This window comes from Chelonia mydas, chromosome 2 (assembly GCF_015237465.2).
Source record: "Chelonia mydas isolate rCheMyd1 chromosome 2, rCheMyd1.pri.v2, whole genome shotgun sequence".
NCBI lineage: Eukaryota > Metazoa > Chordata > Testudines > Cheloniidae > Chelonia > Chelonia mydas.
Genome location: NC_057850.1, coordinates 110801666 through 111045318, shown reverse-complemented (window position 1 = coordinate 111045318; position 243653 = coordinate 110801666). Strand labels below are relative to the sequence as shown.

At 41.1% G+C, this 243653-nt stretch overlaps 1 protein-coding gene across 23 annotated transcripts; it reads left to right on the top strand.

Annotated features, from left to right (window-relative positions):
• The first annotated feature begins 32321 nt into the window (after positions 1 to 32321).
• Positions 32322 to 231844, top strand: HIVEP1 (HIVEP zinc finger 1). Of its 23 annotated transcripts, XM_043540098.1 has the most exons (12): positions 32324 to 32458; positions 34151 to 34279; positions 37997 to 38125; positions 56606 to 56750; positions 160144 to 160197; positions 167914 to 167967; positions 181811 to 187785; positions 198256 to 198389; positions 199805 to 199980; positions 213174 to 213275; positions 226966 to 227477; positions 230127 to 231844. In XM_043540098.1, the coding sequence occupies exons 4-12, from the start codon at positions 56711 to 56713 to the stop codon at positions 231297 to 231299; spliced, it is 8220 nt and encodes a 2739-aa protein (XP_043396033.1). In that variant the 5' UTR covers positions 32324 to 32458; positions 34151 to 34279; positions 37997 to 38125; positions 56606 to 56710; the 3' UTR covers positions 231300 to 231844. The 23 variants fall into 23 exon arrangements, with proteins under 23 accessions (XP_043396043.1, XP_043396033.1, XP_043396044.1 ...); XM_037893152.2 differs by lacking the exons at positions 32324 to 32458; positions 34151 to 34279; positions 37997 to 38125 and adding exons at positions 51809 to 51931; positions 52898 to 53009; XM_043540111.1 differs by lacking the exons at positions 32324 to 32458; positions 34151 to 34279; positions 37997 to 38125; positions 167914 to 167967 and adding exons at positions 51809 to 51931; positions 52898 to 53009; positions 132781 to 133595.
• The last annotated feature ends 11809 nt before the right edge of the window (positions 231845 to 243653 follow it).

Genomic DNA, 243653 nt, shown 5'->3' with positions numbered 1-243653 from the left:
AGGGTGACCAGACAGCAAGTGTGAAAAATCGGGACGGGGTGGGGGTAATAGAGCCTATATAAGAAAAAGACCCCAAAATTGGGACTGTACCTATAAAATCAGGACATCTGGTCACCCTAAAAGGGAAGCTGTTTGTAACTTTCACCGTATATTAAGAATTCAGACTAGATTGTGATCTCTGATCTAGCATTGCTTGAAGCTTCTGACTTACCCTTTTTTGTGGAAGACACAAGCTTGAAGTTGCTGAGGTAGTTGTCAATGGAGATCCTTTAAAAGTGGTGCTGTCTCCCCACTGTCTTTGGATTTTCTGCTTTTGTTGGCTTCTCACCTGATTCTGCAATGGCCTTTTCAATGAAGAAAGCATAATGGATAATATTAAAAATCTGTGAATTTCATTGTTACTATAGAGTGAAAGTTTAATGTAGCCAGATTACAAAATAAGAGGACTTTTAAAATTCATGGGCAATCTGATGTTGAGAGAAGAAGGCAAGAAAGTACGCAGGTATGTCTGCACTGCAAAAATAGGTGGGTGTTTTTTGTTTTTGTTTTTAACTCAGAGTAGCTAACCCAGGTTAAAATAACAGTGATGACATAGTAACTGTGCCTTCAAATTCAGATTGGCACCTTGAGTTCAACCCCAGGCTACCCTATAGGCTTTAGCTTGAGCTGCTAACCAGAGTTAAAAGTACAGTTGTTGTCTTCACTGCTTAGCTAACCTGCTTTTAAATAACCGTGAGGACACAACAACTGTACTTTTAATTCAGGTTAGCCACTCAAATTAAAACCTATGGGGGTAGCCTGGGGTTCTACTCAAGGTGCCAACCTGAGTTAAAGGCAGAGTTATCATGTCATCACAGCTATTTTAACCTCGGTTAGCTTCCCTGAGTTAAAAAGCATACCTTTATGCAATATAGATATATCCTTAGACAAAGAAGGTGGAGGAAACAAGAATAGGAAAAAATAAAATGAGTGAATTTATTAGCCCAAGACTCTTTCCCCTCCCCCAATGTTTATTTATAGTTCCTTAAATACAGCACCAAATTAAATTGTTATAATAAGACTTAACTCTCAGAAATTAAATCCGATGATAAGCAGGCACATATTTATATTGTCCTGAAATAGGCACTTATTCAGCCAGTGCACTTAAACACATGCCTAATTTGGGCAAATGCATCATCTCAATGAAATCAGTGTGATTTACAAGCTGAAAGTTATGCATGTCCTTATATATCTTGCTGAACTGGGGCCCTTATCTGTCAGTGTGAGACATCATTTTCTTTCCTCATTTTTACAGCAAGAACTGCTTTTCATCTGAAGTATAAGAAAGGAAGTGTGATCCAACAGACAGGGCAATGGACTGGACCTCTGTTTTATTCCCAGCATTCATTCATGGTGAACTTGAGTAGATCACTTAACCCTAAATGTTCAAACCTAGGGGCCTAAAATTAGGCATTTATATTTGAGCACCTAAAGAAGGTTATTTTTCAGAAGTGCTGAGTATCTGTGGCTCCCATGGGCTTCTTTTCTGTCACAATTGAAATCAATCTGAGAGTTGTTCAATGGGATTAAAGTGAAAGCTCCTTTTTTGTCGTTTGATTGGTTTTTACATTTCCTATAAGCAGTCTAGTAGAATGTTTTAGGTCATTATCCCCTTGAAAATGGCAACTATGGTCAACTGGCTGCTTTCCAGAAGGGGACCCTATGATGTGTATGTAAACTGTGGCATATTTTCTGGTGCAGGATTCCTTCAGTTTTCCCTCTACTAACCCCAACTCATGGTCTGTTATCCATGGTTTATTGCTGATACTATGTCTCTTCCCCTGGGCATTGCTGAACTTAAATTCTCTTCTTCATGTACCACTCTGGTGCCCTGCCAACAATTTTTTAAAAATGTTATTTCCTGGTTTCAGAAAAGGTTTTGATGAATTCAGCCTGCAGGGTTTGCTTGAGCTCCCGTGACAGCAACCCAGATGATTATTTCCTGCCACACAGAGTCTATTTAAGCAAACTTGTGCTTAGTTTAGATTTTCCAGGCCAAATTCTTAGCTGATGGAAATTGTCGTAGCTTCATTGACGTTGCTCATGCCATAAACAGATAGTGCCCGTCTAGGATGTACTTCTCAGGATGAATACGCAAAATCATTTATCCTGTATTTCAGTCCAGCAACATAAAGGATCCTCACTGTTATCTTTACTTTTTGTTTTCACCATCTCAGTGCTGCTATTTCACAAAATTATCATAAGAGTATTTCAGATGACTTTGAGTTTATGTGCACCTGAACTCATTATATTGTATAATTTATAGTTGGTATGAAATGACAATTTCTAGCTATTGTCATCAACAGAACTTTATTGTAGATAATTACTCAACTGGAATCATTCTGAATGAATTAATCAGATTGAAAATCCACTTTAATATTTGTGGCACTCCAACCCTGAAAAATGTAACCATACACATTTTCTTCAGCAAATTGTAGCTATTCATTTTTTTTTAATTATTAAACTCTTTCAGGTAAATTTTGCCTCCCAGAACTCAAACCTGTAATGCCCATACTCAGCTTGTGAGATTTAATTAATTCACAGCGCAAAATGGAATTACTATAGGTATATTGCTCATTCGTAGATTTGCTGGGATGGCAGGTTTTCACTAATTTTCAGGGGTGCAGGTAGGAGCATATATAGAAATTAGGTGCTTGAGAAACTTGGGAGCTTCCACATTCCGTACTATTATTGGAAAGAAGATTTGCTCTATGCTTCTGGGAAGAAGAGAGGATATAGAGTATGTCCCTCACGAGACCCGATGTCACATGAAGGTGTAGTTTTCCTTATTGAGGCAATTGTCAATACTTAGAATCACTGGGTATGTCTACACTTACTGGGGATCAACGCTGCAGTGATCAATCCACCGGGGGTCGATTTCAGCAGATCTAGTGAAGACTCACTCTCCCATCGACTCCAGTACTCCACCAGAGTGAGATGCGTAAGGTGAGTCAATGGGAGAGTTTCTCCCATCAACCCAGCACGGTGTAGACACCACAGTAAATCGACCTAAGCTATATCGACTCCAGCTACATTATTCACATAGCGGGAGTTGTGTAATTTAGGTCGACTTAATCCCATTGACTTCAATGGGACTACTGACAAGTTTAAAATTAAGCAAATGTTTAAATGCTTTGCTGGATCAGGACCCTAGTGCTCGGTGCCATGCAAATTCAAGCCCTACAGAAAAATCAACTATTACCAACTTCAGTGGCTGTTTTTGTTTGTGTACTTTAGTCATTTATCATCCATATACTAACCCATCTCCCCTAAAAGAAATTCTTGAAGTGAAAGCCTAAAAGTATATCTTCCATTCTCTTAAATTACTATATATCATTTATAGTGTGAGATGGAAGCCAGTACCTACCGTATTGGTTTTCCTGTAAGTATCTATCTTTCTGCTGAAATTTTCCAGAAAAAGATAAGCAATATGAAGAAGACAAAGTACCACAATAAACTCTGAAATAGAAAAGAGGAAAAAAATAGGCAATACTTCTGAGATACAAATACATTGTTTCACGCAGAGATGATATTCATTGGCTACAATAGCCTATGTATTCTTGATCTGATGAGTAGAATAATTACCACCCACACATATTGAAAGAATTTTTCATGTCCTGCTCAAAAATGAGTTGAAGCAGAAAAGCAATAAAGTATACTAAAGATAGAAATGTAGACAGAAAAGAAAGCAGAAGGAAAAATTATGCTGAGAAACAATGTTGAGGGCAAGCATGCTGTAGGTAAATTTTTAATTCTTTCATAGGCTATTAATTATAGGTTTAGTCTCATTGTCCTAATACATTTAGACATGGAGAAGTGGTGCAAGAAGTGGTGTCCATGCGGTTTACGAGTGGGTGCAGAAAAGCCACTGCATGCAATTCAATTCCTCCTTTTACATGCTGTGGTTTAAAAATCGCTGCCACTCCCCATCTACAATTAAATATTTTTAGCATATCCTCAGTGTGTTAAAATCATTTATATTATTGTGCTTAGACTGGTTTATTTGCATTAATTTTCCTTTAATCCATCTGGAGTTGTTTATTGACAAGTGTTGCAGCATATCATTGTGTAATTGTTGTTTTTGTTTGGCTGTGCTTGCTTCCTGTATATGTGCAATGTCGAAATAAAGGCAGATCTCAAATACTGCAGGCTGTACAAATTAAGGGTCTGGCAAACCTGTCCCATGAGGCCACAAGTAGTTCAGTGCAAGATAGAGGCCGCTCTAAGTTGCGACAACTGGGGAACTAGCCCCAGGATGAGGCCAAGATTGAGTGAATTCCTAGCATGAGTTAATGCACCCACTCCTAGAATTAGCTTACACTGGTTCCCCCCCACTACTCCATTGAAACTCCCAGAGCGAGATGAGGAGCTTAGGGTGAAACAGCAATTGGGAACAGCATGGAACCACAGATCCTGCTGGTGTTATACTGTCAGGCAGGTGAAAGGGTAGAACCAGGAGTCAGTGCAGAGACACAGGACATGTACTAATAGATCTCGGCAAGTTCCCTCACCACTGATGAAATAATCAGTTGAAAAATCCACAAATCCAGACTTGCAGAGCTCCTTTTCCCCTAAGCAGGATCTACCTGGATGGAGGGTGTGATGTTCTGTACCTCAGGGGAAAACCCAGCACCTCCATGTTCATCCTTATAATATGATTGTGTTGTATCTAATGCAAAGTTTGTCATGTTCATTGTCTTCGGAAGGCTCGTGATGCCCTGAGCATTGTTATAGTAATGTTATAGGTTGTAATTTCATGTATATAGTTATGAGGCTGAGAATGTGTCCTCGTGGCTTAAAGCAAGCCCAGGCAAAAACTCTCCAAGAGCAGAGGGGCAGTTCACACCTCATCAGGGCATGTATGGGACAAACCCAGCCCAGCCTCACAGGAACAAAGGACACTGGCCTAGGTGACAACAAAGGATCTGTTGGACTCTTGAGTGAGTCACCCCCCCCCCCCCTTCCTTTGGTCAGTTTGGGACTGCAATGAGGTAATGCTCACCTGACTCTGAAGGGGCGGGGTCAAAGCCAAGAGGGAAGAAAGAACATGATAAAAGGGAGAGACATTTGGCATGCTCTTCCTCTCTCTCCCACCTCCATCTACAAACATCACCACCAAATGACTGAAGCTCTGATCAAAGGGGAGAGTCTGGTTGAAGGGCAACCAGCCAGCCTGTGGTGAGAAGTATCTAAGTTTGTAAGGGGATTGAAAGTATTAAGATCAGCTTAGAATGCGTTTTGCTTTTATTTCATGTGACCAAATCCGACTTGTTATGCTTTGACTTATCACTTAAAACATATGTTTCATAATTAATAAATTTGTGTTTGTTCCACCTGAAGCAGTATGTTTGGTTTGAAGCGTGTCAGAGACTTCCCTTGGGATAACAAACCTGGTACATATCAATTTCTTTGTTAAATCAATGAACTCGTATAAGCTTGCAGTATCCAGTGGGCATAATTGGACACTGCAAGATGGAGGTTCCTAGGGTTGTCTGGGACCAGAGGTACTGGCTAGTGTCATTCACTTGCAACTAGCTGGGAGCAGCTTACATGCCAGAGACTGTGCGTGAACAGCCCAGGAGTGGGAGCTCTCACAGCAGAGGAGGGTAAGGCTGACTCCCAGAGTCAAGGATTGGAGTGATCTAGTAGATCACCAGTCCAGATAACACCAGGGGAATGTCACAGGGTAATTTGGTCCTAAGAATTTGCAGTGAACTACACACTAACTTTTATTCTTGCTGTTAGCTACTAGTAAATGTTATCAGACCCTTCAGACTACTGAAAAATTCCATAATACCCCATTAATTTCTTCTAACATGAAGAAAAATTGTTACAGCAGTATCAAGAAAATAAATAGTATTAAAAGTGTTTTGGGGACAGGAGAGCATATGTGATTGGAAAGATGACATTTTAGCACCCATATACAAATAGGAATATAGAATTTAAAAGTGAAGAAAATTTAGAGAAAATGTAGGGAGCATGATCATTGAAAAACACTTAGAAAATGCACAAGGACTCTAGCTTGAAAAACATGCTTACAAGAGATGGGGCATTTGAGCTACCTACTGAGTTTAATAGTCAATAGACAAACTTGTTATCCATTAAAGCTTCCCAGAAAAATCTTATGAAGTATTTCCATGTACCTCAGTTACCATTTTTTGGCTTCCCAGAGCCCCTCATTGTGCTTAATTCTCTACTGCCTTGCACCTTCTGTAACATCTTGCACTCACTTTGTTCAGGTGCAAATAATTACACAAGGATCAGGCTTGGCAGAATTTTATTTTGATGGATTATATTAGTTTATTTTTAAGCATTTTTTTAAAATTTTTATTGATTTACATTTTCACAGTTGCACAAGATGAGGGGCTCAACATCACATGTCAAAATATATGAAGTAAATATCTATCTATCAAACTCTAATTAGTTCTCAAGCAGCATTTTTCTTTCTTTGCCTCCCTGTTAATTCTGATTATTATCAATGGAAATATTGTTCGGTCAGTCTGTGTCTGTGTATCACAGATTGTGTCACAGAATGTTGTCAAGCGTCACCAGTGTGGTGCTTTGCTCTATCCAATGTTGATAACTGTCAACTGCATGTGTGTGTTCGCTCTGTGTGCTGTCCCGGCTCTGTGCAGATAGCTGGCACAGCAGACCCCGAGAGAAACCCCAAGGACTACAGACTCCAATAAGGTACGAAGGCACCCTGCCAGTTTATTGCCAAATGAAACAGTCTCTAGCTCCCCAGATCAGATGCCTACAGTTCTGCTAGTACATATGTACTTCCTGACAATGGACTGGCTCAGTCAGTGGCGGGATTTACCACTGCCCCCTAGGCCAGACAAATGCAAGCCCTTGGGGTACATTCTTATTCACAGGTACAAACAAGTTACACCTCACTCCTGACTTATTGAGGTACAACCCCTCTACATAGTAAGGGGTTGCCTATCGCTTTGTACATGTTGGTTCGATCAAAACAACCCCATCCATCATCTTACCCTTTTGCCCTGTCTTTAGGATGGGTCAGCATGTTCCTTGTTATCTGTGTGGAATGTGCTAGTATCGGAGTGTTCTGGTACCATCCTGGCATATGTTTATATCTCTAGTGTCCAGTTCCTTGTAGATATGTGTGTTTTGCAACATCAGCCCTCTCCTTGCCAGACTCTGAGCAGGGCCTGCCTCTTGCTCACAGCTTAACTTTGCTTTATGTTAACAAGGGCTTGACCATTGCTTTAGTTCAGGCCTTAGGCCTCATACTGGGCCTCTGATACAAGGGTTTATGTTTCAGGGCCTCATCTAACAACATATGTGGTGAAATTGAAATTTACCGACATTTACTGATTAAAAATCTAATCCTTCAAAGACTACCCATAAATGTTGGGCTCAATTCTCCATTTATTTTGCATTCTATTGATTTAAATGGAGCTACTCCTGATGTGCCTCAGTGTGACATAGGGTTGCCAATTTTGGTTGGATGAATGTCATGTGATGAAATCTCCAGGAAATTTTTAATTAAAGATTAATCTTTAATTCCTGGAGACTCCAGGACAATCCTGGAGGATTGGCAACCTAGTGTGACAGGCGAATCAGGCTTGCATACAGCCTGGATCTGTTTCTTCTCTCACTAACACCAGTTTTAGAGAAGTGTAATTCCACTGACTCCAGTTAACTAACTCTTGATTTACATTGTTGCAAGTGAGAGGAATCAGACCTAGGATGGCTAAAGTTGCTAATAGATTTTCCCTACCCTGAATCTTTGCCAAATATGCATAGACTTTCCATGAAAAGAAAAAATCTGCATGAGAATTTTCCAGAAGATGTGTTTCTTGGGTAGGCTAAAGAAAGGAGTCGAAAATAGAGTGTCTAGTAGGAAGTTAGTCACAGAGATAACTATGGAGCTGCTACAGGACATAGAGAAAGGTTGTTGAAGAGAGAAGGTGGATGAGGTAATATCTTTTAACAGAAAAACTTCCATTTGTGAGAGCGAAACTAGCTTCTGAAGTTGCGTTGCTCAGCTTCATTGCCATACTTGGCCTTGTGGCTCATCAGTGCCCTGGGGTGGCCCAGTACTTTCTCGTATAAGTTATTTAAACCCCTAACTTGGCACTAAAAAGAGAAGAAACTAATTAGGGGAAAAAATAGAGTGGCTGTGTTGGATACTACCCTCTACGGACGGACTGTTTCAAACAGCAGGGTTACTTTCAACATACACTTATTTCCATTGCAAATACTAGATGGGAAGCTGCTTAACATTCTCTGTGTAGGATTCAGAGTAACAGCCGTGTTAGTCTGTATTCGCAAAAAGAAAAGGAGTACTTGTGGCACCTTAGAGACTAACCAATTTATCTGAGCATAAGCTTTCGTGAGCTACAGCTCACTTCATCGGATGCATACTGTGGAAAGTATAGAAGATCTTATTATATACACACAAAAAGCATGAAAAAATACCTCCTCCCACCCCACTCTCCTGCTGGTAATAGCTTATCTGATAAGCTATTACCAGCAGGAGAGTGGGGTGGGAGGAGGTATTTTTGTGTGTATATAATATCTTCTATACTTTCCACAGTGTGCATCCGATGAAGTGAGCCGTAGCTCACGAAAGCTTATGCTCAAATAAATTGGTTAGTCTCTAAGGTGCCACGAGTACTCCTATTCTCTATGTAGGTTTTGCAATAGAAGGTAAAAGCTGATGGCCCACAGTTCAGTTGAATGCACCAGCCAGCTCTTTGGAAAATAGGAGGATCTGAGCTAAAATTCTCAAGTACCTTAACAAAAAAAAAAAAGGGGGGGGGGGAGGGAAGGTTGGGGGTGAATTCTGTTCCCACTTACACTGATGTAGTTAGATTTCACCAGCATAACTGAGGGCAGCATTTGGAACAACTTGGTCCACAATGTAATTAAGTTCAACATCCTTGGAGGAGGCAATTTACCAAATACTAGCCCAGTGACACTACCTTTTAGAAAGGAAGATTTGTATTTAAAAATGAGGAACTTAATCAAAATGGTACTGAAGTCTAAAGTAAAGAAAAGAGAAATTCCTTAGACGTGACCTGGATGCTACTTAACGAAACAATGCAGAGCCTCAGAAGTCATGCATACCTCTGAATACAAAAGGAAGCAGGAAGGCAAGAAATAAACTAATATGACTATATGGCAAGGGTCAAGAGGTTATTCTAGCCAAAGTGAGATCCTGCAGAAACTGAAAATCTACTCTAGTAAAGCCTATAAAAAGAAGCATAAACTATACCTGGCAATATGTAATGAGGTTATTAGGAGGGCTGCAATAGAATTTGAAGGGCAAATGAGTAAAGATATTAAAAAAACTAACAAGAAATTATTTCAGTATATCAGAAGCAAGAAGCCTGCAAAAGAATTGGTGAGTCTTCTGGATCACCAGCGGTTAAAAGGAGCAGTTAATGAAAATAAGGACTTGACTTGACTCTTGTCTGAGGTGCCAAAAAAGAGGAACAAACTGATGACAAACGAAAAAACACCAGGTCACCATGCCCAAGAGTTCTGAAGGAACTTAAGAATGAAGTAAGTGGCTGAGCTGCTTGCAAAAATATGGAGTCTTGCATTAAAATACCTATTATACTGGAGGATAATAAATTCATAGATTCCAAGGCCAGAAGGGACCACTTTGATCATCTAGTCTGACCTGTATAACACAAGCTGTAGGACTTCCCTGAATTAATTCCTGTTTGAATTTGAGCATCCCTTTTAGAACAGCATTTAATCTTGACTTAAAAATTGCCAGTGATGAAGAATCCGTCCCAAGCCTTGGTAAGTTGTTCCCATGGTTAATTACCTCACTGTTTAAATGTTTGCACCTTATTTCCAGTCTGAATTTGTCTAGCTTCAATTTCTAGGTATTAGATCTTGTTATAAAATGTTGTATCTATATTATAAAAAGGTTGTATAGGTGAGCCAGGGAACTACAGCCCAGGAGGTCTTTCTTGTGTACCTGGTAAATTGGTTGAAATTATAGTTGACATAGAATTATAAAACCTAGAAGATCGTGATATGGTATGGCCTAATTGTCAGGGCTTCTGCAAAGGAAAATCATAACTCACTAATAACTTATAATGCTGTGAATATGTCAATAAAATGGTGGCTAAAGAAGAACCAACTATGTATTTTATTTAGACTTCCAAGAGGCCTTCGGTAAGATCTTCTCACAAGAGGTCAGCCTTCCAAACCTCCTTTCGCCATCCTTCTTGCAGATACCCCTTTCCCAACATAAACTTTTCCAAAACAACTGCTATACCAAATATCCACAACTACTACTGCTGGGAACAAGAATTTGGTAAAGGAGTATATGCAGAAGGGCCAAAAGAACACAGAGATGAGGTTGTGATGCATGGTCTGTGGTGGATGGCAGCTATAATAATGGTCAGGTGTGTGCTTGTGAGTGGATAAGAGGGTATGGGCTGTTAGGTGGCTTAAATTTTCATTTCCCTGCTTTTGTAGGTTTATCATCAGCCACGTTACAGTAAGCCTAACTTGTTCAAAATGATGTTTTTGTATATTAATATAAATCACTATGTGCTCACCTAGAACACTGTTTTCAAAAGGATATAGCACAAATAGATGAGAATGCGTGAGAATGATTGGGGGCATAAAAAAGAGTGAGAGTGAGAGAGTCAAAAGATTGGTATTTGTCTTAGAGAAGACAAATAAAAGAGGGCATGATAAATATATGAAAAATAACAAATAGTCTAGAGAAGGTAGATTAGGAACTTCTATTCACCCTTTCTTGTAACACAAGGACAATGGGACAAACAATGATATTGAAAGGTGTCAAATTCAAAACTGACAAAAGGAAATAACTTTTCACACACAATTAGCCTGTGGACCTCATTCTGACTTCATGGAATCTGGATTAGATATTTATATGGCTCAAAAGAATAACAGAGTGAAGATTAAAAGACCTCAAAAGTTGGCAGGAATATTAAAACCTCATGCTTCAGGGCATAAACCAGCTTCTAACTATTGGAAGATTAGGAAGAGATTTCACTAGGAGTAGAAAGAAAAGGAGTACTAGTGGCACCTTAGAGACTAACCAATTTATCTGAGCATAAGCTTTCGTGAGCTACAGCTCACTTCATCGGATGCATCCGATGAAGTGAGCTGTAGCTCACGAAAGCTTATGCTGAAATAAATTGGTTAGTCTCTAAGGTGCCACTAGTACCCCTTTTCTTTTTGTGAATACAGACTAACACGGCTGCTACTCTGAAACCTGTCACTAGGAGTAGGTAATCCTATAACTGCCTACTGCAGAGTTTCCTGCATCTTCCTCTGAAGAATCTGGTTCTGCCTGTGCCAGGATACTGGCCAGGATAGACCACTGGTCTGATGTTCTATGGCAATTTCTATGGAAACTCTTACTCCATTTAAATGTTATTTTACACGGCAATACAAGTCTTATGCAGTTTCATTGTGGATCAAAATTGTGCCCTGTACTATTGTTAAATCAGTGGTTCCCAACCTGTACTTTGTACTGGAGTTTTGCCTGAGTTAAGTTTGCAAGATAAGACTGCAAGATACACACAGCTGGTGACAGATATGCGGCTAGTATTCAGAGGCTCCCATTCCTTTGCTGAGCCAGCTAGAATACACTTCTCTAACAAGGTATGAGCTAAAATCTTGATGATGCTCCAGTGTCCCTTTCATTGCTGTATAATCTTGGGAGCAAATTCTGCCTTAGTTCAATGGGTGCAACCCCCATTGATTGTGGGGTTGTGCGAACCCCACCTGTATAACTGAGAGTGGAATTTGGCCTCTGGTTTTACTGGATGGAACAATAGACTCTACTAATGTTCCCCCAAAATTTTCTTCTTTCCCTCTCAGTCATGTGGTTCAAACTGAAAGTCTGAGTGCTATGCATATTCTTATTTAGACTTCTATCTCAGAGATTCCAGACTCCTTGATCTAGCTTGCTATAACCAGTGCTGTACTGAAGACACAAAATAACCAATGAGTGGCATCCAGAAGATCCACGATTTCTTTTTCTGAGGGTTGTTTCAGTGACTCAGAAATACAGAAGTTCTCCTTGAAAAAAGTGAACAGTCATTTATGTGATTAACTAGAGCTGGTTGGTTTAATACTAGAAAATAATAGTTGATAACTATATCACTGACATTTGCCAAATAATATATTCCATGTATAGTACTGAACCAGCTCTAGTGCTTGGGTGCTTTTCCGTATCTTGACTTGCATGGAGGTATTAAAGAAATTGGACGTCAGGGACCACATACTTAGAGCAGACAATGGTATGGATGTGTAGCTATTATATGTTGCAGCTAATCACATCTGCTCACCACCACATAAAAAGATAACATAAAAAGTTAAGAAAATCTCTTTTGAATGAGTTCTGTAACCTTGCTTTAGAAGAAATTCTAACATGGTTACACCGTTAATTTTTCCCCCTAGCCATTCGTGTTGAAATATTTTGTACAGATTCATACTGTGTGTTAGAATCTTGGACTAAATATTAGAAATGTTCTAGCATTGAAAAGCTAGGCCCAAAGAAAACAATCCAGGGACCTGATCCTGATCCTTTCTGAGGTAAATCTATTATTTGACTTTTAAATGGAGTTTCTTCTGAATACAAAGTACAGGACTGGTCCTCATATTTGTTACCAACCTCCCCAGGAATAGTCAAGTGACTCAATCCCCCCTTACTATAGTGGAAATATGTGAGTCAGTATTTTGCAATACTCAACCCTAACACCTGCAAACCAATCTCATTGAAATAATGATGGCCTTTTACAAGAGTGAAAGAATATAAAATATGCAGCAAGATCAAGAGATGTATCTGATTTTTTTTTTTTTTAAACTGAAACTAATGTGGCTTTGCATTTTTTCTCTTGGTCTGGGAATGCATCTCTTCATCTTCCTATGGCAAATAATCCATGGAAAATTTGGTCACCCCTGTCAGATTAAACAGTCCACTTATCACATAAATTCTCAGTGAACTTTTGTTTTTTTCACAAGTTAGAAAACGTTCAGTATTGCATAATAACTATAAGCATGAATATTTGATTACAAAAACTTCCATAATTGTAACAAATCTGATATACTGCTGGAATCCATTAGCTATTCTGTTTACTCCATAAATGTACATTTTAAAATATCTATTGAAAGCTAGTGTCCCCAAAGATTTGAAGCTGGGTATTTATTATGGAGCTAGGTTTTGAATATAAATGATGTACTTCCCTGGGAGTTTAGTCAACATTACATTCACAATGTGTATTTCTAGATTTAATGAATATTTATGCAACAGCATCACTCTTGCTGCTTTCTCTTATGTGATGAACTGCAGCTACTATTCTGCAAACACTCCACTGTACTGCGTTTGAAAGTTACATGAATATGCCTAGTCTGATACACAAATAAAGTAGATTACATAATTTAAAAAAAAAACATACAATCTGGTAGTAAATACATGTTACTCTAACTCTGCTAAAACTTTCTGGTGTTTTGACTACTTGCAAGAAAATCTGAAATTATCCCTGGATTTGTAAACAGACTGTTACACATCACTAACTTTCTTTAATGCAGTGAAGATCTGATTGATATGTGCCAAGATTATCCAAATGTATGGATATAATAACTTGTACTGTGCATACCATTGGTTTTTAATCTGAAATTTGGGAGCTCTTTCAGATGTAAATAAATTTGCTGTCTGATTTGGGTGAACCAGTCTAGCGCTAATTTGGTAACTATAGCAGAAAAAAGGGCAGATCATCAAAAATGCTCCTCACCAGAGCAAAGAGCTCAGCTCTCCTTTGGACACTTAAATATAGTGACCAGATTTTGAAAAATGGTCGGCACCCTATATGTCCCAGGGAGCGAAGCTGTTGCTGCCGAGCACTTTTGAAAGCCCAGCCACTTAGTTAGGTTCCTAAATAGGAGCTGTTGTATGTTGAACTCTTTGGAAAATCTGGTCCTAAATGCAAAATACACCAGACCTACTGTGCAGTGAAAAAACAGGGATATGTGTGCAGCCCAGCTGAAGATGGAACCTTAACTATTGAATGGGTGCCGGAAGTTTCAAAAACACAGAACATGGTGAGCGCTGATAGAGGTTGCAAAAACTATTTAAAGGGCTACTGCCCTATTTCTATATACTACATTTGCATTTCCGGACTTTTTGTGAGCTGAACAGTGCAGCTTACTTAATTTATGTGGGGGAGGAAGGCTGGGTTTTGTTTTTTAGAGCTTCTCTCTCCCCTTCCCGCCCCCGCTTCTTTCCCCCAAGGTTAAAAGAAAATTAAAGAAAAATAATAGGGTGCTAGCTGACTTGGAGAGTTTCACCAGAACAGATTATAAAGTCCTTCAGCCAGAGCTTCTGAATATGGTAGATCCAATAAACTCTGCCAACTTTGCCAGAAATGCTTGTGAGCCTCCTGAGTCTACACAGACTACTATAAATATTTCTATTGAAGTCAGTAGGACTATTTGTGATAGTTACATGTAGTACTGTTTGTGAGATTGGACCCTAAAGCAGATAGAAGAGCAACAGATGATAAAAAAAAAACGAACAATTTTATATCTTTTTAATAAGGCCTAGATAATGGGACCAGTGCTGGACCTAATTTGCCATTGCCCGGCACCTTTGACTCCAGTACAAAGTGAGTATAGAAACCTACCATTCTGATATGGTGTTGCAAGGTGCAGGACAATGGTGAATCATGATCCTTCTTGCCAGATTTTCTCTCTCAGAAATACAAGCAGCTCATCATACCTCTTTCTTCCTGGCAGACAAAGTCGGTGAAGTCCAGTAATGAATCTGACCGAGCTGATCATTTTAAATCTGCCAGTATAGTATGAAAATGTTCACACCACTAGGGTATAATTTTTTTTAAAAAATATTCAGAAGGTTAAAGTGATACTGTCAGCTGCATTTTTAAAATAATTTTTCTCCCCTTGCCAATGTTTATAATATTCTCCTTCTAGCTTGAAATTATATCATTTCCCAGGTGTTTTGCATTGGCCTTCTCCAACTGGAAAAAAATCAGTTCTGCTTTCCTTTTTCCTTAGCATTACAAAAGCCCTTTAGGGCTCCACTTTAAAGAAATCTGTGCAGTTATTTAACACAATATGCAACTTTATACTGTATAAAAATACTAGGAAATACACACCTGGAAGCTGTTTGAGAAGGAAAAGAGACAAAAACAAAAGCATCATCCAACACTTTTAAATGAAAGATATACTACTTTTTGTAATCCTCTTTAAAGTTTACACACCCAATCACGTTAATAATTTGTTCTTCACGTGTGTCTCATAACCACAGCCCAGAGACAATAGTGCATGGCAGTCAGCCTCCCCGTACTTCTAGTTGTGCAAAGGCTGTGCCCCCGCACTGGTTATGCCCAATTATGAGGTGCAGTTTATTCAGCTGCCAGCTGAATATGTATGTGGGTAAGGGGGGGGAGTCATGTCCCCAACATCTCAGTGCGCTCTGGGATTGCCATGTACTCCCAGGAGTATAGGGAAGGAGCAGCACAAGGACTGCAGTTCTGCCTGGCCTTTATGATAGTGCACAGAGGGTGGGGGCACACAAGGAGCTTTCCCCTTTGTACGGGCCAGTCAGAATCTAATAAGGGTCCCAATCTACACAGCAACATGCAACCAGTCATAAAACCCGTCCTTCAAACAGAGCACCACACACACTGAATGACAGGACATGTTTTATGTGTCTTTCATCTCACTATTGCCAATATGAAACAGCAGTAAAACTCACCCACCATGACAAGGGCTGAGGAAAACAACACAGGAAGTGTCTATATTAGAAGAAGAAGCTGCTTTATTTGTGCTATGTTGCTCATCATGATAAATGCATCAAACAGGAACTAAGCAATGCCTCTTCACACCCCTGACTCCTTTAGCTGTCCTGGCAGAAATCTGTAGTGTAGATCTGCCCTAAGCAATTTGAAGAAAGTTTAGAAGGAGTCCAGAGTGGTGTCCTACACTAAGTAGCAGTTTATTCCAGTCCCTGAATGTTTGTCAGTCAAGGTAAACTCCCTCTAGACTTCCTTAGACTCCCAGGTACCAGATTCTGATGTCGTTTACACTGGTGTAAATCTGAAGCAACTCCACTGACTTCAATTTTATGCTTGTGCAGCTTTGGGTTCAGTATGTAAGGCAGTGCAAGTTAGACACTCAAGGCTCCATTGCCCTCCCTTAGATCCAGTCTACTGCTATTGAAGAAAGTTGGAGGAGATGTAATTCGCCTGGCAAGAAGCCAACAGAAGGTGTAAAAGGATGTGAATTAAAGTAGCCCAGACACAGAGGCTTCAGTGGAATTTAAGAGACCTGGATTTTATTCCCCTGATTTGCTTTGTGACCATGGGCAAATCACTTCACCGCTTTTCCCCCCGCCCTTCCATGTTTTTTTTCTGTCTTGTCTGTAAGCTTGTCAGGACAGAGGAAGTCTCTTTATGATGTATGTGTGCATAACAGAGCTCCAGTTGGTTAGGGCCTCTTGACACTGCTACAGTACACATGGTAATGATGAGGCGAAGACTCCTGGCATACATAACTTCTCCACTTGGCAACTGCCATTAAAGTACAGAGCAGATAACGTCTCCAGGATCTTGGTAGCCACATGCACTATTGCATTACCATAGCATTAAGGGACTCCTACTGCAGCACAAGGAGATATGATTTAATCTAGAAAAATTCCTTAGGCTAATTCCTGCTGTCTAATTCCAGGCAGTCGTTACCAGGAGAGTTAAGAACATCAGGCATGTTACTGGTCTGTGCTTGAGACAAACTAAGTATAAGGGAAACCAAGAATTCTCCCCAAACCCCACATAAAATATTTGAACCATGTAGGCATACACACTCCTAAAGGCATTGCTGAACTCTGCCTATGAGTAGTAATCTAATGACCTATTTTCCAGGACTGCAGTAGCTATAAACAGCCTCAGATGTGTAAAAAAGGTAACTAAGCTTTATTTTTTTTTAATGGATTTTGTTTGTTTCTATTCCTATGCTCCCATGCAAGCGAGATAAGTAGAGCATGCTTCTTACTCCTGCCTACAAATTTCTCTTCCTTGATCCTTCTAAATCCCCCGTTGGAATGGATTCTGTTCACACTTCCACTGGTGTAATTCTGGAGTAACACCATTGACTTCACTGAGGTTACTCCAGAGCTAGACTTGCATAGCTGAGAAAAACTGGCTCTTTATTTTTTCAGGGTCTTGACTTCATATTCTTTCTCCCTTCTTGAATTCCAGCAGGAATTTCCAGTTTGCTGCCTCCTGTTTGCTGTTGCTGTTATAAAAATCTACCCTGCTGTTTGGTTTGCACTCACTGAAAAATTTGAGCTGCTTTTCCAGTTCCCACGCAGAGCTCCTAAACTAAGCCTGTGAAGCAGCTCATCAACCAACTCTCTGGATAGATCACAGGCTATTGCTTCATGTTCAGCCACCCACCACTCCCCAAAGAAATGTCACCTTGCTGCTTCTCTGGTAAGCTACTATTCTCTTGGAAATTCCCATGCACTCCCCCGTCAGCTAAAGAGGAAAAGAACAAAAGGGTATCTGGTATGAAAGAACAAGTTACATCGAATTATATTGAGCTCAGTATGTTAATTAATTTTAAATGAGCTCGGTATGTTAATTACTGCTTCTGTCTTTATGGATATTCTTGCCTTTAATCCAAAGGAGTGGTTGAATTCTACAGCTAGGGCTTCTAATTTTCAACAACGTGCTCCAGACTGTACAATACAAAAATAAAGGGGACACTCTTTCCTGAAGAGCTTACAGAGCTTACAAAGCATCTGTGAGCTAAATGTGATCAAGTAACTTGCTGGAAGTTAACTATTGCTCCAAAGATTACCTATTTTGAAAACAAATTACATGTGGAAAGATGATAACTGAGATGTAAACATATAGATATTGCCAGACTGTAGCTGATAAGAGGAAAGCGTCTACATGTAACAAATGCAGGGGTTTAAGAAACATATTTATTGAGGATAAAGGAGAATTAACTGTTCCCGCCATCTTTCTTTCCCCCAACACACCCACAGAATCATGAGTGGAAGTTTAGAATGTGGTAGCAAAATAGGTTTTTAAAAGTACAGATTTCAATTACACATGGTCAAATTCACATAGAATTTCTGTTTCTAATAAGGGAAAATAATTCTTGGTTACATTGTACAACATGGATTTTTCCTTTTATCTAATAGCTTCAGTCTTTATCCCAAAAAGTCTGATTGTGATAATATGTATTAGCATGTGCAATTCTAATGAAGTCAGTGGGATGATTTACCATAGAAAGAACTATGCCTCAGTAAGTGGTAGGATTTAGGCCCCAGTTCTGCAACATTCTCCATGCAGGTAGACTTCTGTTCCCATGTACAGCCCTATTGACTTCAGTGGGGTCCTGCACAGGTGCTAGGATCTCCCCACATTGAGTAGCTTGCAGGGTTGGGACTTAAGTTTGTTTGCTAGGGAGCATGTAGAGAACTAGGTACTCCTTGTCACAGTTTAGGGCAACTGCACCCATGTTCCCCCCTCTGTGGTCCCTCAAGGGCACCCACTTAAATATTTCTGGCTCCCAGCCATCATCTCTCCTGAGCAGAGACCTATGTCTCACTCCCTTCTGATGGAGGATTTTAAGGCTGCACAGCTCCCTGATTTACACTGTGATATCCCCAGACTGCCTAAACAGACAGGAGTCTGAGCTTTGCTTTCTCTCCAAAGATTATGACCAGTGTATCGCCTGCGGTTACAAGTTACCACACAGCTTCTTCTAAGCAAGCACATTTATTCTTAAGGTAAAAGCATTGCAGAGAAAACATGAAAATAAAAAAGTGCCTCCATGCATGCTAAAAAGCTTAAAAGAGGTCACCCTGCCCCCCAATCCAACCTAGAGCTCTGATAGGTTTCAGTCTTTCAAAGCCCACATCTGGGTTTTCCCCATGGTTACAAGTTCATATACATTTTAGATCGAGAACCAGGACAAAGGCTGGGTAGGTCAGCTGTTTCTTTATACAAAGTGGGCCTTTGAGCTTGGCCTTCCATAACAGGTGATCAGCAGACAACAATAACCCTCTGCTCAGGGCATAGCTTCAAAAGGCTGGGTTTTTGCATAACTGGAGTTGGGGAATATGCATTAGCCTCTCCCTAGTATTCCCCAAGAAATCCACTTACTGTTTATTGTCCATACTTGTCAGCCACATTTTCAGTATAGTCTTTTGAACTCCCAGGCCTCACATCTATCACATCTCCCCCCTACAGATGTTACATACAACCCAGGCCCACAATAATACACAAACATAATACAATAAAGGATATTGTAATCCAAGGATATTACAGGAAATTGCCATCTCTGTCACATTCCCATCTTTCCATGTTGGTCATATGTAGCTCTGTACACATTTGGGGAAATATTGTATTAATGTATATCTATAAAATGACTGAGGTTAAAGTTATTATAGAGTCTAGAATATTGTGCTTGGCTGGATGACAGACCAGATCAGTTTTAAGGAATCTAGCGCACTGGTGGATCATTTAATTAAAACTACGAGACACACAGCAGTTTTTGGAAATCTTCATATCCTGTGGATTACCAGCTACAATAAATGGATTCTGACTTAGATTCCTGAGAACTTCTTAGAACAGGAACCATGGCTGCTTTTCTCTTTGGAAAATGCCAAGCATGTTGTGGCTGCTACTGGAAGTAAATAAATTAACAGTAATAAATAAGTGAAATGATTGATTTTATAATATCTAGCTATGGCTATCAGAATCCAGACTAGGAAAAAAAAACCATATAGATGTAATTAAGAATAGGATTTGGACTTTTATGAACACTGGAAGAAGCCACACAAGTCTCCTCTTCATATTCTGTGCTGTTTCTGAAACATGTTGATTGTAGGTATATGGCTACTCATATCTAGATACCTTCCAATAAAATAAAGAGAGAAAAATTAATGAAAAAGCAAAACTATTTAAAATTGCCTAGTGCCTCCAATCTTCAGTACTTTATGGGACATAGTTTAAAATAATAATCTTTTACGACTAAAGTAAATTTGTAATGGCTCGATTATGACTTACAGCTTTTCTGTTTCAGAAATATTACTCTGTTGCATTTTCATGTACCAGCAGATAGTACTAAAATTGACTTGTTCAGATCAGAGCATCAGATGGATTACCAAACTAACTGAAGAATAGAATTAATGGAACCATTCTTACTGTCAAGTATCTTATCATTCATACACAGTAGATAAGTGTGGCAACTGCTGTAGAAGCTGAAGCCGTGTGCATGTGTTTAAAGGAAATAAAGATATGTAATTATTGTAAAAAGCCACTTTATGTAAAATTCCTTCATGTACAATATTCCCTCTGTCCTCAACTTGTACCTCCTTTTCCCCCTTCTAAAATGTGATACTTAAATGTTACTGCTGAAAATATGGTGGTCTAAACAACTCAGTCATCCTGGCCACTAATTTGCTAATTGGCTACTGGCACTTCCTGCAAGGAATATGCAAAGCAATAATACATTCTGAAACTCAGTGTAAAACCACTTTATCTAAAATGATTTTATTACTATTCTTATTTATTTGTATTACAGTAGCACCTAGGGGCCTTAACTGAGATTGGAGCCTAGGGCCTGTACAAATGGACAGTAAGAGACATTCCTGCCCTGAAGAACTTACAGCATAATTAGATAAGGCAGACAAAGAGGATAGAAGGAGAAAAAGGCACAGACAGGTGAAGTGACTTGCCCACACTCACCTTGATGGTTAATGGCAGAACTTGGAATACAATCCATGTTTTCTGAGTCCCAATGCAGTGTCTAATCCATGTTGCCTCTCAGATTTCCCTTCCATCTGAAAACATTAATTTTGCAGTTAATTGTATTCTTGGAGTGATACGTCAGCACAATCTAGCTGAAACAGCCTTTTAGGAGGTTCCCTCTGAAATACATGCAGTCCACAGATAAGCAGAGATATGCGGAGACAGGTAGCTCCATTTCATGGAGAATTTCAGAATTTTGAAATTTGGTTTTGTTCCAATTTGGAACAAACCCAAACATTTAGAAGTACTCTGCAAAAGGGAAAGCCCTGAAGTCCTCAACTCTGGGGCAGTCTGCCTGGCTAACTGGCACAGAGCCATGGACTCTGGAAGCACTGGGGTCCCCAAATCCAAGGTGGTCTGCACGGCTGGCTGCCTTGAAGCCATGGACCCTGGAAGTCCAAGCTATTGACAAGCCACAAGCTTGGGAGCTGATGTTCCCAGTCTCCCTATCAACCCACCTGGTGGCTGTGGAGGAGCTGGGAGCCCTCCTCTACAGTAGCTTACCAGGCAAGCTGCCGAGGAGCTTGGGAGCAGGGTCTCTCAGGACTTCTGGGCTCTCAGCTTCCCCACCAGGCGAGCTGCTGAAGACCCAGGACCCTGGAAGCCTGTGAATTTCAGCAGCCCACCAGGTAGGCTGCTGAGAAGCTCAGCAGACAAGCTGGCAGGAAACCAGAAAGGTTGCCGCTGGACCAGCATGAAAATTGAACCACCTCTGCAAAATATTTCGATGAATCAATGTTCTGTGACGGAAACATGTTCCGTCGCATATACAGCTCTAGAAATGTTATAGTGTCCGAATTATAAGCTATAAAACTGTACTTTACCTCTGATTTAATAGAAGAGGAGCAAGTACCCCCACCATGGGCCTACTAAACCAAAGTGTCCGAATGCTGCGGGGGAGCAGTGTTCACTCTAATTTTTCCCACCCATGTGGGGAATGAATTTTGTTATGTGCACTGTTATGGAGGTGATGTGTGACACATCACCTTCATTTCAGTGCACATAACAAAATTCATGTGGTGGGGGTAGGGCCGAGAGGTTCAGAGTGTGGGAGGAGGCTCAGGGCTGGGGCAGAGGGTTGGGGTGCAGAGGTGTGAGGGCTTTGGCTGGGGGTGTGGGATCTGGGGTGGGGTTGGGGATGAAGGGCTCAGGGCTGGGACAGAGGATTGGGGTGCAGGAAGTGAGGGCTCTGGAGTGGGGCCGGGGATGAGAGGTTTGGGGTACAGGAGGGAGCTTAGGGGCTACGGTGGAGAGAAAGGACTCCCCCCAGCTCTCTCTCCCCGCAGCAGCAACAGCACGTGGACTGGGGGGGAAGGGTGCCTCTCCCCACTGCGGCTGCTCTGGGGTTAGGGCTGCAGGATAGGTGCCCCTCCCCCGGCCCAAGCAGGTCCGGGTCGGGGGAGGGCCGCCCCGGCTGTGGCTGGAGCTGGGCCACTCTGGCCTCACCACCCTGCAGGTCTGGGCTCCCCGGTCACAGCTGGGGTCGGGCTGCTCCGGCCGTGCCTGGGGCCATGCCACTCCACCCCAACCGCGGCTGGGCCCCATCCGGCCGCGCCGCCCCAGCAGGTCCGGGCGACTCCACTGGTTCTGGGCCGCGCTTGGGGACGGGGGAGGGTGCCCCACGCCCTGGCAGGTTAGGAGCCAGGCTAGGTGCGGGCTGGGGGAGGGGCGCCCCTCCCCCGGCCACAGTAGGTCCCCAGGCAGGTTCCTTAAGTGCTTGCGCAGCGCTAAATAGGCTGCTGCACGGCCACGCAGCTTGCAGGGAACTTAGAGGAACTCATAATGTTGGCTGCATTCTCACTTGGAAATACATGTAAAGGTTTCAGACCCACAGTTAGGAAGTGTTTACTCTCACAACCAAATTGTGCCATTAAGGGCCCAGTTTTCAGAGGTTCTGAGTATCCACAATTCCAGCTGAAGTCAGCGGGAGCTGTAGGTGCTCAGCATTTTTGTAGATCAGGTCCTTGAAGCACAGGCTTGTGTTGGGGTGATGTGGAGCTGAGCCAGCTCATGAAAGCCCTGAGAAAGAGTGGGCCTCAGGAGGCACAAGTCTCTTCCTCCACTGCCCAGTGTGCAGAAGAGCGTGCAAACTTGTACCAGCTTTTTAGAACAATGCAGCCTTGTCCCCTGTCCACATCCAGCCAGTTCTTTGGGCCAGAGCAAAGGTGGAGGAGCAGAGCTATGACCCACCACCTCCCCGCCCCATTGAGGCACTTTGTTTCATTGGGCGTGCAGGGAGGAAGCACTGGGGAAAGCGGTACATTTTGAGAGTGGCACTTGGTGGCAGAGGAGGTACTGGATAGGAACATGGGACATTTTGCAATGATATTTTTTCTTTGGGCTTCCAGGCTGACCACTCCTTCTTGCTTTTGTTGGGAATTTCCTTTAGTGCATCCCTTACTGGTAGGCATTTTGTGCTCTGTGGTGAATTACATTTCAAAAGGAGTCCTAGTTAATCCTTTCCCTCAGTCCTTAATCTCAGACTCTTTTGCAATATTTTTCAGCTTTGGAAGCAATCTTGATTGGAGGAGCCATGCCCCCCGTGACTGTCAGGTCTGACCATCTCTCCTCTGAAGCCTAAGAGGAGGAAAGCCCATAGCTGGAAAGGTGAGCCTGGAAGCTGAAAGGAAAAAAACACCAATGTGTAACATAAATTTATCCTTCCTGCACATGTTCATGCTAATCAACCTTGGTGATAGAATGTTCCCAGAAAGGAAACGCTAAATGGGCAGCCAAAGTGAATTCACTGGAAAATTAAAGCAAATGTTCAGGGTCATGTATTTGCCCAGCTCTAGTTGTGATTGTGATCTCTTTTTGCCCGGTGTGGCCAGAGCCTCGTGAGAGCGCTACCCAGGCCCAGCCGTGATAATTGACAAGTGTGTGCAAACTCAGCCTATTGTTTCAAATATCACACATGCACTTAATTGCTTGTTTCAAATATGAAATGGATCAAAAATGAACAGACGAGTAAAGTGAAATACTCTGTAGAATTCATATCACTAGTCTGATTTTATAAATACTCTGGGGTACATTCTTCTCTCATTCAATGCTTGGGAGTCCCATTAGTGTTAATGGAAGCTACGTGAATGCACTGAGAGAAGAATATCCCCCTCTGAATTTGAAAAGGAACTTTCATACTGGGTCGTACATGAATGAAAGAAAGAATATTTATATTTGCTTTGCCAGGGAATGGTTAGGAAGGCAGAGGGAATAACAAGCAGCGTAATGATGGGGTTATTAGCAGTGGGGGCTTAACAAGGGAGTTAACAAGATAGTGGATTTGGAAGAAGTAACGGAGGAGGAGGTATTTAATGGATGGAGGTTGTCACAGTTCATGGCAACTGCATCTGTATTCTCCCTGTGTGGTCCTTTGAGGGCACTTACTCTAGTCCCCCAGCTCCTCAGTCATCACCCTTCTTGGGCAGAGACCTGTGTCTCTCTCCCTCCTGACTGGGTTGCACAGTTCCCTGTCTACACTGTGATATCCCCAGCAAGCCAGGCTGTATCTGCACTTTGCTTTCTCTCCAGACGCTATAAACTGCATAATGGCCAACAGTTATAAATAACCACACAGCCCTTCCTAAGCAAGCCCATTCATTCCTAAGGTGGAAAGCATTACAGAGAAAATTTATTTAAAACAATAAAAGAACCTACACAAATGCTAAAAAAACCTTACCAGAGGTCACCCCAACTCCAGCCTTGGGCTCTAGAAGGTGTCCGTCCTCCCAACCCTTCCACAAGGATTGGAGCCCTGCTTGGACAGAAGATTCTGTCCATTTGCTGGATCAGAAAGAAGGCCCTGAGCCCATTTAAATTCAGGCTATTTATCCAAAAGCTTTTTCTTTGTCTGTTGGTCTCTGGAAAATCCTATTTGCACTAGTATATGTGAGTCTTTCCGGGAGATGGTACCGCTCCGGAAGGGTTACAACCTGGCCGATTTGCCTTAATCACCATCCATTGCTTTTAGTTCCTGGAGGAGCTGTTGTAGCCCTCCCCCATGAAGCAGAATACATAAACCATTCATTTAAAACAATGGACCCCAAAGATACCTAAACTTAATTCAGTAAGTTTCCCCAAGGATATAAAGGAAACAGCCAGATCTGTCACAGAGTTAACTAAATAATAAATGGACAGAGGCTTTGTCCATCAGGAGAATCATTGCAAAACAGATTTTATGTGGGGGGGAAACACATTTTTAAATTTAAAAAACTGGGACATTATCTTTGGCCCAATGGATTTGAGGTAATTGGAAAGTGGAGTATAAGCAAATGACTCTGCACAAGATTTTATGTGAATGATGTTACCAATCTTCTATCAGCTCCTATTAATTCTACATCCAAAGTGTGCTCCCATGAGGACACTAAATAAGCTACTTGTTAAAAGCTGCTGATTTCCAACATATATTCTGTTCTGTTTTCCTGGGCCAATGGATCTGTTCCTGTGGCTCAGCTGTGGGGAGCCAGAGAGGAATGGGGAAAGAGATTTATCACTAGGAACCTGGGCAGCATTTTCCATCTCAAATTTAAATTCTTTATATGTGTCCTTTGGCTCTTTAGAAGGCTTATTTTGGTGTCCACTAGATTCTGTTATTCATTTGTATACCAAGTTCATTTATGGAGCATTGCAAGTACAACTACTTCTACAGGAAAAGTAGGTCATGAACGTTTTTCACAAGGGTAAATTATTAGTTTTCAGAGTAACCTTTGAGTGTGACTTCACAAAGCATTTTCTTGCATATACTAACTTATAAACTTGAGCACTTGCTCCAAGCTGAAGCAATAGTTCAAGCCAATAATTGTTTAAAGTCTAATTAAATTATAAATCCCTTAGGGCAGAAATCTGGTTTTCTTCTATAATGTATAGGACTGAGGATATTGTTGGTGCTTAACAAATACATAATAATATATTATTTATTACAGGTGACACCTAGAGTTAAGGTTGTCTGACATTTTCCATTAGAAGATCCTGTTTTCAGTCACTTATAACTTTGCCAAACTTCAACCATTTAGGATGAGTGTTCATGCTAGGTGTCTGCCTCAGGCAGTTTTTCTGGTTTTTTGGTGTGTTTTGGGGGTGGGGGGGGGTTGTTGGGGGGGGGTGGGGGGGGCACCATTTCCAAGATCAAGGATAGGGAAAATACATTATTTTGCTCATGTTAAAAAATTCTGTTGACCTTTTCTTTGAAAAGCTCAAGGGTCCCCAGGCTTAGGAGTAAGGAGTGTCCTTTTTGTCAGGGTTATGTCTTTCGCTATCCCCATGAAAATGTGCTCAAATTTGACCAAGTTGCAAGACTCTGAAACATGCTGTTTGCACATGCTCAGTAGAGACTTCTTTGATTTTAGCAGCTAAAATCCCTGAAGATTCCATTCTCACTGAGCATGCTCAAGCCTCTCACAGTTCCTAGTGCTAATCAGACTCTGCATACACCCATCCCCACAAAGTGACTGATGTGCTTCATCCCCTCACAACTCCTATATGTGACTAGAATACACATGTTCCAGCCTAGGACTACAGGGGTGAAGCTAGACTTTCCCTGTAATTGCTGCTTCCAGCTGCTCCAGGCTCGGACAGGGCCAGAGACCTGAACTGAGAGCAAGGAACCTTTCTCTCTGGTGCTCTCAATGACTCTCCTTCGCCTGCTCGCACCCAGGCAGTATGGAACACAAAGTCTGATTTGAATGCATCAGATCTGGAACTGGTGGGGAGAGAAGCCTGGACTGGGAGCTGGTGAAGGAAATTGTGGGTGGGACTGGGAGCTTGTTGGAGTGTACATTGAGTTTGCTGGGAGGAGGGGAGGAGACTGGGATTAGGAACCAGTGTGGCAGGAGTGGCAGTAGTGTAATGAATGAGGAAAGAAAGAAAAAGGAGGGTCTCAGGGTTAAACTAATTGAATGCTGCCCTGGCAAATTAGTTTCGATTCTTGTCTCTGCCACAGAGCTCCTATGCATTGCTGGGAAAATCACCGAAACCAGACTTTTCATTGGTGGTCACTAATTCTGTGTACCTCATTTTCTGGGTGCCCAATCTGAGACCCTTGGATCTGATTTGCAGAAGTGCTGAGTACTCACAGTTACAATTTAAGTCCATGGGAGCTTTGCTTTGAACATATAAAATGCTATTTTAATGCTAAATACTCTGAAAAATGAGGTCCTAGGTGTCTCAACTTGGGCACCAAAATTAGTGGAAATTTATTACTTTAATCTCTCTGTTCCTCAGTTCCCCATCTGTAAAATGAGGATAATGTCCCCTCATCTCACAGGAGTGTTGTTCAGATAAATTCATTAATATTTTTGATATTATAGTTATGAATGCCACAGAGAAGCCCTTTAGGAAATTAATATTCCTGTCTTCATACCAGGGTTTGAATAGCATACAGTACATAAGGCCCAGGACCACACATTGAACAATAAGGAGAAAACAAAATTTTGAATAGCTGCTCATTCAGAGAGAACTATCCATCTTGTGCACTGAATGAGTTAGGAAAGCTTGTGAAAAAAATAGTATCGTGATAATATAATTAAATGACTGGATTTTGACACACAAGGGAGCCAAATTAAGTTACTCAGGCAACTTTAATTCTGGCATTTCCTAACTTTGAGTGCTTGGTTTCACAGCCTTAATAATATTCCTTTAACATAGGTAGAGGTGGTTTTTTGTTTGTTTGGGTTTGGTTTGGTTTTGTATCTTTTCATTATGTTTTCTTTATTGTACTCAGAAACTGCTCAAAGGCAAAAACCCCAATCCATATGAAGGCTAAACTCATGTTGAGTTTATCAAGCAGACCTCAGATTGAATATTTCCTTAGGCATATAAGAGACACTAAGAACCTTCTGGTTTGACAATTTAAATGTTAACAGCTGCTCTGGACTGTTGGCTGAATGACTGTTGGCCGAATGATATTGTGAAAAACTGTCTGTGCTGATCCATGTTTGCTGTCTCAAATTAAGTGGAATGCTCCTTTTAATCAAATCATTGTGTAACATGTTTTAGTTGTGATTAATTCACTGCTGCTTGACTCCTGTTTTACACCAGTGCAACACCATTGATTTCAATGTTTTGTTTTTATTTAACACCTTATTTATCTCAACATTAGTGTAAGTAGGAAGACACATACATATATCCATTGTGTATCACCTAGAGTGCATTCTGTGTTGCTTAGTGTCTCTTAAATACATAGGCCCAGATTCTCAGTTGTGCCCTCTATGAACTGAGCAGAAAAAAAGTGGAGGTCACAAAAGAAGTTTTTTGGAACTCCCTGATCCTAGGGCCCAGATCTATACTGGCACTGTCCCTGGTGTAATTTAAAGCAGCCTCTGGGCTGACTACACCAGCCTGGGACTGTTGGAGCAGAGTTATACTCCTCCCACATCCTCATGACAGGATTGCTCATCTGGCCAGTTTTAAACCAGAGCAGCTCAAAGCAGGCAGACCAGGGGTTAGGACCTGAGCCCTGTGGAAACATTAACCAAGTATTCTGCTTGCTAGCTGAAGATTGGAGATTTTTCTTCAAGACTGGATGTTTTTCAAAAAGATCTGCTCTAGGAGTTATATTGGGGAAGGTCTATTGCCCGTGTTTTACAGGAGATCAGACTAGATTATCACAGTGGTCCCTTTAAGCCTTGGAATGTATGAATCTATCATTTTGATCAGGCTATAATTAGATTCTTGTGCCTTTGATCATTTCCTGATGCACATGAAGAAAATATCGCAAAAAGATCCAACCACTTGTAAGCAGTATCTAGTGCTCTCAGTGCTCTTCCTGCTGGGAAGGAGCATAACATATAAAGTACTCTAATAGGTGCGCTTATCACTACTCGTGCCTACTTGCGGCATAATTATTCCATATTTCAAAATAATTTTTTAACAACTCTCCACCCCAACATACAGCTTTCAGACTGTTCAGCAATATCACAGACCTGTGTTAAGATGAATAAAATAAAGGTGCCAATTTGCAATCTGACTGTACATTTATGAAGATCTACTATTAAAAATGAGAGGAACCAATGGTGGGTTAAAATGTGGATTCTGGATGCAATTTTTGTGTTTTCCAACCATGGAGTTGCTAAACACTGTGTCCCAGGTCCTTGGCTGCAACAAAGTAGTGCACAGAGCAATTCAGGGGTCTAAGGAGGGAGGCAAAAGTGGCTTTAAGACATCTTTATGCTTCGCCAATCCTAGGTGAGCTGTGTACCATGCCAGTGTCCTGACATAAACTGGAGCAGCCTGAAGACTTGTGCTAGTTGCCTGTGGCCCCAAGGACTGTTCCAATGGTACCAACTGCAAACAGTCCCGATACAGCAAGCAGGTCAGCTGCGTAGGGTGATGTGCTGACCATTTCCCCGTATGCTAGTCACAGGGATGGTGAAGGGAATACTACACTAACTCTATGATCTCCAAAAAGCTCCTCTACCCTGAGGTAATCCTTCCATGGCCAACTCTTCTGTCTTAAGGGCTGTTCCGCACTGGCCATGCTATTCAACAAGGCTATAGTCAGTGGAGAATCTAGCCTGTGGGCCTGATTCTCCACTGCCTTGCACCTTGTATAGCAGTTTACAACTGCGTAAAGGGAATGTAAAGTGGGTGTAAAATGCTTCTATTTTGATTTGGGAGGCTTTACCACTGAAAAGGGTAGACCATAACAGGGTTCAAAAAAAGAACTAGATAAATTCATAGAGAATAGGTCCATCAATGGCTATTAGTTAGGATAGGCAGGAATGGTGTCCCTAGCCTCTGTTTGTCAGAAGCTGGGAATGAGCGACAGGGGATGAATCACTTGATGATTACCTGTTCTGTTCATTCCCTCTGGTGTACCTGGCACTGGCCTCTTTTGGAAGACAGGATACTGGGCTAGACGGACCTTTGGTCTGACCCAGCACAGCCATTCTTATGTTCTTAACTGTAATTTACACTCACTTTAAGGCACTGTACACTGAAAGAATGATGGAAAGTGCCATTAATGTAAATGAGACTCAGACCCACTTTGTATAGGTTTAAAAGACAACCCAAGGGGCAACACAGCAGAGCATTGGGCCATGTAGAAAGCACCTCAAATTACTTAGGAGAACAACAGAAGCACAGATAAAGAGGACATGGGTCACATCAAGAGCAACTAATCCTCCTCTTAAAAAAAAAAGTTGCGGGGGGGGGGGAATCCATAATTCTTTTAAAAAGAAAATTTTGTTTAAAGGGAAAGTGTTCACATGATAAACTGAGTATTCTAGAGTGAGAGAGAGCTTCCTGTGACAATTCAGCCCTGCTAATCTCTCATGGCATGTCTACACTACAGCAGCGACAGATGCATAATTACGGCCCTGCAGCTGTGCCGCTACAGTGTAGATGCTTCCTACATCAATGGAAGGGGTTTTAGGGTCAATGTAGGTAATCCACCGCTCTGAGAGGCGGTAGCTAGGTTGATGGAAGAATTCTTCAGTCATCCTAGCTGCATCTGCAGCAGGAATTAGGTCACAGACCTGAGCAATGTAACTAAGTCAACCTAAGTTTTAGGCCTCTGTAATGGGGATGAATCTCCGATAATATTAGAGGTTAGCAACATGACAACCATCTCCTATACACAATCTGTGCAATTGATTATGTAAGCTCTGACTAAAGTAAACTCTTGAAATCTGTCATTCTGTGAAAAACTTCCAAAGGCTAAAACTGTTGTTTAAACTCCAGTGATGGGGCTGATTTCCAGCTTGGCTGATCTATCTGTTATGTTCTGTCGACCTAAAATTGCCATGATAGTCTCAGTTGGAAAAGGCATTTCTTATTTCCTGCCCTCAACTGATGTGTAGTGTTACTGTGGACTGTTAGGCAGCGGCCATTTCTCACCTCCGAGATGGCTGTATTTCAGTGGGGAGTGCTGTATACAGGGCTAGACTGGGCCTAGCCTTGCATAGTTATTCAAGGGAGGAGGGTACATGGAACTGCCCACAAGCTCATAATTAACCAAGGCACAATTCCGTGAGGCACCATAGCACCCTTTTTTGTTTGCGCTAACCACACAACGCTAGTCTATCAAAATTGAGGAAGGTAAAACCCCTCCCCACCAACCAACCAAACTGGCCCAGCTTGAAGAGAAGCATATACTTCATCCTTTCAAAGGGCGGCACAGCTCTGGTATGCAAGCCCCTACAGGAATTCTGGGTGAATCAGCCAGAATTCCTCCAAGAGCTCCTGCTGTAGTATGGTTGCCCAACCTTCCCCCCTGCAGCGTGACCATGGGTTTAAGAGCTGCAGTCTGATCATAGCACTTTGAGATCTTTCTGGTTGCATTGCACTATATAACTGTCAGTCACCATAATTAAATTCAGCACATGAAAGCTGCTTACTGTGGCTGGAGTTCATCGGGTGTCCAGTGTGTTTGTCTTGGAAGTTTCAAAATCTGAGACTGCCCTGCTACTTTTGGTTGATGGTCTCCTTCTGGCAATGGACATACATCAGATGTCCATGACAACTGTATTTGATCTTTCACTGCCCTTTCAGAGGGATGAGCATGAGGTGCCATTGAATCATCTGTGGGACCTGGAAGGGATGGCTTTACAGTGGCTCCATTCATAGGAGGACCCAGAGGGGGCTGTGTCAGGCCATTGCTCATTCTGCCCCAGGACTCTCATGGGTAACATCCTGTGCAGTTCCATCTCATCACCGTCATCCCTGCTCACTGTGAATATGTAGCTACTGGGGGGGATTGTGGGGTATTTCGGCATGCAATATCATTCCTTTTTCACATCGAACCCAGATTTTGCAGTATCCTTGCTATTCTGGTACTTAAATGAATTAGGTTCCTCGATGAAAACTAGCTGGCTTAAACTCAGTCTATTTAGTGGAGGTGATGTTTGTGGGCAGAGGAATGGATAGGTTTATAAAGAACAAATAATTCTAGCCCAAAATGAATTAAAAAAAAATCTAATTACAAAATCAATGGATGAGGGCAATGAACTATAGGTAATATGAGGACCTTATTAAAGCATTTGATGCAATGGGAGTATTCACAAATTAAATGTTTCAAAAATTCATTCAGCATGGTTCAGATATGAATGCTTATGGATTGAAAACCAGATTGCAAACAAAGGACAAATTGTATTAAATTGGGACATTAGGTGCAGGAGATTATTTATTATTATTACTAATATTTATATTACAGTAGTTTACACACATGTGAAGACAAGATCTCTGCCCCAGGGAGTTTACAGTCAAAGGCCCCTTTCTGAAAATGGGTATGCATGAGCAGAACACACTGCTGTCTCCACACAGAGTCATTTGCAGGACGGAGACACAGCACAAGAAGAGACATTTTTATTGCAATTTAGGATACTGCCGGGATGTGATGGGATACACCCCCACTCCCTTAGTGGAAAGGCTAATGAGTATTCCTGCAATCAGGCAGCACCAATTAGGCACACCTGCAGAATGTGCTCCACCTTGAGAAGTGATGATTAAAAGGATGAGACTGGCCACAGAGGAGGGAGTTTTCTAAGGAACAGGGAAGCTACTAGGCACTGCTAGTGAGTTCCAGTAACAAGGGGAACTCAGCCTGAGGCAATTGCTAACCCTTTCCTTCATCCCCACCTCCTATTTGAGGCAGATGGGCACTACTTCACTTGGTAAGAATGAAGGCCTTGGAGGGCTGCTTCTAGCCAGTGACTTGTGGTGGGTTCTGGGAAATGCTGCCTGGGGCTAGAGACAAGGGGACTGTACTCTGTGGTCTAAAAAGACCCTGGGAGTGAGCTGAACTCCTGCTGGGAACAGTAAGATTGTCCAGGAGAGGGGATTTCTCTAGGGGACCCAGGGGGCAAGATACTATGGCTTAAGCCTCATAAAAAAATAATACAAAGGGACCTGGAAAGGTTAGCATTATGGGCTGGCAGCAACAACGAAAGGAGAATCAACCTGGGAAAACAATCCAAAATAGGCTGTTTTTAATGGCTGGGAGGAACATGGAAAGCAATAATAGCAAAAGGAATGTAGAAAAGTGTCACCGAAATATCCTCTGCATCAGAATCATCTGTAATAATGTAACATAAAAGGTCCTTAATGTGGGTTTAAATGTAACTTACTCACATTTCAAGGCCTCCTTATGCTGCCACAGAAATATAAATGAGAATTCAGGTCCTATTGTCTTCAGGTAGGAATTTTTAGTTAGGATTAGGCTTACTCAACCTCTTCTATGGCAACCATAACGCTTCTTAACTTTTCCGACTCTCATCTTACAGATTTGCTCTGCTAAGTTAAAAGTCATGAGTCAGACTCTTTACAATCTGGAGTTATTTTTTTTTTTAATGATTTTTAAACTTCCCTTACCCACTCCAGGTGCCTGTGCATATGCAGGCCTGCCACTTAGTGCTGCCAACTCCTCCACATACGAGGAGTAAGGGGACGCTGGCTGCTCCAGCGGCAGCTCATGCTGGCACTGGCTGCCTGATGACGAAGCGCTTCAAGCTCCTCCCCAAACACCAACGTTTTAATTCATTCATTCTAGGCCTGCCCATCCCCGAGCAATTAATTGTGCACCTCTTAACTCCTCATCAACTTTGCCTCCTCCCAGCCTCTGCATCTGTCCTTGGCCCTTCAGCGTACTGCTCCTTCTCCAGCTCCAGGGGTTCTTCATTCCCCTTTTCCAGGGCTGGGAGGGAGGGGAAGAGCTGCAGCAGAATCAACTTCTCCCTCTTCCTAGGCCTGGGAGGAGCAGGAGAGAAAGCACCTGCTTGGGGTCTTCAGTCCCCCACCCTTCCTTCTCTCCTAGGCCTGGTGTTAAAAAGATGGGGAGGAGGAGGAGCAGAGAGCAGACTAACCCATTTTTCCAGGACAGGAGGGAACAGAGCTGCCCTGAGCTACAGCGCTTTTTCTGCTTTCCATCCTCTATCCAAAACCCCATCTTGGTTCCTCAGGGAAGGCAAAGAGCTCTGCCTCCAGCAGCAACCCTGACTGTCTATTCTTCCCCTGGAGATGGGTAAGGGGAAAGGTAGCCAACCAAAGGGGGTTTTCCCTTAGACTAGGCTGGAAATCACTAGCGAGCTGGAGCTTCTGGCATCACTGGGAGACTAGCTCCAGTAGGGGCCAAAACCAGGTACTCAGGATGACATCATGAGACATGGCAACAGTGCTAATGTATAAATAAAATGTGCTATATATTTGCTATAACTGCATTAATAAATCATGGATATGTTGTAAATGCAAGAATGTGCAATATGCGAAAGAATGCTTGAAATATGATGGTACTGTTGCTACTCCAACCACAAACGTCCTCAAATCCTATATTCTCCTTTAAACTAAATCAATAGCTCTTTTACTTTCAGATGTGACGGTTCCCAGAGCAATTTATGCTGGCATAGTTTCTTCACAAAGAAGGAAAATCCTTCACTTGAGGTTTCACTTCACTGGCTTGATCCTGCAAAACTTTGCTTGTCTGAGAAAGAGTTACACAGGTGAGTAGTTCCATTGATTGCAATGAAACTGCCAATTTAGGAATTATGCAGCTGAGTGTTTTCAGAATTGGGACCTTAGTTACTCTACATTTGATTTTTCTGCACTGACCCTGTTGCACTTTGGTATGACCACATAACCAGGGAAAAACACATTTGTGCAGGCGAAGCCTTTACACGCAACTTCATGGCATTTCTGTGTGTTCGTCTGGATGTAATGCGGTAAACTTGAGCACTACATCTTCTCAGTTCCAAAATCTCAGGGAATGTTCTAGGCACTGATGAGCAGAACCCTGTTGATTCTTTTGAAAACTGGAAGACTGGAAAAAGCTATTTGCATTTAAAAAGTTCTTTGCTCTGCCCGCTGAGATCCACCAAACAGCTGTGGGGAGATGCTCAGGCAGCAGGGGGAGCCAGAGGGCAGGAGGCTTCCTTTTCCCCTCCCTCCTAGCATGCTGCCTCCCCAAAGCCTGCTGCATGACGGGGGCGGGGCGGCGGGCAGGAGAGAGAGAACAGTAGCTGTTTGGGAAAGGTACTTGGGGGTAGGGGGCGGGCGAGGAGAGATGCACAGAATCCCTGGGATCTGGTTGAATGGGGAATGTGAGTGGGGGCAAGAGGGAAAAATAGGGGGCACACAGAGCCCTGGGGCTGCGGGGAATGGGAGGTAGATAGAGCCCTTGTCATGAGGGAGGGGACAATGTGGGGGAGAAGTCCCTGCAAGAGAGGGGAAAATGGGAGGGTGGCACACAGGGAGCTTCTGTGTGGGAGGGGTGCTGGGGGAATGGAGGGATGCAAGGACCCTGTGGTCTTAGCTTGCAGAAACAATGCAGTGGGCAAAATCCTTAGTTTATTTCAATTTCTTAAACTCTTAACAGTGCTGAGAAGTAATTCTGTATTTCCTCACTTGCGTGATTAAAATCTTATTTAATGTTAAATTAGCTTAATTTTTGCGTGTGACTAACTTTTGAAGAAAATAAAATGAAAAAAGTTGTTGTTGTTGTTTTTAAATAAACATACAAACAAATTTTAACCAAAGAAGGAACTATAGAGTGACACAATATAACCCCACCTCACTCTCATAAATACTACTAAATGTGATTAAGAGTTGCAGAATCTTTTCGCCTGATTAACCAGTAGTAGTTATCAGTAGTCCTGTTACACTTTATTACAAACTATTTGGTTAACTTTTTTTTGTACATTTCTTTTTCATTTTTGTTTTATTTTTTCTCTAATGTTTATTTGTATTTAACAACTATGGCCACATGCTTGCAAACACTTGACCACATGAGTAGAAAGGTGGCTAGAAAGCTGGCTAGATTGTCAGGCTCAACAGGTAGTGATCAACAGCTCAATGTCTAGTTGGCAGCTGGTATCAAGCTGAGGGCCCCAGGGGTTGGTCCTGGGGCCGGTTTTGTTTAACATCTTCATTAATGATCTGGATGATGGGATGGATTGCACCCTCAGCAAGTTCGCAGATGACACTAAGCTGGGGGTAGAAATAGATATGCTGGAGGGCAGGGATAGGGTCCAGAGTGAACTACACAAATTGGGGGATTGGGCTAAAAGAAATCTGATGAGGTTCAATAAGGACAAGTGCAGAGTCCTGCACTTACGACAGAAGAATCCCATGCACTGCTACAGGCTGGGGACCGACTGGCTAAGCGGCAGTTCTGCAGAAAAGGACCTGGGGATTACAGTGGACAAGGAAGCTAGATATGAATCAACAGTGTGCCCTTGTTGCCAAAAAGGCTAATGGCATATTGGGCTGCATTAGTAGGAGCATTGCCAGCAGATCGAGGGAAGTGATTATTCCCCCTCTATTCAGCGCTGGTGAGGCCACATCTGGAGTATTGCATCCAGTGTTGGGCCCCTCACTACACAAAGGATGTGGACACACTGGAGAGAGTCCAGCAGAGGGCAATGAAAATGATTAGGGGCTGAGGCACATGACTTAGGAGGAGAGGCTGAGGGAACTGGGCTTATTTAGTCTGCAGAAGAGAAGAGTGGGGGGGGGGCAGGGCAGGGGAATTTGATAGCAGCCTTCAACTACCTGAAGAGGGGTTCCAAAGAGGATGGAGCTAGGCTGTTCTCAATGGTGGCAGATGATAGAACAAGGAGTAATGGTCTCAAGTTGCAGTGGGGGAGGTTTAGGTTGGATATGAGGAAAAACTTTTTCACTAGGAGGGTGGTGAAGCACTGGAATGGGTTACCTAGGGAGGTGGTGGAATCTCCATCCATAGAGGTATTTAAGGCCCGGCCTGACAAAGCCCTGACTGGGATGATTTAGTTGGGGTTGGTCCTGCTTTGAGCAGGGCGTTAGACTAGATAACCTCCTGAGGTCTCTTCCAACCCTAATCTTCTATGAGTAGCTTTACACAAGAAAGTACTTACTGACTTCAGTGGGAATTAAATACGTACTTAAGTTATTTCCTGAATTGGGATGCTTGCTTAAAATAGTGACTATAACTTAAGTCAGAACCAGACTTTGCCAAGGTGTGCTAACCTCTCTGAGGATTCTGTTCTGTTATTTATAGGTTCTTAGACTACCCTCACCGGTGTAATATCTGACCCACTCAATAAGGACTAACAGCTCCTAGTTAATTCTTTTTCTCCTCAAGTCAGGACTTCATCCCCAGCCATTTTTATCTGGGCATGCCTGGCCTCCATGCCTACCCTCCATTTGGATATCTTCTTGTGTGACATCTACCCTTGCGTTTCTACCTCTGTCATTTTTCTACTCCATTATTTTTAGGAGGTGGCTAGCTGGCCCCCTCATATTCTATAGCCTGGCCAGTTGCTCCTCCCACCTCAAATAAGATCCCAATAGTAATGATATTTCAGCCAGATTGCACATACAGTATTTTGGATCTCTGGTTAGATGGTTGGATTATATGCAATGTGGCCAAGTTAATGTTACTATTACAACCTTGGGTCAGAACCTCCGCTGCTATAAAGTAATGTAGTCCCACAGACTTCAATAGAATTATGCCAGTTTGCACCAGTTAAGGATCTGGCTCCGTAACTTCTGCATTTCCTTACATTGTAATGTTCGCATTTGTAACATTAATGTTGCATCAATATCAAATTTTTTTCTATTTTATATGTGAGAGCAGTTATGTCACAGTTATATCCAAGTGTAAAAATATACTGTATCTTTGACATAGAGGAACCTCAGCACTTGCAGTAGAAAGGAGGCCGCAACATTTTCTGGCAGGTAACGTGATTTTAGTAAGGCTTTTGACACAGTCCCACATGACAGTTGTTCCCTCTGTCCATTGAAGGTAGGACAAGAAGTAATCAGCTGAATCGGAAGCAAGGGAGATTTAAGAAATCGAGAAAAAAACTTCTAACACTAAAAATAGCAAGCAGTGGAGCAGGCTTCCAAGGGAGGTTGTGGGATCCTTGTTGTTGGAGGTTTTTAAGAATAGGTTACACAAATACCAGTTAGGGATGGTCTAGGTATATTTGGTCCTGCCTCAGCACAGGAGGCTGCATTAAATGACCTCTCGAGGTCCCTTCCAGCTGAACACTTCTATGATTCTGTGCCTCTCAAGGAAGTGAAGCATGTGTTTCAAGCACACACACATTTTTCTGTTGTGACAAGTGGTGAGCCAACAATTTAGCAGTTTTAGTGGCATGTCAGTGCCATTTACTGTAACGTTTTGATGTTGCCTTTTAAGTTGTTGTTCTATTTAAACATAATCATATTTCCCTTTTCAGAGAAAAAGTGCCTAGCAATCAAATAGTTTACAGGAAAATAAACACCCTCCTTCTGAATGGAAACACAAGGTAACAAACTGAAGAAGCACTACCAGCATGCACTCTGGGTGGCCAGAGAGAAATGGGCAGGTAAGGGATGCCAGCATTCACTCTAACTGCTTACCTAGGAATAGCTCAAAGGTCATGGCATGGAGATCCAAAATCCATGGTATCCATATTCAAATCTAGTTCCCCATGTAATTTACTGGATAGAGAAGCTAACTTTGGGCCAGGTTCTAATCTCATTTGCACCAGTGTAGCTTTACTTGCCTTTTACATCGTGTAGGCATTTATTTACACATGTGTAAGATGCACCCACTCTGATTTGGTAGCATTTTATATCCACTTTCATTAACTTTGCACAGGTGTAAATGACTGAGTAAGGTGCATGCTGTGGAAAATCAGGTCCATAAACTTTACTGTGGAGATCTTGCAAAATGGTAGGCATGCCATGACAACAATGCTGAATTGCAAGGTATGCCCTCAAAAGATGCATGTGTGTGATATGCCTCGCCCTTGCATTTGTTTGCTAAGATCTCTTTTTGAAAAAATTTAACTCCTCAGCATTGGAGCCTTTGGCATGTTAGTAATTTAGAGTTAACAAAAGGTTTAATTTAATATATTTAAAGGTTTAGCAAAATCATTGGCTGCAGCTGTCAGGGGGATGTGTTAGAACAGTGGTTCTCAACCAGGGATACACGAACTCCTGGGGTTGCACAGAGATCTTCCAGGGGGTACATCAACTCATCTAGATATTTGCCTAGTTTTACAACAAGCTACATAAAAAGCACTAGTGAAGTCAGTACAAACTGAAATTTCATATAGACAATGACTTGGTTTATACTACTTTATATACTATACGCTGAAATGTAAGTACAATATTTATATTGATTTATTTTAATAATTATATGGTAAAAATGAGAAAGTAAGCAATTTTCAGTTAGTGTGCTGTGACACTTTTTTTTGTATTTTTATGTCTGATTTTGTAAGCAAGTAGTTTTTTTTAAGCAAGGTGAAACTTGGGGGTATACAAGTCAAATCAGACTCCTGAAAGGGGCACCATAGTCTGGAAAGATTGAGAGCCACTGTGTTAGTGGACCCCACTGTGAGAAAATAACAGTAGTATAGCAATCAAGCCTTTGGAAGAAGAGGCCCCAAGATAATTTTAAGCTGAAATATGAATTCAAGAAATCATTGCTATCCCCTTTTTCATTTAGTAGGGGACTAACCTGCAGACTAACATCAAAACAATGGCAAATGGTACAAACATGAGAGCTGAACACAACTAAATAGTTTAGTGCTGGCTTTTGACATACCACAGCAAATACCCTGCATATGGCCTGCCTTTCGCTTATGGAGAAGAGAGAGTACAAACCATTTTGTTTTTAATGTTTAATTTTCAAAAGGTAAACTTGTATATTCCCTATATGTTTGACCATTTTGTAAGGTATGTTTATGCAAAACATTCTGTTTTCCAGTAATTCTGGCTTAGTATGCCCTGATAATCAAAAGGTTACAAACCTGATAGCAATTTTTGTAACCAAGTTTCCCCTGCGCCCCTCTTGAATGTTTTGTTAAATGTGTACAGGAAAAAATCCTCTCCTGAAAAAGCAAGTCTTGCCCCCACAACCTTTGAATTTTCAAGCAGATCCTTTGCTCAGTAGGCTATAATGGAATACTAGAAAATATACTTTTAAAACATATGTCAGACATTTTAGTACAATAGCACTGAACCACAGAAATGCTTCACAAAAAACCACTGAATGAAATGCCTTTTCAATTACGTAGGTGTGATAAGGTGGCTATTGAGGAATTTAAACAAAGAGAGCATGCCATGGAAATAGTATCATATGAGAAGCATCTTGTACGCTCACACGATTCAGTAGGCTTTTAAATGGATGAAATAAAAGAGAAAAGAGGTTTATTAAATACACATGTGAACTACATTATATTTATGCGGATTAGCATGGAATCCGTAGTTAAGAAAGATTTAAGAGTAGATTTAACCAGCAAGCATGAGATGAAGGACAACAGAATGGAAAATAAGGGCTAGTTTCTGAAAAAGGTTAGTGATGACCTATCTGTCTCAGTTGAAGTGGTACACATACAAAAAATGGCAAACGTGCAGAGATGTTGAAGAGATAGTGTCACCATATAGGGTGAACTGCGCCTTAGACTCCTGTTAGTTCTCTCAAATGCACCCATTACATGGTAAGCCTGGCTTCCGGCCCCTCACTCTGGGTGAAACCATGTGGCCAACCACTCTTGGATTGGCTCTCTGGGCTGCAGCATTCTGGTTCCCAAGGTTTTAACAACACAGGCCCAACTTTGTTTTGATGATGCTGTTTCTGTCACTGCAAACTTCTCCTGTCACAGGTTCCCAGAAGGAAACTATAATAGGTGCCAAAACCAAGCATTAGTTATTCATTCCTCTAAAGTGCAAAGCATATAGAGCAGAAGTTAAAACAATAAATAAGAGGCCTATATGCATCAGTCTGTCTTACACTTTTGTAAGTTCCCCTCAGCCCAGCTAATACCATCTCTGGCAGGGAGAAACAGACTGCTCCTCCTACTGCAGTTTCTACCTCTCTCCCTTTGTATGAGTGTTTGCCAGGCTGTCAGCTTTCCACTGACACACATTGGGCAGCCTATCTGAGCCCACCCAACCCCTCTCCTTTTTCTAGGATTTTTGAGGTTTTAGACTCCTTTCAATCCCAGGCTTTAGCTTTGGGGAGAGTAAAGCATTCTAGCCTGGATGGAGTCACAGGTAGTTTCTTCCCTATTGATGTGTCTAGCCATCGTTTCTTCAACGAGCCTTATCATTTTGTTTTTTTGTGGGTTTCAGCCTTACTCACCTCCTTTAATTTAATTCCTGGCAGCCCGCCCAGTTAATATCAAACATATGATATTTCTAAAAAAATAACACACATGACTCCCTCGTTCTCCACAGATGGTGAGAGCCAATCCTTGATAAAAAGACAGAAGACCACATTGCATTTTCAATAGAGAGGTCATCAAGAACTCACTTCTCCTAGCTGAACGCAGTCAGTTGGGCAGCCTTCTGGGTAAAAGGTAGCAATGTGAGGCACAATATGAGCAATAAGTAGGCTTTTTAAAGGCTTTTATTCTGCGAGACAGGGAAGACAGTCATTGGGCTAAAATAGTCTTGGGTGTTGGTGTTTTAATCATAGATTAATGTTTTAAAATAAACTATAATAGCTGTTGTATATAAATCCTTCCCCAGGTGGATGTCTTTAACAATTTCTTGGGTTGCTCAGGACTGTGATTCATCATGTTACCCACATCCCCCGTCTCCAGCGAAAGGAAAATTTCCTTGTGCTAAACTGAGTGTGAGTTCCTTGACACCACCACCCCTTACTTTGCCTTGCAGGTTAACAATAAGCACACCCCAGGTCCCCTTGAAGCTTTCCCCTACAGTGTCCACCCCTTAATCACAGGATATTCACAGAGATTCCAGGTAAACTGTCCCCAAAGGAACAGTGCACACACCAACTTGTCTGGTTCCACTGAGGATTGGTTCCAGAATAACATCACAGCACTGAGATACATTTGTAGTGAAAACAATCATAAGTTTATTAAAGGCTAAGATTTAAAAGAGAGGGAGTAAGGATAATGATGGAAACAGAAATAGTTACATATAAAACAAGAAGCATAACATGTTTCCTAGAGTCTAAACTTAATTGAAACAGGCTAAAATCCTCTAGTTTCTCACCGAAAGCAACCTCCCAGCATCTCCAACCAAAATGGCTGTTTCATGAATGCAAAAAGTGCTGTCCTTTGTTGCTTCCTCAGTGAAGGATGAAGGAGTGTCTCTTTGCCTTCCTCTTATATTCCCCGAAGCCATCAGTTTGTCCCTAGAATCAAGAGGATCCCTGTGGCTTATTCCCTGGTGTACTGGCTCCATGTTAACATCAATATGAGGATATGATGGTGTATGCAAACAGGCTTCCATTATGCTGGCTTACAATGGCAAACCAAGGCAGACCGGTGAATATGCATACTTTGGCTGGTCAAAAACTGCTCATCAACGCTGCTTTGATTCAGACTTTAAAACGTTTTCCAATATATACACACAACTCTTTACAAATCATCTGTATGTACATCTTGCAATGATCATGAGGATCAATATGACACAAGCTTTTAATAAATACCTCACTTGTCCCTCTTGGCTTGAATACTGTGAAAGCAATGGGTTGGGTGTACTGAGTTTGTCAGGACCGTTAAGAGTCTTTCCTTCACAAGAGTGAACCCTTTGCCAATTGGCTACACTAGAGAGTTTACAGCAGTGCAACTGCATGACTGTAAGCTCTCCAATATAGCTGCTGTAAGCCGATGGGAGAGAGCTCTCCTTTTGGCTTAACTATTCCAGCCCCTATAAGGGCCAGTAGCTATGTCGGTGGGAAAGGCTCTCCTGCCGACATAGCGCTGTCCACACCAGCGCTTATGTCAGTGTAACTTATGTTGCTCAGGGGTGATTTATTCACCGCCCTGAGCAGCATAAGTTGTGCTGATATGGGCTGTAGTGTAGACATAGCCGTAGGGTCACAATGTCACCTGAACTTATTTCCCAAGGTTTTGCACGCTTGCTAGAGGGAGAGTTTTATGGTTGGAGGACAGCAGGGCTGAGTTAAGACCTTAAGGTGGTGAATCCATTTCGGATTATCCCTTCAGGCTGGTAACCAGGAGCGGGAAGAAGGTCATATCAGGAAATCATGCTGGTGGGGATAGAAATTTGTGTGTAATCCTCAACATGTGTTGTCGGTGAGAGGGTGCAGAGACAGGAGAAAAAAGCAGGTGGAAGGGGAGGCGCCAATTTTGAACTGTTTCTCTCAGGAGAAACTGCTTAGCAGGCTTGTCCAGGCTGCTGGGAGTAGGGGAAATAAATAGTGGGCTTGCTTACTTTAAGGTGTTTATGCCTTCTTTATGATTTCAGGATTCTGGGACCTGTTGGGGATTTGCCTGGTCCTGGGTGTAACTTTGAGGAACCACAAGGGCTGCAGTGAGTTGTTATAGCTTCCGGTGGGCTGTTCTCTTGCAGAAACTGGGAGCACTACAACCCCCTTCATGTTCTGCCTAGCTCCTGTGCTAGGAGCTGCAAGGGGGGATGGCATAGGACTGCTCTGCCAGTGCTATATCACCAGTGCTATATCACCCTTTTGCACAGCTCTGTTTTCTTTTCTTTTACACTCCTGAAGCAGCATAAATGGGCTGCAGTGGCAGACTGAATTGGGGCCAGAGTATGAAGTGCTCAGACTCTCTGTGGGGTTGTTGCCAGATGGGTGCTCATAGAATCACAGGGTTAGAAGGGACTACAAGGGTCATCTAGTCTAACCCCATGCCAAGATGCAGGATTTGTTGTGTCTAAACCGTCTAAGATTGATGGCTATTCAGCCTCCTTTTGAAAATCTCCAGTGAAGAAGTTTCCACGACCTCCCTAGGCAGTCTATTCCGTTGTCCTACTGTTCCTACATTTAGGAAATTTTTCCTGAGATTTAATCCAAATCTGCTATGCTGTAGCTTGAACCCTTTTGTTGCCCACCAAATCCAGGAAAAGTCTCAGGAGCAAAATCAGGACCTGTACATGGCCTTCATTGATTTGACAAAGGCCTTTGACTTTTGACTGCCCTCCAAAATTTATTACAGTCCTAAGGCTTCTTCATGGTCAGATGACTGCCACCGTTCTCTGTAATGGCCTGGAGACAGATCCTTTCATCATCAAAACTGGGGTTAAGCAAGGATGCGTTATTGCCCCAACTCCATTCTCCATCTATTCAGCAGTCATTTTGGTCCTCATTAAAGACTGCCTCCCCACTGGAGTTGACATTCAATACAAAATGGGTGGGAGGCTTTTTAATGTTCAGCGTCTCCACTGTTAGTCTAAAGTCCTCAGGGCTTCAGTATGCTGATGACTGTGCCATCTTCGTGCACACTAAGAACGACCTTCAGTCCACACTGGAGTTTTTTGCACAAGCTTGTCAAAGCCTAGGACTCTTATTTAATATTGAGAAGACTAAAGTGCTCCATCAGTGTGCTTCAGGCCTTGCACATGACCCACCACAAATCACCGTCGAGGGCCAGACTTTGGAGACAGTTGAGCACTTCTGCTAGCTCAGTAGCCAACTCTCTCAAAATGCAAAAATTGACAGTGAGATCAGCACAGGATCCAGTGCACATGTGCCTCCTTGGGAAATTGCTCTGATGCATTTTCATGGATCATGACCTACAGAAGGACACCAAAATTCAGATCTACAAGACAATTGTTATTCTTACACTTCTTTATAGCAGTGAAACCTGGGTGACCTCCAGACTCCAGTGATGTCTCTGGAAGATCCTTCACATCAAGTGGGAAGATTGTGGCACTAACACCAGCATCCTTACTAATGCCAGTGTCACCAGCATTGAAGCAATTGTCCTATGCACCAACTCCTCTGGGCTGGACATGGTGTGCAGATGCCAGACTCTTGCCTCCCAAAACAAGCCCTCTACTCTCAGCTAACCCATGGTCAGAGATCCCATGGTGGTCAGAGGAAACGCTACAAAGACACACTGACAGCATATCTCAAGAAAACTGACGTGGACATCACAAGCTGGGAGGAGCAAGCCACCAACTGACCTCAATAGCGCCACATCCTCCATCAGGCAGTAGCCTGCTTCGAGGAGAAATGCCTTGCCCTTGAAGCTGAAGAGCAAAAAGGAAGGAAAAAGAAAGAACTTGCTTCCAGCAGGTAGCTGACCCACCAGAAAATGCCTGTACCTAGTGTGGGTACATCTGTGGTTCCAGGATCGGACTCCTGAGTCATCTTGGGACCCATATGTAAACCTTTGGTAGAGATCATCCTAAAATTGAGGGATTGCTGATGAGTTTGAACCCATTGCTGCTTGTCCTGCAGAGAACAACTTTTCTCCATCTTTTTTATGGAAGCCTTTCAATTATTTGAAGACCGCTATCATTCTTCCCGCCCCCCCCTCCTTTGATCTCCTCTTTTCCAAATTAAATATACCCAGTTCCTTCAGCCTTTGCTCATATGGCCACTTTCCATCCCTTTTGATAATTTCTGTCACTTGCCTCTACATCCTTTCTATACATTGGTGACCAAAATTGGACATAGTAATCCAGCTGAGGCCTAACCATCGCCAAGTAGAGCGGTACTGTCATCTCCCATGACTTGAATGCTATGCCTCTGTTAATGCAACCTAAAATTGCATTTGCTTCTTTTGTACAGCTCCGATATCTTTTTGTGCTGCTGCCAAACCAGTTTCCCCCTATTCTGTATTTATGTATTGTTTTTCCTTTTCTAAGTATAGCACCTTACTTTTGTCTTTGTTGAATTTCATTTTGTTGTCTATAGCCCAGTTCTACAATTTATCAAGATCCCTATGAATTTTAGTTCTATCCTCCAAAGTGTTTGCAGCGTTCCCTAGCTCTGCGTCATCTGCAGATTTGATCAGTACGCTCTCTATTTCTACATCCAGATTATTAGTAAAGATGTTAAACAACACAAGACGTAGAACAGATCCCTGTGGAACCCTACTTGAGACCTCCCTCCACTCGGACTTCATTCCATTAATAGTTACTCTTTGTTTGTGGCTGTTTAAGCAATAATGTATCTACTTAATGGTAGTTCTGTTGAGATGGCAATTCTCCAGCTTACTTATCATAATGTCCTGTGGGTCTGTGTCAAAAGCCTTGCTGAAGTCAAGGTGTCGTATGTCCACCACATTCCCCCTATCCTCCACATCAGTTACCCTGTCAAAGAAGGAAATCAAGCTGGGCTGGCATGCTTTCTTCTTGGCAAATCCATGCTGGCTGTTAGTAATTTACCCCTTCATCCTCCAGGTATTCGCAAATTGAATGGTTTATTCATTGCTCTAATAGCTTCCCAGGTATCAAAATTTCCCGCTCCTCCTTTTTCCCCCTTTTTAAAAAGAGGGAAATCCCTTCTCCAGTCTTCTGGGACCTCTCCTGTCATCCTTGAGTTTGTAAATATTATTGCCAGTGGCTTTCATTCAGTTAGGAATGAGAGAACATAAAAGTAGATAGTGGGACTCTTGTAGGGATGGGGCAGAGATACTGAAAACAATACACTCACCGTAATAGTCGTTCAGTGCAAAACATGAACAAGTGTACTCATCTTAGATACTCGGATAGTATATGGTGATTAGTGTGGTATCAATGACTTAACAGATCTTCAGTGTTTGAAGGGTTAATTGAATCTCTGGGGTAGTGTCTGGTTAACAGTTAGTTACTGATTTAAGGTATAATGACATATCAGTAAACTATATTCTGGCTTATTCCACATCTGCCTAGTGTATGTCTACACTACAGACTTAAATCTACCTATGGTAGGTTAATTTACAGCCAACGCAGTAATTACTGCAGTGGCTGATGTCCACACTACCCTTCTTCTGTTGGTGTGCGTCCTCACCAGGAGTGCTTCCACTAACTGAAGAAGGGCAGTGTGGGGGGCTGAGAGCCAGAGCTCTCAGCTCCATGCAGCTCCCCACAAGGAGCCCAGCTGTCCCACTGAGCTTCTCGCCTCCCTGTTGCCCACCGGGAGCAGGGGGCAGCCACCTGGGCTCCTCACCTCCCTGAACGGGGAGCTAGATAGGGGCAGCTGGCAGGGAGCCCGGGGTTGCCAGGCTCTAGCTGCCCAGCTTTCTTGTCAATTTCACTGCTCCAGCATGAAGCCCTGAAATTGACAAGTCGTCCAACAGCTGATGTAAGTAGCAGTGTCTGCAGAGACACTGCCCTGCCCTAACTGCACTGACATAAGCCCTATGCCTCTCATGGAGGTGGAGTTATGTCTGTGTGGTAGGGCACTTGCGGCGGCTAAGGCTGACATAATTAGATCAACGTAAGCTGCCTTATGTTGACCTACCTGTATATTATAGGCCAGGCCTAAGACCCCATTCCCCCAATAAGACTCTGTTCTATTCAAGGGGTCGGCACTAGTATATCTCCTTGAGTGACTAAAGTCTGAGAAATATAAATCTAAGCTTGCCTATTATAATATGTCATTGTGCAGTGGACAATATAAACAATATCAATATTTGCTGCCCAGAGTAGTTAAGTTTGCCACAGTTTCCATAATTAGTAAAAACTGTGGTAAAGTCAAATACCATGGTGTGGTAAATGCTGAATTATTTAAAGCTACTTGCTGTATCCTGGCTTCTCCTACTTCTAAACTTTCTATCTACCTGTATGGTAGACTCAGGAGTAGTACAAAGAGCTCCTGTTCCAGGACTAGGACTTGTAGGTGCTATGGTAGTATAAATAATAACTAGTAATTATATGGAAGCACCTTTATACAATATCACCTGTTGCCAAGTATGGATGCTTTATGCATACCCTCTAGAGGGAAGATATTGAAATTTTAAAAATTAGTCCCTTTTTGAAAGTACAATAGAATCAAAAGTAAAATGTTTTAATAGCCCTTCCTTCCATTCGTTCATTTGATAGGTGACTCATGTACATGGGATTAATTTTAGATGCAGTTGTGACCGGTTGAGTCACAGAAACCGCCTTGGGACTGCTGCCTGTTGTGCTGGGACTACCTCTGAGCCCGTTTTCCCTGACAGCTTAGGACTTCAGTACCTTGCCTTGTTGAGCCAGAAACACTAGCCTGCTACAAACACAGGCCCAGGTCCGAATCACGTCCCCCAAAAGCTGCAGGCTTAACTGAAAACAGCGTAAGAAGTGCTGCTGTCTCCAACACCCAGATACCCAGTTCCTAATGGGATCCAAACCCCAAATAAATCCATTTTACTCTATATAAAGCTTATTAAAGGGTAAACTCATAAATTGTTTGCTCTTTAGAACACTGATAAAGAGAGATGCACAGCTGTTTGCTCCCCCAGGAATTAATTACTTGCTTTGGGTTAATTAATAAGTAAAAAGTGATTTGTATTAAGTATAAAAAGTAGGATTTAAGTGGTTCCAAGCAATAACAGACAGAATGAAGTAAGTTACCAAGTAAAATAAAATAAAACACGCAAATCTAAGTCTAATATAGTAGGAAACTAAATGCAGGTAAATCTCACCCTCAGATGTTCCAATAAGCTTCTTTTACAGACTAGACTTCCTCCTAGTCTGGTTCCAGCAATCACTCACCCCCCCCCATAGTTACTGTCCTTTGTTCCAGTTTCTTTCAGGCATCTCTTTGGGATGGAGAGATTATCTTTTGAGCCAGCTGAATACCAAATAGAGGGGTTTCCAGGGGTTTTTATAGTCTTTATTTTGTGGGTGGAAACTCCTCTTCTCCTCTGTAAAATCCCCTCCACAAGACGGAGTTTTGCAGGCACCTGGGCAAGTCACATGTCTATGAATGATTCAGCTTTTTTGCAAGCTGACACCATTGTTTACATATTAGTTTGAACGTTCCCAGGAAAGCTTAGATGTGGATTGGCATCTCCCAAGGTCCATTGTTAGCTAAGTACTCCCAATTACTTGAATAACTCCTTCACACTATGTTGACCAAATCTGCCTTATGTGCTTCCTAAAGCAAACACTTTAAATACAAGTATAAAGTTAACGCTCATAACTTCAGATATAAAAATGATACATGCATACAAATAGGATGAATATATTCAATAGATCATAACGTTTGCAAAGATATGTTACGTGGCATATCTAGCATAAACATATTCCAGTTATGTCATATTTACACTCATAAGCATATTTCTACAAAGCATTATGGGGTGCAACATCACAGCAGGTTTTGAAGTATCTTACTTTTGTGAGAAGGATTTTGCAATGTGTTTCAATGAGACATTTAAAATCTCACTGATTTATTTTTTGAAATCTCCCTCATGCACAGGGCATGAAAAGATTACCAGGCACCTGCTACTAATAATACTCCATAGCACTTTTCATCCAGACATCTCTAAGTGCTCTACATAGGTGGATATACATATTATTTCCATTTTACTGATGGAAAAATCAGGGCAGAAAGAGATGAAATGACTTGCCCAAGGTCACACAGCATATCAATAACAGAACAAGGAATAGAATCTAGATTTCCTGATTCCACCCTCCCGCCCCCCCCAGGCCTGTGCCCTATCCAGTGAATGATGCTACCCCCTATTATCTAGAGGACTAAATTTAGTAGCCAGAGACAGATGGGAAAGGACCTCACTAGCAAAATCTAGAGGCAAATCCCTGCTAAGAAGCTTGCTTCACCCCTTTCTGCTGGAAGTGTACGTGGATTCCTGTCGTGGTGCTGCCCCGGGACACGGCTTGAAGGCCCCATTTTTAAATCCGCATCTAATTGTAGGTATCTGATAACTTTTGAGTCTCACCCCAGCCTCCAAGTTGCAGAAGGGCTGGTAGGTTGGAAGGTGGGATGTCTGCTACTTTAGTCTTCTCCTGCCCTGTGAATAGTTCTATTGCTTCTGCCGCTACTGATTCAACAAGCAACAATGTGAAAATGACACTATTCTTGTAATCCTTATGTCTAGTCCCTGGGTGTATTCCCAGTTGTCAATTTCGTTCTGCTGCTTGGGAAATCTATGAGCAGGGCAGAGACAACAGAGCTGTCTGTCTGCAGACTCTGGAATGTAGCACTTCATTGGTTCACATCTGAAAAATTATACTTGCACTCTAAGGGTTTGTCAAGGTTCCTTCCCCACTCTGAACTCTAGGGTACAGATTTGGGGACCTGCATGAAAGACCCCCTAAGCTTATTCTTACCAGCTTAGGTTAAAAACTTCCCCAAGGTACAAACTTTGCCTTGTCCTTGAACCCTTTGCTGCCACCACCAAGCGTGTTAAACAAAGAACAGGAAAAGAGCCCACTTGGAGATGTCTTCCCCCAAGCCCTACACCCCCTTTCCTGGGGAAGGCTTGATAAAAATCCTCAACAGTTTGTACAGGTGAACACAGACCCAAACCCTTGGATCTTAAGATCCATGAAAAATCAATCCGGTTCTTAAAAGAAGAATTTTAATTAAAGAAAAGGTAAGAGAATCACCTCTGTAAAATCACGATGGTAAATACTTTACAGGGTAATCAGATTCAAAACATAGAGAATCCCTCTAGGCAAACCCTTAAGTTACAAAAAGACACAGAACAGAAATATACATTCCATCCAGCACAGTGTATTTTACCAGCTATTAAACAAAAGGAAATCTAACTCATTTCTAGCTCAATTACTTACTAACTTTACAGAAGTTCTGAGTCTGCATTCCTGATCCGTTCCCAGCAAAAGCATCACACAGACAGACCCTTTGTCCCCCCCAGCTTTGAAAGTACTTTGTCTCCTCATTGGTCATTTTGGTCAGGTGCCAGCGAGGTTATCCTAGCTTCTTAACCCTTTACAGGTGAAAGGGTTCTGCCTCTGGCCAGGAGGGATTTTATAGCACTGTATACAGAAAGGTGATTACCCTTCCCTTTATATTTATGACAGGGTTTGAAACATTTTTTTCATAAAAGCTTAAATTCTTCAGATACTGATGAATTAATGCCTGCTGTCACCAGGAAAGCTTTATATTCACTGTGCGGAGCTGGGCTTTTCAAAACCTCCTTATTCAGACTGATGTAGGTTGACAACACTGCTTCACCTATAGACACGGGGCTGGTATACTCTGGGAACTTACATTGGCATAGCCACATCTCTCAGGAGTGTGAAAAATCCATAACCTTGGGAAATGTAGCTATGCCAACCTAACTCCCAGTGCAGACAGCGCTAGGTTGACAGAAGAATTCTCTCAGGGAGGTGAAGTTTTTACACCCCTGAGGGATGCAGAAGGGGTTTTCCTGTCAGTGCAGGTAGTGTCTGCTGTAGGGGTTTAAGTGTAAGCATACCTCTGGATGATCTTGCAAATATACTATAACCCCAAAACATTCTCATCTTTTTCCCAGGGGTATTGAATTTGTTAAGTAAGTGTGCATTGTACGTCACACATTGCTGTCAGGGATGTGATATTATTTGTATTCAAGTAGCACCCCAGAGTCCTAGAGAGGAAGACTGGCCCAGTGGTTAGGGTGCTAGCCTGAGACTCATGACACCTGGGTTTAACTCCCTGTGTAGTGTTGGACAAGTCACTCTGTATCACTCGGCTTCTGTTCTCCCTTTGTAAAATGAGGATAATAATATTTCCCAGCTTTGCAGGGATGTTGTGAGGATATATACCTTTAAAAAATTGTGAGGTGTTCAGATACTATGGTAATGGCGGCTATATAAGTACCCGAGAGAGACAGAGAGAGCCCAAGCAACGGACTGGAATCCTGTGTTGATGACACTGTACAAATGTACAACAAAAAGGCAGTTCCTGCCCCAGAGAGTCTAAGTGTAAGACAAGCTAGCTGAGGAAGCACAAGTAAACAATGAGACAATATAAGATAGACTTAATGGGAGGTCAGTTAATTAGGTTTGTTCTGTTAAAAAAAAAAAGTGCTGGATCCAAATGCAATATAAAGGAGAATCTCGTCTAAAACTCCAGTGGCAACAGAAACTTCAAATATCCGGTTGTTAGGATAATGTATTTTAAATAATTAAAAAGCTGTCTGCTTTTTAACAAAAGGCAAGGGTTTTTTTTGTTTGTTTTGGTTTTTTTTTAAACCAGCGATCCACCCCCTTTACTTCCCTGCAACAAGAGGAGGAGGAATCCCTCACCACAAATCTTCCCCATTCAAGATGACACACGCAAAATCTATATAAACAGCTGATGTAGTAAACCAATCAGCGCAGTATGACTACAACAGCAAAACCCTAGGCAAGGGCCAAAAAAGGGGAGCAGCAGCAGAGAGCATTAGGCGCCTCCTCCTCGTATTTCCTCTCACGCCCACTTCCAGCAGAGGAGGTTTTTTGCGTTCAGCTTTTGTCGCTTTATTTTAAAAGTTAACTGCGAAAGAAAGTGCAAAGAGTTTGAGCATTGGGTGAGTTTCTTCTTTTAATCTCGTTGGGGAAAATTGTACGGGGAGGGTTGGATGGCCGGCTGCCCTCAGCAGGGGGAGGTTTTATTGGTATGTTGCAATGGGAAGGAGGAGGGGATTAAGCGTAGCTGCTAGCGAACGGGAAAACCCAGAGAGCAGAGGAAGGAGGACACAGCATGTGTGACCTGCCAGTGGCAGCAAGGAGGAACCTCCGGGATCTCCGCGTCAGCAGCAGCAGCCCCAGTTATGCGCGTACATGGGAGTGTGTGCGTGTTTGTGTGTCTTCTCTGTCTGTGCTGGAGGGATGGGCCGCTGTAGGGGGGAGTGCGACACACACCTGCGTGCCCACTGCATTGCATTGTGACAGCGGCCCCTCATGTTGGGGTGTGAGAATGCAAATAGCTTTGTAGTAAGTTTTCTTTAGGTTCTTAATCAAGTCCTGACTTTCTGGTCATGTCTCCTAGGAAAAACAGAATTCTCTTTAATAAGACTTTAACAGCTGCTTGCTGCTGCTGTTTGGGATTAACTGCTTCATGGTTGAAAATGTCTCCAGTAAAACCAGTTGACCAAATAAGATACAACTTAACATGGTGCTGCACCATCCGACACGTTCTAACATGTTGTTGCATGGGCTGGCACGGTGCTACATCATCTAACGCTGTTCCGAAAGTTTGACACACTTTTGTGAAGTCTGGCGCAGTGACGCTGTGTTTGGCACAATGCTGCATGGCTCCACTGTAGTGCTGGGCAGCCTGTTTGTTATGTTAACACGACTTTATCTGACATGGCACTGCCAAGCCCAGTGTGGCCCTGGGCACTCTGGCACGATGTCACTTTTGCAGCGTAGGGATGGTGGGGGCAGTGTGGCTGGGGTGGGGGAGAGGGAATCCTTGCTGGCTGGTTTTTTTTTTTTTTTTTAAATCTTAGCCTGGGTGCGTATCTAGTTTCACTTCTGTCCCTTCCCACCAGCCTGCGAGGAAACCCCCTCAGTGACCCCTCCCCCTCCCTTGCAGACAGGGAAGAGGGCGGGACCGGGAGACCCGATGACGTCACTGGACCGGGCCGCTTCCTGCAATAGAAAGTGAGAGAAGGTAACCCCCCCACCCCCCGCTCCCCTCCCCCCGGACTCGGAGCCGCCGCCGCCGCGCGCCTCCCCTCGCGCTGCCCAGCTGCTGCCCCCAGCCAGCCCCGTGAGTGATCGGCCGGGGAGCCCCCAATGGCTGCGCCGTCAGCGGCCCGCCCGGCCCCTCTGGCCTGAGCTTCCCGCTCCCCAGGGGGACCCGCCTACCCGCTGCCCCCTCCGCACAGCCCGGCCCCAGGGACGCCTCCCCCTGCAGCCCGGCCCGCTGGCCCCTGCCCGGGACATGAGCGGCTCTGCCCAGCCCGCCCCGTGGAGGGAGCATCCCCCGCTGCTGCCTGCGCGCCGGGGCGGGACTAGTGTCAGACAGACAGACAGACATCGCCCAGCGGGGGCTCCCTGCTGGGGCCTGGGTGGGTGGGTGCGGGCGGCGTCGGCGCTGCTGGGGCGGTGGGTGTTTGGGCGGGCCGGCCGGGGCTGTTTCGGGGCGGCACGGTGGGGGCGGGGGCCGGGGCTGTTCTGGGGGGCTCGGGGCGGCACGGATACTGGAGCGGTGGGTGTTTGGGCGGGGGGCTCGGGGAGGGTGGGTGCGTGTGTGGGGAGGGTGTTGGGGGCTGTGCGGATGCTGGAGCGGTGGGGGCTGGGGGGGGGGGTCTGGGGCGGTACAGATGCTGGAGCGGTGGGGGCTGGGGGGGCGGCACAGATGGGCGGGCTGGGGGCGTTTTGCACGGCTGCTCAGGCAGGGGAGGGAGCCAGCCCCGGGTTATGTTTGTCCGAGGTTGTCAAGTGAAGGAGGCTCCCAGGCGCCGTGTTTCCTAGCTGCTGCCTGCGCCGCTGGTGCCCCCTTACACCGGAGCCGCCGCCATCAGCCGCGGCAGCCAGCAGGGCCGGCTCCAGCCGCCCCCCGGAGGAGGCCGGCAGTCGGGGGCACAGTCCGGCGCTGCTGTGAAGCCCCAGAGCGGGTCCCATGCGCCCGGCGCGGCCTGGGGAGCCGCCCCCTCCGCCTGTCTGAGCCCCGTGCGAGCCGCGGCGGCGCCCAGACACGCCACGGTAGGGCGATCGGGGCGGGCGGGAGGCAGGGACCAGCAGGCCCGGCTCCAGCTGCCGTCTTCCCCCACCCCCATCTCCCTGCCGGGGGGCTGCGCTTTGTGCGAAACCCGCCTTTACTCCTCTTCTAGCCGCGTGTGTTTGTTTCCCAGCCGGGCTCTGTGAGTGTGTGTGTGTGTGAGAGGGAGAGGCGCCCGCAGGCAGGCTTTGCTGGGTTGTGGCAGGGAGTAGGCAGGCATCCCGGTGATTCCCCCCTCCCAGGCCTTCCATCTATTCCCCACCCCCAAAGCCTCTTCCCCGGGTCTGTCCCGGTTTGCGGTGGCTCTCCCCCTTCCTGGCATGTGGATGGATGTGTGCAGCGCTTTGTTCGGTGCAGCGTTGCAGAGGGGTTTTCCCAGGCTCCTCCCTCTTTATTCATTCATGTTTTTCCCCTTTGCAACTTGTGTTTGCACTTCTCATCATTTCGTGCTTCTCTCGCTCTCTGCATTTTTTTAATCTTTCTTTTATTATTATTATTTTTTAAATCCTTGCCTCTAACTTACTTTGCTGGTGATCATGGTATGGCCATGTTTTTAGGGCAGATAACTGAGGAGGAAAAAGAAGATTTCAGATTTCTTTAGTTTTTAAAAGATTTCTACCTGTACCTTTGCTACTGCCTGATTTTCCCCTCCCCCCGCAGCCAAAAAATCTTATTATTTTTTTGCTGGTGGAAAGCTAACCTATGGAGTTTTAAATATTATGTAACATGTCACTTGTGTTGCAACTAAACACTAGGAGATGTTCTAAGAAGCCCTGTTCAAATATATGTCAACATTTTGAAACTTACTTGGATGCTTAACTTTAAGCACTTAAGTGGTATACCTTTTCCAAAGGTGCCAGGTGATTACCCAGAGCTCTCACTGGAGTTTATTATTATCATCAGGATTCAGAGATGCTCAGCACCTTTTAAAATTTGGCTACTGATGTAGGTGCCTAACTTCAGTCACCAAAGCTTGAACATTTTAATGGTAAATGCTAAATTTCATTTATAATGTATTCATAATTATACCAAACATATTTTAAAGGATGACCAACTTAAACATCACACTACTGCATGGGATTTTATTTACATAATAATTTATTATTACAACTAAAAGAAATTTGTGAAAAAATCCTATTTTCCAGTTTTCATTTGTGTAGTCAGTTCTCTTTTTTGTTTGAGTCTTTCACACAACAACAGATAAGAGAAAAACATTTAAAATTAATAGCAATGTGTCATTGTAAATACAAAACAATCTGTAAGCTTCAGGAGTAGATGTGGTAACTGAAACATATACACTTTATTATTGACTTAAATTATTTCAGGTTTCTGATGTCCTTTTATAAACAAAGAATTGGAAACAAAATACTATATCTTTGTTGCACCTTGAAGATAAGGTGTGCGAGGATGGTCTTTATCTCCCCTTTCCCTGTCAAGCAGTTTCACTTGCTACCTAGTCCAATTAAAGGCTCAATGTCAAGTAATTAAAAAATCCTTACCTGTGTTGTTGTTAGTACTGTAGACTTTACATTTTAAAATTAACTCTATATTTATATGGATTACTTTTTCATTCTGTTTAGCTTGGATAGTGGAAATGTACAGGTCAATTTCAATAAGCAGTTCTCATACATGAGCAGGATGCTGCAGTTTTAGGGTTGTAAACACTGCAGAGAGATTTAAATCCAAGCAAAATACTGTTTAAATAGAAATAAAAAAATCATGAGAACATTTCTGTGTATTAAGCTTTGTAGAACTGGGGGGGGGGAGGGGGGGGAAATCTAGCTCTTGTGATTAAAATACGTATTTGTGTCCCTTCAAATATATGGAAAACCGAGTTGTGGAATATTAGAAGAGTGTCACTTCACCTTGGTCTATTTCAGATATTGGCCTTACACTTAGACCCTGATGTTGCAGTTTCTTTGGTGTGGGTGGACAGCTACACCCATCTAGAGCTCTATTGATTGGCTTCCGGGTGGTTCAGGAGTCTATCTGCATGCAAGATTGGGGCCTGATTTTGTTTTCAATGTTATAAAGAAATGTTGCAATGAAATCATCAGCAAAATTTCTCCTGACTTTGTCACAACTGCAGAGTCCTACAGATACCTAGTGTCATGGAGGGGAAGGAGTGGGAAGTATATATGAGAGGATCTCTAGTACAACATATTTCTGTTCACTTCCTTTCATCATGGGTCAAGATCTCAAAGCCTGAGGCTGAGTATTTTTGTGGGGAAAAGTGCATGTTTTTGGAAGTTAGAGAAGAAACTGGTAAATGGTATGAGCAGTGTTTTATTTCTTAGTCTGTCAGTGACATCCTTTGTAACCCTGGAAATCTGTTTTTGCTAACAATAGCGATAAAAGAAAGTTTGAGTTTCTTGGAATGAAAGATGTTATACAGGTACAAAGGATTATTATCTGTGCTTTATTAATTTGTGTAGCAGCTTTAGGGTAAAAAGGGTAGAGAAGATATGTTTTCATATTAACATTATATGTCTCTCTTAAAAAACAAACACCTTTTTTCTCCCTCTCTTTTTAGCACATGGATTAATTGACCCCTTTGGCAGATTTATGGAGCTGCCTTTCCTCTGCTTGCTCTACTTGCTATATTGGGGAGGAGAAAGTGGCCTCTGATTAAAGCAAAATGCCTCGGACAAAACAAATACATCCCAGAAATCTGAGAGGTAAGAAGCTCATACCTAAGAAAGCAAAATCTCCAGGAAACTTGGGAACAATTTAAAATGGAAAATTAAAGGAACACACAACTTGAAAACCAAAGTTTCTGTCTGAAAAATATTTTACACACTAGTGTTAGATGTAATGTCTAAGATTACTGTAATAAAGACAATTTTGAGAGAGGTTGGGGGGCACTTTTTCCATTCTTGTAGTTTGTTTATTTTGTGCATGGACAGCACGTGGCTGTTCTACAGATTGCAGAAGTGCCCAACATAGACTAGGAACTTTGCAAACACAGAGGAAGACGTGGTTTCTTGCTGCAGAGAGTGTACAGTCAAAGGCCATGTCTACGCTTACAAGCTTATAGAGGCACAGCTGTACTGATACAGCTGTGCTCGTGTAGCTGTGTTATGCTGACTGACATAATAAAACTAGCGCTGCTAGTTATGTCGGTGGGAGGGTGTCTCCCACTGATATAGTGCTGTGCATGCTAGCATTATCGTCAGAGTTTCTAGTCTTCTACAGTTAAGTGAGTCTTTTGTTAAAAAGCAAAGAACTCGTAGAAGGAAAATCTGGGTATAGAGTAAGCCCAAATTTTGTAAAATGATTTTTTACAAGCGTTCCTTAGCACTTATTGTTATAGTTAAAATTGCTTAGAGAGGCTATAAACTATATATATACACACACACATTTATTATCATCTTAGGTTATAGAAATGAAGGAATTTTAAAAATCAGTTTACTTTTCATTATTTATATTGTTTTCATTTCTTTCATCTTAAATAATGAAGCAAATTTAGTCAGTTTCACTTCTGTTTGGTCAGTTTCACTTTTCAGGTTTAGTGTTGCTTTATCAGTGTTTACAAGCATTGCAGGAAATCTCTGCTTAAAATAGTTGTTTTCACTGGAATTTTGTAAAGTAGAAATATTTACATATTTTAATTTTAGAGACTGTTTACAGTATCTCTTTTAATGAATAGAACTTCTAAATGAATCAGACATATGTATGATGTAATCAGTTATGGAAGTTGGTTCAATTAATGATTAGATCGGCCAAAAGAAGAAATGTATGGATTCTAAGATGAAACTCAATGAATATTTTCAATTTCAATAAAAGCATAATTTATTAACAGTATAAGATTAGGAAATCTTTACTCTATTTTAGGGAGGGCATCATGTACTTTGTTCGGTAGGTAGATTGTCAGCATCTTAAAATCACTTGTAGCAATAGTTTTATCATCTCTCCCCACTCCTAATGAATGGACTTACCTGACTTCTCCCTTCCCTATTGCAAGTGTTATGTACTCAGCTTCTGAAGTTCAAGCAATCTGAACGCTTTCACTTCCTTCAGAGCTCCTTACAGGAGTCACTATTAAACATCCTGTAACACGATCTGTTTCCAAATGTGCTATGTCTGTTGCACTTTCATCCCGGGCCACTCTGGAGAGTGAGCAACCATGACCAAGAATTTAACATTTCTATTGCCTCTTAGAGACTTGAAAATAATCTCCTTTTTAGTTAATACTAGACTTTTCATAGCATGGGATAAAGTTTAAAATCGTTGTTTTAATATGTTCTTGTGTTTTAAAAGTTGGTTGATTATTGCATGGTTTGAGAGAATGAAATAGCATCTGTTGATATTAAATCCAGAGATAAGATATCCAGTGAAATATGGCTTTTTCTTCAGGTGAGGTGAATTTCATTTACTCAGGGTTTTAAGTAAAGACATTTGACTATCACTTGCATACTAGATGTGTCCCTAAAGCATTCTTTAATTTTATGGGCGTTGAGGTGGTTGGTTTTTTTGTTGCCTTTTCACTGTATTTATATAGTGCTGTACTAATCTGACTTTTACAGAGGAAAGAAAATTTAGCAAGAAGACAGGACGTTGGAAACGTTATTTCACAAATAATTATGTGAGAATAAGATCATCTGGTCACTTGCTTTCATGATTATACAATACTGACATAGGGGTTTTTATGTCAAACGGGTAAATGAGCATTAAATCGGAACAGTCTCAGTGGAACACATTGCATATAGCTGCTTTGTATCATTTTGTTTCCCAGCATTAATCTTCTCATTTCTTTATGACTGTGTTGAATATATCCTAATGTGATGAAAATTTTTTAGTGACATATTGAGTGTTTTGGCCAAAGGTCTGAAAGATATTTTCAAACCTAGGCTCTTGACTGTTTAACCTGAAGATGTTAACTCCAGCATTGGCAATGATTGACAAAAGTCTGAGACAAGTTGTATGTTCTCAGGTCTCAGAGTAATAGGATAATTATACTACCAAAAATATTCAGTAGTTCCAAACGTAAAGTCCAAAGGCATGCCCAGGTTAAAGCAATGACGGTCTATGCTACCCATAGGTTAAACTAGAGTAACGGTTCATAAACAGAAGTTCTCTGCACTTTTCTAGTTAGTGCTTTGTTTTCAGGCATTTCTGTACTTTTCTAGCCTTATGAGTAATCTGATGGGATATCATGCTTCTAACTAAGAAACATCAGCGCGTTTTAAAAAAACAAGAAGAAAACACATTGTTTTCTCCAATAGCTAGGCACAAAGACTAAAATCATTAGGTGTTATAGTTCAGTTCCTAAACATCTTGGAGGTTACATTTTCTTACCTATTCCTTCCTTTTCATCTTTTGAATACTATTCATGTCTTATTTAATACAACAGAATTAAAGGGAAGAATTGACCGGTAAGAGAGCACTCTGTGCAGCTACTCTGTGTATTTTCATGGGACAGACCAGATTAGCCAGTTGTTCCACAAATATAACAAACATTTCTCACTAATCTATTCCCCGAAGTGTAATTACATTAGAGACTCTCTTTTAGCAGGGTTGATTACATTTGGTATTTGTTGTCAAATGGCTGTACGGATATAGAGCAAAACATTCACTGTCATGCTTTTGCTTTCTTGGATATTTATTGAAGGTCACAGTAGTGAGGTATTTGTAATTAAAGCTGGTTGTTTATTATTTGTATTCTGGTAGTGCCTAAGAGTGCCATCATGGAATAGGGCCCCATTGCACTAGAAGCTGTATAAACACGGAACAAAAAGGTGGTAGCGCACAATTTGGTTCCAAAAATATGGGCCAGCTTCTTTAAAATTATATTTTAAGAGTATGAATTTTAGTTATTGCTTGTATTTTCCCTTTACCATCAAATATTTTCTACTTGAAGCAGATGATTGTTCTGTCTCTAAAGCTTAACAGACCTGTTAGGCTTTTAACATTTTGTGTCTGCTAAAGAAATCTGAGCATAATGTCAAACTAAGTTATGTTCTACTGTAATCTAAACAGTGAACAGAAGTTGATTGGAAAGCTGGATATGTTATGGTTCTTCCACTGACTTCAATGGAGTTGAACAAGTGTTCTGTTAAGTAATGAAAGTAGAGGGTTCTTTCAGTATGGTTAAAATTAGAAACTATTTTTCAGTAATGAAAGGTGCCAGTGTAGATTGAAGATTAACAGGTTGATCTTTCTTACCAGTATTTTGGCACATATTTCGATATAGCTTGTAAATCGGCTGCTGTGCCAGGCTTACAAAGCATGACTAAGAGTAGGTTTGAATCAAGTGCCTAACACTTTAAAAAAATAAAAAAATAAAAATCGGATTCTGTATTTTAGTTTTTCAGTTTAAAAAACTAAGAATAATGTTGACATGCTTTTTACTTCTGTTACTACTGCACAAATAGTGCTTTGTTTACAGGCATTTCTGAGGTGTCATTACTGTGGTGCTGGTACGTCTCATAAATTAATGATTTAAGCCTGTACAGTGTACCTGTGAATATCAGAGATAGGGGAACATTAACTTGTCTGTCAAGTCAAAGAAAACTGAGGCACGGAGAGGATAAATGACTTGTCCAAAGTCACATAGCATGTCTATGGCAAAGCCAGAAATAGAGCTGTCAATTTCTGGACTCCAGGTTGTGCTTTGCCAGAAGATTTCACATTATTATAGAAGTGCCCATTGAGTCTATAACAGTTGAGGCTTCTGTACAGCACATACTTTGTTTTGTGTAGTTTTTTTGTACAAATTATTCCAAAAATCTTTACAGAACTAGGGAGGAAAAATGGTCTTGTGGTTAATGGTCTGGCCTGAGACTTAAAAAATCGGTGTTCAGTCTCATGGTCTATCGGAGACCTGGGAAAATTATTTAATCTCTCTAAGTCTCAATTTCTCATCTGTAACATGACAGTAATGATACTTCATTTTCCCCCACACTTTTGTCTGTCTTGTCTATTTAGATTATATGATTCTTGGGGGGGAAAGACTGTCTTGTACTATCTGTAAATACAGCACCTAACAGGGTGAGGCCAATCTTGAGCGAGTCCTCTAAGTGCTACTTCAGCACGAACAATATGTTCTATGTAATTACATACAAAAACACTGTTAGTAGAACGTTACTGTTGTGAAATACTGAAAAGTTAAGAAATGCCAATTAATTCCCCTTGTGTACATGCATTATGATACAGTCTTTAAATATGTGATCACATAATTTTTTCCTCCGTGCACAGGATTGATTGTGCTCATGAAACGAACCAGAGTTGTGTAGTGAAAGAGACTGTTGTCTGTAGGACCCCTGCCTCATTTGTTGCAGAAGCTGAAAGTTGTGTATCATATGATGCAGAGGATTGCAGGAAGAGAGAGGATGATCTCATGGTAAGGCAGTTGAATGCTGCCCTGGGGAATTGGATTCTACCACTGCTTCTGCCACATAATTTCTATGTGATGCTGGGCAAATCTCTTTAAAACAAACTTTTCACAATAGGCCACTAATTATATGTTCCTCATTTATTAAAATAACTCAGCTGAGACACATGGGTCAAAGTGCTGAGCTCTCACAATTGCAGCTGTTCAATTAGACCTGTGATTTGAACATGATGTGGTAAAAATGGTCTGAAAAATCAGGTCCTAGATATCTCAAATTGTCAAAAGTGTCGTCTAATTTTGGGTAGACAGTCTCTTAATCACTGTGCCTCAGTTCCCCATCTATAAAATGGAGATAACAATATCACTTCGCCTCACAGGGCTGTTGTAAAGATAAATTAATTCGTTTGTGAAGCACTCATACTACAGGGAGAGCACTATGGAAAAGTTGATGAGGAAACTAATAATTTTGTGTTCTGTTCAGGATGTGCTGTAAACAAGGCCTGGAGCCACATTTTGTATGATAAAGATTAAAAGAAATATTTAATAACTATCCAGTCCGTGAGTATTGTCCATCCTGTGCTCTGAATGAGGCAGGGATTCTGTGGATAAAATAGTATGTGATCATGTATTTAAAGAATGCATGTGCAACCTTAATTCTGACACTTTCTAACTTGTGAGTGCTAGATGATGCAACCTTAGCATTCTTTTAATGTAATTTTTATATAATTTCCTAGGTTTTTGAAAAAGCAAAATGGAAAAAAATAGTCACATTGAACCACATTGACCCTCACATACATAAGTCATTAATAGGGTTGGGACCTCTAGAACTACAGCACAGAAACTTCTATCACCTGAATTAATTGAGTAACTGGTAGCGCTAGTAGGTTGCTGTCCTCTGTGTGGACAAGCCACTAGAGGTGGATGAGACACACTTTTGTCAGTGGACTCTGCAGCTCTTTGTTCTCAGCAGAGGAGTGTTGAAATGTGGGAATCCTAGTTCAATTCCAGGTTCTGGAGAGGAGTGCGCTCTATAATTTGTATTTCCATCCCCCTCACTGGGTTTCTGTCCCTGTTCCTCTTACTCCATTCCTTCATATACACCCTGGCTTTGGGACCCTCCCACCTTGCAGGGTTGCAGGGTCCCAGAGCTTGGGCTCTAGCCCGAGCCCTAATGTCTACACTACACTTTTATAGACCACAGCCTGAGTTAGTGGACATAGGCCAGCTGCATGTATTTTATTGCAGTGTAGATATACCCTGGGTTTGTTAAGCCTTTGAGCCCAAGAAAACTTTGGCTTGCATTTTATGACAGTTCAGTAAGCTTTTATTTGAACATTTAAAGAAAAAAGTCTTTTTGCTGACTGAATAAAGATGCTTTTTTACACTCAGTGCTCAAAATAGCTTCTGTTTTTGCATCTAATCCATATATGAGATAATTGCTTTGGTATTCTGCAGAAAAAGTTATTTTGAAAAGTAGCCACTACTTATGTGTAGCCATCAGGATTTATAATGAACTATCCAGTAGGCTAAAATAGCTGTAGTGCAAATATCTAGTTGGAAACTTCTTTAGAATTTTATGAGGGAGTGTGTAGTGAACATCCTTATGAACAGTAGTTAAGATTTTTGGTTTCAGCTCTTTCCTAGTGGATTTTTTCTTTAGAAAAACAAAAACAAATATGTAATTCTGAAGACAGTGACACGTGAAGGTGAGGAAATGTATAGACTCAGTATATGTTCAGGCCACTGTTACTACAGAGGGCTTCTGTGGTATTTAAGCCCAGCAGATGTGTTAGGTACGCAGCTGCCTTTTTAAAACAAACTTGTGACTTGTCTACATCTAGCTCAGTCTTTGATAACACTCATTTTTTCTTAATGTGCACCTTGCTGAACGATGAGTACTTTACATGCATCATCTTTTAAAACATAATTTAAATAACACTTTTATGCTGAGAGCAGAATTGTTGGCTTTTTTCCAATAATGATAGGCAAAACACTGCTTTAGGTAATGGGAAGCAATAACATTTTACATGATGTATTGCCCTACTTAAACAGATGCATACATGCAAATGCAGTCACCTGTCTGTTAGAGAGCAGTTGGTGGCTGACACCCAGCACACTGCACAGTAGCTGTGGGAAAATGAAAACCACTTTGGTCAAACTGTCATCCCTCTTTGAACGCTTCCCAATAGCCCATTCTTACCCGCGCAATTGCATTTATTCAAGAGGCTATGGAATTGAATCTTTTTTTTTTTTTTTTTAAATCCCAGGTTTATTTTATGGGGTAAAATTGAGAGTCCAGAGGAGAGCAGCAAAAATGATAAAAAGTTTAGAAAACCTGACCTATGAGGAAATTTTTAAAAAATAAACTGGTCATGTTTAGTCTTCAGAAAAGAAGACTGAGTGGGGACCTGGTACAGTCTTCAAATACATTAAGGGCTGTTGTAAAGAGGACTGTGATCAGTTGTTCATGTCCATTGAAAGTAGGACAAGAAGTAATGAGCTTAATCTGCAGTAAGGAAGACTTAGCTTAGATACTAGAAAAAACTTTCTAACTAGAAGGGAAGTTAAGCTCTGTGGAAGCTTCCAGGGGAGGTTGTAGAATCCCCATAACTAGAGATATTTAAGAACAGGTTAGACAAACTTCTGTCAGGGATGGTCTAGGTTTACTTGGTCCTGCGTCAGTGCAAGGGGCTGCATTTGCTAACTTCCTGATATCCCTTCCAGCCCTACATTTCTATGATTACTTCTTCAATACAGTAATCTTCATTTGAGACTCTTTTGATGTTCAAATAACTTGATTTCCTATTGTGCAAAAATGTTGTATTTGTGCTTCTAAATGTTAAAGGGAATTTCCAGAGTTGTAAATTTTCCAAGAGCTTGTTTTTACTTGACTTACTGATGTAGAAATGGGGGTGAACTAGTTAGCAGGATTTCTGATTCAGTAGTGGCTCTGTGAGGTGGCATTTTTTTTTTTTAAACAAAGTCTCTGTATGGTAGTTGTAAATAGTGGAAATCAAGATTTAGTGCACTACAACAGACCTATAAACTACAGTCTAAAGCACTGAAGAAGATAAACAGGGCAGGGTGTAGTATTTTTCCCTCTTTTTCATTCCTTAAGTGCAGTAACATTCAGAGTGTTTACATTTCATAAAATAAATTGGTCAAATGTTTGGAATCTGCTGTGACACATTTGTGGAGGAAGTGGGGAAACTCTTGTTTTGTAGAAACAACAAGGAGTTCAGACTAACTTTACAGACTAACTGATTAAAGACTTAATCTGATGCATCTGAAGGAGTGGGTTTTTTTACCCACAAAATCTTATGCACAAATAAATCTGTACATTTGTTAGTCTTTAAGGTGCCACCGGACTCCTTGTTGTTTTTGTGGATACAGACTAACCTGGTTACCCCTCTGATTCTTGTTTAGTAGGGCAGGAGACACAGTTTGTCTTATAAGTACATTTAAACATTATTCTTAAAATTTCTTTGACTGAAGTTGTTCGGTGTATAAACTGACTGAGTCAGCACTTCACTTGTGCAAGTCGGTAACAGACTAAAAGAAATGTTTTTATAATGATACACAAGGTCATGAAAACTACTTTTTTAAATGTTAAACTCAAGAGTCCTGTTTACCTGAATATGACCAGCAAAACCAAATCCTTTGGACTTTGAATTTCTAAGTAATGACTGGATTTGGTGACCCCTGGATTTAACAGGCTACCCTCACTTATTGTTTGTTACCATGAGAAGGGATGAATAGAAGTTTTAAAGAAGTGATTTGTAGTTTAAACAGCTGCTGAATTTTAGTTTTTCTTAAATAAAGAGCCCTATATATTTAAAAGAATAGGACCGTATTATACTGCCCTCTCTTATATGGCCCAATGGAGAGATGACAGTCTGAAATTGTATGACGAAAGATTTGGAGCAGCAGTGCTGTGGTATGATCTCTTGACATCATGTTGCCTAGTTATTGGTAGCTACAACTGTGTGTGAGATGCATTCAGTTACCTATGAAATAGGTGGGTTAGGTCCTGCCAGGGAAGAAGTCATGGAATGTCCAGTCTGAACAGCATGTTCCCTTTGATTATTGGCATAACTTGAAGGTGTGGAAAGTAGCATAATAAATCTCAGCATTAGCTTGTCTTAACCAGTGAGCCTTGTCAACCCAGAGGGGAGGTCTTATGCTTGCCTTGAATTCTAGAGATGCCTTTGACAGGGGCAAAGTAGTGTGCAGAGCCAAGAAATAAATAAATTAAATAAATATATAAAAAACCAGAAATAGCATGGTACTTACAATGTCAGTTTCTATGAATTTTTGGCTTGTATGTCGTTTTTAGGCTATACCCCTACCTATTCAACATCACTGGGTGGCCCTGCTGAGTGTAAAGGAGTATATGTCTTAATAGCAAAATGCAGAGTTTAAAACTTTTATCCCTTCTGCAAGATTTTCGACAGAAGGAGAACTTCTGGCCCATGACTATCAAACACAATGATGTTTACACATTATAGTGTTTTTAAAAATCCTGAAGATTTTGTTTTGTTAATATAATGAAAATATTGCATTTTGTGATGTGCCGAAAATGTAATTCCTGAGACATCTTGTTAAGAAGCACAGTTAAATACATGTATTGTAACCAGTGTGGATAAAAGTCAATGATTTTTTTAAAAAGTCAAAAAAATCTGATTTTTTTTTAATTTAAATTGGATTTTTTTGATAAAATGCTTTTTGAGGGAAAAAACCTATCTAAAGATAGTTTTAATTAAGATACATTATAGTTCAAAGATATCGCATCATGGAATAGGGATTATAAATTCTAATTCTATAGTATGAGACAATATATTCATGTGTCGTGGGCCAAGGGACGTACTGGCCATTGCTTCCCACAGCCCCCATTGGCTGGGCACAGCAAACCGAGGCCAGTGGGAGCTGCGATCGGCCAAACCTGCGGACGCGGCTGGTAAACAAGTCAGCCGGGCCCGCCAGGGGCTTTCCCCAAACAAGTGGCGTCCCAAGTTTGGGAAACGCTGATGTAACGTTTAAGAAAAGTTTTGTAAATGAATTCCAATAGTTCATGGATTAGGGACCCAATTTTATGGAGTTCCAGGGGCTTCTGTATAGTCTAGCAGATCCCACCAGAGATGCTTAGTTTTGCAGTTTTCAAACTGTGAATTTGTCTCTCCAGAGATAACATGCTTGTTAACAGCAAAAATGTTTTAAATAAATAATATATAGAGGTGAGAAATAACAGACCTCAATCCTATTGTCCCTCTGCAAATTTGTGTACATAGTCAGTCCCTTACCTCTCTCTAAAAGTGTGAAATTTCAAAAAGTTCAATGAATAGAAGATTATTGGGGAATAGATCTGGACAAGGAGAAAAAGTCTGGAGATAAATGTGAGAAGGGAGGGACAGGCAGTAGAAACAAAAGTGAAACTGTTTGAGCAGCATATTCCAGAAGTCTTGAGGTATTTCTGAGTGTAGCCTTCATGGATTTGAGATCTGCCATGCCATTCTCTCACTAGAAGGGAAAACCTATAATGGCAGCATGCCGTAAAAAAGACCCAATTTGGGTCTCATCTGTCTTTGAGTTGTGAAGAATATGTATCAAGGTTGTAACAACCAAAAAGAATGCACTTTTATATAGAAATCCATGCTTAAATCGAGTCTTCCCGACTAGTGGTTTTAAATCATGATTTAAATCAATTTGATCAAATCCACCCTGATTGTAACAGTACAGTTTTGTTTACTCTGAGAAAATATTCAGCCTCTTCAGTAAAAGACCACAAGAGGTAGAACAAGAACCAGGGATAGTTGATATCTCTAAAATACCTTACCAGAGTGTTTTTATAACTTTCTAATAAGATGTTGTCATTACTATATAATGGGCTGTCTGAGGTTTCCTTAAGTATTACATAGAATCATTACTTAGATGTTGCTTCTGGGAGAAATAATCTCTCTATGAATGGATATCTTTTTTTTTTTCCCCCTCCCTATGATGCTCTTCTATTGCCTAGTTTAACTAGAAATCATCTGAATTGCTTTTTCTTGTTTTTCCTTTCTTTGTAACCAGATATCATCTCTGGTGTAATGCCTTTGCTAATCAAATCTTAAATTGGTTTTAGAAAAGTATGCATATATTGTGCTTTTATTTAATTGTTTCTAGTACCTGTCCAGCTACGCATTTCAAATGCTATTGTCCATATATTCTTTCTTGCCTCCTTCCTCTAAGAAGATTAAGGTAAAGACATGACCTGAAGCAGTGATGTAACTTGGAGATATATAATAAGCTTTTTTTTTTTTTTTTTTTTTTTTACCATTTTCTGAGTGCATCATAGATTTCATTTTCCTCAGACTTCTGAATTATAATTTATTGCTCATTATATGGGCACATAGATATTCAGGTTCCTAAACTGATGTTTCAGATAAGCATCACAGTTGAATTTGAGCATGTTCATTATTAAGGTAACACAAATAATGAATAATACAGTAACACCTAAGAGCCCTAATATGATGCTGTCCATATACCATTATGCTAGGTGCTGTACAAACACAGAACAAAAAGAGAATGCCTGCCCCCAAGAGCTTGTTGTCTAAATGATTACCATTTTAACTGTTAAATCCAGATCTGCTTCCCTATTAAAAGTTGAATATTCTGTCTTTTGAGGGCTAGTAGTTGTTTGTAAGTACCTGAGTGTGCTCAGAAACTCCAAGATATGTTTGTCAACCTGTGCAATTTATTCTTTTTGTGTTGGGTCTGTGATTCTTTCAGTTGGCTAACTGAATTTTTTTCAGTTACACATTAACTAATTAAAGAGTTTCATAGTAATAAGGTGACTTTTCCGTAGCCATATTTGAAGTGTTTGCCTAAGGGTCTTGTATCGTCATAAATATGCACATTAGTACACAAATGGACTTGTGTACTCTGGTCCCAGAACTCCCACTGATGTCAATGGGAGGTTTGCACAGAGATTAAGGCCTTTTATCTAGTAACTGTACGTGTAATTGTTTTTTCAGTATTCTTTCAGTATTACCGCTTTCTGTATCTGGTTTTGAGGAAAGCATATTCCCATTTAGGACCACTGCTATTTTTGCCTTTTGTTTCTTTTTCTTCCCTATCCTCCTCCTCCTCTCTGTTTCTCTTCCCTATCTGTCTCTTCCTTTTCCTTTCATTTTTCTGCACGAGCTCCCAGTTCCCTCTCTCCTATAGCCCTCACTCTTGCCCCTTTCCCATTCCATCTCTTAAAATGGTCAACAATGATATTGGTGTCAACGTTACACTTCAGAATTGATATTCAGTGGGATTAATATAGTGAGTAAGGTGGGTTTTTTTTGCAGACTTAGGAAGAGAGCACTGTATCAATTTACAGTCTGTTCACATTTGGAAATTTTCCAATAAGAATGCCATACTGGGTCAGACTGATGGTCCATCTAGCCCAGTTATCCTGTCTTCCAACAGTGGCCAATGCCAGTCGTGTCAGAAGGAATGAACAGAACAGGCATTCATCAAGTGATCCATCCTCTGTCGTCCACTCCCAGCTTCTGGCAAACAGAGGCCACAAGGGGTAGATAACTTTTTTCTTTATGAAAGCTTAGATTGAACAGAATCTGCATATGTATATGAACACATCAGACTTGCAGGATGAGTGTTTGGCACTGCTGGTCCAGTTGGTATTTAATGGAGGGCACTATGGATTTTCCAATTTAACTTGCTATAGTGCATAGAAAACTTAGTAGACTAAATCTCTGTGGTGTATCCTCTTTATTTACATATTTTACATTTTTATTAGTTATATTTGTTTACTTTGCCACAGAAAGTAATACTTAACTTTCCCAGTAAATGTGTCTATTAAAAGAATTTTTTCAAAAAAAAGGAATAAGCCATGAATAATAATGCTTGAAAAATATTTGGAGACCACAGGACAAATAACCAACCAGTCAATAACCGCCACAGTGGCTAATGAATTATTCAGGAAGTTTGGGGGGGGAAAAAAGTGAAATTTATAATGCACTCAATGTGGTAACAAGTAATTGATTATTATTTCCTGTCTCTACAAACTAAATGTACTCCGAGGAAGAAGAGTGAATGTATATATGGTAGCATTTAAAATGTCTGCACAGATACGCAGAGGAATGTTCTTAAGATTTGATTGGAAATGTAGGCTTAAAATGAGTGAGTGTAGGAATAAAGCATTTTTTTAAAGTTGTGCAAAAAGAGTGGTACTTTCCCCTTTTATTGTAAAATATTTTAAATCTAATAGTTTTCAATTTGCATGTTTTGTGTCTGTGCTTCAATACTGACTAGCTTTTCCTGGCTCATTAGGAATAGCCTCCTATTGGAAGTCCTTTCTGGGACACTTACAGAAGTAGACCTCTTATAGGAGAGCTCATGTCCATTAGCTTTGGGTGACCTGCATTTCTTAGAGCCTCCATGTTTGCCACATATTTATGAGTTAATGATTATGAATTTTAGGACCTGTTACAGAATGAAACCAGGCATACTCAATATCTGGTATTGTGCCCAGACATTAAAAAGCTTGTAAACTTGTAAATGTTTGTTGTTTTTTTTTTTTTTTTACCTCCCCTCCTCCAATGTGAACAGAGAATTAAATTGATAATGAGTAATAATTTAGTAACGCTCTTGCCTTCTGCAGCCTTGTAAAGTTTTAGTTTACAGATTTTAGTAACTATAAAATGATATTTAAAAATCCCTGGATACAGGGTGGATCCTGATAAGTTAATGTTTTATTGGCAGAATATAAGAAATTAAAAAGGAGATTTAGTGATAAATGTTGTCCAGAGCTGAGTTCTGGTTAACCACTTATATCTGCTGTAGTGTTTTAAAAAAAACAAAAACTCTTAAACTTTCTGGCTTAAAGGAAAGGGATGAAGAAGAAAAATTGTGCCTCTTACTACCTGAGCTAAGAGAAGGGTTAAGCTAGATGCAGTCATGTACTTGTATCTGCGTGTTAGTAGGAGTCCTGTTTCTCACAAATGCTGATGTAAATGTCTCTTGAGCCAGTACTAGAACTAATCAGCTTTTTCTCCATTAGGCTTTAAAAACAGTTTTGGCAACAGTAACTAAGACAACATGTTTAAAGGAGAACCTCTATTAAATGGAAAGAAGCCTGTAGGCATATTTGACTAGTTACATCTGTATTCTGTCTTTAAATGTTGATGCATTGAATAGCTGCTTATATAGCGTTAAAAATACGAGGATGCCATAGAATTTGTTTTAAAGGTGGAGATAAATTTCCTTCAAGTACCAAAGGCAATAAATAATGGAGGAAAATATATTGGGATTCTTCCTCCAGATCTTAAAAGAGAAAATTGTGCGTTGGTATTTTCACTGCCACTTGCAGAGCTTCTGAATCCACTGTGTATGTGAAACTTCTTGAACATCATCTGTTTATGGGGGCTTGGCTACACTTACATTTTATAGCGCTCTAACTTGCTGGCTTAGGGGTGTGAACAATCACCCCCCTGAGTGCAGCGAGTCAGAGCGCTTTAAAACTCTAAAAGCTTTAAAACAGGCTCCAAGCGCTGGGAGCTGCGCTTGGAGCTAATCCCCTCGTGGAGGTGGATTACCAGGAGCGCTGGGATAGCTCTCTCCCAGCGCTCCCACGTGATCACACTCGTACTTCAAAGCACTGCTGCGGGAACGCTCCCGCAACAGCACTTTGAAGTTTCCAGCGTAGCCATGCCCTGGGCTGGGTCAGTCACAATCTAGTTTAGATTTTGGTAATGTGCTGAATACACCCCAGGCCCTTTGTAGTTTCTTTAAGAGTCACTTCTGATTAGAATCCTCATCTGAAGCTGCCTTTTCCTTGTGCAGTATTCACTTCCACACCTACCAGTGGATCTCTCAGATATTACGGCTACCTTTTTTGATGTCACAGTAATGTGGATTTCTTCCTCACAGTTTTTTCAGATAAACAAAGATTCCATTAACATTAATTGAAAGTCCCAGAATATTTTGATTCACCCATTAGTTTATTTACACTGATCATTTAAGTCTTATGTGACCAAGAAAATAACTGCATCCTTTTGGGTTGCAGCTCCTAGAAAAGCTGACATTCTACAGAAATGTTGGCCTGCCACGTAGGCACGTAATAAAAAGTGAAAATCTGACAGCTGTGTGGCTAAGAGCAGTGGAATTGATACAAGCACATTGAAAATTCATGCAACAAGCTCATGGGAAAGTCATGCAACAGGGACATTGTGTCAAAACAATTTCAGGAGGGAGGCACAAGGAGTCCCATTTTCCCCATGCTTGCTTGTTTTTTTTTTTAAATTGTTCTTTAATCTTCATTTCGGTGTTAGGGTATTACTCTCCTGAAGTGAACAAGTTATAGGAGTACTAAACAGTTCCCCAAAAGATTTTTGTGTAAAATGATGAACTTTTGAAGTAACTATTAAAGGGAGAAGGCAGCAGGAAGATGAACAGTTTGAGAAATAGCCATAACACCTCTTCTGTAAGCAACGTTAAATGTGGTACTGCAGAAGGAGGAAAAAATGCTCACCTACAATACATTTGAGAGGGAACCCAAGCATGGAAAAACTAATCTCTTCCCTTCACCCAACCCTTCAATTTGCACAACATCTTCATTATCCTTCTTCAGTCTCCCCAAAACAGCTGTTATCCTTCCCCTCCTCCTTGATTCCAGAACCTATTTATTTTTCCAGTATCCTCAAACATATCTGCTTTTTGTTGCATTGGGCTTTGACGGATTCTTCCATTGTAATTTACAGAAGCAAGGTTTTCTGGGTACATTTAATGCTGTTTTGGCGGGTAGGGAGAGGATGGCTTATTTAAAGCACTAGGCCATGAAGGAGTGGTGATGGTGACAAACTTTTTCAGTTTAATTCTCCATACTGGAAAAATCCCTTATGAATGGAAGATGAACACATTGGTCCCTATCTTTAAATGTAAAGTAGATGTTCAAGAACATAGTAATTACTGGCCATCAAGTTGATTAGCCTCATGATAATATGGCTGGAAAAATTTTCGAGAAAAGACTTTGGGAGGAGCTGAAGCCTCAACTAATGTGAGTTTATGCCAAGAGGGTCAACACGGATGCAGTGTTTGGAGCCTGATTATTTGATGAGGAATATGGGGAGAAATATGAGGAATTGTGCTTAGTGTTTGTGAATTTAAAGAAGGCTTATGACAGAGTTCGTAGAGAATCCTTATGGTGGTGCCTGCAGTCGCACAGTCTGCCGAAGACACGTGTTCAGACTATCATGGACACTTATGAGAGTAGCATAACAGTAGTGAAAAGCGACTGTGGCTATAGTGAGTAATTCACTGTGAGGGTAACTGCATCAAGGATCAGCTTGGAGACCATTCGTATTTATGATTGTAATGGACACCTTGATGCAAGAGATTAGGGGAGAGGCTCCATGGAAACATTCTTTTTGCCAATGGCATCATGTTGTGCCATGGAGATTAATACGAACTGGAAAGGGCCCTAGAACTGTTAATTAGTCTGTGCAATAATTTAAATATCTAAGCCATGATGGGAATGTGGATGCAGATGTTAGGAGCTGCATGAAGAGTGCTTTTTGTAGATGGAGAAAGTTGACAGGAATTCTGTGCAATAAGAATGTGCCAAGAAAATTAAAGAATGAAGGGTATAAGATCATGACTAGGCTAGCTATAATGTATGGGTCAGAATGCTGGCCACTGAGGGAGAAAGAAGAACTACTTCATGCTTCTGAGATGAGCATGCTAAAGTGGGCGCTGGGTAAAATGAGATGTACCTTTTCATTACTTAGTCTAAGCCAGGATGCAGGTAACCCCTATCACAGAAAAGCTGAGGGAGTATCGAGTCAGATGTCTGGGTCATGTGGTGATGTGAGATATGGGAGGTGTTGGCCAGAGAGTACAAGAGCTAGAAGTGAAGGGACAACTACCACGAGGAAGACCTAGAAAAATGTGGTTGGAGATGCTGAAGGAGGACGTGAAGCTTGGAAGACACATAAGACCAGAACACTTGGAGATGAAGAACAGGACAATGCAAAGTCAAAGTCAGCAGAGGATGGATAATAAACTATTTCAAGAGCATTGAGGGTACTACAGGCAAGCATTAGAAAATATGCATAGTCAAGCAATAGAAAAAAGACTTAACTCCTGTGCACTGCTGGGGCAAATCCAAATCAGATTCACAAATAAATTGTCTTGCCTTTCTTTTTTTTTTTTTTTTTCTTCTCTGCACCTTTTGAAACTATCATCAGCAGCTAGTTTGCAAATGCAAGTTTCCCACTTTAATGAGTAATTTCCAAAAATAATTGTTCAAGTCAGCATCTATTTTCAATAACAGTTTAATATTTGACATCTTACAATAGACTGTATAATAGATTTACAGGTTGTCAGAAACTAGGGTTGCCAGTTTGGTTGGACAGATTCCTGGAGGTTTCATCACATGACATAACCTTTAGTTAAAGATTAATAAGGCTAAGATTTAGGCATGACTGTTTTTTAGTAAAAGTCATGGACAGGTCACGGGCAATAAACAAAAATTCACGGCCCATGACCTGTCTATGACTTTTACTATAAACACCCCTGAGTCAATCTTAGCTGCCCCAGCCCTGCTGGGGTGGAGTGGGGATGACCCTTCCCCCTCCCCCCCCCGGGGGGGGGGGGCGCTGCTGCTCTAGTGGGGGTGGGGAGAGGCATGGCTGGCCCTGGGACTGCCTGAGCGGCTGGCTGAGGGGTGGCTCCAGCAGTGGCTGGCATGGCTGGCCCCGGGACTTCCACGACCTCTGTGACAAACTCGCAGCCTTAAAGATTAATCTTTAATTCCTGGAGACTCCAGGACAATCCTGAAGGGCTAGCAATCCTGTCAGAAATAGAAATCTCTTTATTCTAAGTATGTGTTATGTAGAGTAACAGCTAGTATAAAATGAGTGAAAAATGATTTGGCTTTAAATAGCATCCTGTAACATAATTACTGTTATAGTTTCTGCGGAGAAGAAAGAAATGTGCCTTTTTGGACTCTCCTGGAAAAATCCTAAACTTTTTTGGTGGATCTTTTTACTTAATTAGTGTTGGCAATACATTGTTTTTGCTTGTTTTGCACCCTTATAAAATATGCTATATAATATGTGTGTTCTACAACATAATGTGTACATACGCACTCACTGGAATTTACGTAAGAGTAGCCATACTGGGTCAGACCAATGGTCCATCTTCTTGTCTTCTGACAGCGGCGAGTGCCAGATGCTTCAGATAAAAAGGAGAAACAAAATAGTTTCCTTACAGATGTCTTTAGAATCATTAGTAAAATATGCCTTTTACACATGGACTTATGCACCACAAACTTCCTGTGTGCCCTTGAGCTAGTAATTTAGGGCTGGACTTTTAAAGATATTGAGGCACTCAGCATTGCAATGCCTAACTGATTTAGGAGTCTAAATCATTTTCAGTGCCTCAGTACCTTTAAAAACCTTATCCCTAGTCTCCCTCTGCCCATTACCTTGTCTGTAGAGAGGTGATAATAGCATTACCCCATCTCATAAGGATGTTGTGAGGAGAAATGCATTAAAGGATGTGTGACACTCAGATACTATAGCCTTGAAGGCCGTATAAGTACTATAGATAGAATGATACTGTTTAAACCATTATTTCTCCAGAGACAAAGAGAGGGGTGCAATCTTAAGGTAAGGCTAGGAGAGTTAATTATGCATGTTGTTTGCCCCTGTTTTCTTCAATAGAGATAGAAAACAGCTGGCTGGCATGAATGGCTCTCCAATGCTGATACAATGATCAAACCTAGCAGTTCAGTAGTGTATGACAAAGAACCCCCTCCCTTCCAAAAAAAAGCCCTCCAAAATGGGCCTGAACAATGGCCATGCTGAAGAATTGAATTTTTCTGTGTATGTGGATTAGATTTATGTTAAGGATTTATATAAAAGATTTGTATTAAATAGTTAGAAAATGTAAAAAGTAAATAGTAATGTCAATTCTTATGATTGGGGTAGGAGCAAGGCAGTACATCTGAGGTGCAGTGTATGATAGATTTAGTATACATTAATGTAAAGATGACTATCAATTTAAGTGCTAGTTTGTAATTTAAAATTTCCCTGTGAGGTGTGTCTTTCTGTTTATGCAAATACCTAACTCTGACTGATATAAGTGCTAGGTCATACATGTGGAAAGGAAGAGATGAGTAAACATGCTGGTGTGGTCAAATGTGTTTTCTTTGCTCTCGCTCTCTCTTTTATTTTTTTTATTATTATTATCCCCTTTCAATTTTCATAACATCCATGGAAATAATTGTGCATGCATTTTCTTAAGGCTAACATAAACATCTCTCTTCCTTTTTAACAAAAAATTCAAGCTGCGGAATATGTTGGCTACATGAAAACCCCTGTGAAATGAAAGTTATTTAGGTTGCAAAGTCAAACACTTGAAAGTTAGGAAATTCCAGATTTATGATTACCCATGCAAATTGTGTTCTGCTTCCATGTACATCTGTCTTGTGCTCTAAATGAGGCAAATGTTCTACGGAAAAAATTAGTATTGATCATGTAATTTAAAGACTGGATTATAATGAATATGTACAAGAGGCGGAATTAAGGTTATATGGGCCAACTGTACATTTGACGTTAACTTTAGAGTGCTTGACTTTGCAACCTAAATTATTGTTTTATATAGCTTTTTAATGCAATTTCATATGATTTTTTAATATGAAAAAGATTTTAAAAAATTCACTATGTATAACTATTACAAGTTCCTTCTCAATCATATATCATCAGAAGGGTTTGAACCCCGAGCCTACAGTACCGAAGCACAAGTACTGTGATTTGACCTAGAGGATTTGCTACCTCCTCTGTCATTAAGAAAAGCATGTTATCCCAGAGGGGAAGATGGGTTTCTGTATCCGGGGGAGTGGTTGTGGGGAATTTGGCTTTGTTCTCTTCCCACACCAAGAGTTTGAGGAGCTTCTACTCCATGTAGTGTCCCTGGAATGGGGGCACTACTCTGGAGTCATAGATAGAGTTGGAGGGGAAGGCTGGCCTAGCTTCCCACCCACTCCTGCTACTGTTCTGGCAGCTCCCATGCATTCCTAGCTTAGTGGTGCTGGTGCTGCTTTGGTTGTGAGGTCAGTGTGACCCAATAGAACGTTCATGTTCAGTTATTGTTGGGCATGCTGCCAGTGGTGGGTTTTTTTTTTTTTTTGGCTTTTTTGGCTTTTTTTTTTTTTTTTTTTTTTTTTTTTAAGAACCCATGTGAGAGAATGGAAATAGCAGTTTTTGACCATTTATAACTGCCAGCCTGAATAGAATTTCATGGGACAAGCTTAAGAAACCTCTCCAGGTCTCTACTCAGGCTTAAAGTACATGATTTCTCTAATGCCACCATTGTTTGCAGCAAGTCCTTGGAAGTCAACATGGACAAAATAATGGCAGAATTAGAGCTTCTCATAAAATCATTGAAAAGTCTTTTATAATGGAAAGTGTTAAGCAACCTAAATACACCGGTAGCTGTTAACTCCCTGTATCATGCCGCATGTCTGAAACAAATGTACTGTGGACATATATCAGCTTAGATGGAAATTAACTATTGTCTGTAGGTAATATCTGAAATGGAAAAACATGTCAAAGGAAAACACATCTATGTCCAGTGCAAAAAAATTTTTAACCTATTTGTACTTTAAATTGCAGATATAATACTTTTATTTAAATTTAAAAAAGTGTGATCTGTATGTTGTAATGCTCTCTTGACGTTTCTCACTTGCAGATAATTTACACATTAGTAGGACATTGTTTATGCAATGTAAACATTTGTATTAGTTTGTGAAGATTGTTAAACTAACTGGTTCAGGTAAAATGACTTGAATTCTTAAAATGATATGCTGATTTAATATTTATTGCATAAGTTGTAAATTTAAAATGAATTTTACAATGTTTCCCTTATCATGTTCAGTGATATTATGTAAAGGGTTGTTGTAATGAACGAAGTGATTGTTAGTATAACCAGTTATTTTTTTTTGGATAATGTCAAAAATAAAAATGAAACTGAGATTGAGTAGGAAAATATTCATAAAATGGTTGGTAAACTAGTGTTGAAGATAGCAGGTGGAGTGATTTGGTTGTTTGTTTTGATAAGACTTTAACTTATCTTTCATTTTATGGCAGAGATAATACCCTTATCTATTTTCATCTAATACTGATGAATACTTACAATTTATGAAAGTAGTGGGGAAAAAGATATGAAATATAGCAATGTGAAAATATGCCTATTGAAAACATGGGTCCATAGTGTGTGTCTGTTTCTCTTCTCCATTATTTCTTGTTTTCTGTGAAGAACCGTTTTCCTTACTCACGAAGAATTGGATTTTTGAAAATGCCTTGGGAGTACAAGTCCTATTGATTGTCATTTGCACTTGTGCTCCAAAGATGCTTAGGCACTTCTGTAATTCCTACCCTGTAAATGAACCAGACTTAATGCTCTTTACCTCAACTTTCTTGTTTTGTTTTTGTTTGTTTTTTGTTTTTTAAAATGATGCGTGGTTTTTTCAAACTATCAAAAATCCTCAATGGTGAATTCAAATGTGGGAGCCATGGGTTTAAAGCCTCAAAACTTTTTCATTCCCAGAAACAGTCCACGTATACTCAATGGTGGATTATGCAGCTATAATGAAGGGACACCTTCTCTTGATGGTTACCAGAGTGAACCTATACTAACTGAGCCAATTGTCTGACTTGTTCTAGTTGTTTGTCTTTGGTCACATACCATTTCTGTTCATCTGGGTAGGCTACAGTGGTTTTAAAAAAAAAATCCAAGTAACTGTGGAATATTCAGGAATCCTGCAAAGCCAATAAGGGAGGCAACGTCAGTGGGGCATAAGTTTCCTCCATGTAACAGATGCATTGTTTTAATTGGGGACCCTAAAATCTTACACAGCAGGCAAATGGACATGTTTATGCTTGGAAGCAGAAATAATGGGATTTCTTCAAGTGACTATGTGGTGGTAAGAGGCACTTTTCCTGTGAATTATTTCTGACTTGAACTAGAACAATAATTTAAATAATGACTCTTCCTAAAGTTTTTGGGGTTATGAGAAACAAAAAATCTTTTTAAAACATGGTCAGTAAAAGAAGGGGTCTAATTTAAAAAGGAAAAAGGGCCAAGACTGATCATTCTAAAGATTATTCTGGGGGAGGATGAGGGAAGCTGAAATGTTTTAAGGCTTTTTCTTAAAGTGGGGAAAGAAAGGACAAAATAAAAATGGATTGCGGGGAGGGGGAGGGGGAGGAGAACAGGTTTAACACAGCAAAAATATTGCTGCCTTGAAATTATAGTTACAATAGTGGAAACTCAAAGTGAGTTGGATGAGAGTCCAGATATTCATCAGTACACACCTCCAATAATAGAATTTGTATGTAGCCATGGCCAGTACCAGTAGATTCTGAGAATCAGTATTGCCGAGAGAAAGACAGTCTACCACTTCATAGAACACGCCTACGCTGCAATTAAAAAACCCGTGGCTGGTCCACGCCAGCTGACTTGGTCTTGAGCTAAGGGGCTTTTTAATTGGGGTGTAGATGTCCTGTAGAGCTGGAGCTCAGGCTTTAGGACCCTGTGCAGTGGGAAGGTCCCACAGCTCGGACCTTAGCCTGAGCCAGAATGTCTACACTGCAGTTAACTAGCCCCTTAGCCTGTGCCCTGCGAGCCTGAGTCAGCTGACATGGGCGTCTAATTGCTTGTTAGGATTGGTCATGGAGCAAATCATGGTATTCTTCTTGTCACTCACTGGCTGAACGAGTCCCATGTGATCAAGCAGGCCTGCTCAGCTTGGCTGGAATTGTTTTCACCTGGTCTCTCAGAGAGAAGGTCTGCATTTCAGTTAAATTGTCCTCCCTTACTGGGAAGTATGGGAAGGGAAAAGTTTTTTCTTAGATCCTGTATCTGCCTGATTCTGGCAAGCATTGGCCTACTATATTTGTCATCTGCTGTAATTACTTTGAGAGCTGTTATTTCTATTTTTTATTTCTCCTGATGTCCGTATATCCCAGTTTTACAATGGGATGTTTGTTTCACTGAGTTCTCTTATGCTATCAGCCTGAGGGCTCTGGTTCACTATTCCTGGATATAGGGCTACATTCGTTAATTTCCACAATTAGGGGAAAGTTTCTGAACCTTTGCAGACTCTTTATTTAATAGTCTGCCTGAAATACCTACTTCCCATTTTTACAAGGGGTAACATGTTTTACCATTGATCTTGATCACACTAAGGAATTCTTGCAAAAAATTCCCACTGGGGCTACTATGGGGCCAGTTCTACTGGTGGTAGCAAAAGTGTGAGCCCTTCTGTAGATAGGGATATAGCAGCTTTTTTCCAGCCTTTTTATTACCATGTCAATTAAACCTACTGCTGCTTAATTAACCTGGTGGGAAAAATGGTGGAAGCTTCTGGAGCCTTGTCTGTACTAACACTCCCACCAGTGCAACTGCAACAGTAATAACTATATTTTTGTTTGCCAAAATTCCCTAGGGTAGACATAGCCGTTGCTAGCCGAATCTTCTCTTGTTGCATCAGAACCAAGCCTGCTGTGTGTTGTTCCTGGATGGAGGCCTGTACTTCTAGGCTTGTAATACCCTCTGGAATACCCACAGTTCTTTGAAAACTGCTTTACTATTTGATGTTAGCCTTCTCTGCTGGCGTATTATGTTGGCTTCAGCATCAGTCGTTCACCATATCCTGAAACGGTTATTGCCAGTAGCAGTACCAGCACCAGTCATAGATGAAAAAGAAGATACATCAAGTGGCCATAGCTGGATGGAGAGGGTCGGGATTGTGTAGCTTGTTTAGAAATGGTCACTTTACAGCTAGACATTTCCACCTGAAAACTTCTGAGAGCTGCTTCCCTGAAATTTACTTTTAATTTGTCAGATTTGACTAGGATGAAGCATTGATTAGGGAGAAATGTATAACTATCAGAGACTGTGGAGAAGGCTTAGCACCGGTATAGCAGCTGCTTCCAGTTCTGGAGAGAATTCTTTGCCAAATTTTTGAAATCGCTAGGAAGCCAAAATTGTGGCTATGAGACTATGTAATGGGAAGGAGAAGAGCAAGAACAGCAGGTTTATATGCACGCTGGTAAAAAGGGGAACAAAATGTTTTGGATCCAGGTGCAGGAGACTAACTCTTTGCTCTATGGTAGCTGTGAATGAGGATCTCCCACTTTAACATCCTGTTTCCCATTAATTACAGCATAACACGAAGTACTCTGTTCTGTATTCAATGCTGGACTGAGGGCAGAGGCCTGGTCTACACTTAGAACGGTCAACCCAGCTACATCACTCAGGGGTGAGAGAATTTGCACCCCTCAGAGATGTAGTTAAACTGACCTAAGTCCTGTTGCCCTGAGGGGATGGATTTATTACAGCGATGGAAAACCCCTTCCATTGCAGTAGCAAGTGTCTACAATACAGTTGGGTAGCTGCAGTGCTGGTCCTATACCACTGTAGCATTTGTTGGGTGGGCATACCCAGAGAGGTCACAAGGAGTGGTAAGGAAAATGGTAGTGATTGTGCTTGTCTTGTGCTGTTCCATCATCCAAGGAGAGGGAGACTGAGTACAGCCATATCCCCATTCAGCATCAGTAACACCAACTATGAGTGGTACAACTGGCAGAATTTTTTAAAAACAAATCTCCTTGTCATTGAGGCAGAGTGGTTTTAGTTTTGTAGATGGTGCCATGTCACACCTGCAGTTTGTTGCAGGATCCAGGACATTGGGCAGCATGAGGTTGGGGATGGGTACCCATTCGTTATACGAGCTATAGCAGAGAGCCACCTCATCCAAGTCAACTGTTGGAACAAGTACTCTGTTGCTCAGAAGTAGGCAGAATTGAAGCAGCGTGACCTATCCCTGCATTGTGTGGGAAGGAGTGGCAGTGTTTATGAATGTACAAAGAAGTAGATGTTTCTTGTACAAACACACAGTTTTACCTCTTACAGACTTACATCTTCTGATTCACACAGTAACTGGTCTGATAATGTTTTCGAAATGCTGCATGAACTGGAAATATTTGCAAAACTCATAAAGAGTACCTCTTGTGTTGTCAGTGCTGTGGGAACTGCAAAACAAACCAAGTTTTGTCACCAAGTTCGCAAATGAATCAGTGGCATTATACCTTGAGAACTGGATGTCTTGTATTTACTTTGTATACATGCAGTTTCCCTCTTGCTGTTAGTATTCTGTGCTGTGGATATGGAATATTTATTTATTTATTAAGCAGAATACTTATGATTAATATGGAAAGTTACGCCAGGAGGAAAACACAATGGAACAGTTGATAAACCAGTCAGTATTCTGAGAGGACAACTTCTGTTCGTGGTACTGAGAACATTTCAGAGCTGTGAGAAGTTGTGAATGTTGATTGGAGAAGAACTAATGATTTATAAAAATCGGGACTCTCCTCAGTCATAATATATGCGATTCCTGAATTTGTTTGTTGGAGATGCACAGTAGAAAACAATATGAGATTAGTTAAATAATTGTATTTACAAAAGTAGTTTTTATGAGTGTTTATGGGTGGGAAGTGCAGACCATAAAGCTCAGTGACTTTTTTTTAAATGTTTTTGTGTAGTTTGCTTCAATGAGGGCATCTTGGATTTTATAGCATTTTTTTAAAATTGAATCATTTATAGTAACATATGTTTCATTCAGTTATGTATAATTACTACTTTTCAAGTTTATCTGTTCAAAAGAGAACGTAAGTATTTGTCTAAACTTGGAAATTTAGTTTGGATTAAAGTAGAGTCCAAATTAAAAGTGCAGTAGCTATTCCTGAATAATTCCATGTGTCGATACACTTACTCCAGAATAAGAATGTCCATACATGGAGTTATTCAGGAATAGCTGTTGAATAACTCCATGTGTAGACAAGCCTTGCACATCCATCTAATTTTTCTTCTTAAAGAACTTAAGAACGCCCATACTGGATCGGCCTGAAGGTCCATCTAGCTCAGTATCCTATCTTCCGACAATGGCCAATGCCAGGTGCTCCAGAGGGAATGAACAGGTAATCATCAAGCGATCCATTCCCTGTCGCCCATTCCAAGCTTCTGGCAAACAGAGACTAGGTACACCACCCCTGCTTGTTCTCGCTAATAGCCATTGATGGACCTATCCTCCATGAACTTATATAGTTCTTTTTTGAACCCTGTTATAGTCTTGACCTTCACAACGTCCTCTGACAAAGAATTCCACATGTTGACTGTGCGTTGTGTGGAAAATACTTCCTTTTGTTTGTTTTAAACCTGCTGCCTATTAATTACATTTGGTGACGCCTAGCTCTTGTGTTAAGAGAAGAAGTAAATAACACTTCCTTATTTACTTTCTCCACAGCAGTCATGATTTTATAGACCTCTTTCATATTACTCCCCTTAGTCATCTCTTTCCCAAGCTGAAAAGTCAGTCTTATTAATCTCTCTTCATATGGCAGGTGTTCCATACCCTAGTCATTTTTGTTGCCCTTTTCTGAACCTTTTCCAGTTCCAATATATCTTCTTTGAGCTGGGGCCACCACATCTGCACATAGTATTCAAGATGTGGGTGTACCATGGATTTATATAAAGGCAATAAGTTATTTTCTGTCTTCTTCTCTGTCCTTTTCTTAATGATTGCCAACATTCTGTTTTCTTTTTTTGACTGCCACTTCACACTGAGTGGATGTTTTGGAGTCATTGTGGATAGCTCTCTCAAGAGCTCTTTCTTGAGTGGTAACAACTAATTTAGACCCATCATTTTTTATGTATACTTGGGATTATATTTTCCAATGTGCATTACTTTGCATTTATCATAATTGAATTTCATCTTCAAAGCCACACTTAAGACTTTACCCTTTTTGTTGTTAGAAGTACATAAGATTACTATAAGATCAAGTGGGTAAAGAAAAAACAAATTGTGTACTTTGTATGTAGTCACTTCTGGATAGTTGGTTGACTTGTTCAGAGTGGTTCTGTCACACAGCATTAGGGGAAGGATTTTTTTAAAGAGGAAATGTGATGGTAAAACCACTGACACTGGCAGAGAGAGTTAAGAGTAAGTGTCTTACCAAATTAAAATGCAAAAATCTTCATTAAAGCAAATTTAGGGTTTCCTGATGATAGCTGGTGCCTTTCCAAAACATCGAGATCAGCAAAACTCAAATTTCAGGAAACCAGGAAATACAGAGTTGAGGTACATGCACACATAACCTTAACTCTGTCCCTCTGGAGCTTGCAGAAGCCACTGCAAACTATCCACGTTCACTGCAGTCTTCTGTTTGTGAGTTGTAGCTGTTTTTTGAATGGCTTGAGTTATGACAAGGCCAGGTTGGTAGATGCGTGTTTGTGAGATGAGGAGCATCACAGAGCTGTAATTGTGAGATGAGATGAGGAGATCAGGGTTTGTGTGTACCCCACGTGTGTAAGGAAAGGAAAGGAGAACATGACTACCTTCAGGAGCTAGTCTGCATCATTTTATTTCAAAATGTTACAGGTTGTCTCAATAGCAAGACACTGGGGGGGTATTTCTTGCCATGGATATTGTCAGTAGTGAGTGCGGAGGTGAGAACGGTCTGTGGGTTTCATGATGGGTAAGAGACCACATAGGTTTAGGTCGGGGCAGGCAAACTTTTTGGCCTGAGGAGGCCGCATCAGGTGTCCAAAATTGTATGGAGGGCCGGTTAGGGGAGGCTGTGCCTCCCCAAACAGTCAGGCATGGCTCGGCCCCCCACCACCCAGGACCTCTGCCCCATCCACCCCACCCCTTGCTCTTGTCCCCTGACCGGGCCCCCACCCTGACTGCCCCCTGCTGCCCCATCCAACCCCCCCCTCCTTCCTGACTGCCCCCTGGAACCCCTGCCCCCATTCAACCCCCCTGTTCCCTGCCCTCTGACCACCCCAACCCCTATCCGCAGGTCTTGGAGCACTAGTGGCTGGCGGCGCTACAGCTGCGCTGCCCAGAGCACCGTGACAGGCAGCTGTGCCATCCGCCTGCCACACCACTGTGCAGCAGAGAGCACCGGGTCAGGCATCATGCAGATGCGCTGGCGGCAGGAGCTCGTAGCCCCGTCGCCAGAGCATTGCACCAGCAGTGCAGTGATCCGAGGCTGCAGGGGAGGGGGAACAGTCGGGGAGAGACTGGGGGCGAGGCTCCTGGGCCAGAAGCTCAGCGGCTGGGCAGGAGGGTCCCATGGGCTGGATCTGGCCCATGGGCCGTAGCTATCACCGGGAAGCCTTATCTGTGGTGTTAAAGTTTTTTGCCATTTAATCTCCTAGGGTGTTTTTTTTTTCTTTAATTTTTTTTATGTATAAACAAAAAAACCTTGTTGGTAGGAGTTAGGAGTCATCATAGTAGTTACAGGTCAAATAGACTATCCATCCTGGCCCTATACCCTTCTGCTTCTTGTTGCTCAGTCCCATCAACCAGCCTTTCCCTTCCAGTCTGGCCACCCTCTCAGCCAGCCCCCACCATGCTGTTTTATCCACACACACACAGGCAGGGGAGGTTGTCCCTGGTGTATGTACATGGCAGTGTACCCAGGTTTCTGACAAACTTAGCCTTGGAATCTGGCTTTCCCCTTATGGATAAGAGAGCATCAAAAAGCTCTTTTAAGAGTCATCTCCGTTTTCTGAAAAGGAACTGGATTCTGTGTGCTTCTCGGTCTTACTGGATTTCCGCTCAGATCACTCACTCCCCACTGTCCCCCTATTCCTTTGGTAGATGGCGCACCCAGCCCTGCATATCCATCTGCAGCATAGGAGGCTATGAGAGGTGTGAAATGGCCCATTCATCTCAATGAGGTGCTCTTAGCTGAAAGAGGATACCCAGGGGAGATTAATACAGCCGGAAAGAATAGCTGTGAGATGTGTGAACTGATCTGTTCATGTCACTGGGTGTTCCCAGGCCCCCTCCCCACTACTAGAGAGTGTTAAGCATGCCCATTCTCAGCTCCTCATGACAGTGTGTTTGCTTCATCCTTTGAGCATGCCTGTTCTTAGCGCTCCATCCAGAGGGGTCCTCAGGCTTCCCCAGATAGTGGCCTACATTGGGGTGGCTAGGGTGATGGGCTCAGAGCCCCTTAGAGGTATAAGGCACCTGAGAGCTCCAGCTCACATGGGTGTGGGGCTCAGACACCCTCACTATGGCAAGCCTCTCCCAGAACCTGGCTTACATAGTGGGGAGTGAAGGAGGGATTGACACTCTCCACCCAGAGGGCAGGGACCCCTATATTCCAGCTCACACTGGTGGGGTACGCAGGGACACACACACACACTATGGTGCTGACAGGCACCCCTATTCTTTTCCAGTCCCTACCACTCACCCCCGTGTCCCCTTCCCACCAGTGTCTTTTCCCCCTAAGCTGAGTCCCCCAGCCCCTCTCACCGCCTCTGCCACCCATCCACATTTATCTCCCTCACCTGATGCATTCTCACCCCTATTCCCTCAACTCCTCCACCTGCTAAAATGCCCCTTCCTGCCAGCAAGATTCACATGTCTGATTTTTGTTTTGTTACGTTAGTGGGATTACTTTCCCTCAAAACCAACAGAGAGATTTTAGCAACGTGCCTTCCAACCTTTTCCAGATTTTCAGCCCACGGCGGGACTCAAAACTCACACTGGCTGGATGGGCTAGGTTCAAAGGACTACTGTTTAGCCCATTGAGCTGGCGAACTGATGTAAAACTTTATGGATTAAAAATGCTGTTAACTCTGTGTCTCCACGCTCAGTGTAAGTCATTAGGTGTGTGAGCCTTAGCGCCCCTAAGTGCAGAAGCAACTCTTTTTTTTTTTTTTTCTTTTTCAAACTATATTTTAATTTGATATCCTCCAAAGGTCTGGTGCAGAGGCGATGCTTGGGGGGGGGGAGGCGGTACTCAAGGTCATGTGCCCCCTAGATTTCTGCCAGGGTTTGTCGGCCCTGCTCAGTCACATTGTGCGGCCGGGGCCCTGCTCCCTGCTTGGCAGCTAGGAGGGAGGAGCAACAGCTGGAAGCTGCAGGGAGGAGCTGCTGCTTTCCAAGAAGGGAGACTGAGAGTAAAGGGGGGGCCCTGCCTGGAAAGGGCGTGGCTCAAGCTGTTCCGGGGCTGGCCAAACCTTTACAGCTGCGGCACTGTAAGTGTAGACAAGCCCTGTGTCAACTTTATGGCTATGTCTATACTGCGGATCTTAAGTGGCATAGACAAAGCCTAAGAAAAGCTATGTTTTTCAGCAAAAAGAAAAGGAGTACTTGTGGCACCTTAGAGACTAACCAATTTATTTGAGCATAAGCTTTCGTGAGCTACAGCTCAGATGAAGTGAGCTGTAGCTCACGAAAGCTTATGCTCATATAAATTGGTTAGTCTCTAAGGTGCCACAAGTACTCCTTTTCTTTTTGCGAATACAGACTAACATGGCTGTTACTCTGAAACCTGTGTTTTTCAGGAGCTGTATCTCAGGAACCCGTTGTTCAAGCTGGATCACTGACTATATCTTGCACCCCCATGAGGCATACCAAATTTCAAGGCAATCCAGTTAACCATATGGTTTTTAAAGCACTTAGAATAGTCAAGGTTTAGACTGAAAGCTTGTCTGAAGCTTAACTTTAGCAGAGCTGCTGCTCTGCTGTACTGCTACTTGTCTTTTAATTTACTTGATTTCATGTTGAATGTGTCCCTTTAAAATTTTGTCTTAGTTTGCAGAAGTTGAGATAAATGTGATTTTTTGTGTGTGTGTGCTTTTATTAATCCTCTGGATTACATGGAGATAGCATAGTTTTAGCACCTTCACGCTGTTTTCAGGTTTTTTTTTTTTTTTTTGGTTTTTGGTTTTTTTGTAATGTTGCTTTACACTCTGTTTGTTTGTTTTCAGAAAGAGCAGAGGAAATAGTTTTTCTGTAGATGCATGCTGTGCTTTTCAGCATAGTGAGTTCTTTGAAACATAGGGCCCAATGTTGCAAGTATTCTGCATGCAGAAGGCCTACTGACTTCAAAGAGAGTTCAGTGCTTGGAGTGCTTCCAGGTTTCAGGTCTTTAGAGGTGTATCCAGGGGCGGCTCTACCAATTTTGCCACCCCAAGCAGTTGCCACCAAATTGCCGCCGCTGCACCCGGAAGAGCGGCGGAACTGCTGCCGAATTGCCACCGTGGGACACGGACTTCCGCCCCATTCTGAATGCCGACCAAGCACCTGCTTGGAAAGCTGGTGCCTGGAGCCAGCCCTGAAGGCATGGACTTTGCCACAGAACCTACCCTTGCTCCCAAAATTGTTCCCAAATCTAAGCTTTCATTACAAATTGCTTCTTTATCATCCTGAAGGACACATTTAGAAGGTTAACAGCGTGTAATCTTAATGTAGTGTTGTCTGTCTGAGGCCTTGTCTACACTGCCACTTTACAGTGCTGCCACTTCCTTGCTCGGGGTGTGAAGTCAATGGGAATCTTTCCGCTGACCTCCATGAACTTTGGATCAAGCCTAAGCGTGAAGAAAAGAAGTGATACATGTCCTTCCCTGTGCCAATAGCTTTAGTAATCTTCTACATGCTCAAAACCCAAACCGCTTTTCCAGGAGCAAAATTATTCAACTACCTCCCATGCTGCTGCCTAAACTCCAGAGTTTGGGAGCTATGGGGAAGGGGCAGAGCATTAATATATGTATACACTTTAAGGCCAGAAAGCCCTGTTAGAAATTCTAGTCTGATCTCAAAGGAGCCTCAGATTTGGGGTGTTGGGAGAGTGACATTGGATGAAGAGCCCTCATGGGAGACTGGGACTGGCTGAGTAATGAGATTGGCAACCGATGGGGGTGGGGGGGAGGAAGACACATCTGACAAGGAGTCAGGGTGTGTGTGTGTGGGGGGGGGGGGGGGGGGGGGGCAGGGAGAACTGGGACTTGCTGGACAAAGAAACCGAGACAAAGCCAGAGCATAGGGATAGCTGATTGCACAAGGAGCCCATGGAGGAGACTGGGAATGGGAGTCAGTGAGACAGGGAACGTGGGGGGTGGGGTGAGAGAGACATTGGATGAGGAATCAGGAAGGGGTAGCTGAGATGGAATGAGCAAGGCAACTGGGGATAAGGAGCTGAGGGTAGGGGCAGGGAACTTGGAATGTCTGGACAAGGAGACTGGGGATAAGGAGCAGAAGGTCTGGGGGAGGGGACTGGGAGCAGGGATGGGGGAAGTCTGGGAGTGGAAAAGTAGTGGGGCAGAGGGGATCAAGCTGGGGTGGAGGGAGCAGAAAGTCTATGCTTACTAAAAGCATGCTTCCCTCAGAGCCTGGAATGGAATCCATGGTTTCAGAATCTTACCATTCACCTGTTGTAAGTAAATGTCTGTGAAACCCAATGACAAACTGTCTCATTTCACACTAGTTCTGGTCTGTATATAGAATTTGTTAGTCTCTAAGATGCCACAAGTACTCCTTTTCTTTTAGCCTACTACTGCTATCAATTACTCTGTTAGTTCAAGTGGCAGAGGTCTGAGCAGTGGACTAAAGGTAGCAATTCTGCTGATGGCCCATGTGGATGTCACTATGATCCCATGTGATGGAGTTTGTTTTATTTCGGTTTCAGGGGTCCTGTGGAAAAAGTAGCAGTGAGCATGTAATTAAAACTGTAGCATGGTGCATGTACACAGTGGGGTTGAATTAGGGTTCTAGAGGCAACCTTAAATCTGGCATTTCCTAACTTTTGAGTGCTTCACTTAGCAACCTTAATAATGTTCTTTTAACTTAATTTTGTGTGGGTGTCACTGTAGATTTATTTATTTAGTATGTCTTTTCCGTAGTTTGCCCTGTACGGCTAGTTGCTTAGAACTATACTAAGGAAATTTTGCACGCACGATTCTTCTATCTTCCAAACTAAAAATATTGCCTTTCAAAAGGTATGAAGACAACACCAATAAGCAACTCAGGAACCTTGAATTTTCTTTCAGTAGAGGAGGTTCATTATTAGCATGGTAAATTTGTAGTTTATAACTTGGCATATGTGAATCTGAAACAAAGATAACTATCTAATTTTGTATGTGACCTGTATCACCATAGTATCTACCAACACTGCTGGATACCAATTTTTTCTCTAGTTTGTTGAGACCATAATTTTAGCTTTATACTCACTTTCTGTCCCCAGCTCCATTTTGCTTTTGCACTTTTCTAAAGAGGTAAAATTACCATTGTTAGCTTTAAAGTTTTTGATGTATCGAAAGTTCAGTAAAAGATAGTGTTTTGGAATCATGTGAAAAGTAGTGAGCGGAGCATATTTTGCAAGCATCCATTTTGCATACAGAAATTAAATGTGTAGGGAGAGCCGCACACTTGCATATGTTGTTTGCATTTTTGGAGGGTTTTTTTTTTTTTAAAGTTTTTGTTGGTGACCGTGTCCACCTTCAGTTATATATAGCTAAAAAGCAATAGTGCACACAAACTGCTTGATAATTCCAAACTGTTTTTCTGCTCCTTTCATGTCTGCAAACTGCTAAATGCTATCCTTCCTGGTAGCTAAGCAGCATTCTCTGGCGTGATTTTTAACTTCCTCTTATGCCTGTGTTACAGACTAAACAGATGCTTTTTTCTAGCTGAATATAGTGGTTAACAAGCTATAGATTACAACTCACAAAATGCCTAAAGTAGAATATTTATTGTATTAAAAAAATATGGGAGCCACTGAAAAAGGAGATGTGGGGAGTGTGTGTGTGTGTACAGATTCATCCAGATATGAGAAAAGCTGGGGAAAGTTCAAGGGCCCAGTATGTTTTTCCTTCTGATTTTTTTTTGAACCACACCCTGTATTTCTTTATTGATTTTCATTACTAGTGTTGTGGGTCAAAGGCCATCTCTTTTATGTGTTTGTGTACTGTGTAGCATAACGGTGTCCTGTTATACGACTAGAGCCACTGGGCACTTCCATTACACAAGTAATTAATGATAATTAATTCCCCCCCCCGCCCCTTCCATGCTCAGAAGGTAAAGTTAGGTGATTGTCTCTTCCTAGAATGGCATTGTTGCTATTCAGAAGGAATAGTGGTTCCGTTGTACATAGTAGATGACAAGTTACCATATAGCATGGTATGGTTCCTATAATAAGAGACTGAGGGTAGAGCTCTCCCGTCTATTACTTTGCTCTGCAGGAGGAGCACAAAGTAGCTTTGAAGTAGCTGGTGAATTCCCCACTGTGCAGGGAAACTCTGCTGCAGTACAGCTGGAGAAAACCCTCCTACACCAGCGCCCGCCTCTCCCTCCCATGAGAAGGGGAAGGAAGCAGATGTAGTGGGGAAGGATGGGCAGGTGAGGTGGTGTGGTGAAACAGAGAAGAGTTAGGCCCAGTCTTCTACTGACATTAGGCTCCTCCCCCTTGCAGCCCTACATGCACCAAGTTTGGGTAGCTCTGACTCAGGGAACCACAAGTGACAGCTTGGACCTTGAGCGGATCACTGTGGACTACGTGGCTCTGGGAAGAAGGATAAAGGAGTTTGAGGCGCAAGTGGTGGTTTCGTCCATCCTCCCTGTAGAAGGAAAAGGCCTGGGTAGAGACATGGGATGGTGTTCCAAGAAGCAGGAGTGCTAGGCAGAGACGGGCTCTACCTAACGAAGAGAGGGAAGAGCATCTTTTTGCAAGCAGGCTGGCTAACCTAGTGAGGAGGGCTTTAAACTAGGTTCACCAGGGGAAGGAGACCAAAGCCCTGAGGTAAGTGGGGATGTGGGATACCGGGAGGAAGCACAAGCAGGAGAACGCAAAAGGGGAGGGCTCCTGCCTCACACTAAGAAAGCAGGACAAACAGCAAGTTATCTCAAGTGACTATACACAAATGCAAGAAGCCTGGGAAACAAGCAGGGAGAACTGGAAGTCCTGGCACAGTCAAGGAATTATGATGTGATTGGAATAACAGAGACTTGGTGGGATAACTCACATGACTGGAGTACTGTCATGGATGGATATAAACTGTTCAGGAAGGACAGGCCGGGCAGAAAAGGTGGGGGAGTTGCATTGTATGTAAGAGAGCAGTATGACTACTCAGAGCTCCGGTATGAAACTGCAGAAAAACCTGAGTGTCTCTGGATTAAGTTTAGAAGCGTGAGCAACAAGGGTGATGTCGTGGTGGGAGTCTGCTATAGACCACCGGATCAGGGGGATGAGGTGGACGAGGCTTTCTTCCGGCAACTAACGGCAGTTACTAGATCACAGGCCCTGGTTCTCATGGGAGACTTCAATCACCCTGATATCTGCTGGGAGAGCAATACAGCGGTGCACAGACAATCCAGGAAGTTTTTGGAAAGTGTAGGGGACAATTTCCTGGTGCAAGTGCTGGAGGAACCAACTAGGGGCAGAGTTCTTCTTGACCTGCTGCTCACAAACCGGGAAGAATTAGTAGGGGAAGCTAAAGTGGATGGGAACCTGGGAGGCAGTGACCATGAGATGGTCGAGTTCAGGATCCTGACTCAGGGAAGAAAGGAGAGCAGCAGAATACGGACCCTCGACTTCAGAAAAGCAGACTTTGACTCCCTCAGGGAACTGATGGGAAGGATCCCCTGGGAGAATAACATGAGGGGGAAAGGAGTCCAGGAGAGCTGGCTGTATTTTAAAGAATCCTTGTCGAGGTTACAGGGACAAACCATCCCGATGTGTAGAAAGAATAGTAAATATGGCAGGCGACCAGCTTGGCTTAACAGTGAAATCCTTGCTGATCTTAAACACAAAAAAGAAGCTTACAAGAAGTGGAAGACTGGACAAATGACCAGGGAAGAGTATAAAAACATTGCTCGGGCATGCAGGAGTGAAATCAGAAAGGCCAAATCACACCTGGAGTTGCAGCTAGCAAGAGATGTTAAGAGTAACAAGAAGGGTTTCTTCAGGTATGTTAACAAGAAGAAAGTCAGGGAAAGTGTGGGCCCCTTACTGAATGAGGGAGGCAACCTAGTGACAGAGGATGTGGAAAAAGCTAATGTACTCAATGCTTTTTTCCCCTTTCTCTTCACGAACAAGGTCAGCTCCCAGACTGCTGCACTGGGCAGCACAGCATGGGGAGGAGGTGATCAGCCCTCTGTGGAGAAAGAAGTGGTTCGGGACTATTTAGAAAAGCTGGACGAGCACAAGTCCATGGGGCCGGATGCGCTGCATCCGAGAGTGCTAAAGGAGTTGGTGGATGTGATTGCAGAGCCATTGGCCATTATCTTTGAAAACTCATGGTGATCGGGGGAGGTCCCGGAAGACTGGAAAAAAGCTAATGTAGTGCCCATCTTTAAAAAAGGAAAGAAGGAGGATCCTGGGAACTACAGGCCAGTCAGCCTCACCTCAGTCCCTGGAAAAATCATGAAAAATCATGGAGCAGGTCCTCAAGGAATCAATTCTGAAGCACTTAGAGGAGAGGAAAGTGATCAGGAACAGTCAGCATGGATTCACCAAGGGCAAGTCATGCCTGACTAATCTAATTGCCTTCTATGACGAGATAACTGGCTCTGTGGATGAGGGGAAAGCGGTGGACGTGTTGTTCCTTGACTTTAGCAAAGCTTTTGACACTGTCTCCCACAGTATTCTTGCCAGTAAGTTAAAGAAGTATGGGCTGGATGAATGGACGATAAAGTGGATAGAAAGCTGGCTAGATTGTTGGGCTCAACGGGTAGTGATCAATGGCTCCATGTCTAGTTGGCAGCCGGTATCAAGTGGAGTGCCCCAAGGGTTGGTCATGGGGCTGGTTTTGTTCAATATCTTCATCAATGATCTGGAGGATGGTGTGGATTGCACCCTCAGCAAGTTTGCAGATGACACTAAACTGGGAGGAGAGGTAGATAGGTTGGAGGGTAGGGATAGGATACAGAGGGCCCTAGACAAATTAGAGGACTGGGCCAAAAGAAATCTGATGAGATTCAACAAGGAGAAGTGCAGAGTCCTGCACTTAAGATGGAAGAATCCCATGGACCGCTACAGACTAGGGACAAATGGCTAGGCAGCAGTTCTGCAGAAAGGGACCGAGGGGTTACAGTGGACGAGAAGCTGGATATGAGTCAACAGTGTGCTCTTGTTGCCAAGAAGGCCAATGGCATTTTGGGATGTATAAGTAGGGGCATTGCCAGCAGATTGAGGGACGTGATCGTTCCCCTCTATTTGACATTGGTGAGGCGTCATCTGGAGTGCTGTCTCCAGTTTTGGGCCCCACACCACAAGAAGGATGTGGAAAAATTGGAAAGAGTCCAGCAGAGGGCAACAAAAATGATTAGGGGACTGGAACACATGACTCATGAGGCGAGGCTGAGGGAACTGGGTTTGTTTAGTCTGCGGAAGAGAAGAATGAGGGGGGATTTGATAGCTGCTTTCAACTACCTGAAAGGGGTTCCAAAGACGATGGATCTCGACTGTTCTCAGTGATAGCAGATGACAGAACGAGGCCTAATGGTCTCAAGTTGCAGTGGGGGAGGTTTAGGTTAGATATTAGGAAAAACTTTTTCACTAGGAGGGTGGTGAAACACCGGAATGCGTTACCTAGGGAGGTGGTGGAATCTCCTTCCTTCAAAGTTTTTAAGGTCAGGCTTGCCAAAGCCCTGGCTGGGATGATTTAGTTGGGAATTGGTCCTGCTTTGAGCAGGGGATTGGACTAGATGACCTCCTGAGGTCCCTTCCAACCCTGATATTCTATGATTCTATGACATAGTGGAGAATCAGGGCCTTAATTTCAAAATACCAGTTTTGCCAATAACAAATGTTCAAAGATCTTGACTCAGTGCCCCCCTGTGGTGCCCTCTCCCCCCCCCGCCCCCAAAGGCTTGAAGTCAAAAGATTCTTCTTTGAGTAGTATCCTTATGGGTGCGCTCCACTGTAGGTGTGCTTGTGTCCCTGCGCTTCTTATTGGAGCACTTCAGTAGTAGTGTCCATTAGGCCTGCACACCCACTGTCTCTCCTCATGCCCCACTACAAGGCTAGCCAACATGCGTGAGCTAGCCCCCCTCAGTTCCTTCTCAACTGCCCCTGGCTAGAGACAGAGCTATTAGCAATCTGTTTCCAACCATTCCCTTCTTTTGCATTTCTATAGTTAGTCTTCCTGGTCTTAGTTGTTGTTTCTTCTTCTTCTTTTACTTTGTTCCGAAACAAAAAAGCAAACGACTTTTATTCCCCCCACCCTCCTTTTTGTCAGGGACCCTTCCTCAACAGGTATGCCTGGTTCACTGGGCATCAAGAAGTCGCTCTCCTGCAAAGAGGCCATCCCTGTAGCAGACAAACTCTCCCGGTGCATATCCTGCCTCAGGGAAGGCCACATTCCATAGAAGTGTGGTCTCTGCCAGCAGCTCAGACCCAGGTCTCGCAAGGACAGGGAGTTGAGACAGAAGATCATCTTCATGGGTCAAAAGGCCCTCGAACTCTCCCTGGACCTGCACTGAGAGTTACCTGGCAGACATGAGTCTTTCCTACAACCCTCAAAATACTGCAGACCCCTCTCGCAAGTCATCAAAAAAGAGAGGGAAATCCCCAGAGTGAGCTCTGTGTCAGCTGTAAACTATTTCTGGCATGCTTGGTATCCTTGGTATCATCGGCATTGAGACAATCCCTGCCTGGTACCCATGGCTCATGAAGATCTGGAGTAGCAGGTGCTGTTGATGCACCTAAGGACCCAATGGGCACAGGCACTGAAGGACAAAGACAGGAGCCAGCACTCCACTAAGAAGATGCTGCCGAAATGTGCCATACCATCGTGGCACCATCATCAATGCCCCATCCAGCACCAGAGTGGTCAGTGTGGACAAGATCTCTAACCCCCTCAGTACCAGCACTGGCACCGAGTCGGTCGGTACTGCTGGAATTCCGGCACTCGAGAGACCTCCACATATTCGACGTATTGGAGTCTCCTCGGTACCAGGACCTCGGCTGGGAGTTTTCTCCGCTGCCCTGCCATGCACACCCGCTCGCTAGTGCGGTCTCGAACAGCAAACCAGAGGAGGCAGTGTCTCATTACTTCTGTCATGCTCCCTATGGTGTCCACTACCAAGAGGACCCCTCAGCATATCCTCAGATGGCCCACCACCACCACCTTGGTATGGCCAACCATGGGCACCACCACCCCAGTGGCCATACTGGGATCCTTGGGCTGCATATTGCCCCCACGCCTCTCGGGCTTTTGGCCTCACCCTTGACCATGGCATTCAGAGCCTTGGAACTGCCAGAAGAGATCGTAGAGGCGCAGGAGGGAAGCATTGAGGAAGAAGCGACTTTGAGGACCATACATTCCATGAGGCTAGTCTCTTCCTCTGTCGCCTTCTTCAAGAATTTCCCTATCTCAGAAATCGGTAGAGCGGCGACATGGGCGTCCGTCCACACCTTCACAGAACATCATACGATCACTGGGGACTCCGCCTCCGATGCCATGTATGGCTCCCTCACAATAGTGTCATCTGTTATTGACCCAACTCCGAAGCCCCAGACCTCTGGTAGGGGTACTGCTACGGAGTCACCTACAGTGGAGCACCCAAAGGGATGCTACTGAAAGAAGTAGTTACTCACCTTGTGCAGTAATGATGGTTCTTCAAGATGTGTGACCCAAGGGTGCTCCACTGTAGCCGTGCTTGTGTCCCTGCGCTGCTGATTGGAGAACTTCAGTAGCCGTGTCCGTAAGGCACTGTCTCACCTTGTGCCCTGCCAGCGCATGCAGGGTAACCCACCCCCCCTCAGTTCTTGCTCTACCGCAGAGTCATGGACAAGAAGTCCAAAGTAGAGGGCGGAAGGGTGGGTTGTGGAGCACCCATGGGGGGGAGGGGGCAGAGAGGTACATCTCGAAGAACCATTGTGACTGCACAAGGTGAATAACTTTTTTTTTTTTTTTTTTTTAAATAATGAATTTGGAGTTAGTTATTTGCCTTCTGGTTTTTGAGCCTTTAGGGTTCACTTTGCATTTTTAAAGTTTTCTCTGCAAATATGAAGGCTAGAAACTCAAAAAAACCCCACCAAAAAACAGACAAACAAAAAAACTCCCTAAAGATGAGATTTTCATTCAGCCTCTTGGTTCTAGCATCTGGGGCTTTAAGAAAAACTCCAAACATTGTGAGACTTGTGATGAAATCACGAGAGTTGGTAACAGTTTTCAACCTAAGTAGCTACGCTCTCATTTTAGTAGGAAAGAACTCATCTTCAAAAACATGTACAGCAGTCATTGGCCAAGGTTTTTAAAAACAGGAGCCCAAAGTGAAGTTTCTAAATTAATATTTAGGCACCTAAATAAATGGCCTGATATTAAAAAATCCTAAGCACCACTAAGGTCAGTGGGAATTGTTGGGTTCTCAGAATTTCCCCAGATCCTAACTTTAGGTTCTACTTTTGAAAATGTGGGCCATTAGCTTTTTGCAAGTTAGTGAACCCTGCACTTAGACAATGTAAGTGAGGTGGTTGTTCTGTGGCACAGGCTGCCACAGTCTGATGAAGCAACTACTGTCAAGCAGCTATCCTTGTGTCAAAATTTACGTTAAGATTTCATACTGTGCACATTATGTAATATCCTTTTTGTGTGCACGTGCATATAATTGTTTTTTTTCCTCTGAATATAGTTGTTAGTTACTGCTCTGGGAGATTTCTGAGAGTGCGTGGTTTTCTGATAAATAGTTTTTGTACAAACCAGGAGGAACTGGCCTCTCCTTTCAGAATGAGTTTAGATGTAGTGCTTAGGTACTTTCCAAATGAGTAAAGCATGACATCTTTTGTGGTGAGCCAGTGCAAATCCTGTACCCTGTCAAGTGTGTCTGTTATATTTTACAGCCCTTGTTTGTATAAGGTTTGGGTATTTTGAAAAATGAGGATTACTGTAACCGTATATAAATAATGGTATGACCACAGATCAAAGGTTCATTTATTTTTCCTCCTGCTCAGGATTATATGTTTGCAAAGACCAATGTTGTTATAGTGATATGGGCTGACTGAAACAGCGAAAGGATGTAAATTCAGTTAAGGCATACCTAGGCCCTGTCTATGCTACAAAAAAATTGTCATATGCAGTTTTGAAGATCAGTTTCAAAAACCATTGCAGGTAACATAACTACGCAGGTGGATATGGATAGGGCATGACCTTTTGAAAACACACTCAGGATCTGCACATTTTTGTATTGTAGACAGAGCCTTAGGCAATAATAAGTAAGGCTATGATTTGGTCACAGCAGTCACGGACTCCATGACTTTACTGGACCGCTGTGACTTCTTGTGCTGCGGGTGATGGAGCCGTGGCTGTGCCCCCCCACCATGGTGAGGGGCTCAGCCTGTCAGTTCTTCTCTCTCCCCCATGAGACTCCATTCCTCTCCCCTACTTAGCCCTGCCCTGGTTAATTTTAGTAAAGTCACAGATAGGTCATGGGCAATTCACAATCTGTGACTTTTACTAAAAATAACCGTGACAAAATCTTAGCATTAATAATTAGTAGACCAATAATATGGTTACAGTGGTGTTCTGTTATGACTACATTCTGTTCCAAAAGAGCCTTAACTCTGAAGACACTTGCATTTTCTAACTGCTTATAAAAGCTGTGTATGTACTATGTATGTACCCAAGGTGTATGTGTATACTGTGGATGAGATCTTTGCCCTCACTCCAGCCAATTTATGCTGGAGAACCCAGTTTTCTCCTCCCCTGCTAAAAGCATCTGAGACTTCCTCTCCCCGGTGTAGGGAAAGGACTGCTCTCGCTTTTCACTGGTTGGTGAAATGAGGGTTTGCCACATAGGGAAATCTGAAGTAGGATTAACCAAATGAGCTGATGACTGTCTGAGGACTCCCAACTGTTCTGCATGTAGGAGCATGGGTCACCTCAGTGCTAGTTTCTATTGCCCATTTCTCTGCTCCCCCAAGCACCTTCATACTTCTATCTTCCTTCCAGACCCTCATGCTTGGAACACAATCCTGATTGACGATGAAGCCATTACTCTGTCCTCCTTTGCATCTTTGTGCCAGACCCACTTTATTCATAATACCTTTGGGAAAGTGCCAACTGATAATGGCAAGATGGATTGGCCAGTGAGGACTTCTAATAGCGAAATAATTTATTGGACCCTGGTGGACGCATGTTCCTATTCCTGTTTCCATTGCCCTTCCTTCTGTGTACTACTTCAGTGTTACAATCACTTGTTGCATCTTGTCTTTATTAGATGGTGGGATCTCCAGGGACTGTTTCTTAGTCTGTGTTCACTTGGGCTTTGATCCTGACTGGGACTTCTAGGTGTTACCATAATACAGGTAATTAACAGCAATAAAAGATCTGATCCCCCTCTGAGGGAAAGTGTGATTAAAAAAGCCTCTTCTTCCCCATCCTCAGCTTCTTTTCCCCATTAGGAGCAGTAGGAAAGAAGAGATGGCAACTTTTGGTTTTGCTTTCCTCTCCCCTACAGGATCCACACTGCCAGCTCTCCGTTCCTTCCATGGATATTGGGAGAAGAAAGGGAGTCTGCCCTGCCAGCAAAATCTCCTTCTTAATGAAGTTAAAAAGAGAAGTTTAGCCCCATCTGTGGAGGAAGAAAATAGCTCTGTTAGGTTCCTTTCCTCTCTGGCATTCAACTTAAAAGCCCAATTCTAACTCTGAAGCCCCTCCTGACTGACAGTGTCACAGCAGGTGTTACCATTTATGTGTATTATGGTAGCACTTAGAGATCAATTGAGAACAAGGTCTCATTGTTCTAAGCACTGTACAAACGAACAAAACAATGTCTGCCTCAAAGAGCTTACAATCCAAATAAACAAGACAGACTAAGGGGAAAGTGATGTAACATACATGCAGAGTAAAGATGCTCAGCAAACATCATGTGTAAGGATACAGTTTTGTCACGGAGGTCACGACTCAAACAGACCTCCATGACTTCCGACTCGAACTAGGGCAGTCCGCCCCCCACAGCAGTGGTACTGGGGCTTCTGTGATTTATTGTTCATTGCCCACGTCCTGCCCGTGAATTTTAATAAAAATTTCGGTGTCAAAGTCTTAACCTTAGTCATGTGTCATACATTGGTGAATCCATAGGAAAGTCCAAACTAAACAGGACACAGATGTACCAAATTTCTTCCCCCTGCTATGGGCAGACTCCTCCTCCCATCACCTTCCTGTTGATTCTTGTCTTACTCACATGCCTGAGCCCTACTCCTTTCTAGTGCCCCATTGGACTAACTGCTAGAAAGCATAGGTGCCGACTCTGTGGGTGTTAAAAAATTAGTGGGTGCTTAGCACCCATTGGCACCCAGCTCCTCACCTCCCTCCCAATGCTTCCTGCCTGCCACAATCAGCTGTTCCATGGAGTGCAGGAGGTGCAGGGTGGGAGGGGAGGAGTTGGGGATAGGGCGTGCTCGGGGGAGGGGGTGGAACTGGGCAGGAAGAGGTGGAGTGCAGGTGGACTGGGGTGGGAATATGTGGGGTGGGGGCAGGGCATGGGGCGAGGGGGGTTGAGCAACCCCAGGGCTCAGAGGAAGCCTGTGCTTGAAAGGGTTTGGAAGAACAGGGTAACATCACATCATGGGAGACTGGAAAGGATGGCTCACGGCATATGGAAATTGGAGGTGGCATAAGAATGGGGAGATTGAGATGGAGGAATGGATGAAGAAAATTCATCATAGAGAGACTAAGAAACAAGGAAAATATTGCATTGAATTGAAAGAGCAGAAAACTTGAGGAAATTGGCAAATTTTTAAAAAAAGAGTGTTTATGAAATCTTATGCCAGGATTTCAGCGAAACATACGTTGGTGTTTGATTTAGATGTTGCGGACATGACCTGGTTGTGGATATAAGATGGGTACAGAAAAAACAATATTCTTGCACATAAAGGGGGAGATAACTTGCTGGTTTATGTGGGTTTTTTTGGGTTTTTTTTACATGATCAGTGCTGACATTTAGGCACGTTTGCATATGTTTTAATGTTTGTGTTTGGGAAAAACACATTGTCAAGTTACTTTTAAATTCAAATTTTTGTGTGTGTGAATAAAATTTCTTTAGAAATGTCTTAAAATCTTCTAAACCGCAGGAAATCTCATTATTTAAAAAAATGTCTAGAGAAAAAGGTGACTAGATCCCCATTTTTATTTGTTTTTCCATCCAGTCTCTGTCTTGATCAAGTCTAAGTGATGATGCTTATAAGCGCCATAAACTGCACACTCTTGCTTACTTTTGTTTGAATGGCCATCGGCCTGCTTGGAGCCATAACCTTCTTTCAGATAAATTACATGCTATGTCCCCATTATCCACTTTGTGCTCTATCCCATCAGCATATGAGGCCAAGATCTGTAATGATGGCCAGTATTGGTGAACTTCTCTTCCTGTTTTGGTGTACTTAAGTCACTCCCTAAGGAAACCCATATTGTTCCCCGGAGAATGTGCAATCACTTGTACTAACATTTAGTCTTTCTACACTATGCTTCACCAAAGTTCTTTGAGTATGGAGACTGAATACTAAAGAACTCTTATGACATTTATGCTATTTAAAACTTGCCACACACGCACAGTAAATGTTTCCTTTAAAAGGGGTGGAGAGGGGGCGGAAATCCCTACTCATTTAAAATAACTTATTTTCCAGATTGGACAAGAAAAAAAAAAACAACTGTTGGTCCTCACTGCTGGCTAAATGCCTGTAAAATTTCACCACTATAATTTTTTCCAGTAATTCCAAAAACTATTTGTTCAGCTGGTTTTATTCACAGTAACATTTATTAGGGCTCTTTTATAAAGGTAGGTGGCTAAAATATACGTTTTATAATGCTGGGGTGATGTTCAAACAACTTTTCTCATTCATGATGTGACTCTTTTTTTTGGGTGGGGGAATAAATTGTACTGTGTGTGAACATCCCCTGGAGGTATATTAGCAACTTTGTACTGTTGAGTCAGTGCAAGTTGCTGGAAAATGGATAGAAACAGAGTAATTAGAGAAAGCAGCAGGAATTCACCTTCTATTATTTCAGACAGGTTACGGACATTGAGCCCTTTCTAACAGGCCTGATGCTGTTTATGAATGTTTTGTGCTATTTTCAGAGTTACACAGAGCTATTCATGTTAGAGATGACAAGAGGAAAGACTCCCTTTGGTTGGTCTCCTGCCAGAGTTGACAAGCTATTGTCCGAAAAGGTGTAGGTGACAATTTGCTTACTCCTCAGTTGACTGCTGCCATGGAGATGGGCAAAGTATATTTCCTGTAAGCCAGAGCATTAATCAAATACATAGTTTATTAGTTTGCAGAGTTTGAATCAGCTTCTAGGTGATAGGCCAAAGACTGTGGAGAAACAGATCAGACTCTTTGGGCTATTTTTCTCCTTTGGTGTTCTACTCTGAAAATCCTTGTCTCAAACTCAAAATAGAAATGTTTTTAAATTAACATTTTTTCCACTTACGTCATTTAGGATTTTTTTTTTGTTAATTTTTCTAGAAATAGAGACAATTGCATTGACAGCATGGTTCCCAGCGCCTATGTGCTAGGAGGTGCTTATCATAAACACATGTACTGTTCTGAGCATCTGGGCAGATATTATCCTTCCCTGTGAAGGAAGGAGCAGTGTTAGAGTTTACTAGATGCTTTGTCTCCAAAGAGCTGCACAATGTTGAATGCATTATTTGCTGTTAATGTATTGTTTGAGTGTTAAAGTTAATAATGGCATTGTTTTCAGAAGTGCTGAGTACCTACAATTTCTGTGTTTTATTTATTTCTGTTTAAATAATTTTTAAAAAATGCCTGTACAATAGTCTAGGTGCCCTAACACATAATTAATACTACCTCAAAACCACAGCATTAAAATAGTTATTCAAGAAGGAACTCTGCTAGTCTGCCACTTACAATAAAAGCACCTTTCCACCCTTTTGTCATCCTGGGAATCATATCCTCAGCCCTCTCCAAAAACCCTTTTGAACAGATTTTTTTAAATGTTTTTTTACACAGTAAGCCTGTTTATAGGATCAGACTTTTAAAAGATGCTATTCATTTTATACTGTTATGACTATTTTATATGTATTGTGTTAAAAACCAGGGGGGGAAAATTGAGTGTGACTCTTTACTTGTTTATCAGATTGTACACCTAACCTGAATTTGTCAGTATTACTTACATTATAAGGGAGCAACATTTTGATGCATTTTGGTTGAGTATCAGAAGGGTCTTTGTCCCTGGTTACTTAATTGTTCAAGTCAATAGTAAATTCTCTAGGCATAAATATTGGAGTTGATCCTCACTTTGCTGTACAGGAGAACAATTTGTATAGAAATGGATAAATATGAAATTGTTTTTTCCATGTATATTTTAAGTTAAAACATTGACATAACTGTCAAGCTAATGCATCCATTACACTAATGTGACTTAATATCATTTTGTAAGGCATTTCTGTGACATGAGCATTTCTAAGACTTTTTATTGCATTTACCGAAACCAGTTTTTTTCATGAAGGAACCGTAAGTTGCATACCAAACACTTTTTTCCTTTGTCTTGTAGAACCTCTGCAGAATATATTGTAGGGTAGCCTAGACAGAGACAGGGTATCCACCTCAAGGATATCCTTGTTGAGTCATACAACTGATCATTCTTACCTTAATGTGCATAACATTTGCAGTATGTCACAGGGCAGTCCCGCTTGGAGTGCCCTCTTGCAGCAGGCCACAGCAGGACAAGGGTGCCTGCCTAATTTCCCCTCTCAGGTAACCCAATAACTCCATGCAAGGCTTATCTTCTAGTCCATCAACATGGTTTGTTACTAAAACATAATTCAAAACAGTCCATAATAAAGGCCCCACAGATGTAGTCTGTTTCTCACCCTAGTGTAAGCAGTCATCAATACTCAAGTTATCTCATCTCTTGATGCCCCATGTGTCACAAATTGTCACCTTAAACCATGCCTGGACTCTCTCAGTGCTCTCGTGTGCTTGTACCAGGACAGCCATCCCAGCCCTTCCAACTGGAGTGCAACCCCAGTCTTCCCAGCAGGAACCCCTATAGCCTCTCAGCTGCAAAGCATCCTGCCAGGAGAGTATCCTTCACTCCCCCGGCCCTCTTAAGGATTCCTTTGGGTCTGGCTCTCTCACCCTGGAGATGTCAGCAGGTAAGACCTTCTGCTGCTCCCCTGTCTTCAGGCTTTTGGCTCTTGGATGTGGTTCTCTTGCTTAGAACCAGCAGGCAGCTCGCACTGCTGCTTCTCTTGCCCTCGCTCTTCTCCATTCCTCTGGCCTTGGCTCTCTGGCTTGGGGACACCAATTAGCATTTCCCTCTTGTTGATCTTTTGCCCTCAGACTTCTCCCAGGAACCATTTTCTGCTTTCTTCTGGGACTCCTCCAATCCACCTGGTCTCTGGCACTTCTCACCTGCCCTTCCTGATTGAACCAGTCTTCTCTGACTCACTGGGCCCTTGATAGCCCCCTGTCTGCTGCCCTGCATTTTAATTGGCCAAACGGGAACACCTGTCCAGGCACCGGTGAGCTGGACCTACTTTATTTACCATGGCCAGCCGCTGTGTGACAATGCGCTTTAAATATTCTTTGGAATTTGATATTTTTTAGAAAATGTGAGATTTTTAACCTAAACTTGGCATTTTGTAAAAATGCTAATTTTCTAAGATGCGTAATAGGTTTGAGGAAGAGATTACATTTCTTCTCAAGACAGAGCTAGCAGATGGTGATAAGCAAGCAGACGAGGTTCCGAAATAGTCACCACCTGGGAATTTTAGTCATCTTCATTCTGGAAGGTACAAGCCAGTGTAAGCCTCCTTCCTCTTAAAGATGTTCTACTTTTACTGATATTTTGCTGCAGTGGGTTGACTGCATCTCAAAAAAGAAAATAGTGTTTGCTATTCCTGTTGCTAACTTCTCTATCTCTGCAACAGATGTTGAAAGCATGTTTCTTCTTCATTAGGTCTTTTAATAAAGCTATCTTGAATTTACATATGGTTTAAATTTGCTGGGGCACTCTGTTTAAATATAGGTTTCAGAGAAGCAGCCGTGTTAGTCTGTATTCACAAAAAGAAAAGGAGTACTTGTTGCATCCGATGAAGTGAGCTGTAGCTTACGAAAGCTTATGCTCAAATAAATTGGTTAGTCTCTAAGGTGCCACACGTCCTCCTGTTCTGTTTAAATATGATTCAAACATAGCTTTTGTTAAATCTGGTTACAGCATAGTTTAAAGGGACAAAACCATGTTAGGACTTTTTTTTTTTTCCCCTCTGCCATGTATTAAAAACAGTTGCAAAACTACTTCAATCCATCCACAATAGCTCTTTAAACTGTGTTAGAATCTGGTTTAGTGTGAACTCTATTTTAAACACAACTATTTAAACATAAATACTTAGAGGACCTTGATATAGTGCCTTTCATCTTAAGTATCTTAAATTGTATTTCATCTCCTCTGTTTCCCTCCCACAGTTGAACTGCATTTACCTCTGTGGTGGAGTAAGGCAGCTGGTAACTACCCAGAGCAACACTGTACAACAGCTTAGAGCAGAAAATGAAGTAAATCCTATCCAAATGAACCTGCAAGAGGAGTTTGGAATTTAGCCAAGAAGCTGGAGTCAGCTGTCTTTGACACAGCTGGCCCTGAGTAGATCCTAGATGGAGTGGCTGGCGTGGCCCTGAAAAAAGGCATTATTGCTTCTGAAATCTCAGAGGATGTTCGGGGATAAACATCTTGTCTTCCCAAGAGAGTTCTGATATGTGGCTCTACTCCATTATTCCTACGGCTGTTTATGTATTGAAGGCCAATGGGAGCATTAGCGAGACTATTCAGGCTGAAGCATGATCAGCAGGTGGATGACAAGTATGTCTTGTTTTCTTCTGCTCTAAATGGCATGGTGTGTTAGCTTTCCAGGGATCTTGATGATCCTCTGAAAGTTATAGCTGATTCAGAACACAGCTACCTACCTGGAACACCAGTTCTCTGGAAACTTCATAGGCTTCCTGTCTGCTTACAAATGCAATTCAAGGTGTTGACTTTGTCCTGTGAAAAACTTTGGGTCCCAGTTGTCTGAGAGAGTCCTGGTCTCACTGTGTACCACCTCAGTAGTTGAGATTAAGAGAGGTGCTGAGTTAAATTGAATGATAAATACAAAAGACATGAGGGCTAGAAGAAGCAGATAAAACATACCAACAAATGGGCAAAGGTGCTGATTTATTTGTATTTAGCCCTTCCTCATCCTTGTTGAAAAAAACCTTTGCCTGTTCATTTGTTGTAACCTCGGAAATCCACACTTTGAGTGAAGAATAATAGCATCCTGTATCCCCTCTATATCCCCTAATGCCAGCCTCCTTCATGTTCTCCCTTCTCCTTTCTGCCCATTGTCTGGTCTTAGTGATGATGAACACAGTCCATTGCGAGGAAAAAAGTTCTGCTGACATCACCTCACATCTTACCACAGAGTTCTCTGCTGGGGTGGTGTTAGCAGAGCACCCCAGAATACTGAGTCTTGAAGTTAATGTCCAGTAGAGATGAATGGGACATTTCATTCACCCCCCCGCCCACCTTACACCCTGCCTTTAGAGCTGTTGTTTCTGGCTGTGTGCAGACTCAGGCAGACACCTCTCCATTGAAAGAAACTTATTTTTATTTTACATAACTGAGGCGCTGATATAATCTCATGATTTGGGGGGGTCTGGAGCTGTTTCTTTCTGGTTCTCGGTGCAAGGATGATGCAGAGGGGCTGACGTGTCTGATCTGCCCCCTACTCTGCTTTATTGCTCCTGCTATTAGCTAGGGGCTTATTAGAATTCACCCCTGCAAGGAGGAAGTTCCTGGAGTACCTTCTCCCTGTGGTGGGTGGTGAAGGTACCTGCGACTGTTCCCTGGTTGTGGTTCCCCTAACTCTTTCCATGGAAAGAGGTCAATTCCCCACCTCTTGGATTTCCTTTCCCATTTGGGGAACCAAGCGTGCAAAGTCAGAGCCCTTATGACCAGTGCAACTGTTGTGACCCTTGGGGCTGGTAGTCTGTCTCCACTTCCTCAGGAATCTTTCTGAGGGTAAGATCACTGAGCAACCACATTGTCCAGCACCAAAGCACCCTAAAGAAGTAACTGAGAGGCCACTATTTCCTGGAGGTTCCATTGTCCATTTAGAAGAGGATGTCTCTGAATCAGGGCAGAAGGAGGAGGAATAGATGTTAGATATTCCTATCACTAGCTGACTTGGTCAATTCTTTGTTTCTTCCTCTTTATAATTTCCATGAGATGATGATGCATTAAGTTCAGGTCTTGGTTGTGTGAGTTGCAGCAAGCCAGGAAAAGGCATCCAAACTCTTTGACATCTCGGGGGCAAAACATAAAAGTGTTTGTCTATTAATGAAAGGTTGACCAAGAAGAGCTTGGAGCAACCAGGTTTTAGTGTCATCTTCTACCAGGATACTTAACTGTGTCAAGTCCTGCAGTAGGAGACTTGCTTCCCCCCCCCCATGCCTCCTATTCCAGGAACTTTGGTCTTAGCTGCCTTGGAACAACATAATAAAAGGAACAGAAAAATTAAATAAAAGCATCCCACTTCTAAAGCATCCATTGTAGTGTTCAACCAAAACTCTGACTGGCATACAAAAAAAGAGTTAATCTTGACAAAGGTGGTTTTCCTCGCTCTTTTTATTTGTAGGAAGAGAGAAGAAACATCTTAACATACTTTAACAGATTGCTGATTGGGAATAATATCCCTACATGATATCAAGGGAAAGGATCTTTGGAACAGCCAAAATTGTGGGTGGCTTCTCTGTTTAAGAAAGCCTCTTTCTGAGGGTGGTAGATCCTTCTAATTTTAAGAACACAAACCACTGTGAGCGCCAAGGAACACCCATCCACTGTGGAAGAGAAACTGAAATACCAGACTGTTTGGTTATTTATATTGTACCCATAATCATAATGTCATGGTGCTGAACTTTAAGGCCTAAATGCTACTGATCCGTGGTGGTCTTTAAAGTTCATAGCTTGTTATATCAGTGCTTGGTGTCATCTTTACCTATGTGTCAGAAAGTGGATGTGTGGTTGCTTTGTGTGTTTAGTTTTTGTTTTTGGGTAGTTGTCATTTATGCTATAAAGGGAGTCCTGTGACATTAGAGGTAATGGTGACCTTACTTCATCTGGCAAACACCTACAATCCATGTTAGCTGAAATATATTCATAGACTAGAATATTGTAGAGCTTTATGTCAAAAAGGAACTAGTGGATGTAGCATATGACCTGCTATATGTAACCCTGTCTTGGCTCATGAACAAGATGTTGAGGGGAATTCCAGACATTTCTAGAGTGTTAGAGCTCTCCTATTTTCATGTGCTAACTTTTTTTTCCCCGCATAAAAGAGGCTCTTTCATGGGGACACATTGCAGTCTATAGTCTGTTGGTCTAAAAATATAAAGGAAAATAAATGTTTTTTTAAGGAAAAAGCTTGTAAGTCTAAAATGACACTTCATTTTCTATCGTCTGTTTGGGTTCTGGTGGTTTAATTTGAAAGAAGAATTATGTGATATGAAATAAAATAAAATGAGATATTGTTTTGTTGCTTCATAGCACATATGGAAAAATCAGGCCAGTATATCTGTGCTATAAGGCTCTGATAAAGACGAGCATACCTATTTAGAGCAGCACTTAGTACATATTTACATCCTTCAAGGGAATTTAAGAATAAGATTAAACTTAAGCACATGTTTAAGTGCTGCCCTGAATAGGGATGGATTTAAGCACATACTTCAGTACTTTCCTGAATGGGGGCTTAAGAAGTTTGACTGCTATTTATATATGTTTAATAGTCCTTTGTGATAACTTCTTATAAGTCTTGTTTTGTTGAAAGGTACCAGGTTTAAAGATTTTTTTTTTCCTACATATTTTTAGCTTGCTTTCTATGGACTTGATGCTGCAATCTGATCAGCACAGGCTGACCTTCAGTGGTTCTCCATATGGGCTCTGGGGTCCACCTACTTGGGTCACATTTCAGTGCCAATGTCCATATCTTGTTTTCATCTTTAATTTTTGCCTTTTGAGGGTCTAATTTATCATTTTATTAGGTTCAGAAAGTTAAAGTCAATTCAGATGCAGCAATGACTAACTGGGAAAAAATGTAAATATCCTGGTAAATTGCTTTGGTATTAAAAACAAAGTTTTTTCACAGTTTAGATTATATATTTGTGGGTTAAATTTTAACATTCAGAAGGTGATTGGTGGCAGTATCGTAAAATAATCAGTATCCACAATCCTAAAGTAGACATTGTAAAATTCTTTTGTCTACAAGAATATCTCTGTGCAAGGATAAAGAATTTTCTGCTGAAGTGCTTGTTACATGAAAATATAGGGGGGAAATCTGTCGTTGAAAACATTGGTGTATTATCCGTATGTACTTGGGTTGCAGCTCTAATTTCCAAGTCTGCTTTAAGCTGTTTCTCATCCAGCAAAAGGTGACTTGAGATATTTGAAATGTAAGGGGAAAGAAATATAGACTACTATTTCTTTAAGGCAGAAACTAAATGGGGAGGGGAGAGAGTGATGTTTTGACTGCTGACATTTGTGGCCTTTTGGCCATGTTTCATACTCTTTTTTCGCTTGCGTAAGAGGTAGACTGTCTTTACTGTAGCTACTGTTGCCATGGAGAGATAGCGGGGGAGGATTCCTAGGATCCCATAGCCTGTGAGAGATTGTTTTAGAACTGCACTCTGAATATAATGTGATGTGGCAGGGTAATTCAGGTGTGCTGTGGCACAGATAAAGGGGGATGACCTGTCATCTGTCTGGTAACGTGACTATTAAAATACTTCTTATAGGCATAATATTAAAATAAAAATAAAGTGGTGCATGTGAATTAGCTTTGAGAGTAAAGAGGATTATGTTTATTTGCATGTTGGCTGTGTTTTTAAGATGTGACAGCACCTTCTACAAGGTTGGTTTACACTATTTGGCAGGCTTTAATGAAAAGGGGATTTATACATATTTATACATGGTGATAACATCTGCTAAGGGTCTGGCTGTCATGTAGCAGAATTGTATTTGTTTTAACTTTAATCTGCAGATTTGATTGTTAATTTCCTTTATTTTCTTATTTAATCATATAGCAAAAGCTGTGTTATGTTGCTGACAAATATATATCCTAAAAATGTTATGCTGTAGGGTAACATGTAACCTGCAATAAATTTGTAACTGACTTATGTTAGCAAACATTAGCTCAGTGCTACAGGCAAATTATCTAGCAGTCTAGGCGAAAAAACAAGTCATTGATGGATATTTTAACGTGAGTGGAAGGAATGACGGGAAGCAGGTATATATGTCTGCTTAGGTAAGTTTTCTTTTAGTTATTTTTAATAATTGATGTTTTACCCCAATACTCACTGGGCATCAGAGTGAGAGAGACTCTATTAATCTGGTCTTTTAAAGCTTTTGAGTATTTGTATTTCCCTGCTTTTAATTCCTAGAAACAGATGATCATTTATTGATTACTGTCATTGTAGTCTCTTCCTTTGCTGCTGCCAAGGAAAATCATCACTGTGGGCAGAAACTTCATAGATAATGGGACTTGATTTTAACTTTGAAAAAGGTGATTTACTGTCTAGAAGTAGGTGGGAGAAATATTTCATTCTGAAAATATTTTCTTTGGGAATATACTTCAAAGAGAGAGAGAGGGCCCTAACCAGGTTACTAATATTTTGCAACTTATTTTTCTGGTAATATGATGTTCAGAGAAAAATCTAAGTAAATGTAACATACTTAAGTTGTTTTTGCAAAAGCTAGGTGAGAAATGGGTTAGAATGTAAGGGAGTATATTACTGGGAAATGAGCTTGCATTACACCCACAGAGCATTTACTGTACATTAGTTATAACCCTGTTGTTTTTGTTGTCTGAAGTTAATTGAGTAATTTCTTCCATGACAGAAACTGCAGGCTAAGCATATTTAGTTTGAGAGGCAGTCTCTTGAGTCTAGGCAGCTTTTTCTCTTATAATAGCGAACTCTTATGAGTCACATTTTATGCACCATGGGTATGAATTCTTGAAATATACCAGTGGGGGTTAATTCACTGTTATATAAACAGCCAATAACAGCATTTCATTATATTAGAATTGCTCTAAAATTGTTATTAGTTGCCAGGCTGTTGCTTGCAAAAAAAAAAAAAAAAAAATTGTGGTACACACGAATAAAGGAATTCTGCCTTTGTAAAACTTGTAGGGTGAAGAAGAGAAAAGTAGACTAATGGAATGTCAAAATATATAAATGTCTTTTGTATAAATAGGGAAAGCCTGACTTTTTAAAAGTGACATGGGTTTTAACATTCCGTTTTAAGGTCAAGGTAAAATCTTTATTTCCAAGTTCCATTGAGGCAACCTACCACAGCATTTTTTGTACAAGCTGGATATTTATTATATGAAAACATCTGAAAAAGCATTTTTGCTTTAATTATTATTTTCTCGTTTCTGCTTTTTGTGTGTCTGTTTTCTAAAGATGTTAGAGGCTAGAGTATGCTGCATTTGAAAAATGGTGTAAAATAGCTTCACCAAAATATAAGTAAATTAGCAGCACAGTGGAACGTCAGATTTATTGCAGTAGTGTTATGCAATAGTTCATCTGGGGAGTGCGGTAAAGAGATGAGAAACCGTTTTTTGATAATGATTGAATGCCATGGTACAGTAATGGAGTTAATTTATAGACAACTATAATAGTAACTGAAAGTACGCTGAATTGTAATAGTTCTGTTTTAAAAGCTTGCTAGAGCGTCTGATTAGATTAGATAGGCTGCTGGAATGTTTGTTTGGTATGCCAGGCATGCTGGTTTTTAAAGATTATTTCTGAACTAGCATTTTCTTCATATGATTTTATCTTATGTGAAGATAAGAGACCATGTTTATTGAAGGAATTTAATGCCATTTAGACATTATGACGTTGCTTGCTCATGTTCCTTCTTGGTTGAATACAGATTAATTTACTGCTTGTGGTGCAGTGCCATACAAAACACCATAATGCTTTTTATTATTTTTTTGTACGTGGGTTTTCCTATGGGTTTTCCTATCCCACGCCTATGTGCGTGTGTGTGATTTTTTTGGTGAAAATAGGCAACTGCCTTTTAGCAGATGGGAATATTTTACATGTTGATACTTTTTATATTCGTCTTGTTTTTAAGAGGCAGTGTTATTCAGCAACCATAACATTTGTTTATTTAAAGACGTATCCATGCATACCAATAACCCCATTTTTTTTTTGTTAAATGTTTCAGCCTGAGACTTGATAAGTTAATGGCAGTTACCTTGGCAAAGTATAAAACAAATGAAGATGGATGATCCTTGACTTTAAAGTTATTTTTGGCTGGACTGGGCATATGCAGCTGAAAGTGGAGAATTAATTGCTGTTCTTTTGGCAGCAAGCTTTGACTGTGTAGGATTTCAGTAAATACTTCCTCTGTAAAGGAAGTGACACATGACCCATCTTCTGATTTGATTCTGAAGTCTTTAATAGCTCATTGGATTTGCATGTTTCTGATCAATATAATGTGATGTGATTATGCAGCTGGTCAGATGAAGGAAGTTAGGAGACTAAGGGACTTAGCCAGTTAGGTTTGCCGGTGGAGCAAGGCAGGAAGGTGGGGTTGTTTTTTGTTTTTGTTTTCCCCCTTGACTTGCAGGTACAAGGAAGAACCTTGCAAGGGGCAGGGGCGGCAGGTTTGTATAATTTTTGGTGGTGCCCAGAACGGGTCCAAGTCCTGCCCTCTTCCCCCCACCTGCCTTGTAAGCTGATATAAATATTTTTTAAATAATGTAAAAATGGACTGGAAACAGTAAGCGTTTAACAGTTTTCCTGTACTGCACAATGTGGGGTTGTGTGGGGGATGAGGGCTCTGGCTGTGGATGCGGGCTCTGGGGTGCGGCGAGGCCAGGGATGAGGAGTTTGGGGTGCAGGCAGGCTGCCCCGGGGCTGGGGCCAGAGAGGAGGACTCCACAGTCCCGTCCCCCCACAGCCCTCTTTTTTTTTTTTTTTCCCCCCTTTCCCCACCGGGCAGCACACTCACCCGGTACCATCACTGCACGTGCTCCTGTGGGCTGGGCCCCTCTCCGGTCCAGGAAGCCCCCTCGCCTCCCCTGTGGTGGGTGGGTGCCATCACATGTGGCCTCCTCCCTTGCTGCAGCCTGCTGCCCCTCACTGTAGCCTCACGAGGGATGGGGCTGCCCTTTGCCCAGTGTGGGACAGGAGTGGTGGCTGTGGGGAGCGGGAGGGGGGGCAGATCACATGGTCGAACGCTAACCCAAGCCCCAGCAGCTGCTCAGGTGAGGTCCCTACTCCGTCTCCCAGAAGCCCCCTTGGCATCACCTCCTGGTGGGTGCCAGTGGAGGGGAGGGCTGCCGATCATGTATGCACTTCCTTCCTCTGCAGGTGCAGCAGCCGCCTCAGTCTGCCGCCAGTGCTGATCTTGTGTTGTAGGCAGCAGTGGCCGCCAGCGGCAGTGAGGGAGCGCAGCGTGGAGCGGCAGGGCAGCTGCCCGCTTGAAGCAGGGATGCTCCAGGGCCTGGCGGTGGCTGGGGCACGCTCTGGGGGAGGCACGTGGGGGTGGCAGGCAGGGAGAGAGACCTGGCTCCAAAAATTTGGTGGAGCCGGGCCCTTGGGCTCTTAATATTCCTGGAGCCCGGGCACCAGAGGGCATATAACTCGCTGCTCCTGGCAACAGGAAGAAAACAGCATGTCACCAACAGCACTGCTAGTTCTTCCACTGCCTACACATGTGGAGGTGCTGGCCAGACAGGTATCCTGGCTCTGGAGGCTTCTACTCAGATCCTGGTCTTGACTAGCTGGGGATGTGGCCTGCAGGTGCCTGCCAAAGAAAGCCAGGCAAGCAGAGCCACCCAGTGTGAGAGGAGTCTTGGTGAAGTCCCTCAAGAAGCAGGTGAAGGAGAGTGGCTTATCTGCATAGCATCCAGTAGCATGAGGACTTCATCAATAGGATGCACATAGACAGCTAGGATGGAGGATGCCAGCTGACTAGAAAATACTAACGCAGCACCAGGGGAGGAAGGAAAACCAGCTGTTCTACGGTGAGGAGACAGGCTGCTTGCCACCTCCTTTGATAGGGCACCATGTTTCATCCTCCACCCAGGATCCCCATCCATTACAGCCAAGAACTTATATGCTGTACAGCCTCCGCGGCTGAGAGGCTCCCAGCCACCACCACCACGAGGAGGAGACCTAGCATAGTGGCGGTCGGGGACTTCCTTCTGAGTGGGATGGAGGCATGCATCTGCTGACCTGACCTAGTGTCCCAGGAGGTGTGCTGCCTGACTGGAGCCCACACCAAAGATATCACAGGTTTCCGAGGCTCATCCATCCGTCTGACCACTACCCATGCACATGGGTTCTAAGATACTGCCAGGTATGGCCCTGAGCAGAGCAGCAGTGATTACAGGACCTTGGCAGCGAGAGTGAAGGAGTTGGGGGCACGGGTTATATTCTCGTCCATCCTGCCCTTTGAGGGTAAAGGGCCAGGCAGGCGCTCACACATCCTGCAGATGAATGCTTGGCTACACAGATGGTGTTGACGGAAAGGCTTTGTTTCGGCTTCATTGACATGGGTTGCTGTTCCAGAAACGAGGACTGCTGGGAGGAGATGAGGTCCACCTGACCAAGAAGCGGAAAAGCATCTTTGTGCACTGACTCGCCAACCTTGTGAGGAAGGCTTTAAACTAGGTTCAAAGGGGGCAGGTGACAAAAGCCCACAGGTAAACGTAAAAAACGATGACCTTAGCAGGGGGTTAGATGATGGGGAGGAAATGGAAAATTACAATAGAGTCATAGGATCAACAAGAGGGAAAATAGTGGAGGAATCTCTTCCACATCTTAGATGTCTATACATAACTGCAAGGAGTGTGGCAAATAAACAGGAAGAATTAGAAGTATTATTATATAAGCTAAATTACGGCTTAATTGGCATCTCTGTATAAATCTCATGACTGGAATATTGGTATGGAGGACAGGCAAGGGGGGAAAAGGGAGGATGTGTTGTATTATACATCAAGAATATATACATGTGTTCTGAGGCCTAGAATGAGGTGAGAGGCATACCAGAGACTTTCAACTGGGTAGAGATAAAAGAGGAAAAAAACAGAGGTGATGTCATCGTAAGGGTCTACTATAGATCAGGCTGAGGATGTGTATAAGGAATTTCTAGAACAAGTAACAGAAGTATCCAAAACACAAGACCTTGTAGTAATGGGAGCTTTTAACTACCCAGACATGTGTTGGAAAAGTAATATACTAAAAAACAGTATCCAACAAGTTCTTGGAATATATTAGGAACAACACATTTCAGAAAGTGGAGGAAGGTCTACATGACTGGGGACTTCTCACTGAGAAGAATAGACAGGCCTATAACCGGAGCTGATCCAGAAAACAGAAGGGTGTGCTGTCTACCGGGTGCTAAGATACGGGATGTGGACCTGAGGTTGAAGAGGATCCTAAAGGGAACAGGAAAGAATCCACTGATCGTCCTTCATGTGGGAACAAATTATACCGATAGATTCTCGCTGGAATGTATGAAGGGAGACTATGCCAGACTGGGGAAGACGCTTAAGGAAATGGAGGCTCAGGTGCTCTTCAGTGGGATTCTGCCTCTTCCCAGAGATGGGTAACAAGGTGTGACAAGATTATGATGCTCAATAGATGGCTCAGGCAGTGGTGCTATAAGGAGGGCTTTGGGATGTATGGCCACTGGGAGGCATTCATGGACAGAGGACTTCTCTTGGGATGGACTCCATCTGAGTAGGGAAGGAAATAGACTTCTAGGATGGAGGCTTGCACAACTGATTAAGAGAGCTTTAAACTAGGAATTTGGGGGAGATGGTTGGGAGATGTCCAGGTAATCTCCACGCCAGATTTTAACATTGAGAGGGAAGAAAATGAAGTCAGAAAGGATACAGCTGTGGGTAGGAGAATGGACATGAGGAGGAAGGGCAGTGTGGATACCAGCCTAATAGGTGATACTGGCGGTAGAATGTCTGTGCCTAATCGGGTGAAGGAGTGAGTGAGGCCAAACAGCAAAAATTAAGATGTTTGTATACCAAGGTGAGGAGCCTAGGTAACAAAATGGAGGAACTAGAGCTACTGGTGCAGGAAGTGAAACCAGATATTATAGGGATAACAGAAACATGGTGGAATAGTAGTCACGACTGAAGTACAGGTATTGAAGGGTATGTGCTGTTTAGGAAAGACAGAAATAAAGGTAAAGGTGGTGGAGTAGCATTGTATATCGATGATGAGGTAGACTCTAAAGAAATAAGCGATGCAATGGATAAGACAGTCAGTCTGTCTGGGCAAAAATCACATTGGGGAGGAAAGCTATTAGAGCCTCCCCTGGGATAGTGCTTGGGGTGTGCTATAGGCCACCGGGATCCGATTTGGATATGGGTAGAGACCTCTTTAATGTTTTTAATGAGGTAAATACTAATGGGAACTGCGTGATCGTGGGAGACTTTAGCTTCCCAGATATAGACTGGAGGACAAGTGCTAGTAATAATAATAGGGCTCAGATTTTCTGAGATGTGAGAGCTGATGGGTTCCTTCATCAAATAGTTGCTGAACCAACAAGAGGGGATGCCATTTTAGATTTGGTTTTTGTGATTAAGATTAAATTACTATGAGGTGGGTACATAATTGGTTGAAAGACCATACTGAAAAAGTAGTTATCAATGGCTCGATGTCAAACAGGGAGGATATGTTAGGTAGGGTTCTGCAGGGGTCAGGTCTGGGTCTGGTATAATTCAATATTTTCACTGATGACTTGGATAGTGGAGTGGAGAGTATACTTATGAAATTTGCAGATAGCACCAATCTGGAAGGGGTTGCAAGCACTGCGGAGGAAAGCATTAGAATTAAAAACTACCTTGATAAATTGGAGAATTGGTCTGAAATCAACCAGATGGAATTCAGTAAAGACAGTTGCAAAGGAACTGTGCTTAGGAGGAAGAAAATCAAATGCACAGCTACAAAATGGGGAATAACTGCTAGAAGGTAGAGGGATCTAGAGGGTATAGTGGCTCACAAATGAGCCAACAATGTGATACAGTTGAGAAAAAGGCTGATATAATTCTGGGGGTATTAAGAGGAATGACATATGTAAGACATGGGAGGAAATTGTTCTGTTTCACTCAGCACTGATGAGGCTTCAGCTGAAATATTGTGTCCAGTTCTGGGTCCCACACTTCAAGAAAGATATGGACAAACTGGAGAAAGTCTAGAGGAGAGCAACAATGATATAAGGATTAGAAAACTTGACCTATGAGGAAAGGTTTTTAAAAAAACAAAAACAAAACTGGGCATGTTTAGTCTCTCTTTTTTTTTTTTTTTTTTTTTTAAAGCCTGAGGTTAGACCTGATAAGTCATCAAATATATTACAGGTTGTTATAAGGAGGATCATGATAAATTGTTTTCCATGTCTGCTGAAGGTGAAACAAGAAGTAATCAGCTTCATCTGCAGCATGGAAGATGGGGGTAAAAGTTTCTAACTCAAGGCATGTTTCAGAGTAGCAGCCGTGTTAGTCTGTATTCGCAAAATGCTCAAATAAATTGGTTAGTCTCTAAGGTGCCACAAGTACTCCTTTTCTTTTAACTCAAGGCATAGTTAGCACTGGAATAGGCTTCCAAGAGAGGTTGTGGAATCTCCAACATAGTTACAGGTTTGCCAAACCCCTGTCAGGGATAGTCTAGGTATACTTGGTCCTGCCTTAGCACATGGGGCTGGACTAGATGACTTCTTGAAGTCCCTTCCAGCCCTACATTTCTGTGTTTCTTTGTAGATTTGGTTTTTGAGATGTTTATATTTCTTTACATATAAACAGTATTTACTTATTTCTGTATCATGTTGGCATGTGTACTGAACACTTGTCATCATGAGAAGTGAATTAAATGTTTGTGAAAAGTTTAAAAATAGGAGACCTTTGCAACTGTCAATGTAATTATACCAGAATAAATGACAGCCTTAATCAAATGGGGATTGTTGGCTCCTTTGTACTCTGCATACTGTGATTTGAATATAAATCCCAATACTGCTCGAAGGCATTGGAGAAGCTGCATGACAGAACTTGGCCTCACTAAACCTAGTATTCTTCTTTAGAACAGTGGAAGAAATATCTGTGTTGGTTCATCCATTCCTAGCTTGTCTCCTAAGTAGTTGCTGAGGAGGATTATGAAAGGACAGCGACAATTTGTTTAGGAGGAGATTTTCCAAAGGCACAAAGGGCATTAGGTGCCTAACTATGCTGTTGAAAATCTCTCCCTTAATATAATATCATAATAGCATATATTCATATAGCAAGTTTGATCCAGAATGATCCGAAAGCTTTTTTATACTTTGTAAAATTTGCTTTAATTCCTACTTATGGAGAGCTTATAATGTCTGAGCAACAGGGGGAAGGAAGCTTGTGGCTGTTTGTGGGGTAGTCTGCTCTTCTAATGGACTGTTCTACTCGCCAAGAAAAAAATTGCAATAGCCAGGTGGGGGGTCATGCCAAATTAAGGTAATCTTGGGGCCCCTTTTGGGGGGTCTCCCAAATCAGGCACTATGGAGTGTTTCAGATCTAGAATGAGCGGATTGCGACACACTATCATGTAATAGAAAAATAAAATAAATGCTAAATAATAATAATAATTTCTTTAAAAAAAATCTTATCCCAGCATGCTGTTTTGATCTTTTACAGTCTAAGGCAGTGGTGGGCAACTTGCGGCCCATCAGGGTAATCTGATTGTGGGCCGCAAGACATTTTGCTGACACTGACCGTCTGCAGGCACGGCACGGTCCTCCTGCAGCTCCCAGTTCCTGCGGTTCGCCATTCCTTGCCAATGGGAGCTCTGGGAAGAGGTTGTCCACCACTGTTCTAAGGTCTTTGGGACAGGGACCACATCATCTTGTATGTCTCTATGGTTCATAAAACAGTGAGGCTTAATCTTGGTTGTACCTTCTGGGTGGTGGTGTAAAATAAACATTAAACAATAATAAATGTCCTCACATAGGGCATGCACAAGAACTTCGTATCAGATAAGCTTTCTTATCACAGAACCCTTTTTTAAAAGAAGGCTTTGGTAGAAAATTTACCCAGAATTAATGGGTGGTATTTTAAAAAGAATTTAGCATTGGCTTAATTCAGCGCCCATTGTAGTTAATGGGAGTTTTACCATTGGTTTCTTTGGGAGCAGAATTAGACAAAAGTTGAGTGCTCTTGAAAATCCTGGCCTATATTTTTAAGATATTTAATTTTGAAATAACATTCTACACAATTAGAAGAGGACTAATTTCCAAGTAGCCTGATATAAATTGTGCTTACTAGAATAGTTTGTACATTCTTTCTAAAGAAAACAAAGATATATTCTGAGGTCAAGGTTTTCAATGCAGACCTCTGTGATTTTAGGTAACTCAACTTTAAAAGGCCCCAATTTTCATAAGGTTCTGCGCAACCAGTCACTGAAAATCAGGCCCCTTTAATGTGTCTGAAGTTGGGCACCTCAAATCAGTAGTCAGCTTTGAAATTCTTGGGCTACATATGTACTTTAACATCTAAGAAATTTCTCTATGGGCTGGTTTACACTGAAAACTTACATCAGTATAGCTACATGTCTCAGGGGTGGGATTAACCACAGTGAGGGAGAACTATTGTTGTAGCGAGTGTCTACACTGAAACACTACAGTGGCGCAGCTGCAGCTGTGCCGATTAGAGTTTAAGGTGCAGACATAGCCTCAGTGAGGAGCTAGTACGCCATAAGGGCTGCGTGATAGTAGCACATGATCAGATAGCAGAAATGTGAACAGCCTTCAACTTTGTGTGCACTGTAAAAATATTAAGAGTAATTAAGGGGTGAATTCAAAAGTTTCTTCCCTGTAGGCTGATGGCAGTAAATTGCTGATGTGTGTGGATTTATATGGCTCCATCAGTATACCAAGTGAGCTCCTCAGAAACATTAATGACTTTATCCTTACAACAACCCTGTGAGGTATGGAAATATTATCTCTGTTTTACAGTTTGGGAGCTCAGGCACAGAGAGATTGCCACTTGCCTTTGGTCACACTGGGAATCTGTGGCAGACATACGAACTAAAGTCTGATATCTTTGAGATCCAGTCTAGTGCCTGAGTCCTTCCCTCTCCCCCCACCCCCCCATGTGTATGTTACTCCTTCCATTTCTTTCATTGGACTGCTTAGTCAAGAGCAGTTACTTCCTCCCTCACCCTGCTCTCTGTGTATAGAGAGCTTCGTGCTGCTGGTGTGCATCCTGTCACCTGCTTATATTGCTATACGATGACTACTTCCCACTGCAGTCCATTCCTGCTTTTGTCTGCACTGTGGGATCCCAGAAGAAATCTGAAGTAACACCTTTGGGTGAAATTTGGCAGGTCTACAGAATCACTTGCCATTGGGGAGTAGAAGTAGCAACAAGAGTTTCCATAGATAGGTGGGTGTTGTAGTGCTGGAAGAGTTTGTGGAATGCCAGGAGGTTTTGTCATGGCTCTATTAAGTCCACCGGAACATTACTATTGACTTCAGTGAGGTCGGGTTTTCACTCAGGGCACACATGGCTTTTCTGGATTAACAATTTCTGCTTTCCCCTGGTCATTATAATTCCCTATGTTCTGGAGATTTTTAAGTTCCCAGAGCATGAACTTTTCATCAGCTATCCTCTCCTTATAATGATTTTATGCTGGAGTGGAGTGCTTGCAGTATGGGGCCAAAAAAGGCATTTCAGTTTGATCAAACTTTTTCCAGTCAATAGTAGTCCAGGTAGTATGAAAGCAATTGTTCTTTCCTGAAAAATAGAAAACATACATATGCATATTGGATATGTAATTATATATAAATATGCATAGAATGTGTGTCTGTGTATATATGGCAGAGAGAGAGGGTGAATATTGTGGAAGCACCATTTGCAGATCTACACTTAAATTTGAGTTGAACTTGACATTTTAGTCATCTTCTTTGTTGTGTGAAAGATAAAACTTAGCCTTCCCAAAATTGTAACACTTCGTGGAATAATTTTTCTGAAACCTTACAAGTAAATCTATGAATATGTTTCAGTTGAGATTAATTTAAAAATGGGTCTTGTAAAAATTTAACACTAGACGCCAAACATTTGTGTGTGTGCATGCCTTATTATCTTAGTAACAGGATAACATTGTCTTTAAGCTTCCCTTATTGCTAACTCATTGAAATGTCCTGCATGGGCTACATTTGAAGAACTTTTGTTTTTGTACTGTTTTGTGGGGTTTTTTGGCCATTTTTCTTCATAATTGAAAGTTTCTTTTTCAGCAGTGCTGGCTAATTAATTTTCAAAGAATTCTAAAAAGTATCACTGTCTTTCAAATTGCTGCCATTTCCCATTATTCACAGAGAGACTGAAGCCAGAGGCTGTCCTTTGCAATAATGGTCTCTGCCTCTTTTCACCTGCTCCTCAGAGTGTTCCTCTCCACTGGAGCTGTGCAGAAAGTGGTTTACCTGTCCCACAAAGGTTTTGACAAGTCAAATTTGTTTCCTTCAAGACAAAAAACAAGACAACAAGTTGAAATCACAATTTTTAACTGACCATCTAAAAAAAAATTGGTTTGAGTTGGTCAAAATGTTTTGTTTAGGGAATTTTTGAAACATTTCATTTCAATTTCAACCTTTTTTAAAAAAGGTAACTTTTATTAGTATACAAATTAACTAAAATTTCAAAAAGAAATAACTTCAAATCAAAAAACGAAGCTTCTTGTTTAGAAAATGTCATAACTGGACAGTTCAACATTTTTTGAAACTTTTTTTCAAAAATTCTGAACTGGGAGATTAATCAGAACCAATCCTTTCCTCTGAACAGTGTCAGTTTGGAGGAATCAACATTTTTCAAGAAAAAGTTTATTCAGAAAATTCCCAACTAGCTCAACACTCCTCCTCCTCACAGTGCAGGAGGCTACTCTCTTGCCTGAGTGCAGCTTGGCTTCAGTCTCAGATGGTATGAACACCTCCAGGTATAGAAATCTGGGATCACTGTGACATACCAGGGTACAATCCAGACCAGTGAGGGGCTCTGTCACCCCTGCCCTGCAACCTTAGGTGCCTTACAATGCCTTACTGGTAATAGCTTCCAGCTGGACCACCCCCAAACAGCCTTCCAGCATGCAGTTCACACCCTGAGTGTCCGTGTGTAACTGCAGCCTGCCAGCCACACTTGGGTTACATGCTAGCTCTTGCCAGTCTGTATAATACTGCCAGGTGATCCCAATGCATTACCAGTCCTGGACTGTCCCCGGAAGTGTATGTCTTGTATTGCCCAGCCTTCTCCTGGACAGTCCAAATATATTAAGTTCATTATTCCTTTAAAGAAATAATATACACCAGTTTATCACCTTAAATGGAGTTACGCAGGCACTTTAAGTTAAACGCACTGGATTAGATAAAACAATGAAACGTTTATTAGCTAACTACAAAGAGATTTTAAGTGAGTACAAGCAATGAGGCATAAAGGTCAGAATTCAAAGTGAAGTTTCTCACCACATGCTTCCAACAGCATTACTGAACAAACTTGCTGGTCAGGATCCCTCCCCCAGAGTCCAACAGCTGTTGCCTTTTTCTTCTCAGGTGGAGAGAGTGAGATGGGCAGAGAGAAAGAGGAGTGCATTGGGATGTTTGCCCCTCCTTTTTATAGTTTCAGCCCCTCTTTGAAAAGCATTTCCGGGTGAGAACCAAGATACAGGGGGCTGGTGGACGAAGGAGACATCATGCTGTTTCTTTGCTAAGTTGCAGATCTTTATACCTGCCTTCGTTTCTTGCCAAAGAATGGCCACTTGATAGGTGATAGCTTTTTTGACGACTCGCTGGGGGCATCAGCTTGCCCTTTGTCTTTGAGAAACTGGTTTAGCCACTCCCTAGACTTATCTTGGAAACACACTTCAGTCATTATTTCGGCTTACTTTCATAACTTTACAAACATGTTGCTACATGCATTTTAGCATGATATTACTGATTAGCAAATTGATTTTTCAAATGATATCTCACAAGATATGTCATGTACAAAGATTATTATAGTAGTGTGTAGGATGTGAATACAAGGGCACATTCCATCACAATCAAAAACACTAGTATGCCTTAATCATACAATTATTTCATGGTGTCACTATAGACTTGAGTTAAGGTTGATGAGGTACTTCAACTGTGTATTTGCATACCTTGCTATGTTGAATTTATTTTAAATTTAACCTTACCTGAATTTCCTGGGTGCGTTTACTCTCAACCCTAATTCTATTTTATCCTAGTTTTTGTCTGTGAATTTTAAGGCGCACTATATCTTGTTACATCACATCCAATTTGTATCACCAAGGATTAACAGTATAATATTAACTGACAGAGAATGTGAAGATTCCTATCAGTCTTTACAGAATATTCCCAATATGCATTCAACAGTGAGATTTACTGTAGCTCTGTCTCTTTTCTGCTACATGAATTTATTAGAATCCTTGAGTTCAAGGTCAGAAGGGACCCCCAGATCATTTAATCTGACCTCCTGTATATCAGAGCCACCAACCAGCACACTACACCCAACAACCAAGCTTTACTCTGGTATCACCAATGATTTTGCAAGATCCTCTTTTAAATTGTATTTTTAAAATAAATAAAACATTGATATATTATTAAAGCAAAATCCTGTAAATGTTGTGTTGTAGCCAAGACTTGACTTGATGAAACAAAAAGAAATCTGCAAAGCAAGCCCAAATGTTATTTATAATATACTGTGTCAGTCAATTGTTTGATATGGCAACATTACTTCTGATATTCTGCATACAGCAGCATTTTGACAGTTACTTGGTATACTACTATTTATTCTCTCTTCCACTTACCTTGTTCATGTTCACAAGTTGCTTAACAGAGGCTTAGAATATTTTTTTAAATATATTTTTGGTTACACACATTGAACAAGAGAAATGTAATGGAAATTGGACTTGCAAAGCATGACAACTCCAATTTTGTTCCAATTTACATTAAAATTCATTTTTATTTTCCCTTATGCGGGTTAGCATTATTTTTTCTCTTAAGTAGTAACAAAGAAAGTTGACTCAAGTCAACATCTGTTGTTAAGTTGAGACTTTCATTGCCTCTTCTATGTTACATAGTTTTGAAAGAGCTGATGTCACATTGTGCATCCGATGCGCAAACCATATATTGGAATGTGGGTGCCTATTTCCATATTGTTATGAGTATGTCCACAGACCCATAATTGATAAAATGTTACACTCGGTCCCAGGTAGGGAGGTAGTTTGAAGTGCTTTCCTCAACTATCTGTGGTATATTCTATTTTTTGAAAACTCTGTTTTTACTAGGATTTTCCCTTTTTAAAATAAATAATCTTGGAGTTTGGGAGTGGGAGGGAGTGAGGAGCACAGGCTCTGGGAGGGAGCTTGAGTGCAGGCTCTGGGCTGGGGCAGTGCATTGGGGAGTGGGAGGGGGTGAGGGGGGCGGCTCTTACCTTGGGGGTGACTCCGGAAAGCAACTGGCATATCCCTCTGGCAGTGGCTCCTAGGCAGGGGGAGAGGCAGAGGGTCTCCATGCGCTGCCCCTGCCTGCAGACACCATCCCCACAGCGCCCATTGGCTGCAGTTCCCGGTCAATGGGAGCTGCAGAGTCGGCATTTGGGCTGGGGGCAGCGCGCGGAGGCCACCTTTTCCCCTCCCCCGGGCCGCATGGGTGTGCTGGCCGCTTCTGGGAGCAGTGCGGGGGAGGGGTCCCTGCTCCTTCCCCTCCCTTCCAGCTTCCCCAGCATGAAGGAGGTGCTGGAGCGAGGGACAGAGAGGGGAGGAGTTGATCAATGGGGCTCGCGGACCCCCTGGAGTACCTTTGGGGACCCCGAGGGGTCTGCAGACCCTAGTTTGAGAAACGCTGTGCTACACAGTTGTTTCATGTGTGCTCACTGCACTGTGATTTTGAAAATGAGGTTCAGTGTACCATATTTCTTCAATTACTGCTGCTTTTACACCTCTACACTTTTCCTCCCTTTTCCTCAGACTGCATTTTGAGAGTAGCTACCAAAGTGACAGCCAGTACTTTAATGTCTAGCTCTATCCAGCTTTGAGATGGAGCTTCCCTAGCCTCTTTTCTTTCCTGCAGCAAAGCAGCCATTTGAAAAGTATGGGAAATAAAGAACAGGGACTATCCTGGCCAGCTTACCCCTCTCTCTCCTTCAGCAACATGGGAAAGAAACCCTGAACTCCAAGGCTATGAAAGGAGAAAGAGGTTTCACACGGTAAAAATTAAGGAGTTCCAATGTGCAGGATTGGCTAGGACAGAGCCTTTATCTCCTTTTGAATATGAGGGAGTACAAAAAATATAATATGACACCTCTTAGGCGTGGTGTCATTATCTTACTAGCATTCTTTTTGAGGATGCAGTGAATTTTCTGTACTGTCTCCTCCTGATATTGCTGAACTCAACAGCATTCCTGAAGTGGCAAGCTGTGACTAGGAGAAATTTCTCCATTTTTGTAACTTTACTGACTAATACGGAGTACCCAGATGCCCAAGATAACCAGGGCCACTCACAGATTTCAAGACCAGGAGTGGGGTGGCAGAAGCCTCTCTTGCTGGAAAGGAGGAAGAATGCTTTCAGTTTGGTATAGTGGGAACCCTGGAATCCCATTAAAAATGTAAGTTGGCTTCCTGGCCAGTGAATTTCCCTTTCTCTATATATACATGGGGAAGATTGTTCACTTGCAGGTCTATAGGCTGACTTAAGGGTGACCTTGGCCTTCATGAGAACCTCCTCCGTTTCCACCTTTGCTTCCAAAGAGATTCTCTCCATCCTATGGCAGGTCCTCAAGCTTCTGATGAAAAATGCAGCTATATATGCTAGCAAGCTTCAGTGCCAGAGACAACTGCCCTTGCTGCCATATCACTGATTAAAGATGACAGCACCTCTGAGACATGGTTGAGTCTACTCTCTCACAAGTCAGCTTCTTGGACTGTTTATATCTCCATTTGGAAAGAGAGAGAGAGTCAGTGAAGAAAAGAGCCTTTTGCTACAGCTCAAAATGGTATTTGGCCATGAAGAACAGATACGAATGTTATGATAAAGTCTGCATCAAAGGGCAATCCAGCATACTAAATCACAGTCTTTGAATTTTAGATCAGAGATTAAATTGAACTCTGTATTTAGAGCACCAGGGTGATATGTTCACCATGGTAGTGCTACTAAGTAAATGGAATGCTGTATTTTATACTAGTTACAGTTTTTTTCAAGGTGTGTGGATTCATTCCTAGACATAGGGCATGATGCAAAGCCCATTTGAAAACACTGGGAATCTCTCTACTTACTTCAGTGGGCTTTGGATATAGATAGATCATGAGTTACTGTATATGCATCCGTGGAGGTCACAAGTATATGGGATTACCAGAGACATATCTATGTCTGATAGAATGGAGCACAGTCTTCGGCCCAGCTCTGAGTGAGCCTTTTTCAGTGTATATTTGAGTATCCAAAAGCACCGGGGAGTCCAAAAGGAGCTAGAGACTTCAAACTGATGTTACAATCAGCAGGTCCAGTAGCTACATAGGCAGATTATTATTGTTTGTATTACAGTAACATCTAGAAGCCACTAACCAAGGATGACAGCCCTCTTACGATAGGTACCGCATATAACAAAAAGATGGTCCTTGACCCAACAAGATTACAAGTTAAGAATGCCAATAGAACTTCCAGTCCATCAGGTGCCATTAACAGATTCTCACTTAGTGACTTGCACTAGAGGAAAGTTCACAGGAGCTGTCTAAGCTCACAAGGGTCTGGGAGTTGCAACCAAAATGCACTACTAGCATTTACTACTACTACTTTCATGTGGCTGGTATAGAGCAACTACAGTTTCACCTGAAGTTGATCAGCGCCAAATGGCTACATCAGGAATAGCAGAATTTATTGTAGTAATGCCTCCTTCATATTTATAAATTGGGCAGTAGGTAGTGATATGTTTGATGGGAACTACACTTGCACACCGGGGAGTCCTTGATTTTCCATTTGTGCATTAGATATCTGCATCTACCATGGTTGGTTCAAATTCGGTTAAGAGTTGACCAAGATGACTGCGGAAGGTCAAACCCAGGATCCTTCTGCGTGGGATCCGCCACAAGGTGCTTATTTTTTAAGTCTTGGTTAGCCCAATCTGCTTTCCAAGCCTCCTCCTGATCGTAGCCTGGTTGTATGAGGCTAAACTAATGCTCCCAGAAAGGCTTGCAGGACTTTAAGACGTTGCAGGAGGGCATTGTCAAAGTCTTGGTGAATAGGAAAACATCTCTTTTCCTGGATTCACTGAGCTTTGTGGACTGTCGCAGCAGTTCGGTGTATCAGCGGGGGAGCGATTCTTAGACAGAACAGGTGGCCAGGGTGTTGGAGATGACTTAAGAGTTCCCGTAATGCACCGCATCACTGTATTCAGCTGGGTATCCACAAGTCGCATGCAGCTGCATCTGCTCCATACCTGTGTGGAAGATGGCACAGGGCCCACTCTGTTAAGTGAGTGTTCATGACGAATGCCATCAACTCGATGACCAAACATTGCTCAGCAATCTCCCTTTCATCAGAGCAGCAACTCAACAAATCCTAGCACTTATTGAAAATGGAGGAGGAATACTGACTAGGAAGTTGCAAGACAGTGTAACTTGTTCAGTAATAAATTAATTTATACCAGTTACTGCACCCCAACCCCTTAGGGGCCCCAGCCTGGTGAAAGTGAGTGAGGGTGGAGGCGAGCATGTGATTGGGGGGGTGGAGTGAGCGGGGGCATAGCCTTGGAGCAGGGGTTGGGGCAGTGGTGTGGCCTTGGGGAAGAGGGTGGAGCAAGGGCTGAGCGGCGGGGCTTGGAGGTCCCCAAAAATTTTTAAGTCAAAATGGGGGTTGTTGGATTGCTAAAGTTTGAGAACCGCTGGTGTAATACTTAGACATTGGAAATGATGGTCAGGTTTAACTTGCGCCTTCTCTGTATATATCCATAGGGCATTTAAAAATCGGTATTCTCATAAATGCAAATGTCTATTGGCTCCATTTCGTACAGTGTCCTTGCTTATGAAATTTACAGAAAAGATGTAGACTAAGTCAGTTGTAACATTTTCAAATAATGTATTTTATGGTACAGTGCACACAACTAACAAATAGATGTCACTGTTTGCTTATACTATAGTTGTATATGTGAAGAATACCAATCACTTTTAGCTTTAATGTAACTAAAGGAAACTTCAGTGAAATTTTATTTTAAGCATCACGCCCAGTATAATTATATTTAAAAGTAAAATTTAATATTCAGTATATCAAATTTGGAAGGTTTTGCAGAACAACAAAGAAGGTTAACACATTGCTTAATTTAGCAAAATGGTCTCCCAGAGAAAAATACTCAGCTTGTCAAAAACAGATGAATAAATGGAGTTATAATTCCACTGTTTTGCTGAATTTCATATCTGCAGTTTTAGTTTTACATATTGTTTATCTCAAATGTTGTGCTTCTCTCTCTGACTAACGGATAGGGTGACCAGGTATCCGGTTTTTGACCGGAACACCCGGTCGAAAAGGGATCCTGGCAGCTCTGGTGCTGACCGGACCGTTGAGTGTCTGGTTGGCGATGCTGCGCAGCAGGGCTGGCAGGCTCCCTGCTAGGCTCTGCGCAGCTCATGGGAAGCAGCTGGCATGTCCCTTCTCCGGCCCTTACGCATAGGGGCAGCCAGGGGGCTCCTCACGCTGTCCCCAACCCAAGCACCTCCCCCATCGTGGTTCCTGGCCAATGGGAGCTGTGGGGGCGGTGCTTGCGGATGGGGCAGTGTGCAGAGCCGCCTGGCCGCACCTCCACATAGGAGCCAGAAGGGGACATGCCGTTGCTTCCGGGAGCTGCTTGAGGTAAGTGCTGCCCGGAGCCTGCACCCCAACCTCGATCCTCCTCCTGCCCTTCAAACCCCTCTGTTGCAGCCTGGAGCACCCTCCTACACCCCAAACCCCTAATCCCTGGCCCCACCCCAGAGCCTACACCCCCACCAGAGCCCTCATCCCCTCTTGCATCCCAACCCACTGCCTCATCCTGGAGCCCCCTCCTGCACTCTAAACTTCTAATTTCCGGCCCCACCCTGGAGCCCGTATCCACAGCTGGAGCTCTCACCCCCTCGTGCATGCCAGCCCCCTGAGCCTGTCCGGTGAAAACGAGCGAGTGAGTGAGGGTGGTGAGAGTGAGCGGGGCGGGGGGGGGGAGTGAGTGGGGACGGTGCCTCAGAGAAAGGGTGGGGCCTGGGCAGGGTCTCAGGAGGGGCGGGATAGGGAACAGGGCAAGGGTGTTTGGTTTTGTGTGAGAAGAAAGTTGGCAACCCTACCAACGGAAGTTGTTGCAATAAAAGATATTACCTCACCCACTTTGTGTCTCTAACAATAGGAATTAATTTTACATATTTTTATATAACTGGTTTGAAAACATATATAATTAAAGGAAAACTATATTTAAAAAGTAAGCCAAAAATACATCCAGTATACTGACGTGTACAGCAAAATCTTCCTCTAAATGACACATATTAAATTTTAAATTTTAATTTGGTTGTAAGGTCAAAACAATCTTTTGATTAGTACCAATTTGAGAAGTCTTAAAATCCCAGTTAATTATATTTTTTTCTCATTTTAAACAATAGTAATAGAAACTAAGTATGTATTTAATTATAAGTAATAAAAATGCAAAACTTGTTCCCAAATCACTACAGTCAAAAACCTACAAGTGGATTGTAAAAGGTAATAAACTGCACTTGGGTTTAGCCTTATGCAGTAAGCATCATGAACTGCTGTAGTCTTATTATTATAGTGAGTGAGAGAGAGACAATCCCCCCCCATATATATATATGTATATATGTATATATGTATATATATATGACACAGTGATATGGAGCTAAGTAATGTTTTAGTGCCGGGTCAGAGTAAGACAAAACAGTAAAATCAAGAGCCTCTGGAGTTAAGTCACAGCGTTCTTGTTATAGTACTCTTTTGCCTAGGCATTTTAGTATATTGCTTTTTTATTTAATTTTAAAGATTGCTTGATGGTTAACCAGCCATCCCTGGATTTTGCTTATTTGCCCATGTCCTGTGAGCAGGCCATGTATTGAAATAGGAGACTTGTGCTCCCCTAAGCACTCCTTTTTTTTTTTCTATATTTCAGTGATCTGCTACTCAGAACCAAGGAAACAATGGGTACAGTGCAAGGGATGGCACAGCATTAAGTGTTAAGCATTAAGCATTAAGCCCTTCCCCCATATAGTTTAATACTCTTGTATTTGGAAACATACTTCAAAAATGAATCCTTTGATTTGAAAATACAATAGGTGGCTTCTACATTGCTTTTGATGATACAGAAAACTTTTTTTTAATGTTGAATAAGTTTTTGTTTTGTTTTGTTTTTTTTAATGAAGCACTACTAGACAGTGGGTTATTGTAATATCTTGTGGTCCCAATCTTGCCCCCAAACTAGACATCATTAAACAATTTCACTTGATATCTGTGGTGGCAATATTGTGAATTACTGCAGGGTCTGTGAAGAAAAAACGTATAGTGAAAGTACAATTTCTGTACCTTCCCATAACCTTTTTGGTTATGCTTTCTCACAAAAGGGTTAAAGTGGTTCCTGAATCTGTGGTACAGGTGCACTGTAGTAGTATGTATATAATCTTTTTTCATGTGTGTCACAAGTTGATATCTAGATTGTTTAGCCATCTAACTGCTGCATCATCAAGGTAGCGAGGGGTTGCAGTCTTCTGATTGTGCACTTCTAGTTGTTTGATGGTCTGCAGCGCTGCTGCATAGTCATGCTGTGAAAACTGGGCCAAGCATATCTGTATTGTGGCTGCCATTCTTGCTATTCCCGGCAGGAGCCTGTTAAGTCTGGTCCAGGATATGCGTTCCAGATTGCAAAAGATGATGTGAGTTAGGGATTCTGAAATTCATCTGCATACCTGTCTCTCTGTCCCAGAGTTTCTGCCACTCTGCGAGGACATAGCTGTTGGCCCTGATGTTCTGTTGTTCATCCAAGATTGGCACTAAGCCATTAGCACTGGACATGAATGTTTGTTACAAAAGGTTGTTTAGAATTCAGTCATGGCAAGTCAGCAGGAACTGCAAATGTAGGTGTTTTCTTCTGGAGGTGGGCAGATCTTACAGGAAGTGTGTATTGCTTATTTGCCCCCATTGGAACCATTGTTAGCCTTGCATGCAGCAGGCTGTTTTCATCTGTCATAGCCCTCTTGCAGTTTTAAGGGAAACAGCATCTCATCGAAGTTCTGCGGAAGATGAGTCAACACGTATACATTTTATGTTAATGTGTGGCTAAGACAACCGCTAATGGCATGGGTGGCTGTATTCAGTTCCAGATCGAGACACCTATGCCAACTTCTGTCCCAAACTGCTCCACAATATTCCATTGGAGCAAATACCAGTACTAGGACTGAGGTTTGTAAAACACTTGCCTGAGCTCCCCAGGATGTCCTGGCTAGCTTCTGGATCAAGGAAATGTGGGAGGTGATCTTTTTCTTCACTTATTCTAGATAGGAGTGAAACTGGACTGCACTCTAACATATTGGTCCTAAGTAAGTGTCAGCTGGCTGGAAAGGGAGTGAAATCCTTAACACGGCCTGTATGGGTTGGATGTCTGGGCAGTTCTTCAGATAGAAGGTTGTGGCCACCGTTTTAGACTCACATAATGTAAGTCTCTGCTGACGAAGGCAAGTGGCCAGAGCATTCATATTCTGGATGAGCGGCTCTTCAGTATTGTGTATTTGTTTACCACATCAGCAAGTTATAAGTTATCTACATATATGTACTTATCAGCCTTAGTTGTTGTTAGGTCATAAATGCATATGTCTAAAAGGAGAAGAGGTGGAACAGATCCTTGCGTTATGGAGATGCCTAAGTTGGCTGACTGTCTCCAGTTTTCAAAATGAAGCTTTGTTTCGTTATCGTTTCCCTAATGAACTGCACCAAGAAATAATCTGCAACAACTTGCTGGTCAACAGTATCATATCGATGTGACAGATCAACCAGAACGGTGCCAACTTTCTTGCCCTTCTCGAAGGCATCTTCGATGTCTTGTGTTAGGCAAATGACTTGATCTTGGTTATGCAGTCCTTGTCTGAAGCTAGACAGAATGAAGGGCAGTTGTGGTTCAATAGTCTTATTGATATGCCTCAGAGTCAGTCTCTCCATAGCTTGTATGTGACACAAAAGAGATAGGTGGTTCCATAGCTCTTGAGATTTTCCAGTGGTTTTCCTGGTTTCAGAATGTCTACGAACTTTGCCCTGCACCAGATTTATGGGATGCAATTATCCTGGAGACACTGGTTGAGGAACCAAAGCAGCCAGCTTTTGGTCCTAGGTGAAGTAGAAACTCCATATTTATATAATCTTCACAGCTGAAAGACTTACCCAAGTTCTGTATATGACCATTAGCCACTAGCTGGGTGTGATGATGATTGTGGTGACTGGAAACTCTCTTTTTTGCTGAGGCTGGAATCTCCAGGAAGTCTTTTGATGATCTGCTACGTTTTTTGGCTAGAACGAGTAAAGTCTGTCTTTGTGACTTTCTCTCTCCATCAATCATGCCTGGTTTGAGCGAGTAATGGATTGAGTTCCTTGCTCTTAGTAACAGCAGATTTTAATTCCTGGTAGAGATTAATTGCCTCTGGCCACATAGGAACAGTGATAGCTTCTAGGGCAGAGGTCCCCAAAGTTTGTTGTTTTTGTTGTTTTTGTTTTTTTTCTGTGCCCCTTTGAGAGATTTGTATCTCATGTGTACCCCCCTCTTTCTAAGAGACAGTATGTCCATGGATGTGTGGGGTCCAGGACCCCATCCTGGCCAGGATGTCCTAGTGCTCCCTGCCCTGCAAGGATCCCTTGCCTAGGACATTCTTCAGGTGGGCAGCCCAATCAGAATGCAGTCTGGCTGCACACCCCCGTCTCATGCCCTGGGCCCTGGTGCGATCCCTGGCATGCACGCACAAGAGCCTGTGCAGGTAGGGAGGAACTAGCTCTCAAGGGAGAGCATGCCTCAAAGAGGCCAGTAAGCTGGAAAGCCCTCCTCCACACATACACTTCCTACGTAGGGAGAGGCCGTGCCCCTCACTCCTCGTCTCTCTTTTCTTCTTGTTCTTCTGGCTTCACAGCAGGAGCTGAAGCTGGAGACTCAACTAGTGAGAGGAATTCTTATTTTATCAACAATATTTTGAAGAAACAAGAAAAAATTCTTAACCAGTCAGGTCTTTGCAGCCCCCTCTGCCCCCGATAACCTCTTAGGTTCCCCTTGCCCCACAGCTTGAAAACCAGTGCTCTAGGGATCAGGTTTTTAAGCAGCTGCTTGAACTAATTTGCAGAAGTTTGGTAGGAGTTGTTTAATATTGCCTGGACATGTGAAGTTCATGGCCAGTTCACTGACTGACATCTCTAGTTCTGCTTGAAAGACCTCCCACTGAGCTTTCCGATAATTCCACTGGGCCTTCTGTAAGCTGTTTTGTTGTTGATATCCACAGGCCCGTGGTGATCAAAGAGAGCCCATGCTGAGACTTTGGGAAAGCTTCAAGCATCTTCCACTTTTGACCACTGGAACCAGTTGCCTGGAAGATGAAAAGACAATGTTGGATGAAGAGCCTGTTACCCATCTGCTACTGTGAAAGCTTGGCATTTGCTTTGGATCATAGAAGAGTTGTAGGTCAGCGGCTGAAGTCCACTCCATTAATCACTCTCCGTCTGCGCTATTTTCAGGGTATCACAGATGGACATTGTGGGAATTGATGTCACCCCAGATGGAAGATCCTAGAAGGGTGGGCAGAGCCGGGTTTGGCCAGTTAACTGATGGAGGGTTGTAGACATTAATCAGCATAGGTTTGTTTACCTTTTTTGCCTTCCATTCTATGAAGTCATTTGGACCACATGTTTAGAACTCTACAGGAGATGCAAACCACTGTATGGAAGGGACTCCTGTTCGGGAGCGTGCAAGCCGCTTGCGAACACTAGCACGACCAGCGAAAGCTGCTGGTGAGCCTAGTGCTGGCCCCACCGGAGGAGCTGCCTGGGCTGGGCGCTGGCTCCTGTGAGCGATGGCCTGACATGCTGCTGCTTTCGCTGCTGCGATTCCTGGTAGAGCCCTGCAGCTTCATAGATATCCACTTTATATCCATGGATATCAGCATCTGCGAATATAAAGTTGTATCCGCAGAGGGCTCTACAGATGTTGACATGGTGACAGCCCTTCTCTAAGATGGCATTCCAAACTGCTTGTGATGGTGATGACCCATGATGGTGTAGCCTGCAACTGGAAGCTGCACATCTCCTGAAGCAAGATAATGTGTGTTTCAGTGTTTGTAGCTAAGTGGAGAAAGAGAGCTCTTTTCACTGCCGATATTTCCTTGGTATTAAAATGCAACATCTTGAGGAACAGTCCCACGTCTAGGGTTTGTGGTGCTGGCTCTAAAAGAGGACAGATTTTCAGATTTTCTTTCAGTCAGATTGCATTTAAAACATGAGCCTGTTCCACGTTTTTTTTTTGTTTTTTGTTTTGGTCTGCTTTCATTTTGGTTGATGCTACTCATGGAGGGGACGCCATGAGATGGTAATAGACATTTGTCCACTGTGCATCTAATGATACCTCATATAAAGCAAAACCAAGGAGGTCAGCTTCTGAAGCAACCAAAATTATTTTAAACTTTGTTTTTCTTTTCTTTAAAACAAAAATCTAGTGGTCCATCTAATGTGAAACCCTTTTTCCAACTTTAGCTAGTACCAAATGATTCAGAGGGATGCTGTAAGATATCCATAATGGACAATTATGTAATAACAGCCTATAGGCCAGAATATTTCTTCTTAACCCCAGGCATTCAGTAGTCTCTCCCTTGAACGTTTTTAATCTAGCTAGGGTAACTATATATGCCGAGTTCCTTTTTGTATCCTGCTAAGTTCTCAGCCTCAATAATGTCAGGTGGTAGTGAATGCCACAAGCTGATTGATTATGTATTGTAAAAAAGGATTTATTTTTATTCCATTCTAAAGAAAACTGATAACTCAGTGTAAAAGCTAGGTCTAACAATTATATATTTTTAAAACAAGTTGGAAGAGAATTAAGATATACTTTTAAAATAAATAAAGCTTGAAAGATGCTCAACTACTAAGATGAACTTCATGATATTAAACATTTCGAGATCATATTTATTGGTCTTCACATTTGTCTTTTTTTCCCCCAATGGTTTGTCCTTGCTCTTATAATATAAGAGAGGGTAAACAGGAGTGCTCCCGTTGACTGTCTATATGTCTCTTATTATTTTGTATACCTATATTATATCAACTCTTTTACATCTCTGTAAATTAAGATTAGAGAAATGTTTAGTCTCCCCTCGTATTGAAGCCTTTCCGTACTTTTGACAATTTTTATTGCCCTTCTTTGGACCTTGCGTACTTTTGCTATATCTTGTTTGCTGTGTCCTACGCTGATCGTAGTACTAATGGCACTATAATATTTGTCGTAGTATTGTCTGTCTTTTTCTTAATACTGCCTGACATCTTGTTTACATTTTTGACTGCTGTTGTGCATTATATAGTTCTTGACTGTGAGCTGTCTGCAGTGGCATCTAGGTCTGTTCCTGAGTGGTTACAGTTAATCTACAATCCATCAACGTGTTTGAGTAGTTCAAATAAGCATTGTGATTTGCTTTCTGTTTAACTCTGTCTCAATTTCATAATATTTTGATAAAGATTGCTCCCTTAGCAGATCAGGCAGTAACTTAACTATCTGAGAAGAAGCATTTTTCATGCAAACAATTTAGATACATAATGTACTAGGAAGATTGCATTACTCTGTCCTGCGCGCATGGAAAATAAGTGATTGTTAAAACTTCCTATAACATTAGGTTTTTTATACAGGTTTCAGAGTAGCAGCCGTGTTAGTCTGTATCTACAAAAAGAAAAGGAGGACTTGTGGCACCTTAGAGACTAACAAATTTATTTGAGCATAAGCTTTCGTGAGCTACAGCTGAATGCATCCGATGAATGTATCCGATGAAGTGAGCTGTAGCTCACGAAAGCTTATGCTCAGATAAATTTGTTTGTCTCTAAGGTGCCACAAGTATTCGTTTTTTATACAGTATTCTATAAATATTGAATAAACTCAAGTACTTAGAGTCCTGACCTGTACAGAGCTGACTCCTAGTGGTAACTCAGTGTGGTGTCTTTGTCTCTTTTTCCCCTTTTTGTCCAGGTTTGTTTTTAACAACTGTCACCAAGTCTGTCTTTGTGCTTATGCTAAATTTTGTATGGAACAATAGTAATTTCTGAATCCTTTGCTTACCATAACACATAAAGCAATTAAATTACAACTATCAAGCCTTTTAAAATGACCTACTAAAAGTGGGAGATTTCAATTTTTAATGACTGAAGTTTATGTAGTTTGTTGTTAGTAGAGTCAAATTAGGCTATCATTACTCATGCTGAGTAATATATAACTCTGGGTTTAATGGGATTACTCATGGAGTATTAATTGTGAATAAATATGGCAGTTACTCTTCAGAAGTTATTAAAATTGATATTTTAATTGACCTAGAAAAAGTGATCACTAAACAGGATAAAATAAATGGGAAATCTAATATTTAAACAGGGACACAAACCACACATTTGATATTATGTCTCTTTGAACAGACACTAAATCTATTAACGAGTGAAATACAGTAACTCCTCGCTTAACGTTGTAGTTAGGTTCCTGAAAAATGCGACTTTAAGTGAAACGATGTTAAGCAAATCCAATTTCCCCATAAGAATTAATGTAAGGGGGGGGGGGGGGGGTTAGGTTCCAGGGAAATTTTTTGCACCAGACAAAAGACTATATTATATATTTATATGTATACACAGTATGAGTTTTAAACAAACAACTTAATTCTGTAACACAGCAATGATGATTGTGAAGCTTGGTTGAGGTGGTGGAGTCAGAGGGTGGAAGAGGGTGGGATATTTCCCAGGGAATGCCTTACTGCTAAACGATGAACTAGCAGTTGGCTGAGCCCTCAAGGGTTGACACATTTTGTTAATGTAGCCTCACACTCTACAAGGCAGCACGAATGCAGGGAGGGGAGACAGCATGGCAGACAGAGACACACCCTGTGTGTGTGTGTGTGTGAGAGAGAGATGCACACTGCCCCTTTAAGTACGCTGACCCTTTTAGATCAGGAAGTTGAGACAGCAGCTGCTGCCTACAAGCTCCCTCCGTGCTGAGCCCTGTCATGTCCACCTCCCTGCTCTATGGAGATAGGGTAAGCGGGTGGCAGGAGCAGGGGGGAGGGGGACACCCTGATATTAGCCCCCCGCACAGCAAGCAAGAGGCTCCCGGGAGCGGCTCCAAGGCAGAGGGCAGGAGCAGCACATGGCAGTGGGGGAAGGGACAACTGAAGTGCCAGCAGTTGATAGCCTGCTGGGCAGCTGCCACAGGGAACTTAGGGGAGCGGGGAGCTGCCGATCCACCCTGGTTCCAAGCCCCCACCAGCTAGTTCCAGCGGGCTGCTCTTTCTGCAAGCAGTGGACAAAGCAGGCGGCTGCCAAACAACGTTATAAGGGAGCATTGTGCAACTTTAAACAAGCATGTTCCTTAATTGTTCAGCAACATAACAACAAAACAATGTTAACTGGGACGACTTTAAGTGAGGAGTTAACAGTTGGACATAGGTGTCTTTGATTAATTGATGAAGCTAAATGCCAGATACTTCTGACCACCCAAGAAATGTGATAATCCTTTAAAACCATAATGTTGTATTTGAAATTTGGTTTGCGATTATGAAATACAGTTACAGAAAAAGGAAAAATTGACAAAAAGATTGTCAGCAATGTGAACTCCCGGCTTGTTTACCAGGGCATTTGTATTTCTTGACATGGGTATATTGATGGCTACAGCCATCGATAAAGTTTTGTCTAACATTCTAAAGCCACTTTATTTGCATCTGGAAATACACAGGAAATTTGCATTTAGTATTTTCTTACTTCCTATGATTTTCTGAACGGTAATATTCTCAAACTATAACTGATCTGTTTGTATGTGTGTTTGTTTTTTTTTAAAGTGAAGGTGAATTTCAGCGCATCATTGGTTGTTATATAGCGTGGTTCTACTCTGGGAACACCTGTTTTCATGACTTTCTCTCCTCTTTCTCTAGTTCTGTGACTCTTTTTTTTCTTTGCTTTTGCTCCTCTTTCCATATTTCAACACTGAAGAGAAAGTCCCTGTTTCTATCTGAGGAGCACGCAGAAAACAAATTCAAGATGGAAGCTTCTTACCCATCTGACCAGTCTAGGTCCCACCCCCTCCAAAGGCACAAATTGAGGTTTCTGAGAGAGTACTTTTTGAGTTGTAGGACACAAGATATAAGAAAGAGCAGGTACCTCCCTCCCACACTACAATACACAGCCTAGCAAAAGCAGCATCTACAGGGATGATCAAAGTAGTTCCCCCTCTGTAGAGATTTTGTGCTCAGTTTTCTTTTTCGTTTTGAAGAAGTTAGGATGAATCAGAGTTGTCCTTGGACCTCTGAGCTCTCAACTAGATACAGAAGAATCAGGATGAAAACTATTTTCCATGCTAGTGAGTGTCCAACCAAAGGTTTTGGCTAAAGTCAATGGACCTCCATGAAGCATACCTACATATTCCAATTGCATGCAAATGTCCTGGAAGTTACTTCGACTGATATACATTTTATATTATATTAAAGAAGAAAAAACCATAGGAAGTAGACTCCACAAGGAAGTGACAGTGTTTTTCATTACCTATGATTGATCTAATGAGTTCAGTTAAGGGCACCCTAAAAGTAAGAGCAAAGTGTCCAAACAGAGAAAAGCTGCTGCACGCTCTCTTCCCCCACTCAGCCATTGTAATGAATCACCACAGAGCTGGACCAGCCAGCGAATCACAATAAAATGATACCTTGCTCTTACTCACGGGATGAGAATATATTTTGTAAAGAAAATGGACCACTGACTGATATCAATGGGCAATCTCTTCCAAGACTGGATGAGACACCTGCTATGTGACTTACCTTCATTCCATTGTTGGCTAAGGTGATACAGAAAATCAAGAGGGACTCAGGCAAGAGTCATGCTGATAGGGCTTCCTGTTTAAGGATGGCTCCGATTTTTTTGAGATCTCTTGCCTCACCATGTGTGAACTCCTTTGTGTTCCACTTGAGGAAGATCTTTTAACCTTTTGTCCAGTGACACATGGATCTTGAAAAGCCTGAGTCTATTAAGGTGGCTGCTGAACAAAACCAAATGAAGAAAAGCCTGTTAGGTCAGTGCTGTCATTAAGACCCTTCTGAACTCTCAGAAATTACCTTTCTTCCAATCAGCCAACTATGTTGTGAATAAATTTGGGAAATGGCGCACAAAAAGATAGATCAAGCCTTGAAGATCAGAAGTTATATACTTCCTAATCCTCTAGTCATCTTCCTGGAAGCTATCACAACAACTTCTGTTTTCATACAATAACATATTTTTTAGGATATTCAAAATTTCATACCCAAGAGAATATTCATTTCATTAGGTCCCAAAACATAGTTATGCTGCCTTTCTGCCCAAATCTCAAGACAAACTGGCACGTGTTCAGTGTAAGAACGCTGAAGATTTACCTCAGCAAAACTGAGCAATGTAGAAAAAATCCACAGCTTTGCTTGTTCACTGGCCTGTGAAGTGCAGGGTCCAAAAGGATAGTCTGTGAATGCAGCTGCTATTGTAGCAGGGAGGTGTGCAACGTGAAAGACTTGTTCTGTCTGAAAGAACTTGAGATTTGTCCTCATGGTTGGCATGAAAAGCTAATAGGAAGGGACCTGGTCTGCTATTTGCCCCCTCCACCTCCCCCCCCTTTTTTTTTGTTAACAAATGCTATAAGACCAATCATCAGGTGTTTTCAGATGCACATGTTGGCAGAAGAGTCTTCATTTAGTTGGTATCTATCTAAAAATATTCTATGTAATTTGTATATGTATCTCCTATCTTCCTTCCCTTCATTGCTCTTCATTTCTGGTTATTACAAAAGCAGAGGATCAGCAGACCTGACCACTGAAAGGAAAATGTTGCTCTAGTCACATTTATCTTCTCCTCTTCTGTCACGGTTCCTCCCCCACTCTGAACTCTAGGGTACAGATGTGGGGACCTGCATGAAAACCTCCTAAGCTTACTTTTACCAGCTTAGGTTAAAACTTCCCCAAGGTACAAATTAATTTTACCCCTTGCCCTTGGAATTTCCACTGCCACCACCAAACTTTAACTGGGTTTACTGGGAAACGTAGTTTGGACGCGTCTTTCCCCCCAAAATCCTCCCAACCCTTGTACCCCACTTCCTGGGGAAGGTTTGGTAAAAATCCTCACCAATTTGCATAGGTGACCACAGACCCAAACCCTTGGATCTTAGAACAATGAAAAAACATTCAGTTTTCTTACAAGAAGACTTTTAATAGAAGTAAAGAAATCACCTCTGTAAAATCAGGATGGTAGATACCTTACAGGGTAATTAGATTCAAAACATAGAGAATCCCTCTAGGCAAAACCTTCAGTTACAAAAAAGACCCACAGACAGGAATAGTCATTCTATTCAGCACAGTTCTTTTCTCAGCTATTTAAAGAAATCATAATCTAACACATACCTAGCTAGATTACTTACTAAAAGTTCTAAGACTCCATTCCTGTTCTGTCCCTGGCAAAAGCAGCATACAAACAGACACAGACCCTTTGTTTCTCTCCCTCCTCCCAGCTTTTGAAAGTATCTTGTCTCCTCATTGGTCATTTTGGTCAGGTGCCAGCGAGGTTACCTTTAGCTTCTTAACCCTTTACAGGTGAGAGGATTTTTCCTCTGGCCAGGAGGGATTTTAAAGGGGTTTACCCTTCCCTTTATATTTATGACATTCTTCCAAAACAGTTTTTGGGATGGGGATATGTAGTAATATTGCTGGGTATTTGCCTAAGAAACACAGATGCAGTAACACAATTTTTATTCAGTTTCCATGGGTTATAGCTCAGTTAAATGTGAGGCTTAGTTGAGATATTCTTGAAGTTTACTAATGCTGTCATAAGCTTCTGGAGGGAAGTAGGTGGATCGGTTATCTACTGGCTAGGTTCACTCCGGTGCAAAGCTTTAGCTGCCTCAGTCAAGGAGACTCAACCCACAGGAAGATGGTTGGCAGATGTGCCCCTTCTGATAGAAGAGAAATTGACTAATAAGAGGTTGGTTTATTGTTTTTCCCCTCTTCCATTGTTTGTATTTTTGTAATCAACCATACAATTTCAGGTCCCATTTTTAACCTGGAAACTTTAAGCAAAACTATATATGTGAATAGACCCATTCTTTTATGATGAAGAGAAAATGCTTCTGTTGGTGGTCAGGGAAACCAAACTTATCATCCAAGCTAGTAAGCAGTAAGGTACAGTATGTTAAGAAAGAGAGACAATTTTAAATCTAAATATTTGTAGAGGTTCTAAGGGAATGTTTATTAAAACATGAAGCTTAGTGGTACCCTAGTAAAAACCAAAAAAGCATATTTTAAAATGCTAGCCCCAGGACACTACACCATCTCTGTGTTTCCAGTTGTTTTAGTATAGTAGCTTATTATGATTTCCTCTCCCACTCACCATATTTTCTAGAAGTCTCTGTTCCAAAAATTAAGTATCTTACTGCAAATGAGTTTAATAAGTTGGATGCAAGTCTTTCTACTGTTCTGACCAAGAGTTGATTTGTGTAAATCTCTTTAAAGGACAGAAACCCTTTTGAAGACTTGGGCGTCCCTTGACACACTCTTCGGCACATAACGGTTCAAGTGAGCTCCCTCCAGAGTTAATTGTTCATTTCCAAATGCAGTGTGGAATAGGGTGCTTGTTTTTGTGGCAGCTTACTGCGGCTTTCTCCCATGCAGTCCTCGCCAACCCCTCCTCTTCAATCGGATTGAATGAAATTGAGCATGAATTTAAAAATAAAGGAAAAACAGAGTCTTGATGTGCAGGTTGCATAGCACCAGTATTTTATAGGTGTGTAAGATGATAGTTAATTCTCCTCCTAACTTGTAAGTTAATAAAGTAACTTTGTAATGAATGTTTTTCAGAAAGGAGGTGGTTTTTTTTTTTAAAGAAACAAAACGATACATGGTTCTCCCAAGAGATGTTTTACAAGGTTATATATAACGTGAAGTTAAAATTGGTAAAACGTGTGTGCATATATCTTTTCATGTGTCATGATGCCATGTTTGATTAGATTAGGAGTCTATTAAATATTTGTTAGATTGTTTTCAAATAATCATTTCATATTTGCTTTTTGACTTAGGTCCAGATTCTTAAATGTATATAGGCATTGCAACACCTAACTGACTTAGGAGCCTAAGGGTATGTCTACAATTAAAAAGCTATAGCTGGCCTGTGTCAGCTGACTTGGGCTCTCTAGACACAGGCTAAAAGGCTGTTTAATTGCAGTGTACACCATGGTTCAACAGTTCCTTAGCCCAATACCTGTGAGCCAGAGTCAGCTGACACAGGCGAGCTGTGGGTTTTTAATTGCAGTGTTGACATACCCTAAGTCTCATTTTCAAAAGTGAAATAGGCATGTGAGAGCCTAAATCTCACTGTAAATTAATGGGATTGGGTTTCCTGAGCCAGTTAGGTGTAGCAAAGCTGATCACAGCAATGCCCAAATATATTTTAAATCTGGGTCTTTGTCAATAAAATACATTTAGTCTCATATAAAGACTAGTTTTAAGTGAGAAACACAAAAGTTACCATTTATAGACATTTCAGTTTTTCTCTTCTGCCTTTCCATAGCTTGTTTTACAAACTCATGTTGTATTGTAGCTTACAGGTAATGGAAAAAGATTGCCAACAAAGGATCCAAGCTTTACCCCTTTTTATTGCTCTTCGTTACAAACCTCATAGTCTGAAGAGTATTCTGGATCTGCCCTTCCTGTGCACTTACAGCTGATTAAAATCCAGAATGTAGCAACAATTTTGCTGAAAATAATAATTAAGAAGTTGTCTGACTTGGAAATCAGGCTTTGTTCAAAATCTGTTCAGAGTGCATTGTAAATTTTCCTTCCTTTATTCCTTTACCTGTCTTCTCCATGAACTCCTGCCCCACATGCAGACCTGTCATTGCAACATGTATGTTTTGTTGACCGTGATTAAAAACATTACATACTGTGTGCTTTCCCTTATTCCCTGTTACCAAACATGCATGACTTGCATCACTTCGAGGCTATACTATTTTTAATGATCAAAGAGTTGAATTCTTTATCTCCTAGGCCTATAAGAATATGGAGTTGAAAATGTGTCGGTAGTAGACATTATTTATCTACTTAGTTTGAGGGTAACCAGTTACTCTCAGGGATTTTCTTTAGCATACTTTCTAAAATATGTATTAAACTTTTTTTTTTCTGTTTTGTGTAGCTGCTTTAAAATTACCTGTTTCGATCACAGCAAATTCATCAGTTTTCCGATCAGTAATGACTTTGTGCTCTTTAATAAAGTTTATACCCTACAAAAACAACGAGGAGTCCAGGGGCACCTTAAAGACTAACCGATTTATTAACCCACGAAAGCTTATGCCCAAATAAATCGGTTAGTCTTTAAGGTGACACTGGACTCCTCATTGCTTTTGTGGATACAGACTAACACGGCTACTCGTCTGATACTTTATACCCTACAATTAATAGTTGGTCATTTGTGCTGCTTGTTTTATGGGTTTAGTCAATTTATGAATTGTACTTATTTTAATACATGCGATTGGTATTATCCACATTTAGTTATAAAGAATAAAATTTACTAGTATTTACTACATCTTAGGTTTGTTGTACAGGTGAATAGGGAGAGTGAAAGTGGAACCTGTGAATTTATTCATTATTATAAGTAGAGAAGTCACATACAGCAATTACTTATTAGCCAGGAATCTTTATCAAAACGTCACAAAGATCCAATTTATGAACAATTACACCATTGTGATATCCCCCTGGGTGTGCACTATACCCTCTTTGGCTGTGTGAGTTGACTCCCTGCTGTTCACCCCAGCCTCTAGCATGCAAGCCACTCCCAGACATACACCGGAGTGCTGTGCCCAGCCATTCTTGAATTACACATAGGGCAACACATATCACTGGTCCCAGCGTTGCACCCCAGAAATGTACCATCTGGCACTCTTCAGTTACTTACTGAACGGTACAACCTCATAAGGTCCGTCAGTTTGCAAAGAACTTGATTATGCATCACCGTTTGTTAACCTGAGTAGATTCCCCAAACACTTCAGCCAAAAATACGCTGGTTTAGATTAAACATAAAACAGATAGATTTTAAGTGAATAAGTGGTACTGGCATAGAAGATCAGAATTAGCTACAAAAGGAAACAAAATATAAAATTGCAAGCTAATTCCTAAACTTTACCATGCTAATAATTCTAAAAGCAAAAGAATTTCTTTCACCCAGCACTTCAGCAGCAGTTCTTGCTGACTAGAATGCGTTCTAGTCAGGACCCAGCCCCTCCCATAGCCTCAAAGGAGTTTCTTTGTCTTCCTGATCTTTCTTGCGTAAAGATGGGGGAGGAGAGGCAGGTGAAGTGATGATGTCACTGTCCCCTATTTATACTCTTCTTGCTTTCAGGCATAACTCTCCACCCAACTGGGGTGCCGTGAAGTCTGTAGTGTGTCTCAGGTGAATTGCAAATTGCTTGCTCACACCTTTTTGTCTACCTGAGGCTTGAGCCCTCTCTGGGGATGACATGCACGTCTTTTGTTTATAGGCCCTTCATTTTTTCTGAGAGATTAGTCTGTGGGCATTTCCCAGACTTACAACATGTTTCAGTAACAAGACATATAGCAAAATGTCATCACTTGCTATACATTGATGCACACATTTAAACAGGACAATGAGTTTCAGCAAATAATGACGTTTCAAATGATATCTCACAAGGCGTACTTTGTACAAAATATCATAATGATATACAAGTGGCGAATATGGGAGTATAGGGCAGTGTTCCCTCTAATTTTTTACATCCATGTGCGGAATGAATTTTGTTATGTGCACCAATATGGAGGTGATGTGTGACATATCACCTTCATATTGGTGCACATAACAAAATTCATGTGGGAGGTGGGTGGGCTGAGGGATTCGCAGTGTGGGAGGGGGCTCAGGGCTGGGGCAGAGGGCTGGGGTGCTGGGGAGGATGCGAGCTCTGTCTGGAGATGCAGGCTTTGGGGTGGGGCTAGGGATTTGGGGTTCAGGAGGGGGCTCAGAGCTGGGGCAGAGGTTTGGGTGCAGGGGGTGAGAGCTCTGGCTAAGGGTGAAGGCTCTGGGGTGGGGCCAGGAATGAGAGGATTGGTGTGCAGAAGGGGGCCAGGGATGAGGGGTGCGGGGTACAGACTGCCCCAGGGCTGTGGTGAGGAGAGAGGACCCCCTACAGCCCTCTCTCGCTGCAGCAGCTCGGGGCCGGGGGAGAGGCACCTCCCACCGGCCGTGGCAGCTCCAGTGGGGCTGGGCCGAGGGAGGGGCTCCTCTCCCCCAGCCGCGGCAAGTCTTGGGCAGGTCCGTGCTGGGGCCGCCGTGGAGGGGCGCCTCTCCCTGCCGTGGAGGTCCGCGCTGTGGGAGAGGCATCTCTCCCCGCTGCAACCCTGAGCCCCTCCGTGGGGCTTAATAGGCAGCTGTGCAGCCGTACAGCTTAGAGGGAATTTAGGTACAGGGTGTTATTTTGAGGTACAGTGTCACAACCATCACAGAGGATTTCACATTTGTAAATTGTTATATAAATTGTCTTTTCTGCTGTTTCCATAGCACCTACTGTAATGTTTGGCACAATACCAATAGTGAAATATGAATTATGTTGTGACACCTTGGTAATGAGTAGGGTATTAATGGGTCCTGTTTTTTCTAATCTTTTTTTTTAAACATCAAAGTATAAAGCAAATACATAGACAAATTGTGATGCAGAATAAAAGTATGATTGACCATAAAATATCTCTAATGCGATAGGTCAAAAACTGTTTCTAAGGCTGAAAGTCCTTTAGGGGGGAGAGAGAGGTGTCTTCCTGTAGGTTTATCTCCAAATATTCCAGATTTGGGGTTCATTTATTATAAAACACTTAAGTTCTGGTTGACACGGTACACAGTTTATTCCATTAGTAGTGTATCTACAGGGTTCATGCAGGATGCCTAACCCATGCAAATGAAGAGAGTGCAGTTATATTCTCAAACCTGTCTGGTATGTATGGGAACAATTTCAGGGAGAAAATAGTAATGTGAGAAATACTTCTCATTGGCTTAAAATTAAGAATGTGCTTAAATGTTTGCAGGATCAGGGCATGAAAGTAATCCATTTTTAACCGTGGATGTATGACTGCCTGGCCTCCTTTAATATGAAACTTTAAATCCTCTTTTTGTCAGAGGAAATCAGTATTTGTTTGAGACATGGTCCTGCTAGGTGCCAAGTACCCTGCAAGTTCAGCTTTCAATACCTACCTGAATTGGTGTTAACAGGTTAGTAGCTACTAGAGTTCAGTTTCTGGCTTTTCTTTTAAAAAGATAAAATGACTTTATAGTTGTTTGCTCCTTGAAAGACTGCTGATGTGCTTTGAATATAGGAGTGAATTTTCTTAATACAATTTTATTTCTCTTTATCTTTGAGCGAGCAGCAGCACAGGACTTCTCCCTTATCCCTCTAATCTCATCTAAGCATGTATGCCAAAATGTTTCCCTTCCATTCCCAAGGCAGTAATTTGGGAAGCATCTGGCTAAGTCAGATGATTTAGGGTAATCAACGCACAACTTTCCTGCTGATTTCCATTTTCCCTGATTAATTCTCCTCCTCCCCCTATGAGCAGCATTTTCCATTTGGAGCTGGAATGCCACTGAAGCTATGTTGCCAAAGAATATTTGAGAATATTTAAGTCTGTACCATTGCACTTTCCATCCTCTGTAAACATCTGACAGAATTTCCTTATTAAGAGCTCCATATTGCGTAGAGATTGCCTGGGTTGCTACACTTCTCACACAGTATTCTTTTACTCAGCATTTAAGTTTTATCTTAAAAATTGACATCTGAAATCTAATTTCAGGTTTAATAGGCTCAGATCTGTCAAGTTTTATTCACTGTGACCCTGATCCTGTGAGCTGCTGAGCACTGCCTGAGAAGGTGGTGATCACTACACACAGCTCCTTTGACTTGAACTGAACGGGCTGAGGGCACTCAACAGGTCGCAGGAGACTTTTACACCAAATTTCTGGTAGTTTTTAAAACTTACAACTTATTTTAATTTTTTTTTTAAAATCAACTTTGAGCCTAATTTGCCAGTTTTAGTTTAAACAAAACTCATTTGTTGCAGCTATAGGAATAGAGCAAAAACTAGGTGTGGCTATTGGATAAATCTAGTTAGGCTAATTCCATGTTCACATCTGGAATTTTAACAAAGCAGTAATGTATCTTTGTGGTTTTATTTCATTTTGTGCTCAGATAGTTTCCTAAATCTTTTTCTACTGGCCAACTCATATCACTTTTCACCATTCACAAAAATGTGCACATTTTGTATTGAATACAGTGCCTAATTTATTGACCATGGGAACAACTGAGAAATCTCCGTGTTCATTTTTAATTCAGCTAGCCCTGGGTCTTAGTAGGGTGGTGGTGGTTAGTTTTTCAAAGGCTTTTCAATTTTATCAGTTCCACCTTTCTTGTAATTTACCTTTGTCACAAATGATATTTACATTTCATGGAATATGAAATGAATATGAGACAAAATAAAGAATTAATATGAAAAAGATCAACTTGGAAAGGCAAAATTTTAATTAAATTAGGGCTGTCTATTAATTGCACTTAACTCATGCGATTAACTCAAAATTAATCGCGATTAAAAAAAGTAATTGCAATTAATCGCAGTTTTAATTGTACTGTTAAATAATAGAATACCAATTGAACTTTATTAAATGTTTTGGATGTTTGTCTACATTTTCATACATATTATATTCTGTGTAGTAAGTGAAATCAAAGTGTATATTGTTTTTGCTTACAAATATTTGCACTGTAAAAATGATAAAAAAGATAGTATTTTTCAGTTCACCTCATACAAGTACTGTAGTGCAGTCTCTTTATCGTGAAAGTGCAGCTTACAAATGTAGATTTTTTTTATTTGTTACATGACTGCACTCAAAAACAAAACAATGTAAAACTTCAGAGCCTACAAGTCTACTCAGTCCTACTTCTTGTTCAGCCAATCGCTAAGACAAATAAGTTTGTATACATTTAAGGGAGATAATGCTGCCCACTTCTTATTTACAATGTCACCTGAAAGTGAGAAAAGGCATTTACATGGCACTTTTGTAGCCGGCATTGCAAGTTACTTACGTGCCAGATATGCTAAACATTCGTATGCCCCTTCATGCTTCAACCACCATTCCAGAGGACATGCTTCCATGCTGATGACGCCCATTCAAAAAATAAGCGTTAATTCAATTTCTGACTGAACTCCTTGGGGCAGAATTGTATGTCCCCTGCTCTGTTTTACCCACATTTTGCCATATATTTCCTGTTATAACAGTCTCGGAGGATGACCCAGCACATTGCTCATTTTAAGAACACTTTCACTGCAGATTTGACAAAAGGCAAAGAAGGCATCAATGTGAGATTTCTAAAGATAGCTATGGCACTCGACCCAAGGTTTAAGAATCTGAAGTGCCTTCCAAAATCTGAGAGGGACGAGGTCTGGAGCTTGCTTTCAGAAGTCTTAAAAGAGCAACACTCCGATGCGGAAATTACAGAACCAGAACCACCAAAAAAGAAAATCAACCTTCTGATGGTGGCATCTGACTCAGATAATGAAAATGAACATGCATGGGTCCACGCTGCTTTGGATCGTTATCGAGCAGAACCCGTCATCAGCATGGACCTATGTCCCCTGGCATGGTGGTTGAAACATGAAAGGACATGTGAATCTTTAGCGCATCTGGCACCTAAATATCTTGCGACAACGGTACCAGGAGAATGCCTTTTCTCGCTTTCAGGCGACATTGTAAACAAGACGCGGGCAGCATTATCTCCTGCAAATATAAACAAATTTGTTTGTCTGAGCAATTGGCTGAACAAGAAGTAGGACTGAGTGGACTTGCAGGCTCTAAAATTTTACATTGTTTTATTTTTGAATGCAGGTTTTTGTACATAATTTGACATTTGTAAGTTCAACTCTCATGATAAAGAGATTGCACTACAGTACTTGTATGAGGTGAATTGAAAAATACTATTTCTTTTGTTTTTTACTGTGCAAATACTTGTAATCAAAAATAAATATAAAGTGAGCACTGTACACTTTGTATTCTGTGTTGTAAATAAATTCAGTATATTTGAAAATGTAGAAAACATCCAAAATATTTAAATAGAATACCATTTATTTAAATATGTATTATAGTTTAACAGTGCAATTAATTGCGCAGTTAATTTTTTTAATCGCTTCACAGGCCTATTAATTATACAAAATAGCGCTGTTTTTCAGTATGAACTGTATCTCCATTAATGGGCTTTGCTGGCAAAACCTTTTCAGTGTAGGCTATCCCTCAGTGTCTCTCCTGCAGGGTCTCCCCCTCAGCAGTTGCTGATCACTCACATGTCCCCATCCTCCCGAGGCAGGTTTTTTTTTTTTAACAGTTTAGTGTCCTTTGATCTTAGGCCCCAGCCTTGGAAAAATATAAACTTGTTAACCTATGTAGAGGCAGGCAGATAGGTGCATCCCAATCAAGAAGCCAACTGTTCTCTTAATGACCCTTGAAATATTTCCTCCCCCCATATTTTATCTTTAGTAATTGATTAGTTTCCTTCTTGTTCTTTTTAAAAGCCCCTTTTAAAATCAAATCCATGTAGTTAGAATAATATTAATCAAGTAAACTGAGGTACATATCATAAAAAAGAAAAATACTGATACCTCCACAACTTGCCTGCAGTATATCCCCTGCCATAGACCAGTGCTAATGATACCTTGTCATTCCATGAATTGGCTAAGAAATCGCCATCCTTTGCTTGCTTCAACCATTCCCTGTCAGAATCTGGAATGGATACCTGTGTTTTTTCTCTGATTTCTTCAAATTTAACTTGAAAAACTTGCCTGTTATGGTTGCATTTATTTTTTGTTTACCTTTTTCATACTGTTTCTATATTGTTCCTTTTTAAAAAATCCTATATTGAGTTATAGAGAGAGAGAGAGCATATAAAGCACAAATTAAATGTTGAATAGTGACTCCACCAGCAACTTACATAATTAAGAACATGTTAGCTATAATGATCATCAGCTCTATGTATATAGGTAACATTTGGCTTTCTGTATAGAATATCAGCATAGCTGTGTAGTAATTATCTCAGTATTTTGTTGATTAGAAACTCTGCAAGTGCAGACACTGTCGCTATCTTTATTTGTACTTGGTTACATAATTGAAATAGCTATAAATAAAAAATAATTGTCTTGTGTCACAGGTAATATCTGAGGTAAACAAAGTAATGCCTTGCTTTTTGGAGCTACTGGGATAGTTATTATCCTTCAGTGTAATGAAAACTAAAGATATTACATAATATACTTACTCATACAGTGTAAAAAGATGCCTTCATCAGATGATTCAGCTGGTGATCATTCACCTTCTTTACTTCTGAGTGGTTTGCTTGATAGTTACTGTGGGTTTTGGCTGTCCCCACAGATTAGAAGATACTTAATTCTTTGGGTTTGTTTGTTTGTTTGTGTTTATTTTTCTAACCTAGGGATGCTAGTAGTCCTCACCCAAGGATCTATCTATCTTTGTCAGCCTATTTGTGAGCAAGTTTAATAATTAATTCAAATAGTATCAATATAAGATAACATTGTGGAGGTGATTACATTCATAATGAGGAGGATTGACTTTGACCTGATTTTTGAAACACATATATAATTTATGTATAAGTCCCATTGAGCTATGTGTAGTTCAAAAGCTTGTCTCATTCACCAACACAAGTTGGGTCCAATAAAAGCACCTCCCTCACCTTGTGTCTTATGCTTAAAGTAACACACAGATGATCGTAAGATTGGAGCCTTTGTGTATTACGTTTAATATATACACAGTTATGGCACTGAATTTTTCACTAATGTGGTATGTATGTTCACTGCTTATGTACATTTAGTCTGAAAATTATAAAGCATGTTGTTTAACATAATCAACCCTCTTTTTTAAAAAATTCAAAGCACTTCTTAAAATAAAAATGAGTGAGAAGGTTATTTTATTTTCTACCTTTTGTGTTTTATGTTGAATCTTTTTAAAAAAATTATTTTAATTTTTAAATGACAAATAATAATTTAGGACATTGATAGTGTTCAAAGTCAACAGTAAGAAAAAGGTTTATGAAAATTTCCCTGAAACAAAACTTTTTTGTCTGATAAGTCACTGATCAAATAGATAATGGCTGGTAGAATACTTTACACCTAAAGAAATAACTTAAACTCAAAAAATTAATACTTAAACATTTATAATAGGTAGTTCCAGCAATTAAACCTTCTCTGAATCTGCCTTCCACTTTTTAGGATCAAAATATATTGTCTCATTTGTAAGAACTTTTTTTTTCATTCCGTGTTGCTGCGTGAAAGATCCACATGGTGAGAGACAACTGACTGTACAGGGGAAACGGTGAAATTGACAATATACAAAAGTGATGTCCCTTCACAAACTGGAAAAATAGGGGCAATTTTTGTCCCATGTAGTCTTTTAGTTACAATAATCATGGATGTTACTTGTAGCACTATTAGGTAAAGCACTTTCAGACAGAAGTTTGACTTTAAATTATTTAATACATTAAATAGTTCTTATACTGTGCTCATCAATATAGTACGAGTACCTTTCAGTCATGCATTAAACTAACATCTGGCATGCATTAATTCTGCTTTTATCTTCTCCACAGGGGAGAAGTATATGCTGTGAAGTGTCTTGTTTTGATAGGGCTTTGTTTGTTTGGGGGTCTGTGTTATGGACCATATATTTTTCTTTTAATAGGCATGTTGCTATGTTAGAGAAAACAAGGTTGAAGAAGTGTGTCTTGCACTTGGATGTGCTGAGGTTTGTGATGGAGCAAGTTCATGTAAGATCGAAAGATGTTTGATAACATCATTTTTGTGACTTTTTATTGCTAATTGTCTATTTCACAGGGTTGGATTCTGTGGCAGGAAGGTAGTGGTGGGAGGTTTGGACCAACAAAACAATCTTCAGTACAAGGGATTTATAGCTCTGCCAGGTACTACACCTACTCGCTCATAGCTTAACTTGCTCCTTTACACGCCTCACCACGTCCAAGTGCAAGACACACTTCTTCAACCTTGCCTTCTCTAACATAGCAACATGCATATTATAAAAAATAACCCCCCTCAAATCCCCTCCCCCAAAACAAACACACAATCCTATCAAAACAAGACACTTCACTGCGCACACTTCTCCCCCTGGGGAGAGGATAAGAGTACAATTAACATATGCCAGATATTAGTTTAATAGATAATTGGAAGGTGCTCGTACTATGTTGATGAGCATGGTATAAGAACATATACAGAATAGAATATAAGTGACTTTCAAGGAAAATACCGTATATATCTGAAGATGGCAGTTCTCTCTGTGATACAGTGTAAAGTTTTAGCTGTAGCCTGTGCTGCTGAAGAAAGAATCTGACATGGAACGATCCTTATGATGCTTGTCAAATAAAGATGGCTTTATTAGAAAATCAGGTTATTTTTAATAACATAAATCTGAGATGTAAAATGATATTTATTGCCTAGGTAGTGATGTTTAATGAAAATACTGCGTAATGAATACAATTGAAAGTTTCAGTTAACTCATCTGAATCTCCTTGCTGTACTAATGTGTGATTGACTTGATACTTCCAGTTATAACGTGTGGGTATATCTCACAGGTGCTCAAACACTATGTGATGAGGGAATATAAAAGCCTTGGTTGATGGGCAGATGGATGTTATCTTACAAAATTTAGGAGAGAATTCTGAGTATCAAGTAATCCATACTGTATGTAATCATTTTCTAAACTGTGTTTTACAAATGACAGCTGTGGAATTGAATAAAAATGCAGCAGAAATAGTAGTTCACTAGTGAAACACATTTTAAGAGGGTACTGTATCCAGTTCCCTAAAGCGAGAAGAAAATCAGATGTATTTGTTAGCAGGATTATTCTGGTCAAAGCAGTGATCGTGAAATGGAATTTTTGTTTTGTTTTGTTTTACTAGAGTCAAGATAAGTAGGTCTAGAAGGAGCTAAATGTTTTCTCCTGGCAATGATATAAGAGCTGATGCTGCTATTGCCTGCGCAGATTTAAATATAGTTTTTGTACCTTGATATTGGTGGTGTACTTTTACTACAATGTGATTAAAATAAGGAGAGGTACCAGTGAAGAGTAAAAATCTATAAGAGGCCAGTCCTGGGGTGTGTCTTCTCAAGGGGGACCAGGACCCAAGCACTCACCTAAATCTGTGAGTGAGAGGGAAAAACAGCAGAGTTACCAGGACAAAGCCATTCCTTGGAAGTAGTAGAGAATTCCCTTGCTGGTGCCAGAACTGCACGGCAGCTTAGAGACTTAGGTGGAGTGTCCCTGCCCCCAATACCTTTAGAACACTTGTGTGCCAGTGGTGTTATCAGACTGCATTGGACTATTTGATTCTGGGTGTTCTTTTCTGTCTGCCCTTTTTTTTCTCTAGCTTACTCCTGCCTCTCTCCATTATTGCAAGCTGCAGGTCTTTTACTGCAGTATAGACTTACCCTATGTTTTCTAATGTGGCTTGGCTAAATATAAATGTATATATCTAGGAACAAAGAATGTAGGCCGTCCTTATAGGACAGAAGGCACTATCCTGGGAAGCTGAGATTCTGAAAAAGATTAGGGGTAATTTTGGATAATCAGCTGAACATGATCTCCCATTGTGACACTGTGGTCAAAAGGAGTAATGCAATCCTTGGATACCAAAACAAGGAAATCTCAAGTAGCAGTAAAGAGGTTATTTTACCTCTGTGTTTGACACTGGTGGGACCGCTGCTGGAATACTGTGTACAGTTCTTCACAATTCAAGAAGAATATTGATAAACTAGAGAGAGTTCATAGAAGAGCCATGAGAATGATTAAAGGATTAGAAAACATGCCTCATAGCAATAGATTCAAGGAGCTCAATCTATTTAGCATAACAGAAAGAAGGTTAAGGTGTGACTTCATCACAGTTTATAAATATCTAAATGGGAAACAAATATTTGATGATGGGCTATTCAGTCTAGTAGAGAAAGGTATAAGATGATGCAATGGCTGGAAGTTGAACCTAGAAAAATTCAGACAAATTAAGGTGTACATTAAGAGTAATTAACGATTGGAACAACTTACTAAGTTCATGGTGGGTATAAATCAAGATTGGATGTTTTTTCTAGAAGATCTGCCCTAGGAATTACTTTGGGAAAGTTCTGTGGACTGTTTCTTACAGCAGATTAGACTAGAATCTATGAAAATGACATTAATAATTTAATGTTATTTAGTAAGTTATTCTTAGTACACCTGATGCTTTTCTAAAGAAAAATAGGGAAGAAGTATTTATAACTTTTGTGCAGAGCTTGGAAAATATATTATGTAATCTAATTCCAGAAACCTTCACAGTAAACCAATTATTCCTGTAATTGAAAAAGCAGAATATATTATTTTATCAGACATATCCTGAGGCCATGTCTACAGATGGAAAATGTGTTAGCTAGCACATTTTAACTAATTTGATGCTAAATACAACTTAGTTTCTGGTGTTGACAGAAGCAACACGTTACCTAGTAGTGGTTAGTGGTAGGAATCCCACTTCGGGTAAAATCATATGTAACATCATGTTTCATTAAAATGTGTTAGCTAATACATTTTTAAACACAATGCAGTTTTGCAGTATAGACAAGAACTAATGGTTGTAAATGTGTAAAAGATACAGTGTGGTGTACAGTTTTGTCATTAAGGGTGCGTAATTCCTCTCACACTTATCTGTCAGATCTGTTTTAGAATTAGTGCCATGATTACGCCACTGCCACAACACAGCTACAATGATGTAACTCTGCTGCTGTAGTACCGTAGTGTAGACTCTTTTTACATTGATGGAAGAGGACTTTCCATCAGTGTAGGTAATCTGCTCCTCTGAGAGGCAATAGCTAGCTTGACAGAAGAATCCTTCAGTTGACCTAGCTGCGTCTACCCTGGGGTTAAGTTGACCTAAGCATGGTGCTCAGGGCATGGAATTTTTTACAGCCCTGTGCGATGTAGCTAGGCTGACATACGTTTTAGGTGTAGACTAGGCCTTAGAGTGTAAAATCCTTGAGGCGGGGTACATATCTTGTTCAATTTTATAAAGTGCTGTGAACATTTGAAGTGTTCTGTACATGATTAGTAAAGGTATCTGTCTGATAAGGATTGCTGCAAACATGTAATACTCAATGAAATTTTTAGTAAATTAGACCCATGCTAATCCATACACCTCAGGTACAAACAAATTTGGAAGTGTCTCATTCTCACTTCTCAGCAAAGATTTAGAAAGAGTGCTGTAGTAAAGTCTTATGAAGTATGAAAATTAAATCTTAAAAATAATTAAAATTGTAATTACGATTTAAAAATTAAACCACACTTGTCAAATATGTGGTGGAAGTAAATTTAGTGATGCACTATTCTTGCTTGTTTGGCCACTCTGTTCGCAATTTCAGAATCAGAGGGGTAGCCGTGTTAGTGTGTATCCACAAACACAAGGAGTCCGGTGGCACCTTAAAGACTAACAGATTTATTTGGGCATTAGCTTTCATGGAGGTTCACTTCTGAAGTGGTTTTTTACCCACAAAAGCTTGTGCCCAAATAAATTTGTTAGTTTTTAAGGTGCCACTGGACTCCTCGTAGTATTTCAGAATGGCTCTGTTGTTAGTACAATATTGAAGTTTTTCTAAGTTCAGAATGCTTGAAACTCATCTGTATTGATGCATATATTGCAAAGAAATACTTGTATGCAATAGTTATAGTAATTTATTGAATAGCATGACTTGCAGGAAGTGAAAGAAATTTCATGGCTGCATATAAAATGTGAGTTGCCTAGTTATTATTTCCATTATCAGCTTCTCATTACTTAGCGTAACAGACTATGCTAGAAGTGGTTAGAAATTTCTGTGGGCACTTGTTATAGTTTATTTGTAAAAAGGAAAACAGAATGCACTTGAGCTGAAAGTACTTTCTTAATAATCCTCCTGAAGATCTAAGAAGGCTTCCATAATATTTACATAATTGATTTTATTCTATATACTATTATTAGACAGAAAATATCATATTGCCTCTGTGTAAATCCATGGTACGTCCACATCTTGAATCCTGAGTGCACATGTGGTCACCCCATCTCAAAAAAGATATATTGGAATTGGAAAAAGGTTCAGAAAAGGGCAACAAAAATGATTAGGGGTATGGAACGGCTTCCGTATGAAACACTGGAATGCGTTACCTAGGGAGGTGATGGAATCTCCTTCCTTAGAAGTTTTTAAGGTCAGGCTTGACAAAGCCCTGGCTGGGATGATTTAGTTGGGGACTGGTCCTGCTTTGAGCAGGGGCTTGGACTAGATGACCTCCTGAGGTCCCTTCCAACCCCGATATTCTATGATTCTATGATTATTAATCTAAATGTATGAATTTACTGTAACTAAGAGTAATATACTGAAGTTGTAAATTGTTTGAGATAAAACTGTAGCTCTTAGTGTATTCAAATATACATTTAGATGGCAAACCTGCTAAATTATCTGAAGAAAGGCAAACATTATGTCTTATGTGTATATGTCAAAATGTTTGGGGAAATGAGGTGGATATCCCACTTACAGTTTTGGATTGCTAATTAGCATCTTCGGAATCTTAAAGATTATCTGGTTCACAAATACCAGTCAGGGCTGGAAGAATGTAGACAATGTTCATTCCCAGATTGCCTGTGAATCCCATACTTTAAAAGGTGTCATATAGATGTTAATAAAATATCTTAGTGCTTCAACTGTTAAGTACATAAGAACATAAGAGTGGCCATGCTGGGTCAGACTGCAGGTCCATCTAGCCCAGTATCCTGTCTTCTGACAGTGGCCAATGCCAGGTGCCCCAGAGGGAATGAACAGAACAGGTAATTATCAAGCGATCCATTCCCTGTTGCCTATTCCTCGCTTCTGGCAAACAGAGGCTAGGGACACCATCCCTGCCCATCCTGGCTAATAGCAATTGATAGACCTATCCTCCATGAACTTATCTAGTTCTTTTTTGAACCCTATTAATCTTGGCCTTCACAACATCCTCTGGCAAGGAGTTCCACAGGTTAACTATGCGTTGTGTGAAAAAATACTTCCTTTTGTTTGTTTTAAACATGCTGCCTATTAATTTCATTTGGTGACGCCTAGTTCTTGTGTTATGAGGAATAAATAACACTTCCTTATTTACTTTCTCCACACCAGTCATGATTTTATAGACCTCTATCATATCCGCGCTTAGTCGTCTTTTCCAAGCTAAAAAGTCCCAGTCTTATTAATCTCTCCGCATACGGAAGCCGTTCCATACCCCTAATCATTTTTGTTGCCCTTTTCTGAACTTTTTTCCAATTCCAATATATCTTTTTTGAGATGGGGTGACCACATCTGCACTCAGGATTCAAGATGTGGACGTACCATTGATTTACACAGAGGCAATATGATATTTTCTGTCTTATTATCTATCCCTGTCTTAATGATTCCCAGCATTCTGTTTGCTTTTTTGACTGCCGCTGCACATTGAGAGGACTTTTTCAGAGAACTATCCACAATGACTCCAAGATCTCTTTCTTGAGTGGTAATAGCTAATTTAGACCCCATCATTTTATACGTATTGTTGGGATTATGTTTTCCAATGGGCATCCCTTTGTATTTATCAACATTGAATTTCATCTCCCATTTTGTTGTCTAGTCACCCAGTTTTGAGAGATCCTTTTGTAGCTCTTCACAATCTGCCTGGGACTTAACTATCTTGAGTAGTTTTTAAGTAATTAAAGAAGAACAGTAAAATAAGATTGTCAGAGGGGTTGTATTTCTCTCTCCCATGAAAGCAGTCATGAAAGGGGTGTATAAAAACTGCACATTTGATGCTTCATATTTTATATTTTTTTAGTAATTGTCTTTGACAGGCCTTTTCCCAGGGGAATTTTTTTTTTAAAAGAGTACATTTCAGTTATGTCCAGCTCTGAGAAGATATAAGTGTATAAAGTCTGCATTGTATAAAGTCAGTCAGCATGACTAGATATGTGAACAACTCCTTAATGCTGCCTCTTGCAATGGATTCATCATTGGGGGTCTGATGGTGCAAGCTGCTGACAAACCTTAACTCTCATTCGAAGGAGACACTCAGCACCTCACAGGATCAGGCCCACTACACAAATTACTACATGTTGGTTTGGTTTTGAGACAATCTTTTATATGTAATATACTTAATTTTGCATATCTACAAGCATCTAATATATACGATATATGCTTCCAAATTGCTGTTTTCTGGTTTGCTAATGTTAATGGTAAGCAACTAATCACAACTAAACAAATAACAAATTTTAAATAAGACTTTCTGCTGCAGGCTGTGGGTCACATCCTGCTCCCACTGAAGTCAATGACAAAAACCCATTGACCTAAGGAGGAGTTCACCCGCAGGACTACAGTTGTAGACTTTTTCGGCTGTTTAATTAGATATAAATTTGGGGGGTCAGTCCTTTAAATATGCACGAGCTGTCCCATTGCATTGTCTGGGACTGTTTACAGGAGTGATGTTATCACAAGTGTAAATGTTTGAAAGATTGGGCCTCTGTGCGCGTAGTGAATATAAATCCTCTTTCTTGTTAATTTTGAGACTTAAAAGTACAAGATAGAATAACTCGGACAGCACTTACTCTCCGAACCCATAAAAGAGTATTTGTTATAGTTCTCTTCCTTGAATTTTTTTCAGATTTTTTTTTTAAAAAATTGAAAAATAACTGCAGGCTGTTACGTCAGTTATTTACAAATAGTGCCAATGAGCCAAACTCTAACAAATCTTTATGATGTGTTATTGTTTTGTCTCTCAGATATTAGGAAAGACAGTAAGAAGGCAGAGTCTATCATGGGAAAAGTTCACTAGGGAATATATTATGGTGGACCCTTACATAGCCTCACACTGGGTAGTGGGAGGAGGTAAGGCCAGCCAGCTCCTGTTCTCCTGAGAGTACACAACTTACCTGAAAGAGGGTGGGGAGTATGCAGAGCTAAGGTTTCATTCCTCCAGTGTGCAAATCAGGAGATTTAAGCATACTACACCCTTTAAATGCACTTCACCAGTACAGCCAGAGAGCTTCAGAGATTCCCCTGCAGCAGTGCAGTTCTGCATTACCACCAACTCTGGGCTGTCCAATGGGACTTGGGCTCCTAAATCACTTAGGTGCTTTTGAAAAATTTGCTTTGTATCTAAATGCTATAACCTGAACTCAGGTCTTGGTAGTGAAGTAAAGCCTGAACTGGTTCATATCTTCAGTCACTTTGTTTTTAAAAGTGTTTGCATAGGAATGTCAAAGTTTACCCGTGTGTGTGTGTGTTGTTTCATATTTGGGGATATTAAATTTAAAAAACAAACTCACTCCCTAAGATGTTATATGCATCTTTAAGATTGACTTAGAATGCATGGAAAAGATACTACATCCCAGATGTAGAAAAACTGAAATTAACTTCCACAGTAGTATGTCTTATTTAAGATGAGACTGAGGTATAGTTATACCGAGAGCTGTAGTCTTTGAACTTGATTGGGTTCATGCGATCTTCCTTGGGAAGAGATCTGTGTGCAGATTCCCTGCTTCCTTGTGGAGTACAGGCTCAGCTACTTCTACAGCAGCATTCCCCATCACCACCTCTTTTCCCACAGAGCACGTGGAGGACTGTTTGGAGGCCCATAGGTCTGTACGTGGGGAAGCTGGGCAGGGGAATTTGTGTCTTCCTCCACCTGCACATCCACCAGAGTTCAGTACAAAAAGAAATACATCTCAAGGTTGTATTCGTTTCCCACTACTCCCCATCCCTGCTTGCGCGCACACATGATGAGGTGTCATGGTACAGATGCTCACTGCAGAAGCCTTGCCACTGTGGCTCGATTGGATCCCTTGGTAGGGGTGGATTGCTGGGAGCACAGGTTCTCTGCACAGATGGACCTCCTGCTGGTCCGTGGGTTATGTAGGACAGTTCCATAGTTGGATAAACCATACACACCTGATGGAACAATTTCCATCCCTTTGCCTTGTCCTTGGGCTTTACCATGGGGAAGCGCAGTTGGGCCTTTTGATTCTACCCACATCAGTATTTATGGAAAAACAAATACTGTTTGTGATTTATATTACCATAATTCTTAATGCTGTAATAACATTGTAACGTTTTAACAGCACTTGATGTTTTCTAAGATGAGTTAAAAAATGTATATGTCAGTAATTCACATTAATACCTATTTTATGTAGTCCATTGGGCTACATGAGTTACTGCAGATAATGTGAACATGTTGTGATTTACTTATCAACTGCATATTCCATAACAATGCTTTTATTCCTTTACTACTTATTTTGTGTATGTTAATGTATCAGTAGCAATTTAGTAAATGTAGGTGCTAATACAACACAGTAAGATTTTACTTGGCAGTATTACTGTAATGTATTGTATGACTTACACAACATATTTATTTACATGTAAATCATATATTGCCCATAAATGTAAATGAGATTATCCAACAAAGTAGTTAGCATATTAACACAAGCAGATATTTTCAAGAAATGACTTTTTTACAACTTTATTTTATATTTTAATATGATGTATTTTTTTCTTAAACAGACAAAATTGAAGAAGCACAAAAAGAACTTAATGAGACAGAAGACCAGCAGAAAGGTAAAAAAGCAAAAACAATGTATGGCAAAGCTGATCAAAGCCTTTTGTAGTCTGTGGAAAGTCTCCCTTTGATTTTGTTGAGCTTAGGGATAAGCCAATAGAATGCATGACTGTAGAGCAAATGCTGTGCTAACACCCAGTCTTGCTAACAAACACTTGCTTAAATTTAACCATTTGAGTCGTCCCACTGACTTTGGCTGCTGAGGTGAATAAAGTTAGGTCTGTACTGACATTTCAGCTGAGACTAGAGGTTAATTGATTATTAATAACTATCTTCTGTCTATGATGATCAACCTGTGATTGGTTTATATGGATTATGAGAGGATACTTACCAGTTATTTTAACATACAGATGACTTCTGACAGATGAAATCTGTGTAGCAGAGACGCGTGGTGACTAGTGGTAGTGGTCATATAAGGTTGGCTGACAGCAGTAGCATAGGAGATTGGTGCTTTGTGGCAAATGTTAAAGTCATTCTTCTCCTCCTTGATAGTATGTTTGAAGTGTTATCTGACATGTTGCAGATGGTGGACGGTTTGGTGAATCTTTGATGTTGCCTGGAACAGAGTTGCTTATTTTTTTTTTATAAGAGTTTCATAATTTTTTACAGATCATAGTTTCAGACTTTACTGATAGCCCATCCTCAAAATAGAGATTACATTTGCCGACATCATAGAGGTGGTGTTGTATCCTAACTAAGTTTGCAAAGTACAGGGTCAATCAGTGGAAGAAATGAAAACTTTTAGTATGAAGAGAAGCAACCAAAGGGTCCTTTTAGGAAAAGTTGGATGCAAGCTTTTGTTGTTCTGCATCGTCAGGGCATTGACATTTCACCTAATATTTGTAAAGGGTGAATAAAACAAAAATAAATGATTAAATGATAAAATCATCAGGCTTAAAGCTGCTGTGCTATATTTGAGTATCCTTTGCAAATTTAGAAACTCTTCCATTTCCTCAAATCAGACTTGATACTAAACTTTAACCACTTCTGGCACATTCTTATTTAGTAGATCCTAGATCCCTGTGTATCTTCAGATCAGATTATAACTGCTTATTTAAGTGATAAAACCAGATATTTTTTATTATTGTCAATCTTGCAGTCTAAAACCAGTACAGCTCTGGGAGAGTAGGCTAGGCATAATCAACCAAAATGTTAACTATGTTCAGGACCATGCATGCAGCCGGCATAGTTGAAATTATGCGCCTGGTTACACCTTTGCAGCCCCATTGAAGGCAATAGGGTTGCCAAGGTATAACGGAGAGTACAATTTGAAGATGATGTGGTTACAGAGGTTCAAGTGATGACAACATTTGGCCTTCAAAATCTACTATTGGTAATGACTTGACTTTCAGCTCTTAGGCCAAGTTTATGAGACTGGGAGTTACAGAATTTAATATGGAAATAATTGAGACAATAAGTGGAGAACCATCTGTTACCATTTTTAATGAAGTCTCTTTACAGAGTAGAAATGCACTTTTTCTCTTAGAAAAATTATTTATTTGATGTTTTGTTTGTATGTTGTACTTGGTGAACCAGTTGCTAGTATGAGCTAGATTCTGATGGATATCATTTGAAGAAGCAATCAAATTCTTAAGGATATTGAAAGATTGAAAAGAATATTTGTATAAAATTGAAAAAGTAATTTAAAATACGGACACTTTCATATAATGTTGATGAAACAAAGTAAAATATACACAAATTCACCTAAAGTATATGTGTTTCTTTCCTTCTTTCAGTTCTTTTGTATCTAAATTACCAAATGGTCTTTTCAGTTTAGAGACTCTTTAGATAAGTGTCTTTCCTATTTAAAATAAATAGGGTAATAAATTCCACAAACTTACAAGCCAACTGCTGTTTGGTAATATTGTAATTTACATACCCTGCTTGGAGAGGAAAATGTTTTCATGAGGTTATTAGACATACTGTTTTTTCAGCTGGCGGTAATTGGCCAGTGATCAGATTTATAAATGACGTGTGTGTGTGTGCGTGTATGTGTAAAAAGCCACAAAAAGAGTTTGTGCTCAATACACCTTTTTTCACTCGGTAAAGTAGTGAAAATAAGAAGAAAATTGTAATAGATCTTTCTTTATCAAAGACAGGGAGAAAAATAAAGAAGCAGAATAGCAATATTTATAGACATACTTCTCTACCTATGGACCCTTACATGTTCACAGCGTGTCCCCACTCTTCCTATCATCTCTCATTACATATAGAAAGGTCAGCCCCTGTCTCTGGTTGACCCATAATACTAGCCCCTATTGCCATCTTGTTAAATTTCAAACAAGAACATTTATGTTTCCTCCTATGTGGCCTTTCTCACTTGGAGGAGCTCCCCATAACATCAGCAAAACTAACTCATTATCTTCCTTCAAATCACTTCTTAAAACCTTTCTTTGCCATGAGCTGTACGACAACGGTTAGGCTGCTGTTGTGCCGAGACCACTGCCTGTCAAGCTGACCAATATTATCTCATTGTTTCCTTGTACTCTGCCGTGGGTCTGTCTGTATCCACCTGTTACATCTTGTGTTACACTTAGATTGTAAGCTCTTGGGATCAGAGACCATATTTCTGTTCTGTTTGTACAGTGCTTGGTACAATGGGGTCCTAGTACATGACCGAGGCTCCTAGATATTAAGATAATAATTTTAATAATATTTAGAATAAAGCTACAACTGGAAAACCAAGACTTTTTAATTTACAAATATCTTGGACCTGATTACGTTTCATATACATGAGAGAAGAAACAGTTTGACCATTCTTAATTCAAATGAAAAAAAATATTAATTTATGCAATACATTGAACTCCAGTGTAACTTAGGAAAGGAAGGTTGCTGTCATAACTGAAGTACCGGACTTTGTCAGGTTCTGATAATACAGGTTCATCACAGTTATACTGTGTGTCCTGGGACAGGTCACTACTTCGTCTCCATCTGTAAAATGGAAATAATAGTAATAATATCTGCCTCATAGGATACTGTGAGCCTTAATTCGTTAATGTTTGGTAAGTGTTTTCAAATCCTTAGATTAAAAGAGCTAAAGTAGTACAAAGTGTTGTTGCTAATCACGAGCAAGAAAGCACATAGTGAATACAGATATTGTCAGCACATCCAGACACCATTCCACTCTTACATACTAAGCTAACTCTGCAGTGAATGAATTTTGAACATTGAAAAGTAGACCCTGAAAAGTCAGTGGCTAAAATTCTTAGTGTTCCATTCTTCTTTCCCTTCCCTTGTGTGCATTAAGGTCTGAATTGGCTCCAGCAGCAAAATTGTGAATTAAGGTGCATTAGAAATGTCTGCTTTAGGAATATTTGCATAGAGTGTTCAGTCAGGTCTAACATAAGTTGTCGTGAACTCAAGTAGTTCATGTACAACATACTATAGAGTCTGCCTCATTCTGGCAAAGTACCATGTAAAATGCGTGTAGTTTGATTTTGCTTTCCCAAAATAAAACATTTTAAAAAAGAAAAGAAATCCTACCATAATGGGGAGGGAGGGAGAAGAACTGATCATATTTCAGTAACCAGTAAGGTGTTCAGTAAGGGCTTTAATTTGTGATGTCCTGCAATCCTCAATCTTGTCACCTCTCTTGTTCAGTTCATGTATAAAGTCACTGCGTGAAATCATGGAAAGATACTCAGAGTGCCATTAATAGCAATATCTCCTCATCACTCATAAACTCTGCTATATGCCCACTGTCCCAATGCCTGAGAAAAACAGGGACCTAGGATGACAGAGGGATGGCTCAAGATAAAATCTGGAAAGATGGAAGTGATGATGATAGGCAAATGAAAGCATTTTGATGATCTACCATGATATGACCTCACCCTCCACAGAAGCTGTTTACCCTGAGGTTTTAGTACAGTCTTTTTGGACTCCTCGCTACTTTTGGATACTCAGTAGTAGTAGTAGTAGCCAAAAGTGCCTTCTTTTTATCTTATACTTGCTGGAGACTATGCCCTTGCCTCTGGAAAAGGACCTACTCATTGTGATCCATGCTTTCATTACATTCATTTTGTATTTGTAGGTTTGCTTCACAACCATAAAGAATAGAAGCTTACTTATTTTAAATGAAAGCTTAAATTCTTCAGAAATTGAAGGTTTAATTCCCATCCCACATTCACCATGCAAAGCTCTCATTTGGCAATGGGGGATTTTTTAAAGCCCTGAGTTAACCTATTTATTCTGTTTGCTTGCAACAGAGCTGCCTAGCTTTGAATTTCTAAATGCCTTTAAAGTGCAAACTAATAATCATTTGTGTAATTCTGTTGCATGTTTTCGTTGACTGGTTTCATAAAGTCTTTGGTCCTGTACATAATTAAAACATATATAAGTGGCTATTAAGTGATTCTGGGTACATCAGACTACAAGATTTTAAATCTATATGGGATATTTTTCTAAGATATAAAATATAGCACAAATAGGAGTTATGGGCTTGACACAGGAATTATCATGTTATGTAGGCTGTCAGACTAGATGATCATAACAGTCTCTTCTGGCAGTATAATGTATGAATAGGTCTATCCTTACAGCAGCAGGTAGAGTACAGACACTCTATGCCCACCTAGCATGGGTATAAATAGCAGCGTAGACGGTGCAGCAATGATTAGGGAATCAGAACCCTAGGGTATATACCCCATCAGACTCTGTGCATGCCCAAGCGATGCCTCCCATGTCTACAGTGCTGCTTTTAGCAGTGTGGTGTCCCACTGCTTGAGCCTTTGCCCACTGCCTCTTCCCTGCCCAGCTGCGCACCATAGTGAGTGTGGACACCGCCTGCCTTTCACTGTGGCGTATAGCTGCACGTACCCTACATGTGGCCACAAGTGTAGACAAGGCCTATGGTTCTGAGTAATTCAAAATGGAGTGAGCAGACGTGTTAGACATCTGTTTGCTGCTGCTGAGAATAAGTGTGACTTACTGGGGGGTAGAGGGGGTCTTTTCATTTTTAAAGCTCTTTATAAACTTATTCCTGTTCCCATTGAAATAAAGTAAAAAATTCCCATTGACTTCAGTGGGAGTAGGATTAGGCCTTACTCCTCACTCCCTGACTCCTCTGTTGGGTAGCTAAGTAAGTCTCAATATTCTCATTTTACAGATGGGAGGTGGTCAATTTCCCTAGGACAGAGTGGGAAGAGGTATTAGAGCTCGGTGTAACCAGGTATACAAACCCCATGCCAGGCAAGAATAGGTTAAATAGCATCTTTGGGTTCAGGGCGCCCCCTCCCCCCACCCTACGGCACCTGTGAGGCATGTCGCTGTGCCAAAAGGTGACCCTGCTGGAGGGCCAAGACACAAGACAACAGGGGACAACAAGTGGACCTGGTCAGCAGGACTACAAGGGAAAAAAATATGCAACTTTGCTCCTAGCCACAACGCGGTGTACCAGCTGGTGAATTTGTTTGCCATACTGGGCTTGAAACTCAGCCGTTCCTGGCTCCCAAGTCTGCTTGGACCGGAAGGCCATGTCTGTACCTGCTGTTTCTATTTTGGAGGGAAAGCTATTTTTGTTTTATTTATTTAGTAAATATATTGTGTAAACAAATTAATTGCTGGTGCTAGACGAAACAAGTTCTGGTATTGTTTTGACAGTTAGGGAGATAAACAGATTTACAATTTTAAAATTAAAATGTCATCCTCTGAAAGTGTTATGAGAACTTTATCATATTAATGTGATGTTAGAGTAATAGTATTTTGACTTTTTGAAGAGTACAGCAAAGTTTTTGAATAACAGTTCAACAAAGAGAGATTCCAGGATGCATCTATTACATTTTTTTCAAAGGTTAGCATGCCCCAGATGTCCTGAATCAGACCCCACATTAAAAAAAAAAAATCTTTCTGATAGTAAACAAGAAACATATCCTCCAAAACTAAGGCTATGCTGCAGTTTTAAACCTGCAGCTGGGTTTTGTGCCCCACCAACACCACACTGAGGATATTTGGTTTGTTTTGATTGCAGATATGCTTGTGAACTTTGTGCTGTCCTGCCAATGTTCCTGATAACTCAGTCCTTGTGAGCTGGTAAGGTAATGAAATTGAGAAGAATCTAGAGAGAACAGAAAGACTGCATGAGAGGCACTCATGTATCTGAGATCAGAACAAACTCATTCCTTTTAGATGGGTATATATCTAAGCAGGTGGGTTGCCTGTTGCATCACACTCGAACTGGCATAAGCAAGCGCTTTCATTGCAGAATTTGGGACTCTGGGTTCCTGTTAGATTCCTCAGTCTTGTGTGGACTCAGACATGATTACTGAGTCTTTCTAGAGGTTTCCCTAGATCAGGTTTTTGCTCATTTAGTTAGTCCTCCACCAAAGGATAAAGGGGTGTTTTAAAATGGTTGATACAACAGAGTACTCAGATGAAAATATAAGTAATTCTCCTTTTGTGGAAAGATATTGTGACCTGACCTGGCTGAAGATTTGTTATGAGAAACTTCTAAAAAGTTGTGCATATGAAGTAGTATTAATAATCTGCAGCTAGTGAAGAGCCACTTCCAGCAAACCAAAGATCTCAGGACTGGGAACTTTGTAGTAATGCATAAAAGGGACATGCCCTCGTGGATGTCATCCTTCTCACCTTCTAACCTTCCATATTTAACTTCCTTGCTGGTTAAGGCATTATTGGCTGCTAGAGCAGTGGCTCTCAAACTTTTTTACTGGTGACCCCTTTCACATAGCAAGCCTCTGAGTGTGACCCCCACCCCTTATAAATTAAAAACACTTAATATATTTAACACCATTATAAATGCTGGAGGCAAAGCGGGGTTTGGAGTGGAGGTTGACAGCTCGTGACCCCCCACGTAATAACCTTGTGACCCCCTGAGAAGTCCCGACCCCCAGTTTGAGAACCCCTGTGCTAGAGTGTAGTTGAATTAACCTCTTCTGCTTCCGTTAAGACCAAAAAGGAAGAGTTAGCGTTTAAACTTCTACAGTTCCATCTTTTAGGGCTAAAATTGTTCCCACCATCTTCTGTCTAATGTATCTTTAAACATTATTGCCACTAAATGAGCGCTCATGTTTCCCTAATTGCCTCAGGCAATGTGGATTTAATTGAGCCCATCTTTTCAAATGGAAATATGTATTAAAGAACTGAAGAGAAAGGAGCAGGGACTATTTGTTCAGAAACTTGTTCTGGCTCAACATCATTATGTACAGAGGAAGCTTAGATTAGGGTGACCAGATGTCCTGATATTCAGGGCTTTTTCTTATATAGGTTTTCTATTTTTCCCGTCCATACTCATGGTTGGGGAATTGTCTGTAGGCAGGATTTCATGAAATCAGGCAGTGGTTTGTTAACGACTCTTACATTGGCCACTCTTTCTCCTTTTCTTACAAAAAAGCTTTTGAAATCTAGTGACCCATGCAATGAGATGTTATTGCTGCATGCAATACTAAGTAGGCACATTTAGCATAAAATGCCTCATTTCATGATTTCAATTCAAAATTTGGCACACTGGAGAGGAAAGAAAAAAAAACAGTCTGTAGGAAAAATCTTTCATTGGACTAAAGATTTTGGTGTCAAGATGTTGTTTTGGAGGTTATTTTGATTTTTTGGCTAAACATATGTACTGAATTGGAATATATTATAGCATGCCTGTTTAACAGTGGATGTTAGAATTGCTCCATTGAGGCTTTGGCATTACATAAAGTGGTCAAATGTTTATTGATCTTTGGTCCTTAAACTTGATGGATTTTTTGCTTGCATTACAGTCGCACAGGCACAGTCAACTCATGGAAGTGTTGAATTTTGGGGCAGCGAATTTGGTAAGCTCAAGCCTCCTTTCAACATCCCAGTCCTGATCTGCCTCAGACTGTGGGCGGCAGAAATTCTGAACTCCCACCCAGCCTCCCAGGCTATTCCCCAGGTTGTTTCCTCTTTAAGTAGGAGGTAGGGGATTTTTTGGGGTGGGGGTGCGGGAGTTGTGTGTGTTTTGTTTCCTCTCTTCATGGTGGTATATACAAATGTATAAGAAATCGGATAAAACAGAGAGGAAGAATGTGTTCCTCTCCTAGCAAAGCAGCACCAACTGGTCATGTTGGGTTTGTTTTCTGTGTCAAGTTTCCAAAGCATCACCTGTGGTGGTCTCTGAGTAGTAAAATCACTCTCTGCAACTGTAAAATCACTCTGCTTCAGCAACTGAACAGCTGGTTTCTGTGGATTTGGGGTATTTGTACCAAGGAAGAAGAAATGCTGCTGCAAAGTTCTGGGGTGTGAGCCTCCCTGGCTCTGCCATTTCTGTCTCAATCTCTCCTTGTTAAGCAAGGCATTCTTTTGTGGCTGGAGCTCTGCCGGACATGACTTCCTTCAGCCAAACCAAGAAGCTAACTGTCCTAAATAGAAGTCTATTGTTACAAGGATGACCTTTCTTGGGCCTACTAATTAAATTATGTCCCCACTCCCACCCTGAACTACTTCTGATAATTTTTCTAGGTGGTATGAGTCATGACATTAACAGACTTAACTTCAGGACAGCATCATCTTCTCATCTATATCCAGTCATTTAAGGCAGTGGCTCTCAACCTCTCCAGACTACTGTACCCCTTTCAGGGGTTTGATTTGTCTTGCGTACCCCCAAATTTCATCTCACTTTAAAATTACTTGCTTACAAAACCAGACATAATAATACAAAAGGGTCACAGCACACTATTGCTGAAAAATTGCTGACTTTCTGATTTTTACCATATAATTATAAAATAAATCAGTTGGAATATAAATATTGTACTTACATTTCAGCATGTAGTATATAGAGCAGTATAAACAAGTCATTGTCATTTTAGTTTATACTGACTTAGCTAGTGCTTTTTATGTAGTCTGTTGTAAAACTAGGCAATTATCTAGATGAGTTGATAATAGGGGGAGGGATAGCTCAATGGTTTGAGCATTGGCCTGCTAAACCCAGGGTTGTGAGTTCAATCCTTGAGGGGGCCATTTAGGGATCTGGGGCAGAAGTTGGGGATTGGTACTGCTTTGAGCAGGGGGTTGGACTAGATGATCTCCTGAGGTCCCTTCCAACCCTGATATTCTATGATTCTATGATACCCCCTGGAAGTCCTCTGCATACCCTCAAGTATATGCGTACCCCTGGTTGAGAACCACTGATTTAAGGCAAAATTCACTTTGTCTTAACCGACTTCTATTTCTGGGAAGAAATTGTATCACAGAGGAACTTTCTGATGAGTCCAGGCATTATGCCTTTAGGATCTTCCCTGCCTTATGCAGTGATATTACTGGATTGCTAAGGCTGATCCTATCTCCCCTTGCTGATGAAATATCTCAAATTCATATAAACTGTGAGGAGGAGAAGCCAAGTGGAACACCTTCCTCTTTGCCTGCACATTCTAAAGCTGTCAGACATCTCACTCTCCCTGCTTGTTCATCCAAGTTGTACACATTGTTGATTCCTAGATGAAACATTTTAACTTCCAGTTGTCTTGATTGAGCACTTTTTCTGGTCTAGCTTTGTTATTTCCAATAAATTACTTTTTCCTTCTGGCTTCAGTGTATGTTTAAGTGCTACAGCTATTGTGACTGGTCTGTGACAAGGAGGTTTCAGATCATCTATATTACTGTCCCTTAAATTATTTTCTCTCTTGTGCCGGCTAAAATGTGAGGTAAAATCGTTCATGTCATCAGTAAAAGATAAGAAATAACTATTCTTCCTTCCCCTTGCTCCCATTTTTCTTTTAATTATTAGAATTAAGTTCTTTAAAATGTGCGCGCGCTCTCTCTCTCTTTTTATATATATATATATATATGTATGTATATATATATATATATATATATATATATATATATATATATATATATATATAAAAATATAGGATCAAACAACGTTTGAGTCTTCTTAACTACTGGTTATTAAGGTGAAAATATATCAGTCTAACAAACCACAAGCATGGACATTTCTTGATGAAATGTAAAAACCTTACTCGTTCAAAAAGTACGCTTTGCAAAAGACTGGACTTAGCTGTAAGGAGATAAGATTATGATAGTAGCAACATCACACTGCCTCTAAGGTATCCTGTAGAATAGAGAGAAAATTGTCAGTTTCACTTTGGACCACTGTTTATTTTTGTTTCTGTGTGGTCATGGCTAAGATGCGGTGGGCAGAGTGCATGCAATTGTAATTTGATTGGTGGTGGGAGTTGGGAAAAAGAACAAGGAATAAGAGGCAGCTGTGAAAATGAAGGAAAAGGGAGAATTCACAAGCAATGTCTTCCTCTGTGTAGCCACTTTCATGGTTAAGTGAGGATCTCTTGGGCATATATTGTGGTCAAGATTTTTGAACAAGATGGAGACCTCTGTTTGGATACTGCAGGTACCCCAAAACATTTTAAACTGTTTAGAAGTTCTTCAACTCTGTATGTATTGTCCTGGTATATTAGGCTTTCCAACTTGGCAGCAGTAACTTTAAAATATAGAATGGCTGTAGTTTATTTCTAGACACCCTATATATAGATTCATAGAGTTTAAGGCCAGAAAGGACTATTAGATCATCTAGTCTGACCTCCTTTCATTGGCCATTAAATCTCACTCTGTTAACGAGTTGATCTTTTTAGTACAGTTTGCATTAGTATGTTTTACATACAGTAACTTCACAGCCATACTTGATTCTTGTAAATCTGATCTTGTAAATACTTTAAATTGTGCATAACTTTAGATAAATGAGTAGTCCCATTGAAGTCAATGGAACTACTCACACAAGTGAAGTTATGCACATGCCTAAATATTTTGAGGTTCAAAGACTAAAGGCTTGTACAGCTTGTATGTGTGGACTGCTTGAACTGCACTATCACAGTTCTAGCAGTACAATACACATACCAACCATGAATGCACCTATACCTTATGGAGTTGCTTATACCTGTACAGCTTATTCCCATAACGGAAAAGGAATAAGCTCTTCCAGCATGGTACCTTTGTACCCACACTAAAAGTGGTACCTGCATAACTATTTTGATTTTAAAAAGAAATTCACACCCCTAACCAATAGTAATACTGGTACAAAAACTATGTAGAAGAAGCAAGCCTTAGAGAGCTGATCCAATGGTCACTAAGGTAAATAGAAAAATTCATAGGTTTTAGTGGGTTTCTAGTCAGTGTATGGGATCCTTTTGAATGTTGAAATAACATTTTGTTTTATTGACTTATTTCCAATTGTGATTTATGTAAAAGCAGATTATGTGGCTTTTAAGGTTTCATTCACTTCATGAAGAAAAAATAATCTTAAAACTCCTGTTCAGAAAAGCAATTAAGCACATGCTTGGCTTTTTAAGCCCATTGGCCAAGATTTTCAAAAGCGACAACTGATTTTGGGTGCCTCCAGTTTTGGGTACCCAACTTAAAATATCTAAAGGGGCCTGATTTTCAGAAAGTGCTGAGCACCCTCCCTCTGAAAAAAGTCAGGCCCTTTAAAGTGTTTCAAATTTGGCACCCAAAACCATTAGTTGCATTTTAAAATTTTGTCTGTTGACTTTAAGGGGACAGTACTGCAGTTCTCTTTTCAGTCAGCAGGCCTAGTGGTCAGGGCTTGCTGCTCCAGTCCTTTTTTATTCAGTGTGTCCGGAACCCTCTGAATGGGGTTCAGCTGGATCAGCCTACTTGTCAATAACCCCCTAGTCCTGCCCATCCCAGGGCTATCTATAGGGGAATTTGGGGTGTGTACGGGGACATGGGTCCACCAGGTGCCTGCCCAGGGTCCTTGAAAGTGTGATAGTGTGGGATGGCCTACATTTGGCCCACCGCCTGCTCACCTTCCTCTGGGCCACTTCCTGTCACACCAAATGGCTCAGTTTACGGCATGGCTGCTGTTCACTTGTAGCCCTTAGCTTCAAACCCCAGAGTCTCAGGACTAATGTAGGTGACCCTCTGATGCCCATGCACGCAGTTCTCACTGCCTCTTGGGCAATGTCTAAAGGGACAGGAGACAGACTCACAGCTGGACCTCTGTGGAAAGGGCTTCTCCTACTGTAGTAGAGCAGTGCCCCTCTAGGAAATTGCTTCTCTCCTCCCTCCTGCCTGGGCTACTGGAGCTCTCTTTCTACTGCTCCTTTCCCCAGAAACATGCTCTGCAGTGCCTGAGAGCAGAGCTTTCCTGGCCCAGTATTGCTCCAGCCTTTCCCCTGCATCAATTTTAGTGTACAGGGACTACTTGTCCTTAAAATTAAGCATGCGCTTAAGTGTTTTGTTTAATTGGGGACTAAATTTGGGTAGAATATGATCTTGGCCTCATTAATTATTTTCATGTGTGTGTATGTATGTATTGACACTTAAATTTTTTTTTCAACTTTGAAGGAAAAAAATATTTTAAAAACTTCTGTCATTATTTGAATGTCCAGTCTGCTGTATGAGGTTTAAAGAAGTTGGTCAGTTACAGAAACAAAAGGTTTTAGCAGTCTGCTGTTAATTTAAATTAAGATCCTTTGGCTTTCACCATTTAGACTTACTTTCTGTATCTAGCACTCAAGTTTTCTGTTGTTTATTCATGAAAACACACTCACAGGGATGATTCATAACTGTTTTGCAATAGGCTCAGAGATCATTGCTGTAATTAAATAGACATCACATATAGGAATGTAGAAATATTTTGAATATTTTAAAATACCAAGTCCCTAGGGTTTCTAATTTTAGTTTGCGGAAGACCCTTAGCAACGGTCTGCCTCTCTTTTGACAGGCTTGCACATCTTTAACTGCATTCTTTTTCAGAAAATATGCATTTTAAGAGTAAATGTTGGCCCTAGTATATGGATTTATAATGTGTTTTAAAATACTTCTAAAGAATAAACTAAAAATACTAGAAACTGAATAATGTACTATCTGTTCGATTGTAAGCCAGAAAACTATGAATCCAAAAGGTAACTTTCACAGAGTAGTACTGGAACGGAAGTAGATACCTTGCTTCTGCTCTCTGTTGCTCTTTCTTTTTTATTCAAGCCCACAGCTTTCTTTTTTTGAGAGAGAGAGAGAGAGAGAGAAAGTGGATGTTTAATAACATGTGGGTTTGAGCAGACTTTCAGACAGGCAGCTCTAAGAATTACTGCCACAGAGCCATGGAGCATAAGCCAGTGTCAGGTTCCTGGGTGAATAAAAAGGAAGAAAAATTCAAGTAATTTATATTTTTCCTTTATTTGTCATGTTTATTGTATTACTGGGTTGTTGTTTGTATTCTGCTGCTCTTCTTCATGTGCATGGAGCAAAGAGTAACTGACAAATTGCAGGTCTCTGAAGTAATGTGTAGAAATCTTGGCAGAGTCTCTTGCTCACACTTGAATGCAGAATGAAGCAGAGTAACCATAGGTCCTGGAACTATTTTTGTAGAGGGGGTGCTGAAAGCTTTTACCACATATTTGGTTGTTATTACTACTTCAAGCCAGGGGATGCTGCCGCACCCCCAGCATCCCTAGTTCCAGCATCTCTGAGAGTAACCAGGGAGCAGGGAAGAAGAAAGGGGAAGTGAAAAGAAAGCAAAGCAAACCAAAAAACAAGGAAAAATGATAGTGGGAAAACATTAGAGATAAGCTGGTATGGGGTCTGATGGGAAAGAATGGAAGTACAAGTCAAAGAGAGCCAGTACAGCACCCTGGGACTGCTTTCTGTATACCCACCATCTAGATACATGTGGGTGACGGCTTGGGTGACCAGATGTCCCAATTTTATAGGGGTCCTGATTTTTGGGTCATTTTCTTATATAGGCGCCTATTATCCCCCACCCCCGTCCCGATTTTTCACACTTGCTGTCTGGTCACCCTAGCAACGGCTGCCGTACTGCAAGATAGACTGAGAAAAAATGTTTTAAGAAATTTTATTCAAATTTGACCAAGAAGCATTTGACCGGCCAACGGAAGTATTAGCATTCATAAAAGCACAGTGATTTGGAAGGATGAGGCTTTTGTAATTTGATGAGGGAGTTTATCAGTCTGTGATTGATTGCTTCTGTCTTGCCCAAATGTAATTACTATTTAAAAGCAAATCAATCTCAAACATTGCATTACTTTGATAAAGATTTTTGTAAATTAACACAGTTGTATAATGAAGTTGTGACAGATATGACTATTTCATGCAATATCCATAAAAACCTTAATACAATAAGTTGTGTATTATTGTGGGCCAGGATTATATGTAACCTTTCTAGAGGGAAGATGTAATGTGAGGCCTCGGAGTTCAAAGGGCTATATTGAAAATGTGCTGGACAAAAGTGGGCTTTTGGTTCAATAAGTGTGACTGTCTCGTGGGAGGTTAATGTAAATTCCCCACCTCCATCTATGCAAAAACCCAGCCTTTTGAAATTAAGCCCTGGATGTGGTTCATTGTCTGTTCATGGAGATCAAAGGCCTGAGCTGAACTGCTCAGCCTGAGTTCTGGTTCTGAATTAAAAATGGGGAAAATCCAGTTGCGGGGTTTGAAAGACTACCCACCTATCAGAGCCTGAGGATGGAGTTGGGGGCGTCTTCTGATACATGTTTGTGCATGTGTGCAGATTGTTTTTTTTTAATACAATTTTTCTGTAATACTTTTATTACCTTTAGAATAAATGTGCTCAGAAAGTTTTGTGGGGGAATTTGTAACTGCTGGCAATTACACTGTTCATAGTCTTTGGAAAGAAAGCAAAGCGCAGACCCTGGCCTGTTTAGGTAGTCTGCCTTGTTGTGGATATAACAGTTTAGTCAGGGAACTGTACAGCCTGGAAAAACCCTGGTTAGGAAAGAGTGAGGCACAGGTGTCTGCCCAGAGATGTCGAGGAGCTGGAAACCAGTAAGTGGGTGCCCTCAAGGGGCCACAGGCAGAATACATGTGTGGATACCCTGAAACTGTGAGAGAAATATCCTCAAGAACATTTACCCAAAAAGGTAGAAGAAAGTAAAAATATAGGTGAAGACTGGCTGTAAGGGAGCAGTTCCTTTTAAAAATAAAAATACTGTAGCTTGTGCAATTAGCAAGCATAAGATGAATATTTTTCACTTTTCTATAGTGCCTATTTTCAGAGGATCTCAAAACTTTCTGAAAACAATTGAAGTTCAGAATACCATTGTTAAGTGCTTTATTTACAATATTTTATAGATAAGTAAACTGAGGTACATTTTAACACTTTCCCTGGTCAGGATCACAGAGGGAGTCAATGACAGAGCCAAGAATAAAAACAAGCAGCATGACTCATAATTCCTGCTGATTCAAAGTTCTTTCAGTATGAAAATCCCACTTTCAATGATTGCTGAAGAATGAAACAAATTATAAACCATTTCTACAAGTTGTTTGCCTTTTGTGAGAGCATTTCTACACAGTCTTCATTTCCCCCCCTGAAATATACAGTCACCATATATTAGTATGTCTTTACAAAATATGGCATTAGATAACCCTCCAAAACTCTTGAGATTATTTTCACAGTGAATTTGAGATTCCTAATTACTGAATTGATAGAAGCTAGGCACAGGTCAGATGTTGAAGTACTTGTCTTGTTGTTGTACTTGTCTTAAAAGACCCTGTCCACTCTATAACTTTTAATCAAGTTTGTTAGTAGTTTACTAACGTGGTTGGGTCTAAATATGATGTGTGTCCTCACACAACATGTTTCAAACCAGAGTCATTTAGCACCATTTCTCCCCACCAGTGGCATGTGGTTGCCTTCCTGATTTAGTACACGGTTTGTAGCAGTTTGGACAGGACATTTTACCCTTGTGCTACGACATGTTCAGTCGCTGGGGCATTCCTCTTCATGCTGCTTATTTCCACTCTGGGCTTGCCTACACGTGAAATGCTGCAGCTGTGCTGCTATAATGCTTCAAGTGCACACAATACCTGCGTCAATGGATTCTCATATAGGCATCGGTAATCCATCTCCCCAAAGAAGCTGTATCTAGGTTGACAGAAGAATTCTTCTGTCAGCCTAGCACTGTCTACACCTGAGGTTAATTTGTCTTAATTACATAACTCAGGGAAGTAGATTTTTCACACCCTTGAGCAACAAAGCTAGGCTAGCCTAACGTTTTAGTCCAGACCAGGTCTATGTTCTTGTTCCATGGGCACGCTAGCCGTTCTGCTACAGGTGAGCTGCCTAGATTTTCTCGTACAAATGCAGGCAGTACAATAGGTGTGGAGGTATGGTTCTGATAGCAGAAAAGCTGCAGTATGTGTATAAGTGGAGCTGTGTTCCTTGCACCCTGTTAACATGACAAAGCCTCTTTCAGGTTACAAAATCACAGCTAAAATTTTAGTGCAGGCAGGGCCTTTTTTTTTTTTTTTTTTTTTTTTTTTTTTTGTAATTACCTTAATATTTTCTCTGACTCAAGTCAACTGTTTTGTTTGTTTGACCCCGGCTTAAAAAAACTGGCAATAAACGCTGCATCTTAAAAAAAAAAAAAAAAAAAAAAAAGAAAAAAAAAAAAAGCCATCATTAGTAATATTGATGGCAATTTATCGATGTAAGACTCAGTTAATTGCAATATTATTGAAACAATAAAACATCCTAATGAAGGCAGTTATATTTTGGATGTAACTTATTTGTTTGTGATAAAGCACTAAATACACGGTTTATCCAAACATATGTATTACCGTGGGTTCCTGTCTGAGTCCGTGTCTTGTGCACAAGAACAGCAGGAGCTCCTGTGGTTCTAGAGTTCAGAGGCACTAGGTTCTAGTGACATCCCCCAGAGGCAGTGGATCCCTTACAAGAGTGTGGAACTTGATCAATCCATTGCCTACTCATTGTGGTTAAATTTCCTCTAGCAAATGGGAGAGAATAACCTTTTCTGCCGAATCCATGTTTTTGTTTATATAGAAAAATGTTTTTAGCCCTGAAGGTTGAAAGAAAATCTTCTAAATGTGAACTGGCTGTAAACTAAAGCATTCTGTGCAGACATCAAGCCTGAAACAAGCGTGTGAACTGCCTAATACCCAAATTCTGGCCCCACCACACAGTCCAAAAAGCCAGGCTATGTGCTGGGGCATTTCTCTGAGATGAAGTGAGAGGGACTCTATTTCCTCGCCTTCTCTCCCAGCTGCTCTGGTCTGCTGTTATAGCTTCAGACTGAAGCTGCCTCTGCATCACTTATATTCCTGATACATGGGGCACAGGATGATTTGTGGATCTACATTGAATCTGCCAATCCCACCACTAATTCCCAACTGCACTGTGGCACATCACAGTCCCCTCCAGAGCTGCTGGTCTCCTTGAAATATAGGAAGCATATATGACATGTGTGCTTTCCACCTTCTGCAGAATAGAAGCAGACTGATGCCTCTGCAAGAGCCACTCTCAATGTACAGAGGAGGAGGCAGAATTCATCCATACTAGAAGTATGACTGCCACCATTCATCTCAATGGGATGTTAATTGTAAAAATTCTTCGCCTGTCTGTATACTCTGGAATAAGAGCACTTTGTTGCTGCTTAGCTAAAGAAAAAGTATGGAGTGGACACTTATTTCAGAAAAGTGCCCATACATGTAGTTACTCAAGAATAGCTGTTCCTGAATAACTCCGTGTGTATACAAGCCCATAGTCCTACCCCTCAAACTACCATTCATTGGAATCTTTTGAGGGGCATCTGCCTCCCACTCTTCCCGTACCTTTCCTTCACTTTGAGCATCACCAGTCAGTTCGGAAGTCTTCTGGCTAATGACCTACTGGTTTTTTTGTAAAGGTTTGCAAGGGTGAGAGAGCACCCGTATACAATTATTAGCTTCCACTGTGATAACCATCAACAATGCTACTTGAGGTGGTGGTGTTGATTTTCTGGATACTTGTGCATTAGGAATAGAGAAATATTTAGTAGATTAGAATAGGATACAGAGATGAGGTAAACAAAGGTACATAACAGCAAGTTTCATATACGTGTGTGTGTGTGTGTAGAGTAAATATTACTATTTATTTTTATTTTATATGTGCTATGTTACGCTGTGCTTTGATTCATGCGCCGTACAGAATAATATATGCCTATGCTACAAAATTATACTTTTGCTTGATATTATAATCATTTGCTATTCAGGAAAGCCTTGAAACTCCCAGTGTATGCCTAGTTAAATAGAGCAACAAGTGTAGTTAAATATGGAAATAATTCAAATTTTGTTAGTTTTGTTTCATGAATACACAAATGGAAAATTTTAAACTTGACTGATTTCATTCATCTGTGGTAGTAGCTCATCTGAAAAGATACTGATAAATCCAGTCACAAAAATAACCATGAAGGAAGGTGTCTTCATTCCTCGCTGTTGCCAAATGTAGAGGCGGGGGGGACAGTCCTGACAGAAAAACAAATTTGTTGCTCAGTGCTTCATTTGTTCCACTATAATGATTTGTATTTTTAAACAAGCACAAAATGAAGGCTTAATTTTACCATGACTGGAAAGGAGTTGCTATAAATGCAAAAATATTATTTAAATAGCTCAGTTTCTTTATATTTTCTTTGCAGAATTTCATATATACCAGCATAGTGGATTTGGTAATATCTTACAGCATCAACAAGCAAGAATAGTTTTCAGGGGAAAAAAAAATCTCTCTCAATCTAATCTAATCAGAGAGTCTAGATATGGAAAATACCTGTTCAGTCATCTGGTCCATTTCCCTGGTAGTACAGGATTTACTGTAACTGACTAGTCTTATTTTCACGGTCTTAAACTGAAAGAAATTAAATCAGTAAATAGTATAAAAAAGTGAATTACATTCTGGCAGTTTTAATATTCTAAAGGAACATAAGGTAGGCTAAAAAATAATTGTTACCTGATGAAGCCTCTCTAATTCGAAAACTAAAAATTTAGAGCCTGCAGACACGCACAAGTCTCTGTACTTGTTTGCATAGAAAACCAATATAATAAAGTAAGTTTGAATAATAAAGTTTGTAGCTTAAGCCATTATTTTTAGGTTTAACTGCCCCAAAAAAATTTAAAGTGTTTCAAAAAATTAATATCATGGTCCACCCATCCAACCCAATCAGTTTGTCACAGTTTCAGGGCCACTGTACCTGTATTTCCCCTCTGTGGTCCACCAAAGGCATCCAATTTAGGCTTCCCACTCCTACCAGTCACCTGTCTTGCGGAGACCCACATCTCACTCCCTGCTGACTGGGGATTTTAAGGCTGAACAACTCCCTGCCTTACTTACATGGTGATATCCCCAGCAGCCAGACTACCTAAAAAGACCAGTGTCTAGGCTTTTTTTCCTCTCCAAGGGCTATACCCAGTGTATTGCCCACAGTTATAAGTTATCACACAGCTCCTTCTAAGCAAGCACATTTATTCTTTAGGTAAAAGCATTGCAGAGAAAACATATAACAATAAAAGTTGCTACACACATGCTAAAAATCTTACCAGAGGTCACCTACATTCCCTGTAAGCTGCATGGCCACGCGGCAGGCTCTCAAGGGCTGCACTGGCAGGTGGGGAAAGGCACCCCCCCAGGCCTGCCAGAACTGCCGGGGAGAGGAGCCCCTCACTTGGCCTGACCCGGCCCAGCTCCACCAGAGCGGCCGGGGACAGGTGCCTCTCGCCCGGCCCCGAGTTGCTGCGGTGAGAGAGGGCTGGGAGGAGTCCTCTCTCCCCACCGCAGCCCCGGGGCAGCCTGCACCCAAAACCCCTCATCCCCGGCCCCACCCCAGAGCCCGGACCCCAACCCTCTGACCCAGCCCTCAGCCCCTCCCATGCTCCAAACCCCTCAGCCGCAGCGCCCCCCCCCAAAGCCCACAGCCCCCCAGCCCTGAGCCCCCTCCCGCACTCCGAACCCCTCGGCCCCACCCCCACCACATGAATTTTGTTATGTGCACCAATATGAAGGTGATGTGTCACCCATCACCTCCATATTGGTGTACATAACAAAATTCATTCCACACATGGATGTAAAATATTAGAGCGAACACTGGAGGTCACCCCCAATACCAACATAGGGCTCTGGTAGGTTAAACCCACAACTGGATTTTCCCCCATGGTTACAAGTTATAGATTCATAGATACTAAGGTCAGAAGGGACAATTATGACCTCCTGCATAACACAGGCCACAGAATCTCACCCGCCCACTCCTGCGAAAAACCTCTCACCTATGTCTGAGCTACTGAAGTCTTCAAATCGTAGTTTAAAGTTCACAGTTGTCTTCACTCCAGAATCAGAACAAAGGCTGGGCAGATTAGTTGCTTCTTTATATAGCTCGGGCCTTTTACCTTGGTCTTCTGTAACAAGTAATCAACAGACAATAACCATCTACTCAGGGTATAGCTTTAAAAGGCTGGGTTTTTGCATAACCAGAGTTGTGGACTTTACATTTGCCTCTCCCTAAAAATTCCCCCCAAAATCAACTGAACACTTGTCTCCAAAGTCCACACTTTTCTGGCACATTTTCAGTATAGTCTTTAGAACTCCTAGTTCTTACATCTGTCACATTTTCCCCTATAGAGATTACATACAATCCTGGCCCACAATAAGAGATAAACTTAATACAGTAGTACAGGATATTTCAGGAAATTGCCCTATCTGTCATAGTGTTTTCGCCATCCTGTCATATGGATGTACTCTGTGTGGCCCACATCACATACATTTAATTTATCCTTACAACACCCCAGTGAAGCAGGAAAATATTAGGAAAATATCTGTTTTACAGACTGGGAACTGAGGCACAGATAGATTAGTGTGAAATCCACACCCCATTTAACTCAACAAAAATTTTGCCATTGACTTAAATGGGGACAGAATTTCTTCCGAAGGGTATGTCTGCTCTGCATCTGGGAGCAAGCCTCTAAGCCCAGGTCCACAGACTTGTGCTAGCAGGACTTGCTCTAGCATGCTAAAAATAGCTCTGTAGAGCCCCCTCCTGCAGGCTCCAGCCTGAGCCACAACATCTATGTGGCTGTTTAGCATGCTAGCGCAAGCCCTGTTATCACAAGTTTGTGGACCTGGGCTGGGAGGCTCAGTTCCTGATGAACCTTGAGTGACTTGCTCAAGGTCACATAGGAAGTCTAGCAGAACTGGAAACTGAACCTAGATTTTCTGAGTCCCAGTCCCAGTGTCTTAACCACACAATCATATTTTCCTCAATGACAAAGTTGGGTGACATGGTGGTAAAAACAGCATTGCCCAGTTAACATCTGTACTATTATTGTTGCTCATGCTAACAGAGCTAATTGATCGTAATGCAGCAGTGAGATGTTACTCAAAAGAAGCCTAGCATTAGTAGCTGAGAGAGGTCTTGCAGCTAAGAAGATAAAATGTTAACAGTGGGAAACATGGGGCTGGTCCTAGGTGTGTTAGCAACACAAGTCACAGAATCAAAATTCAGCTCTTGCTTCCCAGGACAACAGGCGCAGGTTTCAGCATGTTCAGTCCCTAGAAATGAGGAACACTCTGGAGGAACTATCTCCATCCCTTCTCTGCTAGATAGTTTAATGCTCATGATAAGACAAGTGTTGTATGGGACTATCAAACAGACTTGTTAATTCTGAATAATTTGTAGTGGAATGAAAACTATTTCCATTTTCATTTTAGAACATGTTGAAATGTTTTACTAGATTTGTTAAAATTGTAAGATGTCATTACATTGTTATGATGATATAATGTATTTGTGTTGTAATAATAATTCATACAGTGATTATGTGAATTTACCATTTCTTTTTCTGTTTTGTTTTAACATATCTCAGAGGCTGGTACTAGAGGAACTTCAGATACAGTTAAAGGCGTGAAACGGAAAAAGATTGTAACTGAAAACCATCTGAAAAAGATACCAAAATCACCTTTGAGAAACCCCCCTCAGGCCAAGCATAAACAAAATGTAGAAGAATCTTCATCATCTAAAATTCTTCCTGATGCTTCGGAACACTTACAGGCAAAGAATCAGTTACCTATACAAAATGGAAAACAATGTGTGAAACAAAATGGGGAAACACATAGTAGCAAGGTAACTGATGAAACAGTCACATCTGAGACATCGATGCAGACAAATCTTTCATTGTTACGTAAGTCCTTGGATTTGAGTAAATGGACAGCAGAAGACTGTGATACAAGCCAATTAAACTTGCCAGAGAAGAAGCCTCTCTCTAATTCCTTGTCAAGTAAATCAAAGACTGACAATAATGAATGTATTACTTTTGTTGATTGTAGTACTTCATCCTCAGGTACAAGTACTGCATTTGATGTCTTATTAAAAGCTATGGAGCCTGAACTGAACATCTTAGCACAAGAGTGTCCTCCTTGTGGGATGCAAATAGAAAAAGTGAGACCAAATAAAACTACAAGCGCCTCTTCAAGTCTCACATCCAATACAATGAGTGTCCAAAATCATTTTTCTTTGTCACAGCAAGAGTTTGTAGCTGGATCGCACTACTACCCTTCACATAATGTGCATGCAGTAACATCAGGGAAGAGTGAACAAGCACAGACCCAGTCAATTTCTCATTCACAAGAACAATTTATTGCTAAAACTGGACAGCAAAATCAACAGATTGTTGTGTGTCCAGGTTTCACTAGATCACTGGTACGTCAGCAGGGTCAAGAAAACCCCAAACTCCAACAGATATACAGTATAGCAGTAACCTCTTCTGTAGTACACCCCCCCTCTTCTACTGTTGCTCAGGTTTTTCCTCAAAACCAGCTGGTAGCTAGTTCATCTTCATCTTTGTCAATTAATCCATCTCATTCAACACACTTACCTGTAGCTCCCCTGTATAATTCAGCCCAAATAGCATCAGTTGTCAACCATGGTGTAGAACAAGTATGTAATCTTCTGAAAGACCAGAAGCCTAAAAAACTAGGAAAATATGTTTGCGAGTATTGTAATAGGGCTTGTGCCAAGCCTAGTGTTCTCCAAAAGCATATCAGATCCCATACAGGAGAGCGACCGTATCCTTGTGTGACATGTGGATTTTCATTTAAAACCAAAAGTAATCTATACAAGCACAAAAAATCTCATGCACATGCAATCAAACTTGGACTTGTCCTACAGCCGGACTCTGGTGGTTTATTCCTATCCCATGAATCAGATAAAGCACTTAGTATTCATTCAGATGTGGAAGAAAGTTGTGAAAGTGAAGATGAAGGCACTGCTGATGAAAGACAAGATGATCAAGGATCCTTAGAACTGGAACCTGCACAAATAATGAAAATCATTTCAAATTCTGAAACGTTGCGGAAAGGTAGCCCCGTTCCACTAAGCAATCCAAACTATATAATAGGTGACTCTTCATTGCATGACACAGAACCACAAGTTAGGGCAGCGTTACCTAAAGTAGTAGTTCATCCTGTGAATGTTTCTCCATTAAGGGCTGATAGTCCAGAAGTAACAGACTCCACACCTGAGCTTGCTGCAGCACAGAGACAAGGAGATTTTAAAGTTACAAATATAAAATCAAATGTAACACACATGGTCTCTTTCAAGGAAACCGATGGTAAGCACCACCAGAAAATAGAAATGGGTTCATTAGAAGAACAGCTTGGGTCTGCTGTAGGAACAGTGCATGCACAGTTACAAAGGCAACAGGCAACGGATTGTTCCCAGGAACAAGGAAAATGTCTTTTGAGCCCTAGGAGTTTAGGTAGCACTGATTCTGGTTACTTTTCACGTTCTGAGAGTGCAGATCAAACAATGAGTTCACCAACTCCTTTTGTCAGGGGATTGCCTATCTCTGAAAAAGACCCAAATAAAAATCTGCCCTCTGTGCCACAAATAAGTTCCACAGTGGCATCTGTTGTACAAACAGTTTGTGCTGAAAAACATTTACTTCTCTCTGGTCAAATGCGACCACCAATGGCAACAAAAACACTTGAGGAACGCATCTCAAAGTTAATATCGGATAACGAAGCTGTAGTGGATGACAAACAGTTGGACAGTGTGAAACCGAGAAGAACATCTCTTTCAAGAAGAGGCAGTATAGACTCACCAAAATCATACATATTTAAAGACTCCTTCCAGTTTGATTTAAAACCGATGGGAAGAAGAACTAGTTCAAGCTCTGACATACCAAAATCTCCTTTCACACCAACTGAGAAATCAAAGCAAGTTTTTCTTCTGTCTGTACCATCCCTTGACTGTTTACCTATAACCAGAAGTAATTCTATGCCTACTACCAGCTATTCAGCTATACCTGCAAATTTAATACCACCTCCTCATCCAATTAGAGGAAGTCAGTCATTTGATGATAAAATTGGCTCTTTGTATGATGATGTCTTTATATCAGGACCTGTCACTCCACTGCACCAAGGGGGGCATACTCGCACTCTTGTTAGACAGACAGCAATAGAAGACTCCTCAACTAATGAAAGCCATGCTCTCGGCCCAGCACGATCTGTAGAAGAAGGTTATCATGGATGCAATTTGTCTAATGAACTCTCATTACCAAGGAGCAAGTCACTTGCACAAGTATCAAATTTGGAAAAAGTAAAGAAGTCACATCCAGGGCGAGGGACAATGTTTGAGTGTGAAACTTGTAGAAACAGATATAGAAAACTGGAGAATTTTGAAAACCACAAAAAGTTTTATTGTTCAGAGTTGCATGGACCAAAAACCAAGGCAGCTATCCGAGAGCCTGAACATAAGATAGTCCCCAGCACTACACAACCTCAAATTCTGCACTACAGAGTTGCCAGTTCAACTGGTGTCTGGGAGCAGACACCGCAGATACGAAAAAGAAGGAAAATGAAAAGTGTTGGCGATGATGACGAGCCACAGCAAAATGATACTGGGATACCATCAAAGAGTACGGAGGGTCAAAGTAAGCCAGGAGACTTTCCCAGTATATCTAAACCTAATGCAACAATAGTAGGTTCACAACAGCATGGTAGCATTCTGCTTCAAAGGTCTCAAGTTCAGCTTGTGGCTCGAGGCACAGAACAAACCACTGAGCCAAAGATCTCTCCACTTATGAAAAAGCAGACAAGTTCAGTTGCACAAGAAAAGGTAGAGTTGAAAAGACAAGGAACTGGCATTTCAGTAATACAGCACACTAATTCATTGAGCAGACCCAGTTCATTTGAGAAATCAGAATCTTTTGAAAGAGTTTCACCAGTTTCTTTTCAAGAGGTTAATAAGGCTGAGAAGCACCATTCTTTGAACACAGTTGTAATTCAAGAGGAAAGGCATTCTCATCTGAATACTTCCCAGCATCATCAGTCAGTGTCAGCAGAAGCACCCAGAGTAGAACTTCAGGAAAGTCAAATAGTCTCTAATGAAAGAAATGCAGTAATGCATCCATTGAAACTAGTTCGCCAACATAACATCCAGGTTCCTGAAATACTGGTCACGGAAGAACCAGACAGGGACCAGGAAAACCAATTCAGTGATCAGGAAAAAACAGAGAAGTTTAATTGGCCTCAGCGTAGTGAAACTCTGTCAAAATTGCCAACAGAAAAACTGCCACCGAAGAAGAAAAGGATCCGGTTGGCTGAAATTGAGCATTCTTCAGCTGAATCAAGCTTTGACTCCACACTTTCTAGAAGTATAAGTCAGGAGAGTAGTTTATCTCATGCCTCTAGTTTCTCAGCTTCATTTGATAAAGAAGAAATTTCTAAAACTGAGAATGCTTCCAAAATAGATCTTAATAAATCATCAGAATTCCTTACGATTCCAGCTGGCTCAAATACACTTGGTGTGCCTGGTCCTCCTTGCAGGGAAATGAGACGTGCTGCATCAGAACAAATTAACTGCACACAACCATCCATGGAGGTTGTAGATTACAGAAGTAAATCTTTTGATTGTGGAAATATGTCTTCATCAAAACCTACGCCACTTGTAGAGATATCCTCTCCAAAGTTGTCTTCTGGCTGTGGAGTTACCGGACATGTGCCTCTGTTAGAAAGGAGGAGGGGGCCACTTGTAAGACAAATATCTTTAAATATTGCTCCAGAAAACCATCTGCCTCAAGTTAAATCTTCATCTTCATTTCAAATAGCTCATGCAACGGACGTGTCTACAGTACCATTTCACAGGCTGAAGACCTCTAGTAGAACTTCAGTGGAGTTTCCTTCAAGTTCTCAGCACTCACAGACTTACTCTAAGCCGTTACATGAGTCTCAATCAATAACTCAGAACTGTAACCCTCTTAGCCTCCCTTCTGTTCAGCAGCCTTTAGGTCCTGTTTTGCATAATCAGGGACAGCAGCCCTTAACACAGCATTCACAGACTTCTCTTAAAGTACTGGCCCCAGGAGAACAAGCAGACACAAACACCTTTTCTTGTCAGTCTGTTGAAAAGGAGTATTACTTTGCTCCCAAGTATCAGCTTCAAGTTAAAGCTCTGCATGTAAGTACGTCGTATTCTTCTAAACCAATAACAACTGCTTTCCCAATCCACACTCTTCCAAGTCAAATTAGTGTGGATCAGAGTGGGACTTCATTATCTGTACCTACTAAATTAGCTGACAGTATGTCTAATCTGTATTCAATGCCTCCCCAAAAACATATGATACCTGAAAACTCCAGTGGTAAAATATATCAAATCCCACCTTTTGTGGTGCCTGTTCGTGTTCATAGTAATGTTCCATCTTATGGATTTGCTACTGTTACACCTCTTCCCCAAATTTTAGTGACGCAGGATCAGGTAAATTCGTCTGTCTGTAAAACAAATGTTGTGACAGTGCCAACTCTTGAAGGGAAAACGCCGCTGCCAAAATTACACAGAGATCATCAGAGGGTTTTGCCAAATCTACAGTCAGCATCTCTATTTGATCATTCATTTTCTGAGACTGGAAGCAGAAATTCACCTTTGTCAAGTTCCTTGAATATTATTCAGAAATTGCCAGTTAGTGGACTCTTCCCCCAACAAGAAGCTACAGCATCAAGTAAACGCATGCTTTCACCAGCCAATAGTTTAGATATTGCCATGGAAAAACACCAAAAGCGTGTTAAAGATGAAAGTGGAGCAGCTTGCACAACAGATGCTAGATCAATGTATCCATTGAACATTCGAGCCAATGACCCTAATAGGCAAAAGAAACCAGTATTGGTGCGACAGATTTGCACCACAGAGCCTCTTGAAGGTCTCTTATTAGAGCCTGATGTTATTCCACAATATGAAAAAAGCAGCAAAGATAGCAATTCACCAGATGTGCTGTTGACTGACCAACATTCATCTGAAAGTGTTAAAACTGGAGTTTCTGAAACCATAAAGGAGTCACCAGAATTTGAAAATCTTACATCTTCTGCACCTCCAAGTTTTGAAGTTAAAAAGCCATCTGAACCTTCTGCAGTGAATAATCAGACTTCTCTTCTGAAGGCTTTAAGTAACAGTCAAGAAAGGTGGTCCCCACGGGTTAATAATGAGGACACAAATTTTAATACCCAAGGCCAAGCAAACTCTGGAACTACTCTGTCTGTGGCAAATGCAGGGGATACACAACGGTTGTCATTTCCAAGCCTAAAGACTTCAACAAATTTTACATGGTGTTATCTGTTAAAAAGAAAGCCATTACATCTGCTACAAAATGACCAAAAAACTTCAGCATATTCTACTTGGACTATTAGTCTCAACAATCCCAATCCACTTGGTTTGTCAACAAAGGTTGCTCTTTCCCTCCTAAATTCAAAACAAAAAGCTGAAAAACCACTATACACTCAAGCAATAACAACTCATGCCAGATCCGACGTATTGGTTTACTCAAGCAAGTGGAGGAACAGCTTAACCAAGGTACTTAAAGTACATTTAATGTATTTTAATTTTAAGGATCAAATTTGTGTATAGAGTACTTGCTTTAAAAAAGCATACTGCATTTGTATTTTTAATAATGTATTGTGCCTTGATTTTTTCTACCTTTAATTATATGCATAATGTGCTTATGTGTTACAGTTGTGCTGGGATGCACTACTATAAAGATATTATGCTATTTCAATTAAGAAACTTGTTCTTAGGGGTTTGTCGCTGTTCATAAAAAAAATCCTTCATGGATTAAAATTGGACAGGTCTTTGGACAGAAATCCATTTGGCTAGTTTTAAATTGTGACAAGAGTGTACCAAAAATAGCTTCCATTTAAATACTTTAACACTGTCTATTTAAAAGCAGTTTTGTTTGTAAATGAAGATTTTGCAGGTATTTGACCCTATAAAGTGAGTATTATTGTCTGATGTAAAAGAACAGCTCAATCTGAGAGCACTATCCATGGGTGTTCTACAAACACATTTGATATCATTGCTAGTTGAAACAAGGTGAGTGGGAGGCAATGTTCCCTCTAATTTTTTATAACCATGTGCGGAATGAATTTATAATATGCACCAATATGGACGTGATGTGCGGCGGGGGTGGGGCCAAGGGGTTTGGAGTGGGAGAGGGGGCTCAGGGCTGGGGCAGAGGGTTGGTGTGTGGGGGAGGGGGGGAGGGCTCCGGGGTGGGGCCAGAGATGAGGAGTTTGGGGTGCAGGCTGCCCTGGGGCTGGGGCCAGAGGACTCCCCCCAGCCCTCGCCCCACCGGCAGCAGCAGCGAGCTCCGGGGCTGGAGGAAAGGCCCACGGCAGCCCTGCAAGCCCCAACTTGCTCCCCTCGCCAGTCCCCACCCACTCCCTACCTTTCTCCTCTCCAGGCCCCTGTGGTGCATAGCCCTTTATAGCCTACTGCGCGGCCGCACAGCTTAGAGGGAACTTAGGTGGGAGGGAGGGAGGGAGAGAGCATGTAGTATTCCCACCCCAATCCCCCAGTTTGATAGTTTGGATAAAATAATTGCCAAGATAATGTCATTTAAAATGTGGTTACTGCTTTCTTAAGAATTTTCACTACCTGTTCCATATTATTGATCGATATTGTTCCAAAGAACCCATTAAATCTATAGAGGTAAGAACATGTTCAAAATAATATAGGTAATCCACATACATATGAATAATACCATTGACATGGAATCAGCGGTAAAAGAGCATCAGACTCCTTTAGTGGCTCATATGTCCTCAACAGAAAGCCCTATGCTATTCAGCGCATTTGACAGCCTCCAACTGAAGAGAGGCCTCTGACTGGAATAATAGATTAAGATTGAAAAGTCCGAATTGTTGAAGACTCTTGCGCAATACCTACCTGCACAATACCTACTTACAGCTAATATTACAGCATTTCATTTGCGTGAGCACCGCAGTAAGGTAAAAATGTTGAAGTCTGAGAATGATATATGACTATACAATATGGTGTCTTCAGCTAAAAAGTGTTGAATCCTTGCTTTGAAATATATGCATTTTGAATGCTGCCAGGTATTATGGGCCATTACAGGATTTCTGTTTCAATCCAAAGTATACAGTACAAATTACTTAATTGGACGTCAATACACTTTTGAAATGATTGTCTTGTATGTGCTTGAATATCTAGGCAAAATTCAGTGAGTTAGAGGCAGTATAACTGGCTACAATATAGATGTTTATAAAATATCGCTGCAGTGCAGAGTGATATCTCATATCACGTATTTTATATCTATAAAGTTTATTCTCAAATCCGTTTGAGTGTCCTGAAAATTGTTTTTTTCCATGAGTGTTTCACTGCAGTTGGTGCTTCCCATACATGATCAGAATCGTTATCAGAGTATAATATGCTGTGCACATTTTGGGTGAATTTGAGTAACTTTTACTTCTGCACTGGAACATTAACGGAAACTAGACAACTGGAAATGCGTGATGGTCACCACAAGCAATACGTTAATTACCCTGTTTTTGTTGTTAAAAACCCACACAACACACACAAGACTATGCAAGTTGATTCGTATATTGGGCCCCTCCTATGCACTCCCTCTTGCCCAGGGGTGGCTCTGCAGTGCCCTGCTAACAATTTCTCACTCAAACGGCTTCTTAAACAAATGGCACCGGGGCTTTTCTTGTCCATTCACCACATGTTCTCGAGGGTCCAGGTTTATTCACATGCATAAAGTTCCAAAATCAAGCTGAAAGTCCCAAAACACAGTACGTCAGGTTTACCCTCTTGTTGGGTTAAGCCCAAGCTTTTCCTGCCCCTCATCCCAGGTCTGTCTTCTGGAGCTTGCTCACTCCCAGAAGTCTCCAGTTCACTCCCAGGGCTTCCTGCCTGGGGCTTTTCCTCCTTTGGCAGGCCATTCCCAGCCCTACTTCACTGGAGCCTCAAGTTTCTGGCTCTGGCTACTAGACCCCGTGGTATCAGGGTTTTTTCCCATAGAAACCTTTCTCACTTCCTGCAGTTTCCTAGGCTTCCCCCTTCACTAAAGCCACTTGTTGCCCTTTACAGGGAATTCCTGATCCAACCCAGGTGTGCCTCTTTAGTAATAAGGGTTGACTAGCCCTAGGTCTTCCAGCCCTTAAGAGGCAAGCCCCCCTGTTACAGTACAGTACTGTTCTAGAAGGTCTATAACCAAATGCACATCTTGGCTGGCATAGTCTATCTTGTCCTTGAACAGTCAAGTAAGCCTCCAGAATGTCAATGCCAGGGACACCAGCATTAGAAGCAGCAATGTAATTGCCTGCCTGCCTCAGAGAGATACAAGGACAGCGAGCTATTGATAAATGTTCGTTATCAGAGTATAAAATTACTTTTTTTCAAACTAAACTAAAACAAATTAAAATTTATTTTTTCATTGTGTGGGGGGTGACAGTCACCCTTTTGTCTGACAAAAGGATTTCAGTTGGTTTTTGCTTTAAGAATATTTCCACTCCCTTCTTCCACCCCCCTGCCTCAAAAGTTAACAGGTGTGATCAATAAAAATTAACTACTCTCTAAGCTGCAAGGTGATAACATTTTTAATGCCTTGGTGCACTATAAAGATGTGGAAGAAAGGAGACTTTTTTTGTAATGGCCATGTATTTCAGTGTTTTTAAAACTAACGAACAGAGCTGTATGCTAATATGCACTGAATTTGATGTTCTTTAGTAACTGATGTACCTTTCTGCGAATAGATTAAGAAGACTCTGTACCCTAAGAATGTTTCCCTATTGATGCTACACCAATAGGATATTATAAATTGGCAACAAGGGTCAGTGTTTATCTAGTCTGCCTGAATTTGTTGTCCCAGACACTGAAAGGTTAATTACTAAGAAAATGTAGAAATGTGCACATTGAGCTGTATCATCATCATCTTATAAAGAAAACTGTGCACTGTACAGTACAGTTTGAGATTCCTCTTTATATTTTCCTTACCATTTTGCCTGATGCCAGTTCTGTGCAGGTTTTTTTTTCTTTTTGGGTACAGCTGTAAGGCTTCAACATTAGCCCCAGAGATCAGTTTGTCTAGAATCACGCAAAGAATGTCTAGAACATACAAAATTATTATTTGGGGGATTAAAAATGATTATTTTGGGTTAGTCTTCAGTGTACTGGCAGCACAACATTCTTTGTGCTGCAGCTATGTAAGGATTTGAATCTGGGTCAACAGGGCCTGCAACTGCTTTGGAGGAAACACACCACCGTCTGAGGGAAAGAAGTGTTGCTGTTCAGTGGCAAAGACTATAGTTGAGCAGCTCCAAAGGGATCTGTCTAGTACTTCTGTGCTGAAGAGAAGGTTAAGATGCAAAATATTCATAGGTGGGGAGAGATAATACCGTAAGGTTAGAAAAAAAAAAAAAAAACTTCAGAATTGCAAAAGGAGCTGTAAGGATATTCTATTAAACCCCTATAGGCAGGAAAGTATTAGGGTGAAATCCTGGCCCTATTAAAGTCACTGGAAGTTTTACCATCAATTTCACTGGGGTGAAGACTTAACCCTTTGTGTTAACAAAAAATGCGCATTTCAATACAGACTGCTGTTTCTGTATCCATATTGCCACTGAATTGTATTATGTATTGCAAATGTTTCAGAGTAGCAGCCGTGTTAGTCTGTATCCGCAAAAAGAAAAGGAGTACTTGTGGCACCTTAGAGACTAACAAATTAATTAGCGCATAAGCTTTTGTGAGCTACAGCTCACTTCATCGGATGCATACAGTGGAAAATATAGTGGGGAGATTTTATATACACAGAGAACATGAAACAATGGGTGTTACCATACACACTGTAACGAGAGCGATCAGGAAAGGTGAGTTATTACTAGCAGGAGAGTGGGTCAGTGTTTCTCTTTTTCTTGTTTGTACTCATCTGTTTCAAGATGTCTCCTTCATATAGTAGATGAGATATATTTAAATGTTACTAAATTAAAACAAAAAAAAATTAAGGGATACTGTCAGGACAGGTAGGATTAAATTGGCCTTTTTTCCAGTTATGTGCATTTAGCCATTTTCTTTGAGAAAGCGAAGTTTTGCATGGGCTTTTAACGATACTTTAGTTTTTGGTTTTTTAAAAGAACAGTTTAACAGTTGTGAGCGGCCTCTGCAAAAAGAAACCCATGTGCATGATGATGAAGAAAAGAAAATTCTGTCGGAAAATAATTTCAGTTTAGAGTATAAATAATGAGTAACAAGATTCTGAAAAATATTTTGACAAGTGTCCTTTTAAATAGAGGCTGCTGTCATATGTGGCCATTACTTACATTTACACTTACTCTGTTGCCAAAGAAGCAAAGTTACTAATTTTTCTTCAAGTTTATATGCTGATTTTTTTTAAAAGTATATTATTATGGTGAAGCTGGAGAGAAATTCATCTCCATTTCTCCAGCTTCTGACTGGCATCAAATTGAGTGACTAGCACTTGTACTTAAGAGTTATAAAAGAAGAAAGTGCTGAAAGAAATAATCACGTGAAGATTCATGTATACCTCAGATTGTGCGAAGGTTAGGATGAAAAAATAGAAATTAAGGATTGAAAAGACCTAACGTGTCTAGCATATACCTTACCAATGCAGGATTTTTTCCCTATAGTATATTCTCAGCTGTTTCCTCCAGTCCAGTTCAGGTTTAACTGACTCAAGCAGTAGGGTTTGAACTATTTTTCTGGATGCTCAGAATGCTATTACGCTATTATCACCTTTCTGAGCTAATCCCAATCCTTAAAAAGGTATTTCTATTGACATTAGATGTCAGGAGAAGAATGAAGATATGTTGAAGTAAATGCAGGCAGTAAGGAATCCAGGGCCCTTTTCTGTTCTTTACCATTGACTGGACCAGAGGAAATAGTGTGGGCATGGACCATTGATTAAAGTACACCCCAAAGATGTGTGTAATGGATGAGGGGTTATTGCTCCTAAAATAAATAAATACAATATGTTCAAATAAATTAAAGGCCCAGTGAGCTAATGCAGCCTCTTGGACAGGAGAGGGAGCTACTTGGTCCAAACTCCATTTTTTTCCCTAGACATTACAAGCTCAATCACCTGATATTATTCGTGGTGTCTCAGTAGCTCTCTTAAGACTAGATATTACCTAATTTTGTGTACTATTCTTTTAAAATTTGATTCCCTCTCTGAGGTGATTCTTGGTACAGTTCACTGTGAGGATTTTTTTGCTATCAGTAGGCTGAAGAATGGAAAATACCTACTAATCAGATCATTTCCTTTCTTGGATTATGTTTGACAACAATCCAACTCACCATTGGAAAGAAGTTAAATCGGAACAGTCTTATATTAAACTAGCAAACTATCTCAAAATATTAAAAAACATTTTCCCTAAATGGCTCTGTGCCAACGGGGAAAAATTATGGAGTATTATAACATGAAAGTTATAGCTCTGGAAGACTTTGGTTCTGGGTGTAGTTTTCGATGGGACAGTTGTACGTGCCAGCAGTAGCTGTTAAATCCTGGTCTCTGTGCTGCATTAATCACTGTCACTCCAGTTTTATACCACTGACTGAAGTTGGTGGATTTAGTGTGGCACAAAACTGGAATAATGCAGAGGTGAATCAGGCCCTTTGCCTCCAGTCATAAGAACAGGGGAAAAGCCACTGAGAGGGTTGTCAGGCATTAGTAATTGAAGAAAGGAAACTTTTACTGTCCAGTATAATTTTTCTTATCAGTTGACCACTAGCTGGGGTCCTTTCGGTTCGGAGTGGGGCACGTTAATGGATTGTATTGCCTGTCCCTGCACTGTACCTCTCAAACAGATAAAGAGAGGACCTGAGTCTTCATGAGGGTCAATTTGGTACTTTTCACAAACACTATTTACAAAAAATAAATAAAAATGCAGATTTTCCAGATTACTCAGTGGTTCCTGCAATTCTCTCTGACAGAAATTCAAATAATATTTCTATTTGTGCATTTCTGTAATAGCAGAAGTTTTACTACAGCTCACTGGGGTTATCTTGTATGTTATGAACACTAAAAGCAGTGCTAAATTAGCATAAACCAGTTCATTAAAATATGTGACTGTGGGAAGTGGGATGGTAGTTTTGAACACATGGATTTGAATATCCTGTCTCACTGCCATTATGTATAGGTCATATACTTATAAAAGTTAAATTCACCTTGGTGCAGACAGCCCAAGAGCTTGTAAGCTACATAGACCAATTACCTCTGGATTCTCTTCCCCTTTTCCTTTTTATACCATTACAAATTAAATGTGCAAAAAAAAAAGTTAATTCATTAAGATTGAAAGATCAAGCACTTAAAGTCAGCAAATTCCAAGTGCTGGGAATGATCACACACTGCTGGCCACATTGCACGTAAACTGCATTTTCTATTCCCCTTTCCCTTGTTAAACATAAATGTTAGTCTATTACTTTTTATAATGTAAGCTATAACATATGCCATGAAATATACAGGAAGTTCAGTATGGTTGAGTAAAGTTTGCACAGCCACTTGAACTTCTGGGTATCTCCTGTCCAGAGTGTTAGATACCTTTATCCTTCATGTTGCATTAACAATGTTTTTGCCTGAGGGTGAAATTTATGTTCCACTGTATAAAGCCAAAATTATCAGGCTTGATGTGGAAGAAGTATTTAGAGTCTGGAGAAATGAAAGACCAGCAACAGTCAGGGCACAGAGATATATCAACTTTACATGCTGGAGTAGCAGCTGCAGCATCCTGCACTTGTGCAGACTTTAAGGGTCATTGGATATGTCAAATTATGAATATACTAGTTTCTCCTTTGACCCATCCCCAATGCTGCAGCTCTCTGCACCATACTTCTACACATGCAAAAAGCAAAAAGCATGGCTCAAGTGGCACAGAGGAACTTGTAATCCCTTCATACCAGGATGACTGTCACCCTTTAAGAAATGTAGTTTACAGTGTTTTAATATGCAATCAGTGTAAATAAATTGCTGAGGTATTGCCTTTCCTGTGAATCCTAAAACCTCCAGCATTCACTTTTATGTCCAATAAAAAGCATTTGAAATAATGAGTCTAATATTTTTCTCCTACCATTTTATTGGCTTATTAGTATTAGAAAATGTGCTAGTTATGCCAGCTATGTGGGTAGAACAATTTATAAATATGGCTGTAATAACTGTCAGCTAATTAGATCATTGCCTCATTTTATAAATACCCTGGACTTGGAAGGATTAGATTTCAACTGGTAAATGTTGTAGAATTCAGCCTTCACAGAAAAAATGATAGAAAATAATCTCCTTTAATAATCAAGGGAAAACTAAAAAAAATCTTTTGCATTGTTAGATGACTGGTACACTCTTAGTTTTCTCTGGCAATAAGAAACAAATATGGAATACTGTTATCAAGGGTTTTTGGAATCTCTGCTTTGAAAGTTACTAAATTGTGAATGGACCACTCTTACAGTGAAAATCTGAACATAATGGCTATACTGGGTCAGACCAAAAGTCCATCCAGCCCAGTATCCTGTCTACCAACAGTGGCCAATGCCAGGTGCCCCAGAGGGAGTGAACTTAAAAGGTAATGATCTAGTGATCTCTCTCCTGCCATCCATCTCCACCCTCTGACAAACAGAGGCTAGGGACACCATTCCTTACCCATCCTGGCTAATAGCCATTGATGGACTTAACCTCCATGAATTTATCCAGTTCTCTCTTAAACCCTATTATAGTCCTAGCCTTCACAACCTCCTCAGGCAAGGAGTTCCACAGGTTGACTGTGCGCTGAGTGAAGAAGAACTTCCTTTTATTTGTTTTAAACCTGCTACCCATTAATTTCATTTGGTGGCCCCTAGTTTTTATATTATGGGAACAAGTAAATAACTTTTCCTTATTCACTTTCTCCACACCACCCACAATTTCATATACCTCTATCATATCCCTCCTTAGTCTCCTCTTTTCCAAGCTGAAAAGTCCTAGTCTCTTTAATCGTTCCTCATATGGGTCCCGTTCCAAACCCCTAATCATTTTAGTTGCCCTTTTCTGAACCTTTTCTCATGCCAGTATATCTTTTTTGAGATGAGGGGACCACATCTGTATGCAGTATTCAAGATGTGGGTGTACCATGGATTTATATAAGGGCAATGAGATATTCTCCGTCTTATTCTCTATCCCTTTTTTCATGATTCCTAACATCCCGTTTGCTTTTTTGTCTGCTGCCGCACACTGTGTGGACATCTTCAGAGAACTATGCACAATGACTCCAAGATCTTTCTCCTGATTAGTTGTAGCTAAATTAGCCCTCATCATATTGTATGTATAGTTGGGGTTATTTTTTCCAATATGCATTACTTTACATTTATCCACATTAAATTTCATTTGCCATTTTGTTGTCCAATCACTTAGTTTTGTGAGATCTTTTTGAAGTTGTTCTTCACAGTCTGCTTTGGTCTTAACTATCTTGAGCAGTTTAGTATGATCTGCAAACTTTGCCTCCTCACTGTTTACCCCTTTCTCCAGATCATTTATGAATAAGTTGAATAGGATTGGTCCTAGGACTGACCCTTGGGGAACACCACTAGTTACCCCTCTCCATTCTGAAAATTTACCATTTATTCCTACCCTTTGTTCCCTGTCTTTTAACCAGTTCTCAGTCCATGAAAGGATCTTCCCTCTTATCGCATGACAACTTAATTTACATAAGAGCCTTTGGTGAGGGACCTTATCAAAGGCTTTCTGGAAATCTAAGTATACTATGTCCACTGGATTCCCCCTTGTCCACATGTTTGACCCCCTCAAAGAACTCTAATAGATTAGTAAGACATGATCTCACTTTACAGAAACGATGTTGACTTCTGCGCAACAATTTATGTTCTTCTACGTGTCTGACAATTTTATTCTTTACTGTTGTTTCAACTAATTTGCCCGGTACTGACGTTAGACTTACTGGTCCGTAATTGCCAGGATCACTTCTAGAGCCCTTCTTAAATATTGGCGTTACGTTAGCTATCTTCCAGTCACTAGATATAGAAGCTGATTTAAAGGACAGGTTACAAACCATAGTTAATAGTTCCACAATTTCACATTTGAGTTCTTACAGAACTCTTGGGTGAATACCATCTGGTTCCGGTGACTTGTTACTGTTAAGTTTCTCAATTAATTCCAAAACCTCCTTTAGTGATACTTAGTGAAACATATGTTTAAATTAATATAACCTATAAGTATCTCTTCTTTTATATGTCTGTCTTTCTCCCCTCTTCATCTCTGTTGCCAGTTGTCAGCCGCCCTTCAAGGCAGTGAGATACTAATGGTTCATGTGCCCCGGTAGAATCTGAGCATTGCAGCTACAAGACACGAATTTTTGAGGGAGACATGTCCCCCGTAGTCCCTTGTGACTGCTCTAATGAGCAAGTGGTTGGAATGTATGGTGCTCATGAAATGTAGTCCTGATACAATACTAGTAGTTCCAGAGGAGAAAGTGGAAATAACTGGTTTGTATGGCTAAAAGTTCTCACTTCTAGTCAAACTATGGAGGACAGCAGCATCCTGGTGCAGCTGAGGAACATCACCTAAGAGAGTCCTGAGGTTGCAGCTGGCATGACCACCACTGACTTCATGGCTTCTGCCACAGAGATAAAAGGGGCCAAGAGACATGGAGAGGCATAGGAGGCCCTCTTCAGATTTCAGGGGACTAAGTAGGTTTGTGGCCCAAACTTCATGCTTGTTCCATAACCCCACCTAAGCCGAGCCCTTGACACAGAATGAGGAGGCCACTTTGAATGCAAACTCACAGCATTCCCATTTGCCATGAGAGAGTAATTTCCATAAAGGTCAATGGGTCCATAAACTCTCAATGTGTAGTAGGAAAAAGTAGGAAATAAGATCTGCAATCTGTGTTACAGGTATGGCTTCTAAAGCAATTTGTACATATAATTGGTTTTTTACTTTGTTTACTTTTAATTTACTGACTTGAATAACATAATGAAGGGTGCTAACATCAACTGTAGTCAGAAATTTATAAATTTCCTATTTTCTTTCAGCGGGCATTAAATAAAAAAAAAATGACTCCAAGTGAATTCAGCAATAAAGAAAACTCTGAAACGAGCACTGAGTACGATAAAGAAAATTCCTTTACCAAAACCGAACCAAGAAGAGTTAAAATATTTGATGGAGGGCAAGTATATATGTTTTTAACCAAAAACTGTTGGGGATAATTATTTCTTGGTTCTGGGCTTTGTTTGATAGTATGATGTTGTTTCCTCTTTCAATTTATTTCAATTAACAGTTCCTAAACTGTGGCATGTAGACCAGTGATGGTCTGTGGAATGCTTCCTGGTTTTCCCTAGAGAAAAAGCAAATCATATGTTCCATGGTGGTGCACAGATAAAAGGAGAAAGATTAAATGAAGAAACAGTAAAGAGTGGGATTAATTTTTTCCAAAGAACACGACACTCATCACATTAAAAATGTCTGATGTTATAGCTAGAGGCATAGGTATTTTCCTAATGTTACCAGTCCATGTAAGTGATTTCTGTTGCTGCCACAATTATGTTCTGTGATTGTGGATGGGAGGGGAGCTGGTCTAAGTGATCAGGCCTGGGCAGGATGGTGGTCCTAAATACAATCTCTGTTTACATGCATTCTATGCTGTGAAAAAGTTGGAGAGCTCTAGCTTCCAAAGCACTCTGAAAATTTTACTGAAAATAATAAGTACTGTAACATTTTGCATCAGATATCAAATGGCTCATCAAAATAAGTCACTTGCATGTGGCACCCTCCATGTAACATATTTCAACAGTTCTTTGTAATAGTAAAGTAACACTGACATTTTTAAAGGTTTTGGGGGGGAACAAAGAGAAGAGAGACGACATGACTTAGGTGATTGGTGATGATGAGATCCCAGGGCCATTCATTTCTAGGCTGATGAATCCAATCCAGGACAATGGTGAGCATAAGTTTATTACCATCTGCCCAGGCAAAGTGATATTGCTTTTCTCTGCCCATTTCCTAATGGGTAGGGTCCACTTCACAAAAAATCATCACCTCAAGTGGCATCCTGGATGATGTTCTCAGCAGAGAAGCCAAGTAATGAATGGCAGTAGACTCTGAAGTACACTTTCATCCAGAGGGGGTCCCACTAGGTTAAGAGTGAAGTACATTGGTAGGGATGTGTGAGGAATTTTTCACTGTCATAACCCAGGCTATTCCTGTTACATAGACCTCAGTCTCCAACATGTTCTTCTTTTAGCACCTTCCTCCTCCCCACAAAAATTGACAGTTTTTAGAAGTGTGTGTATGTGTTAAACAGATTTAAGATTAAGTTTGGAATCTAGATGTTTGTTGTATGGGGGGAAGCCCATACTTAGACATTAGGATTCCACCTAGTAAAATAACTGAAGACTAAAATGCCATGAGCTGATCAGAGACAGGCTTTGATTTGGACATCATTCATTCACATATTACATTATTTCTGGAATTCTGTTCATTCTACTGCAATTCTAATTGTCTGACTTTAGCTGACATAGGACTTTAGCTAGAAAATAACCCACTTCATAACAAACCTCCTCACTGTTACCATATTGTTGTTAGGTACAAATCAAATGAAGAATACGTGTATATTCGGGGAAGAGGAAGGGGAAAGTATATCTGTGAAGAATGTGGTATACGTTGTAAGAAACCAAGTATGTTGAAGAAGCATATTCGTACGCATACAGATGTCCGTCCTTACCACTGCAACTACTGCAACTTCTCCTTCAAAACTAAAGGTAGAGGCACTTGTCACAGCTACTTATTTTTTCCTTTTTCTTTTTCTTTTCTTTCGTACCTACTTGAAACTGCCTTTAGATTTCTTTAAAAAAAAAAAAAAAAACAGCAAGACTGAATATAGAGTATGGAGGTAATAAAATGAATTGAACAAGTGGTGTTACAGTAACAACTATAAACTGTTGTGGTGGTCTTCAAGCAATGTCCCTAAGCGTGCTCCATTTGTGCCTTTGATTTGGAGATTTATTGGGTAGATCCTGGTCAGGCCACACATGAGTCATACACATCCTCATGCTCCTTATCGACGGCATGTAAGGCCATGCAGACTAACCACCTTCGGTTCCTTCTCATCAGACTTGGTCTGAGATGGAGTGCTAGTGTACTCACTTGTCTTCAGTCTCATTTTCTTTCTTTACCTTTCCTTAAATTTAATCTTTTCAATAGTTCATTTTGTAGAGAGGTTTGTTCTATAATCACCCCCCTCCCCCCCATTTTTTTCCTTTTGAGATCCCCATCATCCCAGGGTATACCAGAGTCTCTGGGTTTTAAACATTGCCACAGTTGCTGGGAAGCTATGCTGGTCAGTGATAGGCATTCCTGGCATATCTGTTGCTTGGAGAAACACATATCCCTCAAAAGTGTATTGTCTGCTCAGCTTTTGAAAGCAGAGCTAGGAAGAATCTGGAGACAAAGCTTAAATTCTTAACGATGGAGTGTTCTCTCCATCCGGCCTTGGATCCAGGCAAGGAGACCCCCATCTCCATCCCCACACAGCAGTCTCTGAATGAGCATAGTGTCCCGTCAATATCTACATACTTGTCCAGGTCTACTTGGGAAGGATCATCAGAGAACTAAGGAAAGACTCCTAGAAAGAGGGCGAATTCTCTGCTTTGAGAAAACCTTCATCTACTCAAAGTAAGATAACATTGAAGATTTCACATCCCAATATGGGTACTGCTGAGTCTCCATGTTCCATCAGTACCAGCCCTGTGCCCGGAGCTCCAAGCTCCTCTAAGACTAAAGGCACCAAACATGCCTCAGTACCAGGATCCTTCTCCATACCACAGCAGCAGGACACTGCAGTGAAGGAGTTTAAGCACTCTACTCCTAAAAGGACAACACCTACAATATACTCAGTACTCTCCATTCCTAGGCCAGGGAGATGATGTGCCAGGGAAAAGGCATACTACTTACACTGTTTCGGTTCTTCCCAAGCCATCTTCTTCATTACTGTCTACTTCCATCAGATGAGATTTACCAGAGCAGTCTATGCTGTTGGTTGACTCTGAAATTTGCCCCGTGCCAACCCACTCTGTACCACAGGAATTCAGACACTCCAGTTATTTATTCGTTTCAGATGAGCTGAAGTCTCACCAATAATGGTTACCAAATGTCTGTTGGTAGCAAGAGTGACATGGTGACGGAGACTGGACCTTTCCCCAGTACCATTCAGACCTCCAGCACCTTCTAAAAGTGGCAGAGTACTTCCTTTAGATGAGGAGTTCTTTTCTGACTCCTAATCTCAGTGCAGGATTCCCCTACTCACCAAAGGAACTTCCCTCCTGTTACTTTTGGGGAGAGAAGGGAGTTACACCCAGGACAAATCCATGCCCCACACTGATTCAAGCACCATCCCATTTCCTATGGACCCCCCTCAGTGGCTAACCTAGGATCCTTGGCCTAAATATCAACAGCAATTCTCATGCTTCCCTAGTCTTTCTCTTGGAGACCATAGAAGGAGACTTTCTCCTACTTCATCTCTTCCTCCTCCTTTACCTCACATGCAGGAATCCTTTGAAGAGCAGGAGGCCAGAACAGATAAGGATGCTACTTTGCAAATTAATATCTCCTCCTCCTCTCCAGATGAGATGATTATGCCGCCTCCACCTTTGGCTGATGATTTCAAACAGTTCCAGGACTTAATGAAATGTACTGCACACTCTTTACAGATCCCCTTAGAGGAGGTCAGAGTCACAGCATGAGCTCCTGGATATTCTCCAGTGGACACCCTCTGCTCGAGTAGCCTTGCCAATTAATAAGCCCTGCTGGATCCTACCAAGACCATTTGAAAGACTCTGGTAACAATACCACCACCATGTAAGCATGCCGATTTAAAAAAAAAAAAAAAAAAAAAGTCCAGACAAGGACTCTGAATTTTTATTTTCCAATCTTGCACCTAACTCTCTAGTTGTGGAAGCAGTGAATGAATGCAAGATTCCCAAACAACTTGCTGAAGGCACAAACATTCAGGATGGTGACTCTTGCAGCTATAACTTCATCATTGGAACTGGGGGATTGATTTTCAGCCTTTGACCTTCAGGATGTGTATGTTCATGTCACGATTTATCCAGCTCACAAGAGATTCCTTCAATTTCTGATCAGTTGAGATCACTTCCAGTATCAGGTGCTTCCTTTTGGCCTGTCTTCTGCCCCAAGGTTATTCTTGAAAGTATTGGCAGTGGTCATTGCTTATCTTCATCTGGGCATAATTGTTCTTCCATGCCTTGACAACTGGCTATTCAAGGGCCAGTCTTACAAGATTCTCTCCACCATAAAGACAGCAATGTCTCTGGTTCCACGGGTTAGGTATTCATCTCAGCATCAGTAAATCTACTCTAAGACCTGTGCAAAGGATAGAATTCATAATGGCATCCTTAGATGCACTATGAGCAAGAGCTTACCTGCCCATGAACAGGGTCATGTCCTTAACAAACCTCATCTCAAAAATTCAAATCAGTCCACAAACATCAACAAGAAATTGCCTTCAACTACTCAGACACATGGCAGCTTGTACTTTTGTGACACAACATGCTAGGTTATGCCTTTGATGTTTCCAGCGCTGGCTCAGGATGGTTTATGTCCCCGAACAAACGCAGCCTGCAGAAACTGGTGTCAGTCCCTCATCGAGTACAAGTACTCAATTGGTGGAAAGACCCAGACAATGTTTGTGTAGGTGTTCCATGCATCCAGCTCTCCCCAGCCATCACCATAATGAAGGCGGCAACTCTGGTGGGTTGGGGAGCACACTTAGGGATCCGCACCATTCAGGGCGAATGGTCTGTACAAGAAGCATAGTTGCACATCAACATCCTGAAGCCGAGGACAGTCAGAAATGCCTGTATCTACTTCCTGCCATTAAATCAGGAGCAATTTCATAAAAATCATGATGGACAACGTAGTCTGCATGTTCTATATCAACTGGTGTGATGGACGGTGGGGTAGGCATGAGATCCCCTTTGTGTGAAACAGTGAGGCTATGGAACCACTGTATAACCAACCGCATCCTAATTTTGGCAGCCTACCTCTCGGGTACAAAACACTGAGGCTGATGACTTCAGCAGGCACTTCTCAAGCAATTACAAATGAGAGATGGAGTCCTGGATTCTCAGTCACATTTTCCTGACTTGGGGAGTTGCACTTCCCCTCATGCACTAGGGGAAGTGCTTTCCTCATTAGTAGATGAGGGGCCTTCTGTATGCATTTCCTCCAGTGCCCCTGATATTGACGGTGATAGACATGATCAAGCAAGACAAAGCCAAGATCATATTAATAGTTCCAGTGTGGCCCAGATAGGCCTGGTACACTTACCTGATTCACCTTGCTGTTTGCCCAGTGATGAGTCTTCCATCCATCCTGGGACCCAGTGATGTGGGGGAAGCCCGGAACCCAGGCTCCAGCTCAAGCCTAAATGTCTACATCGCAATTTTACAAGTCTACTCCAGAGCCTGAGTCAAATGAAATGGGCCAGCCATGAGTATTTAATTGCAGTGTAGACGTACTCAAAAACTCATTACATCACATAACAAATTTTCTATATAAGGTGTGATCTGAATTTCACATCTATCAAGATATCTGTCTTCTAGTTTTCTTCGTGAATCCACATCACACCAGGATGGATGTTGCCTTCTATACCCTAGACGTCAGGAGAACACTGGCCTCTTATTTGGACCAAACGAGATCATTTGGAAAATCTCCAAGACTATCAATTGCTGAATGTCCAAAGGATCCACAATCTCCAAGCAGTGACTCTCCAGGTGGATTTCTGGATGTATTATTCCTTGTTATGAATCTGCCAATTTACAAGTATCTTCTAGGGTATTGACCATTCCATGAGGTCTTTCTCTACTTCTGTGACATTACTCAAAAACATTCCCCTTGTCCAGATCTTCAGAGCTGCAGCTTGGTCTGCAATACATATGTTTTCCAAGCACTACATGTTGGTTCATTCTTCTAGATGAGACGCTGCCTTGAGAATGCAGTCTTGTCTTTAGTATTGGACTCAACTCCAAAGCTTCTTCATGTTGAGGATACTGCTTGAAAGTCACCTGAAATGGGGCACCCAAAGGGAGACTACTCAAAGGAAAAAAGAGACATTACTCTCCTTGTGCAGTAACTGGAGTTCTTTGAGATGTGTGTCCTTGTGAATGCTCTGCCACGTGTCCTCTTTCCCCTGTTTCAGTGTTTCTTGTATGGGACTTTATGATGGAGAACAAACTGAGGGCAGTTTGCCTGTGCAGCCCTATATGCCCTTGGTGTGCAGCACGAGCAGGCACTACCACCAAAAGTTTCCGATTGAAGGCACGTATAAGCGCATCTGAAGTGCAGCACCCATAGGGACACACGTCTTGAAGAACTCCAGTGACTGCACAAGGTGAGTAACCTGATGATAAATCATTACCTACTCACCTGACACGTAGTTTTCAGGATTCTCAGTGCTGCGAAGAACTCTTAAATGTCTGAGAGTGTAGTTCTGCACTGCTCTTAAAATATAAAATTTAGAATTCTGACATGGTATGTAACAGTTATGTTTCTAATTTAACTTAGTTTCCTTCTCTGAGTGGTCTCTGCACATTCCTAAGAGTGGGAATGTGCAGAGGTTATTTCAAAGAACTCTAGTAACAGGTGAGTAGCCTTCATTTTCAGATTTGCTTGTTCTAGATTCCTATATATTGTACATGTGATTAGATTGGCAAAGGATTAAAGTAATTACCAATCTTAATAGTTCTCACCAAGTGATTCTTCAAGAATATGGATTTTCTATTTTACTTGCTTTGACACCAGCTCTGGGCTCTCAACACTCTGTGTCACATCCACTGACCTTCTAGCCAAGATGAAATTGGGTGGGTAGTATCTGAGCCTCCCTCAGGAGCAGCCAGAGAAATTGATAGGGAGGGACTCCTATTCCTCACCATTCTCTCCACCTACGATCTGGGAGTTCTGAATTGCAGAGGCAGCACAATCATATATGGGTTTCTGAGTCTAGAGCAGGAGACTAAGCTAGCTTTAATTTGACCTTTTAAATGATCAGTCCTTTTCTAACACAATTATTTTCTTAACTATAGAATTCTGTCTCGTGTGGCTGAACTGTTTTCTTCTTAATTGAATGAGTAACAGAGTAACAAACACTGTACTAATGACATGCTTATTATAGTGTTTTTAAATTATATTTAAAAAAAATTAAATCTGATCTTTGCTTTAAACTTTCATGCAACTATATCACTATGATCTCAGAGAAACTCTTGTGTTAAGTAGGGTCAGGCCTAGTCAGCACTGGAGTGGAAAACTTCCTACAGTATCTTGTTTTGTTTTGAAAGTGATGCACGTAATTCAGCAGGTGTGTCAGAACTTAGTACTCCATCACAGTGTAGGGAGTACACATGTTTGTGGTGCAGTCTTTTCGATGAAATGTCAAATGGAGGCTTTTATCACTTCTGATCATGAAAGGTCCAATGGGAGTTTTTGCAAGAGTGGGTGTGCTGGCCATATTCCAAACTCCTAATTAAATTCCGCCTACCTCAATTCCCCTGTCACTTTAGTTGGATACAATATTTTTATTCACTTCCTGTCCTGATTTTCATCAGCAGGGTCTACGCCTGCACCCTAAACACCCTCATGCCCCAATGCAATAGTATATAGGAAGGGGCGGACCTGCCGCAACTCCATTTCCTTCTCAGTTGCCTGCAGCTTGACATGATGCATCACAATGTCCATTTTCTAGCCATGCTGCTTTGTATACCTCTCGCTTATTTTTTTTTTCCTTATTTTTCTAGTGGTACTTTTGTTTTATTATTTTTCCATTATTTAGCACAATTGGAGTGGGGATTCCCCTCATCCTCTCTTTTTGCCTGATATGGTCCTTTATCGCTTTTCTTGGTCCTCACTATATGATCTTGAGTATGGGTTATGCCCAGCAGCCCAGGCTTCAAACCCTGCCAGACCTGCCATCGGTTTTCCCCACAGTGACGAACATTCAGGCTGCCTTTGGGAGTCTCACATCCCCTCCCAATTAGAGAGACAAGGTGAGTCAGGCAATATCTTTTATTGGACCAGGTGTTGGTGAGAGAGACAACAGAAGACAGACCAGTCAAAGATATTATCTCACCCACCTTGTCTCTCTAATATTTTGGGACTGACACAGCTGTGACAACACTGAATATCTTCTCCAAATGTAAGCTCTGGTCAGGATTTAAGAGCAGATCTAAGAAGCTGAGAGAAGACAGGCTAAAACTCCTGCTAATTGAGTGCTCACTGTGACTCATGGGTCCATGTCACCCCAACGTTCCCAGGACCTGTCTGACTGCTTCTGCTCTAGTGGTAAGCAAAGACCCAGGGGGCTCTGCAGCAGACCTTCAAAGAAGAAAAGACTCCCTTCTCTTAAACAGGATAAGAAATGGGGAAAGTCTCCCTTGGTCTGGGTCTCAGGAGACTTCGCATCCTTCTACGGGTTCCTCTGAGACTCTCATCCCCTCCAGTACCAATTCTGCAACAGTGGCAAAGAAGCCACTTACCTAGAAGCCTCCTTAAGTGGCATCAATGTTTGGACTGGACTCAGTGCCTTCAAAACAGGGATTGCAGAGTCTAGACAAAATCCTCATCACACACTTATCATTCTTTGGTACCATCTCCACCTGACATACTGACTCCTGAGGATCCCCATCTAGAGTCCCCAATACCATCCAGATTCCTGTTCGACAAGGACCTCTGTTCCCTGGAAAAGCCTGAATTGCCACTGTTGAGACACTCTCCACCGTATCAACTCATTTTTCTGAACCTGTTTACTCTCCGTCTATGCCTTCTTCGATGGTGTCTCATCCTCTGGTACCAACAAGGTCCCCATGGACACACTTTGAGGGTACTGAGAAAGATTTCCAGTTGGTACCAACACAACTTTCCCTGGTGCCACCTCATCAGCCAACCCACCTATCAAACCTCTTTACCAATAAAGGTGCATATACCATGCCAGAGTCTGGTATCAACTCGCCCTCCAGTGCTGGCATCATCCACTCCCCCAGTGGATATGGGGAATGACACCTCATCTGACTCTGAAGTGTCTATACAAGGGTCCTCTGCCTTCCTGCCACCTTCTCTTAAGGTTCAACCTGAGGAGGAAACTCTTAGTGGGAAACACACCCATGGACCCTGGCAAGGACTACCGTGGGGCCCTTCCTTTTTTACTTTGTCCCAGTTCAGTGAGCAGTCTGGAACCCCTGGGACCCATATGGTGACCATTTCTACCAGGTCTCCTCTTGTAAGAGGGCATGTCAGGAGCAACAAACAGTGTTATTGAGCCTTGCTCTTACAATACTTCTCACTGAGGAGCAAGTACTAGTTGAGGAGGAAGAATCACCTTCCCACAAGTGCTCCTCCTCATCAGATGAGGCTGTCATGCCTCCTCCACCATTTTACTGTGATAATATCAAGGCCTTTCAAGACCTGGTGAAACATATAGTGGACAGTTTACAGACTCATTGGAGGAGATACAGGAACCCCAACATTCCATCAGACATCTTTCATCCATCTCCCCAGGCCAAGATTGCCTTGCCCATCAATGATGTTTCATTAGCCCAAGTAATGCAAGGTGTGGCAAGCTCCAGCTACTATTCCAGCTCCTGCAAATGGGCTGACAAGCAATATCATATTTCACCCAGAGTGTCAGAGTGTTTTTTTTTCCCTCCTACTTTACAACCAACTCTCTGGTTGTTGAGACCGCAAACAAGAGGAACAGATAGCATCCGTTCCATTCAAAACCATCAGACAAAGAGCCGAAGCGACTGGATCTTCTGGGTCACAAGATACTCATTTGCTTCTTTGCAATTCAGAATAGCCAATTACCAAGCCCTGTTACCAAGCCCTGATGGCTAAGTATGACTTCAAAAACTATTCTTTTTCTCAGGCTTTATTAAACACTTGCCTCAGGATCAGAGAGGGCAATTTCAGGCCCTCATTACAAAAGGCCAGAAAGTTGCTAAGGCACCTCTACGGGCTTTGCTCAAGGCCACTGACACAGCTGCACTTTCCATGGCTACAGCAGTAGTCATGCACCAAGCTTCTTGGCAGCTGTCTTCCAGCCTCCTCCGGAAGGTAAAAAATACTGTTGAGGGACTTCCTTTTGAGGGACGCAAGTTGGTTAGTGACACCACAGGCGGGTCTCTTCGCAGGTTGTAGACTGCTCAGTGATCTCGTCCAGTCCACTACTAGCCCCTGAGACCAGCTGAATCCCCCCACCCCAGGAAGAAGCCCAGGTTCCCTAAGAAAGGGCCCTCCTCTTCAGTGAACTCCCAACCAGCGATGTCCTCAAAATACCAGTTTTGACCTATTGGTCAAGGGCCACGAACTACCATCTACTCTGGATCCTACGCTGCACCTCCCCCTCTCCCACCCTTATGGGAATCATCTATCCCATTTTCTACCTTTGTGGGAGTGCATCACCTCGGACAGATGGATCCTGGAGTTGATTTTCGCAGGCCATTCCATCAAGTTCAGCTCCTTACCACCCCCTCACCCTTCTTCCCTACCCCTCTTCAGGGCCATTCTCACAAGAATCTTTTGAGACAGAAGGTATAATCTCTCCTAACACTGGGATCGATTGAACTTATTCTACTGGATTTCCTCTAAAAAGGTTTAAATCTTGGTATTGCTTGGTCCTGAAGAGAGTTGAAGGACAGAGATCAAGTCTGGACCTCAGGATTTTCAACACTTTCATCTGTGATCAGCATTTCAGAATGATAACCCAAGGAACAATAATTCCCTCTCTGGATCCGGGAGATTGGTTAATTTCCCTTGACCTTCAGAATGCTTATTTCCATCTCACCTTTCTGCCAGCCCAAGGTCTTTACCACAGACTTATTGGTTGCCACAGTCCATCTTGCTAGATGGAAATAATCATCTTCCCCTACCTGGACAATTGGCTCCTGAAAGGTCGCTCATTTCTAGAGGCTCAGGCAGTAACTGGCAAAGCTCTAGCTCTTTATCACTCACTAGGCGTCTGTCTCAACCTGAAAAAATCTACCCTTATACCCAGATAACACAGACTTCATCAGGGCCACTGTGGACTTCTCCAGTGCCAATGAGTATTTGCCCAAGGACAGATTTACCTTGAAGTTCAAAGACACAGTAAATCACAGCATGGACTTGCTTACAATTTCTGGGCCGTATGGAAGCCTGTACATTTGTGACACCCTTAGCAACAGTACACTCTTGGTGTCTTCAGGCCTGGCTGAGAACCATCTATATCCCCAACAAGCACAGTCTATTGGAACAGGTATCAGTTCCTTGGAGAGTACTAAACACTCTAAGTTGGTGGAAAGATCCATAAAAAGAGTGTGTGGGAGTTCTGTTCCTGCAGCCTCCTCCTATAAGGACCATCATTCCAGGCATCTCGGTGATAAGCTGGGACGCACGTTCCCAGAACATCATAGCGCAAGGAAGATGGACTCCTTGGGAGGCCATACTCCATATCAACATATTAGAGTTCAGAGTGGTTCATTACTCTTGCAAGCACTTCCTACCCTGTAACAGGCGCCACCCAATCAGGATCATGCTGGACAACAGAATAGCAATGTATTATATCAGTCGTCAAGGAGGAGCAAGATCCCAGTCCTTATGAACCAAATCCATAAAACTTTGGAAATCTAGTGCAATATTACACCATGGGCAAATCTCAGCAGTTTATCTTCCAGGACTACAGATCTCATTGGCAGATTCCCTCTGCAGACACCAACCACAATGGGAGCTGAATGACAAGGTATTCCCAGAGATATTTTACCTGGGGCCAGCTACTGATACATCCCTTCAAAACTCCATCCAGTGTGAAGTGCAGACAATTCTGCTATAGGGGATGGGACCTCCACAACTTGACAAGAAATACCTTAGACATTCCTTGGCCTCATGTATTGCTTTATGCTTATCCTCCAATTCTCTTACTGCTTAAGGTTCTTAGAAATTGAAAAAAGAAAAATTAGTAGCCATCCTCTTAGCACTATCTTATCCAAGAGAGGTGTGGTTCCCAGAGCTGACTCGCCTGTTTCTGTGATCGTCTCTCCTTATTCCCCTGACAGTGAACCTCCTCACCCAAGAGTTGGGATTGATCACTCATCTGAATCTTTCAGCACTTCACCTGAAGCCTGGTTACTAGATGGTTCTCTGGTATAGAACAAGACTGCTCCCCAGAGGTACAAACTGTACTGCTTCATAGCAGAAAACCTCCAACAAGGAAAATGTACCTGCAGAAGTGAAAATGCTTCCAGTCTGGGTGAGGGCAGAGATATACAGCTCCTTTTGAGTCTTGTCTGTCACACATTCTCAATTACCTGTTCAATTAAAAACCTCATATTTATCATTGAGCTCCGGCAAAGTTCACCTAGCTACTATTGTAGCTTTTCACCTCTCAGTCAAAGGGTTTTCAGTTTTTACTTACCCAACCACAATGAGGTTTATCAAAGGCCTCTTCAACCTCTTCCCTCCTGTCAAGGAACCAACTCCACCATGGGAACTCAACTTACTCCTTATTGATGGAGGAAACCTCGATTTAAACCTATGGTGAACTGTTCCCTCCTTCATCTGTCCCTTTAAGGTCTCATTTCTCATAGCCATCCACTCAGCCAGGAGGGTAATGAAGCTTGGAGTCTTGATCACTGACCTACGGTATATAGTATTCTATCACAACACGATGACTCTACATCCGTACCCTCGCTTCCTTCCCAAGGTTTCCCATCAACCAGGAGATCCACCTCCTTGTGTTTTATAGTAAGACTCAAGACTTAGAGAGAAGACTCAAGCTTTCCCACACTGGATGCAAGGAGAACTCTTGACTTGTACCTAGACAGAGGTAGACCCTTTAGGGCTTCACCCAGGTTTTTCATCTCAATTGCAGAATGCATGAAAGGACAAGCAGTGTCCACCCAAAGACTATCCAAATGGGTTGCAGGATGCATTTTACCCTGTTATGAAGCCTCGGAAGTTCACCTTCCTCCAAGACTTGAGCTCATTCCACCAGTGTTCAATCTACCTCAGTAGCCCTGCTGAAAAACATACCGTTGAGATATCTGCAGGACAGCAACCTGATCTTCAGTACAAATGTTTTCCCAGCATTACGCTCTTGTGACTGCACCCAGAGCTCATGCAGATTTTGGCAAGGCTGTTATATGAAAGTGCATCAAAGTTCATAAAATGTCACAAAATAAACGTTGATGGGAAAAGGTATAAAATGGAGACCGAAAGACTTAGTCTAACCAAAAAGACCTATTGACATAACCATGGACTAGGACTATGTTAAGATCATGCCTGGTAAACAAGAGAAGTGTGGGACTGGAAATTAGGTCTAATTGGTGGACAACATAATGAGGGGACGAGCTATTCCACCCATCACTCACTTTTGGAGCTCTTCAGAGAAAAGACTTTGGGGGTGAAAATTGAGTCTGACAATTGCTGACTGAAAAAAGGGGAAGAAGTGAGCTTCACCATCATGGTTTCCACCCTCACCGTCTCCTGGGACCCAGGATCCACTGTGACACTGTTGGGCCTTCGTCAGCCTAATCCTAAGAGATGTCCTGACCAAGCGAGACCAGAGAGAAGGACCCAGATAACATAGCCAGTGGAGGTGGCAAAATCCCAACCAGTGGGGTGTGAGAATTTGTCGAACCCTTCACCCTCTTTCTCGTCTCCCCTGCCATATTTCCTTCCCTATCTTATTTCTTCTCTTTCCTGTCTCTCTCCTTTTGCTTTCTGTCCAGTGAGAGTCTGGCTTAGCCAGCCAAGACTGCATATTTTGCAACACTGCTGTAAGTTTGTGGCCAGAAAGGCAGCTGAAAGCAATGCCCTAAACAGCACAACTCTGTTACTAGAGGTCAGCCAGGTCTCAAAGTGGCTGAAAAGACCACGTGTTTCTCCAGCAAGGAGATTTCAGGTGAGAATCAACACCAGAGACAGAAGCAGCATTTTTCTGTCGTTGCTGTTCTTTTCTTTCCCCATATGTGTGCATTTGTCGTTTTGCCTTCTAGGAAACTGTTTCGAACATCAACAACAGCTCCAGCCGATCTCTACTAACTTTTTCTCTTTTCCTTAATACTTCACATTTCAAATGCTTTAATTGTTTTACCTCCATTTCTGTAACTTTAATAAAAAATTAAAAACACCTTTTATGGCATGTTTGCCATGTGACAAATTCAGTGAGTCTTGAATCTGAATTTGTCACATGGCACCAAGCAGGGTAAGGTCTCTGTATACCAAACCCCCAATTTGGTTTAAAACTGTTTAATGGTGGACAGTGACAGGGTCATGTTAACTCCTTTAACTCTTTTGAGTTATTTATTTCATCAAAATTAATATAACAGGCACTTCCACTTTGGTGGTGGCAAGTCCCTACCTCATTCTTGCAAGAAACTTTAGCCATCTAAGCAAGTGACTCCAGGAGAGGGGTTCTTGGTTGTGATAGGCAAGCAGAGATAGGTGCCTCCCTGAGAGGAGTGCGGCTTAGGACACACCCCTCTCCTCTGCATTTTCCATTGGCTAGCTTAGGCGGTTCTCCATCTCGCATGCTGTTTTTTGTGGATCTCATTCTTAGATGCCTATCTGTCCCCATTCATTGTATAGTGAGCCTAGGCACCTAACTCAGGCATTTTTGATTGTAGTGTTTGTTCCGGTGATTTTTCTAGGTCCCTACAAGTTAGGTGTTGTGACACTTGGTTCAGGGTGTTAAATGTTTGATAACTGTGGACAGCTTATCCGGGTGTGGGGAAGAGTGAGCTGGTTATATATCATACACAAAATCAAAGTACACCTGTAACTGTATTTGTCTCAGTGTAGATCCATGTACAGAATGTGACATGGATACAGAGATATGTATATTTAAAGAGTAAATCTTGGGTACATAGATATGTATATTTAAAGAGTAATTCATTTTTGTTTTTCTCTTAAGGAAACTTGACAAAACATATGAAGTCCAAGGCACACAGCAAGAAATGTACGGATTTAGGAGTTTCAGTAGGCTTAATAGATGACCAGGATGGAGAAGAATATGGTACGGATTTTAAATCTTCATTTTTTTACTCCACCTTTGTACTGATTTATTTTTCTGTCATCTCACGTATCTAGCCTTTCTCATCCAAAGCCTTTGACTTCTGTTAGAAGGAAATGCCAGTGTGATAGACACCTTAGAAATATGACAGAGAGAGTAAAAGATACTAGAAAGACACATAAGCCAAAAAAAAAAAAAGGATGGCATTTGCTAAAAGTCCATTGCTGGGAAATGTTCAAAAAAATGCTACGCAGTTTAATATCACCAATTTTACAAAACCTCAATATATCTCAGAAACATAAATTTTCCTGCAGAACATGCAGTTCCATATCACAAAATTTCACATTTTTCACTGAAAATAATTTTGCTTAAAAACATCAAATTTTAATATAAAAGTCTCACAAAAATTGGACCAAATGTCAAATCTTCACTAAAAATGCTCAAATTATGAACATATTGCTGTAAATATTTTGGGCAGCTCATCCCAGAAAGCAAAAAAGCAGTCATTGTGCTGCATGCAGAAGAAGACTGTGCTCTTGTAGCAGTGATTGAGTGTATATCACTAGGTGGGGTGATATGCCGTTAACAATTTTGCCGCTTTTCCACCTTCACACTTTTTACTGTTTCATTAATAACATGAACATCAGTAAAAGGCATTTATAACAATTGATAAAATTTGAACCAAATCCTGTATTTCTAAAACACTCTCAAAACTGCCCATGGAAGAAGGTAGGAGGTTGACGCTGTTCCAGAAATGCAGAATTAGGGACATTGCAGATTTTGATTAGTTGAATAAGATGGATCACTAGCAGTGGGCAACTCTGAGAGGTAAGACAGGACATTATTTTAGGACTTAGTTTTGGCTCTAGAAATTCATCAGTGTAGTGATGGAATTCATCCGCCCACCCACCTGTACTGCAGTAGGATCAGACATATTTTTTACTTTGGTATATTTTTCTTCTTTACATTGAATAGTTTATTAGATTATGGAGGAGGCTTTAAAGAGAAAAGTAGTGAAGAGTTTATTGAAAGAAGAAGAAAGGGTAATAGATTAATGCACTTGCTCCCACTTGACAACTAATAGCAGACTAAGTGAATCAGTCTGAATTTAATTCTTAATAATGTTGAGAATGTGACTCAATGTTCTTCAGTTGGTATGACTCAGTAACGTTCTAAGTACAAAGGAAGTAGCATTTGCCCTTTCTGAGCACAAATTGATTTATTCCTTCTGAAGACCAGAAAAAAACAAAGGTAATCTTTCTTATTTGACAACAAAATTCATGAATTAGTCCTCTTAGTAATTGATGTACAAAACAAGTACCACAGAAAATATGCAGCCATTACATAGTCAGATTTATTTCTCACTTAGGAACAATTTTATTTCAAATGTTCAGTTTCCACACACAATAAAAAAAAAATGCTGAACTGTTGTTTTTTTTAAATACCATTCTGCAGGTATCATAATCTTATTTGGCCTTTTGTAGTATAGGTGATCAGGGATGTTCTATTCACTAGAGTGAAAAAACGTAAGTGATTGATAGGTTTATGTTTGCATTGTTAAAGATCTCCCTTTATAGTAGGAGAGTTATGGTTTTGGATTTAAAATCCTCATTAGTACTCTGGACAATTGAGTTATTTTTAAATTATTATTTTAATTATAACTGTTAGACTACGTAGTAGTTCACTAGCATATATTAGGGCACAACATTTTTGCAAGAAAATTACTAAAATGCTATAGCTAAATTTAGTGGGATTTAAAAAAAAAAAAAAGAAAGAAAATTGAAATTCATTGAGATTTAGACATTAATTCCATTCGGTTCTTCTGAAAATCCTAGCCTGATCTGAAGTGTCCACTTGCCAGAAACTGCTAAAATCATTAATAGGTGCCCAAATACCAAGAGAAAACAAAGCACGTAGATAGTGCATAATTCTCTTCAGGGAAGAAAACTTGATACCCAGTCTTTAACGAGACATAGCAAGGATCTGTCATTGTGTTTCATGTACATCTGTGTCCCAGACGTAAATTGACCTGAACATTTTTCAGTAATCTCTGTAAAAGTTCTAATGTATATCAAAATTTAACCTAGTAGTAGTATGTACGATATATTGTAGAATGATGTATATTTTGCTCTGTTCTACAGAGAAAACAATGCAAGTTTTGGGGAACAGTTAAAATGTTTCTCCTTAAAGAAACTGACTCCATGTATCTTTAGTTTTGGAGTTGTGTGCCAGGACATGCAAATGTAAGTCCCACACCTTCTGGGTGTGGTGTTCTGTCCCAGCTAGTGGCACTGACCGCACTTAGCAAGAGAGAAAATGAGTCTGTTCTACAGCCGAAGCTAACAGGCAGTTGGCTCTTAGCACACGCGGTAGAGGCTCATGCACTAAGCTCCAGAGGTCCCAAGCTCAGTCCCCCCTGCCGACGACTGGGATCTGTCAGCGTTATACAAGCATAGGACCTTCTAAAAGCAGTGCTCTAGACAAGGTTGTGAATTTTGGGTATGCACTGTAAGGTGTTAAGATTGCATCAGCAAAGAAATGCATGTTGACTGTATGTGTGCCAAGTTTTTTCTCTGCTTACAGTTTGTACGTTTAAGTGCTGCTATTTCACATAGGTTTTTTTAAAGCCTTTATTAGTTTTATGTTTTTACAGTTGTGTAAAGTTTTATTTCTCATCAATATTCTCTAGTCTTTGTTTGCCCAAACAAAAGAGAGAGAATTATTTTGATGTATGTAACCACGGCACCTGAATTCATGAAGGATGTACAGGAAGCCTCCCCTTGGGGCATGCAAAAGTAGTAAATGATTGCTGTGCACCTCTCACCCCCTTTTGTTTCTTTTCCAAAGGCCACTTTCTTCAGCCTTTATTGTGCTCTTGTTGTTCCAGAGCAAAAACAGAAGCAAAACTACATATGAAACAAACATTTTTAAATTAATATGAGAATCTCCAGTAGAGGTGGGAAATTGGGAAATGCACTTGATATTTACCTTTGTTTACAAAAGGTAACATTTTAAAAAGTGCCTGAGTCACTTAGGAGCCTATGTCCTGTTGAAAATCCATTTGCTCTGTTTTATTAAAGGTCTGTGGTGTTCTGTGGAAGAAATTACACATGTTCTTTAGAAGAACCACATTATTAAGCTTCATCTCTATTATAAATTAAGAGTCTTTAACCTCTGAGTTAACACAGTTCATTTACAGTAACTGACCGTGTAAAGTAAATGGAATTTAGACTCCAAAGTCACGTAGGTACTTTTGAAAATTTTACCCTAAATAATTTAGTATCATGTGCTTGATAAGGTAGAATTTACTAACTGTACCATTTTTAAATTGGGGAAAAAAAGATTATTACCTCACCTTGCATGTACATTTACATGTGTATCATGCTGTGTATGTGTATCATACTATGTGTATCATGCTGCAGCACTATTTAAAATGAATTATTTTTAACAGCACTTAATGCTTATGCTGCACAGTAAGATCTGATACTACAATACATCTAAACTGTGGTGTTATGCTTGTACTTTTATAGTGATTGAATCATGTTTATTATCTTTGGAGATTGTGTAAATCATCTGCTTTCACCTAATAACATCAGTATTATTTGATCCTTTCACCTTCCACCACCTTGATTTTCAGTGGTGAATGTTTTATTTGTGTCAAATATGCTTTTTTTTTTTTTACTTTAATAAATGACAGCTTTGCATGCTTTTATTTTTTTATTCAAAGAGCTGACTGATTGTTAGAAGTGGCATGTTTATATCATAGGAACCAATGGTCCAGCTGACCCAATATTCTTCCTCAGGCAGCAGCCAATACCAGCTGTTTTAGAGGAAGGTGCAAGAAATCCAGGAAGGGACAATTGGGAAATGACTTGGTCATAGCGGAAATTTCATCTTTCCCTTAAGGCAGTTAATTGTTCGCTTCTGTCCTGAAGCAGCCGGGTGTCTATAGGTCTTATGTTATAATTTGTTATCCTAGCATATGTAATAATGCATATTCTTATTGGCCATACACATGTCTAGATTTTGTTGATACCTACTTAACTAAGCTGTTGTCTCCAGTAAAACTCAGTAGGTTTTTCATCGGGTTAATCAGCTGAAATTAGTGTTTGGCATTTAAAGAAACTACTAGCTTTTTGTTTGAGTCTGACCGTTAAAATTTACCACTACTTATGTTATCCTACTAATACCAGCACTGATACCACTATGAGTAGCCCTGTTCTTTAAGCTAATATCAGAAAGAGGTTGACTCTCACCTGGAAGTACTACACAGTTTAATATCAGCATATAGAAAAAGGGAATGGAAAGCTGTTGTAGATATTTCCCTATTGTGTGCACGCACTTAATGCTATCCATTTTTCAAACAACTTGAGACATTGCAGTCATTACACTTAAGAATTTACAGGACTACGGTGTTCTTTAAAAGAGAGCGAGAGTGAGATTCCCCCTTGCTGGGTAAGAATCTGTGGGATCAGAGCTTTTAACAGTGTTCTTTTGTTTGGATTTGTCATCATTTGGGTATTAGTAAATACTTTTTGGTTTCACCTTTTGTGTTCCAAACCATCCCCACATCCTTTTACCTTTCATCTACTGATCCATGGAATGTTCTTGTCCCCAAGGGTTACAATGTAAGGAATGTTAATATCTGAATTCAGCTGTCAGCAGAAGTGAACCATTTCGTGTGACAAAATCCAACTGGGGATATCCTTTTTGACCATGTTTGTTTTTACTTTGCAGTCTTTTTAATAAAATGAATTTGTCTCTCTTCTGAACTGTAAACATTCTAGGCCTGATCCTGCCAAGTGCATATGAGTGAGGTTGCTTGCCTGAATAAAACTACTCACAAGTGTAAGAGTTTGCAGACTTAAGTAAATCGCCAGCTACGTTATACAAGTTATTTAACAATAAACTCCAGTGATGAGAAGAATTTGTGAGCAGTCTCTATGCAGAAAGTTTTCATCCTAAAAATATTTCTTGCTTTCCACACTGTAATTGTTAGATATTTTTATATGTAATATACACTGAATTGTAGTTTTCAAACAATATTACATGAGCCTTTCTAAAGATCAGATTTTTCCAGGTTAATTAGCAGTGTGTCATTTATCACAGTAGTTCATAAACTGATTTTCAAGGCTCTGGATTAGTTCAATGCTGTTTCGTTCTGCGTTCTTAGCATAGAAAAGGTTAAAATAAATGAAAACCTCAGTAAAAATCTACTTCTGATAATCTGGAAGAATCTAAAATTGACCTTTTTTTTCTTTTCCAAGGAAGATTTTTTTTAAAATAATAATTAACATGATTATTTGCTCAGCTTAAATGTATGTAATATGCATTCTAACTCTACATCCTCTGACCTGGGAGTAGAATGTTTGTGGCTACCGGTAATTCATAATACGAGATATACACAAGGCAGGATTATGTGTGAATAACACTTCTTGTTTAAAGAAAAGAATGTGAGAAGCCATAAGCTCTTTTCTTTTTTTACGTAGTTTCAGGTTCAAACATCTACAGCTGCTTATCTGAGGATCTTAAGGTTCTTCCAGCAGATGTCACTATGAGTCTGTTAGACAGTAATGAGCAGAGACTAATAGCTGAAGCAGTATTTACACTTAATCTGTGTGAGTTTACTTTAAAAAATAGTAATCCATCAAATTTAGAAAGAGGTGCTAATTTTGTTTCATAATTTTCTTGTTAACATTTACCTATAAGTCTGTAAAAGCTCTCTGCCAAGTAGTTTTAAATTGTCTCACTGGGGAATTGGAGATGTCCAATGCAAGACTGCAATACTCTTCTAATAATAACTCTAATAATAATTCTGTGCTACCTCAAGTATGTACCTGCAGTACTATTAGACAAACAGGTCGGGTTGTGATGGTTTACAAAGGAGACGCTGCTGTATATTATTGATAATACAGTGTAATATTTGAAAATATTTCCCCCTTCGTTGCCATAGTATACTATAACTTTCTTAAACTTGGATAAAGACTATAACTTGATAGTATGGAATAAATGCCTTAATTAGTTGTTAAGTTAGATGTTCCCATTTCCTGGACAAAATAAACTGCATTTATTGGAAATAGACTCAAGGCTGCAGGTAGAAGTGTTTATCAGCCCAGGATATTATTCAGTTAGTAAGAAGTATCTTCGGTCTCTCATAAGCAGAGCTGTTAGGGACACTTGTAGTTAAGATTGCCTAACATTTTCCATTATAATTCCCTGCTTTCAGTAGCTTATAAACTTTGCCAAACGTAGCCATGTAGGCTGAAATTTTCCATGCTTGCCCTCTGCCTCAAGCTGAACAATTTTGGAAAGTTGCAGCAAAAGCAGTTCCGCCCTTTTAAAAAACAAGGTTAAGGAAAAATCTTAGTTATGCTAATGTTAAATGTATTTTTTCCCCAACTGTTTCTTTGAAGAGTTCTAGTGCCTCCCTGCTTTGTAGCAGGAGCTTGGAATTTGGCAGGGGAATAGTCCTTGGGTCTTCTCCTTTTCCCATGAAAATTTACCCAGATATGGTCAAGTTATAAGCCCCTGAACTTTGCCATTTGAATTCAGTGGGAAGTTACTTACATGACTAAGTGGCTGTAGGATCAGGCCCTGAAAAGTCAAATCAGACACCACGCTTTTTTCTGACCATATCAGAATCAATATTGAAAAATTATAAACTTAAACTACGAAAACATTTGCTATGAGGCCGCGTGTAAATATTATTACTAAAATGAACAGCGGATTCAAGCAGAAAAAATATTTTAAAATAAAGGGCTTACAAAAGTGTGGAAAGAAATGCTTAGTGTTATCTACCTCAGTCCTATAGTTTATAGCATCCTCATCTGGTAAGAGCAGGGCTGGAGTTAGTCAGCCCTAGGCTCTCTCAGTAATGGACATATTAAGATGATAATAATTCCAACTAATGCTGCTGTGCGGAGGAACTTTAATCCTTTTCTTTCCCTCTTGGAGGTAAAATGCCATTATAGCAACTAACTAATCAACACCATTGTAAAAAATACTGATCTGATTGGCAGGCCAAGGACATAAGGACAAAATTAATCAAGAGGGTTTACCCATGAAGCTAGTGTACTTCAATAAGTAGGATTAAAAACTCAGTTTTACTAGCTGAAGTGCTAGCAAATCTATAGTGAAAAGTTATGTCAGTGTTTCTATTAAATCGCTGTTTGCAGTTAACTTCCTGAAATTTTCATTTTTCTGGCTGGAAGGTTCAGGTCTCATTTGTGGCCTAAGGAGAACATTCTTTGGAAAAGTTTGAAGAAAAAATGGTGGTTCAGCCACTTTTTGAGGGAGAACAAAACACCCTCATCCCCCTTCTCCAAATGTGTTTGCCATTGATAAAATATTCTTGAGGTTGATTTTTTTTAAACAGTTTTTGTGCTAAAAGGGTGGGATTAGAACTTTGACTGGGAAATAACCTTTATAGAACAGAAGAGCCGTGAAAAATTAGACTGCAAACAAGTTTTGTATTTGCAAAGTTATAAGTGCTTGAAAATCCTAGAATAAGCATTTGCAGAACTTGGAATACTAGATTTTAGGCACATTCACCAAAGTTCTAAGCAAAGGAAACAAATCTGGGGAGGCTAACTCAGGTGCTCAGTGAACATACAGTATCTGTCTGCTGAGGTACACACTGAAAAGAGCAGGGCTCCTTTGCCAGACTGAAGAATGTCTGAAGAATATTTACTTCAGTGGGTTTTGGGTCAGGCACCCTATCAATAAAGAGCATCTGCTTTATTAATTTTGGACATTGAGCAAGTTAGAGCCTTTTTCTTCTTTAAAATACATAGGAACTTCAGTTGCATAAAACAAAAACAAAAAAAACACCTCTTAAAGACCATTAGATTTGCACAGTTAAGTCAGGAAATGCAATTAAGTTTGTGCTTTCATAAGATCCCTTGCCTCATTCAGTACCTGTCTCCCACATATAAATGATGCATGGACTCATCCATACACAGTTGTACTAAGTAGTAGAATGTTACCCAGGCATATCTAAGATGTTAGAGGAATGTATCCTTTTTTTTCTTTGAGAGAGGATTAAATCACATAATTAGACAGGGTCAAACTGCATACATGTAAGAGGGCAGAGTTAAGAAGGGTGCAGGAAACCTTAATTTTCACTTATCCTGAGTGCTTTACACAAACATCCTTCAAGTTCTCCAAGTAGATTTTCTTTTTTCCCCTTTCTTTCTTTTTGCTGTAGTAGACACTATTTTCACTAAGCTGGGTTCTTGTATTGGTTATTTTGTGACCAAGACGAAATGTGCCAAAACTTTTAAAACAAATATTTAAATATTTAAACACAATCATTATAACAATGCTGCTAATGTTAACATGTCCTATATTGCTTTACAAACTTACACTGATATCCACAGCAAAATGCACACAGCTCTTGTGATGTATCAACAATGTAATAACAATATCATACAGAACTTAGATCAGTAAGCAAATAATACATTTTTCTGACTAAACTTTTACAGGGAACTTAGGCAGGCAGAAAGCAATTACCAGAGTTGGAATTGGACCAAGGCATCTTGGTTAACAAGCCTCAGCTTGCAAAAAAAGGTGCCATAGGCTCTTTCAGTTACAATAAGTGGTCACAGCCTCTGTTTGACATCTCTTCCAAAGACTGCACCTTATTATTAAAAACCTGTAACCTTGATGGTTCTTCCCCTCCACGTAAGAAGGAAGCAGAAACCGTAGAGTTGGACATTATCACAAGTAACATCTCTAATATTAGATAATACTCTAAGCATTCATGAGTTACAAAAGCTCAGGGACCTATCAGTGCAGTGATCACGCACACATGGATATAAAGCATAGTGTTCCTTTTTGCATTGCCAAAAGAACTTCAGTAATTTTTTTTTCATCTAATGTTTTGAAAGCAGTGTGGGAGTAATGGAACTACACTCATCACTGTCAGGTTGCTTATAATGCAAGCTTCTGGCTCTAGGTCTACACTTTTAAGCAGAAGCTGGCAAACTCAAATGATGGAGGGAAGCTGGAAAACAGTGGGCGGGGGGGAATGATAGCCCCATATTAAGCCCTGCATTTAAGGAATCAGTGTCCCCTACATGCTTTCCACTTTTTGATAATGGGAGATTGAGGCATATGCATAAGTTTACAAAATATTGGCATAGGTCCTATATTAACAGTATTTCCCTGTGAGATCCATACTATTTTTAAATGTGTGTTTAGAGAACGTAATTTCTCACAATGAAGTAGGGAATTTTGGCCTAATTACTTGGGGTCTCTTTTAGTCCTTATATAAAAATGTATTCTGTGCACATCAATGTAGTCACCTCAAAGTGATGATACAAACCAAAGCTTCTGCAATATATAATGCAGATGACAAAAATGTACTTAAAGTACAAAATATATATGTTAAATATCAAAATATATCCTTAAAGCTAAGTTGCAAGTTGATCTAAAAAAATCTGTCTCTTAAAATATGTGCTTAATGTATCAAATAACCAAGCTTAGCTGTGTGCTGGATACCGCTCAGCTAAATCTTACTCCTGTATCTTTATTGTGGGCCTGGACCTAAAAAAAACCCAAACCAGATGAATGCTAATCTAATAATGCAGGTGTTCTCCATTTCGGAAACCCTGCCAATGTTTTGAATACCCCTCTTTGCTTTGTTACTTGTGCCATTGAACACGCTTTGTTTTAAAATATTCTTTTTATTGGAGATTTAATTATAGGAACAAAAGAAGAGAAATGAGACTTAAACACTAGCACACGGCAGGCATACTAATGTAGAGAAAAGTAAAGAGTTAGTCGGAATCCAGATGTTTAAATAATGCTTAGGAGCTCAGTCAATCAAAATGCAGAGCTGCTAGCATTGACTACAGTGAAAGCACTCAGTTATGTAAATCCCTGAATACTGATTGGCTGAAAATCTGAATGACAATGATTGATGTTACTATTCAATAACAACCGTGAAATGTGTCAACCCCTGTGCAATGATCAGATCACAACTATCAGTAACTACTCACAACACACTGTTTTGCATGACAGCTATGGTTATTTCTCACTGGCTACACAACACAGATCCCGCACGCTTAATCTCTGCAGAATGTACGTCATATGTGCACAGAAACTCTGGCAGCCTAAGCTTTTCACCTCTTCCCACTACCATTTTATGCCACCTGCCACTGTTCACGACCACTCACCATGCTCCTCCTTTTGCGAGTATTTGTTCCTATGGAAAAACTAAACCATTGTGACTCCACAAGAGGGAGTAATTCATAGAATCATAGAAATGGAGAGATGGAAGGGACCTCGAGAGATCATCAAGTCCAGCTCCCTGTGATCCACAGAGTTTATACTCATTCTCTCTATTCCATTGTCCAAGTTATTAAAGAAAATACTGAATAATATGAGACCCAGGACTGACCCTTCCTACAGGACCCCACTAGATATGTCTTCTCCGTGTGACAGCAAACTGTTGATAACTACTTTTTGAGTACTGTCTTTCAACCAGGTGTGCACCCACTTCATAGTAATTTAATCTAGACCATATTGCCCTAGTTTGCATATGAGAATGTCATGTGGGACTGTGTCAAATCCTTACTAAAAATAAAGATACATCACATCTAGTGTTTTTCCTCCAATCCACTAGGCCAGTAACCCTGTCAAAGAAGGAAATTAGGTTTGTTTGGCGTGATTTGTTCTTGACAAATCCATGCTGGTTATTCCTTAAAATCCTATTATTTTGTAAGCATTTACAAGCTGTTTGCTTAATAGTTTGTCCCAGTATCTTTCCATGTATCAAAGTTAGGCTGACTGATCTGTAATTCCCAGGGTCGTCCCTGTTCCCTTTTTTAAAGATAGGTACTATGTTCGCCCTTCTCCAGTCCTCTGGGTTCTCAAAGATAATCGCTAATGGTTCTAAGATTGCTTCAACTAGTTCCTTAAGTACTCTAGGATGAAATTCATCAGGCCCTGCTGACTTGAATACATCAAACTTAACTCTTTAACCTGTTTTTTTCACTATTTGCTTGCATTCCTCCCTCTTTCCCCCCCACCCCCCCATTAATAATAATTGTGTTGAGCATCTGGTCACCACTGTCTACTGCCCGAGGTGGACAACAAACAGTCTCCTTTCTCCTCTGATGCTGCTGTAGTCATCCTTAGTTGGCTAGCATCCTCTGTCCCACATGTTTCCACGTATGTCCTGTCAATGAAGCCCTTGTGCTCCTGGTTGCTACACAAACAAGCCCCCTCCTTTTGCAGCTCTTACCTGCTTCCTGAGGGACTCCACTTGCAGACGCCTCTCACAAAGGTGGTTCCACCTGCCTGGTATTCATCGGTGTAGATGCGCAGTCTGCATTCCCAGCAAGTCCAGACCAGACCAGAGTGGAAGCCTGCAGAAATTGCTTTCTTAGGTGCATTATATTGTTTAAAGATTCCCCTCCTCCCTGAAACAAGTGAGGGTGGATAGGTAACAGCATCCTAATCCATCCCTTCCCCAGCATAATCCATCTTTTAAAATTACTCAGAATGGTGAAAAACACACTTTTCAAAGAGAGATTGAAGTGTTCTCCAACTGGTTTTTGAATGTTACAATTCTTGACATCTGATTTGTGTCCATTTATTCTTTTACGTAGAGACTGTCCAGTTTGGCCAATGTCTCTCTCTGGTCACTCAATTACAGACCTAAAAGTAGCAATTCTTCAACAACAAAACTTCAAAAACAGACTCCAACGAGAGACTGCTGAATTGGAATTAATTTGCAAACTGGACACCATTAATTTAGGCTTGAATAAAGACTGGCAGCGGATGTGTCATTACACAAAGTAAAACTATTTCCCCATGTTTATTTCCCGCCCCCCCCGCTACTGTTTTTCACACGTTCTTGTCAACTGCTGGAAATGGCCCACCTTGATTATTACTACAAAAGGTTTTTTTCTCTCCTGCTGGTAATAGCTCACCTTACCTGATCACTCTTGCACAGTGTGTATGGTAACACCCATTGTTTCATGTTCTCTGTGTATATATAAATCTCCCCACTATATTTTCCACTGCATGCATCCGATGAAGTGAGCTGCAGCTCACGAAAGCTTATGCTCAAATAAATTTGTTAGTCTCTAAGGTGCCATAAGTCCTCCTTTTCTTTTTGCGGATACAGACTAACATGGCTGCTACTCTGAAACCTGTTATTAAATTATATTTCTGTTAATGGTTGCTATGAGCACAGAAAGAAAATATATAGTATCCCTTCTTGGTTAATGCACAGATTACTATCTAGGATGCAAGGGCTGAATCGTTACGCAAAGAATTATTTAAAGACTCAGAGCTCTTCCATATCCTAATCCTACTACTAATTTAAAAGCATAAAGGCTTGAAATGTTGCGAGGGAGTTCTAATGATACAATTTTTTTAACCTAAAGCTCAGTGCGTATGTTTTTCTGTGTGATGCATGTTTTGTTTGTGGTTTCACAGCTGGATAGAGTAACGGTAGTAGGTCTTAATTCTTATTAAGATCTGATTTTTTTTTTCATAAGTCATTCATCTTGACAGTAAGTTGTCTGTGTAAATTCCCGTAAACAGAGGCTCTTTTTGAAATTTTAACACTAAAACCAGACATCCTTGAATATTAGGGTTTTTTTCTGAGCCAAATGCTGTTTTGTGCTGATATTTTCTTTGGAGAGCTCAGCAGACTGACATTTAATCCAATATAAAATAAAATATTAGTGTATCCAAGCAGTTCATCTTTTGTCAAATATGATCCAGCCAGTTTGGCTTGGAATCGGATACAACAGATGGGGTTTCTCTCTTTGCTGAAGAAAATTCTTCTCTCTTCCAAGGTATGGTACAAAAAAAGAAAAGAAAGAAAGAATATCTGTAGTTTAGCTTACCAACTAAAACTGATCAAGAGTTTGATTTCTGAATGATGGGCAAAGACAGTAGTGTCAGTTCAGCTTTTAGACTTAAAGTCAATGGGACTTCTCATGTGAATAGAGTTACCCGCCTGCTTAAGTGTTTGCAGAATCAGGGCTGTTTTGTGCACTAGTTGTCAGTTAACTCCTAGTACATTTGGTTGATATAAGTGAAGAATTCTGGTAAAATCTAATTTTAGTCTCTTCTGCCTCTTAACTTGACACATTTCTGACTAGCACTTTCCATTCTTTTTGTTTGTCTCTTTAAAAAGATTGTGTAGTAGTGATTCATACTAACTGCAAGGATGTCCACCTATGAGTCAGTAACAAACTTGGGAATATCACACTGGTAAGGTTGGCAAACAAATCTGGCATCACTGGAAACTTAATGAACCAGGAAACCAATTCCCTCTACCCCCTGCAAAATAACTATTTATTAAAAGAAACACTTTATATAGAGAAGATTTAAGGGGGAAAATCGCAGTCTGAAAGGCATGAGAACAATGCATAAGTAAAAGATACAGGATGGGCATAAGTGTGCCTAATGACGTACTTTGGAAAACGGAAGCTTAGAGCCCTTGGTTGTTTGTGACTTAGTAGTGGAAAGTAGCTGATGCACTTGTGTTGTACTTTGAGTGTTGGGTGATAGACGTTTGTGATTCTGTTTTATATCAGCATTACAATTCAGATGATGTCAAGTTGTCTTGTCCTGTTCCCCCATAGCTGATAACTCTGTTAGAAAAACTTTGCTAGGCCTTCAGTGGAATAAATGTTTTTCTAATTTTTGTATTGGGTCTATTTTACAGGTGAGAAGCAAAGGTTTGGCTGTGATCGATCAGGATTTGATGTGGAGGATTCTGATGGCCCGGAGGATGATGACAATGACAATGAAGATGATGATGAAGACAGCCAAGCTGAATCAGTCTTATCTACAACCCCCTCAGTTACCGCCAGCCCTCAGCATCATCCATCTAGAAACATCCTACAGGAGACCACAAGTGCTGATGAAGACATCAGAATTACAGACTGCTTTGCTGGGGTCCACACAGACTCTATGGATGGTCTACCTAAAGCACTACTTACAAAGATGACTGTACTCAGTACAGTACAATCAGACTGCAGGAATTCCAGGTCACCAATAGCAATCGCACATCAAGAAGCAAAAGAAGAGAAAATACAAGACAAGGAAACAAGTATAGAGCCTACCATCTCCCCTGGCCCTTCTCCTAGATCTCCATGTCATCAGATGTCTGTAGATTATCCAGATACAGCAGAAGCTTTGGGAAGTTCTGCAACACCAACTACTGTTGTTTCAAAGGTTAGAGTATTCAATTTAGGGGGAGAAGGGAGACTTGTATTTTAAATCCTTCTCAAGAGCTGTGATTGGGAGCCAACCCTATTATCTATCCTTATTTTGGTGATTTTTCTAAAAGCCATCTAGTTTCCTTCCTTATGTTCTTCATACAATTGTTGCAGGCTGATACAGATTTTAAAAAAAAAGAATTCCAAGTGCAGGAGCATAGTAATAATACAGAAACACAGTCCCCCCCCCCCCCCCCCCAAAAAAAAAAAAAAAAAACTATGTAGATTAGATTGTACCTCCAGGACTAAAAGGATTAGTTATAACATGGTTCTTTAGATTTTTGCAAAAGTTTTGAATTAATTGGCTGTACTGTTCAGACTAACTAGTGGTATATACCAAATAGACTTAGTGCTAGAATAGAATGGTATGTTCTGGGATCCAAAAAACCTGCACAGTAGTTGCCCTTGTTCAATACCAAGGGCTGGGAAGAGCACAGAATTACTAATCTCAAGCTATTAAAAAATTAAGACTTGTATTCAAAGTTTCCAGCCCAGTGCACCTTCACCTAGGCAAAAGGATTAGTTGTTGGGAACAGGACAGCATCAACAGGAGGCGGCTCCATTGTGTCTGTCTGGAGCTTCACCTGCATATGGCATACTGAGCAAGATGCTAGGGTGATGCATTCGCCATGCTGATGGAATCCTGAGGGATATGCTCCTGGGGGAATTCTGCACCAAAAACTAAAAATTCTGTGCACAATTTTAAAATTCTGCATATTTTGTCAAAAGAACACAATGTAATCACACAAGGTTCAATTATTTTGGTAATTTATTTCAAAATACCTGTCAGCAAGTATGTCTGTAACAATACAGACAAAAAAGATTCAGGAAATGTTTTTTTGACAAATAGATTCCTTACTTGGCACGTTAATACCAAACTCTGAGTAATAATTCATTTAAACTATAAAACAAAAATTTATTTCCCGCACCGCCTCCGAACCAGGACAAAGGCTTGGGGAAGTCAGGGTAATGGAGGATCTGAGGGACAGGGAAGTAATTGCTGGGAAGGAGCCTGGGAGTGAATCTGGAGGGTTGTTGGGTGTGGGTGGGTGAGGTATGGAACGAGTTTTGTTTTGGTTTTTTGGGGGGTAGAGGGGTAAGGGAGGTGAGATTGTTAGGGAGTTGGGAAGCTTCCCCCATGCAGACCTTGGCTGATCCCTAGCCTCTCCCATTCAGTCAGACACCTCTGCCCCATCCTAATGTGTCACTGCACCACCACTCCCCTATATCCTCATGTGTCCCTGCACCTCTCTTCAGCCACCCCTCTTCCATTCCCCCCATGGGTCCCTGCACCTGAACCCCCATTCAGCCACTGGTTCAGTGCTGTCACACCATAGCCTCCTGTGCCCTGCCCCACTCTGTTCCTCCCACTAGCCCTCCTGAACCCCAGTCTGTGACCCCCCCAGCAGCCCTGTGTGCTCTTTTCTGTCTGTCCCCCCCATATCCCATGACTCCTCACCTGGCCCTGCAGGCAAAGCTCTTTAAAGAACGCAGCCACTGCTGCCTTCATCTCCGAAGCTGGCTTCTCCAGCCCTGAGCTGGCTGCCCTCTCTTCTGGCACAACTGCAGCCCCTGGTGGGAGAAAGGTGTAATTGCAGCGCCTCTCTGACAATCTGTTTTCGGGGGAGGAGGGGAATCTGCAGGGGATATGAATTCTGCGCGTGCAGAGTAGGAGTAGGGATTGAACCAATCAGCCTCTAGCAAACTGAGGAAAACACAGATGGGAAACGGCAATTTTCAGCATCTTATAACTCAGCCAAATGGTGATGGCATAAGACACCTGCCTCCTTAGTCTCTGCAGTAACCTGACGTATAAGGTAGCGTCACGGGATAGTAAGCCCTAATAGTAGTAGTAGAATTGCAGTTGCCCCTAGAAGCCCCAGTTGCAATGGGAGCCCCATTGTGGTAGGCACTGTACAAACGCACAGGACAAGAGTACCCCTATATCAAACTGTTTACAGTCTAAATAGACAAGACAGACAAGGAGTGTGAGAAGAGACAGGCACACACAGGCAAAGTTAGTTGTCCACGACCAATCAGCAGGTCAATGGCAGAACTGCGAACAGACCCCAGGTCTCCCAAGTCCCAGTTCAGTGCCTTCTCCATTTAACCATGTCAGTTTATGGTAACAATACTTTATCATGCATCTCTTAATAAAATCCTGTATTAACAAATGCGTTTAGCATTAGCCTTTCAGTGCAGAGACTGTAATGCTGCTGATGTGTGGCTCAATAAATACCCCCGAGGAGAGGAGGACACTTCTAGATCTGGATGTCCAGTTACAAGATATCACAGTAGTTAATCCCCAGTCGAGAGCTGAGTTTCACAATGAATTTACTATAAGGGAAACGCCAAAATGCTTGTTAAGTATTAACACTAGAGAGAAAGCAGACGTTCTAGACTTAGGAAAGTTTTATTAAAGGGTGAGGAGGCGGAGACATAGTCAATAATTGTTCAAGTCATGAGCTGCATTGTGAACTGATTTGCTGCAACTTCATAAAGGGAAAGTAGGCTGTAATTCAAACTACCTCCTTGAGGGTATTCTGATTTAATTGAGCTGCATTGGCACTCTTAATATTGAAATGTTTTTGCTTCTCTTTCGTAGAGCACAGCGCCTGTGCGGCTTCCCTCACCACCCGTGGACCAAAGCACGCAGACAACAATGGTGGTTCCTTCAGCAGCCTCGCCCTATCCTGACATCCAAGAAGAGAAGCTGCATGCCACGGAACTGACAGCTCCTCTGACTCATTTATTTAGCCACCTTCCATTGCACTCACAGCAGCAAGCCAAGACACCTTATGGTATGATCCCAGTAGGGGGAATTCATGTGGTCCCTGCTGGTCTAGCCACGTACTCCACATTTGTACCAATTCAAGCTGGGCCAGTGCAACTCACCATTCCTGCTGTTAGCGTGATTCACAGAACTACAAGTGCGCTTGGTGACACGGCACGTGCAGTCTCTGCCACTGCAAATCCACTCGGAGTTGCTGAAGTGAACAGTGTTTTGCCATGTATTCCAATAGGTCAGATTAACGGGCCAAGCGTCCAGAGTCTGAGTGCACCAAGCTTACAACCTCTTCCACCGTTAGGCATGGAGACAGTGAACATATTAGGCCTGACAAATACAAATATAGCCCCTCAAATACATCCTTCAGGACTCACGCTAAATGCTGTGGGACTACAAGTTTTGACTGCAAACCCTTCTCCTCAGAGCAACCCCAGCCCTCATACACACATTCCAGGCCTGCAGATACTGAATATAGCACTGCCTACGTTGATCCCTTCAGTCAGCCCCGTAACTACAGATGGGCAAGGAGTTCCAGAAACACCAGCTTCCAGTAACAAAGCCTGTGAAATTCACCAAGAGCGGACTCCTGTGAGTTTTCCTGCAACTGACAGCAATCCGATCACTAGTGCTTTATCTCCTCAAGCGGCACCGACGGGCCCTTGGTACAACGTAAAAAAAGTTGCAGAGCCTTTTCCTTCGAAGGAGTATGAAAGACTCGATGGTCCTGGAAAAACAGATACTGAAAAGGCTGACCCAGTAAATCATGTCAAACCAAAGTGTGATGTCATTTCCATTCAGGTCAAAAGGGCTTCCACCTCAGAACCCCTCTTGAAGGTGAATTCTGAAGTTTTAACCAAGTCCCCAGTCCATCAAACTCTCTCTCCAAAGAGACAGGTACATAGGCCAGCAGGATTGCCGCGAAGGCAGAATACTGTACAGTTTAGTGATGGCAGCAGTGATGATGAGGACAGACTTGTAATAGCAACCTAGATTTTTTTATTATTATTATAACACTTACAGGTTTCTTTGCAAACCTTCTTTTCCTTAAAGCACATTTTTCTGACACAAACTCATTACTAATCTTTGTGCAATCATGAACTCTTGACCAATAATTGTTGTTTCTCGTCAGCTCCAGCCATTCTTGTACATGTTGTATAGACAATTGTGCCTTTTTGGAGTTTTATGTTTAGAAAACTGTACAGATTGTTGAAAATATATATAAATATATATATATATATAATATGTATATTAAAACCAGGTAGTTGCTTGTGTTTAGTAAGTAAAAACATCTTATGTCAGAAAAACTAAAATGATTAAATTATATGTTGCACTGTTAAATGTAAATTTTTATGGCTGTGGGGCAAAGTTTCTGTGTACAGATCTAGTATGTAAAACTCCATATTTATTGTATCCATATTAGTCTTGGAACAAGGGTCTGTCCATCTTTCTTGTGTAAGACAGTAGCTTTACACTTAAAACAGAATACAGTATCTGTGTTATGAAATATTACAGTAAAATTTTGTTTACTGACTTTACCATTGCTTATGTTGTTCCTTCTTGATACTAATTAGTGATTGGTGAGCTGCCTAGATCATTTATTTTAATACAGCCCCCATAATTTGCTTTCTATTTTGAAACTGCTGATCAACTGCCTGCAACCATGGTTTCACCCATAAAGAGTGAATTAGCAGGTGTTTCATGCTCTCAGGAAGCAAAGGCTTCCTTTTTAAAATTCCTGTAGGGAGCGTATTTGCTTCTAAATTTTTCATATTTATTATCAAAGCCTGAATATCAAAATAAGCCTTTTTTACTGACCAAAAATGACAAGGTTTGAGGATAATCTTGTCTTTTGTAACTGTGAACGATAAAGCCACATTTTAATGAAACTAAAAGATAGCTGAGCAACAAAGGAGTAGTTTGTGTCTTCTTGCTTTAGTATCACTAGTGCAAGTGGCAAAAGAATGATGCTGCAGCAGTGAGGGTTTTGCAGTACTAGTTGTCAGGATACTTCCTTAGCTTCTCATAAGTATTTCATTTCAGGACATTGTTACTTCTAGCAGTAAGTGGCTAATTTTGTCTTAAATACAGTTTCATCTTATTCATTCAGGAAAAAGAAAATAGTTTGATGCATACCATTAACTTGCCCCAATTCCAACAATCTCATTGTAAGCATACAAGATATGGAACAATTCCAAAATATTGGAAGTGAATGAGATTCTGTGCATGTACAGTGCAAGCAATTTAAAATTACCAAGAGGCCTTGAAGTGTTCAAGAGAAGAGACAACATACAAGTCTAAGCTGTCCTAAATTTGGAATTATCCTGAAATTGATGAGATTAAAAAAAAAAACTTTCTCAACACAAAGTGCTTCATTTTTTCCTTTTAATAAGTGTATGGAAGTGGGTTAAAAAGAGCATTTTAGAAAACAGCAGATTTATAAAGCCATTTTAACAATTGTATTCAAAATTCAGTAGAACAAAGTAATAAAACTGATAAGCAACCTTTCTGGTGAAAGTAAAGATGATGTGTGCATAGATAATGATGATTGAAAAACTTGAAAATCACAGGTGAAACTGAATGTTAGCTGGGTGTTGCATTGCTCACAGATTTATTCCTGTAAATTACAGCTACTCTTATCTCGCATTGCTCTAATTCAAGTGCAATATTATATCCCTTAGCTGTTTATCTGTTTTTGTACTTTACTCACGTTGTCTACAGTATTACAGCACACAGTAATGAAATAATCCAATGAATACAACGTTGACCTTTGACTTTAAGAAATAACATATACAGTATAACAACATATCAATGGGATTGTCAACTAATTGCAATAATGCACAGCAGTTAGAACCAAATGTACTGGCAGAGAAAAATCACACTCAGTTTTGAATGAATTGTCATGTTATTCTTTCATAGAGTTTTGTTAGGGGTCTGATCACCTGAAACCATGAGCATCCTCAACTCCCCCCAAAGTTACTGGGAGTTAAGAGTGGTCAACACTTCTCGAAATTGGGCCTCAAATGTGTGCCTTGCATTTAGCTGCTGTGTATTGGTATGTTCATTTTATAACTGTTCTAATGTAAAGGTGGATATCTTTTACTACATTTTCATTATATTGGACATGTCTGGATTTATATGAAGTCATCTTTACTACTAAACATGTGTAAGCATTGCTCCATTGTATGTTCTTTAATGGACTGATCCTGCTCCAATGGGAGTTCTTGATTTTAATAAGTACAAAATCAGGCCCTAAATGTGCCTCTGATATTTTAACTGTTTTATCTAGCTATAGTTATTGAAAGAGTTCTTGCTTAGAGCTTTTTGAAAAGTGCAAATAATTTTCATATGACTTTTCTAAGAAGCTTTGTATTAATTTTAGCTCTCTTCCATAAAGTGCACACATGTGGATATAAACAAATGTGAGTTACACTACTGATTAATTTGAGGATCATTTGCACGTATCAGGTTGGAAAAGAGATTAAATGGATGAGACAATGTTAAGCAAAAGAAAAACAGTCTCTAAAAAGTGTTCGAAGGATATAATTTGAGTGGAATAACATCACTGTGCACATATGATTTTTACATAAGGAGATAGCAATTTTTTGCTTATTTCATCACACTTACACCATAATCCTTAATTTGCGAACCGTGTGGGAGTTGGCAGAGATTTATTTTGCTGTATATAGTTCCGTCTAGGTATTCCCTTGGCTGACACTGCATGTGCCAGCGTTCTTAGGGTTAACTCTCTCTGAGAAGCACTATACTAGCAAAGTGGAAGAGAAGTGATTGATTCACTATAAATGAAACCCAGTGACTCAGACCATCTATATGCAGCTCTGTTCTATTCTAGGTTTCATAACGACACCAAGAAGCGTGATGCAAGAGAAGAAGAGTGCAGTGACCAGACAAGTGTCTCACTTGGTAAGTCAATGGCAGCAATAAGGAGCAGGGGAAGGACCCATAGGCTGTCAGGTGGAGCGTTAGTGACACCAGTACTACTGCTAGGAACTGCTGGCACCACTTACCCCACACAAACAGCTGAGCTGATGTTTGAAGTAGGATTTCCACTAATGGCCAGGCTAAGGGGTAATTGCAGATAAGCCATATAGATAGTATTTTTAGAAGGGGAAGTGGAAGGAAATAGTTAGATGTGGATAATTGTCACCCTTTTGCCTTCCTGTGTATTACATGGTAAGGTCCAGGCCTTATTGTGTGTTTGTACAGCACCTGACTCTTTGTGGCTAGTATCAGAAATGTGGCCACAGCTTACAGATGCATGGGATTCTTGCCTACTCCTCTTCCGTGTCTGTCAACTTGGCTTTTATTAACACACCTTGCCAACAGAAGCTTTTAGTTATTTAGGAGAACATTTTTTATTTCAGTTTTATGCACTGAAAATTGGTTGTCAAGAACATAAAAGGCATATAACATTCACATAGTGCACTTATTTTCCAAGTTACAGAACTTCTCTGTCACACATGGTTATTTTACCATTGATATAAGCATGTGACTACATGCAGAGCAATCCTGGCTTTCCTTTTTTTTTAAAAAAAAGTTGTCTATACTTGTGCCCATATTTGCTTTGGCACCGTTCGTGATGAGGTGATTCATCCTTTCCTTGCCTCTAAGGGCCTCCTACTGCTGTCTCTGAAATCAGTAGCAAAACTTTCATTGACACTGACCATGCAGGATTAGAAAGGAAGGGGCCGTTCCTCAGCTATCACAGTTCCATTGAATTCCATGCACCTATGACAGTTTTTACCAGCTGAGGATCCATGCCTAAAACCCTGATTAAGGACAGCATATACACGCATGCTTAATTTTAAGTATGCACTTAAGTCCCATTAACTTCAGTAGGACTTAAGCACATACTAACATCTGTCAAACAGATCTTGAAAACCCTAATTACAGGAAGAATAAGTAAGTAGCATGTGACCTCCCTATTTTCACTGGTGTCTCGCGTAATGGTGGTGATGCACAGTGTTTATCAATAATGCGTGGCTCTAGCTTACCACTTTGGTAATCACCTTGAAGATCTGGAATGTAGGTAATATTTTCACCATGGATTTCCAGTAGTCCATCCTGTATAACTGCTTTTTTGGTAGCAATATTGTTTTTGGAATGTAGGTTCTCACTGTGTAATCTATGAAGTGATTTCTGTCTTAATCCCTCCTAGAGCTTTGATTTACTCTTTGGACAAGATCCCAGAGTGTCGTGCAGCCATTTTTATCATAACCAGCCCCAGATTCTTCCATTTTGTAGAGTGAGCACAGTAGCTCATCTATCCCTACCTTCACTGCCAGATCAGGTCCATGACCGAAGTAAAGGCGTTCTATCCACGGCTTCCCTCTCCTCTACTGACCCTTGTTGCTATTTGTGCTATTGGGTCTGCTGGCAGTACAGCTGGTTGAAAAGTTTTCATTCGAATGACTTTCTGATGAAAACCGCCCTTTTTGCAAAACAAATTTTCCACGAGAAGATTTCAGTTTCACCAAAAACTTGATTTTCCGTTGGGGAAAAATCAAAAGGCTGGTTACCGGGCTGCATGCCTGGAAAGCTGCTCAATTTCACTTCTGGCGGGTGCACTGCATCCCCCCACCCCACCTCCAGGGATGGAGAGGCAAAGACCCCAGTAGCTGTCTCTGTCCCCCAGAGCTCAGGTAGGCAGAGTGGCCTGGCTCTTTGCCTCTGGAAGCTGGAAAAATCAGTTTCCGTTGTCCCCAAGCTGAGGTTTTCTTTAAACCCTTTTCCAAGGGAAAATGTCATGTTTTTGATATTTTGCCCTGCTTTAAGGATGCTTTAACTTATTCTGCAAGACTGGCCAAACACACAGCTGGCCCATGTCAACTAACTAGCTGTCTAACTCCAAGACGTTAGGTTGTATAACAAAACCATAGGAACACTAGAATTCTGTGTTCCAGTGAAGTCAAAGTCCTGCCATGGACTCACTTTTTATTGATATCATTCTAGTTAGGTCGAATAGGGGGTGTTACCCCCAAAGAGCAAACATGTACCATGGCATCCTGGAATAGATTTTGGATAAACAGTTTAATCTCCCTTGAGTTTATTCACAGGTGGTGTCCAAAAAGAAAAAAGGAATCTGTCACCATATTGCTTATCCCAGAAGTCTGAATTTTCACAAGATGATGCCAAGTAAATGTTCATAAACACACCTGAGTGTGTCTGCAGAGTTCCTTTTCACAGTCTGATAGTACTTAAATCAGCATGGTACACTATGGATAGATTTCAGAGTAGCAGCCGTGTTAGTCTCTAAGGTGCCACAAGTACTCCTTTTCTTTTTGCGGATACAGACTAACAAATTTATTTGAGCATAAGCTTTCGTGAGCTACAGCATCCGATGAAGTGAGCTGTAGCTCATGAAAGCTTATGCTCAAATAATTTGTTAGTCTCTAAGGTGCCACAAGTCCTCCTTTTCTTTTTACTATGGATAGAGTTTCCTAAAATTGGATAAAACATGGAGACACTATAACTGATTCACAAGTAAACAAAACCCAGAGACTCCAACTATTTACATGAGACTTGCTGTTCCAGGTGTTGTAAAAACATCCCAGTTTGAGAGTTTCCATAGACCATCGCCTACAAGCTCCTACCTACTGCTTGCCATGTGAAAGGAAGGTCTTTAAGCCTGTTGCCTTTGACAAGCTCCTCTGGGACCAGTGAGATGGCAGAATGAAGAAGGAAATCTCACCCCCTGTTTTAGGATTATTGTGGTTTATAGTATTGGTGATGGACTGTCATCAGTCTTAAATGGAAGTTTGTGGGCAGTCTATTCTTGTGCACTTTAAATTATGGATGATTTGAAGCATATTTTCAAGGATCGTCTTAAAACACTGGAACGATATTTCTCCCTTATTGACAAAAATGGGGATGGGTATCTAGAGAAGCCTATTTTACATGGTAATATGATGTAATCTATAGCAGGCTGAAGACAGGGGACGACTTTAAAAACATATAAAAATCATTGATGGATTATATCCCTAAGGATGATACTATTGTATAAAGGCATTGACATTTGTATGTATAATTGTCACATGCGTAGGTTGTGGATTATTGGTTGATTTAGGATAGAAGCAAACTAAGTCTTTTCTCTCGCTGCCCCCCCCCCCCCCATTAAAATACATTCCATTACCAGATTATCCAGTAACCTGGGAGGGCATAAGGAGAAGAAAGAAGCATATAATTGTGTGTTCCAAAATATAATCATCCTAAAGTGTTTAATAAACACACTTCCCATATTTAAAAGAAAAAATATTGGACACTGCCTTCCCGCCCCCTAGAATCACAACAATATTTTGAGTAAGATATAAATAAGATACTAAGATATAATAAGATACTAAGATATAAATGTTGCCTATGAAGTCTAAGAAAACCCTGCTAATTGAAAGATGACAAGGCATTGCATTCCTAAAGTTCAGCCATGGAAAGAAAAGCCTGTCTTGAGATCAGTCAATGAGCTAGGCATGCTTAGTTGTCTTTGGTAATAACAGGTTTGTTTTGCCCCGTGAGGTCAAATGTTAAGGCCTGTTGATTCTGTGGTTATTCTCTTAGTATATTTGAAATCCCTTACATGGCAATGTCTGTGACCCATGAGACATTTTGTAATGCTGGAAACAGGCTGATTGAAGATGGCTTGTAAACACAGGTAATCCACTGGTTTCACTTTTCATGAAGTTACCTGGTTAAAATATCCTCATTTTAAATTAGACATCACTCATTTCATATTCACATATATCTTTAGACATGGAGTTAAATCCTGTAACTGGTTTAGCCTTTCAAGATGCTAAAAATTTAAAGTGTAGATCAGCTTAATTACAGATCAATACATTCTGAGTACAGCCGTCATCTCTTAAATTCATAGGGCTCAGTCATGGCTTTCCTCTGAGCAAGCCTGGGAAACGGATTTGGAGTCTCCCTCCCAGGGAACCCACACCCTACCTCCAGAGGAAATACCATGCACCAGGATTCTGCACTGGTGTAGCTATGCTGACACATTGTAGAGGAAAGAAGGACCGACTCAAAGCCTCATTCATTTGCATAGATGCAACAGCATTCAAAGCTGCTCAACTCTCTGTTATCGGAGTAGCTAGCGCAAGGAGATACTCCCTTGTACAATTTTGTAAACCAGGCCGCAATCTCGCCCTTCGTTTTGGGCCAAGATTTTCAAAAACAGGTACTAAATCTGTAGAGTGACAGCCATATTAGTCTGTATTCGCAAAAAGAAAAGGAGTACTTGTGGCACCTTGAAGTGAGCTGTAGCTCACGAAAGCTTCTGCTCAAATAAATTGGTTAGTCTCTAAGGTGCCACAAGTACTCCTTTTCTTTTTGTAAATCTGTAGAGTGAGCACAGTAGCTCATCTACCCCTACCTTCACTGCCAGCATCGGGTGCATGACCAAAGTAAAGGCGTTGTGTCCACGGCTTCCCTCTCCTCTGCTGACCCTTGTTGCCATTTGTGCTATTGGGTCTGCTGGCAGTACAGCTGGTTGAAAAGTTTTCATTCGAATGACTTTCTGATGAAAACCGCCCTTTTTGCAAAACAAATTTTCCACGAGAAGATTTCAGTTTCACCAAAAACTTGATTTTCCATTGGGGAAAAATCAAAAGGCTGGTTACTGGGCTGCATGCCTGGAAAGCTGCTCAATTTCACTTTTGGCGGGTGCACTGTATCCCCGCACCCCACCTCCAGGGATGGAGAGGCAAAGACCCCAGGAGCTGTCTCTGTCCCCCAGAGCTCAGGTAGGCAGAGTGGCCTGGCTCTTTGCCTCTGGAAGCTGGAAAAATCAGTTTCCGTTGTCCCCAAGCTGAGGTTTTCTTTAAACCCTTTTCCAAGGGAAAATGTCATGTCATGTTTTTGATATTTTGCCCTGCTTTACGGATGCGTTAACTTATTCTGCAAGACTAGCCAAACTCACAGCTGGCCCATGTCAACTAACTAGCTGTCTAACTCCAAGACGTTAGGTTGTATAACAAAACCATAGGAACACTAGAATTCTGTGTTCCAGTGAAGTCAAAATCCTGCCACGGACTTACTTTTTATTGATATCAATAAAAAAGTATAAATGGGTACAGAAGGCTCCTAAATCTATATGATGGATTGGAGGCACCAATGAAAACTCATCCCAGTCACTCATTAGTCAACACAAACTTGTAGTCTATGATGCCCTATTTCCTTGTGTACTTTACTTGATCAAGCCTTTCTTAACATAAAAGTTTTCTGTTGTAGTTTGTGTAGAAATGTATCCCCTTTGTCAGGTATCTGACATTTGAAAATATATTTTGGTTTATGCACAATATCTTATCAATTAATGCTGTTTTGTTTCACACACTGGGTACTGAATTCTGTGCACTTCGGTTTAGTAAGACTTTATATCCTAGAATTCACACTGTACTGGGTCCTAGAGTCACAAAGAAGGGGGATTCTCATAGTGTGGCACACCTGAAAAATAAGAAGACATATTTAAAACGCTGACTTGGTTTGCACCTTAATTTGTGTCACCTTTAATTATTGAAATGTGTTTTGGGAGCTTTGCTTTTTTGCCTCATGTATCTATCTCCTGTCTCTTGCAGAGAAGTCTTAACCTTTGTGTTGTGTAAGTGCCAGGCAAATCATAGAAATTAGAGAGGAATAAATATCCCCTGCCAATCTGCATTGATTGCTACCAAATATTCAACAGGTTAGGTGGTTCAGATAAACTTTTTGTGATGCTTATCAGACCTTTCTATGGTCTCTCTCCCACATCTTTTATTCTCCTTACCTATAGTAACCCATAGGGCTGTCTGCTTGATCATCATCCATCTTTAGGAGTCTCAGATACACCAGTCTAGTACTTGTGGCCTTACTCATTGGTTTCTCTTTAGAAGTCATGGTTTCCCTGTACCAGCAGTGCCTCATAGTATATTCCTTAACCTAGAGCAAAGCTCTAGCATACTTCAGCTATGAAGACATCAACTGTCTCAGCAGATTAGAGAGGGCAAAAAATGTTGCAGGCCAGTTTCTCTCCCTCTGGTTGTGCTGAAGATTTATTTCCATAATAATGCCACAGACCAAAAACAACCACATAGGAAAAAATTATTTTACCTGGAATCTTTTACAAATTAACTTTTCTTGAGTAATTCCAGTTTTACACATTAACTTATTCTAATGTTTGGGGTAAACTGTGGGTCAGATCTTCAGCTGGTATAAATTGATCAAAATAATTTATGCTATTTGCGGATCTGACCCTATGGTTTTAAGTGTTAGTCCTGCATACTTCTCTAAATTTCCATATTTTGTTCAAATATGAAAATAGGGAAATAAGAGTATCAGACATGACTTCTTGTTAATCTATTACAGAAGGTTATGTACATTCTATTTTTTAGATTTTTATAGATCTTCCATTTCATTGTTCTAGATTTTTGTGGATCTTCCATTTCATTGTTCTAGGTTATAGTTTTCTTTTTCAATTTCTAACACTGAAATGCTGAAACTTCAGGCCATGAGACCAGCAGTTCGCAAACTTTAGCAACTCAAGGACCCCCATTTTGATTTAAAAATTTTCAGGGACCCCGCAGTCCCCAACCCCGCTCAGCACCTGCCCTGCCTCCTTCCCAAAGGCCATGCTCCTGCCCCTTCTCTTCTTTGAGGCCCCACCCCGCCCCCACTCACTCCATCCCTCCTCCCTATGTCGCTCGCTCCCCCCCCACTCTCACTCACTTTCACCAGGCTGGGACAGGGAGTTTGGGTGCGGGAGGGGGTGCAGGCTATTGGAGGGAGTTTGGGTGCAGGAGCGGGCTTGGGGTGCGAGCTCTGGGTGGGAGTTTAGGTGCAGGAGTGGGTGAGAGCTCTGGGCTGGGACAGGGAATTGGGGTGTAGGAGGGGGTGATTCGTGCAGGCTCTGGGAGGGAGTTTGGGTGCAGACTCTGGGCTTGGGCAGGGGTGTAGAAGGGGGCTTGGGCTCTGGGATGGAGGGATTTTGGTGCACATCCTTCTGGCAGCGGCTCCTAGGCAGGGGGCCTGGGGTCTCCATGCACTTGCACTACCCCTGCCTGCAGGTGCTGCCCCTCACAGTTCCTGCCAATGGGAGCTGCGGAGTCTGTGCTCAGTGCAGGGGGGCAGTGTGCGGAGACCTCCTGCCTCCCCCCAGGGGCCACAGGGATGTGCCACTGCTTCTGGGAATGGCACGGAGCCAGGGCAGGTAGGAAGCCTGCCTTAGCCCCACTGTGCCGCCGCACTTTTAGCGTGCAGGAGGTGCTGGGAGGGATGGGGGAGGAGTTGATCAGAGGGACCTGTGGACCCCCAGGGATACCTTTTGGGGACCCCCAGCAGTCCGCAGACCCCAGTTTGAGAAACACTAGACTATTATTGTTCCTTCTCCCCTTCAAATTTATGAAATCGATGAATTTAGGTCTTATCAGATAATTGAATGAATAACTGGTTGAACAATTTTCTTCAAGGAAAGTTTGATCTTGAAAATTGCACGTGGGATTAGTGCTTTGGGATGTTAAACTATTTTTTCTTCTAAAAAATAGCATTTACGTTCATTCAGGTACTAGCTTTTGTGGATTTCTTATAATTCTTATATACTAAAAATAAGAGCCACATGGGCTGAAGTACATTAGACAGTATGTTTAGATTGCTCCCTCTAACTATTGATAAAAAAGTATTTGAGCAACACATTGTTTTTCCCAACATCAAGATAATTTTCCTCCAGTAATTGCAAATAATTGAGTGAGGGCTCAGAGAACTGAACTTTTTCTATCATTAAGCTCATACAGTAAGAAGAAAGATGTCCTGATCTCTGAGCTTGTAGGTGCCTGTCACAGGCTGTCATTTACTCATCATTACTAGCCTACCACCATAAGAGTTTAATATATAACAAGCAACCACATTTTTACAAATTTAGGCTCCAGAGCTTAAGTCGTCCCCTTGAAATCAGTGGAGAAAACTCAATATGACACAAATATTTCCAGTAAAATCAATGGGCACAAAGTTAAATATACGCAGAAGTCTTTGCAAGATTGCGACTATGTTCTAGAGATGCATTAGTTTCATTTCTATCAAGATTATAGTTTAAGTGTTTTAGAGAAAGTTCACTCCTTATGCAAGTGATTTAAATGAATGTCAAAAGAGTGGGGCTCAAAGTTTAGCTTCTGCAAAAATATTAAAATTGAAATAAACACGTTGGAAGCACTTTTGATGTAAAATTTCCTGCAGTGTTACACTCCTAAAGCTTTTGGCTGTCATATAGAAGCCAGAAAGATAATCCTACCAGTCTCTCTTTGTTGTTCAGTGCTGAGGGAAACAAAAATGGAAACATTTTTTTATTTTTAATAATCCAAGGTACTGCTGCCATTTTTTGAAAAAACATATTAATTACAGAAAGACTAGTGAGATTAGCAATGCATTACCGATAAAAAATCCCAAGTGTTGGAATCTTTAAGAAAAACCTTTTCAGAAGAGGGAAAAATTATGAAATTTATCACATCCTATGATTGTGTGATTTTCTGCTAAACCTATGAGTATATGCACGTGTAGGAAGACTCTCTCTCTCCCTAAAATTGCCTGTCATTGCTACAACGGGTGGGAGCACTAGTGTGGGCAACAGATTGACAGCCACTGGTATTTTAAGCATTGTGTCATCTGACCCTGCAGAGAAGCAGAAATAGCAGCAGCTCCCCGGTTCCTTATCTCCCCAAGGGGCCTGATTCACCAGTCGATTACAGGAGTTTTATGCCAAGGTGACAAGTTTTCACCAGCATGAAATTGGAATATTGGAGTGGTGAATCAGAACCTAGAGCAGCAGAACCAAAGGTGTGAAATATCAGGGGGGAAAGTCTAGCGTACACAGGGCTACATTATTCTATAATTTCTTACAGAAATGATGTAGTAAGTTTCCAGTATGGTCTGATACACTGAAAGAAGGGATTTCAAACTTTTTAGGCTACATACGCCTTTCCAAATAACGTAGTACAGGTGTTCCTGTATTGAGAGAGGCAGAGACAATACGGGGGGGAGGGAGGCGGCATGTAGTGTTGCATCTCCCGTCCCGCACGCAATTTCTGTCTTCCCTTTAGTAACAGTTTCCAGATGTAAGCGGGGGAATGGTCCCGCTATTGTGGGGAACTTTCCTGGCTTATACACTACTCCTGTGAAATAGGCTAGCGAAAGGATCTCAGTCCTCACTCCCACTTCCTTTACCCTGAGGCCTGCCTGACCTTGAAGGCTCCCCTTCCACTCTCCTGTCTGGCAGAGTCCTCGTAACCCCAACAAGGCTGGGCCCAGGATTCCTGGGGGGCTCAACCCTCAACCTTATCGTGGTCACTTAGGACAGGGCTAGGGTGTCCC

Bases quoted from the DNA above. Each gene is read 5' to 3' on its own strand.
- HIVEP1 (XM_043540098.1), top strand. From the start codon at position 56,711: ATGCCTCGGACAAAACAAATACATCCCAGAAATCTGAGAG. The intron at 56,751-160,143 runs GTAAGAAGCTCA...TTTCTTAAACAG, and splicing joins ACATCCCAGAAATCTGAGAG to ACAAAATTGAAGAAGCACAA. The intron at 187,786-198,255 runs GTACTTAAAGTA...ATTTTCTTTCAG, and splicing joins GGAGGAACAGCTTAACCAAG to CGGGCATTAAATAAAAAAAA.